At 39.0% G+C, this 288,358-nt stretch overlaps 1 protein-coding gene across 2 annotated transcripts; it reads left to right on the forward strand.

Annotated features, from left to right (window-relative positions):
* Positions 1 to 49,837: 49,837 nt before the first annotated feature.
* On the forward strand, positions 49,838 to 215,853 carry AR (androgen receptor; the record flags this gene model as incomplete). Of its 2 annotated transcripts, XM_082864784.1 has the most annotated exons (8): positions 49,838 to 51,372; positions 141,235 to 141,386; positions 183,115 to 183,231; positions 201,789 to 202,076; positions 207,928 to 208,072; positions 212,068 to 212,198; positions 213,058 to 213,215; positions 213,878 to 215,853. In XM_082864784.1, 8 exons carry the CDS (start codon positions 49,838 to 49,840, stop codon positions 214,031 to 214,033), a joined length of 2,682 nt encoding a protein of 893 aa, XP_082720910.1. The 2 variants fall into 2 exon arrangements, with proteins under 2 accessions (XP_082720910.1, XP_082720911.1); XM_082864785.1 differs by lacking the exons at positions 201,789 to 202,076; positions 207,928 to 208,072; positions 212,068 to 212,198; positions 213,058 to 213,215; positions 213,878 to 215,853 and adding an exon at positions 186,608 to 186,669.
* Between the last annotated feature and the right edge of the window lie 72,505 nt (positions 215,854 to 288,358).

A 288,358-nucleotide genomic window follows, 5' to 3' on the forward strand; every position in this document is an offset into this window, starting at 1 on the left:
ATGGGCAGAAGACTTAAATAGACATTTCTCCAAAGAAGATATACAGATTGCCAACAAACGCATGAAAGAATGCTCAACATCACTAATCATTAGAAAAATGCAAATCAAAACTATAATGAGATATCATCTCACACGGGTCAGAATGGCCATCATCAAAAAATCTAGAAACAATAAATGCTGGAGAGGGTGTGGAGAAAAGGAAACACTCTTGCACTGCTGGTGGGATTGTGAATTGATACAGCCACTATGGAGAACACTATGGAGGTTCCCAAAAATCTACAAATAGAACTACCATATGACCCAGCAGTCCCACTACTGGGCATATACCCTGAGAAGACCATAATTCAAAAAGAGTCATGTACCAAAATGTTCATTGTAACTCTATTTGCAATAGCCAGGAGATGGAAGCAACCTAAGTGTCCATCATCAGATGAATGGATAAAGATTATGTGGCACATATATTACAATGGGTTATTACTCAGCCATAAAAGGAAACAAAATTGAATTATTTGTAGTGAGGTGGATGGACCTAGAGTCTGTCATACAGAGTGAAGTAAGTCAGAAAGAGAAAGACAAACGCTGTATGCTAACACATATATATGGAATCTAAGAAAAAAAATGTCATGAAAAACCTAGGGGTAAGGCGGGAATAAAGACACAGACATACTAGAGGATGGACTTGAGGATATGGGGGGGGGGAAGGGTAAGCTGTGACAAAGTGAGAGAGAGGCATGGACATATATACACTACCAAACATAAAATAGATAGCTAGTGGAAGCAGCCGCATAGCACAGGGAGATCAGCTAGGTGCCTTGTGACCACCTAGAGGGGTGGTGTAGGGAGGGTGGGAGGGAAGGAGATGCAAGAGGGAAGAGATATGGGAACATATGTATAACTGATTCACTTTGTTATAAAGCAGAAAGTAAGACACCATTGTAAAGCAATTATACTGCAAAAAAGACATTAAAAATTAAGAAAAATAAAAAAATAAAATAAATTGCCACTAAAAAAATTTTTAAAAATAACATATCCTGGGAAGCATCATAAATGACCAGCATGAACATGATAAATTCAATATGAATATCAATCAGCATTTGGACAGCACTTGGTATACGCATACATTATTGCATTCAGTTTTCCAAGAACTTTGTCAAGAAAGCAGGACAATTATTGTTACCTACATTTTGCATGTGAGGAAAATGAGACTCCAAGTGGGCAAGCAACTTGTCCCAATGTCACACAGCTAGTTCAGTGGTAAAATCAGTGCTAGAATTCAAGACTCTGTACATCAAACTCCATGCTCTCTTTGCTATTCATCTCTGGGTCAGTGAAACCACTAAGTTATTAGTGGTCATGTCTTCTTTCAAAGTATGAAGGGAGGTCCATCAGCATAACTGGAGAGAAAGAACAGACCCATTGTTTTATAGTTTTTAAATAATCACCTTCATCTGCCCTCGAAATCTTCAATCCCAGTTAAGAATCATTTATTGACAGATACACTGGGTTAGGAGAGGCCACTAACCCTCTGAGTTACCTAAGACAAGTTTATTTTTATCAGTAAGACTCAGTTTCCTATACAATTGGGGGTTTTCTGGTTTGAACATTCATATTCTCTGGAATTCCTTTCAATCCACATATAGGAGAGTAGACTAAATTATTCTGCTGTTCCAGGTCTGACAGTCTGTTCTTCCAGTCTGTTCTTCTATGAAACCTGCTGTTTATTATTAATAACTAATAGTTATTACATGCTCACCATGTGCCGGGCATTGTACTCAACACTTTACATTTACCATTTCATTTCATTATCACAACAAATCTATGAAGTAGGTGCTATTATGATTCTCATTTGACTCATGAACAGACTGAGACACAGAGATCAAATGACTTGCTCAAGTTTACACAGGAAGTGGCAGAGACAAGTTATGAATCCAGGTATTTTGACTCAAGAGCCCATGGTTTGAACCACTGGTTCCACTAGAAGGGACCATTTCTTCTATTCCAGTCATTTGCCTGAGAAATTATAGGAGATATCTTGATCAGACAGGGCAGTCTGGTCCCATTTTTAATGTCTGAAGGGCCTTCTCTGAATCGTTTTGAAATCAAAATCAGTTGATGCATTGCACCTGGAATTAATATTTCTGTAAATCCCTATGAGACAAATCCTTCATAGAGAAACTTCTCTGGAAGCACAGACATAATGTCAAGAAATTAAGATGGAAACTGAATTCCATGCCCCAAGCCAGCCTTTAGCAACACTGATGTAGGGAAGTTTTGACAGTGGCCTTGTCCTGTCTATTGGTGTTTCTTCCTATCCTCATAGACAGAACCCACCATGTGCAGTTTGCAGGTTATTCACTACACAAGGGGGCCTGGTGGAGGGCATGAGTGAGGACTGAAAACCAGCCCCTATTCTTCTTGTCCTGTGTGCCTTGGTTTCAAGCCACAATGCCCCAAAAGAAGGACAGCTTTTTCTAATTTGCAGAAAGGCATAGTTCCCTCTCCAACTACTCACTTGCAGAGCTGGAACTGTTAGGGGTATGAGAGGTCGAGGAGAGTGTGAGAATGGCTTTTGCTAATTCACAAAATTTTGCTGCATGAAGCAGCAGCTGCCCTGCTGATAGATCATTACAGATAATTCTCAGAGCTTTTACAGACTTGTTACACTATCTCACAACTCAGAGTACTGCTCTCTTCTGGGAGACAACTGCTAATCTGAGAAATTAATTCCTACTACCAGTGTTAAATAGATCGACAAGGAGAATAGTCCTCATTCACAGTGAAATGAACATTGGTTAGAAGTACTCGAAATACAAGTGATATGAGTTTAAATAAGTTCAAGCCTCCTAAATCAGAAAAATTACATACCAAGAATTGTGAGAAAGGTTAAACCACTGGGTATTAAACAGCCCTGGAGGATTGCAGTGAAGCTTGAAAGCTGAAGATAGTTTAACAGGGTAAGCATTATCAGAAAGGGGAAGAGGGTGCTTTTGATAAACCACAAATGAACTTCTTGAAATCAGGTGAGATTCAATGACTTGTTTAAGGAATGATCCTTGATGACTTATAAAAAGTATATACTTGAAGCCAACATGCGTTCACTGAAAACAAGTGATGACAAATAAACTTTGTTTTTGTTTGTGTTGTTAACAAGGTATCCATGCAAGAGAATAGAGTGTGAGACTTCAGTAAGCTCTCTCATTCTAATCTTTTTTAGATAGAGGCCCTAGGGGAATACTGATAGGGTTCACAACTGATTCAGGGCCAACTCTGAAAGGGGATGAGTAACTAAATAACAGGCTGACATAAACCTGATTAAAAAGCCTTGGCCTTGGCCCATTCACTGATTTATCAATGGCCTAAATGAAAATTGAGAAGATATACTCGTATAATTTGCAGTTATGGATATGGGAAGAGGAAGCAAATAACCCGGATTTTTTTAGAGCAGCCCTGATTTCATATATTGTGTCCCCAGACACCACCAAAATGGTCAAAATGTCCCAGAAATTCCAAAATTTTGGCAACGAAAATATACCCACCAGACTTCCTTCTACAGCTGGACACAGCACAAAATCCCTCTGCCAGACTGTGCCAGTTCAGAATTAGGAAAATATCATTATTCATAAGGAAAATGATTATGTCACCAGTTATATGGAAGGACAAAAGCAGAGGAGCAAGAGTGCCAGCAGGAAAACTGACTTGGGTAGCAGTGATGGGGCAATGTTAGCTGGAAGGAAAGCTATTTGTATTGAATTCTCTCCTTAGAGAAGTTACTACTTTGGTTTCTCTAGTTTCCCAGCCTTTCTAGGTTGCAAACTCAGAGCTTACTTAGTAATCTTGGACATCTTACTTACACTTAAGGACTTTCTTTTAGTCATTGAGACAGATGTTGAGAAATAAAGCAAGGAAGACGTCAGGTGTTTGGTGCTGGTTGGAGTTGAAAAGCGTAATCCAAGTTATCCTCTGAGACTATGGAGAAATATGGAATGAACATGGGCTTAAGGGGTCAGAGAAAACACATTTCACATCTCAATTTTGCCATTTATTTAGCTATGTCATCTTGAGCAAGTTGTTTAACCTCTCTAAGCCTTGATTTCATAATCTGAAAAAGAGTAATTAGTGTAAAATGATAAACCTCATCTCACAGGGCTGCTGAATATTGATAATGCATATAAAGTGTATAACATGGTATCTAGCACATATTAATAACACAGCAACAGAACTCCTCATCTCTTTTCCTTATGAATTTGCTTCTCCATCACAGTTCTCTTTCCTCAGTGAATGGCCTCATCATTTACCTAGCTACTCAAAACCAAAGACTTGAATATCATCCTTAATTCCTCTATCTCTCTCATCACTCCATCTATCACTGATACACACACACACACACACACACACACACACACACAAAATTATTTAGTTCTTAAGCTCTTTATGCCATTTCTACCTCTTGAATATTTCTCAGATTTCTCCAGGCCTCTTCATTCCAATTGATATGTCCTTAGTCCCAGTCACCATCATCTTTCACCTGTATATTGCCACTGCCTCTTAATTGGTATCTTTATTTCTAGTTTTCTCCTACTATCCTTTTATTTCAAACATCAGTAGCACAAGGAACTCTACTCAATGCTCAGTGATGACCTAAATGTGAAGGAAATCTAAAAAAGGGTGGATATATGTATATGTATAACTGATTCAATTTGCTGTACAGCAGAAACTAATGCAGCATTGTAAAGCAACTATACTCCAATAAAAATTAATAAAAAAGTGATTTTCCCAATATGCAAAGTTTCACTAACCCACTTAAAACATGTCAATAGCCTCCCATTTTCTTTATGACAAAGACCAATCTCTTTAAACCAGCTCTCAAGGACCTGGCATCACAAACTCCTACTGTTCTTTCAGATGTGTCAACTTTAATGTCCCTTCTGAGAAGTCTTCCTTGGTGCAGTTCTTAGCTTAATTGTCACATCATCAGGAAACCTTTCCTGAATCCCCAAACTAGATTGCCCCTTCTCTTTGTTATATGCTATGTGTTTCCAAGGCTCCCACTATTTCTTCTTTTCTGCACTTGATGCACAAATATTTATATATCACTTGCTGTTCTCCAGGAACTAAGCACTTTAGATTATTGTCCAATGCAATTCTCATGACAATCCTATGAAGTAGGTCCTATTTTTATTCCCATTTTTCAGATGATGAAACTGAAGTACAGAGAAGTTATTTACACAAGGCCATACATCTGGTAAGTAGTAGAGCTGGGGATTTGAAGCCAGGTGATCTGCCCAGAATCCATGCTTTTAAATCACTATATTATGTTGTCCCTCACTTTTAATAAATTACTTAGTAGCATATAATTATGTAATTATACTAGGCTATAAACTCAAGGTCTGTGTAATTTACCACTATATCTCTTAATGTGGATGCCAGAAACATAATTAACATTCAATAATTGATCATTAGATAAATTGGTCAATATTTATTGAATGAGTATTGAGGGAATAAATAGTGCCTGTTATCATCATTATCAAATCTGCCCTCAATGGGCTTCCCTGGTGGCGCAGTGGTTGAGAGTCCACCTGCCGATGCAGGGGACGTGGGTTTGTGCCCTGGTCCGGGAAGATCCCACATGCCACGAAGCGGCTGGGCCTGTGAGCCATGGCCACTGAGCCTGCGCGTCTGGAGCCTGTGCTCCGTAATGGGAGAGGCCACAACACTGAGAGGCCCACATACTGCAAAAAAAAAGAAAAAATCTGCCCTCAAACATCATCCGCTTTGTGAAGATTTCTCTGATCTCACAACTCACCCTGGACATATTTAGTGATTCCTACCTCTGTGCTCTCAAATTTATTACGTATAATTAGTCTTACCCAAGAGCATGGGAAGTCTTTGAAAGCAGCAGATATTTAGTTCATTTTTGGATCTCTAATATCCATATCAAGAATGCCTGGTATAGAGTAGGTACTTTATTAATGTTAAGGAATATGAAAAAGAAAAGAATATAGACATCTAAGTAGATGATATATGACAGACAGATAAATAGATAATAGACTGATATTACATAACCAAGTGAGAATCCAAAAATAAGTTTAAATCTAATGAGATGAAATTTAATTAGAATAACTGTATAAGGTAAACTCCTTGTTAATCAAATTGTGCTATTGCCAGCAAATGTAACGTGATGTTGTTAGGCCATTTCAACAGATACAGTGTCCAGAAAGAGAGAGCTGACAGCTACATCTTATGTGCTAATCTGCCCATACAAACATTACATGCTTAGTTCTGGGCCACCCCCTCTAAGAAGGAAGTTTCATGATTGGGAGGGTGGCTATGGCTACAGTTCTTCATAAAGCTAAACTTATTTTTGGAAACAAATGACCATTCCCTCATGTGTTACTTTTACAAGTTAAGGTTTTCATATCCTTTCCTGTTCTGTATAATAGCAATAATAATAGCACTCTTCCATAGAGGTGCTGTGAGGACTAAATGAGGTAATACGTGTAGAGCACTTTTCCCCATGTCTGGCTGTCTGACTCTAAAGTTATTAGCCACTATCCTATGTAACAGAGACACATCATAGTATTCGATTGTCACATCACATTCAATTGTTGCAGCACACCTGTGAAATGCATCTTATTATGGTCATTTTACTGGTGATAAAACTGAGGATCAAAAAGCACAAGGGGGGCTTCCCTGGTGGCGCAGTGGTTGAGGGTCCGCCTGCCAATGCAAGGGACACGGGATTGTGCCCCTATCCGGGAAGATCCCACATGCCGCTGAGCGGCTGGACCCGTGAGCCATGGCCTCTGAGCCTGCGGGTCTGGAGCCTGTGCTCCATAACGGGAGAGGCCACAACAGTGAGAGGTCCGCGTACCGCAAAAAAAAAAAAAAAAAAAAAAAAAAAGCACAAGGGGTCTCTGTAAGTGACATTAAGTGACAGCTCTGGAATTCAAACCCAATTCCAGAGCCCATGGCCTTTCCACTAAACCACACTATCACCCTGGCAGATATATAAATTGTCATTTAGAAATCCATTATGAAGGAGATAGAGAACACATGCACCTATCCTTCATCCTTCAAATGAAAAAAAATAATTACAGCTCTTTAAAGAATCACTGCCTTTCATTAGTGAACAACATATCTATTAAGCAACTAGGAAGTCTCTTGCTTTTTGAGCATATGGGAAGATTACCTTTTCATCTCTGGCCACAGAGCACTTTTTCAACAGTTAAACTGCTCTAGGCCTTTGCTCCAAGAATCACATGCACACACACACAAACACACACACACACTTACACATATAAGCCCTTTCACCTTGGAAATGCTGTTTCTCTACAGGCCAAAACTTAAGATTTGGAAATGTAAATCAGTTCTGAGGAATCCTGGGGCTAAAGGAGCTTTCCCATTGATTAAATGTTATTCAAGTCACTGCTAGCCCACATCCTTTAACATATAATAGGGTTGGTCGGGACAAGGGGAAGATGGCGGAAGGGGAAGATGCGGAGATCACCTTCCTCCCCAAAGATACACCAGAAATACAACTACATGTGGAACAACTCCTACAGAACAACTGCTGACTGCTGGCAGAAGACCTCAGCCCTCCCAAAAGGCAAGAAAGTCCCCACGTACCTGGGTAGGGCAAAAGAAAAAAGAATAAAAAGAGGCAAAAGGATAGGGACGGGACCTGCACCAGTAAGAGGGAGTTGTGAAGGAGGAAAGGTTTCCACACACTAGGAGCCCCTTTGCGGGCGGAGAATGCGGGTGGTGGAGGGGGAAGCTTTGGAACTGTGAAGCAGAGCACAGCAACAGGGGTGCAGAAGGCAAAGTGGAGAGATTCCAGCACAGAGGATCGTTGCTGAACGGCACTCACCAGGCCGAGAGGCCTGTCTGCTCACCCGCCGGCGCGGGCGGGGCTGTGAGCTGAAGCTCGGGCTTCAGGGAGAGGTTGGAGCGCAGGGAGAGGACTGGGTTGGTGGCGAGAACAGAGCCTGCAGGGGGTTAGTGCACCACGGCTAGCTAGGAGGGAGTCCCAGGCAAAGTCTGGACCTGCCGAAGAGGCAAGAGACTTTTTCTTCCCTCTTTGTTTCCTGGTGCGTGAGGAAAGGGGATTAAGAGTGCTGCTTAAAGGAGCTCCAGAGATGGGCATGAGCCGCGGCTCAAAGTGTGGACCCCAGAGACGAGCATGAGACGCTAAGGCTGCTGCTGCCACCACTAAGAAGCCTGTGTGCGAGCACAGGTCACTATTCATACCCCCCTTCCGGGGAGCCTGTGCAGCCCGCCACTGCCAGAGTCCCGGGATCCAGGGACAACTTCCCCGGGAGAACGCATAGCACGCCTCACCCTGGTGCAACGTCACACTGGCCTCTGCCACCGCAGACTCACCCAGCACTCCGTACCCCTCCCTCTCCTCGGCCTGAGTGAGCCAGAGTCACCGAAGCAGCTGCTCCTTTAACCCTATCCTGTATGAGTGAAGAGAAGAAGCCCTCCAGTGACCTACATGCAGAGGCGGGGCCAGATCCAAAGCTGAGCCCCGGGAGCGGTGAGAACAAAGAAGAGAAAGGGAAATCTCTCCCAGCAGCCTCAGGAGCAGCGGATTAAAGCTCCACAATCAACTTGATGTACCCTGCATCTGTGGAATATATGAATAGACAATGAATCATCCCAAATTGAGGAGGTGGACTTTGAGAACAAGATTTATGATTTTTTCCCCTTTTCTTCTTTTTGTGAGTGTGTATGTGTATGCTTCTGTGTGAGATGTTGTTTGTATAGCTTTGCTTCCACCATTGGTCCTAGAGTTCTATCTGTCTTTTCTTTTAAAACATTTTTTTCTTAATAATTATTTTATATTTTAATAACTTTATTTTTTTAATTTACTTTATTTTATCTTCTTTTTTCCTTCTTTCTTTCTTTCCTTCCCTCCCTACCTCCTTACCTCCTTCCTCCTTCCATCCCTCCCTCCCTTCTTCTTTCCTTCTTTCTTTCTTTCTTTCTTTCCTTCCTTCCTTCCTTCCTTCCTCCCTCCCTCCCTCCCTCCCTCCTTTCTTTCTTTCTTTCTTTCTTTCTTTCTTTCTTTCTTCCTTTCTACTTTTTCTCCCTTTTATTCTGAGCCGTGTGGATGAAAGGCTCTTGGTGCTGCAGCCAGGAGTCAGTGCTGTGCCTCTGAGGTGGGAGAGCCAACTTCAGGACACTGGTCCACAAGAGACCTCCCAGCTCCACATAATATCAAATGGCCAAAACCTCCCAGAGATCTCCATCTCAAAACCAGCACCCTGCTTCACTCAACGCCCAGCAACTTACAGTGCTGGACACCCTGAGCCAAACAACTAGCAAGACAGGAACACAACCCCACCCATTAGCAGAGAGGCTACCTAAAATCATAATAAGTCCACAACACCCCAAAACAGACAATGAGACGTGGACCTGCCCACCAGAAAGACAAGATCCAGCCTCATCCATCAGAACACAGGCACTAGTCCCCTCCACCAGGAAGCCTACACAACCCACTGAACAAACTTTAGCCACTGGTGACAGACACCAAAAACAATGAGAACTAAGAACATGCAACCTGCAAAAAGCAGACCCAAAACACAGTAAGATAAGCAAAATGAGAAGACAGAAAAACACACAGCAGATGAAGGAGCAAGATAAAAACCCACCAGACCTAACAAATGAAGAGGAAATAGGCAGTCTACCTGAAAAAGAATTCAGAATAATGATAGTAAAGATGATACAAAATCTTGGAAATAGAATAGACAAAATGCAAAAAGCATTTAACAAGGACCTAGAAGAACTAAAGATGAAACAAGCAATGATGAACAACACAATAAATGAAATTAAACATGCTATAGATGGGATCAATAGCAGAATAATTGAGGCAGAAGAACGGATAAGTGACCTGGAAGATAAAATAGTGGAAATAACGACTGCAGAGAAGAATAAAGATAAAAGAATGAAAAGAACTGAGGACAGTCTCAGAGACCATTAGGAAAACATTAAACACACCAACATTCGAATTATAGGGGTTCCAGAAGAAGAAGAGAAAAAGAAAGGGACTGAGAAAATATTTGAAGAGAGTATAGTTGAAAACTTCCCTAATATGGGAAAGGAAATAGTTAATCAAGTCCAGGAAGCACAGAGAGTCTCATACAGGATAAATCCAAGGAGAAATACGCCAAGACACATATTAATCAAACTGTCAAAAATTAAATACAAAGAAAACATATTAAAAGCAGCAAGGGAAAAACAACAAATAACACACAAGGGAATCCCCATAAGGTTAATAGCTGATCTTTCAGCAGAAACTCTGCAAGCCAGAAGGGAATGGCAGGACATATTTAAAGTGATGAAGGAGAAAAACCTGCAACAAAGATTACTCTACCCAGCAACGATCTCATTGAGATATGATGGAGAAATTAAAAGCTTTACAGACAAGCAAAAGCTGAGAGAGTTCAGCACCACAAAACCAGCTTTACAACAAATGTTAAAGGAACTTCTCTAGGCAAGAAACACAAGAGAAGGGAAAGACCTACTGTAACGAACCCAAAACAATTTAGAAAATGGGAATAGGAACATACATATCGATAATTACCTTAAATATAAGTGGACTTAATGCTCCAAACAAAAGACACAGATTGGCTGAATGGATACAACAAGACCCTTATATATGCTGTCTACAAGAGACCTACTTCAGACCTACAAACACATACAGACTGAAAGTAAGGGGATGGAAAAAGATATTTCATGCAAATGAAAACCAAAAGAAAGCTGGAGTAGCAATTCTCACATCAGACAAAATAGACTTTAAAATAGAGACTACTAGAAGAGACAAAGAAGGACACTACATAATTATCAAGGGATATATCCAAGAAGAAGATATAAAAATTGCAAATATTTATGCACCCAACATAGGAGCACCTCAATACATAAGGCAAATACTAACAGCCATAAAAGGGGAAATCGACAGTAACACATTCATGGTACGGGACTTTAACACCCCACTTTCACCAATGGACAGATCATCCAAAATGAAAATAAATAAGGAATCAAAAGCTTTAAATGATACATTAAACAAGATGGATATAATTGATATTTATCGGACATTCCATCCAAAAACAACAGAATACACATTTTTCTCAAGTGCTCATGGAACATTCTCCAGGATAGATCATATCTGGGGTCACAAATGAAGCCTTGGTAAATTTAAGAAAATTGAAATTGTATCAAGTATCTTCTCCGACCACAGTGCTATGAGACTAGATATCAATTACAGGAAAAGATCTGTAAAAAATACAAACACATGGAGGCTAAACAATACACTACTTAATAATGAAGTATTCACTGAAGAAATCAAAGAGGAAATTTAAAAATATCTAGAAACAAATGACCATGGAGACACGACGACCCAAAACCTATGGGATGCAGCAAAAGCAGAGCTAAGAGGGAAGTTTATAGCAATAAAATCCTACCTTAAGAAACAGGAAACATCTCGAATAAACAACCTAACCTTGCACTTGAAGCAATTAGAGAAAGAAGAAGAAAAAATCCTCAAACTTAGCAGAAGGAAAGAAATCATAAAAATCAGATCAGAAATAAATGAAAAAGAAATGAAGGAAACGATAACAAAGATCAATAAAACTAAAAGCTGGTTCTTTGAGAAGATAAACAAAGTAGATAAACCATTAGCCAGATTCATCAAGACAAAAAGGGAGAAGCTGCAAATCAATAGAATTAGAAATGAAAAAGGAGAAGTAACAACTGACACTGCAGAAATAAAAAGATCATGAGAGATTACTACAAGCAACTCTATGCCAATAAAATGGAAGAAATGGACAAATTCTTAGAAATGCACAACCTGCCAAGACCGAATCAGGAAGAAATAGAAAATATGAACTGACCAACCATAAGCACTTAAATTGAAATTAAAAATCTTCCAACAAACAAAAGCCCAGGACCAGATGTGTTCACAGGCACATTCTATCAAACATTTAGAGAAGAGCTAACCCCTATTCTTCTCAAACTCTTCCAAAATATAGCAGAGGGAGGAACACTCCCAAACTCATTCTATGAGGCCACCATCACCTTGATACCAAAACCAGACAAGGATGTCACAAAGAAAGAAAACTACAGGCCAATATCACTGATGAACATAGATGCAAATATCCTGAACAAAATACTAGGAAACAGAATCCAACAGCACATTAAAAGGATAATACACAATGATCAAGTGGGGTTTATTCCAGGAATGCAAGGATTCTTCCATATTTGCAAATCAATCAACTTGATACACCATATTAACAAATTGAAGGAGAAAAAGCATATGATCATCTCAATAGATGCAGCAAAAGTTTTCCACAAAATTCAACACCAATTTGTGATAAGATCCCTGCAGAAAGTAGGCATAGAGGGAACTTTCCTCAACATAATAAAGGCCATATATGACAAACCCAAAGCCAACATCATCCTCAATGGTGAAAAACTGAAAGCATTTCCACTAAGATCAGGAACAAGACATGGTTGCCCACTCTCACCACTCTTATTCAACATAGTGTTGGATGTTTTAGCCACAGCAATCAGAGAAGAAAAGGAAATAAAAGGAATCCAAATCGGAAAAGAAGAAGTAAAGCTGTCACTGTTTGCAGATGACATGATACTATACATAGAGAATCCTAAAGATGCTACCAGAAAACTACTAGAGCTAATCAATGAATTTGGTAAAGTAGCAGGATACAAAATTAATGCACAGAAATCGCTGGCATTCCTATACACTAATGATGAAAAATCTGAAAGTGAAATCAAGAAAGCACTCCCATTTATCATTGCAACAAAGAGAATAAAATATCTCGGAATAAACATACCTAAGGTGACAAAAGACCTGTATGCAGAAAATTATAAGACACTGATGAAAGAAATTAAAGATCATACAAATAGATGGAGAGATATACCATGTTCTTGGATTGGAAGAATCAACATTGTGAAAATGACTCTACTACCCAAAGCAATCTACAGATTCAATGCATTCCTTATCAAACTACCACTGACATTTTTCACAGAACTAGAACCAAAAATTTCACAATTTGTATGGAAACACAAAAGACCCTGAATAACCAAAGCAACCTTGAGAAGGAAAAACAGAGCTGGAGGAATCAGGCTCCCTGACTTCAGACTATACTACAAAGCTACAGTAATCAAGACAGTATGGTAATGGCACAAAAACAGAAAGATAGATCAATGGAACAGGATAGAAAGCCCAGAATTAAACGCACGCTTATATGGTCACCTTATCTTTGATAAAGGATGCAGGAATGTACAGTGGAGAAAGGACAGCCTCTTCAATAAGTGGTGTTGGGAAAAGTGGATAGGTACATGTAAAAGTATGAGATTAGAACACTCCCTAACACCATACATGAAAATAAGCTCAAAATGGCTTAAAAAGCTAAATATAAGGCCAGAAACTATCAAACTCTTAGAGGAAAACATAGGCAGAACAGTCTATGAAATAAATCACAGCAAGATCCTTTTTGACCCACCTGCTAGAGAAATGGAAATTAAAACAAAATTAAACAAATGGGACCTAATGAAACTTCAAAGCTTTTGCACAGCAAAGGAAACCATAATCAAGAGCAAAGACAACCCTCAGAATGGGAGAACATATTTGCAAATGAAGCAACTGACAAAGGATTAATCTCCAAAATTTACAAGCAGCTCATGCAGCTCAATAACAAAAAACAAGCAACCCAATCCAAAAATGGGCAGAAGACCTAAATAGACATTTCTCCACAGAAGATATACAGACTACCAAGAAACACATGAAAGAATTCTCAACATCCTTAATCATTAGAGAAATGCAAATCAAAATTACGAGATATCATCTCACACCAGTCAGAATGGCCATCATCAAAAAATCTAGAAACAATAAATGCTGGAGAGGGTGTGGAGAAAAGGGAATACTCTTGCACTGCTGGTGGGAATGTGAATTGGTTCAGCCACTATGGAGAACAGTATGGAGGTTCCTTAAAAAACTACAAATAGAACTACCGTATGACCCAGCAATCCCACTACTGGGCATATACCCTGAGAAAACCAAAATTCAAAAATCGTCATGTACCAAAATGTTCATTGCAGCTCTATTTACAATAGCCCGGAGATGGAAACAACCTAAGTGCCTGTCATCGGATGAATGGATAAAGAAGATGTGGCACATATATACAATGGAATATTACTCAGCCATAAAAAGAAACGAAATTGAGCTATTTGTAATGAGGTGGATAGACCTAGAGTCTGTCATACAGAGTGAAGTAAGTCAGAAAGAAAAAGACAAATACCGTATGCTAACACATATATATGGAATTTAAGAAAAAAAATGTCATGAAGAACCTAGGGGTAAAGCAGGAATAAAGACGCAGACCTCCTAGAGAACGGACTTGAGGTTATGGGGAGGGGGAAGGGTGAGCTGTGACAGGGCGAGAGAGAGTCATGGGCATATACACACTAACAAACGTAGTAAGGTAGATAGCTAGTGGGAAGCAGCCACATGGCACAGGGATATTGGCTCAGTGCTTTGTGACAGCCTGGAGGGGTGGGATAGGGAGGGTGGGAGGGAGGGAGACGCAACAGGGAAGACATATGGGAACATATGTTTATGTATGACTGATTCACTTTGTTATAAAGCAGAAACTAACACACCATTGTAAAGCAATTATACCCCAATAAAGATGTTAAAAAAAAAACTACAAATAGAACTACCATATGACCCAGCAATCCCACTACTGGGCATATACCCTGAGAAAACCATAATTCAGAAAGAGTCATGTACCAAAATATTCATTGCAGCTCTATTTACAATAGCCAGGAGATGGAAACAACCTAAGTGTCCCTCATCAGATGAATGGATAAAGAAGATGTGATGCATATATACAATGGAATATTACTCAGCCATAAAAAGAAACGAAATTGAGCTATTTGTAATGAGATGGATGGACCTAGAGTCTGTCATACAGAATGAAGTAAGTCAGAAAGAGAATGACAAATACCGTATGCTAACACATTTATATGGAATCTAAGAAAAACAAATGTCATGAAGAACCTAGGCTAAAGACACAGACCTACTAGAGAATGGACTTGAGGATATGGGGAGGGGGAAGGGTAAGCTGTGACAAAGCGAGAGAGTGGCATGGACATATATACACTACCAAACGTAAAATAGATAGCTAGTGGGAAGCAGCCACATAAGCACAAGGATATTAGCTCGGTGCTTTGTGACCACCTGGAGGGGTGGGATAGGGAGGGTGGGAGGGAGGGAGACGCAAGAGGGAAGAGATATGGGAACATATGTATATGTATAACTGATTCACTTTTTTATAAAGCAGAAACTAACAAACCATTGTAAAGCAATTATACTCCAATTAAGATGTAAAAAATGAAAAAACTTATAATAGGGTTAATATTAGCTCTGTAAGTACTAGAGACTTTATTTATCCACTGTTTATTTATTCAACAAATATTAATAATAATAGCTAATACAGATGCCTACTAATACAGGTGCCTACTATGTTCCACTACTATGTTCCACACACCATTCTATGTACTTTGAGCCTATTAACTCATTTATTTCATATAACAACCCTATGACACAGGGACTATTATTAACCTCTTTTAAAGATTTAAAAAAAAACTTATGCATAAGAGAGGTTATGTAACTACTGTAAGGTCACACAGCTAAAAACTGATAGAGCTAGGATTAAAACACAGGCTGTCTGGCTTTAGTGCATGGAACTCCTGTCTCTCTAAACTTCCCTAAATATGTACCAGGCACTGGAATAATTTGAATGTTCAGTATACTCCAAAATAAATATTGAGCACCCAGTATGTGCTTCACACAGTGCTAATCACTACATTAAGGATAAAAGAAACATTAGACAATGTCTTTGCCTTCAAAGGTCTTACAGACTATCAGAGGAGAAAAGATTAACACATATGAAATAACATATAAAGACTCGGTGTCACTAGAGTACTGGGATTCAGGATAATCCTGACTGCTAATAGCCAGTCCTAACGTCTCTGTAAACCCTTGAAATGTACCAGAAATGCAAATATTTTATAATCCAAACCATACCACCCAAACCACATATCAACCCTTTCTCCCACATCCAAAGTGCCACAGAACTTTAGTGACACATATATGCTCAAATACATCAATAATCTAATTTCGACTAATTTTGAGATAAATTCACAAATCACTTCCTGGACTGACACAGGTGAGCCTTTCATCAGGAAATATAGTTTAATATGGCTATTTGGCCTGAGTGGGCACCAGGAAATACCAAGCACTTTTTGAAAATGATGTTTTTCTTCTACTTCTACTTGGCATTTTGTGTAATTCACATATGCCAGAGCCTGAAATAACAGAAGGATCATGACACACAAGGCAAGACTAGGTATGGGTGTGCAAAGTTTACCATAAATTACACCCTGTAGCTGTCAGTAAATTTTGTCAGAAGAGAACCTATTTACAATGTAGAACTGTCTATAAAACTATACATTTAGAATATTTTCTCTTTTAAATGTTTTTAAAACTCAAAGACATTGATGGTATTTATAACTATTGAACTATTTTATATTTTTAGATTTTATCATCAACTATTTCAGGGATTAACAACCTACAGGCACTGCCTGTTTTGTACATAAAGCTTCATGGAACACCGTCACACCCATTTCTTTATATATTGTCTATGGCTGTTTTTGTGCTGCATTGGCAGTGTTGAGTAGTTGAAACAGAGACTGAATAGGCCACAAAGGCTAAAATATTCATTATTGAGCCCTTTACAGAAAAAAGTTTGCCAACTCCTGGACTATTTCATTGAAAGTGTTAACACCTGGACTATTTTATTGAAAGTGTTATTATAAATCTAATAGTAACAGGGGTTCAAGGTAGAAAAAGCATTGAAAACTTATCAGGAGATGTATATATATACTGACAGCTCATTTTTTATTAAAGAAATGTATTTGAAGATTAAATCCTAGAATATTGAACTGGGCAAAACTTTCAAAATGTGTCCATAGATATTCAATTTTATTTTTAATATTATTGTACTCTTAGTAGGAAAAAAGTCTCAAATACTTTTAACACAGTTATTTAAATCAGTCTGAGTTCTCCTCTGATTCTCGGCAGTGTTCACACATACACATTTACAGAATTATTCACGTACATGTGAATTTTATGATCTGCTTTCTTCATTTAACATTATTGCACAAATTCATAGGATGTCAGTGCTTAGAGGTACTTAGAGATTCTCTAGTTCAACCCAACCCCACCCCCACTCCAATGTTACAATAGGGACAATGAGGCTCAGAGAGGGGAAGGACTTGCACAAGACCTAAGAGACTGAAGTGAGCTACATGTTTTCACTGCTGTTGCCTCAACTCTGTTTTATATACACATTCTTATATACTGACATATCATTTGCATTTAGACGTTAATGGAATTTCTTGCTTAACCATTCTCTTACTTTTGTAACACGCTTGGTTTCCAGATGAGCAACAAAGACACAGAAAGGCAAAGTATCCTGCCTAAGATCTCATGATGAATTAGAGGCAGAGTTGGGACTACTTGCATACTGCTATCGTCTGCAGAGAATGACAAAAGGTGACATTTGGTCCAAGCCTGCTGAGAAGAAGCTAGTGGTACTCTGAGACCCATCAGGTTCGCAAGGGAATGTCCACCTTTCACTCGATGTTAAGAAACTATAGATTGTACTACTCAACCTGGCTTCTTGCCTCCTTGTGGGCATAGTAGCCAGGAACAGGTGATTCTCAGGCAGCTTCTCCTGACAGGCTTGAGCAAAACAAGCAAAAGGAAGGCCTGATGAAAATAGGAATTATGAGATGGTACAAGGTTACTTCTGCTTCATGTTTTCCCTAAAGCCATGGATCCAGACAGTACAAGAGAAAAAACTGGGTACTTGCAGAGTCTCTGACGTATTGGCTTTGGGACTTCGAGTAGGTCTGACCTTTCACTTTGTGCTCTTTTCAATCTGAATTGCCCAATGTCTCTGTCTCTGTCTCTGTCTCTCTCTCTCTCTCTCTCTCTCTCTCTCACACACACACACACACACACACACACACATACACACACACACAATCTGTGCTTTCCAGAAGAGCCTGCTCTTTCCACAGTCCCTACTTGCCCCATCTCCCCCTGGATAAACTTGACCATTTTTCAATGTCATAAAGTCAGCTTGCATGCTCCTGCTCAAGAAACCTTTCAAGATCCCTGCAGCTGAAAATAAGTCCTACCTCCTGTGAAGCCTCATAGCTCTTTCTTGTATAATTCTTTACCTTTAGCCCCTGTATTATTTATTTTGCAGTACGCGGGCCTCTCACTGTTGTGGCCTCTCCCGTTGCAGAGCACAGGCTCCGGACGCACAGGCTCAGCGGCCATGGCTCACGGGCCCAGCCGCTCTGTGGCATGTGGAATCTTCCCGGACCGGGGCATGAACCCGTGTCCCCTGCATCGGCAGGCGGACTCTCAACCACTGCACCACCAGGGAAGCCCCTAGCCCCTGTATTTTTAAGATAGTATCTTGTACAACTAGGTATACCTATTGAAAAAATTAATGATAGTATTTGATCTTTATAAAAAGTGATGTCATAGGTAGAACAAGGGTCATCACTCCCATCTGATCGATAATAAAGTTGAGGATTTGAGAGGTGAAAAGCCACATTGTTACTATGGGGCAGAGACCAGACACAAGCCTAGTCTTCTGTTTTTCCTTATTGCTCTATCTGGAAGATGAACAGAAATAAGTTTTTTCTCTTCAGCGTAACATTTGTCAAGATTATCCCAGAACCCTGAACACACACTGGATCTCTTAAAATGTTGGAAATATGGCTTGGAACCCAAACAGAAAAGCCTGGGTGTGGACTCAGGGATTTTTCAAGCCAGGTTGTGTTTTCTCTGGATTATTTTCTACAGCCAGTATCAGGGTTGCATGGCCTGAAAAGACTATCAAGGTTATCAAGGACACATTTGTAAATAGAAAAACCATAAATTAAGACTGATAAAAACTGAAAGTTGTGAAAGTGCTGGCTGACTCTCCTCCCCTTTCCCTATAAGTGGACTAAAGCCTATATACTATACTTCAAGAGAAAAATACCTTCAAACTTCCACAGGAATTAATTGTGTCTCACCCCAAGACTCATGCTGCTGCTTTGTTGCCCTAGGAAATAAGCCAAGCAGCACTAGTTTAATTGTCAAATTTAGAATGAACATTCTCTGAAGAACTATCAGCCATTGAGAAGCCTTGTGGTCAGGAACTAAAAGCTATGCAATTGGCTTCCCAGGGTCCTGTTTTGCCTGAGGCCTGTTTAGAGTCTGAGCTGCATACTTGACAAAAACTAATTTTTGCAGCTGTCAGAAGCCAGGACAGCTGTGAAAAGAGTGAGTTGGATTGGGTTCTGCCTCCTGTACCACTCCAAAGCTCTGCCAACACCAGTTTCTAGAACCATTCCCACAAATGAAACTACAAAGTGTAAAGAGTCATGTGTGCTTTTCACAGGCCTGGCAGAGCACAGAAGCTTGGCACTTAGGTACTTCTTGTTTCAACATGTACCCTGAGTAGATTCAAAATAGGAATGGCTAGAGGTTAAATATGAGGCACTGGGGTAGATTTTTTTACAGATTCTCATTTCTGGCCATAACTTCCCTAAATTGTATCTAAATTGCAATTACCAACACCTGTTCTCTAGGCAGCATGCAATTTGGGAGAGATTTGCAGTGTTCTTAGACATGTCTTTTAAAGTTTCATAATACCAGTTCCTATATTTCCCATGCTAGATGGGCTCAGAACTGGCAGTGTATGTTTTCAGAAACGCAGGTATGCAAATGGGTCAGGCAGGATGTGAAGCTGCCAGGACTGGCAGAAGTCCAGTACCATATAAAAATGTGGGACCCTTTTCTAAAATTATTAAATTTTCATGACGGGGACTATAGATCATTAAGCCAATCCTGGGTCCTTCTAAATATGGGGCTCTTTGTGACTGCACAGGTCACACACTCATGAAGCCATCCTTGCTCCCTGTTTACACACAGACCAGAACATGATTCTTGAATTCAAGCTGTCCCTTGACAGAAAACCTGATAGGTATAATGGTTATTAAACTATCGTCCCCTATGTGATGATTACATCGTGGAATGCTGCAGGAAGACAAAATAAAAGTCTCCTAATGATGCTAAAGAACCATTTGAAGACTTTACTAATTGAGATGGTGACTTCCTAGACACAGAGGAATTGATTAAATGACCTTTTATCAATCTTTGAAAATGATACTATTTCTGTAACCCTCATTGACTTTCCCTGGCAAAGACCAGAATCTCTTTTGAGCATAATTAACAACCCATGTTGGCTTCTTGCCACTTCACATTTATTCACTGGACCAGTGCATGACTGCTCTTCTCATCCCACACAGTTGGGTCAGAGCCTTCACTGGTTAATATTTATAAAAAATACTTTGAAGATGAAATCCTTGGTGAGTAGAGGAAACCCTGGAGTTGGATAGAACAGAGAGTTTTGGGGTCTGGGCCTCCTCTCAGAACTGCCACTACCGCACATTGTGATCTTTGACAGATTTGTTGTAGCTGAGTGGCTGTACTTTCCTTTGGGTGAAATAGCAAAAGCCAAATAAAGAGACCACAACATCTGATGGGGTTTTTCCCAGCTCCAATACTGAATGCCTGAGTTGCTTTAGAAGAGAAGTGTTGGCTGTTTTGTCTCTCTGGTCTTTAGTACCTCCTCCCTCCCTTCCCCACGCACACACCATACTTTGAAGATGGTTCTTAGCGGGGAAGTACTTCATATTATTAAGCGAAGTATGCTCAGCAATACCTTGCCTGTGGGCTGGCATTTAATCTTTGTCTACACACAGAAACTGGTTTGACTGAAACCTGAAAAAAACAGACACAGATCAAAAATAATAATCACAGTAGTTTTACACATACCTCTGTTTTTTATGTCTAGATGACTGATTTAACTGATTTTGTTAGCATTTTCTATCCTGTTATTCTGGTGCTGTGAAGGCCCTAGCTAGAAATGGGAGTTGTGGGGAAATAAAGAAGTTGATTCTGAGCTTATTTCCCCCAAAGCTTCTGAGGGGACTTCACCCTCTCCCCTGAAAGGAAGGAGAAAGGAGTCTATGCTTTTAATTCCATGTAAGGTATAACTGGACTACTCAGAATGTCCCTCTTTGTAATAGTACCCTGACAGCAGGGAGCTGAAGCAGTGTAAGCCAGATTGGGCTCTGCTTGGGGCTCCAGCCTCAGCCCAAGCCTTGGACTGGAAATATCTCCACTCAACCCTATGGCTTGTCTCATCTCCCTGATCTGCCTCCTGGGTGAACTGTAGGCCAGGTTAAACCAGGCCACCTCAATACTTGTGTCATGGGGCAAAGCTGAGGAAGCTTTGCTTCTTCAGCTCCTGGCTTTTTAGCTATGTCTGGCTACCTACATACTGTTGAAAGTCAGCTGCTAGCCTTACCTTAACCAAAACCAGTTGATGCTCTTAAAATAATTTGATTTCAGAAGCTCCTTGGGCATGGCTTAATGTCCTGTATTGCCTTTGGCCCTTGGCTCTGGGGCATTAGAAAGCTGAATTTATTTCAGAGTAATGGGAACCTAGATAGGCTACTAAAGGCTTCTAACTGGCTAACTCTCAGTCCAGTTCAACGTGTACTTATGGAGTCAATTGCTCTGTGCCAGGCCAGTACCAAGAACTAAGGGTACAAAGTGGACTGAGGTCTAGTCCTTGCCCTTCAGGAGTTCATAGCCTGTTTACAAAGCCAGAGGAGTAAACAGATGATTTCAATATAATGTGATTAATGACAGGCAAGAGATGAGAACTTGATGTCTTGAAGGCACTGAAGAGAAGCACCCAACCCAGGCTAGAGGCAGCAGGGAAGACTTCTTCCTGTAGGAGAGTTCAACAGGTATGGTTCAAAGGAGTTAGTGAGAAAAAAGTGAGAAATAAACATCAAAAACTGAACAACAATAGCAATGGCAAAGGAGTGTCTAACAGCACTCTATGCTCAGGGAACTATGAAAAGTCAAGAAAATTAAAATTTAAAGTACAGGGTTTGGAGTGGTAAGAAACGAGAGTAGAGAGGGAGATGGATGGGGAAGTAGTCATGGGAGTCTTGGATATCACTTTAAGGAGCTTAGCTTATCTAAAGGCAATGGGGAGTCAGTAAGGAGTTTTAAGCAGGGAAGATCTGTCAATTAAAATATCACTTGGAGTGCAGTGAATGTATGAATGAATAAACATGTCTATGTCACAACTTTACCTGAAAATGTGCAATGTTTTCCAAGGAGCCTACAGAATAAAGCCAGAATTCATTTGCTTGGTTTTCCTCAGGCTTCTCTAACCTAAATTTCTATTCTCAACTCACTCTTTTCTAGCCACATAAAATTCACTCTTCTTACTCATTTAAAGCTCATGCTATTCCTTATTGCTAATTTGTCCCTGTATGCTTCCCTTCTCTGGTGAATTCATAATAATTCTTTGAAAATAAGGGCAGTTATCATTTTCTCTGAGAAGTCTTCCCTGACCTCTGTTTACTCTATTCCTCCTCTGTCTTCCCATAGGACCCTGCTCATGCTTTATAGCTTTTATCACAAAGTGTTGTAACATCTCTGTTTCCCTGAGTATTCCCCACTTGGCATGAGCTGCTTGAAAACAAAGAAGATGCCTTATTTATTTCTACTTTATCAGTACTTTACATAGTCAGCACTCAATAAATGTTGGTTGAAATAATCAAAAGATCAACAGGTTAAAACAGAAGGTCAGAAACAGACCATTCTAATCATTCTGGCACTGTAGGAGGTTAATTGTGGAGTGTAGCAGAAAAAGCACCAATCACCAAGGTGTAGGGTGTGAGACAGGACTTGACATTTCACTCCATGTCCTGATGTTGACTTACTGTAGTCATCTTTTCCTATCTCTGTACTGCAGTAGTCCCAAGCTATGTATTAGTCCAACTGATCTCCTGAAAGGTTACCAATCTCTCTCCCAATCCAGATCTAATTCTCTAGGATAATATTATTCATATTATCCACATTCCTATATCCTAGAGGCCTGCAGAGTCTATGGCAATGGGATATATAAAGCATTTGGGTTGAGAAGAAAAAATATGTTAAGTCCTATGATAGAGGAATACTGGGAAAGGTATCTAAGAGATACTTTAGAACATCTCATAATGGAAACAGCTTTCTCTCCCTTCCTTCCTCTCATATCTAAAGAATGGGGCACAGTGACATTTAGAGTTGTGTTGAGTTGACTTTGCCTAGTTGCAATAGCCCACGAAAGCCCATACAAAAGATTCCACAAAGTGAGCCTTGTAAGTTAAATTCCATAGGGTACATACTCATTCATTTGCAGCTTTTTCACATCAAGAGATCTGCTGTTTGATATTCTCCAATCTAAAAAAGATAGTGTTTTCCTGGATTTGGTTGTGAAACCAAAGCCACAGTAGCACAAGCCAGGTAAGGAGAAAAAAAGGAATTGAACACATTAATAGGACCTTTCCTAGCTGCCTGGCAGTAAAGGGGAAAAGCTTAACAACATCTACAAAATGATGGCTAATAGGATGTGTCAGTAGTTAATTTGCATATTTTTCATTTAATGTGAAAACAGAGCCCAGGCGCTTTTCTGACTCCTTTATCACTACTTCCAAACTTCTATAACCCTGACCCATTTGTCCTCCCAACGTTGAACAATGTTGGTTTGGCGAGGCCCAGAGAAGTGAGTGTCAGAGTTCCAGGACGCAGTGTGAAGATAAATAATGAAAATTTAAAATGATAGCATTTTCATAGTGCTTTACTGTTATAATCCTTTTTAGCATAAATCATCTTGATTCTTATAATAACTATGTTCTATTGAGCCTCAGGGCTTTTGCACATGTGCTTCTCTTTGGACAGTTCTTCTCACCTATCTTTGCCTATTTTACGAATGCTTCAGGTCTCAACTCAATGATTACTTTATCAAGGTAACCTTCCTTGACTTCATTGTCTATGTCAAGTCTCTCTGTTACACACTCATGACACTGGTACATTTCTTTGTTTCTTATCATAATTGCAACTTTACATGAGTGGGCATGAGAATTTAATTATGACAGCTCTATAATATAAAGCTGTTGTTGAGAAGTGGCTGCCTAGCCAGAGACTACATTTATCAGCCCTCCTAACATCTTGGGAAAGGAAAAGGTGCATACGACCACCCTCCTAACATCTTGGGGAAGGAAAAGGTATGTGCATACGTACCTTTTAGTACGACCAGTTCTTACTAATGCAATACAAACGAAGTATGTCATTTCTGGGCCACAGTATTTAAAAAGCAGGTGTGCCTTCTTTATCTTCTCTTTGTACTTCTCCAGCCTAGATACAGAGGCTTCTGAGGCCCTAGAGCAGTGGTTTTCAAACTTGACTGCGATGTTAGAATCACCCAGAAACTTTAAAAAATTCTGATACCTCTACTGCATGTCAAGCCAATTAAATCTCTGTATGGGGACACCCAGGCATTAGTAATTTTTAAGCTCCCTAAGATATTCTAATGGATAGTCAAAGTTGAGAAAAACTGCCTAGGCATGGCTTCTGGACCCCTAAAACACTGTGTGGAGAAATGTTGTCTGTTGAGCAGGAATATCTGTATTAGGCTGTCATGTGAGCAAGAAATAAGCTTATGTCAAGCCACAGAAATTTGGGGGGTTGGTTTGTCATATCAGCTATTTTACCATAACTAACATACTCCTCATTGTATCTCTAGTGCCTAGAACAGAGCCAGGTACATATTTGGTGCATAGTTACTAGTTATTGAAGAATGGTATTATCTTTCTCACCTTTACAAATGAAGCTCAAAGTGGTTAAATAACTTACCCAAGTTTGTACGGCTAGAAAGCAGAAGTTTGAATTTTAGCCCAGGTCTCCTTGATTACAAAATAGGTATTCTTCCCACTATATTATAATGTTCCATTTTGCAGATGAGGACACCATAGGTTTTCAGAAGCACAGGCACTAACTTTAATATCCCTTATAGGTGACAATTAGTGGGGTGTGATGGTCTCAGGATTCTGGCAGCTAATGGTGGGGATATTAGCACCTAATTAGTGGTAAATAAAGGAACAGAAAGACACTGATGGGAGTTGGTAGAAATTGGTAGGTGTTAAGACCCTTATCTGGATCTTAGGTTGCCTGTTTCAAGATCAAGCCTGAAACCTCAGACTTTTGACAACTAAGACCCTTTTCCATGAGACCAAAAAAACAATGATTAGAATATAGTATTTTGTGGTAGAAAAACAAAGACGTTGGCCCTGGACCAAATTAAGATCTGATTAAATGGTCTCATTGACTTCATTTTTCCTGTATCTTCCAACTTTGCCTACCATATCTTTCTAAAGACCACCTGCATCATATCACCCCACAGCTCAAAAATATGTAATGGCTTCCTGTCCTTTCCCATATCAATTCCACATCGTTCTGCCCAAATCACTAAAGACCCAAGACCCTCCATAACCTGTCCCTGTCATATCCAGCCAACTTTTTCTCTCAGCCCTCCTCTACACCTCTTTTTCTTTAGCCAGAGTGCCCTCTTCACACTTGGTACCACACCCATACCAACTTCAGCATTCCTTCAAACCTTACTTTATGTTGAAGCCTGCTCTCCACCCCACTCTGCTCATGTCCCAAAACTCCATGAAGTCATTTTGTACTACACTGAACCATCTAGTATTTACCTAGTTGCTATATTTTGTCTATTGGTTTCATCTCCCTGAAGGAGTTTGTCAGCAACTTGGTTGGCAGGACCCCATACCAAGCCTTCTTCATTTATGTGATTGTGACCACTGATTATTTTCTTTACAAAGGTAGTTGGCAAGGCACTCTTGAGTACATGATCCCATTTGACAGTCACACTCATCCTGTGAAATACATATTGATTCCCTATTTAACAAAATATTTATTGAGAATCTGCTACCTGCCAGGCACTGTGCAGGGAACTTATTTCTAGCCTCTTTTTATAGATGAGGAAACTGAAAATTTTGGTAAAGAGACTTAGATAAATTCACACAGCTGAAAAATGAAAGATCTAGAGCTCTAACTCATGTTTACCATTCTACATCCAAGGCTTTCTCTATTACATGTTAGACCTCCCTTAGAGTAAGCATTCAATATATCTTAATTGAAATAAAGTAAATTTTATTTTTATACATTTGGGAGAATTCATTGTATATTATTGTGAGCATTAGTAATTTGATCAAAAAATATTTATTGGGCACCAATTGTTTGCTGGGTAGGAACGATGTATACATAAAGATTAATAACATTGGTTATGCTCTGTTAAGTTCCAACTGAATGGCAGAAGTTTCCCAGGCCTTATGAAAAGGACAAGAGCACTGTGAGTTAGTGGACCTGGAAGGCTTCAAAGGAAATGTGAGCTTTGAGCTGAGCCTTGAAAGGTAAGTAAGACTTTGATAGAGAAAGGTGAGAGTATGAGGGAATTTCAAGGAGTGGAAATAATTTGAGCAAAAGCTTCCCAAGGTGTTGCAAAACCAGGTCGGGCATCGCTGGTTTGTACCAACAGTAAGAAACAAACTTTTGAGCAATATGTGATAAGTGAAAACCTAGATGGTTTTGAGGATTGAAAGAAGGTGATAAACAAGTATTAGAGCGGGAGGCCAAAGTTGTGAAATGAGTTACTGAAAGTGACAGAACTTTACAAACTAAATTACAATGCACATGGAAATGATTTAAAGTATTATTGTTGTTTTTGTTATTGCTATTCGACTGACTGCACAGTAAGTGGTTTGATTTAATCATCACTGACTTTCATCATTGAGCTGTGGCCATTTCTACAAAGCAATAAAAGGCATAGCCCTTTCCAGGAAAGGCAAGTAAAGAAAATATACAAATTGGAAACGTTCTTTCTTCTCACATTGTTTTGAACTTATTAGAAGTTCAGGAGGACCTGAATCAGCAGGTGGGTGACTTCAGACACTGTTAGTCCTTCACACTTAAAGTGAACTTCTTGGAGGAAGTGAGTTATGGGGAAAATGAATTTTTTTAACATCTTTATTGGAGTATAATTGCTTCACAATACTGTGTTAGTTTCTGTTGTACACCAAAGTGAATCAGCCATATGCATACATATATCCCCAGATCCCCTCCCTCTTGAGCCTCCCTCCCATCCTCCCTATCCCACCGCTCTAGGTCATCACAAAGCACCAACCTGATCTCCCTGTGCTATGCTGCTTCTTCCCACTAGTTAACTGTTTTACATTCGGTAGCATATATATGTTGATGCTACTCTCAGTTCGTCCCAGCTTCCCCCTCCCACCCCATGTCCTCAAGTCCATTCTCTATGTCTACATCTTTATTCCTGCCCTGCAACTAGGTTCATCAGTACCATTTTTTTTTTTAGATTCTATATATATGCGTTAGCATACAGTATTTGTTTTTCTCTTTCTGACTTACTTCACTCTGTATGACAGACTCTAGGTCCATCCACCTCACTACAAATAACTCAATTTCATTTATTTTTATGGCTGAGTAATATTCCATTGTATATATTGCCACATCTTCTTTATCCATTCATCTGTCAATGGACATTTAGCTTGGTTCCATGTCCTGGCTATTGTAAATAGTGCTGTAATGAACATTGTGGTACATGTCTCTTTATTAAGGAAAAATAAAGTTTAGAAAAATGAGCCAGCAACACTAATCATCTTTCACTTTGCCTAGCACTTTGGTCTTTTCAGCTATTTCTGTGGACTCATCTTCATCTCACTCTGACTCTGAGAGATGATGAGAACTAATATTACAGTTCTATAGAGGCATTCTTGAAGGCTGTGGAGCTAAGACTTGTAGGTTTAAATCCTGGTTCTGTCACTTCCTAGCCATGAGAACTTATACCTCTCTGAGGCTCAGAGAGAAAAAATAATCCCTAATTTGTAGAATTCTCATGAGAATTAAATAAAATATGTGTCTATAAAGTCTGGAATGTTCCTCAAATATCAATTCTTCTTTGGTTCTCTGGCATTATACAGCATACTTTTGAGAGTCAGAGAAGATATAGACCCAAGTGAAGGAGAATTCATTCAACATATTGCAATTGAGCTCCTCTTAAGTGTCAGGCTCAGTGCTAGGGGCTGGAGAAAGAACAGTGAACAAAGCAAACAAGACCTTTATTCTTATAGAGTGTACAGGCCAAGCCTTTTTGACATATAGTAGCTGTGTACCTGTAATATTTAATTCCACTAGCCTCAGTTTGCTCAAAGGAATGATAGTCATTGCCCAACATACTTTATTAGGAAGTTGTGAGAATCAGATTATATAATTCATATGGAAACATTCTTGTGAACTGCAAATTATTGTACTAATGAAATTATTAGTAGTTGTGTTCCTATTTGATAGCAAGAGGGGCTAAAAACATAAGTTGGTAGCTGTAGGTATCAGAGAATACATTATCACAGAATCCTGACCAGCAGTCTGGCCAGAATAGCATGAGCTGCTACTTATAGGTGCCATAGCACATATTATCATAGAATCCTGATCAAAAGCCTGACCAGATGGAGTGAATATGATAATGTCATCAATATTAAGGGCCAGCTGCTGGAGGTACCCAGGCAATTTGTATAGCCAGGGAGGTCTGGCTGTCTATAATAGTGAAGGAGAAAGCCTTTGTCTTGGGCCTCTAGCCATTCTTCTTATGCTCAAATTCCTATCTTCCCTGTCAGGAAGTCCATATTCCCATTGGCTTCCCAAATTTTCCCCTTCTCCCTCCTGTAAGTGAATATGCTCTAGGGAAATGATATGGTCAATGCATTCATATCAATGTGTCAGTGACTGAAAAGACCTCATGGATGACCACTCCCAAGGAAAAGGATATTGAATTGGGGGCTAAGCCTTAAGATAAAGAAATAGAACACTGATTGGTAGAATTCTGGGGAGTATCAATAAAGCTCAGGCTCCTCTGAAACCAGGTGGATAGGAGACTTAACAATAATGGAACCAGAAAATGTAAGCACTAAAATATTTCTCAAAGTATGTTCACTGGAACACTAGTCATTCATCTATTCTTCTAGAAAAGAAGAGAATGGAGAACTGATGGCCAATAGCCCTGGAAATAAGCATAGATATTTTAGAGCCATTGTTAGGATTGAGGGAGACCTGTTGGCACATGCAGAGAAACCCATCTCTAAATCTCACTAGTAATGTACTCAGGCTGCATTAGTTGGCAAAAATATATATTCTTTGCTTTTGTAGAAAAATCTACTCATTTGATTGTCTTCCCAGAAAACCCCTTTGAAGGAAACTGTCACTTTTTCCAGAAGGAATACCCCCATTCACATATTACTGAGAGCTACTATGCTCTTTTACACTTACTATGCTCTTACACTGAGAGATACTATGCTCTTATGCTACTATGCTCTTACACTACTATGCTCTTACAGGGAGAGGGAGTCTACTATGCTCCCTCTTGCTGGTAACAATTAACTGGCCAAAGGATGGGCATATAACCCAAGTTTTTACAATCAGTCTTTACCTTGGTTTTTGGACCTGGCGATTCAAGGCCAGTTTGGCTCCTAACTTTAATTGTACAGATGTTATCAGTAGCCATTTTCTCCAGTGTGGACTTAGAACGGAGAAAGTGATCTGTAGAGAGAGGAGGAGGAGACATGCCAAAAGAAGCAGAGACAATAAGAGGGAAAGAGACCTGACAGCACTGAGTCCCTTGTTCTAATTGTTTCTGAGGCCCAGCAGAATTCTGATCTGTAAGACACCCCTATAGGCTTAATAACAAACAGTTCTTTATGCTAAGTTATTCAATTTCTCTCTTTCCTTAGTGAGCTTAACTGGGTTTCTATTACTTGCAAACATACATCTAAACTAGTAAAGCCTTCTACTTAACAAAAGCAAAAGCTAGTCATTAGTGAGCTTTTATATTTATACAATCCTACCACTTTTTTGTTTTTGTTTTTATTATGACTTAATCACATATGATTTTTTATGGTTTTTATTCTTCAGTTTGTTAATATGGTGTATCACATTGATTGATTTGCAGATATTGAAAAATCCTTCCATCTCTGGGATAAATCTCACTTGATCCCATGATCATTTTAATGTATTGTTGGATTTGGACTACTAGTATTTTGTTGAGGATTTTGTGTCTATATTCATCAATAATATTGGCCTGTAATTTTCTTTTTTTGTGGTGTCTTTGTCTGGTTTTGGCATCAGGGTGATGGTGGCCTCATAGAATGAGTTTGGGAGTTTTCTTTCCTCTGCAACTTTTTGGAAAATTTTGAGAAGAACAGGTGTTAACCCTTCTCTAAATGTTTGACAGAATTTGCCTGTGGATTTTGGTTCAAGAGGGTAGAGTAGAAGTACGTGTGCTCACTCCCTCTTGCCAGAGCACCTGAATCACAAATAACTGCTGAACAATCATTGACAGGAAGACACTGGAACTCACCAAAAAAGATATCCCACATCCAAAGACAAAGGAGAAGCCGCAATGAGATGGTAGGAGGGGCACAATCACAATAAAGTCAAATCCCATAATGGCTGGGTAGGTGACTCACAAACTGGAGAACAATTATACCACAGAAATCTACCCACTGGAGTGAAGATTCTGAGCTTCACATCAGGCTTCCCAACCTGGGGGTCTGGTAACAGTAGGAGGAATTCCCAGAGAATCAGACTTTGAAGGCTAGCGGGATTTGATTGCAGGGCTTTGACAGGACTGGGGGAAACAGAGACTCCACTCTTTGAGGGCACACACAAAGTAGTGTGCACATCAGGATCCAGGGGGAAGGAGCAGTCACCCCATAGAAGACTGAATCAGACCTACCTGCTAGTGTGGGAGGGTCTCCTGCAGAGGCGTGGGGCAGGGCAGCTGTGGCTCACCAAGGGGACAAGGGCACTGGCAGCAGAAGTTCTGGAAAATACTCTGTGACATGAGCCTGCCTGGAGTCCACCATTAGTCCCACCAAAGAGCCTGTAGGCGGCAGTGCTGAGTTACCTCAGGCCAAACAACCAGCAGGGAGGGAACTCAGCCCCACCCATCAGAAGACAAGTGGATTACAGTTTTACTGAGCTCTACCCACCAGAGAAACACCCAGCTCTGCCCACCACCAGTCCCTCCTATCAGGAAGCTTGCACAAGCCTCTTAGATAGCCTCATGCACCAGAGGACAGACAGCAGAAGCAAGAAGAACTACAATCCTGCAGCCTGTGGAATGATAACCACGTTCACAGAAAGATAGACAAAATGAAAAGGTAGAGGACTATGTACCAGATGAAGGAACAAGATAAAACCCCAGAAAAACAACTAAATGAAGTGGAGAATGGCAACCTTCCAGAAAAAAAATTCAGAAAAATGATAGTGAAGATGTTCTAGGACCTCAGAAAAACAATGGAGACGAAGATTGAGAAGATGCAAGAAATGTTTAGAAACACCTAGAAGAACTAAAGAACAAACACCTAGAATTACAGAACAAACAAACAGAAATGAAAAATACAATTACTGAAACGAAAAATACACTAGAAGGAATCAATAGCAGAATAACAGAGGCAGAAAACTGATGAGTGACCTGGAAGACAGAAGGGTAGAATTCACTGCCACAGAACAGAATAAAGAAAATAAATGAAAAGGAATGAAGATAGCCTAAGAGACCTCTGGGACAACATTAAATGCACCAGCATTCACATTATAGGAGGCCCAGAAGGAGAAGAGAGAGAAAAAGGACTCGAGAAAATATTTGAAGAGATTATAGTCAAAAACTTCCCTAAGATGGGAAAGAAAATAGCCACCCAAGTCCAGGAAGCACAGAGAGTCCCAGGCAGGAAACCCAAGGAGAAACACGCCAAGACACATAGTAATAAAAATGACAAAAATTAAAGAAAAAGAAAAATTATTAAAAGCAACAAGGGACAAATGACAAATAACATACAAGAGAACTCCCATAAGATTAACAGCTGATTCCTCAGAAGAAAATCTACAAGCCAGAAGAGGGTGGCACAATATATTTAAAGTGATGAAAGGGAAGAACCTACAACCAAGATTACTCTACCTGGCAAGGATCTCATTCAGATTCGACAGAGAAATCAAAAGCTTTACAGACAATCAAAAGCTAAGAGAATTCAGCACCACCAAAACAGCTCTACAACAAATACTCAAGGAATTTCTCTAAGTGGGAAACACAAGAGAAGAAAAGGACCTACAAAAACAAACACAAAACAATTAAGAAAATGGTAATAGGAGCATACATATTGATAAATACCTTAAATGTGAATGGATTAAATACTCCAACCAAAAGTCACAGACTCACGGAATGGATACCAAAACAAGACCCATATATATGTGGTATACAAGAGACCCACTTCAGACCTAGGGACACATACAGACTGCAAGTGAGGGGATGGAAAAAGATATTCCATGCAAATGGAAATCAAAAGAAACCTGGAGTAACTATACTCATATCATATAAAATAGGCTTTAAAATAAGGAATGTTACAACAGACAAGGAAGGACACTACATAGTGATCAAGGGATTGATCCAAGAAGAAGATATAACAAGAGTAAATGCTTATGCACCCAACATAGGAGTGCCTCAATACATAAGGCAAATGCTAACAGCCATTAAAGGGGAAACTGACAGTAACACAATCATAGTAGGGGATTTTAACACCCCACTTACACCAATGGACAGATCATCCAGACCAAAAATTAATAAGGAAACACAAGCTTTAAATGACACAATAGATCACATAGATTTAATTGATATTTATAGGACATTCCATCTGAAAACAGTAGATTACACTTTCTTCTCAAGTGCACATGGATCTATCTCCAGGATAGATCACATCTGGAGTCACAAATCAAGCCTCAGTAAATTCAAGAAAATTGGAATCATATGAAGCATATTTTTGACCACAATGCTATGAGATTAGAAATAAATTATTTGTTACTAAATAACAAAGATATCACTGATGAAATCAAAATGGAAAAAAAATACCTAGAGACAAATGACAATGACTATACGATGATCCAAAACCTATGGCATGCAGCAAAAGCAGTTCTAAGAGGGAAGTTTATAGCAATACAATCCTACCTCAAGAAACAAGAAAAAACTCAAATAAACAATCTAACCTTACACCTAAAGGAATTAGAGAAAGAAGAACAAAAAAAAACTCAAGTTTGTAGAAGGAAAGAAACCATAAAGATCAGAGCAGAAATAAATGAAATAGAAACAAAACAATAGCAAAGATCAATAAAACTAAAAGCTGGTTCTTGGAGAAGATAAACAAAATTGACAAACCTTTAACCAGACTCATCAAGAGGCAGAGGACTCAATTCAGTAAAATTAGAAATGTAAAAGGAGAAGTTACAATGGACACTGCAGAAATACAGAGCATCATTAGAGACTACTACAAGCAATTCTATGCCAATAAAATGGATAAACTGGATGAAATGGAAAAATTGTTAAAAAGGTATAACCTTCCAAGGCTGAACCAGGAAGAAATAGAAAATATGAACAGATCAATCACAAGTAATGAAATTGAAACTGTGATTAAAAATCTTCCAACAAACAAAAGTCTAGGACCATACGGCTTCACAGGGGAATTCTACCAAACATTTAGAGAAGAGCTAGCACCCATCCTTCTCAAACTCTTCCAAAAAATTGCAGAGTAAGGAATACTCACAAACTCATTCTATGAGGTCACCATCACCCTGATACCAAAATCAGAAAAAGATACTACAAAAAAAGAAAATTACAGAACAATATCACTGATGAATATAGATGCAAAAATCCGCAATAAAATACTAGCAAACAGAATCCAACAACACATTAAAAGGATCATGCACCATGATCAAGTGGGATTGATCCCAGAGCTTCAAGGATTCTTCAGTATCCACAAATCAATCAATGTAATACATCATATTAACAAATTGAAGAATAAAAACCATATGATCATATCAATAGATGCAGAAAAAGTTTTTGACAAAATTCAACAACGATTTATGATAAAAACTCTCCAGAAAGTGGACATAGAGGGAACCTACTTCAACATAATAAAGGCCATATATGACAAACCCACAGCAAACATTATTGTCAGTGGTGAAAACCTGAAAGCATTTCCTCTACGATCAGGAAAAAGACAAGGATGTCCACTCTCACCACTATTATTCAACATAGTTTTGGAAGTCCTTGCCATGGCAATCAGAGAAGAAAAAGAAATAAAACGAATACAAATTGAAAAAGAGGAAGCAAAACTGTCACTGCTTGCAGATGACATGATACTATACATAGATAATCCTAAAAATGTCACCAGGAAACTACTAGAACTAATCAATGAATTTGGTAAAGATGCAGGATACAAAATTAATGCACAGAACTCTCTTGCATTCCTGTACACTAACAATGAAAGATCAGAAAGAAAAATTGAGGAAACAATCACATTCACCAATACAACAAAAATAATAAAATACCTAGGGATAAACCTACCTAAGGAGGTAAAAGACCTGTACCCAGAAAACCATAAGACACCGATGAAAGAAATAAAAGATAACACAAAGAGATGGAGAGATATACCATGTTCTTGGATTGGAAGAATCAATTTTGTGAAAATGACTATACTACCCAAACCAATCTACAGATTCAATGCAATCCCTATCAAATTACCAATGGCATTTTTTACAGAACTAGACCAAAATATCTTAAAATTTGTATGGAGACAAAAAAGACCCCTAAGAGCAAAAGCAATCTTGGGGGGAATAAATTGAGCTGGAAGAATCAGGTTCTCTGACTGCAGATTATACTTAAAGCTACAGTAATTAAGACAATATGGTACTGTCACAAAAGCAGAAATATAGATCAATGTAAGAGGATAGGAAGCCTAGAGATCAGCTCATGCACCTATCTATGGTCACCTAATCTATTACAAAGGAGGAAAGGATACACAATGGAGAAAAGACAGTCTCTTCAGTAAGTGGTGCTGGGAAAACTCGACAGCTCCATGGAAAAGAATGAAAGTAGACCACTTTTTAACACCATACACAAAAATAAACTCAAAATGGATTAAAGCCCTACATGCAAGACTGGACAGTATAAAACTCTTAGAGGAAATCATATGAAGAACACTCTTTGACATAAATCACAGCAAGATTCTTTTTGACCCACCTCCTAGAGTAATGAAAATAAAAACAAAAATAAACACATGGGACCTAATGAAACATAAAAGCTTTTGCACAGCAAAGGAAACCATACATAAGACGGAAGACAACCCTCATAATGTCAGAAAATATTTGCAAACACATCAACGGACAAAGGATTAATCTCCAAAATACATAAACAGCACATGCACCTCAACAGTAAAAAAAAGAAACAACCCAATTAAAAGATGAGCAGAAGACCTATGTAGACATTTCTCCAAAGAAGACCTACAGATGGCCAAGAAGTACATGAAAATCTACTCAACATCACTAATTATTAGAGAAATGCAAATCAAAACTACAGTGAGGTATCACCTGACACCAGTTAGAATGGGTATCATCAGAAAATCTACAAACAAATGCTGGAGAGGGTGTGGAGAAAAGGGAACCCTCTTGCACTGTTGGTGGGAATGTAAATTGATACAGCCACTATGGAGAACAATATGGAGGTTCCATTAAAAAAATTAAAAAAGAATTCCCATATGACCCAGCAATCCCACTACTACACATATACCCAGAGAAAACCATAATTGAAAAAGACGTATGCCCCCCAATTTTCATTGCAGCACTATTTACAATAGCCAGGTCATGGAAACAGCCTAAATGCCCATGAACAGACGAATGGATATACAAGATGTGGTACATATATACAGTGGAATATTACTCAGCCATAAAAAGGAACGAAATTGTGTCATTTGTAGAGACGTGGATGTATCTAAAGACTGTCATTCAGAGTGAAGTAATTCAGAAAGAGAAAAACAAATATCGTATATTAACGTATATATGTGGAATCTAGAAAAATGGTACAGAAGACACGTTTGCAAGGCAGAAATAGAAACACAGATGTAGAGAACAAACGTATGGACACCAAAGGGGAAAAGCGGGGTGGTGGTGGTGGTGGGATGAACTGGGAGATTGTGATTGACATATATACACTAATATGTATAAAATAGATAACTAAGAAAAACCTGTTGTAAATAAATAAATAAATAAAAGTAAATAAGAGCCAAAAACAAAGAATTCGTCTGTGAAGCCTTCTGGTCCTTGCCTTTTGTTTGTTGGGAGTTTTATAATCACAGTTTCAATTTCAGTACTTGTGATTGGTCTATTCATATTCTCTATTTCTTCCTTGTTGAGTCTGGGAGATTGTGCCTTTTTAAGAATTTGTTTGTTACTTCCAGATTGTCCATTTTATTGGCATACAGTTTCTTGTAGTAGTCTCTTATCAGCCTTTGTATTTCTGTGGTATCAGTTGTAACTTATTTTTCATTTCTAATTTTATTGATTTGAGTTCTCTCCCTTTTTTTTTTTTTGACGAGTGTGGTTAAAGGTTTATCAATTTTGTTTATTTTTTCAAAGAACCACCTTTTGGTTTCATGGATCCTTGCTATTGTTTTGTCTCTATTTCATTTATTTCTGCTCTGATCTTTATGATTTCTTTCCTTCTACTAACTTTAGGTTTTGCTTGTTCGTCTTTCTCTAGTTGATTTAGGTGTAAGGTTATGTTGTTTATTTGAGGTTTTTCTTGTTTCCTGAGGTAAGACTGTATTGCTATAAATTTCCCTCCTAGAACTGCTTTTGCTGTATCCCATAGGTTTTGGATCATTGTGCTTTTATTTTCATTTGTCTCTAGGGTTTTTTTAAATTTCCTCTTTGATTTCTTCAGTGATCCTTTGGTTGTTTAGTAGCATATTGTTTAGCCTCCACGTGTTTGTGCTTTGTACAGTTTTTTTCTTGTAGTTTATTTCTAGTGTTATAGTGTTGTGGTCAGAAACAGTGTTTGATATGATTTCAATTTTCTTAAATTTACCAAGGCTTGCTTTGTGGCCAAGCATGTGGTCAATACTGGAGAATGTTCCATGTGCACATGAGAAGAACATGTATTCTGCTGCTTTTGGATGGAATGCTCTATAAATATCAATTAAGTCCATCTGCTCTATTGTGTCTTTTAAGGCCTTTGTTTCCTTATTGATATTCTGTCTGGATGATCTGTCCATTTATGAAACTGGGGTGTTAATATCCCCCATTATTTTTGTGTTACTGTTGATTTCTCCCTTTATGACTGTTCGTATTCATCTTATATATTTAGGTGCTCCTATGTAGGGTGCATATATATTTATAATTGTTATACCTTCTTCTTTGATTGATCCCTTGATCATTATGCAGTGTCCTTCTTTGTCTCTTATAACAGTCTTTATTTTAAAGTCTATTTTGTCTGATATGAGCATTGTTACTTCAGCTTTCTTTTGATTTCTATTTGCATGGAATACCTTTTTCCATCCCCCACATATGACTTTTTCATTAACTTGTAGGCCAAGTGCTATTTGCATGGTTAAGAGACCTAGAGAAACTGGGGATCAAAGCAAGGCAAAGACTTATCTAGGGTCAATATCAGAGCTATAACACATATAAAAGCATTATGATTTTGGATTATTCATGAATTTCATTGTCTCAGCCCAAGTTGGGCTGCCTTGGCTTTATACCAGTGAGAATGCCATAAAAATGGCAGGGTAAAAAGCCAAAAGGCTTCCTCTAACCACTTGAGTGACAGAATCTATGTGCTTGAAGCTGTTATAGCATGTGAGTATAGTCATTCTGAGTCCAAGGTGTTTGACACGTTCATTTAAAGGACTATGGCATACAGTAGTTAAAAGTGCACAATTTGTAGAGTCAGAAGATGTTTGAATCTCATCTGTATAACTTTCAAACTGTGTGGTCCTAAGCAAGTAACTTAGACTCTCTGAGCTTCAGTTCTCCCATTTGTGAAATGAGAAGAGAAATACGTTCCTAGCTGAACTCACAGAGTTGTTAGGATTAGGTGGGGAAAAAGGCTTTGAAAATTCTAAAATGCTGAACATGTCCTAATTGTTCTTATTTTTTAACAAAATAAAAGTTCATTCTACTAATGTTGAAAATAATGGGCTGGGTTGCTTTTCTATTGCAAATTTCTTGATGGTATGCCTAGTATATAGTAGGTGCTGAGAAAAGGTCAGTTACTTGTTGAGACTTTCTGGCATTTTGTTAATAAGAAAAGGACCAGGCAGATGATATGCAAATATCATTTAGTAGTCAGGATAGCATAAATAATAGTGCCAGGTTTCAGGGGTTCTAAACCTGACTCTATCACTTGCTAGCTGTTTGATCTCAGATAAGTTGCTGTATTTCTCCAAGCTTTTCTTTCCTCATCTGTAAAATAAGAGTAATAATAATAGTTTTCTCACAGGATTGTTGTGAGGATTAAATGATTTAATTCACATAAAGCTGTTAGATGAATGGCTGAACACAGAGTAAGTGCTTTTAGTACTAAATGAGTTGGTTCATGTGTGGCTCTTTTAAAAGGATGGTTAGCACACAAGTGTGTAATAAATATTAACTGTTATTATAGTCCATTGCATAGACTCTGGTGATAAAGGAACTACAACCTGGTTATTACTAGATGAGGCCCTTTTGTTTCAATCTGATCACATAATCCAAATGCTCTTGCAATACTATATTACTTTTGTATCTGTATTCCTGTCCTGGTTTGCTATCTGTAACAGGGGACCACTGGAGCACCAAGGAAGTAGCATCTCTCCTAGCTTTAAACACTATATGGAGGCTTTGCTACTATAAAAGATAGAAATGATCTCAAGTGCATCTTTTAGCCTTACTCTGGTTTTCCCAGAGTATTCACATATCACCTACGGTCCTTTCTATTCTTAAAGGTCCATAGGTGATATATGTTCTCTGATTGATTGTCATTTTTTCCTTTTGGCAGCTATTGATTCCCTCCTCCTTACCTGGTAAAGCAGAAACAAATATGAGCCAAGATTCTCTGTATATTGCCATATTCAAATGGGTTTTTCACAACAAATGCTGCCAAGGACATTTCTAGAGTAGAATGAGATAGGGTCTTTTTGCTGGGGAAGGGTGAGATGTGGGTAGGAAGAAAGAAAGGTCTTGCTGAAATGATTTCCAACTGTAAGCCTCTGCTGCACATGTTTTGAAACCTTTTAAATGTGGAGTTTAAACTTTGAATCCCAAATGTTATCCCTGGCACCTGAACTTGAGGTCAAATATCCTTAGGCATTTTGAAAAGCAAATAGCAGTATACAGATGATACCAGTAATTAACTGTTGCCTAATGCATGAGAGAAAATATGACATTCTGTTTTGTGTCAAAGAGGGCAAGCTTCAAATTCTAGCTCTGCCTCAAAATTATCATCTTTAAAATGGGAATAATAACAATAATGCTTCTCTTGGAGAGCTGTCGTAAGCACTTAATGGACAGATTATTATAATAATCCTTATTGCATAGTCTCTTTGAGTTCTTCTTCTTTTTTTTTGGTTTTCACAACAAACTGTGAAGAAGAAAATTATTATCTCCATTTTAGAAAAAAGTAAAGGGAGGTCCAAACTGGGAGATTACCAGAGGTCACATAGCACATAAATTGTAGGGGAAAGAGTTTTCATTCTTCATCAAATGTCACTATAAAACCTATTATGAAATGCCTTGCTCTACCATAGATTCAATACTGTCCCTGCTCATCTAATGTTTGGCTTGCATATTATGGATGGATAGGGCACCTCACCAGAGCATTAGAGAGGCAGCTGGGGCATAGTGGTAATAGGTCAGTTGCTTTGTGATAGAACATCTAAATTCATAGTTGTGCTAGCCCTGCCTGCTATCAGCTGTCTGACCTTGGGCAAATTACCTAATATTTCTGAGCCTCAGTTTCCCCGTCTACAAAATAGAGGTAACCCCTACTCATCTGGTTTATTATACAAAAGTGATTATCAGGGCTTCCCTGGTGGTGCAGTGGTTGAGAGTCTGCCTGCCGATGCAGGGGACACGGGTTCGTGCCCCGGTCCGGGAAGATCCCACATGTTGCGGAGCGGCTAGGCCCATGAGCCATGGCTGCTGAGCCTGTGCGTCCGGAGCCTGTGCTCCGCAACAGGAGAGGCCGCAACAGTGAGAGGCCTGCGTACCGCAAAAAAAAAAAGTGATTATCAATGTCCTGTAATGTCAGTGGATTCTTACTGAATTATCATTATTAGCAGTCAAATAGCAGAAGTGTGGACAAACCTCTCTTTCTCATAATACTTTTGTAATCTGCTTGCATTTAAAATTTTATACCTATATTTTGGTTAAACGGAACATCTAGAGCTCTTAGTCATAGTGCCTGGTAGAGTGCCTGACACACAGTAGGAGTTCCACACATTTGTTGAAAAAAATGAAAAATTAATGAATGGGAATGCACAAGGTGTGGGATACCGCCTGGTGGAGGAGTAAGTTTTTATATCAGATATATTTATATAAATAGCAGGTTGTGATAAGTGTTTTAAAAGTGATAAGGATAAAGAGCTATATAAATTATGATTAATAAATCCAAAACTACTGCCCAGAAAACTAAAGATTTGAGCTGTGTTTTGAAAGTTAAGTTGAATTTGGTCATGAGGGAAGCGAAGGAATAACATTTCTGTAAAAGACAGTAGCATGACCCAAAGGTAGGCTGGCCATACAGTGTAGGATATTTTAAGAGGGAACCCAGGAAGTCTGATATGGTTGAGGAGGTGGGTGATTGGCAGGAGAATGAGATGGGAGAAGGGGCTGCAGAGAGATATTAGGACATAACTGTGATAAACTTTAAAGTCTAGGCTATGAAACTTGGACTTGAACCTGCAGGCCAGAGTTTGCAGATTTGCAGCCCACGAACTAATTTTTGTCCACAGACATGTTTTTTTTGGCCTGAAAAATGGTTGGCCTGTATGATGTTTTTAAACCAATTGAATTAGTTGCCAACTTTTTAAAAAAATTCAGGAGCTTTCACATTAAAGTCTGGAATTCTGTTCTTAAAAATAATGGAACATCTGGAATACTGAGACTTCATTCCTGCCTGGCAACAACCAGTTGGAGTTGAGTGGAGGCTGCCCACTTTAGATGGGGCATCTGTTCTCTAGTTGGCCACAGCCTCTCCCACCACAACCTTTTCTCTCTTTAATACCAGGTTCTCTTCACTCACTTTTGTTTAAGGAGGCATTCAGGTTTGAAACCCCTAGTATAGGCAATTGAAGTTTATAGAGAAGAGAAACAAAGCTATCAGAGTTATCATTTTATAAAGAACCCTCTGATTCTGATTCTGTTGAAGATAGCCTGGAAGAAGGTGGTCAGGGGAAAAATTAGGGCTGTAGCTGTGGAGAAGGATAAGATAAGATGGAGGCTCCAATATTTAGGGGGAAAGAAGAAAATATGAGATGAGAAAGTAGTCTTTTATAACCCTCTAAGTGGAGGAAATAGCAAACATCTACAAATCAGCAGAATGAAAAACTCTAAGGGTTTATTCATAAGCCCCACTCCTCATTTCCGGCCCGACTCAATTACAGGTATTTAAATGATTTTTCACTCTCTTTCTTACACTGTGAATATAAGCTCTCAAAGACACAGTCCACAGTATCCTATTCATCAGTGAATCCCAAGTGCCTAGCACAGAGCCTGGCAAGAAGTAAGCGCTTAATAGATACCCATTCAATGCATGAATTAGAGAGATTCTCTACTTTAGGCAGAGAAGGTTTACTGCATGCCTAAGCATGCTGAAACCACAAGGGTTTCTGCAAACCCCCAAAGCCAAGCTCTCAGTTTGGAAATAGAGTTTTAATTCTGTGAAAATAGAATCCATCCATTTATTCAACAGATATTTATTAAATACTGACCATGTGCCACACCAGGCTGAGTCTTAAGGATTCGATGATGAACAAAACCAACATGGTCCCTGCTATCAGGAATGAGGAAAGTCTAATGAGGAAACAGTCTAATGAGGAAAATAGATATTAAGCAACTAAATGCACAATTATTATAATTGTATTTGTGTGAAGACCTCCAATGGAGAAATACTGGGTACTGTTAAAACATGTTAAAAGGTGGGTGAGTGGGGAACTTGAGCTAGCCTAGGGGGTCAAGGAAGTCTTTATGGAAGTGCTCTATGCATAGGCATTAACTAATGAGCAGGGAGAAGGATAAGCCAGCATTTCAGGTACAAGGAACAGCATATGAAAAGGCACGAAAGATTATTGGGCATTTGAGGAGCTCTAAACAAAGGCCAGTGTGAGCAGAGCTCAGAGAGCAGGAGAAAAAGTGGTATGAGATAAAATCAGAGAGATGGTGAGACACCAGATCATATAGTGTCTTGTTAAAGATTTGGGCTTTTATACTAAGAGCAATGAGAAGCCAGAGATAGAATGTAAGTGAGTGAATGATATGATAAGATTCAACTTAAAAAAACTCTCTTCACAAACATATATTGAGAGTTCACTATTAACAAAAGTCTAAGGGCAATTAAGAGGAGAAAGAATAGTCTTTTAAACAAATGGAACTGGATATCCATATACAAAATTCAATTCAAAATGGATCATTCTAAGTATAAAACTGAAAACTATACAACTTCTAGAAAAAGAAACACAGGCTTTTAAAAACATAGTTTGTGACGTTGGGTTAGAAAAAGATGTCTTAAATCTGAAACCAAAAGCTTAATCCATAAATAAATAAATTGATAAACTGGACCTCACAGAATTAAAATCTTCTCTTCTTAAAAAGACCTATAAGGACCTCCCTGGTAGTGCAGTGGTTAAGAATCTGCCTGCCAATGCAGGGGACACGGGTTTGAGCCCTGGTCTGGGAAGATCCCACATGCCGCAGAGCAACTGAGCCTGTGCTCCACAGCTACTGAGCCTGCACTCTAGAGCCCGCGAGCCACAATTACTGAGCCCAGGGGCCACAACCACTGAAGCTCACGTGCCTAGAGCCCATGTTCTGCAACAAGAGAGGTCACCGCAATGAGCAGCCCGCGCACTGCAAGGAGGAGTAGCCCCTGCTGGCCACAACTGGAGAATGCTCACATGCAGCAACAAAGACCCAACGCAGCCAAAAAATAAAATAAATTAATTAATTAAAAATAGAATTATAGTTATAAGTTATAGTTATAGTTATATAGTTATAAGTTATAAGACAATGAAGACAAACTACAAATTGAGAGAAAATATTACTGAGTCATATTTCTGACAATGAGCTTGTATCTAGAATATATAAATAACTCTAAAAACTCCATAAAATACAAGCAGCCCAATTTTTTAAAAAAATAGGCAAAAATTTTGAGCAGTCTTTACCAAAGAAAATATACAAATGGCAAATATACACATGAAAAATGCTCTACATAATTATTCATTGGAGAAATGCAAATTAAATGAGAAATGCTTACACATCAAATTAGAATGCTAAATTTAAAAAGACTGACCATACCAAGTGTTGGTGGGGATGTGGAGGAAATGCTGGTGGGAATATAAAATGGCACAACTACTTTGGAAAACAGCTTGGCAGTTTTTTTATTAAGGCAAATATACACCTACTCTGTGACCCACCCATTCCACTACTAAATATACAATCAAGAGGAATGAAAGCATATGTCCATACAAAGATGTATGTATGTATGTTCATAAAAGCTTTATTCGTTATAGCCAAAAATTGTGAAGAACACAAATTCCATCAACAAGCTAATGGATAAACAAATTTTGGTACATCCATACAATGGGATAATACTTAGCAATAAAGAAGAACAAATTACTGATACACATAAAAGCTTGGATGGATATCAAGGGTATCATGCTGAGTGAAAGATGCCAGACAAAAAAGATGATAATTTTATTGATATAAAATTTTGGAAAATGAAAACTAATCTATAGTGACAAAAATGCAAACTTTTGATTGCCAGAAAGGGAGTGTGGGGAAGGGTGGGGAGAGGAAGTAAAAAGGTACATAAAAGAAATTTTGGGGGTGATGAATATTTTCACTATCTTGACTGGGTGATGGTTTCATGAGTGTATGCATATGGCAAAGTTATCAATTTATACAACTTCAAATATGTGCACATTATTGTATGTCAATAATGACATACCTTAATATGGTTGTTTTAGAAAAATCCTCTGGAATAGAAAGCCCAGGAATAGACCCACATAAATGTAGTCAATTGATCATTGACAAGGGAGCAAAGGCAATAAAATGGAGCAAAGGTAGTCTTGTCAATAAATGATGCTGGAAAAACTGGCAATCCACATGTAAAAAAATGAATCTAGACATAGACTTTACACTCTTCATAAAAATTAACTCAAAATGGATCACACCTAAATATAAAATGCAAAATTATAACACCCCTAGGAGATAGCATAGGAGAAAGTCTAGATGACCGTGGGTGTGGTGATGCCTTTTTAGATACAACACCAAAGGCACAATCCATGAAAGAAAGAATTGATAAAGTGGACTTCATTAAAATTAAAAGTTTTGCTCTTAAAGGACAATGTCAAGAGAATGAGAAGACAAGCCACAGACTGGGAGAAAATATTTGTAAAAGATGCATCAATAAAGGACTGTTATCCAAAATATACAAATAACTCTCAAAACTCAACAATAAGAAAACAAACAACTGGATTAAAAATGGCCAAAGATCTTGACAGACACCTCACCAAAGAAGATATTCAGATGGCAAATAAATATATGAAAAGATGTTCCATATCATATGCCATGAAGGAAATGCAAATTTAAACAGAAATGAGATACCACTACCAGAGTGGCCAACATTGGAACACTGACAACACCAAATGCTAGTGAAGATGTGGAGCAACAGGAATTCTCATTCTTTGTTGGTGGGAATGCAAAATGGTACAGCCACCTTGGAAGACAGTTTGATGGTTTCTTACGAAACCAAACACACTCTTATTATACTATTCAGCAATCATGCTCCCTGGTATTTACCTAAAAATGTTGAAAATTTATATCCACACAAAAACCTGCACATGATGTTTATAGCAGCTTTATTCATAATTGCCAAAACTTGGAAGCAACTAAGATGTCCTTCGGTAGATTAATGGATAACTAAACTGTGGTACATCCAGACAATGGAATATTATTCAGTACTAAAAAGAAATGAGCTGTCAAGTCATGAAAGGACATGAAGGAAACTTAAATGTGTATTACTGAGTGAAAGAAGCCAATCTGAAAGGCTACATATTGTATGATTAATACAATACATATTGTATAATTCCAACTATACGACATTTTGGAAAAGGTAAAACTATGGAGTCGGTAAAAACATCAGTGGTTGCCTGGGGATGGGGGAGATGAATAGTTGGAGCACAGAGGACTTTTAGAGCAGAGAAAAATCTCTGTATGATATCATAATGATAGATACATGTCATTATATGTTTGTTCAAACCCATAGATATACAACACCAAGAGTGAACCCTAATGTAAACTATGGGCTTTGGGTGATTATGATGTATCACTGCAGGCTCGTCAGTTGTTACAAATGTACCTCTCTGGTGGGAATGTTGATAATCGGGGAGGCTATGCAAGTGTGGAGACAGGGGTTATATGGGAAATATCTGTGCCTTACCCTCAGTTTTGTTGTGACATTAAACTGTTCTAATTAATTTTTTTTTAATTTTAAAAAGTCCCTTTAATTGCTCAATGCAGAACTGACTCCAGGAAAGTAAGAGTGGAAGGAGGAAGCCCATTTACAGTGGTCCAGGTGAGAAAGGACAGTGCTTTGAACTAGGTTGACAGTAGCAGAGATGAAGAGAAGTAGGCAGATTTGTGAGATATTTAGGAAATAAAGCCCACAGGACTTGGCGAATGTCCATCATTTTCCAAAGGTCAGCTCATCCTGGCTTTCCAGAGCAAGGAACTAGGGAAAATTCTATCAACAAAGTCTCCTTGAAATTGCAGAGGAAGCCCATGGCAAAAACATACCCTCAACTCAAATGTCCTGAGAAGACACTACTGATTACTTATGTGGTTGCTAAAAATTGCAAAGAAGAAAAAGAGAAAGAAAGATGGTACAAGCACATAATTTATGTAATAGTCTCCAATAGTGTCTCTTGATCTTTAAAACAATGGGAGAAAAATAAGATTTGAGATTGGGGATCAGAACTCAAAATTCAAAATAAAGTGTAAGCTCCTGTTATGTTCACAGTAGTCTTCCCTGACAATAACATAAATGTAGATAGCACCACCTTTAAAAATATAACATAACAAGGTGATCCTTCAGATTTGTACAATGCTTTCCTGTTTATAAAGTTGTTCCACACACATGATCTCCTTTAATTACCACATCAGCCTTTTAAGGGTACGTATTATTGGCCAGAATTTTATAAGAAAATTTTGAAGACAATTTTGGTGCTGTGAAAGCAACATGAATTTTAGAATTCTTCAGACCTGGGTTTGAATGTCTGTTGGGATGTCATTTATTCAACGGGCAACTCTGAGGAATTATTTCTCACCTTATGTTTTTTCAGGCTTCTTTGCTTATAACTACCCTCCTCACCTCTGTCCATTGGATTTTTCACTATCACTAGTGAAAAATAGTGATATCCCTCCATCCCCACCCTCTATGGAGTGTAGATACCCACCCTCCATATCCACCTCCATACCCACCTTCTACGGAGTGTAGATAAGAAGACAACTCACGTCAGTCACAGCACTCTAAATTGTCAGTGTTTGAAAGACTGTCAGGTCCAGCTTCTATTTCCTTCCCTTCCCATTTCACAGAGCAAGAAACCGAAGCTTATGTAGAGGAAGAGATTCATTGTTAATCTGTAGACAAACTTCTGACTTTGAGACCTATGTTATTTCCATTTCACTTTCCTGCCAGCCCAACTTACTTAATTCCCTTTGAGGAACCCTTGTTAAAAGCTTTGGTGGAACTAAAGGTTTTGATGACTATTTAAATAAGGTTTTCAAAGTATCTGCGCATTTCAATTACATATTCTTGTTTTCCATGACAATAAGGAATTGAGAATTAGCCCTGTTACAATTTGACGTCTCTACGAATAAGACTGCTTCTTTACCATAAGGAGTATTTTGTGAGATTCTTTAACAACAAAGGGTGTATATCTGCGATATGTTCAGGCAGGGGTGAAATCATTAAAATCCCAGAAGATAATTTTTCACCTCCTCAGGTGAAAAGCTCCTCATGCTTCTGGAAGTTTCATTTATAACCCTTTTCTAAGTTCTCTTGACATTGATGAGTCTAGCTAAAATAGCAATAAGATGGAAGACTAGTTTAGGTTCTACTAAAGTGGAACATAGAACAAATTATGTCCTTGCTTCAATGTCTTCATCTGGAAAATAGAGCAGATCATGCCCACTCTTCCCTGCCTTTAGTATTAAGTTACTTCCTTTGGTCATGGTAAGTAAATTCCCATTATGCTTGGCTGTGAACAAGATAAGATTCTGTAGAAACCTGTAAAAAACAGAACAGGCCCACATGGAAAAACTCCACTTGTCCTCTGGGACAGACAGACCCTGCCCAGATCCAGAAGTCTAAGGAATTTAAAAGCTAGGGAGGCCCAGGGACCCTGCTGATACCAAGGGACACCTCTTTCCCTATAGATCTCCCCTTTCACTTTCTCTACTCTTCCATTCCCAACTGCCTCTCCATCTTTATACAGGGAAGATGAGACCTCTTCCAGAAAAGAACAGTTGCAATAGCCCACATGACCTTCCACTCCTGGTTGTCTACTAAGAGGAAGAAAAGCGGACCTATATAGGTTCCATTCCTTGAATACTGCAGTTTGCAAGCTTAAACTATTCAAAGGCAACTTGGAAAAGCAAGTGCCTGTATATAAGCAAATGTCTGCAAAACCCTGGACAAAATCAAGATCTCTATGTACATGACAAGTGTTTCTAGAGTTTACGTGTTTGCCTGCTTTGCTGGGTGATTTTCCTTTGTACATCGGGATAGATGATAAGTGTGTGGTAAGAAGCAATTCCAGACAGGAAAAAGGGAAGAGAAGAGGATAGAGATTACCTTTTGTTCCCAGGCAGAGGGTTCCTAGAGCAACTGATACAGTGCCACGAGACCCAATCTACCCCTATGGAGAAATTTGAAATGTTTCAACAAGTATAGACTGGCTTGGCCATTGCTTGTTCCTCAGTTAGGAGATCCTCCCGTCTGCGCTTTTCGGTCTGCCTTCCCTGAACATAGTCCCTCGCTGAAGGAGATCTATTTCCTCTATACTTCTATTGCCCTTTCCCACTCTCTCCCCCCTCCCACAAGTGCACAGGGTCTGTTTTGAAATTGGACTTCAGAACCAAATCTGGCAAGTATGGTCCTCTGAGAGTTTGGTGGCCCTGTCGTCAAAATAAAGCTCCGGGTTAAAGCTTCAGCCCCGATGCTTAAAACCTGGTCCAGGAAAGCAGGAGGTAGTCGGGGAGCTGGGGTGCTCCTGGGCTAGAACAAGCCTCTCCTGCCCTCACCCACGCTGCGACAGCACCTGTTTCTCCAAAGCCGCCCGGCTTTAGTGGACGGGGAGGGGAGGGGAGAAAATCAAAGGGGAGGGGAGGGAGAAAGGAGGTGGGAAGGCAAGGAGGCCGGCCCGGCGGGGGCGGGACCCGACTCGCAAACTGTTGCATTTGCTCTCCACTTCCCAGCGCCCCCTCCGAGATCCCGGGGAGCCAGCGTGCAGCGAGAGCCAGAGGGTCCGGAGCAAGCCTGGAGGCAGAGGAGGCGACGGAAGGAAAGCGACCGAGCTAGCTGCTTCAGTGTGGGACAGGAGCCGAAGGGACGCACCGCGTCAACCCCAGCCGGCTCTGGCGACAGCCAACGCCTCTTGCGGAGCGGCGGCTTCGAAGCCGCCTCCCCGGAGCTGCCTTTTCCTCTTCAGTGAAGTTTTTAAAAGCTGCTGGAGACTCGGAGGAAGCGAGGAAAGTGCCGGGTAGGACTGACGCCTGCCTTTGTCCTCCTCCCCTCCACCCTGCCCCCCCCTCCAGGGTCTCCTGTCCTGCTGCTGCCTCCGCCTTCTCCTCGCAGCCCCCTCAACCCCCCTGCAGTCAGCCCAGCGCAGCCAGCCCGAGTTTGCAGAGAGGTAACTCCCTTTGGCTGCGAGCGGGAGAGCTAGCTGCACGTTGCAAAAACGGCTCTGGGGTGCCAGGAGACCGGGGAGCCGCTTCAGCACTGCAGCCAGAATCTGGCTGGTTAGGCGGTAAGCAGGGCAGACCCCCAGATTCCTCTTACTCCCTCTCCACCTCCCCCTGCACGCCGCTTCCCCCTCCCACCAGTTTGTGGGGCCAGAGATCAAAGGATGAAAAGGCAGTCAGGACTTCAGTAGCCTCCCCCCAAAAAGAAAACAACAACAACAAACAAAACCCCAACCAAACCCAAACAAACAAAACCGAATAGCAAAACCCAAAACAAAACAAAACAAAAAGAAAATAACCTGGTTCTTATTTGCACCTGCTTCAGTGGACACCAAATTCAGAAGGCAGAGGGTTTTCCTCCCAACCCCCCTTCAAGATTTGAGCATCTTTTGAATCTACCCTCCAAGTATTCAGGAGCAGATTGTGAGCCTACCAGGGAAGATCGTGTCCAGCGCATGTTTCCTCTGCACGAGACTTTGAGGCTGTCAGAATTCTTTGGAGTTGTTACTCCCGCAAGTTTCCTCCCCAGGAGCTTCCCGCAGGTGGGCAACTAGCTGCAGCAACTACGCATAGCAGCCTGTTGAACTCTTCTCAGCAAGAGAAGGGGAGCAGGATAAAAGAATTGGGTGGAAGATTCACCCAAGCTTAAGGATGGAGGTGCAATTAGGTCTGGGGAGGGTCTACCCCCGGCCGCCGTCCAAGACCTACCGAGGAGCTTTCCAGAACCTGTTCCAGAGTGTATGCGAAGTGATCCAGAACCCGGGTCCCCGGCACCCTGCGGCCGCGAGTGCAGCACCTCCCGGCGCCCGTTTGCAGCAGCAGCAGGAGACCAGTCCCCAGCAGCAGCAGCAGCAACGGCAGCAGCAGCAGAGTGAGGATGGCTCCCCCCAAGTCCAGAGCAGAGGCCCCACAGGCTACCTGTCCCTGGACGAGGGACAGCAGTCTTCACAACAGCAGTCAGCTCCCGAGGACCCCCCGGATCGTGGCTGCGTCCCAGAGCCAGGAGCTGCCTCGGCAGCCGGCAAGGGGCTGCAGCAGCCGCCGCCAGCACCTCCGGAAGAGGATGACTCAGCTGCCCCATCCACGTTGTCCCTGCTGGGCCCCACTTTCCCCGGCTTAAGCAGCTGCTCCACCGATCTTAAAGACATCCTGAGCGAGGCCGGCACCATGCAACTTCTTCAGCAGCAGCAGCAACAGCAGCAGCAGGAGGCGGTATCTGAAGGCAGCAGTAGCAGCGGGAGAGCGAGGGAGGCCACTGGGGCTCCCATCTCCTCCAAGGACAGTTACGTAGGGGGCAGTTCGACCATCTCGGACAGCGCCAAAGAGTTGTGTAAGGCAGTGTCGGTTTCCATGGGCTTGGGTGTGGAGGCATTGGAGCATCTGAGTCCTGGGGAGCAGCTTCGGGGGGATTGCATGTACGCCCCGCTCCTGGGAGGTCCACCAGCTGTGCGTCCCACTCCTTGTGCCCCGTTGGCTGAATGCAAAGGTTCTCTGCTGGATGATGGCCCGAGCAAGGGCACCGAAGAGACTGCTGAGTATTCCCCTTTCAAGGCAGGTTACACCAAAGGGCTGGACAGTGAGAGCCTGCGCTGCTCTGGCAGCGGCGAAGCAGGGGGCTCCGGAACACTTGAGCTGCCATCCGCCCTGTCTCTGTACAAGTCTGGAGCACTGGACGAGGTAGCAGCTTATCAGAGTCGCGACTACTACAACTTTCCGCTAGCCCTGGCTGGGCCGCTGCCCCCTCCGCCGCCTCCCCATCCTCATGCCCGCATCAAGCTGGAGAACCCCCTGGACTATGGCAGCGCCTGGGCGGCCGCGGCGGCACAATGCCGCTATGGGGATCTGGCGAGCCTGCACGGCGGGGGTGCAGCAGGACCGGGCTCAGGCTCACCCTCAGCTGCCGCCTCCTCTTCCTGGCACACTCTCTTCACAGCCGAAGAAGGCCAGCTCTATGGGCCCTGTGGCGGAGGCGGGGGCGGCAGCGCAGGCGAGGCAGGGGCTGTAGCCCCATACGGCTACACTCGGCCACCTCAGGGGTTGGCGGGCCAAGAAGGTGACTTTCCCCCACCCGATGTGTGGTATCCCGGCGGCGTGGTGAGCAGAGTGCCCTATCCAAGTCCAAGTTGTGTCAAAAGCGAAATGGGCCCCTGGATGGAGAGCTATTCTGGACCTTATGGGGACATGCGGTAAGTTTCTCCTCCTAAAAATGTCTTTAAGCCTAGAGTCAGTCCTCTCCTCCCCGCGCAAACGCTCTGTTCTTGGGCGAGCTGAACAAGCTTCCACAGAAAGGGCCGCCCTAAATCTGGAGCCTTTCCCTGGACTACCAAAGATTCGACCTTTGCGCTCTGAACCCCCACTGTGTGCTCCAGTCCCCACCACTGTGAGCCCTGGGTGCTGGTGCAAGCCCTTCCAGATTCCTTGACAACCCCTGCCCCCCACCAGCCTCCAAAAATCTTGCCTGCCACTTGGTACTCCATGTCCCGCTGACTCCAAATTTAAATCCAATTGCAAGGGCCATCTTCCGAAATAAAGCCCTTAAGCCCTCCACTACTTCTCCTTCTCCCCGCCCCCAAATCAGAGAACCTGGACAAGAAATATGGGCACTTTCTCCTCTTAAGGTCTGTTAGGGATTGCCCCCCTGGCCTGTGGCTGGTCTTGGCAGGTTAGAGGCAAAATAACTGACCCAAGCTTTTCTCAACCCGCCTCCTCCAAAGAGATGAAATGGAGTATGGGATTACGGGAAGAAGGTGGTCTCTGGGTTCTGAGGGCCGCTGTGTGAAGAAGGGGTGAAGTCCCTTTGTTGGCAACAAAGAGGACTTGCCCCAGGGTTGGAGGTCAGGAGAGAGACTCCAACCAGGCAAGATTAGAGCAGGCAAAGGTAGGGGAAAGCCAAATGACCCCTTTCCCCGTAAACAATGGGCAGGATTTGCCCTCACAGGTTGACAATGTTGGAACTAGATGGTAGTGTTGGTTTTCTCTTGTAAAGTGTTTATTTGCTCTATGGATTACAACAGATCCACAGTTCCTACTTTGAGTTTGCATTAGCTCTATAAAGAGGAGAATGTTCTTTTAATGAACAATTTAACCAGACTTGAGTCTGACTTACAAAAGTGTTGGGAAAAAAGTTTAAAGGATTTCCTGCTATTCCAGTGTGCATAGAAATCTGCTTTTGTGAGATTAGGGTTTACAAAAGGAATAGGGCTTTTCAATATATTCCTTCATTTTAAGGACATACTTGCATTTTAAAACATGATATGTTACCTCTAACAAATTAAGTAAGAACTGTTAGGGACCTATGAGCCTTAATCTTGCCCAATAGTTTTCATTAGGACATGAGAAAAGTGGCGGTCAATTTCATCTTGTGTGTTAAAAATTCTTACTTACCACAATTGAGCACTTTGGAGACCACATTAAAGATTTTTTTCCTAGCAAACTAAGATATTAGTTTATTCCCATGAGGGAGGGAATATTGACTGGGGAACTAACTCCTCAGATCTGCTGGGTGCTGATGTCCTCATGGATGTTGATGTCTTGTTCCGTGTTTCTGTAGCTATTTTCTTTACCTGTGACTTTTCAAAATTTGTTAGACTTAGCATCTTTGTTTGGAGACTTAAATCCAACAATTTGCTTCCTTTCACTGATGCTTCTGTTCTTGGAAGGTTGATAGCACAGTGTTAGAAAAGAAAGAGGAGGATAGGATTTCATAAAATATTATTTTCTGGGTTACTGAAGAAACAGCTTCTAACCAGGCTTTATATTTTTTAGGTTCTTAAGGTTTGGCTTACAGGATTTTCAAAGGCTTCATTTATATTGTCAGTCTTTTCTAGTTAATTTGAAGTTTGTTTTTTTAAAAAATTTTTGCAATGTGGTTATACTGTGGGACAAAAGGTCTTCATTTCATAAGAACAGATTTACTTGCTAGAGTATATATTTTTTCCTAGGGCGGTTGCTAGTCAGCGGAGCTCTCTTCTACTGTGAAATATTTTTCTTTTGGCGGGGTTGGGGGGAATGTATAAGGTGCTTCATGACCTGCCCAGTCACTGGAACCATCCTGTCCCTCTTCTGTATGCCTCCCCCAACACCCAAGTAACTCAGTTAACAGGGAGGGGGTGAATGATTCCACATATTTGTTAAGAGATGTGTGTGTGTTCGAAGACATAACCTGAAATTTTCAGAAAGTGGCTACAGAGAGCTTTTAAATAGCTCTTCCCATCAGGTGTGCAGTAAGCTAGGGGATTTTATCCCAGGTCTTAATGGAAAAACTTCTCTATTTCTAAAACCTGCATAAATTAATGACCTCAACTAGTGAGACATTAGCAGTACCCGAATAAAGTACAAGATTATTTAATCTTTCCTGGTTTGTGATTGCTGCACTAGTTATAGGAATCTAGTGAAAGGGAAAACTGGCATTCCTGTCTTGTGTGTTGACAAAGATTTTTCATTTCTAGGACAAAGAAAATCCTTGAATCAGGTTTTTGAAAATTTATCAATTTCATCAGAATTCAACAAATCCCAATCTAAAAGTTGGTATTTTCTTACTTTCTCTTTCTTTCCCTCACTTTGTAGGGCCACAGTTTGGTGAAAGGCAAGGAATTATTTTAAGCCAAAGCTAGAGCTTCCACCCTCTCTGTATTGCATGCATTATATGCCAACTTTGAGTTAAAAATCTCAACATTCTAGAGACTTTCAATAATCTATTGGATTACTCCCTTTTCTGATTGTGTGTGTGTGTTCATACACGTTATTTAATTGTAAGTTTTTTTTAACTTAATAACTTCTGGAATAGCTCTGTGTTCTTATGCATCTACAATATTTCTGCCGAGAGGAGAGAGGCCTAAGGTGGTCCATTAATTTTTATTTTTACTTATTTTAGCATGTGGTATGAGCAGAAGGAATAATAAAAAGTGATAGGGCTTGTGTGAAACCCTGATAATATTTTATGGAGCTGTCTTCCACCAAGAACAAATAAGACTACAACTTTGTTAACTGACCACTGTCTCACTTGACAGAAGTAGGGCCCTTTATATCCCAGCAAACAGCGTAATAATATGACAAATATTTATTCTTGGGAGATGAGACCAAGGAGAGCCTGTTCAGGAATTAGAGTTGGGGTTTAAATAAATTATCCAGATGCAAAAAGAACATTTTAATTTTTCTCTTGATAATTTGTTCTGGTCTTCATAATAGGTAGTATTTTAGTAGTGCTTTGAAATTGGCAAATCCTGCCTTTCTCCATTAGTTGTTTCAAAAGAAGTCATTTTATTAACTCCCCTTTCCATCTCCTCTCCTCTCCACAGTTATCAAGTCACTTTTTATGACTATATTGCAAGGAGCAGTTTGTCTTTTTTGTAAATCTGAGTTTTGCTTTGGGAATGACGCTCTCTGTCCATAGGCCTTCAGGGTCAATATGTTGGAAAGAAGCATCCTTTCTTCACGGTCAGTAAATAACTGGTGAGTTCTGTCTGGGTACCAGTAATCAGAACCCGAGGACCATATAGCCACACTGGGTGGTACCCCATTTGAAAATATGTGCAAGATGTAGTGATAGAATTCTTCTCTTGGTTGTCCACAGAGTATCTCTCTCATCTTGGCCAAAGGTTAACATCAGTGAGAGACATTTTTGAAGATGCTTGCAGCTTTCCTGTTGCAGGGTCACTTAAGGGAACTTTCTTGCCAGTGCTAATTTTGCCTCATCAGACTTCCATTCTTTTTACGCTGTAAACTTTGATATTAATATATTGAATTTGCTGGCACATTTCATTTTCTTTTTTAAACGTTTTACCTCCCTGTAGTAATTTTCTCATCTGGTATACATATATGTATTTAAACCAAACAATTCTTTGGTCTCCCGACTCTTACTTGTACTGTGGCTGCTCTTGGTGGGATTATGTGAGTTGGAGTTAGGGACATGGACAATTTTATTATTATTGTTATTTACTGTGATATCAAGACCACCAGTTTCATTCAGAACTGTGCTAAGCAGAAAGCAGAATGCCAGCTGGTTGTGGTAAGCAAGGGGCTTATTTTATAACCAAACCTGAAATCATGATTCTGAAAAATAGAAAGCAAATAAAAATCAAGTTTTGTGAGGTTGGTTTGAGAGGGAAAAGGAAACTTCTCCCCATCCCCTACCTCCACCGTTTTCTCTTTGTCCGCAGCTTCCTTAAGTGCTGCCTGTCCCCGATTTTCTTTCTTTCTATTCCTTTCATGCTTTTGATATTGGAATATAGACTTTTTTTTCTACTTTTCAGGATATTTTTTCTCATTACACCTGTGGCATGCTCCTAAAGAATTTTTTTTTAATCTGGAGAGTAACAGATCAGATCAACCTCAGCACCTTTCTTTTAAGGCTAGATAGATGACTTGAAGAAATTGCAAAATGAATAGCTGGGCTTTTTTTACCTTAAGGTTAGAGCCTGATTTAACAGTTGCTGAGGGAGCTGAACTAGATGGCTTGAGGACTTGGTGATTTAATGAAGTATTTTGCTGGCTGCTGTCTCTGTCTCTTGTTCTCTGTCTCTCTCTGTCTACTGGCTATTTTGGCAACGTTTTCTCAAAACCTGAGAATAACTGGACCCTCTCGCCTCTGAGACAGCTCTGTCTGGTTCAAACTTCTGCAGTGCTTTCACAAGTAGTACCTGATCTATATGCAACGGTGCTTGCTAGAATTGTCTGGCTGAGCTAATATGGTGATGCTATATGTGAATTAATCATTTTAAAAAAAGAAAGGTATTGAAGAAATTATTCAACCTCAGAATTTGCCTGCCAGCATTACATCACGTTCTGAGATGTTGAACTCAGAGTAAGTTATCCTCATCCTAGGCACAAAGTTGACTTTTTTTCCCTCGTTGCTTGTAAAGCTCCATACAGTTATCAGTATTGGTTGGCATTTGCCATATTGAAGAGAATTATGAAATCTCATATTTATATAGCACTCTTTTCAAAGAAAAGACCCAGCATCTTCTGGTTTATTCACTAGCACTCATGTAAGTTTGAGTAAGCCAGGAGGGTGCTTAGTGTACATCCCTTTGCTAGTTGAGGGAGTAGAAGTTGTTGCATTTTCTATAGCATTTGTTTACCATAGGGAAACCTCTCTAGAGTGGCACTTCCCAACTTTTTTTCTTGAACTTTCCCACCTGACAGATGATGTTTTAGATTTTTGCTCAGTAAGGGCTACTTTTAGTGACTGCTGCTGTGATTTATGCACAGCTCCTTGCACACTCATGAATGCTGCCATCCCTTCTCTCTTACACCAATTCCTGTTGCCAACCTACAGGGCAGAGCAGTGTTGAGAGTGGCTCATCTAGATAAGCATATAGCTCTAAAGTGCTGGTTACTTGAGAATGCTGCCAATTTAGATCATGCAGTACCTGAGTTTTATTTTTTTAATCAACAGCTTTATTGAGACGTAATTCACAATATATAATTCACCCATTTAAAGTATACATACAATTCAATGGTTTTTATTATATTCAGAGTTGGGCAACCATCACCGCAATCAATTTTAGAACATTTTAATCACTTAGCAGTCAAACCCCACCCCAACCCTGAGCAACTATCAACCACCAGTCTACTTTCAGTCTCTATGGATTTGCTTATTCTGACATTTAATATAAATGGAGCCATGCAATACGTCACCTTTTGTGACTAGCTTCTTTCATGTAGAATAATATTTTCAGTGTTCATCCATGTTGAAGCACATCTCAATACTTTCCATTTTATGGATGTACCTCACTTTATCTATCCATTCATCAGTTGATGGACATTAGAGTTGCTTCAACCTTTTGGTTATTATGAATAATACTGCTATGAACATTTATGTACAAGTTTTTTTTATGAACATGTTTTTTAATTCTTTTGGGTACATACCTAGGAGTGGAGTTTCTGGGTCATATAGTAACTCTGTGTTTAACCTTTTGAGGCACTTCCAAACTGTTTTTAAAAGTGGCTACACCATTTTACAATCTCACCAGCAATGTATGAGGGTCCTATTTCTTCACATCCTGCCAATACTTGTTATTGTCTTTTTAATTATAGACATCACAGTGGGTGTGAAGTGGTATGTCAAAGTGGTTTTGATTTGCATTTCTCTAATGACTAATAATATTAAGCATCCTTTTATGTGCTTATTGACTGTTTGTATATCTTCTTTGCAAAAAAGGTCTTTGCTCATTTGTAATTAGATTATTTTTCTTATTGAATTGTAAGAGGTTTTTTTTTTTTTTTTGCGGTACACGGTCCTCTCACTGTTGTGGCCTCTCCCGTTGTGGAGCACAGGCTCCGGACGCACAGGCTCAGCGGCAATGGCTCACGGGCCCAGCCGCTCCGCGGCATGTGGGATATTCCCGGACCGGGGCACAAACCCGTGTCTCCTGCATCGGCAGGCGGACTCTCAACCACTGCGCCACCAGGGAACCCCGAGTTGTAAGAGTTTTAAAAAAATATATTCTAGATAAAAATCCTATAAGAAATTACAATTTGTGAATATTTTATCACATACTCTGAGTTGTCTTTTCACTTTCTTGATGGTATCCATTGAAGAACATGCTTTAAAAATTTTGAAGTCCAATGTACTTTTTGTATGTAGCTTGTGATCTTTGTATCATATCTAAGAAGGTTTTGCTTAACCCAAGGTCACAAAGATTTACACTTAGCTTTCCTTCTAAGAGTTTTATAGTTTTAGCTGTTAAATTTAGGTTTTTGATCGGTTTTGAATTATTTTTTATGTAAATATCTAGTCACCACAGCACCATATGTTGATTCTTTCCCTATTTAACTGTCTTGTCACCCTTTGTGTAAAATTAGTTGACTGTAAATGTTTTTTCTGGACTCTGGGCTATATTACAATACATTGATCCTATACCAATACCACGGTGTCTTAATTACTGTAAGTTTTTAATAAGTTTTGAAATGAGGAAGTGTGAGTCGTCCAATTTTGTTCTTCTTTTTCAAGATTGTTTTTGACTATTGTGGGTCCTTTGAATTTCTATATGCATTTTAGGATCAGCTTGTCATTTTCTACAGAGAAGCCATTTGGGATTCTGATAGAGGCTACATGGAATCTGTAGATCAATTTGGGGAGTGTTGTCATCTCCACATTAAGTGTTCTGATCCATGGCCATGGAATGTCTTTCCATTTATTTATGTCATTTTCACTTTTTTCAACGTTTTGTAGTTTTAAGAGTATAAATTTTGCACTTCTTTTGTTTAATTAGTTCCTCAATGTTTTAATTTTTGATGCTACTATGAATGGAATTTTCTTAATATCCTTTAAAATTGTTCATTGCCAGTGTATAGAAATATAACTGATTTTTGTATATTGACTTTGTATCCTGCAACCTCGCTGAAAGTACCTGAGTTTTGAACCCCTCTGGGACTTAAGAGGCAAAAGGTTTCTGCTGCTGTGTTGAAAATTAAAGCATACTTTGTTTCATCCTGTATGAAGGCTGCATAAGGACACTGTTCTCAGTTTTCCTCAACTGTGAATTAGAATTGGTAATGCCAGCCCCTTCCTGGATGAATAGAAGAGTGTCTCTAAAATTTTCAGGTCTTCAGACAACAGTAGAGAAGAAACATATTAATAAGGTTTATGCAGTTAGTAGTCCTCTTTTTAGTATTTGGATTTGGGAACTACTAGCAAGGGGATGAGGAATACTAATTTCTATGCACTAAACTAACATGAAGAGGTAACAGATGCAAACTAAGCCAAAGAAATCACTAGTTAGTTGTATTTGGCTTATGTTTAGGTTTGTGTAAGCAGCTGGAGTCATAATTTTATGTTTTTATATGTTGTCCTTTAGACAAGGTAAATGCCACCACTCCTTCTGGTGTGTATTTGTAGATGAAGAAGTGGTCCATTTACTCTCATATAATTTGGGCTTCTTTTCAGGGGTGTACTCTATAACCATAAAGAAGAGATAAAATTTACCTATAAAGGGATTGAACTTTGGTCTTATTAACACTCTAGGCTAAGTGTCATATCTAATCAGCTATAGCTATTGTGTCCTGAAAATGGTAAGTGAACGGCAGGCCACTGAACAAAATGTCCTCTTGTGACGTAGTTGTCTTTAGAGATGACCCTAATAAAGTGAGTTTTAAAAAGTATTCATCAATCAACCACTTTTCATTAAACACCTGCTATATGCCCATCTGTGTACTAGAGAGAGATCAGGGTAAAGGGAACACAATTCAGGGAGAATCTTGAGATCACTGCCCTCAAGGAGCTTATAGCTATTAAAACAAAAATAAAAACAAAACAGAATGGCAACACCATGATGCCAGTATGATGAGATGCTGGATTGTATGGTATGTATTTTTTAAATGCAGATATCCAAAAAAGAAATGGATCAACATAGGTGGAAATGGTCAACAATATTATCTATGGCTGCTTTTTATCCTTATGGATGAGGTTGGGACATGATTTAACTCAAGCAATAGATTATACGTCTTGATGAATATTTCAGATACCAGAAGGTAGTATTTCTGGAAAGACAATGAAGAGTGAACTCAAGGGGTTGGAATCTATTTCTCCTTTTTCAACAGTGCCACCCCAGTCAAGTCAGTTACTAGTTACTTTCTCATTTTTGGCTATATTTTTGCACTTTCTGGGAACATGTTTTGATGTCTTTGACTATACAAGTCTGCAATATATGAGGAAGTAATTAAAATTGAGGGTGATTAATGGGTCTAAGTTTGGCGTGAGAGCCAATAAAGATGCCCAGTGTGGTGGTCAGATCAAGAATTATCATTCTGAGAGGGAAGACATATGGGAACATATGTTTATGTATGACTGATTCACTTTGTTATAAAGCAGAAACTAACACACCATTGTAAAGCAATTATACCCCAATAAAGATGTTAAAAATAAAATAAAATAAAAACTGGCAAAAAAATAAAGCATTTATCCAGCCAAAAAAAAAAAAAAGAATTATCATTCTGCTCTCAAGTTTTCCATTGATCATGGTGGCTTGCTTTGAGGTTCTGTATAAATGGGTTTTCAGGGTGTTGGTTAAGGGAGAGAAGCAAAGAGCACAAGTCAGACAATTCTGGGAGTAAGGGGAACATGAAAACTTTTTTTTATAAGGCCTTTGCTGAATTAGATGATGTAGCTTTAAAATGGCCAACCCCTTAATTATGGGTTCTGTTTTGTGCAAATTGAGTGTGTTCCTTGCTTGTGGAAGTGTAGTCTTACTATCTGGCCGCTAGGGGGACTGCAAGTGTCCTGTGACAGGGTTTCCCTGGAAATAGTTGGCCTCCTTTGGTGGATTCAACATGTCACAGGATAACTTGAGCCAGAACAACCTAGTACCAGACAATAAATAAGCTACAGTGGTACTTAGTATTTTATCTGGGATGTTCTTTTCCAAAGTTCAAAACATTTTTAGTAGCACTATTTGACTCTGACAACTTTTTCTGAATGTAGCACAGGGAACAGTGACATTGGACATATTCCAGTAACACTTTACAGTTTACAGAGTTGTTTCATATTCCATTATTGCATTTCATCCTCTTTTCTACTGTATACAAGTAGCCAGGTTTACTGTGTTTTAATATTCTCCATACTATTATAATACTGTCGTTCCCATTGTAAATATTATGTTCAGAGAAGTTAAGTGACATGTCTAAAGTCAAACAGCCTCAAGGTGGCAGAGCTGGGATCTCAGCCCCACTCTTTGTTCCTCAAATCAAGTGCTCCTTTTTTATCACACAGGTCGCTCACCTCATAGATAGGAAATAGGAGAGTCAGAGAGGCAAAATAACCTTAACTAGTATCAATAGAAATTCATGAAGCTCTTAAGGCTTCTGGGTCTTTTATCCATTTACTGGACTGATGGATTGGCTTGTGTGGGCATTCAAGTTGCCAACAGTCTTGCCATCTTACTTTATAGACTGCATTTATTCGACAAATACTTACTGAGCTTTTTACATATCAAATTCTATGCTAAGCACCTATGACACAGCAATGAACAAGGCAGACAAAAATTCCTCCCTTCATGGAGTTTACAGTTTAATGAAAGGAGACATGTAGAATATATCTGATGGTGATAAATGTCATGAAGAATAATTTAGCAGAGTGTGGGGAATAGGGATTGATAGTGGGAAGGACTATTTTATATCTGTTGGTCAGAGAAGCCCTTACTGAGAAGGTGATATTTGAGCAGAGACCTGAAGGAAATTAGGAAGTGAACAATAGGGATATCTGGAGTTAGAATATTCCAGATACAGACAACCACAAGTAGAAAAGACCTGAGGCAGGAGAATACTTTGTATGATGGACAATAGCAGAGAGACCTGTATGGCAGTTTAAGTAAATGGAGAGTGATAAGAGATGAGATCAGAGTTAATAAGGGACATCTCAGGTCTTCCTTAGGACTTTGGTTTTTACTCCGATATGGGGAGTCATTGGAAGATTTTGAATAGAGGATTAACATGATTTGACTGATATTTTAACAGATTCTCTTCTTCAGAACATCCACCACTCTTTGATATTTTATACATTTGTTTGTTTACTGATTGTCTGTGTGGAGAAAACACTGTAAGAGCAAGGCGAAAGCAAGGAGATGAGGCTACTGCAGTGATCCAGGTAAGAGATGATGGTGGTTTAGACCAGGGGTTATTGGTAGAGGAGATGAGAAGTAGCTGGATTCTTGATGTGTCTTCATGGTAGATCCTACAGCATTTACTGACAGATTAGATACTCATTGTGAGAAAAAGAGAGAAGTCAAGGCTGATTGCCAAATTTTTGATCTGAGCAATTTGAAGAATGTGATTGCCATTTACTGAAATGATGAATATTGTAGGTAAAGCCGGTATGTGTGTGTGGGTGGGTAGGAATCAAGAGTTTGATTTTTGATGTATAAAGTTTGAGTTATTTGGTGAACATCTTGTTGGCTTCTTCTCAGTTTTCATGCAGTGCCCTTAGCTTTCTGCTTTTCAAGGAGATTAAAACCTTAGAGACCACCTAGATCTTTGATGCCCTCTCACTTCTCCCCTTTTGCTTTATAGGGGCCTAGAGAGGAGTGGAGTCTTGTCTAGGGCGAAACAACAAGCTGGCAACATAACTAGAGCACAAACTCAGTTCTCCTGGATTCCAGCTTGGTGCTTCTTAGCGTTATCCTGAGACCTCATTTTGGGGGTGGTGTGAGTTTCTTCTTCTTGCCCAAACCTTAAACCAGGTAACTAAACTAAATAATGAATAAAAACCTAGAACACCACGCAAAGTGGCTGCTGCCTTCAATCGAACCAAAATATTGTTATTATGTTTTTACTGAACCACACACCAAAATAATTTATCCATGAAAAACACAGTAAGTAGACTTTTAAAGGCCACTGAGCTTTGATCTAAGCTGAAACTTACAGAGATCTGGAACATAAATGGCCTGAGATTGTAGGATATTAGAGTCTATGGAACGTGGCAAACCATCTTGTCCAGTTTGGTCATTTTATGAATGAGGTGCCTGAGGCAGAGAGATGGAAAGGAATTTGAACAAAGTCACACAAAAAGCTAGTTTCTTTTAGTCAGAGCCTATTCTGAGGGTTAGCTGTCTGTTGCTCCTTTGGAAAATTCTATGTTGGAAAAGTGATTCCCCACTCAGAACAAAGAATTATAATAGCAGTAATAATGATAGCACTTACTATGTGCCAAATTTTGGTGCCTTACATGGGTTAACTAATTTAATTCCCACAAAAACCTTGGCAAATAGTCCCAGAGAGGTTAAGTGACTTGCCCAAAGGTCACACAGCTAGGAAGTAATAGAAGTCTGGCTTGTAACTGCGAGGTTCTAATCACTGTTTAGTACCAACAGCTTCTCAGATTAGCTAGTCATTCACCTCTATTATCCCAAAAGACTGGTGACTAGGGTGACCTCATTAAGCACTGACCCTATATCGTACACTGATCCTCACAGAATACCTGAGTTCCTGGAGATTAAAGTGGAGGTGGAGGGACATAAAGGGGGTGGTGGGAAGAAGTTGATCATTTACAATAGGGATTGGAAAGCAGAACTACAGAAATTGTTGAAAAAGGCCTGGAGATTCCAAGGTGGTTGAAAATCTCAACGCCCACTACAAACATGGGCAATGCAATGCCTGCTTAAATAGGAAAGAAACCAAGGTAAGAAAAATAAAATGGCTGATTTCTTGAAGTCAGGAACTCTTTTATGTGTTTTACATGTGTTAATTCATTTAATTCTCAAAATAACTCCCTGAGGTAAGTAGGATTATCATTTCTATGTTACTGGTGAGTGAATAGGAACAGAACAATTCAGTAACGTGCCCAAGGTTATAGAACAAGTAAGTGAAAGAGACTATATTAGAATCTAGGTAGCTCTGCTCCTCAACTTATATTATTTTCCACTACATTTAGGGAAAGGAGTGCTATTCATATTATAGAATTTTTTTAATGCAAAAACATTGTGCCTGAGCTTCAAACATTGAGCACCTCTTGTCCTTAAAATACACCAGCTTCTTTTAAGGACTCTTAGAAGGAAAGGTACTTATCCAAGTGCACATGGTGAGTAATTAGTAGAACCAGAGTCTGAACTCGAGACTCCAGACTGCCAAACCTCTTTGCATTTTATCACTCTGTTTCCATTCTCACACTGACTTGTCTCCCTTTATTCCTCCTTCTGTATCGCCCTGCCTCTCATTTTTTAAAAATTAACTTTCTGCATCAGCAAGATTGGACAGAGAATGGGAGAATGATCAGAATCCATGTCCTATCAGGCATTGTCAAAAGGAACAAAAACGTAAGGAAAAAATGTCAGCATATGGGATTTGCCCTAAATAAGAAGGCGAACTTCCCAGTATGAGAAAATGCTACCTCTGTTCTTCTAGCCCAAATTGGTTGTGTAGGATTCCATAGGAAGTCATGAATATGATTGTCAGATGACTTTTTTGTTATTGTGGAAATGTAAGAAGGCCACTATGAAAGTCTGCTTCTCTCCAGATTTTTTTTAAGGAAGGTGCAATCTTCCCACTCATATAAGTGATAACTACTTAGGAATTTCTTTTGAAAATTGGCAGTACATAAGAGGAAGCATCTTTCCAAAAGTGTCATATTGGTCTACTTCTCTGAAGCATTGTCCAACCTCTGATTAGATGATGAGGTCTCATAAACTGAGAGTTGGGAGTAAGATGGAAACTCCTTTGATGTTTGGGTGCAGAAAGGATTCCAGAACATGTTTTGAGTCTGTTTACTTTACCTACCCCTCCTTCCCTTTCATCTTTGTTTAAAAATACAAAGGTTAGCAAGTGTGTAGTCTGAGTTTCCAGTTGTTCATTTGAAAAATCTGTTTGATCAGGCGTTTAAATAAAAAGGACCAAATTATACTGAGATATTTCAGTCACCAGCTACCTAATAATAAACCAAAAACCTTAACCATACTCGTATTTTTGTATGTCATTTTCTTTGGACACCTGCTAAGCCTTGTTGAGGTGCTAGATTGACTCAAAATGTGTCATCATCAGAGATGATCCCACAGTGTCTGGGAAAAGCTGCACTGGAGGCTTTGGGAATTAAGGTAGTGAAATGATGTGTTGTTGTTTACCAAAGACTTCTCTGTCATTCCCTCTCCGTGAGTTCCAGTCCTCATCACCTCTTGCCTGGATTAGTGCAGTGACCTCATGCCTGCTCTCCCTAGTCCTCTGTGCTGCTCTCTGATTCATATTGTATTCATCCTACCAGATTAACTTTCCCAAAACTCAGTTACAATATTGTTAGTATCTTCTTTTAAACATCCATTAGTCTATAAGCTCCTTGAGGGTTAGAACTCTGTTTAATTTATCTCTGTATTCTCAATGCTTAGCACAGAAGAAGCCTTCCTGAGCAGTTGTGTAATGCATGTTTGAAATTGCAGCTCCTCTCCATTTGCTTATAGGTTAAAATACAAATTCTTTAAGTCTGGTGTTCAAAGCTTTTCATTATCTGTATTACTTTTCCAACCTTAATTCCTATAATTACCCTACAGAAATCTTTAACTCCAGCCACATGGATCTGTCACCTTAAACCGTTGTCACTCCTGTTTTCCTTGAACTTGTTGTTTTTCCTATTATTCCTTTGGCCTTGAAGGCTATCCCAATTTTAATACTATCTATTTTTCTAACCTTAGCTCAAATATAGTCTCATATGAGATGAAATTTCTCATCCCCTAATCCATTGAGAAAGTTATCTCTGTGACATGATATGGTTGAAAGAATGTAGGCTTCAGTTTTCATCTGTAAACTAGTGCTCGAAATCTCTAGATTATAAGACTTTTGCAAGGAGATGATCAGATGATGTGATGCATGATGGATGTCAGGTATAAGTCAAGAGTTAGTGCTTAATATCTTTTAGATTCAGCCCTTTTTACCTTCTCCATTGATATATACTTAGTTATTAAATTATAATTATTTATATGCTTATCTTATATATCTTTTTAAATTGTACTCTCTTAGGACAAAGGTTGTTTCATGGATATATTTCTGTAAATTATACAAAACACATAGCTTAGCGTTTGGCTCATAGTAGGTATTCCATAAACATTTATTTATTCAGTGAATCTGAGCCAATCATATTAAGTGCCAAAACAAATAATGGATTATAAGTTCAATTAATAGAAATATGGGATTCAGAATAAAGGAAGTGAATTCTGGTCAGACCATATTTACAATGTGGTGTTCAACCCAATTTTTCATGAGGCATCTCCTCTTGTAAAGCACGAAGAAGCTGAGATGCTGAGTTGGGTATGGGAAGGGAGGTAGGGAGCAATGGACATAAATATTGTCTCAATATATCTGAAGGGCTATCATGGAATAAAGGAGTTAGATATTTTCTGTAGTACCCCAAAGGGCAAATCCAATGAGGATAAATTGCAGTTCAGTAAAAGGAAGACATTTTCTCATAGTGGATTCACCCTATATTGGAAGTTTCCAACAAGGACCAAATGAGTTTTGGGGTGTGTGTGTGTGTTTGTGTGTGTTTATCAAATTAGTTGCTAACATTTCACGTAAAAATTCAGATTTCCAGTTTGGGAAATGAAGATCTGGAATTATTGGGACTACATTCCTGCATGACAGTAACCAGCTGGAGGTGAGAAGCAAGTGCTCCTCTAGATGGAGCATGTACTTTCCAGTTTACCCAGACACGAGCAACCTGCTTTATTCATTTAAGTTACTTGCTTGACTGTTCTAGGCATTTGAATTTGCCATCCCTGTCAGATCAGGGACCTGGGAAAATCTTGACAGCCTTCTTTACCCCAAGGGCTTGTACTCCTCATCTAGGAGGGACTAAAGAAAAGTACAAGGGATGCTGCAATCAGATGTGACTTGGCTTTCAGTTCTGGCACAGCCATTTACCAACTGTATGACCTTGGGTGAGTTAACTTAACCTCTCTGAACGTCAACTCCTTCGTCTGTATAACGCTCTCCTCACAGCATTATTGTGAAAACTAAATAAAACAACTAGATAAAGGGCATGCCACTTAGTAAACGATGAAATACTAGTTCCCTTCTTCTTATTTATGGCACCCTTTATGTCCATTGGGAGTATCACATAAGTAGTAAATTCACCCTCATTGAAGGCATTCAAGAAGAAGCTGGGGGCTTCCCTGGTGGCGCAGTGGTTGAGAGTCCGCCTGCTGATGCAGGGGACACGGGTTCGTGCCCCGGTCTGGGAAGATCCCACATGCCACGGAGCAGCTGGACCCGTGAGCCATGGCCGCTGAGCCTGTGCGTCCGGAGCCTGTGCTCCGCAACGGGAGAGGCCACAACAGTGAGAGGCCCGCGTACCACAAAAAAAAAAAAAAAAAGAAGAAGCTGGACTTGTTGGAGACCATGTATACAGGGAAGAGGTTTCAACTCATAGTAGGTGATTTCCACAGTCACTTTCTAACAATTTAAAAGCCTATCAATAACTCCAAAATGCCCATCTGGATGAATTTAGACATACATCACAGAGTTAGGGACTTTTAATAAACAACAGATAGGATGAGGGCTCTTGGGGAAAAAGTTGGGGTCAGGGCTAAAATATAATGTGTTGACATTCAGGAATAGGCTTTGGCACCTGACAGATTTTAGTTTAAATCCTGAGTTTGACAATTACCAATTGTGTGTTCTGGGCCACTTAATCTTATTTTCAGTTTCCTCATTTATATAATGAAGATATTAATACTTCTCTCGTTGGGTTCTTGTGAGGGTAAGTGAGATAATGGATGTAAAAAGTCTTGACCAATGCCTGGCCTAGAATAAAAGCTTGATAAATGGTTCTCCTCCTCTTCCTCCTCCTCATTATTATTATTAGAACAGGCCAGCAGAGCTTGGGAAAACGCATGGCTAGACTCTGAAGTACATGAGCCTTTCCTCAGGCCACTGCTGTCCCTTCCTCCCCTCCACAAAGCTCTGTCTCCAAAATGCTTTGGCCGGAATGTAAGTGTGAGGTCATTGCAGATAACAGGAGCGTGATTTGTTTTGGTAATACAAGTTATTCAGTTACTTCCCTCAGCCCAGCTGAAATCTTTTACTAGTTGATGCTTGTTTCAAAGTGCAAGACTGAGCTGGTCTGAGAAGACAGGGAAAGTAAGAAGACCCCTCCTCTCAGCTAGAGGTCATGGTCCTCCACAGGGAACAGAATGACCCAGTGCAAAGTCTGGGCCCTTGGTGAGTTTGGGGCCCCTACATTTAAACAAGTCACTCCATTGCATACATTGGTCCCCTTCCCCCACAGAATCACTGGGCAGGAATTTCCTTCACTCCTTCCATGGCCTGGAACCATCCCCCTTCTCATTCTTGTGCTCTACACAGCTGGCAAACAGCAGACAGCAGAACAAAAACAAGCCTCTTAGCATAGAGAGAGAGCTTCATGGCAATGCTGAATTTGCTTGGGAACCTCATGTTAACAGAGGACCTTCCTGACCGCCTCTCAACACCCCAAACAGATTAAAACATTTTTTTTTTACTGTGTCTCAGAGCAGCTCCTTGCCTGGGTATATTTAAAGATCTGCTGAGTCACTGAAGAGCAGACTGGCATATCACAGGAGGCAAGGACTATACCCTAATCTATGGGGGAGTAAGTTGAGAGGTGGAATCTATCTGACTTCCTCCAATGGGGACAGGAAAGGTGACCCACTTCTAGCCCCCATGACTCTAGAGAGCATCTATTAAGACTTCTTATTCTATCACTTTTTGTTTTCTTCTTAGTTTATAAAAGAGTAAAGATGAGAGGGAGGCAGCACTTGTACCAGTGGGTCAGCTGTCTGAAATTGTAATGCTTCTTTCTGCTATAGGTAGCTGAAAGTAATATATTATCTATTATAGGTAGTATAATTCTTTATACTTTGTCCACCACTGCAGTTATGAATTTATTAGTGGAGAAAATGGCAGTTAGCAAGTAGTTCATTGTAGGTAAAGATTGGGCTTTTCTCCTATAAACCTGGTTTCATCCTGTAAAGCCCTGAGCTTCAACTTGGTCCTGGCCTCTTTGAACCCTGTTCCACAGACTCCAAGCCCCTTTCTCTTTCAAGGCAACTGCTCTCCTCTTTGTCCATTGCTGTCTCCCTTCATCTACTTTTGCCATTTCTACTTATTCAGTCTGCATCCCATGACTTACATAGCCTCCCCCCTCTTTCTATCATGCCATCTCCCTCCCATCAGAATCTTCCTCACAGCCCTTCACTTTGCTGGGCATAGGAGCCAGGGTGGATCCAAAAGGGATGCTTCTTGGATGACTTTAAAAGGTTGGTACTAAGATTTTTTATCAGTGGCAGCAGTAACTTGTTCAGACAGCCATATCCAGGACCTAGAAGAAATCAGATAAGCCAAAATTTGCTTGAAACTGGCAGGAGACCTAGGCCTCTGCCTTCCTCCCCACCACCTTCTTTTATTGAGGTATAATTTATTTATAATATATGTCAATTTCAGGTGTACAACATAATGATTCTATATTTGTATATCCTTTCCCTTTTGCATTCAGTTTTAGATGGTTTTCAGAGGATATGGTGGCTGGCTTTGTTATAGCCAATTGATATGTGAAATGGTAGAGGACTGGAAAATGGGAGTGGAGCCATTGGACATGTTTGAGACTAAATGATTCAAATTCCTGGGAAGTATAAAGTGCTTGAAAGTGCACCAGGTACTTTCAGGCACATTGTCTTCTCAAAACCAACTTGGAGGTAGGCACAATATGGATCAAAATCCTCATTTCACAGATGAAGTACCTGAGGCTGGAGGCAATTGAGGGACATTCCATGGTAATTTAGACAAAAAGTGGAAGAACCAGGACTTGGACCATGTATTTCTGGTTGTAAGCCCTATTTTTTTTTCAAGCTCACTGTACAGATTTGCTTTTGAATAAATGAATGAATGAGTATACATTTGATTTGGGAACATTATTTTCAACTTTGAGTTAAAGATTCGCTCCATCCTTTGTGGATCATCATTTTTATTATCAGCAATATCAGTCTTGTCAAATGATAAACATTTCATTCATTAATTCACTAATTCATTCTTTTATCCATTAATATATTTCCTGAGTGCCAACTTTGTAACTGACCCTGTGCTGGATTCTGAGGATGAAAAGAGAAATAAGACATCATCTCAGGTCTGAAAGATCTCAGAGACTGGGGACTGACATCTCAATAGTAAACATAAGAACAGATGCTTATGCAATAACATTACTCAAATTTCAAGTCATATCCCTCTTGCATAGTGAGTATGGCCCTCCTAAAAATGTAGATGTCTTTTATTTTGGGTATATGAATATGAAGTTTTAATGAGTAACTGCTTTTTAATCTAATCCTATCTTCCTAAGAACAAAAGTGAAAGTTTCAGTGTGTGTGTGTGTGTGTGTGTGTGTGTGTGCGCGCGCGCGCGTCCACACGTGCACGCGCGCTGTGGGTTGGATGTGTGATGATAGATGAGAGCTAGGGCATTGCCAAGTAGGAGCTATGGGGGCAGGTTAAGTTGTCCTAGTGGGTTCCAACCCAGTGTGTATGTATTATGTAGAGGATCAGGGTGACAAGAATTATTGTATAAGAGCTGATCTTAGACTTTTTCCAAGTAACCAGTCAGCAGAACTAGAGCATCACTATTTCACTTGCTTTGAAAACATGACACTTAAGGCTCTTTCCTAGTGTGGGTAAACTAATTATTATCAGATATTACACATTTTGAGCATCTCCCTCTCAGTGCTAGGTGTATATCAAGGTATTTTCTTGTTTAATCTTTAATCTGATCCTAGACGGTTAATGACTTGTTCAAGGTCATACAATGAGTAACTTAGTGGACTTGGGATTTGAATTTCGGTTTTCAGCTTTTTGTCCTCTGGCCTCACTGCTGTTTTCACTATTCCACACGACTTCAGCTTTATTTTTCATAGAGACCATTAAATCTATTCTCCATTAGCCAAAGCTTCTTGCCTCCCTTCAACATTATTCTTCTCTAGAATGTTCTTAAGAAATCTTCAGAAAAACTTTTACAACCTTCATGAGTACTGTGGCCCAGAGCTTAATCCAGGCTTTTAAGTGTCTTGGTTAACTGTAAAATGGAAAATCAAAGTCTTAGCTACTTCAGGAAATATTAGTTTGGGATGTGAATTTCATTGGCAACTTGTCATCTCTATTTTACTTCCTTAGCTTCGTAAACTTACCCACAATGTTCTCTGAGAGCTAGTAGTAATGAGAATGATGGGGAAAAGCTTCCTTCCCTTCCCTTCCAAGAGCCCTTCAGCCAAGGCCACACCCCCTCCTGCTTCCCTATTTTCTGTGCAGACATGGAGGTGGGAGCTAGAAATGAGTTCCTTTCAGCACTGAGTTGATGCCAGGGTTTTCTTTTCCTTCCGCTGAACCAAAGTGGGAGGAGAAGTTGAATGATTACTAGGAGGACCATGAGTGAAGAAAAAGGCAGGGGTACATGAAAGAGCAGTGAAGGTATGCTTCAAATACCAGGATTTGTGTCCAGACTTTGTTGGTTACTATCTGTGTAACCTTGGACAAGTTAACAGCTGTGAGTCAGAATTTCCTCATCTGTAAATTAGAACATAAATTCTAATTTTATAGATGAAAGGATAAGTCTAAAAGTGTTTTGCAAACTCAGAAAGGGCTTATAGATTTAAAGTGTTGATTTTGTATGGTCAAAAAATTATGCTACTCTTCACTGATAAAACCTTGTCCTGTTTTTCCTAAAAGCCTGAACATGTGTGGCTTAAGGGGTGGGTCTTTGCCCCTGTACCAGCCACATTACAGATGTAGTAACTATGGGCTGAGGGCAGTGGACTGCTTAAGCATTGAGAAAGTGTAAAAGGAGGGTTACACATTCAGGGGTCAGCAGACGGCAAGTAAAGAAGACCAAGTCCCTCTCTCACTCTCCAAAGCCTCTCTTATTTATTCAGACTTAACATCTGAGGCTTGTTTCAAGTAGGCATGTCTATCTGGGCTTTTTTCCTTATTTGTATGTAACAGGCATTTGTTGACTTGGTGAAAAACATTACTCTCTTTCCACTTCTAAGGATTAATTGTGCTTCTCTTCTAGACATCAATTCAAAACAGTGAGTTGAAAAGGGTCAAGCTTATACCAAAGAATCAGAGATTATCAGAATTTAGAGGGGACTCTGGAAATCAGTACCCTTTTATATGGATTGGGCAGGAAGAGGGATTAGACCAAATTCACAAAACTCATCATAGCACATTCAGATTGGAAATCAAGGGCTTCTACTCCCACATCAGTACTAGATGCTCTTTAAGGCCTTTTTCAGCTCAGAGATTCTGTGATCTCCATGATTTTTACCCTTTCTATAATACATTGGGGACAATGGGATCTGAGATTCCAGCTCTAGCTAAAGTGGGAATATTTCCCTCCCCTCCCCTTTGTTTTTTTCAAGGACCTAGAAGATGGAGGAAGTGTGATTATCATGTGTAATACCACTGTCCGCATTAGATCATGTTTGTGAATTCTGAATTAGCAAAGAAATGATTAGCATGGAGAGGGCATGTTTGCTTTTCTGCCCCCTTCCTTCTCCCACTTTGTGCATACCAATAAAATTTTTCAGCTCTGATTTGCCAAACTGCTCTCTTCTCCTGTAGGTGTTAAGAGCAGAGAGGGATTCCTCAGAGGTCATCTCTTTCATCTTACTGCCTTTGCAAAAGCCTGCCTCCAAGGTGCTGGAGGCCTGCTTTGAACAGGACTTTGTACAAGTATACCAGGGAAATGAATGCAAAGTGCTCCTGACATTCCTTGTCACTTTTTCCCATGATACTCTGGCCTCACAGGTGGGAGGTTTTGGTTGAAAACTTGGAACTCAGTGGTGAGTGTTGTAAGGTTTGGACTGTGACCTGTGGGATGCAGCCACACCATTATCTATTAGGCATATAGATTAGCTTGCTTATTAAGCTGTTTTAGTATTAAGTGGTTTGAGGAAGACTACAGTGTAGGTGGGGGATTGTGGTGGGGGGTGAGCAATTCATTATTATTAACATGAAAAAAACACTATCACCTAAACCAAGGCTGCTTTTCTCATGCACATTGGCCTGCCTGCAGGACTCTTAGGGACAGGAAGCAGCATGCTTTGTGTCCTCCAGTTTTCAGCCTTTGTGCACAGGATAGGTGTGAGTTTCTGCACATGTATTCTGGTTTAATGCTTATATGTAATTGTGTACCAGACTCTGTGTGTTTCTTTATATGAATCCATTTCTGAACAGTTGTGGCACAGAGACCTAGAAACAGCGTCTAACTCTGTGTACTCTCCGAGTGCGACCATGGCTCTTATTTTGTACCTGTGTCTCCAAGTTATGCATCTTACTGAGTCAATGTGCCCCTGTGTCTTTTCTTCCATTCTTCTGTTCTTGTGTCTCTGTGCTTTCCTATATTTTTTCCCTCTGGTTTTGGACATGTTTCTATCTTTGTGGACATCTCTGACTCCCAGACCATGTGTCACTGCGTCTATGTATATAGCTCTTTGTTCCTGTCAGTGTATGAATTTCTACATCTGGCTGGGTCTTCGAGTGCCAATGCAAGCCAATTTTGAGATGACCATTTCTGTTTATGTATTAGCCCTTCCCCGTGTGTCTCCTTCTCTGTGTGTCTTTTTCTTTGCCCTTAGTGTCCCTGTCTTCGTGTGCCTTTTATGTGTACGTTTTGATGCATCTGTGTAGTTAGTTCATGTTTCTCTGACCTTGTATACTTGTGTCTTGCTTTTCTGGGCCCTTGTAATTTTTGACTTCTTTATGTTTCTGTATGCATCAGTTGGAATTGGCCTGTTATCTTTTTTGTGCATGTGCTTTCATTTTAGCTTGTGTGCATCAGCTTTGGGAAGAACTGTCTATGTTTGTAATCCGTTGTGTATGGTTGTCTCTGTGTGTGTCCCTGTGTGTGTATTTGACTGTATATGTAATGGTCCATGTATCTTTCTGTTTTTCTGTGACCAGATATTTCCATGTAGCTGTCTCTCTGTTGTTTCTGTGTTGTTGGCTATATCTTTGTGCATGTGTACCCATTGATCTCACAAGATGCCCATCTGCTTTCTGAGGAATCCACTGGATTATTTTGTGAGATATCTCAGATATGTTGAACTTACTGTTTATTTTGGGGCTTTCTAGCCACCATGGTACTTAGGTGTGCATTGATACTTAGGTCTGCATAATTCTTCATGTACGATGTCAAAAGAGTAATTTAAGAATTGTACATGTTGTGTCTTTATTGACAGGACACGTGTGTGGGGAGAATTGTTGGTAAATGAGTGGTATTTAAATTGTAAACCTTTTCATGCTAATTTCACTGTGTCAGTGAATTAAATTTGAAAGGACTGGCTGTATAAGATATTACATGCTTTTAGAGAAACTCAGCATACTGATGGTAGAGAAGGCATCTATTTGTACTGTGAAGTCTTATATGTGATGTTCATTACTGGGTTAGAAGATGTTACTTCTCTGGTTTTGTTTGGCTTTTTGTTTTGAGGAGTTACTACAGATGGCTCTGAGGTGGACTTAGAGCACAAGGAGTATAGACACAATGGAGAATGAAAAATGACAGAGGGATGAACATGTTCTTCATCTGTATGGAGTCAGCTGGGGGCTCAAGATGGAATTCATAGGAAATGGAATGATGAGGGCCACAGAGAGAAGCTTAGCAGGATCCCATCTTTCCTTGTCCTGGGCTGCTGTGTTCATCCAAGGAAGGCAGTGAGGGAGGGGCAGGGATGAGGAGGAGGCCAGTCCTCCTTTTTTTTTCCTGGTAGAAGGTGATCTCCTGTATTTAAATTTAAGTTCTTTTGGTTTCTCTTTCTTTGCTTGATATACTCTTTTTGGTGTTTGTTCTGCCACTGCAAGAAGGAAACTTCCAAATGTGGTTCACCTGCTTATTATACTTGTTTCTTTGCAAGATATTAAAGAGATTGTTAAATGTCACTGCAGCTGTCATACAAATTGATCCATTGATGTGGTCAGGGACCCTTTATGGCAGTTTTGCACTCTTCCCAGGGTACCTGTGGTCCTTTATGGGGGCAGCCATGATTTTTCTGATGTCATCCTTTATTCATTTATCTAGTGTGTATACAGAATTCTAAAGAGTACAGTTCCTTCTCAATTATGGTAAGCATTGACAAGGAAGTGGTCACTAGTAGAGGACTAGGCTCAGTGGGAACATCTAAGTTACCTAGGTATAGGAAATTAATTTGGTACTATGCTAAAGGAATATCTATCTAGAAGTCAACTGTTTTATGATTAATAAGGAGATTCCATAAATATTTTAATCTAATCCTCCTATAAGATTATAGGAAAGATAATTAAAATATTTTAAGACAATTAAAAATTATCAAACACCTAGACATACTATTTATATACAATTGATATGATGATTAAATAATTGAATCTGTTTATACGCTCTTAACTTAGTTTGATATACTGAATGTAAAATAATGCAAATAACAAAACCAAGGGGTAAAATCTATCATATTTTATAATTCAGACAGTTGATTTTTTCTTCTGTTACATTGATTTGAATACAGAGGAGTCTGTGGTCCTGGATTCCAGTCAGAAGATGGAGGTTTGTATGTAGACTCCACATTCTAGCCAACATTGATAACATCAAACCTTGATTTCCTCATTTGCATATGGTCATAATAAAGGCTATCTCAGTAAGTACCAAATGACTGCATATGACAAACTTTTCACTTATTTAGGGAAAAATAAGAAAAGTAAGGGCAATGGGTAGATATTTCATAACACAAAATTTATTCAGTTAAAGTAATATTCTGAGATAGTCTTTTGCGGCAAACCCTGGTCATTTTGTTTTGTTTGGGAAAATACTGATTTGGTTTAATTCTGCCTTTTCTAGGGAGGGAGGGTGAGTATTGGGTTGAGGGGGAGTCATGACTTTTCTGAGATTATACATCCATGGTAAAAATAATGTTTTATATGTATGGCATAATGTATCCAATTTTGTTAACAACAAATATTTAAGGGACAGGTGTTAGGACCTCAGGTGTGTAGGGACTTCCTTGCTTTCTTTTTAACCTTTTGTAAAAAAAAAAATCCAAATCAGAATATCAAGTAAAATATCATTCACAAGAATATTATTATAAAGATACTTTTCATATCCTCTAAAAGAATGGAGGTTCTAGATGTTGGTCCAGTTATTGATAGAATATTAGATTAAAAATTCTAGTATGTAAAAGAAAAAGGACAGCTTCTTGTGATTTGCTATGAAACATCAATCTAAATTTATTTTTTCTATTTTACTAGTGTGATAGAAGCTGGATTTCAAGTTGTAAGTAGATCATTAGACTGCAAGGTAAGCCTTGAGCCTTGAGGAACAAAACCAATCAAACTAGTCTATCAAATCACTTTTCAAGGAGGAAACTCTGCCATTTATTTGGCTAGTTCACTGTACCATGGGTAGTCAAAAATAGTTCATATACTCAAATCAGCATTCTGAAATTTGTTCTGCTGTGCTTAACTGCTTTCCAGGACCATCCTACCTTATTTATTGCAAAGTTATATATGTGTAAAGCGCTCTGACATTTTAATCCTCACAATGACCCAGTGAAGTGGGTAGTAATCTTAATGTCCATTTTATAGAAGAAGAAATTAAGACTCAAAGACATAAATGAACTGGACTAGGGTTCTACTGCTAAAATGTGATGTAGTAAGGATTTGAACCTAGCACATAGTCATCTTCCTATAAATATTTGTTTTATGATTATGTAGAAGTCTGTTCACCAACCATGGTCTCTGCTCTCTGAGGTTAACCATTCTACAAAGCAGAGACTGGAAGGCCATTCAGGTAAAGTGTCTATACTTTTCAGAGGGCCATTAGTAATGCCCAAGTTAAGGAAAAGCAAACAGAGACAACTGAAATATCGACACCTTCAGAAAGTACTTGTGAAACAATTAACCTTTGATAATTTGGCTTTGTGTAAGAAAGGTAGAGTAAGATGGAGGAATCAGTTCTTCTCTGGATCAGTGTTTATTTATCATGCTCTTCTGAAGTCTGGGCCAAGAGTCCTATTTTTTCTGAATAGCCCCATAATGTTTCTCCGTTTGAGGACAGCAGATTTAGCACAAATGGATTGGTTTTCTGGGTAGCACAGAGGGCTGCACTGACTGACTTTTAAAAGTCCTTCCCAACCCTTCAAATCTGTGACATTTTCTCAGGATCATCGGATCCCAAGCCTTCATTTGTGATACCATCTCCATTGCTTTTGTGATTAACAGCACAGGGCTGCAAGCTGACCCACTGGGGGTATGGACTGAGGCTCCTGCCCCCACCCTTTGACAGATTTTTTTTTTTTTTTTTTTTTGCGGTACGCGGGCCTCTCACTGTTGTGTCCTCTCCCTTTGCGGAGCACAGGCTCCGGACTCGCAGGCTCAGCGGCCATGGCTCACGGGCCTAGACGCTCCGCGGCATGTGGGATCTTCCCGGACCGGGACACGAACCTGTGTCCCCTGCATCGGCAGGCGGACTCTCAACCACTGCGCCACCAGGGTAGCCCTGACAGATGTTTTTAATACCTTCTCATTGTATATAAGGAGCCATTGAGGCTCAGAGACATTGAGGCTCAGAGTGGTAAAGGGACTTTCCCAGGGTCACACAGCTAGTTATTGCAAGAGTAAATTTGTATTTCGAATTTGTAGAATAGGTGATTTTATCCCTGGTGTTTTAGTTTATTGTGAAAGTCTTAAAAAGGAAAATTAGAAGTAGCACTTAAAATATAATTGCTCCAATTAGTGACTGAAGATCCCGTTAAAATAAGTTATTGTCATCTAGGAGCATTTTGAGGAGAAGAACTTTTCCGTAGTACTTGTCAGTAATACTTTCCTGTTTCATAGTTCTCTTGGGACTGTTGATCTAGGGTAGTATTCCTGAACATCATTCATTCCCAGTGAACTTCAGCTTCACAGGTTTTGACCCTGCCTACCACTTCTACTACTCTGTACTTAACATTTTTTATTGACTTGCCTTTTGCACTTAATAAATTTATTTTAAAAAGAAACTTTCACATAAATATTGTACATGAGAAACCAGGATTTCCTCCCCTACTTAAAAAAAAGATTATAGAAAATTTCAAAAGTACACAAAATTAGAACAACATATAATGTTCCCCCATATACCCATCCCTAGATTCACCAATTATCAACATTTTGCAGTTTTTGTTTTGTCTATTCCCCACTCACTTTTTTTTCTTGCTGCAGTGTTTTAAAGCCAATCTCAGACTTATTTCACCTGTAAATACTTCAGTGTGTGTCTCTAACAGGTAAGAACTTTCTCTTTTTAACATAACCATAAAATTATCATCACACCTAAAAATAATAATAATCTCCAAATATCATATAATAGTTTGTGAGAACCTGTGCTCTTAACATGCTCATTAAAATGAATGCATAAGTACTAAAAGAGTTTACTGAGGTGCCACCTTAACTCATCTCATCATCTCACCACCAGTATAAGTTTCACAGTTGAGGAAACTTTGCTCTGAGTCTTACAGATATTGAAGTGGATAGAATTCCTTTCCATTCTCTGGGTACTATTTTCCTCATCTGTAAAACATGATGGAAATGTATGAAAGATAAGAATTGATAATGTCTAAGGCTCCTGCCAGCATATTAGGACATATGTTCTTCTAAGTGGTGATTTACTTCACTTCAGCTCTGGAAGGCCTATTGAACACCACCCGTAGAAGGTAGTTTGGTAAAAAAAAAACACTAGTGACTAAGTGTGTTCCTTCCTGACATGTCTTCTAGATGGTAATGAGTTCCAGCTTTTCCTCAGAGTTGAATTTGGCTTTCATTCCCCTTCTCCACCCATCTTGTCAAACAACAGAGGCAGCACCTATTTATATACTTTCCCATAAGACCGTATTCCTGAAAACACCTTTTGTCAAAATGGAAATATATTCAAGTGCCTCAGTGACCCATTGGACTAGTTTAGACGTGTGTGTGCTTGGTGCTCCCAGTTGTTGCTTAGGCCCACTCCCTAATCTGCTGAGGACTTTTGTGCCACCCAGCTGGGAAATGACTGTCATCATAGCTCAATTATTGCCTCTCAGCTTTCCTTCACTGTCTTTGCAGCAGAGGCTCACATCCCCAGAACCTTGATAGTAGTGTTGAGTTACAAAAGCTTGAGTAAAATGTAGTACTTCTAGATATCTCCCAATTACTTCTCAATCTTTAGAAGATAAACTCTCTTACAGAAGTGCTACAATTAATCCAAGTAAAAGAAAAGATGTCAATAAAGCTTTCCTTCTTCATACATGTGTGGGAACTGCTGGGACAGAAAGAGTTAGCCTAAGGACTTGTGATTACTAGCAAAACTCAGGGCAGAATATTCTACTTCTCAATATGAGGTTAAGATTACAAGCTGAAGTTTCTGACTTTCTGGTAGCGCCAAGCGATATTAAGCAAAGTAAGAATACCCTAAAGATAAACCCCAAAAATAGAGCCAATTTTCTTTCTTTCTTTCTTTGGGGATGATGTCTGACTGGTGACATTGGAAAGGGTAAGGGAAAGACTTTTTTGTAACAAAAAAAAGTGCGGACAGCAGAGATATCTACTAATTGCACTCACAGTGTCCTTATGGAATCCTTATGGGCCTACTTTCAAGTGCATTGGATGTATGTAGAGGAGAAAGATTTGCTGAGGTTATGAGAATTGGACCAAGAATTAACACATTTTTGAATCCTCAAGAGGTAATTTACTGGACAGTGGAGGGGGTATGGTGGGGTTAGTAAGAGTATTTGTGATTATGTTTTAAAAGGAGAGGGAGCGAGAAAAGGAAAAACTGGGTCATCCATCCATTAAAAAGAAACCTTGAAAGAGATCCAAAAATCCTTAGAAATCCTTGACTTCTTAAACATGATAAGTGTTTGTTTGTTTTTTTCCCCCTGATAATTGTAGAGGTCAGAGAGTTCTCTTTTCTGTTGCAGAATGTTGAGAGGATGTAGAAATAACTGTAGGTAGCTTAGCTCTGGCATAGGGCAGAACTTTTGCACTATGCCTTTAGGATCTGTTTGAATTTATACAATATGTGGCTATGCCAAATACTCCATGAGTTATCAAAATGGAATATCATTGCAAATGATAGTGCTTTTGTTTAAAAGAAGAAATGGAATACCTGTGGTCTGGTACCTAAAAGAAGGCAATAAGGACTTTTAGAAATTTCAGTGCTATACTGAGAAGGGCTTAATATGGAAGAGCCATCATCTCTCCTCTCCTTGTAAGTCTGACTGAAAAGAATATGGAAATTCCATTAGCATCTCAGAAATGTAATTGCCAACATTTTAGCTTGATAGTGACTTCAGATGTTATCTCCTTTACCCCTTAACACTTGGGTGTCTATTTGGGATGCGCTGCAGTACTAACCATTCTGTTTATGTCATTTGCTTTTGCTTGCATAGGAAACTGGTGTGTGTGTGTGTGTGTGTGTGTGTGTGTGTGTGTGTTTGTTATTTTGGTAAATATCAGCTCATTTTTCAACTAAAGCTTTATTTGTTTAAGTTTCACATGAAGAGGCAAGGAAGAGAAGAACACCTTGTCAAAGCAGAACGAAAGAACAAAAAGAGTCAAAGAACCTATTTCAAATGTCCAAGAAACTTGTGGGTTTTTATGTATATTACACAGGAAAGATTTTCTGTCATCTGGTTGCCAAACCAGAGGCCAGGAGACTTCGAATGTATACCAAAAACGTTACTATCTTCAGAAAGAAAAATAATTGCCTTTCCACATCAGCAATATGGCTGCAGACCACAGTCTTCATGGAGAACTGGAATATGGGTATTTTGGAATCTCTGGTTAGAGTAGGCTTTTAGTTCAGTCCCTCAGTGGTACTCCACTAAATTTTCTTTTTCCTTTTTGATTGTTGCTGTGAAAAGAGGTGACAACCGTACCTCTATTTAGTTGCATTGTGTAGTTGACAAATAGAGCTCACTGTTAATTTAACCCAGCCCTAACTTCCTTGGCATTATACTCATCTTCTGCTGTGCCTGCTGATGAGCTGCCATATTGAGTATATACATGGACAATAAGGCCAGGGAACTGTGTTCATAAATTAAATAATGAGCTGGTGCCTTGGGAGCTATGCTTTAAACACTTACTATTTCCCTTACTTAGCGAAACTTCTCTTTGGAAAGAAAAACACATAAAGGTAGAAAAACAGGCTGGCAAGAACCCTCTTCCCAATACTTACCCAAGTTGGGATACCCTGGTCTCAGTCTCATAGGTCATGTTTTCAGCAAAGTGGCCCCCAGCAGTGGAGGATTTTTTTTACAGAATCTGGTTTTTGGAGCTGGTGAGCTGAGAGCCAGTAGAGAGCGTTCTTCTCAGGCAAATACACTAAAGGGGAATGTTTGCTGTTGGAAATTTCAGCATCCTTCTGTAGTTCTCTCTTCATTGTAACATCTGGCTGTGTAACCTTTGTTTTCTTTTCTACTTTTCCTCTCTGAAAAAAATTGATGGTGGATTTTCATATGAGGCATATTGCCTTTTTATAGCTTTGTAGATATAAAATGTACATACCATAAAGTTCACCTATTTAAAGTGTACAAGTCAGTGTTTTGGTATATTCACAGAGTTGTGCAACCATTATCAAGTCAATTTTAGAATATTTTCATCACTCCCCAAAAACTCTGTAACCATAGCGGTAACTTCCCATTTCTCCCCTTCTCCAGCCCTGGGTGTCCTCTATTGATTTGTCTATTCTGGACATTTCATATAAATTGAATCATGCAATATGTGCCTGTTTGCATCTGGCTTCTTTCAGTTAGCATAATGTTTTCAAGGTTTATCCACATTGTAGAATGTATCATTTTTTAATGGCTGAATACTATTCTATTGTATGAATGCACCACATTTATTTATCCTTTCATCAGTTGACAGACATTGGGTTGTTCCCACTTGTTTGCTATTACAAATAATGCTGTCGTGAATACTTGTATATATTTGTGTGGATGTCTGTTTTCATTTCTCTTGGGTATATACCTAGGAATGGAATTGCTGTGTCATATGGTAATTATGTGTCCAACCTTTTGAGGAACTGCCAGACTTTTCCAAAGCAACTGCACCATTTTACATTCTCACCAGCAGTTTATGAGAATTTCAGTTTCTCCACATACTAGACAACACTTGTTATTGTCCATTTTAGTTTTTTTTGTTAATAGCTATCTTAGTGGGTGTGAAATGGTATCTCATTGTGCTTTTGATTTGCATTTCCCTTGATAGTTAATGATGTTGAGCATCTTTTCATGTCCTTACTGGCTGTTTATATATTTTCTTTGAAGAAATGTCTATTCAGATCCTTAATTGGATTATTTGTCCTTTTATTATTGAGTTGTAAGATTTTAAAATATATTTTGGTATGTTTGTCTTTTTAAGGATAGTACTTTACAGTTATATGATATTTTCTAGTGGTTATTTGTGCAGTTTTATTGGTGTTATGTATTTTAGCTGCATTAGCCGCTTTCCTGGGTATGAATGCCAGTAAAATCTGAGTGACCTTGGCTTCCCTGGTGAGAATGCAGCCCAGGGACAGAAATTTATCAGAAATGTATCAGAAATTTGCCACTTAAGCCCCCCACCCCCATCCTTATCTGGGACAAGGAGAATCTACATTTAAAGGTCTGTATTTTTTGTTGTTGATTTATTTTTTATTTTAGCTTGGCTGTGTCTGGGACCTTTTCTTTTTGTTTTGCCTTGTGCATACTTGAACAGGGAAGGAATGGCATGAGAAATTGTGATAGAAAAGTGTTTATGTTTTATTCAAATCAGCATATTTATGTTGGTTTGTGTGACGGGTCAGGTGGCTGAAGAAATCTCTCATTTTAAGCTCTGGGATACTTTGAAGTACCAATAAGACATACACAAACATGTATTTGCTTTATGTATGGTTTCTATGTACTTGTGTATGAAGCAGTGGACATGAAGAATATCCCCTCTTTGTTTTAGCAATTTATATTGGTGATTTAAAAATAAAATAATGGAAAGTGGAAAGTCATAGAACTCCACGTAAGAAGAAATAGTTTTGTAATCCCACAGACCTGAGTTTCAAATATTGGTTTTTCTATTTCTTAGCTGTGTCCTTACCCAAGTTACTTTGCTTCTCTGAATCTCCATTTCTTTATTGATGAGATAGATGAAAACCTACCTTCTCAAATTACTGTGAGGACTAAATAAGATAATGTATGTTAAAGTATCTGGCACATATGTGCCCAATAAGCTAGCAACTATTTTTGTATTTGAGGATAGGGGCAAGTGGGTTTATTAATGGGAAACTGTACATTGGTGGTATAACTCAATCTGGGATGGTAGCAGAGAGTCCATAAAACAGAATAGGCTGGAAAAATGAAAAGACTTTGAGCATTTATTTTCTCCTTTATCTAGGCATAAGTGCTCGGTAGCTACTGACAGTTTCTTCTCCTGATTATCTGACTTTTTGAGGAGACTATTAGCCAGCAGAACTTTCTTGTAATAATAATCTCTTACATTTATAGATTGTTTTGTGTTTTTAGAAGTACTTAATGCTCCTTATTTCACTGTCTTCTCATAAACAGCCTCTGAAGCAGGTGTGCAGTCAGTATCAATTACATTTTTCAGATGAAATAACTGAGACCCAGAAACATTTAGAGATGTGTTTAAATTCACCCAGCAGTTCAGTGACAGGATATGAACCAGAGTTACTAGTATTATTTCCCAACATAGCTCTTTTTCTATGCATTATGTTATACATAGTAGGAATGCATTATGTTGCCAGCTTGTTTTCTTAAAGATCCTTTCAGCGGCCTTCCTTGGGCAAGATTTTTCACGGTTCCATGTCTGTTAGTGTACCTATAGAATTGTCACTGAATATCTTAATACTTCAGGTGGTCCTGGTGAACAGCTTTGCCCTTTAGAAGGACACTGAAAACTGGCAAAGACTGCAGAAGAGTAGGTGCCCAGACATCATTTTTAGGGCTGGTAGACTTCCTACTGAAGCTATTTGCAAGGCTACTTTGTATTACCTAAAAGCACTACTTCAGAAGGGTGTTGTGAGATCAAAATAGACACTTTAAATGAAGAAAAGACTGTAAGCATGGGTGAAAATGTGGTTGATGATTGCCTCGCATTACTTTCTTTAATGTCTAGCGAGCAGTCCTTGGAATGCTATTTCAACAAACCTTGTATAATGTAGAAGATACTGTTACAGATTTCTAACACGAAGCTCATAAATCTGCAATTCTCTGCAATTCTCTGTCGTCCTGGGCACATGAAGGAGAATTTATGAGCTTCAGGTTTCTACATAGCTATTAAACAAAGCATATTTAATCTGATTAGAGCTCACACTGGCTCTTGCTTGCATGCTTGTGCTGTTGTTCTCACCCTTGCTCTCACTCTCCTTCTTTTTGGTTAAAAACAACAAATAAGTTTGTTTTCCTTCAGATGTCATCAATGCAAACATTTGTAATTTTCATCTGTTAGTTCATCCCCTTGCAAAACAAAATGGCAGCACACAGAAGATTGCAAAAGTTGGATTAGTTCCTTCTCTGAGTGTTGCCATAAGTCGTCAGTTTGCTCCTTTTTCTTAAAGTTGGCACATAACCCTGACAGTAAAGGTAGGGTGGCCATTTTTTGTCTTTTTTGGCCTTTCCTCAGCTGCCACTCAACAGTTCTCACACATATTTGTCATATAGCCTACTTCCCTAACTCCACAGGAGTTCTTAATTCATCTTAAGCAGATAGCTGTCTGTCTTTTTCCTAAAGATCCCCAAGGAAAAAAGGCATCTCCAGGGGAAATCTAGTGCCTCACAGTCCTGACAGAAATTTGTTCCCAAATGCTAACCAAAACCCTTTACTTCCATTTGCCTTTTATTGTGTTTAGGGAGATGTATAACCTAATAATAATGATTATATTGTACACAATAATGACTTTAACAAGTAGTAGTATCTTTTGTCAAAAAATATACAGAGTTTTAGATTTCTTTATTATAAACCACTCAACTATGGTTTAAGAACAACTATGAATACTAATTTTGTAATAATTTTACCCCATAATTTTGAAACTTATAAAGTCAACTTTAAAGTGTTACTATTATTCTGGCCAAAGGATGGAGGGTTTGTCCCTAATTACTAATCTATAGTCTGAATGTTCATTGTACTTTTTTGCCAAATCTAAAGATACTATCTTTGCCTGACTTTCCATGGTCTTTTGGACTCTAGGTCTTGCCTTAAAAGCCTCCTCTTCAGATCGGCCTTCCCTGTCCACTCTATTTCAAGCTAACTTTCTCAGTAATCCCTGTCATAGTATCCTGTTTGTTTCCTTTGAAGCACGTATTCCGATGTCTCATTATAAATTAGTTTGTTCACTCAGTTGCTTATTATCTATCTTCCCCACTAGACTGTCAGCTCTATGAAGGCAGAGACCATGATCCTTTTTTTCACTACTGTATACATTCCCAGCACTATCAGAGTGTTCAGCACATAGAAAATGCTTAGTAAATATTCATTGAATGAATAAGTCATAAGGAAGAGTTGATATTCTCTTAGTCGAATAAATCTAGGTCAAGAATTCTCTACCTTGGTTGCACGTGAGAATCTTTAATAGAACTTTAAAACAATGTCAAGGCCAACCCAATCTATTCCAGGTCTACTTGGGAATGTCTATTTTTTAAAAGGACCATAAATGACTCTAATGCATTTCCAGAGATAAGAACCACTTATTAACAGTGTAAAATCAGCTTACTGGCTGGATGAATTTCAACAAGTCACTTTATTTATCTCTGCCTCCAGTTTCCTCATCTGTAAAAATGGAAATAATAGCTCACAGTGTTGTTGTTGTTTGGCACATAGCAGGCACTCACTGAGTATTAGTATCAGTCAGTCAATCAAAGTCAATCCTCCTCTCCTCTTCTCTCCTTACAATCAATAAGTCAGTCAATCTTCAAGATAGTTAATATTATCCCCAGTTTATAAATGAAGAAACTGATCTCAGACAGGTTAGGGTGTGTGAGGAAAAAAAGCAGCCTTCATTAAGTTTCCCCTTTTCCTACCCTGTGCAGTAGAAGTGATAGAAGGGATTTGTTAAAGACATAGTCCAATTTTACAAGCCTCCTGGAAAGGTACAGTTTCCAGCCACTGAAGTGAGTTCCAGAGTACCAGTACCTGGCTTGCCTTGGAGTTTAGACTACTCATCTTAACACTTGTGCTTGATCTCATTTGTTTGAAAGACCATCCTCACAATTTTGTAGTTTAAGTCAAGACCAGATTCAGTTAAAATTTACTTTCCTTACAACTTTTTAATATCACATCTATTTTGCAAAGCTGTAGTAATAAATGTATCCACATTTGCTCATATGAGCTCTCTTTTCTTATTCTTTGATGTTTCTTGGCTGTGCAAATACGATGGGCTCTTTGGAGTAAAGGTACAATATACTTACCAATCCAAGAGCAAGTTTTCTCATTTTTGTTCCTGACTGTTTTGGCTGACAGTCAGAGCTTTTGTCTGTAACATTATTTCTGCATCACATTGATCAGGAGATTTGGCATCTCCAGAGCCCTGGGATGAGGACTTCTTCCTGGTTATCAGGAAGGAGCAGTTGATATTTTCTCCATAGGAAGAAAGTGCTTGATTATGTGTTGGCTTTGGGAAAGGAAAACTTGTGGACTCAACTCTAAGTAGACAGAGTGACCTTTCACCTCATCTGTTTCTGTTATTGTTCATGCCCAGGTCATCCTGAGGGAATGGACACTTTAGGCTTATACATCTATTTTGTGGCTAGTTACACAGAACTGAAGATGATGATTCCCAGTCATGACCTCTTCAAAATCTCCTAGGAAATCAAAAATAATTATACTGGTTCCTTTCCCCAGAAGTTCTGATTCATTTGGTCTGGCATGAAAGCCAGGAATCTATACTTTTAAAATTTACTCAGTGATGGGGCTTCCCTGGTGGCGCAGTGGTTGAGAGTCCACCTGCCGATGCAGGGGACATGGGTTCGTGCCCCGGTCCAGGAAGATCCCACATGCCGCAGAGCGGCTGGGCCCATCAGCCATTGCCGCTGAGCCTGCGCGTCCGGAGCCTGTGCTCTGCAACGGGAGAGGCCACAACAGTGAGAGGCCCGCGTACCACACACACAAAAAAATACTCAGTGATTTTGATACACAGCTATAATTGAAAACCTGTGGTTGAAGTTGTTCACTCTCCCATACCCTGCAATATTTCCCTAAGGTGGCATTTAAGCTTGGTCTTGAAGAATAGGTGGAGATTTAATATGCAAAGATGAGTAGAAAGTGAAGACTTTCCATGTGGAGGGAATTTGGAAGAAAAAGTCACAAAAATATGAGAGCTGCCAGAACTTGGATTTTTTTTTTCCCAATGAGAGAAGTGGAAGCTTTATCTCTGGACAAAGCAGATAGCAGTGCCCAATGTATGGGTAAAGAAAAAGAGATGGTGCGCACCAACTTGGAATTCCTTTGTATGGAAACCTTGATACACGTCTCTGCTTATAAAGGTGATTTAATTCTGAGCCATGTACTACTGTTGAATCTCTTTCCCCAGCTTGAGATCTTTTTTAAAAATAAATTTATTTATTTTTGGCTGTGCTGGGTTTTTGTTGCTACGCGTGAGCTTTCTTTAGTTTTGGCGAGCGGGGGCTACTCTCTGTGGTGTGCGGGCTTCTCATTGCAGTGGCTTCTCTTGTTGTGGAGCCTGAGCTCTAGGCATGCGGGCTTCAGTAGTTGTGGCACACGGGCTTAGTTGCTGCATGGCATGTGGGATCGTCCCAGACCAGGGTTCTAACCCATGTCCTCTGCATTGGCAGGCAGATTCTTAACCACTGTGCTACCAGGGAAGTCCCAGCTTGAGATCTTGAAGAGTAAGAGAATTACTTCTTTCTTCAGTAGAGCCATTTATTAGTTTTTTTCTATTGCAGATACCTCCAGAAGAACAGCATTCCACCTAAATGTTCCATTTTAGTTTGATTTATATAAAAATAGCCAAACTGTTCAAGTGGAGTTCCTTTACAAGGCAGTGATCTCCAGTTCTGCTGCAAAAGTCAGGAGTCATAGAATGAAAATGATACAGCGTTTTCTATAACAAAGAGCCACAACAGCTCTTTGGTATTTGCACAGCCATCAGATTGCCATGGGACTACAAGACCATGCAGGTGCTTGATCTTTTTGCCTGTTGTTGAATGAATCTGTGTTTACATTAATGGAGTCATCTGGGAGGTAGGTCTCCACTGTGAATCAAGAGGTTTGTTTTGAATATTGTTTGCCAGTGGTCACTCTGCTAACCACTCCAGTTCTCCTTTAGATAGAGACCTATTCAAATTCAGGTCTTTATATAATTTGTGGCTTAATCATGGTACACACCAGATATATTGAACAACCACAGTGAAAACAATTAAAGTTCAAGAAGTGTGTCATGAATGTAGATGCTGGTGGTATATAACTCCCCAATACCAAGGAAGAGTGGGGAAAAATCTATTGTTCAGTAGCAGCATCCTACATCTTGCAGGTAGGATTTAGGAATGTACATCTGACCTATACATGTTGAGGTATTGCCTGTTCCCTAGGCAATCCTGGTGGAGTTTTCTGGTGTTAATTTTTTCTTAATGTTTAGGACATGCCCACAGATTACTGCTGATTTCTGCCTATTTGTATAGCACCTGCAAGGCATAGGATTCTTTTGTGTCCAGGATCGAGGAGAAATGAATTAACAGACACAAAATAAATGGAAAATGGGCCAATTCTCTTGTCCAGTCACTCCATGAATATTTGCTGGGTGTTCAATAACTCTAGCAGATGCTAGTTACTGGGGATTCTGGGAGATAATACATAGTGTCTATGTCCACTGTTCACTCAGACCTCCTCCCCACTCACAAACTCCTATCTCCATCACTCTCCATATTCACAGATCCAGGGGACAGTTCATGGAAGAGGGAGAACTTGAGCTATACTTTAAAGTTGGGAGATAGATGTCAAGGCAAGAGGTATAAGAGAAGGTCAAGGTCTTCATAGGCCATGGCCACGGTTTGCACAGAGGAAAGTGAATCAGATAGGCTCAGGAGGAGATTTTGAGTAAGGAGTTCTGGAGATGACATTGCAGAAAAATAGGTTGGAATCTTGCCCCAGAGGGAACTCCTGTGGATTCTTATTGAAAGAGTACCTGACTTGGATTCAGACAGATCTGCATTTGACTACTGCAAATCTGCATTTGTCATAGTCGACACCAGTAAGTGTGGGATGGGTTGGTAGAAAATTTTGTTGGCTGGCTGGGTGGAAGAAAGTAGAGAGAATAGGGTCAGAATATATGTCTCTGTAAAGCTGAGAAAAGAAGAATATGAAATAAAAGAAAACACATAGAAAAATGAGTTTTCAGATAATAGGATCATCACAGGCTAGATTGTGAGACATACACTGGAGATTTTTTTTTTTTTTTGTAGTACGCGGGCCTCTCACTATTGTGGCCTCTCCTGTTGAGGAGCACAGGCTCCGGACGCGCAGGCTCAGTGGCCATGGCTCACGGGCCCAGCCGCCCTGCGGCATGTGGGATCTTCCTGGACCGGGGCACGAATCCGTGTCCCCTGCATCGGCAGGCGGACTCTCAACCACTGTGCCACCAGGAAAGCCCCACTGGAGATTTTGAGTTCTCCTGAATATATTTTTTGATAAAGTAGTCCTTTTTTTTACTCTAAATGAAGCAGACTTGGTTCCCTTCTATGGCAGATCAAAGTTGAATCCTTAAGGTGAGCTTGCTGGATAGGTTGTACCCCTTGGTGAGCACTGTAACCCCTCCACATCCCCAGTAAGGCTTAACAGGGCTCTCTGAGGAAGCAAGCTCCTGAGGATACATGTATATTACATGAAGGTAGTTAAGGAAAATCATCTCTTAGAATTGATTAACCAAACATAAAGTCCTCAGGGGGGCTTGCTTCGGAAAGAGCTGTGAGATGAAAACCCCAGGCTAGAAGGGCATCTTCGCAGCAGTGACAGCTCCCCAACTTCCCTTTGAGTTGTCATCGCCTCTCCTTTGTTCCTACTGCTGACACTACTTGTAAAATAATGTCTTATCTTAAATAAGCAGAAGGTATAATCCTCCATATGACCAAAGAAGAGCTCTCTAGAATAATCCTCAGTGGAAGTATTTTCTTCATGTAAGGGGTGATTCTCTTTTCAGAGGTAGATTAGAGGATTTGGGAAGAGGTGTAATCAAGCTAGGAGATACATGCTGAATTTAAAAGGCAATATTATATCTAAATATGAAACTAAGGTGATAGATTCAACAGTGATGCTTTGCTAATGTAGAGCCCTCTGGAAACCCTATTGATCTATTTGACTGACTATAGGTTTATTAATAAAGAACTCGTAGTTTGGGTGTTCATTAAAATCAGCCACTTTAAGTTTATGTGGAGATATGTGGATCTGTGTCCACCAGCTGCAGCCTCCATTGCAGGTTGGAGCTGGCAGAGACACTGGCTAAACAATAAGTAAGAGTGCAAACTACAGATACTTCTCATATTAAGCAAACGCAATAAAGGAAAACCAAGATTTACACAAAGAATTAATTAGGGAACGATTATCCTCATTTCCTTAAAAGATTTTGAATATGATTCTTTTTAAATAGGAAGCTCCCTGAGTACACTTCAAATATAGTTGGATGTATATACATTTACCTTTCTAGGAATTGTATTAAAAACACATAATTCTGCAACTTATAGAGGAAATGTGCTTCCATTTATACATTTGGCATTCCTGAGAGATTGTGAAATTAATTTATTGTCTATAACATCATGTTTCTTATTGATTTCTTGTCTTAATATTCCTAGGGAAAACTTTTTTTTAATGTACTAGGTATGATGGATAAGACTGAAGATGAATCTGTTTAAATTAAGCCATTATCAACTACTTATAAAGATTTTGTGATATTCTTATCACTGCAGAGCTTTGAGCATATACTAAAGGGAATAATTACCTCTACAAACTGTGTTTCATTGAGTCATTACTAGTAACTGATTTTGGTGCTTCTTGTTTTGATAGCTTAGAAGTGTGAATAAGTGGAAAACTAAGAAAGCCCAAGGAAATGCCACTCTAGTATTTCTATTAAAAAAATAATACTAGAGAAAAAGAATATAACCTAACTACCCCAAAATTCAACAATATAACTCATTTACTTTGATAATGCTATTCTAACTCTACTTCAGGCCATTCCCAGCTGATTTAGGAATCAAAGTTCTAATGTTTCATCACGTTAAGACAATTGTTTTAATTGCACCTTTAGTTTTTAAAAGGCACAGCATCTTAAATGTCCTTAGCCTCTTTCACATTTGATATGTTTTGAACCTTTTACTTTTTCATTGAAGTTGAAATCATCTTTTTGGAAATACCTTTATCTTTAGTTTCTTCTCTGGATTATTTTCCTTACCTGAATTTCTGAACTTCTTAGACTGGTGGCTTTGGGTCTTCTATAATTGGTCCCAGTAATAAGTTTTCTTTAAGTGATTTCTTAGTAGTCTGATTTCGTTTTAAATATCCAAACTATTTTGTTACGCAACAGAATGAAATGCTAAACCATTTCATAAAGCAAATACACGTGGATTTTTCCTCAAAAAGTCAACTAATGTCTTTATAACATTGAACATATTTTTGCAACTAATAGATAGTGAGTTTAATTTTAGAAGGTACATAATATATTTAAGGAAGTAGTTAATTTTTTTCATATTAATTTTCAGAAAGGTAACTGATTCTATTTACTTCACTTCAGGCATCAAAAGCCATTAATCAGAGAGAACTGAGGAATGATTTGGTTAATTTAGATCTTGTTAAGCTTTGGGAAGAGAAAAATTTCCAACGTAATGGGCAAATTATGGATAATTGGAGCTGTTTTTGCCATAATTTATGTAGTAAACAACAGCTCCCCCCAACAAGCTGGTCTCTGTAATATTTTTATTTAATGAAATGGAGAAAATATTTTATGTTGAACAACAAATATAAATGTTTTAACTAGGCAAGCATCTGTAGTTTAGCGTTACCAAACCAAACCAGACAAAAACCTTACAGTTGTGTTAGTTTTTTAAACCTCAACAACAACAACAAAAATCACTACATAAATTGGTAGTGAAAAACTTAAAATATCGGCTTACAGGACCATTCAGTCTTCATCTTCCTCTTCCTATCTACTGATAATTAGGAAATGAAAAACTTCCCTATTTTTTAAATTTCTAAATAATTTCCCAATGTAGCATGTGATAAATTCCAAAGGAAGACAGTTACCATTTCAAATCTGCACAAGTTGTGGCTTTGATTTTGAATATCTGTTAAATTAAAATGAGCTGCACCAGTGCTTAAACCTGTCTTTCTTAAAACATTCTGAGCAAACAGATTATTTGAAAGGTCTTAGCTTGAACACTTCAGAAATTACTGTGGAAGGATTGTTGATGGATACTACATCACAGCTAACTCTGGTAATTAAAGATTTAGAAAACCCTCATACTGATTATCGAAAAATTTAGCATGAGTTTGAGGAAAAGAATCATGGCCTGCCACAGCCAGTTTTTTTTAACCTTTTATAAAGGTTATGGACCATATTATTTATAAATACTGTACAATGGAAGGTATAAGCCTAGTTTCATAATTCTGTCTTTATACTTCAGTCTAACTCAGATTAAGATTTTTTTTAAATCTAAATGATCCTTTTTATCCTTGTTTATTATTTTATTGTAAGTTTCCCATGGAATTTTAAAATTCATGAGAAGGACTTTTGACTTCATTAGGTCATGAAATTTCTGATTTGCTGATGGATTTCAGAGAGGCAACTGTTCCATCTATTCACTTAAATTCAAACAGTGAAAGACTTTGTCTGTTTATCTTAATTACTGTATATAAAATCTTATATTTTCTTGTGCTTTACTAATCCTGTGGATTAGTAAATCCACTCTTTTTCCTGTTTTGCTCCTGGGTACTCTTTTTTTTAATGTCTCTTATTTTTCTTCAAAATGTAAAGAAAGGGAATAAAACACTATTAAGTTACTACCAGCATAAGGGAAATAAGTCAGACAGAGGAAGACAAATACTGTATGATCTCATTTATATGTGGAATCTAAAGCTGAACTCGTATAAACAGAGAGTAGCATGCTGGTTGACAGGGGCTGAAGGGTGGGAAAAATTGGGAGATGTTGGTCAGAGTGTATAAACTTCTTCCAGTGATAAGATGAATAAGTTCTAGGGATCTAATGTACAGCATGGTGACTATAGTTAACAAAACTGTATTATTTACTTGTAAATTGCTAAGACAGTAGATCTTACATGATCTCACTAAAAAAAAAAAATATGTGAGAAGGTGGAGGTGTTAACTAACCCTACTGTAGTTATCATTTCACAATATATACATGTATCAAATTATCTTATTGTACACTTTAAACATACACAATGTTATATGTCAATTATATCTCATTAGAGCTGGAGAAAAGATATTACTATGTGCATCATGTAGTTTAGTGGTTCTCATTGAAGCCAATTTTGCCCCCCTTGTTCCCAGGACATTTCACAATGACTGGAGACATTTTAGTTACAACTGAGGTGGGAACAGTGCTCCTGGCATCTAGTGTAGAGATCAAAGATGCTGCTAAACATCTTATAATGCACAAAACAGGCCCCCACAGAAAAGAACTATCTGGCGCCATATGTCAATAGTGTGGGGACTGAGAAACCTGGTATAATGGAATCCAGGAAACTTGGAGTCTAGTCTCAACTCTCCCACTAACCATCGAGTCATTTAACACTTCTCTGGGCCTCAGTCTCCTCATTGAAAAATGATGGACTAAGTTACATGATCTTTAAAGAATTTTTCAGCATCCAAAGCTTAGAAACCTATGAAACCTCATGGTCGTCTCTTTGTTATCAGAAAGAAGGGTTCCTTGATGACTCCAATTTTTTCTTTGTTTGGGTAGCCTTCCAGATGATGTACTTATTTACTTTGTTTTTCAATTAATTTTTATTTTTTAATCAAACTAATATATATAGAGATATCTATCTATCTAGATATCTTTAAAGCATTCTAAAATCTATTTTACACAAAGCAGTTGAAATATAAAGTCCTATTTTAGATTATTTTGAATATCTGATTTTTAAAATGGTTTACAAATCTACCTTGTCCTCCATATGCAATTAAACAAACAACACACTTTAAGCATATTGCTTTGAGGGTTCTGCCTGTGTCCAGGCCGTGTGTATTCAGTTCTCCCACACAACCCTGTAAGAAGTTAGTCAGATGGATAATTAGATTATCATGGCACACAATCTTCACACACTCATTTTAGGCATATGTAGATTAGTGAGCACCACACATTATATGCCATTTCTCCAGAGAAACTGGTTGTGTCATTCCTGAAGAAATCTCACTTAAAAAGCCACATGTGGGGATATTTTCTCAGGCAGTTCAAAAACTAAAGTGGTCCCTAATTTGTACTGAAAAGTATTGATTCCTTTAAGAGCAGCTGTTCTGGTTCTCCCTGTTTCTCTTGGTACCATATGCCAACCATTGTTCTATGCACTAAAACAATAGCTAGGTTTTATGCTGTGCCTTACAGCCACATCACACCTATTTTACAGGGGAAGAAACAGAGAGGTAAGTGACTTGCCCCAAATTACATAGCTAAGAAGTAGTTTGCTCAGTGTGGAAACTTCTTCACAATGTCATTTCATCAATTTGATATTTGTACACCTGAAACTAATATAATAGTGTATGTTAATTATAACTCATTTTTTTTTAAAAAAAAGCCATTTCATCAAAATATAGGAAAAGCTTCTGGTATCTCTTCTGAGCAGGGATCAGCAAACTTTTTCTGCAGGGGCCCTGATAGTAAATATTTTAGGCTTTGTGGGCCATGCGGTCTCTGTCAAAACACTCAAATTTGCTGTTGTATCACAAAAGCAGCTATAGGCAGTACACAAATGAATGAATATGGCTGTGTTCCAGTACAACTTTACAAGATAAAGTAGTAGCTTGAATTTGGCATGTAGGCCATAGTTTGCCCATCCCTGCTCTTGAACATTCCTTAAGGTTCCATGACCCTGCTTGATATATCCATTTGCCCTCCTTTTCACCCTTTGGGAGCGTAGCTAAGTTAAATATTTCATTAGGTACTTTAGTAAGAGCACACGTAAAACACTGGGCTCCTCACATCACCAGAAGTTAACCTCCTGAACTCTTTTACCACAGACTAGGCACTGTTCTGATTTGCTCTCTTCTAGCCACACCTTTGGCCCCTTCACAAAAGCTGGCACACAGGCTTTCCAGAAAGCTATTTGAGGCGGAATGCAGAACAGTTGGCTTATAGTGGCCTATGACTATCTGCTTTCTGCCCCGGTAACTATTTCCCAGGTGAGTAGGTGCCCTGCCCTTCCTACACAGAGCTTTTTGCTAGTCATGGTATAGAAATTGTGGATATCCCTTGCTTTTGGAATAGATGTGTTCCATCAGGGCTGGCTAGAAGAGGGAAAATAGAATTATCCAACTACCACTTTGTAATTGGACATGGATTCTTTTGGATAAAAATCATCTTAGCAGACCAAATACACTTTTGGTGAAAGGCAACCTGTTGCAGGCACAGAACACTTGGACAAGATTTCCAAGTCCTAGCTGCCTTCACTACCAGCTTAACCACAGTGCTCATGGCCTTGGGCAAGTCACTTCCCCTCTGTTAGCCTTAGGTTATTATCCATGAGATGGGAATAACAATTATAATTATCCCTCAGAGTTCTTCTGAGAACTAAAGGAGATAATGAATGAGAAAGCGCCCGGAACTGCCACACGTAAAGGAGGGAGGGAGATGCAAGAGGGAAGAGATATGGGAACACATGTATATGTATAACTGATTCACTTTGTTATAAAGCAGAAACTAACACACCATTGTAAAGCAATTATACTCCAATAAAGATGTAAAAAAAAAGGTGAGGGAATAATTGAGATGAGTGGGCCATTGGGTCAGTAGCCCAAAAAGTGCTGAAAATCTACTGCTTAAATAATCATCTCTTATTGCTTTTCTTTTTTGCAACACTTCATAGTAATTAGTTTCTATTCTAATTAGAAAAGTAATCTTTGGCTCTTTGCTGAGTTTACCTATAATAAGGGTACCAGTTTACCCTTAGAACATTAGTTCAAATATTTTTTTAATAATACAGAATTGTTTGGCTCCAACTGGAGCCACAACCCTCTTAGCCAACATTCTTAGACATTCTCTTCTTCAGCTCATCTCTTTCCACTTTTTTGTACCCAAGGCAAAGTTTGAGGCAAAGAAAATCCTCTTGTGATCTTAAGACAAGCATGATGGTAACTTATCCATGAGCAATTTCCTGAGTGCCTAACTGTGTGAAGAACAGAGTAGAATCCTTGGTCTCAGAAAACTCAGTCTGGATCCATGCTGTCCATTATGTAGCCACTAGCGACATGTGACTGTAGAGCTCATGAACTGTCACTAGTTCAAATAGAAATGTGAGGGAGGGAGTGGGAGTAGGAGGTGAAGGAAATTATCCAGAGGAAGGTACTCAAGTACACCAGAAATGGGTATTTATTAGAAAAGTGGGCTATAAATCGTTAGGGAGGTGACTAATATGTGTGACATTACTTGCTCTTATATACTCTGCTTTTCACCTTTTTGTGGCTTTGATAGATGTAGTCTCAGCTCTATGTTATATAGGTAAAGTTGCTATGTAGATATCGTATTTCAGCAATGTATACTGAATACCTACTCATCCATAGAGTACAGGACAGTGGGGGATAATTTGCTTGTTTTGCTACATGGAAAATACAAGATGCTCAGTGGATAGATTCATGTCATAGTGAGTTCACCACTGAAATTAGACTCTGAGATTGGGTTTGATTTAAATGGCTGGTTAGGAAACTGGATTCAGTTCCCTTAATTCAGGAAGCTCATTTTGGGCAATTTCTAACTCACCAATACTGTGTTTGAATGTTAGAGCCTTTGTCTTCCAGTTACTACAGTGTAAGAACCTTGAGGAGGGAGACAGATATTTATTCATCTCTGAACCTATACCTGTCTCTCTCCTGTGCCTAGCACCAAACAGGTGCTCAATAAATACTTATTTACAACACAAATAATAGTCCATGAAGTTTACTATTTGACAAAGGAACATAATTGTAAAGGCAATTTTTACTACTTAGAACTACATGTCGATTTTCATTTTAGAGATTTCACAGTACTGATTAATTATTTCAAAATAAGTTTGAAGCTAAATGTCAAGTCTGAATGATGAATTGATTTTATTTACTTTATTTGTCCCAAGCTTATGATTTTTTCATGTCAATGTCTAGAGAAATTGTTAAATAAATTATGGTATACTCATAATATGGAATATTATGCAGCCATTAAATCAGGCAGATATGCATATACTGACACACCATATTGTTGAGTGGAAAAAGCAAATTTCAAATCAATATGTTAAGTATCATCTGACTTTTGTAAAATAAAATCACGGCATTTGAATGAACATATATGCATATGTTTATATGTGTATAGGAAAAGCTGTGGTAGAATATATCTCAAGTTATTTAAAGTGGATCCTCCTGAGCAGTAAGATGGAAGAGACCTGGGTCTCAGTGTTTATGTTATACACCCTGTATTGTTTGATTTTTAAAACAATTATTATGAACTGCTTTTGTAATTTTTTAGAAAATTATTTTAAAATTCTGATACTAAAAGTAGAGCAAGTCAATACAAGTTTTAAACAAAACAAAACTAATTAGGAGGAAACTGATCTCCAATTAAATTGTATATTGGGGGACATATTTGTCTATTAGTTCAACAATGGTCACTTAGAAAAGAAGATTCTTCAACAAATTCTGCTTAGTTCAAGATAAATTTTCTAATGGCACATTTTCTTTGTAAAATGATGTATTATGTATTTTTAGTTAAAGTTTGAAGTATAAATTGTGTGTGCTTTTAAAGTAAATTAAATGGATATTTCAGGCAGATAATCATGAAAATACATGGGATAGTAAGGGGTTATGCAGCAGCTCACAGTCTGTACCTTTTTTTTTTTTTTTTTTTGTGGTACGCGGGCCTCTCACTGTTGTGACCTCTCCCGTTGCGGAGCACAGGCTCCGGACGCGCAGGCTCAGCGGCCATGGCTCATGGGCGCAGCCGCTCCGCGGCATGTGGGATCTTCCCGGACCGGGGCACGAACTCTCAACCACTGCGCCACCAGGGAAGCCCAGTCTGTACCTTTTTCTTGTTGTTTATTCATAACTTAGGAAATAAAAATACATTTTGGGCCTCTTTACTTCCCAAATAATTCCCTGTCTCTCCAGTACAGTTGTAAGTTTATTGTTAGTAAAAGCTATGTATCCTGTATATTAGGAAACAATTTATTTATATCTTATAATTTATAATTTAGGATTTAAGATATAGAATTTAAATCTTAGGTTATCAGGGTTGAAAGAAGTCTTAAATGCCATCTACACAGTCCAACCTGTGTGACACTTGAAATTCCCCTGCAGTAGGAAATACTAAGTACAGAGAAGGCACTCCACACTGTAGTTATTTAATTATTCAGAGAGGAGACTTTTTGAGTCTTACTGTATAGTAGGTACTTTTAGATTATTTATAATAATAATAATTTAGATTATTATTTTATTCTTTACAGACCTGCAGAAAACTGTTTAAAAAAGTCTCTTTTTCAGATTCAAATGTTTACACAATTGACTCCTTCATTGGTTTCATTTTTTCAGCTCTTATCAGCAAGTGTAGTTTCTTGAAAGGTTCACCTTTAATTCACAAGAATAATGTAGAGAGATGAATGAGAAGTAGAACCATAGACTGATTCAAATGAATGGGAGCTTGTAGATAACTCAATCCAACCCCCTCGTTTTACAGATGGGTGAACTGAGGCCCACAGAATGGCAGAGTCTTGCTCAAAGTCACACAGCAAGTCAGAGGAGGACCTAATTATGTCTCTTGCCTTCCATTTTAGTGAGCTTCCTGTGGTGATATTCATACCAGTGTCAAATCCCCTTTTGCATTATAGCTTGACCATAGCAATTTGTCCTGAAAAATATGGCAATAAGTTAAGTATGGGTAGACCGTGTGAATATGATATCATTCCCATGATTAGGTTATATTATATGGCATGATTGACTTTAAGAGGGGTCTAATCACACAAACCCTTTAAAAGCAGAGACTTTTCTTCACCTGGTAACAGAATAGAAAGAGATATGAAACTTGAAAGAGATTTGATGTGCTAATACTGACTTGAAGATGGAGGGAGCCACATGGAGAGTAGAGTGGCCTTTAGGAATGATCTCCAGCTGACAACCAGCAAGAAAATGGGGACCTTAAATCTAGAACTACAGAGAAATGAATTCTGTCAACAACCAGTGAAACTGGAAGTGGATTCTCCCAGAACCTTCATATAAGAGATCAGTCTGGTTAACACTTTGATTTTGGCCTTGTGAGACCCTGAGCAGAGAACCCAGCTGAACCTACCAAGACTTCTGACATACAGAACTTTGAGATAATAAATGGGTGTTATTTTATGCTTCTCAGTTTGTGATAATTTGTTATGCAGCAATAAAAAAACCTAAAACTTGTACCATGTGTCTAAGGTAAGCCATTTATCAAATCTTACATGCCTCAGTTTCCTTTTGCTTGTCATAATGGAAGTAACCTATACTGCTTTGAAATTGTAGTTGTGAAATGTGACTTCCACAGTAATAGGAGATGTATTATTAAATTTGGGTGGTATTATTAATAACAATTTTTATTCTCCCGGGCCTGTAAAAATCCTTTTTGCACACACACACAAAAGCAAAGGCATATAATTTGACCCTAGGTAGAATTTCCCACAATGTAATCTTAGAATAACCAGGCCATATACCTGCAGCTCTACTGTAGCAGAGAAAATATTGAGCCTGTAAAACTGTTCATTCATATCACATACTGATTGAGAACTCAGGCTGTACCTTGCACTGTAGTAAGATCTGTAGATGATATAAAAGGGAAAGGAATCAGACATGGTCTTTGCCTTCAAGTAACACATAAGGTAGTAGAAGAGAGAAGATATGGGGTCACACTAATATACGCCAAGATAAGAAGTGCTTGAGGCCTTGAGATGAACAAATAAAGTTTGGTGAGAGTTCAAAGAGGGTTTCCTGTGAACTAACTTAGCCTTGAAGAATAGTGAGGATTTGAATAGTAGGAGACAGAAAAGGAAAAGCATTCCAGCTAGAGGGAGGAACATAAGCAAAGACGTTGATAACCAAGAAGGTTACATGAGGGAGTAACAAGTAGTTCAGTATAACTGAAGTGTAAGATGCATAAGTATAATAGGAAATGAGTTTGGAAGAATAGATTGGGGCCAGATCATAGAAGATCTTGATTTCTGTGTTAAGGAGTTTGGACATTATCATGTGTTTTTTGAACAAAAAGTGAACTGATCAGATTTGTGATTTAGAAAGAAAATTATATCAGCTATGGGGATAAGGGTTGCTGGTGAGGTTTGGAAGGTGATGAGGCAGAGACTGGAGACAGTGAGACAATTTAGAAAAGAAATAAAGTAAGAGATGATAAAACTTAGGAAAGTGGTTTTAGGAAATGAGAAGAGGAATGATGTTTTAGAGGAGTCACTGAGGTAAAATGGACATAGCATGGCAAGGAGGCAAAGCTCAAGAAGTTTGTAAGGTGCTGAGATAGGTAGAAGGTACACAGCTAGGAAGTTATCAGTCGGGATTAGTACCCAGACAACCTGGCTGTGGAGCTCTTGCTTAACCACTGTAGTTGACTCCTGAGAGTGTGGAGAGCAGCAATAGTCAAGGAAAAGAACCCTTTTATATGCAATGTGACAGGAGCAGCACTCCCATCCAACCTCCAGCTGCTCTTTGATTGAAGGCTAGGAGTTGGGGTGGAATATAAGTGTGTTTATGTGTGTGTACATGCACTGCTTCTGGGAATGAAAGTGGGGAGTAGATTAGGTAAGGCCACCGCAGTGAAATCTGTGAGCTACCCGCACACGCCTACTCCGAGGAGAGTCTGTAGAAATTTGGATCATTTCACCGAGCATCACCACATAATAAACACTCATATAGGATGACTGCATTACACAATGCCTGAAGGTTACTTTTGGAATCCACATTCATTTGTTCTGAGTCTGTTCGAAAGATTTGCTAACTCTCTGCTTGACCCCTGGCATGCACAGCCTGATTCATTGGAAAATATGTAGCACTTATAGCATAAGGCCTTGGGAGGCTTCCCAAATAGTCTATGGAAGGATTTGTGACATATGATCTCAAGACTGCCTATATGGAGCCCCTGTGGTGCATGTTGCAAATGCAGATTCCAGGGCTCACCTTCAGTCTTATTGAGGCTCAGGAACCAACATTTGTAACAAGCTTGGGTCTGTTTTCAGTAAACATAAAAATTCTTTCTTTTATTTATTTTTATTTGTTGTTTGAAATCGCCAAATAAATTAGTCATTGTGCCAGAATAATCAAAGTAATTATGATACTGAATATGTTTCTCTGAATGACACCTTCTCCCAGAGATTCTGATATATATCTCCCTTCATCTATCCTGTTTGATAATTAAAGTTTAGACCTTTACCTAAAGAATGAGAGTAGGGGCTTCCCTGGTGGTGCAGTGGTTGAGAGTCCACCTGCTGATGCAGGGGACACGGGTTCGTGCCCCAGTCCGGGAAGATCCCACATGTGGCGGAGTGGCTGGGCCCGTGAGCCATGGCCGCTGAGCCTGTGTGTCCGGAGTCTGTGCTCTGCAGCAGGAGAGGCCACAACAGTGAGAGGCCCGCATACCACAAAAAAAAAAAAGAAAAAAAAGAATGAGAGTAGAGTTCCCTACTGTTGTTAAAATTTTTTTTCTTGATTCTCAACAACTTGTGTGTGACTCTAACAAGAATACATCTAGTTAACATTAATGTTAGTATATTCACCCACTACCTGAAGAAATTTGGTCCTAATCTTAAAGGAAACTAAAAAAGTTCTTCTTTACATTTCTCTTCTGTGAAATTTTTATACTGGTAGTAGAATAATTGTCACTGCAAGTCACCATTGTCTGCCTCCAGATGAGGAGGCTTGACCTGGTGATGGTAACTGTAGCATTTTTTTGAACATTCTTTGCAAGGTTGATTGTCTTGGCCTCCTTAGAACAGTCTCTTTCACTTTAGTCCCTCAGTGACCAGTGTGGGAAAGGGAATTTTATGCGTTGGAGCTGGTTAAATGAAATCCAAAAATAATTAGGACAGCGGCTCTTTCTTTCGGATTGAATTAGGTAGGAATCTCAATGCACTGGGAAGCATCAAGGTCTCAGCCTCAGGCATTCCCAAAGGATTCTTCAAGTGGCCTGTATTACAGAGGACACTGTTGGAATTGCCTGTTAATTTTGAGAGGAGATGTGTACCTGGTTGTAGGATGACTCACCCTTTTTGCTTGGATGGTTTCTCTTTCATTGTGGTCAGACAGACTCTCCAGAGGGCCAGTTCATTGTACGTGTGTGTTTATTCCACCCTGGAGCCTTCTTTATAAGAAAGCATTTGTGGAGTGGTTTGCTGTTTTGTTTTACAGCCACTCTGCAGGCTGTGGAATGGTCATCTGGCCTCTTTATTTGCCTGAGAAAAGCAGTTTTTCCCCTTCTTATCTTCATGGCTGCCAAACAGCAGAAGAGTAACTCAGGGAAGCCATATGATTTCCTTCAATCTGTCTGTTTTGAGACCATTCAGGAACGGTACAAGAACACCAAATCTGAAGTTTATCGGTTTGTATATTTGCTCAAACTGGACATGTGATTTTCTGTTTTTTCAGGTAACATAACTGACAGATCATTGGTACCCCTTCATTGAGGTGAATTAATCCATAATGCTTGCTATCTACCAGGCACCTGTGCTAGGCATTCTCTTAACTGAGATGAGACAAATTTCTGTCCTCTAGGTGTTTTCAGTCTAGCAGGGAACAAATATAAACAAATTGCTATTTTTTTAAATGTCACAGTGTATGTGAGTATGAAGTACTGAAAAGGTGATTAATTCTGAGGGAAAAGAGTGATAATGGAATGTTCTCAGAGGAGGTCAAGTTGAGGGAAGAAAGGCACTCCAGACAGAGGGACTAGCAAAGAAGCATGCTAGTACATTGAGTTTGAGGGAATGGCAAATAGTCCGGTGTTGCTTAAGCAGAGTGCAGGTAGTTGTTAATATTCTGTGTTAGGTTACAAGAGGCCTTGGATGTCATTGTGAAGGTTTTGAACTTTGTCCTGTGGACACAGTCTTAGAAGGATTTAAAAATAATTTGTTAATTAATACAAAAAATAGTATTGAGCACTTCTTATGTACCAGGCATTGTGCATGAAGTGAGTATTGTCTTCTCTAACATTAGTTTTCCCCATTGAGGCTTGGTAGTTTTTAGTTTGCCTGTCCTTAGAAGGATTTTAACTAGAAGTGTGACCCTGAGAATTTGCATTTTAGAATGAGGGCTTTGAGAGTAATATTCAGTGGTGAAACTAGAGGTAGTGAGATCATTCAGGAGACCACTGCCTAAACTGGGCTGTATATGGGCAGAAAAGGATGGGCAGTATGTTTATTGGATGGTCCTAGAGATTTCAAATACATTAAATTTGAATAAATAGTCTGGGAATATAATTAACATATATGAATACAAATAAACCACATGGTGTTTTTGAAAGAACTTGGAGCTTGGAATTATTAGAACATTAGAGTTCAGGCCCTGACACTACTGCATAGCTAGTTGTGAATCTATAAGAATCTTGCTCTTCTTCTTTAAAGTTTCCTTAACTATAAAATGGGAGTTTGAAACTTGCTAGCTACTTCCTAGAGTTATGGGGAACAATTGAGATAATACACGTGAAAGAGTGTGCTATACAAATATTGGTTCTTGAGGCAGCTGTGATTTAATGTACTTAGTATTGTGCCTATCTCACAGAGTTGTTATGACCACCAAATGGAATAATAGATTTGAAAGCATTCTGTTAACTTTTAAGTGTGATTCAAGTATGAAGAATTAGTAAAAATAATAAAAGGTTGTGACCACCTAGAGGGGTGGGATAGGGAGGGTGGGAGGGAGACGCAAGAAGGAGGAGATATGGGGATATATGTATATGTATAGCTGATTCACTTTGTTATAAAGCAGAAACTAACACTCCATTGTAAAGCAATTATACTCCAATAAAGATGTTAAAAAATAATAATAATAAAAGAGAACAATTCATTCTACATCCAGATGTTCTGTCTCCACTGTGACTCATGTACTCATTCAGAACTGTGCAGATGAATCTCCACTTAATTTTCACAGTCTGGATTCCCACACGTAACAGAATCGAATGGGACTAAAAGATTCTATGCATTGGCTTCTTTCCTGTCAAAGTTTGGTTCTGAGACTAACAGAACACCCATTTTACATGAGCTGTCACCAACACTGTGCCCACATTGAGTTACTTTATACCCATGTGCATGCTGAATTTGGGCACAGGCCCTCAGATCCAACAGAAACCCCAAGTTTCCTTCCGTTCAATTGACCAGATACCAATCTTCAAGTTTTGTGCCGAGCAGGGCTACAGGTTTTCACTGGGCAGAAAACACCATGAAACCAGGCATGATCTGGAAATCTATTGCTTGTGATCAGTGGAAATACCTTACCAAGCAGACCCCACCATGGTTTGTTGTTTCCAGTGGAGTTAACAGCCACATGGAAATTCTGCCTTTGGTGTCTATGAGATGGAGGATAGAGGTGAAAAATCAGAGCAGCTTCCACCCTCACCTTTGAAATTCGAAGATAAAGAGAACTTCAAACTCTTCTAATCTATTGTTCATTTCATCAGCAGTCAACAGAAGCTGTGTAGTAATTCTCTCTCCATTCTCTTATTTTAATTTCAGTGGAGCTTAAGATGCTCTGGCTTTTGGTTTTCATGGATCATGCCATATTTTCAAACTGTTATTTTTGAGGACAAGACATTGGGAAGAGCCTGATTCCTTGTCTCTTTACTCTTGGCAAAGAAGATGAAATCGTTTAAAGAGATGCTCTATTGGCTGAATTCATGAGTCAGTATTAGTGAATCTAATGCATATTCAAGAATTTTGTACCATAAGAGTTGAAATTCCAACCTGTAATGTAATCTTTTAAAAAGATTTAACATGGAAAAATAATGAAAGAAAATTAAAGACAAGTAAAATATATCACTAGTTACCTAATCACCCTATCAAAATTCATTTTCATGTTTATACAAACATTTAACCATTTTAATTTTCTATATTTATCCATGTAACCTGTGTTTCTTTATCTGGTGTATATAAAACATGTTTTTTTTTGTCATGGGTTATTTCTTTTATATTTTGTCTTTTTATGGACATATTATACATAGTATCTTTTATTTTAATTGCTTCTTGACATACCATAGAGCTGCACTGTCCAATACATGTGGCTATTTTTATTTACATTTAAGCTAATTAAACTTAAAGTAAATTAAATTTTCAATTCCTCAATCTCATTAGCCACAAGTCAAGGACTCAATAGCCACATGTGTCTAGTAGCTACTGTTTTAGACTGTGGAGATATAGAACATTTCCATCAACAGAGAAAGTTCTATAGGGAAGTATAGCCATAGAGTAAATGTGCCATAATGTAGTAAACCATTTTTCTATTATTGGGCATCTAATTATTTCTCATTTTTATATATTATGGATAACTTGATAATGAATATACCTGTGTATGTAGCTATTTGCTTTGGTTTAATTAATTCTTAAAATCAATTTCAAAAACTGAGTTATGGGGTCAAAGAGTATGAACATGATTTTTTTAGAACCTGTAGTGTATTGCCATAGTCTTTTCAAGAAGGTTTATATTGGAGAGTGCCTAAAGTTTGCATGATTTTTTTATTAGTTGTTTTAAATAATAAAAGTAATACATTCTCATGGAAGAATGATCAAACCTTACGAAAGGGTATATGGAATGATAAAAGTCCTACTCATGACCTTACCTACTATTCTCCATCCCCCCTCCTGGTTTCACTCCTCAGAGGTAAGCGTGGTGACCAATTTCTTGTATATGATTCCAGAGATATTCTGTGCATATAAAAACTTGTTTATATAGTTAAATACATGCATATTATTTTTCAAAAATGCTATCACACTACAATTACTGTTCTGCAAATTGATTTCTTCACTTAATAGATCTTACATACTTTTCCATATCAGTATATATATCTGTATTAATTTTCATAAAGGCTTCACAATATTCACTTGTATGGATGTGTTGTAATTTATTTTGCCATTTCCCACTACTGATGGATATTTTTTTCCTAACTTTTTAAATTAAAAGTAGTACTGTAATTAACATCCTCAAGAGGCAGTATATACAGTGCTTAAGGGGAATGGTTCTGGAGCAGACTATTTTGATTTGAATGTTGGTGCTGCTACCTCCTTACTGTATGATCTTGGACAAGTTACTTAGTTTGTCTCTGCCTCAGTGTCTTCTTGTGAAAAAATTAACATAATAATAATCTCTATCCCATAAGATGGTTAGGAGGATTTAATGAGTTAACAATACACATTAAGAACTTAAGTATTTATACATTACGTGCCAGGCACATGGAAAATATTAACAATCATTAGTTAATATGATTGTATACCTTTATTAGCATACTTTTGCAAATATAATTTCTTAGTTATTAAATAATTGGATAAAACAGTGTATGCATTTTAAATGCTGGTAGATATTACCCCTTTCCTTGCCAAAAAAAAACCCTGCAAGCATTTGCTATTATTAAATTTTTAAATCTTTTAAACCTGGTAGGTGGGAAAAAAAGCAGCTTATCATTATTTTAAGTTTCTTCTCTTTAATTATGAGCAAGCATGAGCATCTTTTCACATGTTTATTGGCTATTTATATTTCTCTCCATGTGAACTGCCTGTTCTTGGCTTTTGCCCATTCATTGTTGTTGTTTGGCTTTTCGTCTGTTTCTTATTGATTTATAGAGCTCTTTGTATATAAAGGAATTTGGCTCCTTTTCCTATGTGTTACAAATATGTTTCCCAATTTATCTTTCAACTTTGTTTATATGTTTTTCTGTCCAGCAGTCTTAAATTATATAATTAAATTAGTCATTCTTTTCCTTTATGGCTTTTAAGTTTGGAGGTTATGCTTAGAAAGTCTTTCTAGGTGGGTTTGATTTAAATCACATACTGGAAGTAGTTTTGCCAAAAAGACTCAATTATGGATGTAAAAACTAGAAGGGATCTTAGAGGTTGCATAATTCAACTTTCCTCTCCTCATATCTTTTAAATTTTTCTTTGCAGAGGAAAAGAAATTTAGCCCAATGAAGGGAAAGATTTCATAGCAAGCTAATGGTAAAAATGTAGACTGGAGTGCTGGGCTCCTGATGCCTATTCCAGTGATCAATTTAGTTTAACCAGATTGTTTCAGAAAAAGAGTTTTCTTACTTAAAAAAAACACATATTTAAACAACTTAGAGATAGAGTTCGTTTTTAAGAAAGTACACAGCACATTTTAAAACAAAGATTCATTTTATTTTTCAGTTAATTTTTACTTAGAGAAACATCAGCATATTTTCAGTTAAAAATAAATCATGTATGTGCTTTAGGTATTTAGTTGAACAAATGTGCAAGTATTCTAACCAAAAGAGCATATCTGGTTTGGTTTTTTACTTTCTCAATTATCAAGTGTGAAATGTGGATTTATTTTAACAGAAATGTATTGTGTCTGATAGAGATGAGAACTGAAAAATGTTGGCTTGGCTGCTAACTGCATTCTCACCTTCCTTTCCCTGCTTTGACAAAGCCTGGAATGAAATCTAATTCCTTTTAAATTATTTGGGACCTTAGCCATTGTGACCTATCTTGAATGCAGATCTACTCAGAGCATTCCCTATTCTAAAGCCCTCTCATGGCTCCTCATTTCCTGTAAGATAAGGTCCAAGCTCCATAGTCAAACTTACTGTAGCCATTTGACCTCTAGCAGCTATGCATAGTCTTCCAGTCTTATTTACACTTCTGTTTATACATGCTGTTTCCCTGTTTGTGGCAACTTTTTGTTCCCCACCTGCCTGCCTGTCAAAACCAATTTAAGTAAACATTATTTCTGCTACTTCTTGTGAAGGCTTTTCCAATCTTTTCACCCCAAGACTAAGTTTTCCTATAGTCAGGACTTCTGGAGTGGCAATTCAAGCATCATGGTGCATCCTTTACCCAGCGAAGCAGCCATTTAACTGGTAACAATTAATAAAAACAACCATTTAAAATCTCTGGAAATTTCCCTAAAGGCATAAAGCAAAGGGAGAAACATTTATTCAAGGAAATAATTAAATCTCAGTAAGAACAGCAGGAGTCTATGGTATTTGAGCCATGTCCTACTCTCATCCTCACCCTAGCTCCATGTGATGGAAACTGTTCTCCAGATAGGTACAGCCAAGAAGATGAGGGATCCCTCTCCCCCAACTCCTATTCTAGAGCTATTGTTAACCCAAAGGGGCAGTTCATCAGCATCTCTTAGACCCTTTAGCCCTGTATTGCAGAAGCACTATTCTAGGCAGACACAGCTGAGATGACTTGAGATCCCTCCCATCACCTAGTTTCCACTCATGAGGATTTTACCCCAGTGGTGGTAAGTCAGGACGACCCAGTTCATACAAAGGGTGAAGGTTGGGAAAGGCAAGCCAAGAGGACTAGGGACTACTTTGACTCCCCAGGGTCCACAACGATAGCAGAGGAATCACTTTGGGAGAAGCAGGTCACTGCCTCTGTTCCCCAACTCTACTGCAGTGACAGAGTTTCTGCAAAGTGGAGAAGGCAGGCCATTAGTATGGAGAGCTCCACAGGTCTGCACGAGGGAACTGACTTTATTTGGAACAAAGCTTGGACAAATTCGTGCCTAAGAGCATTGTCAAAAATAATGGAGATCTTGGAGATAAGCAATTAGAAAGGGATTGAAGGAGTTCCCTGGTGGCCTAGTGGTTAGAATTCAGGCTTTCACTGCCATGGCCCGGGTTCAATCTCTGGTCAGAAAACCGAGATCCCTCAAGCCATGTGGTGTGGCAAAAAAAAAAAAAGAAGGGGATTGATATTTCCATCAGTAGTTGCAACAATTAAAACATCACACCAGCTAGAAGGTTACCAGAGAGAAGGAAAAAAGACAACCAAGAAGAGGCCCTGTGGAATCATACTCATTTCTAGGTTTGTAGAGTGTTATGTACATGTGGTAGGCTGTACCCACTAAGCAGAAATGAGAGCAAGAGGTGGGGCACACTTTGAAACATTCCTCAAGCCACACACAGATCTGCAAAATGCATTAATAAAATGCAGAAGGCTTAAGGCTGAAGATGCTTAAGTACAACCTCTGAGCAAACATTGCCTGAACAATATGCTACTCTGACCCTGGGGCAACTCCTAGGAAGCCAGGCTTAATAATAAAATACTTGTCTTTAGTGGAATGTAAGACAATGCCCAAAGCTGTACCTTCCGAAGAGTGAACAGAGAAAAAAACTTCTGAAATACTTGTCCCTGGCTGGATGTGGGGCAAAATCCTAAACTCCCTGAACTGTGAATGTAGTCTCAAAACCATGTGTATGTTCAATGGTAAAGGGCACAAATCTAACTGGCTAAGGGGCTTAAAGAGCAGCCTTTAACCAAAATGGGGTTTATGTACATCCAGGGTTAACCTATGGGAGGCCAGTCTAAAAGATAATAAGGAAATGTATCTGAACAGACATTAGAAGCTTCACAATGTGGGGGAAATAGACTTCATAGAATTAGTTCATCCAAGTCGCTAAACAAACAAATGACCAAGCAGAAAATAAGAGCAACAAGCTTTAGAATGGGGCAGGACAGTATCCAGAGTTGTTACAATCTAGTATCTGAAATAATCCAGTTTTCAGCAAAAAAATTGAGATGTGCAAAGAAAGAGGAAAGTATGGCCCATACACAGGAAAACAAAAAAGCAGTCAACAAACACTGCCCACGAGGAAACCCAGGTGTTGGACTTACCAGACAGAGTAATATATTTAAAGCTACTTTAAATATATTCAATGAACCAAAGGAAATCATTTATAAAATACTAAAGGAAAATATGAGAACAATTTCTCAACAAATACAGAGTATCAGTAAAATGGTAGAAAATAAAGAAGAACCAAATGGAAAATCTGGAGTTGAAATATGTAATTGATATGAAAAATTCACTAGAGAGACTTAACAGTAGATTTGAGCTGGTGGAAGAAAGAATCAGCAAATTTGAATATATATTAATAAGATTATGCATTTTAAAGAACAGAAGGAGAAAAATAATGAAGAAAAATGAACAGAGAGCCTCAGAGAAATGTGGGACACCTAAACAGTGCACCAATATACATGTAATGGTAGTATCAGAAGGAAAGAAGAAAAAGAACAGAAAGAATATTTGAAGAAATAATGGGTAACACCTTCCCAAATTTGATGGAAAACAATCTGTACATCAAAGAAAGTCAACTCCAAGCAGGAAAAATGAAAAGAGATTGACACCCAGATGTATTGCAGTCAACATGTTGAGGACAAATGTAAAGAGAAGATCTTGAAATCAGCAAGAGGAAAATGACAATGAAAACAAAATAAGCTTAACGACTGACTTCTGATTGAAAATAAGAGAGCAGAAGACAGGGTTATGGCACAAAGTGCTGAAAGAAAAATCTGCCTACTAATAGTCCTGTATTCAGCAAAACATTTTTAAAAGTGAAGAAGAAGTAAAGATATTCCCAAATAAACAAAATCTGGGAGAATTTGTTTCCAGCTGACATACCTTGCAAGAAATATTGAAAGCTGTACAGCAGAAACTAACACAACATTGTAAAGCAACTATACTCCAATAAAAACTTTAAAAAAAATGAAATATTGAAAGGAAGTGACATCAGACAATAATTTGAATCCTCAGGAAAAAACAAAAAGTTAAAGTAAAGGGAATTATGTAGGTAATGATAAAAAGTATAATTATATATTTTTAAATGTTTTTTCTCTTAACTCAGTAAAGATCAATAGTATGAAACAATATCAGTAAAATTGTACTCTTGGGTCTACGACATATAGAAATGTAATATATTTGACAATAAAATGCAAAGGAGGAGAGTGGGAACCAAGCTAAATTAAAGAAATGGTATCAGTTAATGAATCCACAGAAAGAAATGAAAAAAATAATAAATAGTAAATATGAAGATTAACATAAAAACCTCTATAAATTGTTCTCCCCTTTCTTAGCTTCTTTAATAGACATAGGATTATATAAAGCAATAATTATAAACATGTATTGTTTACTTGATTACATATATAGACAAATTAGGCAAAACAGTTATTATATAAGGGGAGAGAATGGATCTGTAGAGGAGTAAAATTTCTTTAACCTCCTGGAATTTAGTATAAATCTGAGATAGATTTTGATCATTTAAAATGTATGTTAGAAGACCCAGAGCAACCAGTGAGAAAATAATACAAAAATATAGTTTACAAAAGTTAACATAGTTAAAATTGTTCACTAGAAAATATCTACTTTAGAAAAAGAGGCAGTAGTAAGAGAGGAGCAGAGGAACAAACAGTAATGAGAAATATAGAAAACAAAATGGAAAAGGTAACTCTAACTATGCCAGTAATAATATTAAATGGGAATGAATTAAACAATCAAATCAAAAAGTAGAGATTGTCAGCATGGATAAATAAAACAAGATACAAGTATATGCTGCCTACAGGAGACTCACTTTAGATTCTAGCACACAAATAGGTTAAAAGTGAAAAGATGGGAAAAGGTATTCCATACAAATAATAATCAAAAGAGAACTGGGGGCTTCCCTGGTGGCGCAGTGGTTGAGAGTCCACCAGCCAATGCAGGGCACACGGGTTCGTGCCCGTGTCTGGGAGGATCCCACATGCTGCGGAGCGGCTAGGCCTGTGAGCTATGGCTGCTGAGCCTGCGCGTCTGGAGCCTGTGCTCCACAACGGGAGAGGCCACAACAGTGAGAGGCCCGCGTACCGCAAAAAGAAAAAAAAAAAAAAAAGAGAACTGGGGTGGCTTCTAGTAATGTCAGACAAAATAGACTTTAAGTCAAAACTATTACTAGAGATAAAAGACATTTTGTAATAATGAAGGATCAATCCATCAAGAAGATATAAAAATTATAAACATATGCACCTAACAACAGTGCCCTAAAATAAATGAAGCAGAGAGAAATAGTTCAACATAATAATTGGAAAGCTCTATCCATTATATAGAACAATTAGACAGAAGATCAGCAAAGAATAGAAGACTTGAATAACTCTATAAAGCAGCTGGACTTAACAGACATTCATCAAGCACTCCACTCAACAATAGCAGAACGCAAAACCTTCTCAAGTGAATATGAAACATTTTCCAGAGTAGACTGTATAATACAGTATAAGAAAAGCCTTTTGTGCTGCAAATTATACAATCAATAAAATGAAAATCCAACCTATAGAATAGGAAAGCATGTATGAAAATCATGTATCTAATAAGGGACCTATATGTAGAATATATAAAGAACTCTTACAAGCTAATAGTAAAAAGACAACCCAATTTAAAATGGGCTAAGGATTTGAATAGGTATTTCTCCAGAGAAGATATACAAATGAAAAAATGCTCTATATCACTAGACATTATGGAAATGAAAATCAAGACCATAGTGAAATATCACTTGATACCCACTAGGATGGCAGTAATAATCATAATCATAAAATCATGTAAAATAACAAGTGTTGGCAAGAAATTTGGGAAATTGGAACCCTCATAGACTGCTGATGGGAATGTAAAATGTTGCAGCTGGTTTGGAAAACATTCTGGGAGTTTCTCAAAAAGCTAAACATGCGAATTCACTCTTAGATATATAAGTACAGGTACATAGCAATTTCATTCCTAGGTAAATATCAAGAGAATTGAAAATATATGTCCACACAAAAACTTGTACATGTTCATAGTAGCTTTATTAATATTAGACAAAATGTAGAGACAACCCAAATGTCCATCAGCTGACGAATAGATAGGTAAAATGCGGTATATCCATATAATGTAATATTACTCATCCATAAAAGGAAACAAAGTACTGATATCTGTTACAGCATGGATGAACCTTGAAAATATTAACGTTAAGTAAAGGAAGCCAGTCATGAATGGCCACATATTGTATGATTTCATTTATATGAAATGTCCAGAATATGCCAATCCATTCAGCCAGAAAGTAGTTAAGATTCACAGGGGCTTTGAGGAGAAGATAGGGAGTGACTGCTAATGGGTATATGTTTTGTTTTGGGGTGATGAAAGCATTGTGGAATTTGATAGTTGCACAACTCCGTAAATACGCTAAAAACCATTGAACTGTATACTTTAAATGGGTAAACTTAATGGTTTGTAAATTTTATCAATAAAGCTGTTAAAATGACTGTGTTCCTCCCCCACCATGTTTTTGCATCACTCTGTATTGTTCTCACTTATGAATTTTTTCAAGTTACATTTTAATAACTATTTGCTTCTAAGAGCCTCAAAAGACAAGATCTGCTGCCTGCTCCTTTCTGTTTCACTGGCTCATAGGATTCGGTTGCCACCTTTTGAATGGGTAGGAAGACTTTGATAAAGACAATGAGTTGTAGCAAATATAGAATACGGCAATTTTTGGAATATATAGAATAGATAAACAACAAGGTCCTACTGTATAGCACAGGGAACTATATTTGATATCCTGTGGTAAACCATAATGGAATAAAGACTCAGAATGGACTTGAGGACACGAGGAGGGGGAAGGGTAAGCTGGGACAAAGTGAGAGAGTGGCATGGACATATATACACTACCAAATGTAAAATAGATAGCTAGTGGGAAGCAGCTGCATAGCACAAGGAGATCAGCTTGGTGCTTTGTGACCACCTAGAGAGGTGGGATCGGGAGGGTGGGAGGGAGACGCAAGAGGAAGGAGATATGGGGATATATGTATATGTATAGCTGATTCACTTTGTTATAAAGCAGAAACTAACACACCATTGTAAAGCAATTATACTCCAATAGAGATATTAAAAAAACATAATCAAAAAGAAAATGAATGTATATGTATAACTGAGTCACCTTGCTGTATAGCAGTAATTAACACAACATTGTAATTGAACTATACTTCGATACAAAATAAATTAAAAGAAAAGAATATGGCAGTTTAGTTATCTATATGCAAATCTATAAGATATCAGTTCCATGGTAGAGGGGCTCATTGCAGAAAATGTGCTTTTTCCATTAGCATAAATGAACTTTAGCATATCTTATATTAAAAATGTCCATTTTGATTTACACTTTTATAAAAGTATGCTTTTTTTCCCTTCCAAATCCCAAGCAATATCTTTGACTTTAGTTTTTTCAGTTTTAGCCACCTCCCTTAGCTTATATCAAGGAATAAAAATGGAGTTTTAAGATATAATTACATTTGCTACCAACACTGGTGTGCAGATGGAATTATTGTAAGTCGATCAGGATTTCTGAACATCAGTGACTAGTTGATGCCAGGCTTTATTTTGGACTTGTGTGATACAATGAAGGAATAGTCAAATGAATCTAGCTGCTAGTTCTTGCTGTGTTTCTTCCTAGTTTCAGGACCTTAGGCAAGTTACTATGTCTCAGTGTGCTTAAGTTTCCTCATCTATTATCTCTACTATGCAGTGCCGTGGAGAAGATGCATTATGATAATTGATATGAAAGCACTGAAAACACACACTGCACATAGATGACAGTGACGATGATAGCAGTGGAGGCTCATTTTGTTACTCAATGTATATTATATGCCAGGCACCATGCAGAACACCTGACATGGACTAGCTTACTTAATCCATGCAACAACCAGGGGGGTAGATATTGTCACTACAGTTGTAGTGACTATAGGTATCACAATGCTGGCGTGTGGTGAGTGCTAGGTAAATATTACCTTCCTTTTTCCATAGGTATTTTTTCCACTCTCCATCTAAGTCAGTTTCAGATGCTCAGAGACCACTCTGTTTTTATGTGTGTATAGCACAGGCATCTAGGCAAACTGTGACTAGGACATTTAATGAAAATGGACCACAGGGTCCCAGGCAGCCCAGTATTACTTAGCCCCATGAAAGGTCCCCAGGCCACTCTAGTCCTTCCTGGATGCAATATTGTCCTTTTCAGCATCCAAAATGTGCAGAAAGCAAGAACCACCACATTTCAGAGCTACTACTTCCTCATCACATAAGAAGTACAGCAAACAAAGTTCCGTTTTCCAGGGCTGAGAGCTGAAGAAAATCATATCACGGGCCTCTCCTAACAACCTCTTAGAGGGTGCAGTTAATTTTCAACTGACCTGGTTATGTTTCTTGTAGTATGATGTTCCCTTCTCCTTCTTCTCAGATGCCAGTTCCTACCTATCTCTTTGCCATGCCTGTTTGTTCCTGGGAGAAAGCAGCTGAAGCTTGCTTCCAGGAGGAAGTTGAGGGTAGTTTAGCTCCTTTGCCAGGAACACACCAACCCAGCTTTCTGCAGGCTGTGTTAATTTGTGTTTTCATTGGTTTGTACATTCATTCATTCATTCATCCACAATTAATATTTGACAAACAATATAAGAGCCAAGTCATGTGCTACGCACTGGGGATAGAACAGTGAACAAAACAGAGTTTCTGCCACTCTCAAGGAACTGATAGAGATAACAAAATGAACCATCACATACCCTGGTCCTGTTTTGAAGGCTAGGTGTCTGGTGTTACCAATCTTATGATCACAAAACATTTAGCCCAAGTCTCATCCTCCTTCAGAGAAAGAACATTATTAAACCAAGTACTCAAGAGTTAGTCATTTGGAGACTGAATCATGGAAACTCAGAAAACTAGTGCCAGGAGTGAGGCAGCAGAAAGGAATGAACATGGAACATATAGTCAGAAGTTATTGTGCCTGGGCCCAACTCTCCTGTTCACTGGCTAAGACAGTTAGCTTCTCTGCCTCCTTTTGCTCATCTGGAGAATGGGGTTAATGAAAATCTCTACATAGCAGGGGTATTGGGAGATTAAATAAAATACTTCTCAGTCACTCTGTATCCACCTACCCTGCTGTACTTATCAATATCTGAAATTATTTTTTAATTCTTTATATACTTGTTTCATGCACCTCTCCTAAAATGGAAGCCTTCTAAAGGTAGTCAGTGACTTTGTCTGACTTGATCATCACTATATCCTTACTCAGATTGTGCATGGTAGGTACTGGTTTATGGCAGGTACTGAATACATTTTTATTGACAAAATGGATGATAATGAATATGAAGGTATTTTTAAATTTATTAAATGCTATACATATAATAGTTGTTAAAAATCTCTAATCCAACCCCCTTGTTTTATAGATCTCTGAAGACAATTTGGTATATTAGAAAGAGTGTTGGATTAGGAATTAAAACCAGAGTTCAAATTACAACCCTGCTACTTTCTAGCTGTTCCACTTTAGACAAGTTACTTAACCTCCCCAAACTTCCCTTAACTCATCTGTTTTCCTCACAGAGTGGCTATGCAGATGACATGAGATAAATTCATATGCCTGCTTTATGACCTTAAAATGTTTTGCAAATATAGGTTTTATAAGATGAGAAAACTGAGAATTAGGAAAAAGGGTAACTGGTCCAAGGTCATGCAGCAAGTTAGTATCAGAATTTATAATGGAATCTCAGGCTCCTAACTCCTATCCTATTATACTGAGGCAGATTCCAGAGCAGAAATAGTGGAGGAAAGTAGATAGTGGCCAGGGATAAGGGAAAGCAGGCTCTGTCTGACTGACTCTTGTCTTTTCATCATAATGACAAAGGGGAACTAGGAAGGTAGTGTGTCAGAGACCACATGATCACTCTGCAGAATGGAAAGAGCTTGCTCATCAAGTTGAAATATTTATCTACATTTATCTAACAATGACAGTTCCATCAACTCTTTACCACTTCACTTTTACCTAGTTCAAAAAGATGCCAAGAATGACACATTTTCTTCCTCAGGTTTTATCCTAGATTACATTTTGTTCAACTTGTGTTTACCTGTAATCTAGAAAGAGAATAAGGCAAACTAAGAGTGTGTAACAATTATTCTCTATTTCTATTGAGGACAAAGGGAAAAAATATCTGAGAGATTTGGATTAGATATGAGGAAGAACTTGTAGCCAGGATGTGAGCAGTATTGTGATCAAATTGATATTGTGGGAGGGCTGAGCGCGAGGTCTACCTGCAGGAAGTTGGCAGCGGAAACCGGGATAGTGGTGGAGAAGAGCATCCTGGCGGAGAAGAGGTTCTGCCGGAACAAGCTGGTAGAGATGCAACTGAAAGTTTTGAAGATGTAGGCCACTCCTCTGATGCCAGAGAAATGCTCAAGCAGTTGGTGATGTGCATCCGAATGACCTTAAACCTGGGAGTGGTAGTAAAGACCCTCTGAAGAGCAATATGTGCAAAAGCTACTGGTCATATTGGATCTTCCCCATCGTAGGTGCTATTCTCTTAGGTTTTCTGTATCATTACTACACGGTGGAGAGCAAGTCCTCCTCAGGAAACCTTGTTGAAGTCTGGAAAGCACATCCACTTAGGAGTGAGAACTAGAGACTTGTTTGGAGGCTGCAGCGGTGCCCTCTTCTCAAACCCTGCCAAAAGTATTCTTCTCCCTCGGACCCCAGACTGTTGGCCAGACATCTGCCTCAGCCCTGGGGCCAGTGTCCAAGTCATTTCTCAGAGCCTTACTCTCAAAGCACCAGCTCATCGTTCTGTGTCCTTGCCTTTGTTTCCTCTCTTTACTCTTTTCCACGAGCACCTTTATGTTTCAAAACTTTCTTTTATAATTGTAAGTCCATGTGTCCTAGTGACATTGCCCTTCGGTAAAATAGCCTGCTTTCCAATACTTTGAATGCACATTAGACATACTTAACAGGGCATCACACTCTGGTTTTGAAGCTTTTCTTTTTCCCTTTTTGCTTTTAAGTAAATATTACTTTTAAAATTATGACTTAATTCTGTTATTTATCATAAGAGGTTTAATTCATGAAGTCAGGTTGCACACCTGCGACTTAAAACACAACTGCAGAATCATCTTGTTCCTTGTTTATATTTGTTAAAACTGAGGGTAGCAAGGAGTCCTTGCCACCTCCTAAGGCCACCAAGTGGTGCTGGGCAGAATTCTGCTTCCCTTTTGTTTATGGGGAGTGGAGAGAAACAGGGAGAGGGAGAGATGAATTGGGATAATAGAGTGAATTACAGTAATCTTTCTTTTGAAAAATATTGAAAAACACTACTTTTATGACAGGAGTTTAGAAAAAGCACCGAAAACTTAATCCTTTACTTTGGTTTGGCACCAGTTCCTAGCCATCTTTTTTTTTCTTTTTTAAACCCCTTACCATCTTTTATTGGTAAAATATAAATTTATAAGTATGTCTTTAGAGCTTTACAGTTTTGTTAAAGGATTTTGCTATTTTTTTATCAACTTTTTACTCAAGGGCAATTTTTTATTCCCCTTTTTACAGAAGTAAGAGACTCCAAATTGATCAAAGATACAGTATTTGATCTTACGTTTGCCCCAGTAAAATAACTCCCGTGGTAAAGTGGCATTTGGAAAGGGGAGATCGGGACAAGAGAATGTTTTCAGTTTCATCCGTATTTTACCTCCATGGCTCCAATTTGTGATTTTGTTGTTTTTCCATTGAGAATAAAAAAAACTGATAATTGTTTTTTCCTCGGAGAAAAAATTGATATTGTGAAATCTTTGGTATTTTTTGAAGAGCTTTTCATTCATCTGATATAAGTTAACAGTGTCTTAATTAGAACTCAAAAGTTGTTCAGGGTCCATCTTGGCCTTCAAATTAACATGCTATTTGAAAGGCAGCATTGATGGTTTTCAAGTTATTTGGTTTAAGAATAAGTGGAAGAGCAAAGAAAGAGGGAGGAGAGTTGATTAGAAAGTTCTCTGGCAGTGTTTGGGCTAGACACTGGAAGTTCATCAATGAAGGCCATATGATGGATGGGAACAACATACATAAATGGATAATTTGTGGTATAAAATATTATAGGTGCTCTGAAAGAAAACTGTACAAGTTGGGGACATGATCATATTCTATGTAAGGGATGCAGAGTCATGAAGGGCTTCATGGAGTAGGTGATGGCCTCTTGAGCTGAGACTTGAGATGCAGCCAGGGAGGCAGATGGGGGTAGGATGAGGTCATTCCAGCTGGAGGGAATGGTAATGTAAGCAAAGACACAGGGGTGTTAAACAGCTGGGTTAGGCTGGAGAACTGAAATAGGGTAGTACTGCTGGAAGGTCATTTGGAAAATGTTGTGGAAGTGGTGAAAGAAAGAGCTAGAAATAAGCCTTGAAAACAAAGCTAGTGCTTTGAATTTGTATCCTGTAGGATAAGTGGTTTCCAGTGCCTGCCCAAGGAGATTGCTTAGACATTTAATAAAATTACAGATCCTCAGGTCTTACCTGTAGCTTCAGATTCAGAAGACTCTGGGCTAAGTAGAGATGGGATCAGATCTCTGCACAGTTGTCCCTCACTATCCACAGGGAAATGGTTCCAAGACTCTTGTGGATACCAAAATCCACAGACACTCAAGTCCCTTATATAAAATGGTGTAGTGTTTGCATATAACCTATGCACATCCTCCAGTATACTTTAAATCACCTCTAGATTACTTATAATACCTAATGCAATGTAAATGCTATGTAAATTGTTGTACATACAGTGTAAATTCTTTGTAAATAATTTCCAGCGTGCAGCAAATTCAAGTTTTACTTTTTGGAACTTTCTGGAATTTGCTTAATGAATATTTTTGAGCTACGCTTGGTCAAATCTGTGGATGCAGAACCCGCAGATATGGAGGGTCAATTGTATTGCTAAGTAGCTCTTTAGGGGATTATGATCCATCAGTGAATTAGGCCACTGCTGTAAACCATGGGGAGTTCTGAGAGCTCTTAAGGAGAGAAGTTACAGAAACAAATATTTTAGATAGGATTCCTCTGGGATACAGTGTAATTTGTGGATTGGAGAGGATCAGACAGGAGGCAGAAAGACGTGAATAAGAGAGTTCAGTTATTTTGAAGGTAAAGTTGTGTGTGTGTATGTATGTATTTGTGTGTGGGGGGTACGATTTAGGTAGTAAAATTAACAGATAGTAGTCACTGATGGACTGGATAGTGATGGTACATGGGATACATTGAGGAAATGTATTACATTAAGTCCAAGATGACTTATAGTTTTCTGGGTTGAATCATTGGGGACTACCATCCCCTGTGAGAAACTATGGTCTAATAATTTATCTTGGAGTTAGAGAGACCTAAGTTCAAATCTTGCAGCCATCATTTACTGTCTGTGAATCTTGGGCAGAATGCTTAAGGTTGCTGGACTTCAGTGTTCTCTTCTATAAAATGGGGATAATCTTACATTTGTTGTAAAGATTAAATGAGGTTAAGGTATATAGAGTGCAGTATGGTAGCTGGGACATATAAGTACCCAGTAAATGTTAGCTGGTATTATTGTGCCATATGTTGGGATGTATACTGGAATGAGATGGAGTAGGGGATTTTTATTCTCTGCCAATGACCTCCTCTCCCAACAATCAAAATCAGTATTTTATGCTGGGGATCAAAGCACTTTCCCAAGTGTCAAGTTCATACCTGGCCTTGTTTTGCCTTGGGGCAGGCCTTGCTGTTTGTGTGTTTAAGAGGGCAGGGTAAGCCCTTTTGCTGGTGAGTGTCTCAATGAGACTGTTTTCCTAGATCCTGTAGGTTCTTTAGGCCAACATGAAATGTCTAACCTTGGATTTCCTGGTTGTGGACTGAGCTTGGAATCTCATCAGCATTTCATTCCTACCCCTGTTGTGTCTGCTTTCATGGTGCTATCTTCCTTCTTTGGGTTTCTGAAGCCCTCAGACACTTTGCTGAATATTTTCACATTTCTTAAGCTACATTGTGTTTTCCCTGACTCAGACAAAGTCACAAAAAGACTTTAAAGTTGTTTTTTTCAGTGCTTTCACAAATTTTGCAAAAAGAATAGCAGTGGCTGCTGCTTTTCTGCCTTAACCAGTAGTGTCTGACAGAGGAGGAAGCAGTATGGTGTATTTCAGAGCTCTAGGAGTCAGATGCCTTGGACTCTAGTCCCAAGGAGAAGTTGGGATGGCATGAGGAAATTGGGGATAAATGATCATTTATTTTAAGTGTGCCAGGCCTTTTTCTGTATATTATCTGATGCATTTGTCACAAAACTCCTTTGAGGCTGGTATATTATTTTCCCCACTTTGTAGATAATGAAACTGGTGGTAGGGAGGTTAGGTTCATCTTGTGGCCAACATCACATGGCTAGTGATCAGTAATAGCAGGATTCAAACCCAAGTCTCTCTACCCCCAAAGCCTTTCTTTTTTTTTTCTTGTGACAATGCAACTTACTAGAAAACACCATTTACTCTGAGCTTCATTTGCCTCATTTGTAAAATGGGTGCTGTAACCTTTGCTCTGTATGACAGTAAATTTTCTCAGACTTAGGATAGGAGACAGCAATATTTGTATCTTTGGGTCTTTAATGTATTCTAAGTGCCTCTCACAGTGCCTACTACCTAGTAGGGCACTCAATAAATATTTGCTGATTTCTTTCTAGCAACAGGGTAGTTCCATAATGGATGAAATCCATTTTTGGGGCTGCTATACTGTTTAATGCTATTACCATCTTTTCAAAGGGTTCTGGAGTATAGCTGAGTGACTGTTGAATGTTGGTCATCATATAGATAGCGTGGTGGACAAAGCATAGGTTTTGGCGTTAACCAGATATGCATTCAAGTCATGACTCTCCTACTTTACTAGCTGTGTGATCTTGAAGAAATTGTTCAATGCCTCTGGCTCTGCATTGTAAAATAGAGATATTCTACGTACCCTGCAGTAGTAGTTGTAAGGATTATGCACTGTCAACAGTGCTTAACAGATAGTATGTTCTCAGTAAATAGTCTTTTTAGTATCAGATTTCCAAAGGAGGATGTAAGGAAAATATTGGTCCAATAATGTTTAAGAAGTAAATTAAAATCAAGTTGTTTTCTCATTTCCTGCTTTCTTGGCAATGGATTCCGGAAACAAAGAATGTGGAAACGGCTCTCAGTCCTCAGATTTGATGACACTGCAGAAAGGAATCTGGCTAGTTCTTATGTGACCAATTGGCTCTGATGGCTCAGAAGCCATTGGAAAGATTTTGGCTCACAGAATACAGCAGGTGTAGCTTGGGAGATACAAGGACATGACTGTAGTAAGGATTCACTGTTCAGACCCATTTCTGAGAGTGATTTCAGGGGAAACGGACAGCTGTCATTTTGGTGGGGCACACCGATAAAAGTCTTGCTCTTTTAGCATGTTTGTCAGTGATAAAAACTGCAGGAAAAGAAGTCAGCAGTAGGCCTATAACTGCCTGATGCATAGTGACATGTATATTTCTATTCATCATTGTGTATTGTGCAAAGCAATCTCTTAATGTCAGGTTTTAGACTTGAGTATGTATTAGAGACATGGGCATCTGATCTATTCTAAATGTTTGACAAGTATGTAAAACACCTAGTTTGGTTAGTAATAGGATTTAGTACATGGTGGGCTTTACTCCCTAAACCCCTCAGACAACACACACAATTTTCTGTTTCTAGAGTAATCAGCATCTTGGCCCCTTTTACAATATTTCTCTTTCTATACCTTGCATTAACCATTCAGGCACTTGTCATAGCCCAAAATGAGCCCATGAAAGCTCTTAGAGGATAGGGGCTATGCCTTTCTCATCTTTACATAACCGCCATGTAGCAGAGCTGTCTCTTCATAATGTATGAATAGTATGAATTTTTGAATGGATGAATGAAGAGTATGAGCAACCTCGTCTTCTCCCCTTCATGATGTATGATGTTGATTAGTGTGTGTGTATTGGGGGAGGGCTGATTCTTGTATCATACAAAATATAACCTGACTTGGAAAACAAGGCTTCTAGAATGGTAAAGTGAATACTGACATAAATCTACCCTTTCTTAAAATCAACAAACACACTAGCAAAAATTGTGAAAATGAACTTTTCCAGATCTCTAGAAAGGAAATAAAGGCTTGCAACAAATCTGAGGAAAATTTATTCAAGTAAAACTGCTGTATGTTCTCTGATCACAATGGAAGTAACTAGAAATCAATAACAGAAGGAAATTTGTAAAATTCGCAAATGTGTAGAATTAAACACACTCCTTAATAAACAGTGGGTCAAACAAAAAAAAATCACATGAGAAATAAGAAAATACTTGAGGGCTTCTCTGGTGACGCAGTGGTTGAGAGTCCTCCTGCCGATGCAGGGGACGCGGGTTCATGCCCCAGTCTGGGAAGATCCCACATGCCACGGAGCGGCTGGGCCCATGAGCCATGGCTGCTGGACCTGCACGTCTGGATCCTGTGCTCCACAACAGGAGAGGTCACAGCAGCGAGAGGCCCGCGTACTGCAAATAAAAAAAAAAAAAAAAGAAAATACTTGAGATGAATAAAAACAAAATTGTAACATAACAAAGCCTAGGGGATACAGATACTCTAAAGCAGTACTTAAAGGGAAATTTATAGCGATAAATGCCTATCTCTATGGCCTGAATATTTGTATCCCCACGTAAATTCAAATGTTGAAATCCTAATGCCCAATATGATGGTATTAGGAGTTGGGGACTTTGGGAGGTACTGAGAACATGAGCGTGGCACCCTCATGAGTGGAATTAGTGCTCTTATAAAAGAGGCCCCAGAGAGCTCGCTTGCCCTTCTGCCATGTAAGAATACAACAAGAAGTCTGCATACTGGAAGAGGGCATACATCTGACAATGCTGGCCTCCTGATCTCACATTTCCCACCTCCCGAACTGTGAGGAATAAATTTCTTTTATTTATAAACCACCCAATCTGAGGTATTTTGTTATAGTAGCTAGAACAGACTAAGATACCTACATTAACAAGGAATAAAAATCTTAATAGTTTAACCTTCTACTTTAGGAAACTAGAAAAAGAAGATCAAAATATAAACAAAGAAAGTAGGAAGGAAGATTAATAAAGATTAAAGTAGAAATAAATGAAATATAGGATAGAAAAAAATCAATAGAATCAATGAAATAAAAAGTTGGTTCTTTGAAAGATCAACAGAATTGACAAACTGTTAGGTTAACTATGAGAAAAAAAGAGAACTCACATTACAAAATTGGCAATGAAAGTGGGGACATCACTACCTACCTTAAAAAATAAAAAGGATTTAAGGGGAATGCTATGAACAACTGTATGCCAAAAAATTACATGACCTAGATGAAATGGAAAATACCCAGGAAGATACAAACTATCCAAACTGACTCAGGAGGAAATAGAAAATCTTAATAGTTCTATAACAAGTAAATAGAGTGAATTACTAATAAAGAAACTTCCCATAAAGAGAAACTCAGATCCATATGTTTTCACTGGTGAATTCTATCAAATGTTTTAAGAAGAATTAATACCAGTCTTTCACAAACTTCCAAAAAATAGAAGTGAAAGCACTTCCCCCCAAATTCTGTGGTTCTCCGAAACCAAAGATATCACACACACACACACACACACACACACACACACACACACACACAAACAAAAAACAAAAACTAGAGACCAATATCAGTTCTGAATATAGATTTTTAAAAAATCCTTAATAAAATAATAGCAAACCAGCAACAAATAAAAAGGATTATAATGACCGAGGAGGATTTATATCAAGAATGTAAAATTGGGATTTATCTCAGGAAGGTAAGGTTGGAAAATCGGCTAATAAATATAATGCACCATATTTAAGAGAATAAAGGCATCATGATCATCTCAATATATGCAGAAAAGCATTGGCAAAATCTCTAACATTCTTTCATGATTAAAACAGTCAAAAAACCAGGAAAAGGGGAGAACTTACTCAAACTGATAATGGATATCTATGAAAAACCCACAGCTAACATCATACTTAAGAGTGAAAGAATGAAAGCTTTCCCTGTAAGATCAAAAACGAGACAAGGATGTCTGCTGTCACCGTTTCTATTCACCATTGTATTGGAGGTTCTAGCCAGGGAAATTAGACAAGAAACAAAGTAAAAATCATCCAGATTGTAAAGGAAGAAAGAAAAACATCTTTATTCAAGATGACAAATTGCTAGAAAGATACAACCTGCCAATAATGAATCAAGAAGAAACAACAGCTTGAACAGACCAATGACTAGAAGTGAAATTAAATTTGTTAATAAAAGCAAAAAAACTCCCAGCATACAAAATCAGGACTGGAGGTCTTCATAGGTGAATTCTTACAAACATATAAGGAAGAATTAATGCCAGTTCTTCTCACACTACCCCCAAAAATTGAAGAGGATGAAAGACCCCCAAATTCACTCTAGGAGGACACCTTTACACTGATACCAAAACCAGACACAGAGACTACAAAAAATAATATTATTGGTCAATTCTTTGATGAATATAGATGCAAAAATACTCAACAAAATATCAGCAAACTGAATCCAACAATATATAAAAAGGATCATACGCCATGATCAAGTTGGATTTATTCCAGGAATGCAAGGATAGTTCAGCATTCACGAATCAATCATTAATATTAGCAAAACAAAAGAAGGAATAAAAATCACATGATCATCTCAATAGATGCAGGAAAAACATTTGAAAAAATTCAACATCCATTCATGATGAAAACTCTAATCAAAGTGTGTATAGCGGGAAAATATCTCAACATAATAAATGCCATTTACAACAATCCCACAACCAACATTATATTCAGTGGTGAAAAGCTGAAAGCCTTCCTGCTTATTCAGGAACAAGACAAGGATGCCCAGTCTTGTCCCTTCTATTTAACATCATATTGGAAGTCCTAGCCACAGCAATCAGAACAACAACAAAAAAAAGAAATAAAAGTTATCCAAATTGGAAGGGTAAAATTGTCACCATTTGCAGATGACATGATACTTTATATATGGAACTGTAAAGTCTCCAGCTCAAAACTGTTGGAACCAAGAAATTAATTCAGTAAGTTTCCTGTATACAAGATTAATATACAGAAATCTGTTGGATTTCTATATGCTAATAATGAAATAACAGAAAATTTTTAAATCTCATTTAAAATTGCATCAAAAGAAAAATATACCTAGGAATAAACATAACCAAGGAGGTGAAGGAACTATACTGTGAAAACTATAAAACATTGATGAAGGAAATTGAAGATTATACAAAGAAATGAAAAAAATATCCTGTGCTCTTCGATTGGAAGAATTAATATTGTTAAAATGTCCATACTATCCTGAGCAATCTACAGATTTAATGCAATCCTACCAAAGTAACCATGAAATTTTCCACAGAACTGGAATAAATCATTATAAAATTCATATGGAACCACAAAGTCCCCAAATTGCCAAAGCAACCTTGAGAAAAAAGAGCAAGGCTGGAGGTATTACCCTCTCAGACTATATTACAAAGCTACAGTAATCAGAACAGCATGGTACCAGCACAAAAACAGACATGTAGATAAATGGAACAGAATAGAGAACCCAGAAATAGACCCAAACATCTATGGTCAATTAATCTATGACAAAGAAGGCAAGAATATAGAATGGAGGAAAGATTATCTCTTCAACAAGTGGTGCTGGGAAAACCCAACAGCCACATGTAAAATAATGAAATTCGAACATTCCTTCACATTATATGCAAAAAAAAATCAAAAGACCTAAATATAAAAATGAAAATCATAAAAGTCCTAGAAGTGAACATAAGCAGAACACTCTTTGACATAAATCACAGCAATGTTTTTTTGAATTGGTCTCCTCAGGCAAAAGAAACAAAAGCAAAAATAAACAAATGGGACCTAATTAAACTTAAAAGCTTTTGCCCAGCAAGGGAAACTGTCAACAAAACAAAAAGACAACCTACGGACTGGGAGAAAATATTTACAAATGATGTGACCAGCAAGGGGTTAATATCCAAAGCAAATAAACAGCTCATACAACTCAATATCAAACAAACAGCCCAATAAAAAATGTGAAAAAGACCTGAATAGACATTCTTCCAAAGAAATACAAGTGGCTGACAGACACATGAAAAGATGCTCAAAATCGTTAATTATTAAAGGAATGCATATCAAAACAACAATGAGATAGCACCTCAGACCTGTCAGAATGACCATTCATCTAAAAGTCTACAAATAACAAATGTTGGAGAGGATGGGGAGAAAAAGGAATCCTGTACACTGTTGGTGGGAATGTAAATTGGTGCTGCCCCTATTGAAAACAGTGTGGAATTTCCTCAAAAAACTAAAAATAAAATTACCACATGATCCAGAAATTCCACTCCTGGGTATATATCCAGAAAAAATGAAAAAAGTTATTTGAAAAGGGGCATGCATCCCACTGTTCATAGCATCACTGTTTACAATAGCCAAAACATGGAAGCAACCCAAGTGCCCATCAATAGATGGTTGGATTAAGAAGATGTGATACACACACACACACACACACACACACACACACACACACAGAGGAATATTATTCAGCAATAAAAAAGAATGAAATTCTGCCATTTGCAGCAACATGAATGGACCTAGAATACATCATGCTTAGTGAAATAAGTCAGACAAAAGAAGACAAATACTGTATGATATCACTTATACATGGAATCTAAAACATAATATAAATGAATGTATATACAAAACAGAAACAAACTCACAGGTGTAGAAAACAAAAGTGTAGTTACCAAAGAGGGGAGGGAGAAATGAGTAGCATGTGATTAACTAATACAAACTACTGTGTTTAGTAGATAAGCAACAAGGATTTGTAAAGCATACCAAATTATAGCCATTACCTTGTAATAACCTATAACAGAGAATAAGTTTCAAAAATGCTGAATCACTATGCTGTGCAGCTGAAAGTAATATGATATTGTAAATCAACTATACTTCAATTACAAAAAACTATAAAACACTATGGAAATAAATTTAAGGTGTAAATCAATTTAATAATATTCTATGTTCATTGATCTGAAGATTTAATGTTTTATTTATTTTTTATTAAAATATAGTTAATATAGTTTCAAGTATATTACATAATGATTTGACATTTGTATATATTGTGAAATGATCATCATGATGTCTAGTAACCATCTGTCCCATACAAAACTGTTAAATTATTTGTACTGCATATTACATTGTTGTGACTTATTTATGATATTACTGGAGGTTTGGATCCTCTCAACCCCTTCACCTTTCCCCTCATCCCACAACACCTGTTCATCTGGGAACCACATGTTTCTTCTCTTTATAAGTCATTTTTTGTTTTGTTTTTATTGTTTGCTTTTCTTGTCTTTTATTTATTTATTTTTATAACCAAGGATTACACTCTTTTTCTAAGTTTTGTTTATTTATTTTTGAATATTTTTTATTTATTTATTTTGACTGCACTGAGTCTTAGTTGCGGCACATGGGATTTTTAGTTGTGGCATGCTGGCTTCTTAGTTGCAGCATGCAAACTTCTTACTTGTGGCATGTGGACTCTTAGCTGTGGCATGTGAACTCTAAGTTGCAGCATGCATGTGGGATCTACTTCACTGACCAGGGATTAAATCCAGGCCCTCTGCCTTGGGAGCATGGAGTCATACCCACTGGACCACCAAGGAAGTCCCTTTCTTATGTTTTATATTCCACATATAAGTGAAAACAAGCAGAATTTGTCTTTCTTTATCTGACTTATTTCACATAGCATAATACCCTCTAGATCCATTCATGCTGTCAGCAATAGCAAGATTTCATTTTTAATGGCTGAGTAATATTCCACTGTGGTGTGTGTGGTTGTATACCATATATTCTTTATCCATTCATCTATGGATGGGTACTTAGATTACTTCCATATCTTGACTATAGTAAATAATGCTGCAATGAACATAGGGTACATATATCTTTTTGAATTGGTATTTTTGTTTTCTTTGGGTAAATATCCAGAAGTGAATTGCTGAATTGGATGGCAGTTCTATTTTTAATTTTTTGATGAACCTCCGCATTGTTTTGCCTAGCAGCTGCACCAAAATACACTCCCACCAACAGTGCACGAGGAGTCTCTTTCCTCCACATCCTTGCCAACAGTTGTTTTTTGTTGTCTTTTTGATGGTAGCCATTCTGACAGTTGTGAGGTAGTGTCTCACTGTGATTTTGATTTGCATTTCCCTGATGATTAGTGATGCTGAGCATCTTTTCCTGTGACAGTTGGCAATCTGTTTGTCTTCTCTGGAAAATTGTCTACTGAGGTCTTCTGCCCATTTTTAATTGGGTTGTGTTTTTTTTTATGTTGAGTTGTGTGAGTTCTTTGTATATTTTGGATATTAACGCCTTGTCAGACATATCATTTGCAAATATTTTCTTTCACTCAATAAACTATCTTTTCTTTTTTTGATAGTTTCAGTCGATGTGCAAAAGCTCTTTAGTTTGATACCATTTGTTCCAATTTGTTTATTTTTGCTTTTGTTTCTCATACTTGAAGAGATATATAAAAAATATAATGCTAAGACTGATGTCAAAGAGCATACTGCCTGTTTTCATGTAGGATTTTGTTATTTCACATCTTACATTTAAGTCTTTAATCCATTTTGAGTTTACTTTTGTATATGGTGTGAGAATGTAGTCCAATTTGATTTTTTTGCCTATAGTTATCCAGTTTCCCCAACACTGTTTATTGAAGAGGCTATCTTTTCCCCATTGTATATTCTTGCCTCCTTTGCCTCCAATAATTGACCATAGAAGTGTGGGTTTATTTGTGGACTCTCTATTCTGTATCACTGATTCAATACCATACTGTTTTGATTACTGTAGCTTTGGAGTATAGTTTGAAATTACAGCACATGATATTTAGAGCTTTGTTCTTCTTTCCCAAGACTGTTTTGGCTATTTAGGGTCTTTTGTGTTTCCATAGAAATTTTAGAATTATATTTTCTAGTTCTGTGTAAAATGCCATTGGTATTTTAATAGGGATTGTTTTGAAATGGTATATTGCCTTGGGAGTATGGTCATTTTAACAATATTAATTCTTCCAATTCCTGAGCACGATATATCTTTCCATTTGTTTGTGTTGACTTCAACTTATTTCATCAGTATCTTTTAGTTTTCAGTATACAGGTCTTTCAGCCTTGGTTAAACTTATTCCTAGATATTTTATTCTTTTTAATGTAATTGTAGATTGGATTGTTTTTTATTATTTCTCTTTCAGATAGTTTGTTATTAGCTTATGGAAATACAACAGATTTCTGTATCTTAATTTTTTATCCTGCCACTTTACCGAATTTAGTGTTAGTTCTAAGTGTTCTGTGTGTGTGTGTAGCACCTTTAGGACTTTTTATATATAGTGTCATGTTATCTGCAAACACTGACTGCTTTATTTCTTGCTTTTCCAACTTGGAGAATTTTTTACCCATTTTTCTTACCTGATTGCAGTGGCTAGGATTCCAGTACTATGTTGAATAAAAGAGGAAAGAGTGGGCATCCTTGTTTTGTCCCTAATCTTAGAGGAAAAGATTTTAGCTTTTCACCATTGAGTATTATGTTGGCTGTAGGTTTGTCATATATGGCCTTTATTATGTTGAGGTATGTTCCCTCTAGATCCACTTTTTTAATCATAAATTGTTGTTGAATTTGGTCAAATGCTCTCTCTACATCTATTGAGAGTAGCATATGATTTTTTTTTCCTTCAGTTTCTGAAGTGGTGTATCACAATGATTGATTTGCAGATACCAAACCATCCTGTATCCTGGGATAAATCTCACTTGATTTTTTTTTTTTTTTTGGCCATGCCACACAGCTTGTGGGATTTTGGTTCCCTGACCAGGGATCAAACCCGAGCCCTCGTCAGTGAGAGCATGGAGTCCTAACCACTGGACCACCAGGGAGGGAACTCCCTCACTTAATTATTGTGTATGATCCTTTTGATGTATTGTTGAATTTTGTTTGCTAATATATTATCGAGTATTCTTCCATTTATGTTCATCAGTGATATTGGCAGGTAATTTTCTTCTTTTGTGATATCTTTGTATGGTTTTGGTATCCAGGTGATGCTGGCCTCATATGATGAGTTTGGAAGCATTCCTTGCTCCTCATTTTGTTTTTTGAATAGTTTCAGAAGGATAGATGTTAAATCTTCTTCAACTGTTTTGAAGAATTAACCTGTGAAGCCGTCTGGTCCTGGAGTTTTCTTTGTTAGGATTTTTGTATTACCGATTCAACTTTATTATTGTTAATTGGTCTCTTCATATTTTCTATTTCTTCATTATTCAGTCTTGGGAGATTATATGTTTCTAGGAACCTATCCATTTTTTCTAGGTTGTCCATTTTATTTTTGTATAACTATACATAGTAATCTTTTATTATACTTTGTATTTCTGTTGTGTCAGTTGTATCTTTCCTTTCACTTCTGATTTTATTTATGTGAGTCCTCTCTACTTCTTTTTTGATGAGTCTGCCTAAAGGTTTATCAAATTTATTTATCTTTTCAAAGAGCCATTTCTTTATTTCATTGATATTTTCTATTGTCTTTTTATCTCTATTTTATTTATTTCTGTTCTGTTCTTTATTATTTATTTCCTTCTATTAATTTTGGGTTTTGTTTGTTCTTCCTTTTCTAGGACTTTTAGGTATAAGTTTTGGTTGTTTATTTGATATTTTTCTTGTTTTTGTGAGGTAGGTTTCTATCTCTATCACTATAAAAATTCCTCTACAAAATACTTTTGCTGTATCCTGTTGATCTTGGATCATTGTGTTTTCATCTTTCTTCAGGTATTTTTTATTTCCTCTTTGATTTCTTCAGTGACCCTTTGTTTGTTTAGTAGCATATTTTTAGCCTGCATGTGTTTGTGTTTTTTCCAGTGTTTTTTTTTTTTTTCTTGTTGATTTCTAGCCTCATTCTGTTGTGGTCAGAAAAGATTCTTGATATGATTTCAGTCTTCATAATTTATTGAGCTTGTTTTCTGGCCTAGCATGTGATCTATCCTGGAGAATGTTTCATGTGCCCTTAAAAAGAAAGTGTATTCTACTGCTTTTGGATGAAATGTTCTATATAGATCTATTAAGTCTATCTTATCTAATGAGTATTTTCAGGCCTGTGTTTCCTTACTGATTTTCTGTCTGGATGATATTTTCATTGATATACATGGGGTGTCAAAGCCCTCTACTATTATTGTGTGACTGTCAGTGTTTCCCTTTATGTTTGTTAATATTTGCTTTATGTATTTAGGTGCTCTTATATTGGGTGCATATATATTTACTATTGTTATATTTTATTGTTCAATTAATCCCTTTATCATTATTTAATGTTCTTAGTCATCTCTCATTATATTTTTTTAATATCTATTTTGTTTGATAAAAGTATTGGTACTTTAGCTTTCTTTTCATTTCAGTTGCATGGAATACCTTTTTCTGTCCCTTCACTTCCAGTCTGTGTGTGTCTTTCAATCTGAAGTGAGTCTACTGTAGGCAGCATATATATGGGTCTTATTTTTTTAATGCATTCATTCTCTCTATATCGTTTGACTGGAGCATGTAATCCATTTACATTTAAAGTAATTATTTACTTATTGCCCTTTAGTTAATTGTTTTTTGGTGGGTTTTGCACTTTTTTTCTTCTTCTTCCTCTCTCTTCCCTTTTTTTTTTTTTTTTTTTTTTTTTTTTGCGGTGTGTGGGCCTCTCACTGCTATGGCCTCTCCCATTGCGGAGCACAGGCTCCAGACGCGCAGACTCAGTGGCCATGGCTCATGGGCCCATCTGCTCCACGGCATGTGGGATCTTCCCAGACCAGGGCACGAACCCGTGTCCCCTGCATCAGCAGGCAGACTCTCAACCACTGCGCCACCAGGGAAGCCCCTCTCATCCTTTTTGATTTGATGACTTTCTTTAGTGTTATGTTTGAATTTCTCTTTTTTGCATGTGTATCTTATGTTTTATATATATATATATATATATATATATATATATAATGATAACGATTTGATGTTGATCATCTCTTAAGTTTGAATGCATTCTAACAACCCTACATTTTTATCACCCCCCCAAACATTTGATGTTTTTGATATCATATTTTACATCTTTTTGTTTTGTGTATTCTTTACCTATAGTGGATAGATATAGATGATTTTAATACTTTTGTCTTTTAACCTTGATACCAGTTTTATATATGGTTAATCTATTACCTTCACTGTATCTTTGCCTTTACCAATGAAATCTTTTATCACATACTTTTCATATTTCTAGTAATGGTCTTTTCTTGCAGTGTGGATTTAGTGGTAGTAAACTCTTTTCACTTCTTTTTGTTAGTGAAACTTTTTATCTCTCCTTTAAATCTGAATGATAACCTTGTTGGGGAGAATATTCTTTGTTGTATGTTTTTTCCTTTCATCACTTTTAATATATCTTGCCATTCCCTTCTGCCCTGCAAATTTCCTGCTGAAAAGTGAGCTGATAGTCTTGTTAGTCTTTCTAATTGCTTATTTCTCTTGCTGCTTTTAAGATTCTCTTTAACTATTGCCATTTTATTTGTCTGTCTTGGTGTAGACCTTTTTGAGTTCATCTTGTTTGTGACTCTTTGTGCTTTCTGGACCTTGATGTATGTTTCTTTTCCCTGGTTAGGGAAGTTCTCAGGTATTATTTCTTCAAATAAGTTATCTGCCCCTTTCCCTCTGTCTTCTCCTTCTGGGATCCCTATAATGTGAATGGTAGTACACTTGATGTTGTTCCATATGTCTCTTAAATTGTTCTCATTTAAATTATTTTTTTCTCTTCAGCCTGGGTGATTTCCACTACTCTGTATTCCAGTTTGCTGATCCATTCCTCTGTATCACCTTATCTACGGTTGATTCCTTCTAGTGTATTATTTTTTTTAACATCTTTATTGGAGTATAATTGCTTTACAATGGTATGTTAGTTTCAGCTTCACAACAAAATGAATCAGTTACATATATACATATATTCCCATATCTCTTCCGGCTTGCGTTTCCCTCCCTCCCACCCTCCCTATCCCACCCCTCCAGGCGGTCACAAAGCACCGAGCTGATCTCTCTGTGCTATGCGGCTGCTTCCCACTAGCTATCTACCTTACGTTTGGTAGTGTATATATGTCCATGCCTCTTTATCGCTTTGTCACCGTTTACCCTTCCCCCTCCCCATAGCCTCAAGTCCATTCTCTAGTAAGTCTGTGTCTTTATTCCTGTTTCACCCCTAGGTTTTTCATGACATTTTTTTTAATTCCATATATATGTGTTAGCATACGGTATTTGTCTCTCTCTTTCTGACTTACTTCACTCTGTATGACAGACTCTAGGTCTATCCACCTCATTACAAATAGCTCAATTTCATCTCTTTTTATGGCTGAGTAATATTCCATTGTATATATGTGCCACATCTTCTTTATCCATTCATCCAATGATGGACACTTAGGTTGTTTCCATCTCTGGGCTATTGTAAATAGAGCTGCAATGAACATTTTGGTACATGACTCTTTTTGAATTATGGTTTTCTCAGGGTATATGCCCAGTAGTGGGATTGCTGGGTCATATGGTAGTTCTATTTGTAGCTTTTTAAGGAACCTCCATACTGTTCTCCACAGTGGCTGTATCAATTTACATTCCCACCAACAGTGTAAGAGGGTTCCCTTTTCTCCACACCCTCTCCAGCATTTATTGTTTCTAGATTTTTTGATGATGGCCATTCTGACTGGTGTGAGATGATATCTCATTGTAGTTTTGATTTGCATTTCTCTCATGATTAGTGATGTTGAGCATTCTTTCATGTGTTTGTTGGCACTCTGTATATCTTCTTTGGAGAAATGTCTATTTAGGTCTTCTACCCATTTTTGGATTGGGTTGTTTGTTTTTTTGTTATTAAGCTGCATGAGCTGCTTATAAATTTTGGAGATTAATCCTTTGTCAGTTGCTTCATTTGCAAATATTTTCTCCCATTCTGAGGGTTGTCTTTTGGTCTTCTTTATGGTTTCCTTTGCTGCGCAAAAACTTTTAAGTTTCATTAGGTCCCATTTGTTTACTCTTGTTTTTATTTCCATTTCTCTAGGAGGTGGGTCAAAAAGGACCTTGCTGTGATTTATGTCATAGAGTGTTCTGCCTATGTTTTCCTCTAAGAGTTTGATAGTTTCTGGCCTTACATTTAGGTCTTTAATCCATTTTGAGCTTATTTTTGTGTATGGTGTTAGGGAGTGATCTAATTTCATACTTTTACATGTAGCTGTCCAGTTTTCCCAGCACCACTTATTGAATAGGCTGTCCTTTCTCCACTGTACATTTCTGCCTCCTTTGTCAAAGATAAGGTGACCATATGTGTGTGGGTTTATCTCTGGGCTTTCTATCCTGTTCCATTGATCTATCTTTCTGTTTTTGTGCCAGTACCATACCGTCTTGATAACTGTAGCTTTGTAGTATAGTCTGAAGTCTGGGAGCCTGATTCCTCCAGTTCCTTCTTTCGTTCTCAAGATTGCTTTGGCTATTCGGGGTCTTTTGTGTATTATTTATTTCAATTATTGTATTCTTCAGCTCTGTTTGGTTCTTATACTTTCTATCTCCTTGTTAAAATTCTGTTCATCCACTCTTCTCCCAAGTTCATTGAGCACCCTTATGATCATTAACTTGAACTCTTTATTGGATATATTGCATATCTCCATTTCATTTACTTCATTTTCTGAGGTATTGTCCTGTTCCTTTGTTTGGAATATAGTCCTCTGTCTCCTCATTTTGCCTATTTTCTGTTTTTATTTCTACTTATTAGGCAGATCAGTTACATTTCACAGTCTCGGAGAAGTGACGTTATATAGAGGATGTTCTCTGAGGCCCAGCAGCACACTGCCCTCTGTTCACCAGAGATATATGCTCTGAAGGTGCCCCCTTGTGCATGCATGTGCCCTTCTTTTGTGGCAGGGCTGACTACTGTAGGAATGCTGGTAGGTGGTGTTGGTTCCCAGCCTGGCTGGCTGCCAGGCCCTCCCTTGTGCAGTGGCTTGATGGTGGGTGGGGCTGTGTCTTGACTCAGCTGGCTGTGTGGCTCAAGGGTTCCTGGGGCTGATGCCAGCCCCCTGGTGGGCAGGGCTTGGCCCTGGTATAGCTGGCTTCAGATCCTGTTGGGTCCCAGGGCTGGTGCTGGTCTGTGGATGTGGAGGGCTGGGCCCTCGTGCAGCTGCCTCTGTGACCCCAAGAGTCTGGTGCTGGTGCTGACTAGCTGGTGTGTGGAGTTGAGTCCTGATGTGAGAAGATTTAGTATTGTTAAGATGGTAATACTTTCCATGGATTCAAAGTCATCTCTCTCAAAATCCCAACTTACTTCTCAGCAATGGTGTGAGCTGCTTTACCTCCAGCATCTCACTGAATCTTCATAGCAGTCTTATGAGTTCTATATTTCTTTATGCACTTTGCATGTGAAGAAATTTAAGCAAAATGACTTGTTCAAGGTCATTCTGTTAGAAAGTGGCAGATATGACCATGAAAACCAGATGTTGTACCTGTATACCTTCCCACTTCAACAAAGGGCATCATTAAAGAGAATTGGAGAGATATGACATAAGCTCGGGTAATACTTTTAAAAGAAAACATGATTGTCTTCTTGGACAGACAGTTATCAAATTTAGAATCTCAGGCTGTCAGGGGAAACGTAGCTACAAGTCTTATATCATTACTTTGCCAATTTTTCTACTGAAATATCCTTTATACCCCCAAAGAAGTAGGCACAAGTGATCTATGAGGAGAAAATAACTTTGAACTCTTTGATTTTTATCTTAAAAATTCATTTAAAGTCTTCATTATGTTCCACAATGTGATTAATAAAAATATTTTTTAATTACTCAACATCAGGAAAAATATGATGCTCTGTAAAGATGTTTGGTGGTTTCCTAAATCCCTTCTTGTTTGAAAAGTACAGAGGTATGTACAAAAATGTTATACTTTTACACATCTAGCCTTTTTTCCTTCTCTCTCCACCTATATTTACCTTTCCCTAAGAATACTGTATAGCCAAGAAAGATGGTCTTTTTTATTTTAAGACTATAAGACATTTCCCTTTTTTATGGTAAGACAAAAGGTAATGACATTCTAGACTTATAATGCAGCTACCATGTGGCAGCATAGAGGGAAGGACTTAACATTTGTTATTCAATGTAGTTCTCACAAAAGCTCTCAAGGGTAGAAAATATCCTCACTCTCCAGATGAGGCAAGCTGATCTCAGAGAGCCTAATTACTGGGCCCAAGGTTCAGTGGTGGAGACAAGATATTAACCCAGGTCTGGCTGGCTCAAAAGCCCTGCTGAGTTTACATTCTCTCCCAAACAGGGAAAACTGGTCTGTGACTTTTACATTTCATCCTGGTTCCACAATTACTGAGGGACTTGCTTAAATTAGCCAGACCCCTTAAGGGATCTAAAGTATCCTCAAGTATGAGAGACAGAGAAACAGAGAAAGAAAGACAGAGAAAGAGAGGGAGATAGAGAGAGATCAGGGGAGAGAGAGAGAGAGAGAGAGACTGAGATTACAGCTGGGTGCCAAGGGTTTCTGAACCCAACTTACTCATGGTTGAGCTGGCGTTTGTAAGCCTATAGCTTCTAGTAAACCACTTTCATTTAATTAGTTGTGAAACCATTGGAGAATAGCAAGTCATGTTCTTGTTTGGAAAACTTCCATGCTATGTGGCAGGGCTTTTGCTTCAGACTTCATAAAACTGAATGCCCAGCACTGGGATAATAAGTGAGCACATAACACAGGGGAGGTGGTAAAAAACACAATGTTGCATTCAAATTCTGCACTTACTTATTCTCAGAGCAAACCTCTGCCGTGATTGCAGTTAGAATTTTATGTAGGGAGATGTTAGAAACTCCTGAGGTTTTTCTTTTAATTTTTTTTATTGTGTCCTGTTATAGCCATACAAAATACATGTAACATGCAAGTTACTTATACAGCATAATAATAAAACAAACACTCATGAGCCCTGATTAAGGAATGAGAACATTAACATTATTATTTGTTCACTAGTTTAACTAATCCCAGGACCTAGAATGGTGCCAGATGTGTAGCAGGTGCTTAATAAATATTTTTAAATTAATGCATAAATCAGTTTGTATCTTCCTTCCTTATATCATTACCCCACAGCCTCCCCTCAGGGATAACCACTGTCCTATATTTGGGGTTTATCACTCCCTGGCATTTTTATGTCTTTTCATATATATATTCCCAAATTACATATTGTTTACTTTTGCTTCTTTTCAAACTCTATGTAATGGAATCATATTGTATGTATGCTATTATGAATTGTCTTTTATGCAACGTTAGCTTGTGAGATTCGCCTATTTTTAGATATATTCTGTTCCTTGTCATTGCTGAATTGTACTTTATTGAATGAGTATGATATAATTTATTTATCCTTTCTCCTCTCAGTGGATGTTTATCATTTCTGCTTCTATAAACAAAGCTGGTATGTCCATTTCTGCATATGCTTCCTGGTACAAATGTGCACAAGTTTCTCTAGAATACAAACCTGGGAGAGGGACTGCAGTTGTAATTCTCATTTCCAGTGCTAGAAGATCAATCAGTCCATGAGTCACTGCAATGTGCCCTTTGTTCACACTAGGCCAGGGTCAGTGGGAATCCTGTCCAAATCATTTTGCCAGAGAGAGGAGGGAGGAGGTAGGCAGAGACTGGCCTGGTAAGGTCAGGAAATATCTCAGGCCTCTAGCCAAAGTGGGTTGTAATTAGGAAAAATTCAAATTCTAAAATTGCCTTCATTATTTCTCCTACTCTTCCACCTCCTTTATAGCTATTTTTGTGTGAGGTGTATTTTATTAAATTCATATCTAATAAATAAAATGATGACTTTCTTCAGTCTTTAAGTATTGATTATAAATTTGATTAATTAGATTCTTTTAAATAATTTGTGTTGTATTTTAAATTTTAGTATGGATGAAAATTTCTATTTTTAAAGGATCTTTCCAAAAAGACCACTTATTTACTTTATGCAGGTTCTCATTTTGTTTATCTAATATTTACTCTTCAATCATATAATAATAATTACTGTCATTACCATCATCATTTCATTCATATATACACATATATACCTTTATACCTTTCAAAATGCATTTCTGTCTTTGAGGTACTTTCTCATTTGTAGCAATATGCACTCTACTTTATTATATCATCTACTATGTTATTTTACAGTTCTTTGCTTCCTGTCTTTCTTCTCTACTAAATAGCAAGTTGCTTAGAGGCAAGGATAATATCTTGATCATCACTATATCCCCAGCACTTATCCCTGTACCTGGTCCATAGGGCCAGGTGCTAGGAGTTGAGTTGAATCAACTTATCTAATCTAGACCTTCAGTCTCATAATATGGTTAGCCATTGGTAACAAATCCACACTTTGTAGTCAGACTTACCTCAGATGGTAACCTGGCATTTCCACTTACTATAGGAGTGATCTTGAACAAGTTTACTTAATTTTCCTGAGCATCAGCTTCCTCTCCTACAATATAGGGATGATACAGAACTACCTGGCAGGGTTGTTATAAAGATTAAATGAGATGATATATATGAAATAGCTTGGCACATAAAGTGCCTTAATACATGTCCTTTAGATTTTAACTGTATTAGTTACAGAAGTCATAAAATGTAAGAAGAAGATTAAGACACTTTAAAACAAACAAAGAAACAATAGCAAAAAGCCTCTGCGTCTTCTCTTTGTTTCATGAATGAGGATGGGGGCACAATTTTTACCCAAGGGAATGACATTTTTAGCCAAAGGAATGACATTCTTAGCTTTTCTCCCATTTGTTTATGGAAAGTGAGCTCTTTTCCTGTGGAACCTGTGGCCCTCCTAGTCTTGGTCTGGTGGACAGACTCCTGCTGGCTTTCCAGTTAAGGTAGGAAAGGGAAGGATTATGGGGAGAAGAGATAGGCCGCCATAATCAGCTGCTGGGTTTGCATATGAGCAAAACTTTCTGAGTGCTTTCTGTTGTACTTGGGATGTGAATAAAAGCTAATATTTGTGTCTTAGAGATAAAGTGTTTGTCAAGTGTAGCCTGAGTGAAAGCCTTCTTTGCTCTTGCCCTGCCAGGGCTGCTCACTGAGCATTGAGAGGAGGATAACCTTTCATTCTCTTTTGGGATTCTGATGACTGTGCTGAGTATAACCAAAGAGTCATGGGTAGAAAGTGAAGGTGAGTACTGAGAAGACAATAGGATAATGGAAATTGTGTTAGATTTGGAGTTAGAGAGTCCTGGGCTTAGGTCAAATAGTTTTGAGCTTTTCTTCTCTGAGTCTGACTTTCTTCATCTGATATAATAATGAGAAAAAAATGTCTCACAGAATTGTTTTGAGGAGTTGAAATCACCCAACACAGTGAACAGGCTTATTTTCCTTCCTTTCTTTGCTTAGTAAGAAAGAAGTATTCATAAAAATGGTGGCTGCATTCCTGTGGATGAGAGAATATGCAGTTGTCACCTATCTGTGGCAGATTTACCCAAGAAGTTAATTACGTTTTGTTTAATGATTAGACATAGGACATAGAAGAGGAAAAAATTGACCTTTGGGTAGTACGAACCATGTTCCATTTGTTTAAACTTGAATTAATTACCATGGGAGACTAAGAGCTACCTTTCCATTAAGGTTTTAGGATTGGCTTTCTGGCCCTCTCCTTCAGTCCACTTGGAAGGACACAGACACAGATCCTCTTGGAGATAGGCAGTTAAACTAGGTGACCTGTGAAGCTCCATCCTAGCCCAAGGAACCTGAGTATTCTAATGGCTAAGTGTTGAGATGGTTGCCTGAAAGGTTTCCAGCATCATTGTGCATCATTTCACAATAAAATCTGGCATAGGGATTCTGCTACTTTATGTTACAGAATGTGGGTGGGGGATTTACATGTGATTTAGATAGACTCCTAAAGAAAGTGAGGGAATGGAAAAAAGACCAAAGAAGACTGGTATGATAATACTAATCATGATCCCTCACTTCTGTATTCATTTCAAGAGCTTTTTATACTTTTGTTTAATTCATACCTCCACTCACACAAGTAGCTCGGTAAGATGGGTGATAATTATTCCTACTTACAGATGAGAGTGAGGCTCAGAGAACTAGAGCAAAGCACATCAAAGTGCTTTGATGCTTAGTCTGGTTTTTCCATAGGTCTCCCTTTGGATAAGGTAAGGTCTTAGGGCTGAGTACATACCCTTTAGTTACTCTGAAATTGTTTCCTGACCACCAACTTAAGTTAAAGACCTTAACCTCAGGTTTCTGCCTTCATCCTTCCCTCATGTAGACATAGCCCATGAGATTGGCTGATTCCAGAGAACTTCTCACATCCTTTCACAGGATTCAAAAGGGCTCTGTCCACATGACAGGAAACCCTACATACATAATCCCTAGGAGAAGTCCAAGGAAAATTCAGCTTCGCCCTGACTCAGTTAAGCAATAAATAATATTTTACATGTGCACTTTACTGCTGAAGACTTCAGACTTCTACCCTCCTGTTTCTGTCAAGTACTGACATGTGTTGCATTGTTCCTCTTGGGTCTTTTCAGTTTGGAGACTACCAAGGACCATGTTCTGCCCATCGACTATTACTTTCCACCCCAGAAGACCTGCCTAATTTGTGGGGATGAAGCTTCTGGCTGTCACTATGGAGCTCTCACTTGTGGAAGCTGCAAAGTCTTCTTTAAAAGAGCCGCTGAAGGTAAAGGGTCTTGGACACTAACTTCTGTTTCCCTTTCTACTTTATCTTCTAAAAAGAGACACCAGTCTATCAGGACCCAGGATTTTATCATCTCTGAGACAAGGTAACTGGCAGGGCTGGTTCAAAGAACCTAAGAGCCTTAAAAAAAAAGTCAGTTTTCATACTTGCTGGTCCCCTGGCTTTGGCAGCCTTGGTAGTATAGGCAATGTAGGCAATGAAGGTGGTCCCAGCTGGTGCTTGGAGCTTGGTGGGTCCTAGGAATGAAAGAAAAATTAATGATTTGAAAAGATTTAATTTCCTCCTTGCTTGTGTTCCATTCTCCTGCCTAGTGAGGGAAAAAATTGTCCTTATTAGAGAGGTTAGAAGTGGAGAAACCCCAACCGAATCCCCAGCCTGTTCTCTGTGGTGAATACGAAACTGTTCCTTCGTGAAGGCTTTCTGGCCTCGGCCCCAGAAAGGAAGTGTTCTCACTGTTCAGCAGACCATCAGTCTATGCACCTGCTCCCTCCTGCTGCTGCATCCTTGGGGCCTCTTTGCATTAATAGCTCCTAGGTAGATAAGGACCCAAAGTGATGAAACATTTTTATTCTCTCCAGAGAGTTGTCCTCAGTCCCTGTCCATTGGTCCAGAACCATAAGCTAAGTTGCATCTTATATTTGGCTAAGTGGGCTCAAACCCTGGCTCCTTAATATTATTTAACTTAAAACAATTAATGTCTGCTTAGCCCCCAGAGGTGCTCAGGCTGCATCTTACAGGAGGAACTCACACTTCCATACCTCCTATATATACTAGTGCCTCCTTCCTTCCCAATATCCCTGGGCTTAAGCCTCCTACCCATCCACTTCATTCCACATCCTGTACTAAGGGCTTTCTTCTCAAAGGGACACTGATGAACAGTTTCTAGACAGAGATACTCTGCTCTGGGAGCAGACCCAGTTGCTAAACACCACTATTTACTTCTGCCTCCATTTTCCACAAAGGAAGTACATTCTGCCAAGGCCTTTTTCTTCCTTCTCACTGGCCTAGAAGTTTTGAGTTCCAATTCAGAATCAAAACAGACAGCTTTTCCTTATATAAAGGCTACAATCCCTGAGGACAGTCTTGAAAGTGGCAGGTATATAGGCCACACCTTTCAGCAGGAATATGATGACACCCACCAGAGGACAGCAGAAGCACCATAGAGTTCTTGGCATCTAGAGAAAAGGTAGAAAGTGTGTGCCCTTTAACTGGCCTCCCTATTGATAGCCAATTGGAATGATGATTACCTTTTCACCATTTTAGCCAGATGGCAGGAATACCTATAAAATGGAAAGCTATTTTGTTTTCTTCCAGTCCCCCAGGCAACAAGGAGACAGCTAGCATTTAGTATTAATGAAAATATGCTGCATGTTCCACCCATAGCCTTGAGTGGCGCATTACTACTGCTTACACTGGACAGTATGAAGTCCAGGGCACCAGTGCCTAGGCGTAGGCAGTTTGGAAAGAGACAGAGAGCAGTGTCTTCCTTTCTTAAGAGTACTCACAAAAGAATGGCTGTCAGAAAAGGAAATGAGGAGTAGCTCCAAACACTTCAGATCACCCCACCTTCTCCAGTGAGAACCTGTCTCTTCCCCATACCCTGTCATCAGGTAGGCCCTATCTATAGAGCAGAGAATGAACCATAGCACCCATCTAGAGCTAATGTGTCAGTAAGCCCAGGCACCACAGTAATAGCAGCCATATTATATGGGAAAAGAGTTCAAGAAAGCAAGCAAAAAGCAAATTCAATAGTCAGATAGATTAGATTGTATTTGATGCTGCCTTTGGGTTTTACAAACCTGGGTCGTGATATTGTTGCTTTTCGAAAACAGTGGGAATGATCAACCATATTGTGAAAGGGAAGATTTTTCTGTCATAACTATTCCACATGGGAGCTTTCTGAGGAAGTTAGGGCTGAAGGAGGGAGGCAGGCAGAAGGGCAGCTGGCAGGGCTGCCTGGGAGGAGCTCTGCTATTATGTGGATCTTGGACTATTTGAGAACAAGGAAGCTGGGGGGAGGGGTAATCACTCATATTACTGAGCACTTGGAAATCCAGCAAGGTCTCAAAATTCTTCAGTCCCTAGAATCACTTGTTAGGGAAACTTGGTGATATTTTATTTGAGAAAATGAGACTCTATGAACTCACGGAGCCAAATGCTCTTAACTGCTTGAAATATTAAAATCTCCAGTGGATTCATTGCAAAACTATGGAGCCCATTGGTTCCTTTGGAATGTGAACCACAGGTTCCAGTCCTGAGCCCTTTGAGGGACAGGAGAATGTGGTTTAAGAAAAAACATGAAACAAAGCAAAAAACAATTATTGGTGTGTTCTTTCACCTCCCATCTGTAAAGCTTGGTAGCTGGAGTTTACTGCCATTATTATCTCTATTTGAAGACAAGGGGCTGTCTTATTACCTGCAGAGAACATTTATTGATTTTTTTTTTTTTTACAATGCGTCTTTATTGCCCAAATGGCCTTTCTGAAGGTGATTGTGAATCTTCCTTGTTGAAACTTGGAATTCCACCTGTCTTGGAGGGAGTGGGAGCACAAATCTTTTCTTCCTCATTTGTCTGTCGTTGTCAGTAAGCTCAGATGGAGTATTCAGAGTGTTGATTACCACTTTATTCATGGTTTCAGAAATCTCTGGACTGGGCACAGGTACAAGACTTAAAAGCCTGGCATGTCAGACAGAAATCCATTTCTAGCTTTGGTAGTTCATAAACCATGAAGCTTTAATGCTGTCATTGGTGCAAGGCTCAGCACAGAGTCGATTGTAATCTAGCCAGGTTTTCCTGTTGAGGAGGAAGAAGAAGAGAAGAGAGCCCCACATTTTCTCGTTGTCAGTAATGCTGGGAGTTTGGGGTGATGGTGAGGCTAGTCAGGGAAGGATCTGAATATTTTGAGATTAAAAAATAATGGTAATAGGTCAAGGGGGTAAAAACCACTAAAATCTGCTTGATGGAAACTTAGTGAAATAATGTGTTTGTGTATGTGTGTGTGTGTAAGCGCATTTGAGTGGATGGTCTGTGGGTTTGAAACAGGCATGTAGAGAATCAGTTAGTGGTGGGTGGGTGAGATGAGTGGGGAGGTAAAAGGGGAAGGCATGTTAGATGCTATCAAAAAGACCAGGAAGTCAAAGGAAGGTGATATCCATGAGCAGGGTAGGGGCTCAGAGGGGGTTTAGTTGTGTGACATTGGATAAGAATTTTTCCCCCTTTGGACCTCAGTTTTCCCTGTCTGTAAAATAAGGGAGTTAAACTAGATACTTTTAAAATGCCTTTTCAGCTTAGACTTTTTGTGACAATTCTGCAAGTTCCAAACACCATCATTGTTATTTCAGCAAACACACATGCATTTATACCTGTATGCATGTTTGGTGTTGCCTTCCTAGAAGATGGTGAATCCTAGCTCCCATTCTCTTAAAAAAATCAATCTTCAGAGGGGAATAGAGCCAGCTGAGAGAGTGCACTGTGGATGGGCTGGGTTAAAAGTCAGGACTGACATTCCCTCTTCTCCCGGCATTATGACCATGGCTGGATAACTTCCTTTCTTTTCCATTTTCTCATCTGGAAAATCAGGATATGAATCCTCATCTCTACCTCATCATGTTTCAAAGAGGGTTAATTAATTCATCATGTGCATTATGTGCTCAAGAATTTACTATTTTTCAGACATTTTCTAGTAAAACATTGGAGATTGTACATCCATTTGTTTTGTACACATGAAGCACTGTTTGGTACACATCATAAAATTGAAACTGTAGTTTACATTCTGAACTCAAAGAATTACACCATCCTCACTGATGTTTACAATATGTCCCAATTTAGTATCCTTGGCAAATTTTATATAAGTATGGCTTTGATTCTTTCTCTAGCCCCAGGTTTTTGTGAGGAAAGAAATGTAAGTGAACCCTCATTGAACTCTTTCTGTCCTTTAAATCTACTCTTTCCCACCTCAACTCATGTGGAATTGAATGTTACTTCTTGTTTGGAGTCTTGCAGAGAGTTTTTGGTGCATATCAGTGTCCCCTTCACTCCCTGACTTTCCGAGGAACATTTCCCAGGGGCAAGTTAACTCTGCTAGGAGGATCTACTTGCAACTTCAACAGAGCCTTAATCAGGTATCTTTGGCCAAGAAGTTGACTGATCCTGATTGCACGAGTCCTACAGATTTTTTCACAAAGCTCCTATTATCTTTTCTCTGTCTCTGGTTTTCTTAAATATCATAGCCAGACTTTAGATTAGGGGCCAGCAAACTTTTTTCTATAAAGGGCCAGATAGTAAATATTTTAGACTTTGTGGCCTATATGGTCTCTGACTGTACTATTCAACTCTGCCTTTGTAGCATGAAAGCAAACCTAGACAAAACTAATGGGTATGACTGTACTACAGTAAAACTTTATGGGCACTGAAATTTATATTTCATTTAATTTTCACATGCTTTTAAATACTATTTTTTTATTTTTTCCAACCATTTAAAATGTAAAAATCATTCTCAGTTCTTGAGCCACACAAAGACAAGCAGCACATTGGATTTGGCTTGTGAATTGTAGTTTGTTGACTCTTGCTCCTGTGCTTACAAATCTGCATAGTAAATTTTGCTCTTTCTGGTCTCCTGGTATCTTAGCAACTCTCTAGATTATCTAATTTTAAACATTCTTCTGAGTTGGCCAGTCAAAGTTTGTTCCCCTTGCTTGCCTAGAATACCTGATCTGGTGGCATCTAGGTCTTGAGCATTTTTCACTAAACAGGAGAAAAATAAACAAATCTAGGAATGCTACAAGAGGATACTTTTTTTCTGATGATCTTGTAGATCACTCACCCTTGCAATACCCAGAGGAGAAGTTGAAAATATTCTACACATTTTCTTTTTAGACTTTTGTACCATAACCATATGGATAACTATAAAATATATATGAATGAGTTTTGATGGACACCACATATACCCCAGATGGTATAGAGGAAGGGCTTTGGGGACTCTCTGGTACTAAGCGTTATGGAAAAACTCTGTCTCATAGAAAGTAAGGCCCAGGTGGCCAGCTGAGTTATGAATCTACCATATATTTCCCCATGATTCTTTGTCTTTACACATTTGCTGGCTTAATTCTGGTCCTCCTCATCACAAGACTAGACCACAGGCTTGCAGAATAAGTAATTTAGCTCTGTAACTCATTCCAGTTGATGCCCACCCAAGTCTCTTATTAGAGCCCAATTTGGGAGCCATGTCAAGAATTTGCCATTGCTCGTCTATAGTGCCCTGTGACTGCTTATTTATAGCATGTGCATCTTATGAAACAATGATTAACATGAAATTTCTGTGTCACTTGTAAGATCTTCTGAGTCCATTGTCTCACTCCACCTTGCCTTATTATTCCCCAGTGTGTTATATTTTTAAAGCCCATCCATATACTGCAGCCAGAAGCTTTTTTAATCCCTCACAGAATCTCTTGATAATTGTGAAACTCTGGGTGGTAGATTTTAGCAGTTGGTTGCTCTTGCAAGGGTGTTAGACCCACTTTTTCTTCAGAGGTAGGAGTTATTTCTTACTTCTCTGATCTCTAGTCTAGTCCCATGGCAAGAAACACACCGTCCCTCATAATAACTGAATTCTGGGAGAAGCTGTTATTTCAAAAAACAATCTCTTCAGTTATAATAGTCATGTGTGCATACTTCTGGAACCTATTTTTCAGGTGTTCACGCTCCTTCTCTTCATGGCTAGGTAACTGCCCTCAGCATTCCAAGGAGGCAGGTAATCTTTTTACCTGTCAGAAGAGAGCACAGAAAAGGAAACTTCCTCCTATCCAAAAAAGGAAACTGGGACTTGGAGGTGAATGATTCTTTATAAAGGGAGCAAAGGGATTAGAATTCTCAGTCCATTTGCTTCCAGCCCATGTTGTGACTCCTGATACATCCCACTGAAATCACCACAGCTTCTGGCTAGACTCGTGCCAATATTTTACTGAGTACTTCATAAGAACAGGCCTGGTGGTAATCTACTCATGCATTCAGTCAGTATACATTTGCTGGGTCCTTACTACACATGAGATACTAGGCTCACATACTCAAGATACAGAGCCTACCTGAAGGAACTTAGTGATCATAGCCCTGGACACTTTTAAATTTCTTCAGTGGATGAAGAGCTATCATATCCGATTTCCATTGAACTTCCCAACCACCTAGAACAGAGGAAGATGTCATCCTCCTTATTTTCCATGTAAGCAAACTGAGGTTTTCTCAGTTAATCAACAGGTAGTAAGTGGACTATCTGGATGTAAACCCAGGCCTTCTGGGTCCAATGCTAGCAGTCACTCTCTTACAGCACAGCTACCCCTCAAATATATAAACATACTAACCTAAAGCAGAAAGAAAGTGCAATGCCTAGGCAAACAAGAAAGACAACAGTGAAGAGGAACAATAGAGTCAGAAATTAAAGAATTTACGAAAGACTTAAGTACTGTGGGGAGAAACCAAGGAGCCAATGAGTAGCACCAATATCACAGGGAGCTTTCTTCCAAAAAAGCTCCAAATACTTAAAACAGCTCCAAATACTTAAAACTCTTCATTAGGTAGGGCCAGGGACATGTGAGTAATAGTCCTTCTGCCAACTTCTATTCTTCAGAGGGAAAGTTCTGATTCTGATGAAACCAGGCTTGGTAGCTCTTAATTCACTCTCATCACACAACCACAGAACAGGAAGCATGATTTAACACCTATGCACATGAGAATTTTACTCCTCACTACCAAGCTAAGGGAAGAACTCAGAGACAGGTTGTATGGATACAAATGGTAGAATCATGGTTCCTTGACTCTTTGCTTTGAGCCTTCTCAGATAAGTGTGCCACAGAATGTTTTCCATGGGGCCAGGAACAAGAGAACTCCATTCCCCTCCTCTTTGATGTCATAAACCAGAAACTATTGTCTTTCAGGACAGAGCTAAAAATTGAGGCAAAATCTTCTTCTCTTTTATCAGGGTTTTATCTATTTATTTATTTATTTTTTGCGGTATGTGGGCCTCTCACTGTTGTGGCCTCTCCCGTTGTGGAGCACAGGCTCCGGACGCGCAGGCTCAACGGCCATGGCTCACGGGCACAGCCGCTCCGCGGCATGTGGGATCTTCCCGGACCGGGGCACAAACCCATGTCCCCTGCATCGGCAGGGGGACTCTCAACCACTGTGTCACCAGGGAAGCCCTTATCAGGGTTTTAAATTTTTAATTGTCCTTCCTCTCCTGGTTCACCTCATAGTGTAGACGGACCATGATTTCACTCTGGTACTTGGATATGGAACCTGGAGACTGTGGGCCTCTTACAGGTCCCTAAGTTAGATAACCACATTTCTATAGTCCCATGTTCACAAGTTCTTTCACTTTCTGGGCAGTTGACTCAGCCATGAGTTATTTAATGAAAAGACTTAAAAGATTTGCAGTACTTAGAATCACAGGATCTTTAAATGCTAACCTGTTAAAATTTGAAGGAAGAGAACTCAGAAATCTAAAAATTTGACCAAGCCATTTTATAGATGAGGAAACTGAGGCCCAGAGAGAGGAAGTGACTTTTCCAGGTTCATAGAACATATAAAAGGCAGAAATGAGGGTCTCTCAGCCATTTCTTGTTTCTTGTCTGAGGGGTTCTCCAGCCTCACAGCTGATCAGCAGAGCCTCAGAGATTGTTGCCTTGGAATCTCCAAGAATTATGTAAGGCAGCATAATAAACCTTCATCTTGACTGCAGGGATATCTAAAATTGCTATTTGATGACTGGCACTTTCCCCAGATAACATCCATTTATTCAACAAACAGTCAATGCTTACTTATTGTGTACACTAGACCTATACCAGGCACTGGGATAAGAGAGAACAACAAAAACTAGTCATTGAACACTCAGTATGTATTAGTTGCTTTGTAGACATTTTCTCATTCCATCCTCACGATAACCCTATGATGTAGGTATTATCATTAGCCCTATTTGCAAATGAGGGAACTGAGGCACAGAAGAGTTAAAGTGACTTGCCCAAAGTCATATAACTTGTTAGTGGCTGTGGAGTGAATATGACACAGAGTTTCCAACATAATAGAGTAAGATAAGTGCTGTACTAGAAGTAAGTACACAATCCACTGAGCAGACAGAATAAGAGAATGAGTTATTTTACCTGGAATGTTTAAGAAATTTTCACAGAGGAGTTAAGGGTTGATTTAGGTCTGAAGGGATGCGTAATAGTTTGCCAAGTACAAAAGGTAGGAAGTGAACTTCAGGAAGACAGGACTTCAGGAACAGACTGGCCAAAGACAGGGCTGCGTGAAAGTTGGATGCTTGTTTTAGGAACATTTTGGAGTCCAGAAGTGGTTGAGGGGAACCTCATCAGATGCAGCAGTTCCCTTGACCAGCCTTCAGTTAGCCTTTTATGCCTTCACCCCCCACCCCGATGCTGAGCTGTACATCACTGTCCTACTCTACTCTCTGGACTTTTTGGAAGCACACTGCTATCTAGGTAGTGGAATAAGATGCAGTGCAAGAGCACCAAATGGAGCTCTGGTTCTGCCATTGACTTACTATGTGGCCTTAGGCATGTCTCATTCCTTCTTTTCACTTCAAATCTCCATCTAAATAATAAAAGTGTTGAACTAAATGATCTTGAATATTTTAGCAATAAATCTATAAAAACCTAAATCTTTAACAATAAATCTCTAAAATGTTATAGATATTCCAGATGTTTCTATTGGCCAGGGGTTCACTTTATATGCATCAGCCTTGGAAAATAGAAAACCCAATCCTTAACTCCAAGACTTAATAGATATGCAGCTTTGAGCAAGTCACTTAACTTCTTTGTGCCTCTGTGAAGATAGCAATAGATCACACGGTTATTGTAAGAACTAAATGATATGTAACACAGCTCCAGTGCCCAATAAGTTTTGGTTCCTTCTACTGGAGTGAAGCCTTGTTTATTGGCACACATACACTTATGGTGTCCCCTGGGTAGCAGAAAGGAGAGATGGCAAATAGTATTTATCGTAGTTCTCTGGTAAAGAAGGCTTTGGGTTGGGTTTGGTGTAAGGTCCTCAAACAACCACTTATCTTCAGTGTTACTTAATTGGTGATCCGAAGGGCCAATAACATTTGTATAAGAACATAGCAAAGGTCAATCTCTTCCTCTTTCCTCTTGGCCTCTCAGGGCACTATGAGTAACATTCCCCAGAAAGCCCAGCAAGCATGTGTTCATCGCCTCTCTTGAGTTTTGGGCTTTGGACTCGAAAGTGTCAGAGCTCTCTGTGTATCTTTGCCTGCAACAAGATTTGTCTGACCTCCCTGGTAAATTCAGATCCATAGCCACAGGCCAGGAGAAAAGCTAAGAGAGGTCATAAATTATCTTCCACATTCTTCAGCGATTGGTTTCCCTCATCCAGCCAGTGGCGTGTCTTAAAAGTATGTTGGGGCCAGATTCAATAGAAACCTGAACCAGCACCTGTGTAAATAAAATTTTAAGGCTTCTTTTCCTGAAGCCAGATGGATATTTTTTAAAACCAAGCTGGACTTTATTTTATCTAGAGTACTGTCTCCTACGCTCTTAGTGCTTTGGACCCCTTGGAGGAATGTAGTCTGGTTGTAGTGTTATTGTTTTGTTTATTATTTGTGAGGGAGGGGCATTTATTTCAAAACTCGGATAATGCCTTGGTATGGCCTGTGACTTCACTGTGTATAAAATGAAACTGGTGATGTACCGTCATTCATTCTGCCTCCCACAGGTTGGCTTTATATCCCTACATCCACGCCTGCTCTTCAATTCTGATCCTTTTAAAAACCAGCCAACCAGGTTCCTTAAAAAACTAAAAATAGAACTACCATACGACCTAGCAATCCCACTACTGGGCATATACCCTGAGAAAACCATAATTCAAAAAGAGTCATGTACCACAATGTTCATTGCAGCTCTATTTACAATAGCCAGGACATGGAAGCAACCTAAGTGTCCATCGACAGATGAATAGATAAAGAAGATGTGGCACATATATACAATGGAATATTACTCAGCCATAAAAAGAAATGAAATTGAGTTATTTGTAGTGAGGTGGATAGACCTAGAGTCTGTCATACAGAGTGAAGCAAGTCTGAAGGAGAAAAACAAATACCGTATGCTAACACATATATATGGAATCTAAAAAAAAAAAAGGTTCTGAAGAACCTAGGGGCAGGACAGGAATAAAGATGCAGACGTAGAGAATGGACTTGAGGACACAGGGAGGGAGAAGGGTAAGCTGGGACAAAGTGAGAGAGTGGCATGCACTTATGTATACTACCAAATGTAAAATAGATAGCTAGTGGGAAGCAGCTGCATAGCACAGGGAGATCAGCTCGGCGCTTTGTGACCAACTAGAGGGGTGGGATAGGGAGGATGGGAGGGAGACGCAAGAGGGAGGGGATATGGGGATATATGTATATGTATAGCTGATTCACTATGTTATAAAGCAGAAACTAACACACCATTGTAAAGCAATTATACTCCAATAAAGATGTTTAAAAAATAAATAAAATTAATTAATTAATTAAAATAAAGGAAATAAAAAAAAAAACAAAACAGTCAACCCAAACCAGCATGTAACATACTACTTATCTCTAAGTCCTAACTGAATGACCTTCAGATCTTGTCCAAAACCCTAAATGGGGAAAGGAGGTTAGCATCTTGCCTAAGGCCCCCTGGTCCCAGCAGTAAGTGGATATCCAGTCCTTGAGGTCCCTTAGCTCTGCTCAGCTTCAGAATAGAGACAGGATCCTTCATATGTGTTGCTTATGATTAAAGGCCTCCTACTTCCCACTGTCCTACCGCACCTCTTCTGCCACCCCACCTCTATAGCTTCCATGGCTCCCCAGAAACTCCTCTGTAACCCATGTCACTCGGAAAGAGATTTTCTTGTCTCTTTTGCAATTTCATGAAGACTAGCTAGCAAGTTTAAGTCCAGATTATGCTTCCATGGGGGCAGAGATAGATGTAGAAAACAATAGAAAGGGGTTTGGAGATGTGGAATGATTTGTCACCTATGTAGTGAGCCCTACAAAAATATTGAAATGTTCTCTACTCAGAAGCCCTATTGATATAGGGGTAAAAGACTTGATTTGAGTCCAACATTTGTTGACTCTGTGATCTTGGGAAAATGACATGTCCTCCGTGAGCCTTAGTTTTCTCACTTTTAAAATTGGGATAATGATGACCACCAGAGAAATTCTAAGGATTACGTGAGATAAAGCAACTAGAAGTTTTCTTACATAGTGCCAGACTTTCAAAAAAACTGAACCAAACACTTTCGACAATGCCTCTTAATGTGTAAATGAGAAATCAGCTCCACGTCAAATTTCAGCATGTTTCCAGGGGTCCCATGATTTCACTGTAGAAATGCAAGTATGAATTAAATAACTCACCTGTTGCTATTTACATGGATAGTTTGGTAGTAATTATTTTTAGACATGTGACATATTTCAGACATAATTCAGACTGTAATAGTTTTGCAGCTTTGCAGATGTATTCATTCCCAATTACCAAAGACCTAAAAGGAATTAGCTAGAGCTATGAGGGGTAGTACAAAGGTAGACAACACAGGGCTCCCTGGGACCTGTCCCTTGGTTAGAGGGAACTCTGGATTATAGGCATTTGTATTCATATAGTCTAGTGTCAGGGAAGAAGAGCTGGAGGTGAGTAGCTTCCACTCATTCATTTTTTTAAACACGCATGTATTGTATGAGGCCCTATGTGGGCCCAGAGATGAGTATGAGATGGCCCTGTCCTCAGGGAGCTTCTAGTCTGGTGGACGTGCCCTCCAAGGTCAGCTACAGTTTTACACTACACAGGGTATTTAAGCGCAGCAGAAGCAGTGTGATGAGACAAGGGAGAGAAAAATCTACAGGCATAGCTTCCCATACCCAAGGACAACACTGACCAAGGCTGGCACAGTTTGAGGGAACTGTTCGCATGAGCAGGTCTGGAAGCCTTATCAACAACAGAAAATAATGATGATGATAGTTATAGCAGCTAATATTTACTGAACATTTTCTGTGTTAGACGCTACACTAAGTGCTTACTTAATCTTCACAACAACGTAATGAGATAGTAGATACCCTTACTACCCTTATTTTACAAATGGGGAAACTGAGGCTCAAGGACTAAGGGAACAGGAAGGGAACTAATTCATCTGAGTTCAACAAACATACCGCATCTTATATGCCAGGCCTGTGTTAAGTGCTAGGGAGAGAGAGATGAGTAAAACATACTCTCAGTCCAGAGGGAGCAAACCAATAAGTGCACAGTGAGGCTAATATATTCCAGGCCTTCTGCTTGGTGCTGCGAACTCAGTGATGAATGATACACAGTCCTTCTTGCAAAGCTCTCAAAGTTTATTGGGGGATATCAATGTGGAAACAAAAATTATATACTGCTGTGAGAAGTGTCATAAGAGAGATAAGTGCAAAATGGGACAGAGATTGTGCAGCAAATGATTGGTTTAAATCAAAGCCCAAAAGAAGCAATGTTACCAAGAATAATAGAGAAACTGATTGATTTAAATCAAACCCCCAAAATAAAAACCAGTGTTATCTAATTTTATTCAGGCTTGGTCAGTTATTTTTCATTTTTCATTCTATCCCTAAAATGGATGATCAGTATTATTTCCCATGGAAGGATGATGAAATACTATCAAACTATACTATTAAACTATCCCTTTATCCCATCTCATGCCCACACTTTCCCTTTCCTCACCTTTACTCAGGCTACATCCCTCTACCTCAAATGCTTTTTAAGTCCCACCTTCCTTCAAGGCCTCACTCAAGTGCCTGCTCCTCCATGAAGCTTCCACCCCATGAGGATATGGGGAGGGGGAAGGGTAAGCTGTGACAAAGTGAGAGAGTGGCATGGACATATATACACTACCAAACATAAAATAGCTAGTGGGAAGCAGCCGCATAGCACAGGGAGATCAGCTCGGTGCTTTGTGACCACCTAGAGGGGTGGGGTAGGGAGGGTGGGAGGGAGGGAGACACAAGAGGGCAAAGATATGGGAACATATGTATATGTATAACTGATTCACTTTGTTATAAAGCAGAAACTAACACACCATTGTAAAGCAATTATACTCCAATAAAGATGTTAAAATTAAAAAAAAGCAAAAAAAAAAGGCATTCTACCCTCTCCCGTACTCCCACAGCACTTCATGGGTGCCTCTCTTGTGGTTCTTACCACTCCTTGCTTTATCTTTAGGTGATGTACTTACACATCTTTTTTCCTCTACTAGACTGAGCTCCTTAGTGGAAGATTCACTTTGCTGAAACCATGATTTTATTTTAAATTCATTGGAATTCTCTTCTGGATTGTATTGTTGCCTAGTGGGCCTTACCCTTCAATCTTAAGCATGTGAAATTGCATAACCTATCTGGAGATTAACACGTTCTACTCCTAGCTTTTAATAAAGGCTACTACATTAATATAACAATGACTAAAATGTGTCTTCATTTCTTTTAGGTCTTGCCCTCAGTCATACATAATTTATAGTCTTATTATCTCCCCTCAGGCCTCTGTTGTTGGATGTTTAGATTGTTTACACGTACTTAGGTTGCATTCATGTACATTACTTTTACTCTTTTTCTTTTAAAAATTTCCTTAGGATCCATTTCCACCAGTGGAAATACTGGATCAAAAGCAGAGGTTGGGGATGAGAGCATGTGATGTGCAGATCTTTAGGAATGGTAGATGCATTCGAGGAATTGGAGGGAGACAGATGACTGAATAGACCGACAAAATAAAGTGTTATGATTTAAGAATTTATGAAAAGCACCTCTGTTTGAAAGTATCTTGCCACACATGATCTGTCACAGGGTCTGAAACTCGCCATATGTAGGACTGTTTTGGAAGACTGCTTCCTAGGACACATTCAGCCATCATCAAGAAATGCTGTTGGGACATAGGTTGTCAGTATGTTTCTTGGCAGGATTCTGGAGGATAGGAACACCAGCCTCATAAATTTTGAAAGGGATAAGGGATTCAGGACAAGTTCTGAACATAAGGTGCTTATCTAGAATAGGAAACTTTATAGATAGAGCATCAAAGTGGCAAGCTCTCAGGAGCCAGGGGTCAAATTAAGGCATTGAGCATTCGGTAGGATGAAAGGACAGAAGGGGAAGAGGGAAGCAGAGGAGGAGTTGTGGTGAGAGATGAACAGGTTTCACCTACTTAACAGGACTTGGAATTTGGGGTTTGTGTTGGGTTTGTGATATCACTTTATACTAGGGAGAGATGACTGAGTTTTGGGCAACCAATAGGTGATTTTAGATAGAATTGTACGGGTCAAGGCCTAAGGGGATGCCCAAGTCCAGGCCAGCTTCTGTGGACATCAGAAAACCATGAGGCATTTGGATATCAGAAACCTATCAGGGGCAGAAGAACTCAGGGCAGCATGGCAGACTCAGCACATACAAGTAAGTGCACACCAGTTATCTCACAGGATTAAGATTACTGATGCAGGATAGAGGCCAGCTGCCACTGCCCTCTGTGATGGGCAGATCTTTAGGGGTGGTAGGCACATTTGAGGAATTGGAAGGAAGTTTTTACCTATTGGTTGAATTCACTGACATGGTTTGGGGGTTGTAGCTTTCAGATACTCAGGTTTTCTTGTTCAGGTGGAGACTGCAAGATCTACTGCAGAACTGCATATTCTATGTGGGAAAAAAAAAAACAGGTCTCCTGAGTTAGAACAGAACATAGAACCCTGCAGGGTTAAGGATAGAGGTGCTCTGTAAGAAGTCAGACAGCATTTTCCAGTTCTGTCCGCCAGAATTTCTTGTCCCCCTTGGGACTCAATTTCTCTTACTCTGGTTCCTAGTGTTCTTCCACTCTTCACCTTGAGTGTAAATATAGAGCACATTCCTTGGGTTCCCAGAAAACAATAGGGATGACCTCTCGTTCACCAAAGTGCACATTAGTAAATACTAAGGGAGAACAAATGGGAAATCCAGTATAGAAAATAAAAGTAGGATTCTATTCCTTGGTATCCCAGATTAAACAATAAAGAACGCTAAATTCTTTATTGTTTAATCTGGGATACCAAGGAATTCTTAAACAACAAGAATTAGATGCCTTCCTGTGGCTCTTTTTTAGTCATGTCAACGTGGCCCAGTCTTCACTTGGTAACCCTTCTTCCTTGTTTGTTAACCCTTCTTCCTTTTTTGTTAACCCATCCACTATGCTCCTATGGGGTCCTAGGGAAATGACAAAAATTTACACACATATCCAGTAAGAGGAAGGTCACTCGTTAATAGCAAACCCTTTTATGATGTTGTGAGCATTTGACACCCATGTTGCTAGGAACACCTGTGAGTAACCTGACCCCTCTTTGGAGAAGAATGTGATTGGTGTATTGCTTCAAGGAGACCCTCACTGTTCTGGGAAATATAACTCCAAAGTTTGCTGAATATTACCAGGGAATATGTACAGAGAATAGAGCCTGCAGATAAGCCGTCTTCTGATTAGCTTCAGGCATGTTTAAAGCAGCTAGGATGTGGTAGATTTAGCCTTTAGGAAATTCACTTGACCTCTCTAAGCCTCAGTTTCTTCACCTATAAAATGGAGATAATATAGCGGTTGAAAAAGCTAAAGGAAATGATGCTTGTGAATACACTGTGTAAACTGCAAAGTATCCTATGAGTAGTAGTTTCTAGAGGATCTCCTTACCATCATTCAAGACAATCATGCCTATGTTATATAAATACTTGCCTCTGACCACCCTGGAAACACTTTGCAAAGAGTTGTCTATAGGAGAAACAGTTTAATATGCAAATTACTCCTTAATTTGCATGTTTTCTATATAACAGCTTATTAACATGAGGTACATCTTCTCCAATCTGCAGTCATACCAGAATGATTACCTCTTTGAAATACCTTCCAGAAATCCTCAAAAATGAATTTTATTCCTCCAAAAATAGTCTATCGCAAAGATAACCTCCAAATTGATTGACAGTATGTCCAACTACTTTTGCAAGATATAGGGCTAGGCAGATAATTTTATTTATAGAGATAATTATTGTCTTCCTGCAAGTGAGCAGTAGCCAGAAAATGGACAAGAGAGGCATGAGAATTGCCTTCCTATTACAGCTCAGCTTTGGGTCTTACCTGCATGGTTTCTAAAAGCCTGTGCAGATAAGTTGCAGTGTTTATGGCAAAAGCAAAACTTGCTCTAAAAGCAAGCCCTTGTTTCATTGCTTAGTGTTTTAATCCCCATCAGACATGACTTTGATCTGGCATTTGGCAGCAGGGCAGGTTCCTAAGCTGCTGTATACAAATTGGGGAGGAGTGGTGATATTATTGGAATGAATTTATTTGTTGTAAGTTATAAATACATGGGCTTTTTCAGTTTCATCATCACCCTCAAAACTTTATCTGTTTTCCCCAACGGAGCCGTCTCTCAGCCTTTAATATGCTTGCTTTGAGCTCACGGGCATTGCTGCCTGGCTAACACAGGAACCTTGAGAACTTGCTTCCAAGGTCCTTTTCTTTGTTTTCTCTTGATGCCCAAGCTACCAGGGTCAGTAGTGACTGTGGTGAGCTGACAGTGAGGTGGCAACAAACAGCTTTGTCCTCTGGCTTCCCTTGACCCCTTCTATTCATCATCCAAGAGGCTCCAGGCCAGCATTCCATAGAGCAGCCTCACCAAACTCACTAAGACTGAAGAGGAACCAGGATTTCAAATAACTGTTATGGAAGGAAGGAATGAGACTTAACATTTATAGAACTACAGTGATCTCTTTGTTGAGTCTTTTCACTCCAGAAAGATAACTACTCTTTTTAGGAAGCCTTCAAACCCTAATGATCTTCTAGGACCTGGACTGCTTTCTTAAGAAGCACATTACAGGGAGATGTCTTGGCCAACAAAATATTAAAAGACCAATCATTCATTCACTTATGCATTCAACTAATGTAAATTGATAATTTTTTATGTACCAGACACAGGAATGACAAAAAGGAGTAAGTTTTATCCTTGTCTCCTTCACAATCTAATAAAGACAGCTATTCTTTCATTTTGTAATGATCTGTCACATTTCATACACTGCTGGATATCTTTACATGGTAATGACACAAGGGAATGATTGAAAAGCCGAGACAGGGGCAGGAGGACTGAGTGTGTATCTAACCACTCTCAAGGCTCCATTTTGAAATACTGGGGTTGCAGTTTCAAAGGACTATTTTGAAATTTCACCCCATGGCACTGCAGGTAATAGAATCTTGCTGTCACTGGAGGCAAGAACATGGGTGATAATGACATAAATGAGATGAGAAGTTGGGAATAGTTAGTGTTCATTTTATTTTAGAGAAGAGTATACTTTATGCATGCATCATGGCAGAGTAAACCACTACTAGGAAAAAGAAAGCTAGCATGTGACCCTAGGCAAGTCACTGAAGCTCTCTGGACTTGTGCTTCTGCATCTGCAAAGCTGTTAATGGTATTTGCTCTTTCTACTTCATGGGTATGTTGTGAGATGATGTATAGGAAGGGATTTGCTAATGTTACCACAGCTTACAAATGTATGAAATTGATTTTAGGACCTTATAAAAGTATACCTGCCTTCATTAATGATTTAGAGTGTCTTTAAAGACGTCTGCATGCTTTTAAATTAGATCATTTGGACTACAACTTACAAGGCAGTCTTGATTTTCTTTTCTGACTCCTATTATTGGCACCAAAAGGCGTGCTAGGATTTTTTTTAAGATATAATTCACATGCCACAATAGTCACCCTTTTTAAGTGTGCAACTTCATGGTTTTTAATATGTTCAAGAAATCATGCAAACGTCACCACTGTCTAATTCCAGAACATTTTCATCATCTCAAAAAGATACTTACTCCCAATTTCCCCTCCTCTCAGACCCTGGCAACTACTAATTTACTTTCTGTCTCTGTGGATTTGTCAATAATAGACATTTTATCTAAATGGAACAATACAATATGTGACGTTTGTATCTGGATCCTTTCACTTAGCATAATGTTTTCAAGGTTAAACCATGTTTTATTATGTATTAGTATTTTATTTTTTCTGACTGAATAATAATTGCTAGGTTATATGGTAACTCTACATTTAACTTTTTGAGGGACCAAGGTTTTTTATTTGTTTGTTTGCTTGTTTGTTATAGAGACTCCACCATTTCACATTTCCGTCAGCAGTGTATGAGGGTTTGAATTTCTCTACATCCTTGCCAACATGTTATTATGTTACATTAGTAGTAGTAGTAGTAGTAGTAGTAGTACTCTTATACCCATCCTAGTGGGTATGAAGTGGTATTTTGTTGTGGTTTTGATTAGTGTTTAGCTAATGGCTAATGATGTTATGCATCTTTTCACGTGGTTGTTGGGCATTTGTGTATCTTCTATGGACAAATAACTATTCACATCTTTTCCCAGGTTTTGACTGGATTATTTGTTTTTTACTGCAGACTTGTGTTATTTATGAGTTCTAGATACAACTCTCTTATCAGATATGTGATTTGCAAACATTTCCTCCCATTCTGTAAAGTTGTCTTTTCATTTTTGATGGTGTCTATTACAGAACAAAATCTTTAATTTTGATGAAGTCCAGTTTATCTATTTTTTCCTCTTATTGCTTGTGTTTTAGTGTCGTATCTAAAACTTCATGCCTAATCCAAGGTCACAAACATTTACACCTATGCTTTCTTCAGAGAATTTTGTAGTTTTAACTGTTACATTCGGGTCTGTGATCCATTTGGAGTTGATTTTTATTTTATATGATGTGAGGTGAGAGTCCAGCTTCATTCTTTTGCATGTAGATATCTTGCTGTCCCAGCATTATTTGTTGAAAAGAGTATTCTTTCTTAATAGAGTCGTTTTAGTATCCTTGTTGAAAAACTATTAATCATAAATATATGAGCTTATATCTGAACTCTCAGTTCTATTCCCCTGAACTATATATATTTTCTTATGAAACCAGCACACCATCTTGATGACTGTAGCTTCATAATAAGGTTTGAAATTGGGAACTGTGAGTCCTCCAAATTTATCCTTCATTTTCAAGATGATTTTGGCTATTCTAGGACACTTGCATTTTCATATAAATTTTTGAAAAACATCATCAATTTCAGAAAAAGTGACAGTTGGGTTTTTGATAGAGATTACACTGAATCTGTAGATCAATGTGGGGAGTTTTGTCATGTTAACAATATTAAGTCTTCAAATTCATGAACACAAGATGTCTTTCCATTTATTTAGTTGTTCTTTAATTTCTTTCAGTTACGTTTTGTTGTCTTCAATGTACAAGATTCACAGTTCTTTTGTTAAATTTATTCCTGAATACTTTATTCTTTTTGACACTTTTGTAAATTGAATTGTTTTCTTAATTTTATTTTGGATTACTCATTGCTAGTCTAAAAATGTAACTAATATGTGTATATTGATCTATTATACTGCATCCTTGCTGAATTCATTTATTAACTCTAATAGTTATTTTGCATATTTTTTTAGAGTTTTCTTCATATAAGATAATGCGATCTGTGAATAGAGACAGTTTTCCATCTTCTTTTCCAATCTGTATGCCTTTTATTTCTTTTTCTTTTCTAATTGCCCTGGCTAGAACATCCAGTACAATGTTGAATAGAAGTGGTGAGAGCAGACATCCTTGTCTTGTTCCCAATCTTAGGCAGAAAGCTTTCAGTGTTTCACCATTAAGTATGGTGTTAGCTGTGGGTTTTCCATAGATACCCATTATCAGGTTGAGAAAGTTTCCTTCTAGTCCTGGATTGTTGAAGTATTTTTATCAGATGCTTTTTCTGTGTCTATTCAGATCACATGTGGTTTTTGTCTTTAATTCTGTTAAAATGTTATATTAAATTGATTGATTTTTGTTTGTTGGACCAACCTTACATTCTGGGGTGAATTTCACTTGGTTATGGGGAATAATCCTTTTTATATATTGTTTTTTGGTTTGCTAGTATTTTGTTCAGATATTACCTCGATATTCATAAGAAAATGGATCTGTAGTTTTCTTCTTGTACTATTTTTGTCTTGTTTTGTTACCAGGGTAATAATACCTTCATAAAATCAATTGGAAAGTGTCCCTCATCATTTTCTTTTTCAGAAGTATTTGTGAAGAATTGGTATTAGTTCTTGAAACATTTGATAGAATTAAGTAATAAAGCCATGAGTCCCTGGGCTTTTCTTTGTGGGGAATTATTATTTTTATTACTATAATTAGTCATATTACTAATTCAGTATCTTTATTTGTAATATGTCTATTCTGAATTTATATTTATTTTTGTGTCAGTTATGGTAGTTTGTATCTTTCTAGTAATTTTCATTTCATCTGTGTTACTCAATTTGTTGGTATATAATTGTTTGTAGTATTCCTAAATAATCTTTTTTATTTCTGTAAGATTTCATTCAGTAAAGATGATGCAATAAATAATCTTTATTTCAGTAGTATTATCTCTTCTTTCATTCCTGATTTTCATAATTTAAAAGTACTGTTTTTTTTTTCTCTTGGTCAATTTCTTAAAAGGTTGTCAGTTTGTTGATCTTTCCAAAGAACCAAGATTTGGTTTTGTTCATTTTCTCTTTTATTGTCTATTGTCTATTTCATTTATTTATGTCCTATTTTTTAAATTATTTTTCCTTCTGCTTTCTTCTTTTTTAGTTTAACTCTCCTTTTTCTAGTGTCTTAAGATAGAAGGTTATGTTACTTATTTGAGATCTTTCTCAATAGCTGTAAATAATGTATATGTAAGCAGTTAGAACTATAAATTTCCTTCTAAGCACAGCTTTTATTGAATTCCAAAAGTTTTGGAATGTTGTTTTTTCATTTCAATTTATCTGAAGGTATTTTCTTATTTCCCTTGTGATTTCTTCTTTGAACAATTATTTAGGCTGCATTGTTTAACTTTCACATATTTGTGAATTTCTCAAAGTTTCTGATTGCTAATTTCATTCTATTTTGATAAGAGAACATCCTTTGTATGATTTCAGTCCATTTAGACGTATTGAGACTTGTTTCATGGCCTTAAGTAGGTTCTCTCCTGGAGGATGTTCCATGTGCACTTAAGAATGTGCATTATGGTGTTTTGGGGGTGGAGAATTCTACAGATGTTTGTTAAGTCTAATTTTTATAGTGTTGTTCATGATTTCCCTTTTCTTATCTTCTGCTTACTTGTTTTATCCTTTATTGAAAGTAGGGTCTTTAAATTTCTATTATTATTTAATCACCTATTTTCCATTCAGTTCTACCAGTTTTTACTTTATGTTTTTTGGGTTCTGTTATTAGATGCATATATTTATAATTGTATGTCTTCCTAACGGATTCAACTTTTTACCATTATAACATGTCCATCTTTGTCTCTAGTCACAGTTTTTGTCTTGATGCCTATTTCGTCTGATAATAGTATACCCACTCCAACTCTCCTTTGGCTGCTCTTTGTGTGGAATATCTTTTTCCATTCTTTTACTTTCAAAGAGTTTGTCTCTGAATCTAAGGTGTCTCTTGTAGAGAGCATATAGTTGTATCTCGTGGTTTTTTTCCAATTCATTCCTCAAATCTCTGTCTTTTAATAGCAGTGTTTAATCCAATTACACTTAATTACGTAGGCAGGATTTACACCTGTCAAACCTCATGGATTGTTGTTGATGCAGTTTGTTCTTCTTTTAGTTGTTTGCTTGTTTAGTGACTTAAAAAAACAAAACAAAAAAACTAGGGCTTCCCTAGTGGCACAGTGGTTGGGAGTCCACCTGCCGATGCAGGCGACGTGGGTTCGTGCCCTGGTCCGGGAAGATCCCACATGCCACGGGGCGGCTGGGCCCGTGAGCCATGGTCACTGAGACTGCGCATCCGGAGCCTGTGCTCTGCGACGGGAGAGGCCACAGCAGTGAGAGGCCCGCGTACCACAAAAAAAAAAAAAAGTTTAATTATTTGGGCTTCCCTGGTGGCTCAGTGGTTGAGAGTCCACCTGCCGATTCAGGGTATGTGGGTTCGTGCCCTGGTCCAGGAAGATCCCACATGCCATGGGTCGGCTGGGCCCGTGAGCCATGGCCACTGAGACTCCGCATCTGGAGCCTGTGCTCCGCAACAGGAGAGGCCACAGCAGTGAGAGGCCCATGTACCACAAAAATAAATAAATAAATAAAATTAAAAAAAAACCTAATTCTAGATGGCTGGGAATATGTTGGAGATTTTCAAAGCCTCCATTGGACATCTCATTTCTCCACCTCTTTTTTAAGCTTTTTGGTTAGCTCATTGTTTGCCACAATTGTTACCACCAACTCAGCCAGCCTTGATGTTCAACATTTGTCTCTCGTTATCTTCTACAAACTCCCCCAGGGAAAAAGCTATTCACACTTGGTAAGCTCTGATTCAGGTTAAATAAACATAGCCCTGAAAATGGAGTCTTTCAGGGAACCCCCAAATGGTCAAATAGTGACCGTTCTCTGAAAGGGGGGCTTTAAAGGAGTCCCAGCCCCATTCCGCCTCCTCCAGTGATTACCAGGCTGCTAGTTTTCACCATCATTGCAGACTGTTGGTTTTCATGGTTACTATGGAGCTGGGAGGGGATGATGGGCAATAGGGCAAGTTTAAATGTCATAAAGTTTTTAATAAATCCTCCTCAGATTGCTACAAGCATTTGGTTAATTTCTAGAGTTCTGAAAATGTTTATTCTGACCATCTTTTGGCCAGTTTTCTAATTTATTTAATGGAGGAGAGAATTTTAGGAGTTCCTCACTTCATCATTTACTCTGACATTACTCCAGTCTAAAGTGTTTTGATCGAGCACTCCTCAACCTTTAAAAAAGGGAATATCTACAGTGTCCAGGAAAAAAAAGACCCTGAAAGTTAATTGGATTTTCAGGATCCTTCTGCTGTTCCTGAGGTCACTTAACCCAATGTTGTTTTTCATTTGACAAGCAAGAAGAAAGATGTTTTCTTGCATGTGTATAAACATATAAGCCAGACCATGTTTCCCCTCTACTCAGAATCCTCCAGTGTATCCCCATCTCACTTATTATAAGAGTATTTGACCTATAAGTTAATGACCTATAAGATCACAAATGATCTCTTCTGCTGTTGCCTCTCAGACCCCGTTTACCATATTTTCCCTGCTGTAGCTGCACTGCCTTCTTTGCCAATTCTCAAACATGATAAGTATTCTCCCACATTAGGGACCTACATCAACTGCTCCCTAGGCCATTAATGATCTTCCCTTAGATAACTGTGTGGCGCACTTTCTCACTTCCTTCAAGTTTTGGACAAGTGTCACCTCAATGAAACCTGCCTTCACCACTCAAGTTAAAATCATTGTCACTCAGCACTCCCCATTCCCCTTACCATGCTTTTTGTACATAGTACTTGTTTCTTTCTAACATACAATTTAATTTCCTAATTTATTATGTGTATTGTTTATTTTCTGCTTCCTTCCCTCTTTCACTTCCCCACACACATTAAAATGGATGTTAGTCAAGATAGGAACTTGTGATTATTTGTTCATTGATAAATCCCTAGCATCTAGAACACTGCTTGGCATAGAGTAAATATTTAATAGACATTCAATTAATTAATATTGAATTTAATAGATATTCAATTAATTAATTCTGCCTAGATTTATCTTAATATTTTATCTGTTACATGGGCATGTGTTTAGTATAGATTCTGGTATTTATTAGGTGTATATTCATTTTTCACTGAATAACACAATGAATATTATGCTCCATTTCTAACCCTTTATTTTTCCAGTATTGTCAGGTAAATGAAATGTTCCACCTAAATGAACTTTGCCATATAACTGATCTCCAAGAAGTCTAGGTTTTAACATTTTTATATATCTCTTCATGGAATGGATACAATGGTTTTCACGCCTTCCGGAACACAGCAGAGTGACTATAATTTAGCGTTTTTGTTGGATTTTGAAAAACTATGGAAAAAATAATAGGAATAAAAGAATACCCTGTGTGGCAAGAATTTAATCTCTTACTTAACTGTATGAGCTTGGGCAATTCTGTTAACCATTCTCAGCTTCAGTTTCATCGTTTGTAAAAAGATAATAATAACTTCCCTGAATAGCTCATATATTGCTGTGAGGTTCAAACAAGATAATGCATGGGAATACTATCTCTAAGTTGTAAAGCTACCAACAAATGCAAGGTAGAGTTGATACAAATGTTTATGATTTAGGAAGATGCTGAATACATATGAACTGATCCCTACTGGTGAGTTTTTAGGGAACAGAGAAGGGTTACACTCAATGTGAGAACAGCTAAACCTGAATAACATCAGCTCTACCTGTCATTAGTTGAAAATAATTTTAGATTCCTGATGTTTTAGTGTGAGCAACTTTCAACACTGGAATTTTGTAAGTCTCCTTGCCCTAGAGTATTAAGAATTATCAACGTTTTACATGTTTTGGAGCCAAAGATGACTCCCGTGTTTCCTAGGAATAACTCTGGTGCCCTTGGTACTGAAAAGGTACTCCAAAATGCAAAGACGCTCAGATACTTAGGGAACCCTGGGACAGTGAAAAAGAACAGAAAGTTAGAGTCGTTTGTCAGCTCAAGTTCCTCAAGTTGGTCAGGGTGGGGTTTTTTTGTTTGTTTTGTAATTGTTGTTTTGTTTTTTTAACATCTTTATTGGGGTATAATTGCTTTACAATGGTGTGTTAGTTTCTGCTTTATAACAAAGTGAATCAGTTATACATATACATATGTTCCCATATCTCTTCCCTCTTGCGGCTCCCTCCCTCCCACCCTCCCTATCCCACCCCTCCAGGCGGTCACAAAGCACCGAGCTGATCTCCCTGTGCTATGTGGCTGCTTCCCACTAGTTATCTACCTTACGTTTGGTAGTGTATATATGTCCATTGTTTGTTTTCCATTAAGGAAAGGCTAGCAACATGTACCTTTGAGTTCTTCTGACTTTCCAAATCACAAATGGAAAGGAATAATGTATTCATTTTTCTTGGGTCCTGCATTATAGAGGAATTTTAAGATTAAAGAGAGACATCTCATTTTGTCAGTGACCACTATTTTTGTTTGTAATTCAGTTGATTTCAACATTTTCAGTGAGAGTTTTGTTGGGGAACTGAAGTATTGGGTTGACCAAAAGGTTCGTTCAGTTTTTCCCATAAGATGGCTCTAGTAGCACTTAGTTGTCTTTAACTTCATTTGAAACAATTTTGTTAGATTGTTCGTGACAGCTGTCATATCAGTGTGCATTTTAAAAAAGACTTATCAAAATTGGTGAACTTTTGTGCAGCCATTTTAATATTGAAGATGGAAGAATAAAGCAACATTTTCAGCACATTATGCTTTATTATTTCAAGAAAGGTAAAAATGCAACTGAAACGCAAAAAAAAAAAAAAAAAGATTTGTGCAGTGTATGGAGAAGGTACTGTGACTGATCAAATGTGTCAAAAGTGGTTTGTGAAGTTTCGTGCTAGGGATTTCTTGCTGGACGATGCTGCATCGTCGGGTAGACCAGTTGAAGTTGATAGTGACTGAATCAAGACATTAATTAAGAAAAATCAATGTTATACCATGTGGGAGATAGCCAACATACTCAAAATATCCAAATCAAGTGTTGAAAATAATTTGCACCAGCTTGGTTATGTTCATCGCTTTGATGTTTGGGTTCCACATAAGTTAAGCACAAAAAAACCTTCTTGACCGTATTTCCACATGTGATTCTCTACTGAAACGTAATGAAAACATGCCATTTTTAAAACAAATTGTGACAAGTGGTGAAAAGTGGACAATGTACAACAATGTGGAACAGAAGAGACCATGGGCCAAGCAAAATGAACCACCACCAACCACACCAAAGGCTTGCCTTCATCCAAAGAAGGTGATGTTGTGTATATGGTGGGATTAGAAGGGAGTCCTCTACTTGAGTTCCTTTCAAAAACCAAACTATTAATACCAACAAGTACTACTCCCAGTTAGACCAACTGAAAGTGGCACTCGATGAAAAGCGTCCAGAATTAGTCAACAGAAAATGCATAATCTTCCATCAGGATAATGCAAGACCGCATGTTTCTTTGATGACCAGGCAAAAACTGTTACAGCTTGCCTGGGAAGTTCTGATCCATCCTCTGTATTCACCAGACATTGCACCTTCAGATTTCCATTTATTTCCGTTTTACAAAATTCTCTTAATGGAAAAAATTTCAATTCCCTGGAAGACTATAAAAGGTAACTGAACAGTTCTTTGCTCAAAAATATAAAAAGTTTTGGGAAGATAGAATTATGAAATTACCTGAAAAATGGCAGTAGGTAGTGGAACAAAAAGATGCATATGCTGTTCAATAAAATTCTTGGTAAAAATGAAAAATGTGTCTTTTATTTTTACTTAAAATCCGAAGTCACATTTTGGCCAACCCAATATATGACAGGAAAAGACGTTATCTTTATGGCAAATGGATGGTATGGGTGGACCTTTCTTGATGGATGTAGTCTCACCACCTTCTTATTCTCTGATGGCTGGAAAGTAAAGCCCAGGAGTGCTTTAAGTAAGCAGTCAGTATTCTTTCTAATACCCCGCTAGCCTCCACATGTCATTTTTCTGGCCATGACTGTTGGTCAGTTCTAGCAACTGGTCTTTCAGGTAGTAATCACCAAAATGCAGGCCATAGTAGAGGTTGGGGAAAGGAACAGTCAAACCCATTTGGCTGTCTTAAGGAAGTTGTAAAAAGAAAAACTTTGTTTTTAGTAGAAAGGAAAAGAAAAAGTGTATGGAGTCAATGTGTTTGGTCAAGACTAATTGAATATCTTAGTTTTTGATGAGCCACAAGTCATTAATTTCACAGTTTGTTTTATCCATCAATGTTGGCTCTTTCCAACCTCCATGCCTTTTCAAATACATCATTTCCTCTGCCTGGAATGCTCTACCTGTGCTTTGTTTACATAGTAAAATTCTGTGTTTCCATCAAGATTACTGCTGTGAAATGCAACTATTCTTAATTCTTTCATTTTAGGAGTTTAACTTAACATTAGCAAGCTGTTTGCATTTCTTTTACTATACAGCTTATTAGCGTCCCATTATTTTGTCTTCTGATGATGTTATATAACAACTATTACTCTCTTTTGCCCAATTAGTTGTACATATTCTCCTAGGTCCTATTTTTTTTTTAATTTACTCATTTACTCCTCTCTTTTTCTCTTTCTCTTTCAATATTTAGTGAATGCCTATGAGGGCCAGACATTGTGTTAGTTGTTTTGCCCACATTATTTCATTTACATGTCACAGCAGACTTATAAGTCATTATCTCTATTTTACAGTGCACTAAATTGAGGTCTAGAGAAGTCAAGTTACTTGCTCCAAAGTTCCAGCTAGTAAGCAGGGATTTTTGTGGAAATACAATGCCCTATTTTTTTCCCTACTCTATTACACTGGCTCCTTTCTCTATAGTTTCAATTGATTCCTCTATATGTGTCTGAAATCAATCTTTTGGTGCCTTTATGGGGCTAGAGTAAGAAAGGAATTTTGGCTTCTTAGTGCTCAGGGTCCATCACAGTGTGACTCCCTAAGAGGAAGTAACTAAAAATAATCCTTGGAGAAGAGAGACTTGGAGAAGGTGGCTATAAAATAATTGGGATACAAGCTCACATCTTCCCTACTGCAACCAGGAATGCTTCTACCCTCAGTAGGGATGGCAGTGACACCACAGATAATGTTGAGCCCAGTAAGGCAGCACTTGGTGGAGGGTGGTAATGGCTTCTTCAGCTTTTCTTGAAGCTGTCACAGAGCTCGGTAGGTCCTTAGTGAGGCCCAGGATTGAGTTTTTCGTTCTATAAAACTTTTCTTTTCTTTTCCTTTTCTTCTCATATCTTCCTTTTTCTTCTTCTAGTCCTGCCCCCTCCCTTCCCCTTCTACTCCTCTTCCTCTTCCTCTTCTCCTTCTCCTTCTTCTTCATCCCTTCTTCCTCTTGTTTCTCCTCCTCCTCTGCCCCTCCTTCTCCCCCCCCACCTGCGTCATTAATCTTGTCAAGAAGCATGTGTTTTGATAAGGTATACACTATAATCATCTTGATAAGTAGTTTTTGAATTTTTAGTAAATCAAATCAAAATAGCACTCAGAAAGGGAGCATAATGAGGGTATGTTTGAGCTGCAGATTAAATTTCAGTTTTCAAATTTGATCTTAGGTGACCTTATTTTTAGAACTATATAGGAAGAAAAATCTGCGAAATTTTATTAAAGCTCTTTATTGTGGAGTACTTGATAAATAAATAACATTAAGTACACTCCTTGAATGCTGCACAATAAAGATTTCAGCAGTAACTTCAGCCTTGGTCAGTTCTTCCCGCATTCCACGTGATTCCAGGAGAATGCACACCATTCAAACAGCTCTTGTTTACCAAATAGCTAAAATTTGCCAGATTTACATAAGTTATTTTAAATGTCCATGGCTCTGCAAAAGTGGATGATATGATACAGATTTTACAAAGGAGGAAACAGATTCAAAGAGGTTTATGCTGCTTGTCCAAGTTTATGCTATTTACCATAACTAGTAAGTGACATTGCTGGGACTCATAACCCAGTCCCTCTGACTCCTAAGTTCTTGCTTCTGCCACCACACCATACTTCTTTGCTAATTAACAAATAGCTAAGAACAAGTAATAGAAATTTCACAGTCTATGTTATAGTCTTTTAGTCTCTGGAATGAATATTAATTTATTGAGAGATTACTGAATTCTCCTCCTCATGCTCCCCCAACATTTTCTCAACAGAAAGAAATGTCCTCACAGTGAGCCACTGTAGTCAAGCCATGACCTACACCTCCTTGCCTCATTCCATAACTCTCTCATCCTCTTTTGTCTTATTGCTATTTCATCTCCCACTAGATGCAAACTCCTAAAGGGCAAGAGCTATAATTTCTCTTTCTCCTCTACAGACTTCAGCACAGGGCTGGACCATTGGGGTTTTTTTGTTTGTTTTTTGTTGTGTTTTTTTTGTGCGGTATGCGGGCCTCTCACTGTTGTGGCCTCTCCCACTGCGGAGTACAGGCTCCGGACGCGCAGGCTCAGCGGCCATGGCTCACGGGCCCAGCCGCTCCGCGGCATGTGGGATCCTCCCGAACCAGGGCAAGAACCAGTGTCCCCTGCATCGGCAGGCGGACTCTCAACCACTGCGCCACCAGGGAAACCCTGGACCATTGGGTTTTCAGTAGGTATTTGTTAACTAACTTTTTTTTGTCAGTAACAGAAGTACCTTCTCTGGCCATATTAGAAAAGCAGCTTCCTTAATTGCACAGTATGGTGAACAGGAAACACACCTGTTGTGAATGGTGACTCAATAAATTGGGGACTAGGATGTGCTTGGGGACACCCCGTTTTGGTTTCCTCTCTGAAGTATGGAGTTTAACCCCCTTGTTGTATAGATAGGGATGCTGAAGCCTAGAAAGTGTAAATGATTTGTCTCAAGGAAACAGGGAAGCCTAACAGAGCTGTGACTATTTTAAATCTATGTTTAAAGCAGACAATACATGCACATGGTACAAAATTTTTAAATCACAAAAGGTTAAAGAGTGAAAAATAATTCCAGCCCCCCATCCTTCAGGCATGTAGTTCTCTTCTTCAGAGGCAACCAATATTTATTAGTTTCTTGTGTGCCCTTGTATACATAGTATATTCATTAATAGACACATATAGAAAATACATAAAGTTTTCCCCAGACAATTGGTGTTCTGTGCTGTTTTGCATATTTTTTCCCACTTTACTATATATCTTAGAGATTGTTCCACTCAGTTTATACAGAACTGCTTCATTTTTAAATGGCTGAATTGTATGACTCCATCTATTGATGAGCATTTATGTTGTTTCCAGTCTTCTGCTATTATAAACAAAGTTGCAGAGAATGTTCTTGTATATGTGTCATGCCACACATGTGCAAACATGTGCTGGGTCAAAGCATATGTACATTTCAATTTTGAAAGCTTTTGCCAAATTGTCCTCCACAAAGGTTGTAAGACTATGCAAAATTTGTATTTGACAAAATTTATAAATGAAATAGTTACTGTTAATTTTACAAAAGAATGATTGTCTTGACCTTACAGAACTGTTCAATACAGTGTTTCTTTAAATGATCAATCCCCACTGTACACTCAAATGAGAATTCAGTTTAAAGAAATGTGACTTATACACTACTGTTCAGGAACACATCTATTGGGTAAAGCATGTGAAGATGGCAATATGTTTCTAAAATGCAACTGAGGCTACATAAACTGTGCTTCTAATCATATTACCAAACCCCAGAGGTGTGATCAGGTGAAAGTGTGTGGAGAAAAGAACAAGGGGGTCAGACTCAACTAGAAGGGAGTAAAGCTACCACAAGGGCAGGACTGGTGTCGTGCCAATAAACTGGGTTTCTGTCTGCGAGGGGGCAGGGGGCAGCAGGAAGTTTTGATATTTGTACTGTTCACTAATTTCCATGATGTAGATACTCTTATCAGGACCAATTTCAAGCTACCAGTATGACAGCACTGAATGTGAAATTATGAAGATGCTCAGAATTGGTATTTATGAATCACTACAAACCAACTCCAGCACAACACTGCACAAAACCTAAGGGTAGACAGCTGGAGAACATACAATTTGGGTCTGACCAAATGTCAGACGACCTTGGCAGAAGTGAGCTGCCTATTCTTCATAGTGTTTTCCTTGGTGAGGTTGGAGCCTGTACTTCTCCAAGATGGTCTTTCCAAATCCCATCTGAAGAACATTATCTGTTTGGTGCTCCCGACACTATTCATCTGAGTGGACTGAACCTCACTAGTCTCTCGAGAAGCAAAAAAAACAAGGAGTTTTGTAAATTCTCAAGTGCTATTTCAATGTCAAACATTCATCCTGTTATTAACCTGATGTCAGCTGCAGAACTACATAAGCAGTCAACTCACGGGCAAGGTCCAACATCAGCAGTTCTCTCCCCTAGCTGCACATTAGAAACAATAGGGGAGTGTTAAAAAAAGTCATAGTGCCCACCCTTACCCCCAGTCAATTGAATAAAAACTACTGAGAGTGAAACCAAGCATAAGTATTTTGTAAAAGCTTCCCAGATGATTCTGACTTGCAGCCAAGGTTGAGAATTACTGCACTGCACTACCTGGTTCTGCCATCGAATCAACTCTTCCTACCACCTCCCCTCCCTTATCATATGCCAGTCACACTGACCATCTTGCTGTTCCAACAACACACCAAACACATTCATGACTTTAAGGCTTTGTATTTGCTATTACTTCTCTTGAGAATTTTTCCCCCTGACTCTTTGCATGTCTGGTGCTATTATTCAAGTTTCAGCTCAAAACCTCATCCTCAGATAATCTTTCCCCACTCTACCTAAATTTACTCTCCTATTCTATCACAGCACTCTGTATTATTTCTTTCATTATATGTATCACCATCTGAAAATATCTAAATTATTATTTATCACTCATTTATTACTTGTCTGTTTCCACCAAGATCACCCAACTTGAGGGCAAGGACTTTGATTGTATTATTCACTGTTGTTTCCCTGGTTGCCTAGAATAGTGCTTGGAACATAGTAGGTATACACTCAAAGATTGTCCTTTAACCATCAGAGGATAGTTATTAAACATCTTCTATGGTTGAATTCAATGATGTATTCAAATATTTCATTGTGTTAAGGTTTAAACTGCATAGCATTGCATTCAAGGCTATTCGTGACCTAGCCACCATCACACTTGTCAGCCTCACCTTCTACTTGCTGTCCTCTTGAAGCAGGAGGTCTATATGAATTGCAGTAGCTAGGGAACGTGGTCTGGAACTGAACACTGCAGGGTTTTCTTTAACAGAGAAGTGTATTTGTGTGTGTACTGGGGGCAGGAGGCAGAGGATGGAATGTTTGTGGCCAGGGCAGGGGCCAATGAAGAGAGTAGCATAGTCATAAGAAGGTTGCTCTTGGAGGGGAATAGAAGACAAGATAAACTCAGTAACATTATACATAACTCATCTAATGTACTGATATTTTCCCTTTTACAAATCACTTGCACATGCATTCTATATTATTTGTTTTGTATAACTCTAGGATGGAGGTAATGCCATTATTTATATCCTCATTTTTTAGATGAGTAATCAAGGTTCAAGGTTCAAGGCCTTGCCTGAGGCCATTTGGAGCTGGGATTTGACACCTGCTGTTCTTTCTGACTGCCAGTCTAGTACTCTTTACATTTCTATTTTGTGGAGCTTGGGCCAGACTGTGGAAAGTACAGAAAGCCAAGAAAAGGAGTGTGGGCTTGATTCCTGTTCCCCTCAGTAGAGCTAACTATAACATCAAAAGAATCAAAAATGATCATGGGTTTATAACCACTCCCAAGAAGCATTCCTGTTGAGCATTAGCTGAGGGGCCTGGCTCAGGGCCCATCATGGTACTGGGTTAACGGCCATCTGTGTTTCTGGGTGGGTGGGACAGGTGGGGGAATGGTTGCAGCCCTAGAATCACAAGGAGTCAGCTACCTTATAAGTTCTTCTCACAAACGACTTGCCCTGTGGCAGGGCACAGACTGTGTTGTTTAGAGTTTTCTAGCCTGTTCCACAGGCCAAAGAGCAGTATTCTAGGAGAAAAAACAGTACTAGGAATCAATAATGCTTGGGATTGCTTTTCATAGAAGAGAGACCTTGGGTGATTAGGCCAGAGGTTCTAGGCTGCCTCAGCCCCAGAGAAAGTAATGTCCACAGGATACATGGCCCTAAACAGGCCTTGGTCTCCTTCCAGTATATGTAGGTCACTCAGGGAAGAGGCACTTAGCTACTTCTTTCTGTAGGGTACTGTCTTTGTTTTTCAGAGAAAGCCCTTAAAGTCAAGAGATTTGAGATTGGAAAAACAAGATAGGTATGCAGACTGGCTTCAGCCCTCCTAGAGTCACACTCAGGGACTCTGAGACTCCCATCACAAATACTAATGTGAATAGAAGACTTCTGAACCTACCTTCCTTAGTCTGCTACTATTCTCTTAATGCCTAACATATTCCCATCTAGTTATAGATCAGGGGGAAAAGATGAAGAGAGAAGTAGAGGAACTTCCCTGGTGGTCTAGTGGTAAAGAATCCGCCTTCCAATGCAGGGGACATGGGTTTGATCCCGGGACAGGGAACTAAGATCCCACATGCCACAGGACAACTAAGCCCACGTGCCACAACTACTGAGCTCACATGCCTCAATGAGAGAGCCCACCTGCCACAAAGTACAGAGCCCACACACAACTACAGAGCCCATGCACCACAACTAGAGAGAGAAAACCTGCACACCACAAGTAGAGAGAAGCCCATGCGACACAACAAAGAGCCCACACTGTGACAAAAGATCCCACGTGCCATAGCTATGACCCAACACAGCCAAAAAAAGAAAAAGAAAAAAGAAAGAAAGAAAGAAAAAGAGAAGTAGAAATATGGGTCACATAGTGATTCAGTAAGACCACAGGGCTGGTCCTCAGGTCTTCCTCCTTCCTGCTCTATGATCTTTTACTATTCTGTGCTACTTCTTTCTTTGAAATATAGTGTCAGGGTCCATATGAGAAAAGATATCACATTGATAAAGACAAGCATCTATATCACAGGTCACACAGACCTGGCTTCTGATTCTGCTTCTGCCACTTATTAGCTGGTAACTGTAGGTGAGTCATTCAGCATCTCTGAGCCTTATTTTCCTCAACCCTAAATTAAGAATAGTAGCTACCTGGAAGAATTTTGACAAGAATTAAGTGAGTCAGCATCTTTAAAGGCACCTGGAATAGTACCCAAAGCACAGTGGGTTACCTCCTCTCTCCATTGCTTTCTCTAGGAAAGTCAAGGATTACTCTTCCTTGACACTAGGAAGAGGCAATGGGTATATGTAGAAACTACAGGGCAAATAAGTCAGGAGAGAGGCAAATATTCAATAAAATATTTGCTTGGTTTTATAGTGGTTCAGTAGAAAGCATATGGTAGCCTGGATTGAAACTGGGCTATATTCTTTGGTCTCAATAGGCACTCTGTATCTCATGTTTCCTCATAAATTGAGGGTAACGTTCTGTACCCTCCCTACTTTGAAGAAAGGCTCAGCAAGATAATGAATATGAAAATGATTTTGAAGTAATAAAGCAAATGTGCAAAGAACATTGTGGGCAGGAAAGCTGAGTTTTAGTTCCATCACTGTCATTGATGCATTGTTTAACCTTGGTCAAGTCCACTCTGCTTTCTGGATCTCAATTTCCTCACCTGTAAAATAAGAGTGTTGGACTAGATGATCTCTGCAGAGGTCCTTGCCTCTTCTGATATTCAAGGAGTTTATTATTTAAATAATAATAATAGATAAGATCTGTATAATGCTTTATGCTTTATGTTATTTTTACATCTATTATCTTATATGAGAATAGCACTGAACTGCTAGACTGGGGATAGGGAGACATGGATTCTTGTTGCTACTTTGACATTGACTCATAGTATGACCTTAAGCAAGCTTTTTCTATTCTCTGAGTCTAAGTTTCTTAGTCTGTGAAATAGGAGATACTGAGGGTTGAACTAAGTCATGTAGGTCTCTAAACTTTTCCACAAAGCCCTGGGGAGTCCTATAGAGCTTTTCTAAGGTGTACCACAATGATAAAGCTGCAGAGAAGGGGAGAAAAGGAGAGGTCTAGCAGAAGTTCTAAGTTTCCTATGCCTGCTTCAGGCACATTAAGTTTAATTTTTATCTGTTACGTTATATGGGGCCTTTATGTAATGTTTCATTTATTAAAAAGGTTCACCACAAAAGAATAAAATAACTTGAATGGATGTTCTCTAAAGCCTTAAGTTTTAAAAGTGGGATTCAATAACATATGTTGTTTGATAACACCATTGTTGTTTTTTGAATAAAATAGTATATTGTGAATATCCTTCCAAGTTAAAAAATAAGACACTGACTGCAGTGCTCCTTTGCATGAATATAGAATAATTTAATCATTCTCTTAATGTTGGACATTTAAATTTTTCCAATGCAGTCGTCCCTTGGTGTCTGCTGGGGATTGGTTCCAGAAGCCCTGGTTGATGCCAAAATATGTGGATGCTCAAGTTCCTTATATAAAATGGCGTAGTCCACCTGAAACTGTAAAACTCTTAGAAGAAAACAAAGGCAGTACACTCTTTGATATCAGTCCTAGCAATCCTTTTTTGGATCTGTCTCCTCAGGCAAAAGCAACAAAAGCGAAAATAAACAAATGGGACTACATCAAACTAAAATACTTATGCATAGTGAAGGAAACCATCGACAAAACAAAAAGACAACCTACTGAATGGGAGAAGATATTTGCAAATGATATGTCAGATAAGGGGTTGATGTCCAAAATATATAAAGAACTCACACAACCCAACATCACAGAAAAAAAAAAAAAAAAACCCGAACAACCCAAACAATGAGCAGAGGACCTGAATAGACATTTTTCCAAAGAACACATACAGATGGCCAACAGGCACATGAAAAGATGCTCAACGTCACTAATTATCAGAGAAATGCAGATCACTAATTATCAGAGAAATGCAAATCAAAACCACAGTGAGATATCACCTCACACCTGTTAGAATGACTGTCATCAAAAAGACAACAATGGACTATTACTCAGCCATAAAAAGAAATGAAATTGAGTTATTTGTAGTGAGGTGGATGGACCTAGAGTGTCATACAGAGTGAAGTAAGTCAGAAAGAGAAAAACAAATACCATATGCTAACACATATATATGGAAGGTAAAAAAAAAAAAAAAAAAAGAACGGTACTGATGAACCTAATGGCAGCACAGGAATAAAGACATAGACATAGAGAATGGACTTGAGGACACCGAGGGGAGGGGAAAGCTGGCGCAAACTGAGAGTAGCATTGACATATATACACTACCAAATGTACAATAGCTAGTGGGAAGCAGCAGCATAACACAGGGAGATCAGCTCTGTGCTTTGTGACCACCTAGAGGGGCAGGATAGGGAGGGTGAGAGGGAGGATCAAGAGGGAGTGCTTATGGGGATATATGTATGCATATGCCTGAATCACTTTGTTGTACAACAGAAACTAACACAGTATTGTGAAGCAATTATACTCCAATAAAGATCTATTAAAGTAAAAACAAAAAACAAGTGTTGGAGAGGATGTGGAGAAAAGGGACCCCTCATGCACTATTGGTGGAATTGTAAATTGGTGCAGCCATTATGGAAAACAGTATGGATGGTCCTCAAAAAATTAAAAATAGAACTACTATACGATCCAGCAGTTCCACTTCTGGGCATTTATCTGAAGAAAATGAAAACATTAATTCAAAAAGATTATATGTATCCCTATGTTCATTGCAGCATCATTTACAATAGCCAAGATATGGAAGCAACCTAAGTGTCCATCAATAGAAGAATGGATAAAGAAGATGTGGTGTATATATACAGTGGGTATTATACTAAGTGAAATAAGAGACAGAGAAAGATAAATACCATATGATTTCACTTATATGTGGATTTTAAAAAACAAATGAAAAAACAAAACAGACTCATAAATTCAGAGAGCAAACTGGTAGTCACCAGAGGGGAGGAGGGTGAGGGGTTAGGAGAAATAGGTGAAGGGAATTAAGAGATAAAAGCTTCCAATTATAAAATAAGTCACAGGGCTGTGATGTACAGCATAGAGAATATAATCAATAATATTGTAATAACTTTGTATGATTTACTAGGTTACTAGGCTTATCATGCTGATAAAATCCTAAAGTATATAAACGTCAAATCGCTATGTTGTACAACTGAAACTAATATAATTCTGTATGTCACTATAGTGCAATGAAAAAGAGAAAAAAACTATGAATAACAAATAAATAAATAATAAAAATAAACTGGCATAATAGAATGAATACAGTTGAAATTTCGATCCATGGTTGGTTGAATCCACGGATGTGAAACACATGACTATGAAGGGCTGACTGCATTCCCTGTTTAAATAATGCTACACTGAACTACTTTCTTGTGCTTAACTTATTATCTTCTTATAAAACATTCCAAAAGTGGAATTACTGGTTGAAGTTTATGTGAATTTAATTTTTTTAGATATATGGCAAAATTGCTCTCTAAAAAGTTTACACACCCACTAACAATACCTTTTCACCAGTAATTAGTACTAAATTTTTACTAGTCTTCCTTGTGAAAATGATATCGTATTTAAATTGTATTTCTATAATTATTAATACAATTGAAATTGCACAAATTTCATATGCTTACTGATCTTTTGTGGTTCTTCTTTTAATTGCCTGTTCATGTCTGTTGCCCATCTTTCTGTTGTATTGTTCATTGTTATATGTCAAGGAAATTGACCACGGCTTTTACATACTTGATACTGATATGTATTTTTTAGTTCATGATTGTCTTTAAATTCTATTATTATGTTTGTTTCACATAAGAAAGTTTAAGTTTTTTCTAGTCAAGTGTCAGAATTTTTGCTTATGTATTCTTTATTGTCATGTTTTAAAAATCCCTTTTGGACCTTCAAAAATTAAAAAATGTTCACCTACAATATTTCAATATCTAACAATATTTCAATAATTCCTTTTTGTTTTTTTTATTGACATATTTAATCCATCTGGAATTTATTTTGGTTTCAACTAGTAATTTAACTTTATTATCTTTTCCAAATGAATAATGAGTTGTTCTGACACCATTTAATGAATAAATCATCCTTTCTTTACTGATTTAGAATGACATATTACATGTGCAGAGTCTGTTTTTGGCTTTTCTGGTCTCTTGCACTGATAGGTCTATGCTGAGTCAATACCAAACTGTTGTAATTATTATGGCATTATAATACTTTAAATGTCTAGTAGGAAAAGTCTCATTACTCTTCTTTTTCAAAAATATCTTGGCAATATCACACATTTTATTCCTTTAGATAAACTTTGGGATAATGTTGCCAAAATTTTGTTTGGATTGGTTTAAATTTATAGATTTGACTGGGGAAAATACTTGACATCCTTGCAGTATTGCATCTTCCCATCCAGAAACACTGTACATCTTTCCATTTAATTCCGATCTTTTTTTACATACCTCAATAAAGGTGTTTTGTTTTGTTTTGTTTTTAGTTTTGTTTATATAGGCCCTACACTAACACTCTCTTTATGAAGCATGAGAAGTCCTACTTCTTCAGTCTTCTCTATAGGTTCATAATAAAGATGATGACTTGACCCTCTTCTCATTTGCATGATGTGTTGCCACAGATGGTGGGTAACTCCCCTACTTTACCTCCTCAGCTCCAAATAGGATTTTTCACAATGAACAAATTGAAAAAAACCTAATCAGACGTTGATCTCAGCTCATACTGCATGGAAGCACCAAAGGGGCTGACAGAAAACAATAGAAATGGGGAGTCTCTGGAGAAAATATCTGAAGCCTGTCCTGTGACCTTTGTTTCTGCTGGAGCTTTGAATCAGACTTAAGGTTTATGATGGAAGAATAGGACCCATGAAGAAAAATGCAGAACACTATCAGGCAGTCAAGAATTTCAGAGCCAGCTGGCATGCAGAGGGCCTCATATCAGTTCATTATGTGACCATTCACAGGGATAAAGTGTTTGAGCTGTTCTAATAAGAGAGTTATCAAGTATTTAAATGTGCGATCTGTTTGTAGTTCTAGAGTTTGGACTTACCTCCTTCAGCATGTGAGAGGGGTTTTTATATTTTGCCAGAGTTTTCACAATGACATTTTTTGTGAGACTGATTATAGGTTGTTGATAAAATTTTGCTGTTGGAGGTCAACAGTGTCAAAGAGCCAGGTGTAATGTTTGTAGAATCTGAGGAGGAGAAGAAGATGGTTTGTAGTTTGTGTTCTCTATGTTAATTATTCAGTCACCTTGGCTACAGCATGGGAACAGAGGACCTTCTAGGACCATCTTGGAGCAGGCCCAGATCCCATTTACACAGTTCTTTTGTCAACTGAGAAGGCCATACACTTACTAGATAATAAACAAAGATACTTAACATCCTCAGAGTGCTCAGTCTTGAGACTACACCCACCCACAACATGTCTCCTTTGGATGCATTTACTAGATCTTGTGCTGGCTCTACCAATTTCCTGTGATTTGGGGCATGTCATTTCAATACCTTGAGGCCATTTTCATAACTGAAGAGTCAAGCAGTACTTTGGGACATTTTATTAGAAGGCTTTTAAAGTCCTTTACAGATCAAAGATTATCTATTTTTAATAATATATAATTATTATATATTATTACCAATGGGTCAAAGCTACAAGGAGACAGACACTGAGTTTCCTGGAAGTAAGAGCCTCATAACAGAGTCCAGAAATGAAGTGGGCTGCAATTCAAGAAAAGGTGGGGCAGGGATGCTATAGAGGGGATTCAAGCTTTTTATGGAGAAGTAGGGGTGGTGTGACCAGTGTTTAAAATTCTTTCCAATATGTAAGATTCATAGCCTTATGGACTATGATATGGAACAAATAAACTGTGTGGTGCCATGCAGGTCAATTTCATTTTAATGAGCATCATTTTCTTCAGCTGTATAATGCGGTATATAGTAATCCCTGTTATACTTAATTTGTACAAGATTCTTATTAACTTTTGTAAGCTAATCAAATGGGATGGATTTTTATTTTATTATGTTTTATATTAGGTTTTAATTTATTATTACTTTATGTTATTATATGTTATTTATAATACATAAATAAATAGGTATTATATAGTAGAGTGTAAATGTAACCTTTATATGCACTAGGAAACCAAAAATTCATGTGACTCCCTTTACTGGCATATTCACTTTATTGCAGTAGTCTGGAACCACACCCACAATATGTCTGAGGTCTGCCTGTAGTCTTGAGGTTTGCAGCAGCACTGATACTGTGGGGGTGTCCCAGGTCTAGAATACCCACAGCACTGGAAATGAACCCACTGGAATTTGGTACAGGGCCTGCCTTCTAGGAGTTGACACCTAAAGGCTATATGACAATCATCAAAGCACCATCCATTCTGTGCACATATTACAGTCCTCAGTTTGCAGCAGAAAGAAGCTGTTAGCAAATTATGTGTTCTATTTATACAAGTAAAATCCTGCAGTATGGTAGAAAGGGTATTGGCCTAGAGGCCTTAGTTTTTTCATTGTTGAGTGAAAGTGATGACAGTACCTACCTCAAAGCATTGCCAAGGCGATTTATTTAAATAGCATATGTAAACCCCCTCACACAGGCTTTGTTCATAGTAAGTGCCTATTAAATGGTAGTTTTTCTTCCTTAAGGTGCCTCCAATTCAGTGTTCTTCAGGCAAGTCACCTCCCCAGAACTCATCCTTGGAATGAAAGTGTTGTCCTGGGGTGATTTTTAATAGTTCCTTCAAGCCCAGCATTTCAGAGTCCTTTGACAAAGGGAAGAGAAAGAGGGAGGGAGGGAGGGAAGGAAAAAGAAAAGGGGAGAGGAAGGAAAAGAAAATTTTGCTAACCTGGTTACAATGAATCTCCTACAAAAAATAACCTACTACAATAGATGTGACTGTAATGTAAATTTTAGACTGAGTGAAGAGAGAGGAAAGCTGAGCTATAGCTAAATTTGTGGGCTTTTTCCCCGATATCAAATAGCAATTGTGCTTCATTTTTTATTCCTTTTCTCTACCACAAACATTCTTACTCTGCCAAAAGAAGCCTCCTTAAAATCTCAGTCTATCCCATAAAGTAAAGCACAGAAGTAAATGAGAGAAAAAATACCAAGGACTTGGAGAAAGAAAGGGGTGCGATGAAGGGATGCACAGGCTCAGTCTGGGGGGCAGGGCCACAAGTGTAAGTTCTGCATGTTTCAGAGCAGCAGGGTATGTATCGCTGTCTATTTCTGCTGGTGACCCTATGTGCCTCTGGATCTCTCTGTTCCACTTGAGTATTCATTCAGTCAGTGTTTATTGAAGGCCCACTGTGTGCCAGGCCTGTGCGAGGAGCAAGGAGACAAAGTATTGAGTGAAATATGTGTTTCTGAGTGGACCTCCATGTTTTTCTTTGAACAGCTATAATCCTAAGGATTTCTGAGTCTGAGAATGTGTGTGGTGTGTTTGTGTGTGTATATTTCTGTGTATCTCTCACAACTTCACATGTGCATGACAGTGATTGTTTTTCTTCTGCTATCTTCAGAGGACTTCCTTTCATTTGCTGTGTTCACTTTGCAAAGAGTGGACTTTATCAGTTTGATTTTTACAACCTGAAGGATTGAGGGTATGATCACTAATATTTTAAAAACAATTAAAAATCACATGGAGTTCTCTTTTATAGAAGGCTTAATTGTATTATGAAAAATAAGCATGTTATTAGCTCAAGTATGATCCTATGATGATTACAGAAGTCAGGAGAAGGGAATATTGCCTGAGCCCAAGTCTCTGCTATGCCATGCTAAAGGAGTGACAATTTCCACCTTATTTTCTCATGGACATTATTGACTTTTAGTAAAGAGCATCTTATTTAAAAAGCCAGTACGTAATCCTAATAAAGGAGTATCAGCAGGACCTGAATTGTTCATCCCTTTGAAAAACACCTATGAAAACCAAACAATATAGCATTGAATTAAGCCATCCTGGTTTAATAGTTAGAGTCTTTGTGATCAAATTGTATGGGACCATTTTCTATCCACTTCTCTCATTGGGCAGGGTATATCGTCACACCTTTTCTGCCTAGAAATACTTTCCAAAGAGACTCTGGCAACACATTAACAGGACTGTCTACTCTTATATTTGTTCTCCCAGGAAAACAGAAGTACCTGTGTGCCAGCAGAAATGATTGCACCATCGATAAATTCCGAAGGAAAAATTGTCCATCTTGTCGCCTCCGGAAATGCTATGAAGCAGGGATGACTCTGGGAGGTACAATATTTTTCTTCCTCTTTCTCCTTCTTCCTTTCCCTCCCTCATTCTCTTATTCTCTCTTTAAACCAGATTTTCCTCTTTGATGCTTCCATGGAGGCCAGCCATGCTCTAGATACAGGCTGACCCCTTCATATCCTATGTGGCCATCAGCCAGCTGGTGCTTTTCTTTATCTTTAACCATGCCACACCGCACTGTGGGGCTCAGCATAGGAGCAGGAGTTGTGAAGCAGGGATCAGGACCCATCAGAGGGTGAGTGAGTGTGGACTTGACTATGAAGGGTTCCCCAGGGGACATAATGGTACTGACCTTCTGTTGTTAAATGGTAGCTAGGATGAGAGAACTAAAGAATCCAGAACAGTCACAGGTGCAGGATGACCCAGGCACAGGCTGGCCCTGAAAACCCAGGAATATCCCTCAGTTAGCTGCTGCCTGTGTTGTGGAGTTGGCCACCTGGAATGAGAAGCTGCTTTTCTTTGGAGCCTATGACTAGGCTGCCAAGCAGAGCCAATTTCCTATCCCACATCTCCCAGGGATGAGCAGGCCTTTTAATCATTTCATTTTGTTTGCAAATCTATTGACCATTTCCAAAAGCATTTTTTTTAGTAGCAGAGTAACTTGACAGAACAAAGATACAGCTCTTTCAAGGGTAATCCCCCATCGTAATGCTCTCTGTCCTTTATTCTATGTCTACCATAATTGTTGTCACTAGTACAGAAAGGTTTGGCTGACACTTACATTTTCTCCCTTCAAATTCCTCATTTCTTCATGTTTATATCTACTCAGTGCCAGGGTCCTCTCTACTGCCTGCTGCTTCCAAAAACATGCACCTTTCATGAGAAAAACTAGCTTATTATTCTACTTTGATTTGGAAATTTGAAGAAAGGCAAACCTGTTTCTGAACACCTGAAACTGTAGCCTCATACCTGATTACTTATTATCAGCCTGGAAAACCCAAGTTCCTATAATTCTGCCCTCTCACCTCCCCTTCTCAAGGCTGATTTAGAGTACTTGTTTATCATTGGCTTCCTGCAAGGTGCTTAATACCTTGTCTGCCTATGTGCATATTTACAGAAACCAACATGGTTGTTTTCTAACCATGTGTGGGTCTTCATGTGGGTAACTGTGTCCTCCCCTCCTCACAGGCTAGTGATAGTCTTTAAACAGACCAAAGTACTAAAAATGAATTGACGCAGATTCAGCTTGAGACAGCCTCTCAAGTAGTGTCTAGTACTCCTAGACATCGCAGCCAGATGCTCTGTGAGTGGTTTTCCAGGCAACCACATCAAATGAGATTCAAATAATATAAGAAAAGTCAACTTTGTTCTTCTTTGCTTGGCTTACTACAGAAAAATCCTATAATTGTGGTCTACAGTGGGGAGGAAGAAACAGGACTGGGTGTGGAGGGAGAGGGCAGAAAGATAGCCAGGAAAGTTGACAAAGGGGTTGACAAGATGAAGTGTTCTCCATATGAATGTTGTCACAACATTCATGGTGGGGGGTCACCCCATGGTGAGGGTTCTGATACTTTCGACTCTCAATTATTTAGCCCTCTGTGAATTATGTATAAGATATGGGGGCTCCTAGATATGGAAAACTTTTGCTTAGTTTTCCATCTGCTGATATGAATTGCAAGCCGCTTTGACACAGGTAAAGTTTAATGGTAACAAAAGTCCTCATAACATTTGGGCCCAAATCATAAAATTAGTTTCATGTATCAGCTAACATCCTCTGTTATAAAGCAGACTGTGACATGATTACAGTGAATCTCTTTTGAAAAGAAGTTTGTGTATAACAATTTCACTATGCCATATAGCAGTCCGACATAAATCTGTAAATTAATTTCTTGAAGAGAGTGGTAAAGTAAGTTTTCAGATTGATTTATTAAAGTGTTCAAATTTGAATGGGCTTGGTCAATACAATGAAAAGAAGCTGAGAAGTGCTGTGGCTGGCTTTGGTTCCAGTTCCCTTTTTACATTTACTGAGTGTCTGCTATGTACAAGGTACCATGCTAGGCAATAGAGCTTCAGGCAGGCAAACTTCCAGAAATGTCCAAAAACTACAAGGATTCTTGATGTCCTGTAAATGATCTTGCCTTTGGAGTCAGGCAGACCTAGGTTAAAGGCCCAGCTCCATTATTCACTGTGCCCCTTCTAAGCTTCAATTTCTTCATCTGTAATTTAGACATACCATTCTTACAGAGCTATGATAGGGTCAGATGACATGATGAATGTGAACATGCTTGGTAAATGACAAAGTGCTAGACAAATGTGAGGACTTATTATAATAGTAAGGTCACTGGTAATTTAGCTGGTAAGGCTCTACACAGCACTTCCCAGTTGGCTTTAATCCTGAGTTACTTAGCATGCCCTATAATATGTAATAGCTCCAACAGGCAGACCATCACCAGAAATCATCTCAAAACAAAAGTACCATCAAGATCCTACTTGGAAGCTGATTCTAGTAATTAAGGGAATCATATATTATGTTCAAGTACCACATCAGTAAAAACCCAAATGTTTACCCTCTTAGACACCATTGTTTGAGAAACAAACCTTTCCATTTTGCTAAACTTATCTTCACATTCCTTGCTTCCCTGCTGCAAACCCTTCCCAGTTTATTGTTAACTTGCAAATTCAGTGTATACTATACCTTTACTCAAACAATGGAAAAAAGAAAGCAAGCATCAATACAGTGATCCTTCTGAATATATTGGTAATAGACATCCTTTTTCACAAGATGTGGGTTTAGCATCAACATTTTGATCACCTTGAAGGAGATTTTGGATAATTTTGTTTCATTTTTCCCATCACTCAATTTAAAATTGTATACTATCTTCCAAAACGGCAACTAAGAATGTAGCTTTGGTCAAATCCCTTCTCCCATCTGAGGCTCATTTTTCTCATCATAAAAACGAGGTAGTGGGCTTCACCAAGGACCTTTTAGGCACTACCATTTTGTGATTCTATGTCTAAAGTCACAGAGAAAGGATTGTAGATGTATCAGCCCTTTTTTGGATTGTCTATTCACTGTTCCAGAGGTATAGATTAGTCTAGACTTGAGTGCATTGACTTGCATAGTAATTTTAGCTACCTCAAGTCACACCTAAATAAGATCTATCATGTATCTAGACTGTATGGATAAGTTATTGATGGAGTAGAGGGCAGAAGGACTGTCTTTATATCTTAGAGAAGCTGGCACTCTGCAGCTGATGGCTGCTTGGTCTTGATGCCTCAAGGTCTCTAATTTGGCTTTCTCTTTAGTGTTCCCTCTATGTTTGGTGATGGAATCTCCTCAGCTCAGAGATACTTAAAACACATACCCTTTTCCTTTTTGCTTCTAGGCCTATCTACCTGTTGATTCTTGTTATCTTAGCAGCTCTTGGTGTTTCTGAAAGGATCCTGGAGGTGGTTGGATTCTCAGAGTGGTTTCCTTAAAGCCTACCTTCAGGCTCTCAACTGCCCATCTACAACAAGGATAGACCTTTCTTTGAACATGGTTCATTTCTGGCTGCTTTTGAAAAACCACATGTTGCTAATTGCTTCAATAATCTAACCTCCTTGCCTACATTTTGTTTAAGAAATTTTTTAAAAATATAAATGTCCAAAGAAGCACCTTCTCCCTGATGAATTAACTGCTGCTTTTTCACAGTTCATAATTAGAATAAATATACAGCCATTTCTTACTTTTCTTTGCACTTCTCAAGGATATACTCCCAGTTTCTAAGATGGAATAAGAAGGAAAGAATTACCTTTACCCGCCATGTTCTTCCCTGACCATTCCTTCCTTCTCATTTTCTCTCCTATTCCTCCCTAAACATTATTTCTTTCTGTGTTATGCAACTTTTGAGTTCTCAACCTTTAATAAATGGCTTTGGCCCCTGCCTACTCCCTCCTCTCCTGAAACATGGAAAATGGTAGGCCTTTTAGGAATTTCAGGTAACAGCCAAACCCCAGAAGAGGAGAAGAAACATGGAGCCCCAGAGCATGTGAGAATCTGAGGTGTGCAGCATTTTCTTCAGAGGTTACTCTAGCATATTTGAGAAGTCTTGTTCTTACTAGGAGGCTGAACTCCACATCTGAGACTCAAAACTGTTAACAGATCTGTAGGTTTTAACAACCTCCATGATTCTCTAGTTGAGAGGATGGCCTGGTCTGATGTTGCCATGGACACTATGAACATCCTTGTCATTTCCAGTGTTGAAGAGAGCCTTGACGTCAGCTCTTTCATCTTTCCCCATGCTCACGAGCAGCCCACCATTGTTACTTCTGGATCACATGCCCTGGATGCAAGAGAGTGATTCCAATGCTGAAATACCATTTCATGGCTTGGTTCTTCAGCAGAAAAGTTTCACAACATTTATTCATCCATCAAACTATCCATTCATCTTTCCAACCAGCCAACTAGCTATCCCTTTCATCTTTCCATCCATTCACTCATATATTTATCCCTTTAACACATATTAATTGAGTGCCAACTATGTGCCAGCTTCTGTGGTAGGCATTTTGGGGGAACATAGGTGAATGAGATACAATCCCTGCCTTCAGAAAGTTAAACAAGGGGAGACAGACCGTGATAACTAATACACCTTAACTTTAAAGGCTAAATAGGAAATGAAGAAGCTGGGAAGAAGTTTAATGAGGTAGAGGGAAAGGACATTCAAGGCAAAGGGCACAGTTTGAATAAAGGCAGAAAGACATTTAAAAAATTCATTGAGGTTTTGAGGAATAGCACAAGTAGTTTAATATGGCCAGATCTGGAGAAAGGGGGAAGGCAAGCTGAAACCACACTGAAAATGTACTTGGTTATTATGCTAAAAGGTTTGAACTTCAGGCAGTTGAAGAGCTATGACACGGAATAGACATGTTCACATACCATTTTGTTTATTTGCATGCTTGTTTTTTAAGAGAATTAGCGATGACATGAATGCTGTATAGATGAGGGCTTAAATTTTATAAAAAGAGATAGTATGCTAGGTAGAGAGAGAGAAAGAAATTTCTAGCATCCATTTCATTAAACACCTAGGATTATAGCCTTGGTTCCTGGGGTTAGTTGCCTCTGCTTGGATTGATACCTGTAAGTGCTGACCATGTGCATAAGTCCTTCCCTTATACAAGTCTGCTGCCTTGATCTGGGCCAGTGCTTCTCAGTATGGGTTCTGAGAAAAATAGTTCTGTGACATGATACATGAAAAATTATTTTTATGGTTAAATAAGTTAGGAAAACTTGCATATTATGGTCTTGATCAGGAAGATTTACAGTGCATGTTAGCATATCACAGACCTTGTCAAGTATTGCAAGAAAGTAACCTGAGGAGCTTGGTAATTCAGGATTCCCAAATTTAACTCAAGCACAGAAACCTGTTTTCACATAGTACCTGTTAATATCCTATAAAACCACTGTTTTCTGGAATGTACTTTGGAAAACTTGGTTATAGATAAATACTCTATCCTATAAGTAGGCAATACCCCAAGCCCAGGTCATCCATTTTATAGATGTGTATACCTACATGTATATTGCTCACAAGGAGAATCAATTAAGAATGACTTCATGACCAAGAGCAGACCATCTTCACCACATCTCAACTGTATGCACCAGAAGCTACTAAAACCACTAAAGTAAACCATGTTGGGTCTGTAGTATTATTGTCGTACACAAAGGATAGGATATAATTCAGGCCCAAGTTATCTAATAGCCACAGGTACATATTCCTGACCCAAGGAGCATGCTAGATACATAATTTCTGAGAAATATAATGACTTCTAGCATCATGCAAAGTGATCACTAAATATTTTGGCTATCTAGACATTCTACCCTAAAGTTTAAGAGTCCTTTTGTGTACTCTCTGACTAGCATTCCAACATCCACACAGAACCTCATCTTGGTGCTACCACATACACTCATTGCTCATGTAGGAGGCCTAGAAATCACAGATTTTAAGAATTTGTGTCCCACTGCCCACACAATGATTGAATCCCCTCTAAACCCTGTTCAGCAAGCAGCAGAGTATCATAAAGAATCAACAATGTGAAACTCAGTTAATGGAATTTCCTCCCTTCTACTTGGACTCTGTAGATTAGAGCCCAAAAAGTCTCTAGGTTGAAGATGTAAGCAGTAAGTCTCAATTCTAAGAAGTGCTACTCCCCACACAAATTTCTTAGATACTTGTGTGCTCTTACAGATCAGCATAACTGAGGCATGCACAGAGGAGCAGAATTGCCCTATAAATTTTGACACCAACCTGTACATGTGGCTCAGCACTTACAGTTTCTGGTTTTGTTTTGCTTTTTTTTTTTCTTTTGGTTTTGTGTTTTAAGAGGTCCTGTGTATAGTGGAAATAGCATGGTGGACTAGGATACATACAGGCCTTGTTTCTAGTCCTGGCTCTGGCACTTAGTATCTTGATGACCTTGGATAAATCATTAGATCGCTCTGAGCCTCAGTTTCTCTGACTCAGTTTTCCAACTACACTATGGGAATAATAAAATTTTCCTTACAGAATGGTGGTAAATTTGTAAAGAAACTGGTACATAGTAGGCACACAATAAATATCACTGTATCTCCCTTTTTGGATGAAAATTGGTCTGTGCGCTCCCAGTCACTAATGGAGCCTGTTCTTTCTGATATAAGAGTGTGGATTATGGTACTGGTTCCTTGGTTCCCTGGTCTCTGAATTTCCCCTAAATTAACCCTTGCAATCTGTCCTCCAGGGTCAATATTGCCATCCTCCAATTGGTTACATATATATTTGGTGACATTGGAGAGAAAAAGGTATACTTCTCTCTAACTGTAGTTCTCAAGTGAACTTGTATATGGAGAGATGAGAGACCGTATCTCTTATTTCCTCCAAACCAAATTATTTGGTACAGCACATATATGCTGTAGTCTGTCTCTGAATATTTGTTTTTAGAGAACTATGGTAGAGGTAAATAATTTTCTCTGATCATCAAAATTGATGATACCACATATCTGGTTCTTGAATAAGTATCTAACTTATAAAATTTCCACTTAAAATCCTTGAGTTTTTAAAGTGTAATAGCAGCAGAAAGATTTTATTGTTGTTTACTTTCGCTGTGAGTGCTCCAGATTCCCTGAGGTGCTTTTGAGAGAGTAAAATGATGTCACAGGCAATGTTTTTTGAAAGTAGTATGCAGAAAGCTAAGAGTACACAGCCCACAATAGGTCATATATACAAAGGCAAGTATTTTCCAAATATAAAAATTCAGAAAAAAAGTTTCATATGAACTGATAACATAATGGTTTGTATGAAAACATTTTACTTTTGATTTAAGAAGAGTGCCACTTGTAGTTACAAATTGGAGAATGTATTCCTTAGATCAACAAAAGTGTTTAGAATATTTTCCTATTGTCCTGAACTTATACATAGACAATTTACCTGAGAAAGATGCTTTTTTAGAGATTTTTGTACATCCTTTGGGATCATGTTTGTATGAAGTAGAACTAAGGGGGAAATACACAACCACCCAGAAACCAGTAGAGCCTTCAAATTATCTATTATTGATAATATTTCCATGGCAACAGATATCTAGGAAGTAAACTGCAAATGGCATCACTACTTTAGATCACCTCGTTTGGAATCAAGTTCCATTCTCTTCAGTCCATTTAATTCTTGCTACACTTTTTAGATCTCTTAACCCAGGCATAGAAATGTATTTCTTTCTCCTGTTTAATACCCCATTGGACCAGTGGTTCTGTGGCTGAAGTGAAAATTGATTGTTGAGGGACATTTCAGACTTCTAGCAGTCAGCACTTAAAACAATGTAAGCACCAATCCTGAAGAAATCACCTGCAGAAAACTTGGACTGACATTTGGAACTAAAAAGAAAATCTGGATCTTGACCAAGACAGAAGGTCACCAGCCTGGGCCTGCACAGTGTGGTGTATCATGTTGGCCACAGTGAAACTGGAAGAGAATGAGGACTCTCACCAGGGTGGAAAATGAGGCATGGAAGCTTTGATTAGTGAGCTGTTAGGCACACAGACATTAATTTCGAAGCATTCCCATCTCCAAGCTGAGTAATAATGTTTGTAATATTATGGGATTGTTTGGCAGCTGCAAGAAATTCAGAAAACTGAATAAGGAGTCTTTGTTGGCCTCTGAGTGGCTATAATGAGACCTTTAAATTTCACCTCCCTTCCCTTCCTCCACATCCTCTCTGCCCAACCACCACCACCACTTAATTCTTGCCCGCTACGTAGCAAGAGGCACATAACAAACACATATATAAGCTCTTTAGTATATTCGTCAATAAAGCAGAAAAGAAAGGGGAAAAAACCCGCAAAACTCCAAGTAAAGAATTTTCCATTTCCCAGTCTCACTTCTGTATTATGGGTAGGTAGGGAGACAAGGAAACCCCCAGTCCAAAATGGCAGTCACTCATTCTCCCCAACTTTGCATGCTGCCTCCTATGTCAGAGGATCTGACTCAAGTATCTGATTATGGGGCCTGCTAGGTGCTAGCCCATCGTTAAGTTGCTATGTTCACCAGTGTCGCTGTTTCATATTAGAAAAAATCCAGGTTGGATACTGTAAGCATCTCAAAATGACCAGACACTGAAGAAAGGCTGACCTGCCTCATTCAAACTGAGGGTTCTAGAGGGCTCTAGTGGATAGCAGGAAACACCTGGAATCTGAAGCTTAGGGGCTTAAGCCTTTGCTCCTCAACAGATACTCTAATGTTGGGACTGGGGGCTACTCTCTTAGTTGATGACTCCTCCCAGTGAGACTGATGGTGTTTCCCTACCTCACAGGGATATTGTGAGGACTAAATAATAGAGTTACCAATTCATGTAGTCATGAGCATCATGATTGTTGTTTTCTATAATATGACTTGGCATTAACAGAGTGCCCTTTGATTGTTTTTGATTGTATATGATAGCATCAGGCACTGACTCAAGTGGATGCAGTGAAGCTCTGGCTCAGTTACTTGCTTTCCACAGTGTGCTGCTGCTGGGAAGAAGCTTTGCTAATAGGACTCAAAGTGCTACCTTGAACAAGAAGCCACTGTGCCTATCTGAGGCTCCTGTGGCATTTTCACTTGGTTATTAGGCAATTCATGAGTTTCCTCTTACCTCCATTTTGCTGGACCACTGCCAAGGAACTAGATCTTAACCTCAGGCTCCATCATTGAGCTGAAGGTAGTAGCTGATCCACAGAAATTCAGTAAACAAAGACCAGATTTCTGTTTTTCCTGGAGAAACACCCCCAAGAAGCCAGCCAGCCTCTCTCTTCAAACAGACCAGGAGACTACAGTCAGACATTTCTTTTCTCCCTATTCCCAAAGTTAATGTGACTCTGCTTTTAGGAACACACACACACTTGAACTTTTCATAAAGCAGGAGGAAGGCAAAATCCAAGAACCAGTGTCTACTCTCTTGTTTTCTATTAAAGTTAAGATGATGGAGGAAAGTAGATAAGACTTTACCTCTTCTAGTTTTAGTGCCCCACACTTTTCACTCACACCATACACTTGCCTCTCCAGCAAGTATGAAGCCTTATTTTTCTCCCAAGGCAGCCTCAAAATTTGCATTGATGTAAGAGGAGAGGTCCTTAGAGTTTGTAATATCTTGCTATGCTCTGTCTCTGCCTCAGAGCCTCCATATCGAAACTAGTTTCCTTCTGGTGGATGTGCAGTCTTTGAGGCCAGGGGCAGACAGGTATGAGGGTCAGAAGCACTCTTCCAGCCTTGCCTGGGATCTGCATTTTCCACCCTCTTCCTTCTCCTCTCTCCATCTACATGCACACACACACACACACACACACACACACACACACACACACACACTTCTTTCTCCTTCCCCTGACTCAGCAACATTCTGGAGAAAAGCCAAGGAAGGACTTCAAGGAGGGAAGGGAGTTTCCCCCTCCTTGGGGCAGAATTTTAATCTCCAGGCCAACAAGAGTTTCCCTAATGTGGATTGAAAGGCTAATGTGGTTTATTCTTTAACTGCTTTCTATTTGTTTGAATGTTGCATATTTCTGCTAGTGAATTTTCCTTTAATAAAGCCGTTAATACACCAATGGTATTTTCTTATTTACAACAGACTGACAGGACTAATGCTGTTAACATTGGGCCTTTTTTTCTTTTTCGTTTTTCTTTCTTTTTTTTTTTTTTTCTCTCGTTTGCTTTCCAGGTCATGCTGACCTGTTCGGCTTGGACTGTTTCACATTTGTTTTTAATGTCAGTTTAAATGTAATTGTAAAAGCATGTATGCTCTAAATTCACGTAGTTACTTTTTCCAGTAGAAAAGCCTCATATGCGAAACCATTTCCAGGCTCTGCAATTTCACATGAGCAGGTTTTTGGTAATGACCTTGTGCCCCTCACCCAGGATGGCATCTGGACAGTGAACCTCTTTCTTCTGGCTCAGTAGTCAGAGAGAGGAGACTTGGAAATAGTTTCTGCCAGGTCCTGTGCTTTGGCAAGCATATGCAGCATTGCATATCATTCTATTATTAATTACGTTTACTCCTCCATGAACTAAAAACCATTAGACTAAATAGTCCAACATAAACCTTGAAAGATAAAATTCAATATTCTTTTCCCTGGCTATTCCTATGACTCAGAATTGGGACAGGGAGGAGAATGGGGGCATGGGAGGAAGGACCAAGAAATCTTATTGCCTGAGAGAATTTGGCCTACACTTATTTGTGTACACTTACACTTGGATGCACCCCTACTAATCTCTCACTCCATGGCTGCCAAGAACTGGCTCTGTTCCCTGTCTCTTATCCTTGTCCTAATTCTTCCCCACTCATTTCCAGCTGACCCTTCTCCCCACTAACATGCTACCCTACCTGATAAAATTGAAAGAGTACTACCCTAGAAGTCAGGATACCTGGTTCTAGTTCCTGCTTTGCTACTATCTAGCTGTGTGACCTTGAGCAAGACTTAGCTTTGGCCTTCAGTCTGCTCATCTTTATAATAGGGATTTGTTTCAATGGGAAAGGAAGAAATAGACAATATCTGGGGCTTTCAAACATTTTCTTGGCAATGGAATCTTTTCTTCAAACAAAATCTGATGCAGAGTCCCAAATGAAGATACGGAATAGAGCACCGCTTTGAAAGAAGGAGGGTTTATTGGAGCCACATGCTCAGGCCTACTTTGCCTCTTCTCAGGGCCCTTTAAAATCCTTGGAGCTCCACTACTGTACTAGATTGATGTCTGGGGAAACTTCTGATTTGATTCTCTCTCCTAATTGATTTAAATCCCTGTGGAAACTCTATATGTTTCTTTTTTTTTCTTTTATAACATCTTTATTGGAGTATAGTTGCTTTACAATGTTGTGTTAGTTTCTGCTGTATAACAAAGTGAATCATCTCTATGTATACATATATCCCCATATCCCCTCCCTCTTGTGTCTCCCTCCCACCCTCCTTATCCTACCCCTCTAGGTGGTCACAAAGCATCAAGCTGATCTCCCTGTTTCATCAGTTAGCTTTTTCAGAGAGAAATTCAGCTGCTTGAGATAAAGGGAATGACGTGGAGCAATGTGGGGTTTAGCAACTAGCAAGAAAGAGTAAGAGGCATCATGTATTGACATACAGAATTTACTGTGTGCTAAGCACGTTACATGTATTCTGTTAGGTAAAGTTACAACAACTCTGTGAGGTAGATCCTATAATTATCTTAGGATTCTTGAACCTGTCAGTTTGGCCCTCAATCTTTGACTTGAGACCAGTTGACCAAGATGGAAGACAATATTTCTTATAGGTTGCCACCCTAAGCAGTTTTTCAGAGTGTTTTCTAGCTAGAGATTCATTCTTGGAAAATGTCATAGCCTACCCATTGATATACAACTTTACAGAATTCAGAGTACTTTCATTGAGATCATCTCACTTTCTCCAAATAATAGTCCTATGCAGTAGTCAGGTCAGATGAGAAAACTGAGGTGTAGGAGAAATCAAGGGATATGTTCAAGGTCAGACATCCCATAAGAATGTGAATACCACCACCAATAATAAAAAGCCCTTTCTTGTGAATAACATTTTAGAACTTTGATGTCATCATTGCATTCTGCCTCCTTAAGTACAGTGAAATTTTTCACCATGCCACAGTCTTGGAGGGTTCTACTGGTGGTGGAGAATCTTCCCTCTACTCTCAGACACCACCACAGTGTCTATATTCCTCTTTAACAACCTTATTAGTTAGGTGCTAATGTTATCACCGATTTATAGATGAGGAAATTGAGGTACAGAGAGGCTAAGTCTTGCCCAGAGTCACACAGCTAGTGAGCAATACAGCCAGGCTTAACACTGAGACAGTCTGACTCCAGACTTTTTGCTGTTAACTACTACCCTTTGTACATATATCAAGAAACTAAGAGCAAAAGAAAGAAAAGGATGTTCTGGAGATCATACAGTGAGCTCCCCTGGATCTTAATCCAGTGTTCCTCTGAATATCTAAACCTAAAGTTGTACAATGAGATCCCCTGACTCTAATCCTAGTGGATGAAATGATGGTTGGCATGATTTAAGCCAGAGGCCACAAATTGGTTTTCCACAGGCCAAAATTGACTTGCAGAATTGTTTGTCCAGCACAAACAGACTTAGACTGCCTCTAGGCAGGGCATCAATCACTTTCCTGTTCCCTAGCCCACCCTATTTATGTTCACTAGGCTGTTTTAGATCATTTGCGTATCTGCCTGACTAGTGAAGATATTCAAATTCATAACCCATACATTTAAGCATTATAATATATAAGCACCTGCACACACACACATAATTTCAGACATTCACATAAGTACAGCCTAGTCTGGTTTCACAAAGAATTTGAAGCTCTGCACCAAATGTACCTTTGTGTTTAGTTAGCATTTAGAATTACACTTAAGACCTGAATTCAGTTTTATAGGCAGTTATATGCTGAAGAAACTCAGTTACTTTTTTTCATCTCATAATGTGTCACTCTTCCCTTCCCTTCTCTGCCATATCTGGTTCTCTGTTAATCCTGCTGTCCCTTCTTCCCCATGTCCGAGTTTGGTCTCCTGTAATCCAGTCACTCTCTACTCTTTAGGAATGGATGGAGAGTGAAGAAAATCATTTTGGAGGGCTCACTATGTGCCAGGCATTCTCTCTCATTTAGTTCTCATAAGTGTCCTAGGAAGCAGGAAGCGGCTTCTCCATTTTATAAAGGTGGAAACAGAATCTCAGAGAAGCTAGGCAATTGGCTCAAAGTTATTAAGCTAGTAATTGATGGAGCTGGGGTTTGAATCCAAGATCTTCTGATTCCAAAGCCTATTATCTTGTCTATACCCCAATTTTGTAAGGAGAGTGTATTAGTTTTCCACTGCTGCATAACAAATTACCTCAAATTTAGTACCCATTTATCAGCTCACAGTTCTGTAAGTCAGAAGTCTGACACAACATGACTGGATTCTCAGCTCAGTGTCTCACAAGGATGAAATAAAACTATTGGTCAGGGGCTTTGTTCTAATCTGGAGCTCACAGTCCTCTTCCAAGCTCATATGATTATCGCAGGATTCAGTTCCTTGCAGTTGTAGGATTAAGGTTTCTGTTTCCTTTCTGGCTGGCTGTCAGAGGCTGCTCTTAGCTCCCAGAGGCTGCCCTCATTCCTTGCCATGTGTACACCTCCACTTTCAAAGCCTGCAACAGAGAATATTCCTTATATTGAATCACCCTGATTCCATGAATACCCTTCCAGAAAGAGTCCAGTCCCTTTTAAGTCTTATCTGATTAGGTCAGGCCCATCAAGGATAACGACCCTCAAAATTCAACTGACTTGTGACCTTAATTACATCTACCTAATCCTTTTACAACAGCACCTATATTGGTGCTTGACTAAATAACTGGAAGAAGGTATGTGAACACCAGGGGTTGGGAATATTGGTGGCCATCAAGTATACCTAGCACAGGAAATGATTCTTTTATCCTTCAAACTCCATGGTGAGATTCAAGGAAGAGAAACATCCTTGACCTTGGGGAGAGGAACTTGAATTTTCTAAGAATTTGTAAACTTTACCACACCTTGCCTCTCCCCTGCCCAAGAATGAGAAAACCTCTGTCTTGAGGTAGCAAGGAATGAGGCTGGAATAGTGCCTAATGGTCATAGTGGCTATAGAAGCTACAGATTAATCACATCTACTTCTCCTGAGGGATGTACCATTGAACCTGATTGGAAAAATCTTTCTCTGTTGCTGTAGAGACAGCCCTCATAGGGGTCTAATGCCACTATGCTGAAAAGTCAGCTCCCTATAAGGTCCAGGCAGCAGGATCCAGGCATGTTTTCAAGGGCTCTCTTCCCCGAAAGATCAGGTACAGACAAGGATGTGCCTTGCCAATGTCCCTTTCTTGTCACTGCTTTGACCTACGATTGAAAGACAGTGATGAGATGCAAAGCAACTCACACACCATTAGAACTATCAACCTATACTGTCCCCTTTATCCTGGCTTCATCACTCAATTTGAGCAAACCAATGGGTCTCTGCGGTAACACAGGGGCCTGACAAGCCTGTACCTCACATGAAAGAGTTAGATATGACTCTGGGGCTCAGGTGCAGGAGACAGGAGGGGTGTGGGGGCGGCCTTCATGGATGAAAACAAGGCCTTGGGCATTGAGTAACAGCTGAGACTAGCAAGCCTCATTGTCCAGCATTCCAAGTCGTCTAGCAACATGCTGGCCTCTGCTGCACAGAGAGAACAGAGGATCCCCCGGCAGAATGAATGGAATCTGATTTCAATTATGTTCAGTACAGTCACCCTCTTCAGGCAGAGAGGCCAGAACACCTGGTGCAGCTTGGGCCACCGTGGCCGCAGGGACAGCAGGTTACCCAGGTCCTGGAGGCAAGTGGGAATACGGATTCTCTTTCTCAAGCAGATGCCATATAGGTCTAGAGAAGGAGGATATGAAAATACCAGCCAAGTTTTCATTAGCACTATGCAGAGAAGGGGAATTATTTTAGGTTGATGGATTCTCCCCACAGTTTCTGCACATATTGATCTTGCTTGTAATGAGTTTGCTTAGGTCCACAAGTCATCAGCCCACTGAGATCTGAGTCATTGGTGGGAGAGTCAAGGTGACAGAGCATACCTCGCTGATTGCACCAGCACCAATTCCTCTCTGTGTCGTTCCACCTTTTTGAAAAACCCATGGATTCTTCTATATAAAATTCATTTGGATTTGTTTTTTAATCAATAGCATGAGTAGGGCATGACAAATGGGACAGATGCCCCAGAGAACAGTCTAGATTCACAACAGTATTCCATAGAACTTTGTGAGATGAAGGATATGCTCTGTAACTGTACTGTCCATTGTAGCAGCCATAAGCCACATGTGCCTTTTGTGCACTTGAACTGTGGCTAGTGAGCCTAAAGAATTATATTTTTAATTTTATTTAATTTTAATTAATTTAAATTTAAGTAGCCACATGCGTCTAGTGGCTCTTGTGTTGGACAGTGCAAATCTTGAGTTCAGAGAGGCAGGTACTGAGATAGAGTAGAAATGACTTACTTACTCAGAAAAAGAGCTGGTATGGTACAGGGAACTCTGGATTAGGAATAAGAGCCCGGTTCTAGTCTCTGCTCTGCCAGTAGGTGACCACACTCACTCTGACCTCAGGCTCTCCATCCTTGACTTGAAATGTTGGATTAACAACAGAAGTCCCAAAATAATGGCTAAGGCCTGAATTCAACTTTGGGATACAGAAGAGTTTTAGGAAAAATTTAAAATATTATATGAACGCCTTCTAGGAGTATGTATATGTGTGTGTGTTATGTGCACATGCATTGCAGGGGCAAGAAGGTGGTAAAGCATTCACTTCAGTTCACCAGAGTTCCCACCATTCTCCTATAAACACACACACACACACACACACACACACACACTGTATTACTTGTGTAGACAATGAAGGTATATTAATTCTGTGAACCCCCTGGATGTGATGAGTTCTAATGACCCTTCCTATTTCATCATGCTATGAATCTCTAAGCCACTGTAGTTCCCCAAACCTATTTCTACTTTGGGCAAATGACTAGAGGAGTCTCATAGCTTCTGCCTTTTCCTTTCTGGATTTGATGCTAGTTACTGAAGTTTAGAGTCACGGGTGAGGGTGGAAGGCAGGGAGAATATAACCCTAGCCCTACTCCTCAATTCTATTAGGCTAGAAGTAGGGTTTAGGGCTTCAGACTCCTTGGGGATGCAGTATGATATAGTAGAAAGAGCATTGGCTTTATAGTCAGACTAAGTTAAGATTTTTAGGTTCTATTTCTTGATAGCTGTGTTACCTCAGTTTACTCACTTGCAAAACAGAGATAGGAAATATTCCTCACCTCCTAAGATCATTGTGGAATTAAGTGATATAATATGTTTATGAAGTGAAGTATATAGAAGGCTCAGAAAAAATATTTAACCTTATATCTCTTAGTTCCCTCAGGCATAAGGCTAATTATATCTGTCTTCTCCCAGGCTGAAAGGGGGACTACATGGCCTGGCAACTTCTGAGCCCAAGGTCAGAAAGTACCAGTGATGGGGAAGAGAATGTCTACCTCTAGAACCTGTACCAGGGGAGCAGATCCAGAAGTCACTGTCAGTCTGTGGAGCTGCCTACTTGAGCCCATGTCAGCAATGGGTTCCCCAGATGACAAAAAGTTTTAGGGGCTAGGCCAGTAGCTCTGGGACAAGATGAGCTTAGTCCTGCCCATACCTCCAGCCTGTGCCCTTGATGGGAGGTGGGAGTTGACAGTGGGTGTGCATATCTCATTACTGACTGTGCCCAAACCTTGCAGAAATGATTGTTGGACAAGGTCATCTTGAACTCTGTGTTGATTTTCCAGGCTTCCTTGTTATTTTACCCTGAGTTCTTCTCTGGGCTCTTCTTGCACCACCAAACCCTCTATTTTCTCCTCCTCTACACTGGTTGTTGATCCAAACATGTGATTCATTCTTTCATTGATTTACTGAGTTGTACTATGATTGAAGTTTGCATTGCAAGACTTATTTTTCTAATTAGAGCTGAGAGTCAGTTCCAGATAAGTATCATTTTTTGCAGGAGCCAGAAACAGATCAGCAACAGGTTTTGTTGTATTTATCCATTAAAATTGAGCAATCAGCTTCTCTCTTTGTTTTATACCTTTTAAATTTTATTATTATTTTAAAGGGATTAGAGATAAAGTGGTTTATGGTCTGTCCTGGTGCAACTGCCTATGCTAGATCTCAGAGTTATGACCTTTTCAATTATTTATATTTCTGCCAATATAAATGCTAAGGAAAATAGCACAAAGTAAACATCAGGATGCCCAAGGACCTGTAAATTGTGTGTATGAGAGCACAGGGGGAGGATGGTTCATAAGGTTTGAGTTTTAGATTATTCTTGTTTTTTTTAAATAATGTTATTTCTATCATCCTTTTTAATGGATGGTTCCTGTTTTACAGGCAGATTATAAAGGTAGGGACATTCTGTTATTTCTTTGATACAACTGGGGATTTCAGACTTCAGCTTCTCTCTCTCCCCTTTACTAAAGATGAAAATCAATATATGTGTTACAGTGTATGTTCAACTATGAGTATAAATGTCTGACAATACCTGGGACTATTATAGTTGAAGTGAGAAATGCTGCAACACCAAAAAATTCCCATTCATTTACCCCAAAGTGGGATGATAAGTCTAGTCCTTCTCCAACAGATCTGCCTTTCTAGTCTCCTTCCCTAGCAGTTTGCTAGACATGATAGACACAGACACAAGTACAACATTCCCTTGATTTAAAACATTCCATACTTGCCTATCATCTATGTGATAAAGCCCAAATTTCTTAATATGATATACATGCTCCTTTAAAGTCAAACCCCACCTTTGTTTTCAACCTCATAAACAGCCAGTCTCCCCACATATACAATATACACTCCAGCCACACTGGTCTCTTTTACCCCTAAACACTCAGTGATTTTGTTTATGCCCTTTCCATTCCTCTCTGCCTGGTGAAATCCTCACTATTCTTCGAGGTCCAGGTCATATATCACCATAAACATTTCCTGACCTCACCTATGCAGAGAGATTGTTGTTCTTCCTCTTTTGTTAATACTCCTGTTGTAACATTCACCAGTTTGACATTTTCTAATTGTTAGAATTGTTAGCGGGCATTTATTTCTCCTCTACCAAACAGGGTTAGGGCCTATGTTCTTTTCACCACCCAAAAGCAAAGGCCTAACAATGGATGTCTGTTGAATGAATGAATGAGTGAATCATGAATATATTAGTAAATGATTTAATTGAAGATCCAAGGTATGAATAGTGGAGACTGCATTTAGGCAGAGTCCAATCCAAGGATATACTAGGTCTGTCTGGCAAGAGGATCACAGAGAAAGCAAGATATGAAAGTTTGAGTTAGGAGGAATTTAGAATGATGAATCATTCATTTAACCAGTGTTTAAACGGAGCACTTGTCCTTAAGGAGTTTAGAGTCTGTGACTAGGGAGAATGAACATCCTTGTTTTCTTAGCTCAAACAGCTTTTCTAACAGGGTAGCTGTGCTGTGTGTTTTGGGCCACTGATAATAAATCCAAGTTTCCCTTCTTTCCCAATAGCCCGGAAGCTGAAGAAACTTGGGAATCTGAAACTACAGGAGGAAGGGGAGACTTCCAGTGCCACCAACCCCACTGAGGAGTCAGCCCAGAAGCTGACAGTGTCACATATTGAAGGCTATGAGTGTCAGCCCATCTTTCTGAATGTCCTGGAAGCCATTGAACCAGGTGTGGTGTGTGCTGGACATGACAACAACCAACCTGACTCCTTTGCAGCTTTACTCTCTAGCCTCAATGAACTGGGTGAAAGACAGCTTGTACACGTGGTCAAGTGGGCCAAGGCCTTGCCTGGTAAGGAAAGTGGGGGCATGGAATGTGGGAGGTCATATTTAGTGAAGACTTCTTTGGGCCAAGCACCATGCCTGTTTACTTCCCATCCATTAACTCATGCAATCCTCACCATAACCTTGTGAGGGAAGAGATTGGTAGAAATTCCTACATTAAAAATAAGGAAACTCAGAAATCAAGGAGAAAAGCAACATTATTGAGTATCCCACATGCCTCACATCAGCACACAGCAACCATGTTTCTATGTTCAACCCACAGATTTAGTCAGCAAATGTTCCCATAATCATGGATCACATAGACATACCCTTATATGCCTTAAGATGCTCTTCTATATGTACACACACAGGTTCACCCCAAAGATAATCTTGAGCCTAACTGATATTCTGTCTTTAATATTACTTGGAACCCATACCATGGGAACTCTTATAATATGGTATGATAGAAGGAACATGGGGTTGGGAGTCAAAACAGTTAGGTTCTAGTCTTAGCTCTGCTGGTAACTCATTATGTGATCCCTTCCCTTTCTTGGTCTCAGTTTTTCCATCTGTACAATGTGTGAAAAGTGGTTTGGACTAAATTGATGGTTTTCCAGTTTTACTTCAAGGAACTCTTGGTGCTCTTTAAACTACCTTAAGGAATTCCCTGGCAGTCCAGTGGTTAGGACTCCATGCTTTCACTGCTTGGGGCATGGGTTCGATCCCTGGTCAGGGAACTAAGATCCCACAAGCTGTGCCATGCGACCAAAAAAGTAAAAACAAAAAAGAAATAAAATAAGCTACCTTAGCATCATCATAGTGGAAGGAAACATTAGGTGATAGTGAAAGAAATATGAAGTGTTTTTCTAACTTCTGCATGGATACCTCCAATGATGGGGAATTCACTTCCTCTCTTGGCCATCTGTTGTTTGGAAAGGTCTGATTATTAAAATATTGGAGCTTAAAGAAGCCCCAGAGATCCTCTGTCCAACGATTCACAAATGTTCCTTTAGCAGCCAAACTCTTTATTTCTCAAAAACATGGTACACAGATCCAAGTGGAGCTGGTTGATTTAAAGCCAGTGCCTCTCCCTCACTACCCCTAGAGAAGCCTCAGATCACTCTTGCAGAATCTTAGGGCTCCAGGGAACACAGTTTGGAAACAAGAGAAACATAAACTCTTTAAGGGTTCTCTTAATCCTAAACTTCCATGACTGAAAGATTCTTTTGAAACATCAACAACCAAACCTCCCCTTGTGGAGTCAAAGATTAACCTGCCATTTAATAATAACTGTCAATCAGATGTGAATTTATGGTGAACAGAGAAGTTTCATATGTAGTACCTCATTTGATCCTCATAAGAATTCTGTAAAGTAGGGATTCTTTTCCCTGTTTTATAGATAAATACACTGAAGCTCTGAGAGGTGATGTGCTTGCCCACAGTTGCACATTCAGAAGGTATCAGGGCCAGAACTTGAGCCCACGTCCCCTCCTAACTCCAAATCCCCTCCTCATCCAACTCTACCCATAGTCTGTGTAGTACCACTGTAGTTCTCTAGCCTCGGGCTTTACAGTGAGGGACCAAGACTTTATCCAAGGCCAGTTGGGTCATAATGTGGACTTGCTGCCTTGGAAGACATTGCATGTTGACTGTCAAGCCCCCTTTTTGTCTTTCCAACTCACAAGGCCCAGTTACAGCTACCAGATTGTCCCTAACACCTTCCTAGCTTGGAAAGCTGAGGTTGACTAGCCAATTAGATCCCTGGGAAGAAGGCCCAAGGACTCTGGCTGCATATACACTGTACCGAAAACAGAGAGTTCACACAGGGAAGAAAAAAATACAAAAAAAAAGGAAGAAAAGAAAAAGTTGCTTTAATTCTTATCACTTATTCAGCTGGGTGTCTTGATGTCATGTGTCTAACAGAGATTCAGTTTAATCTTTCCAAGCAGTTGCCAGACACCTTAGTGTCTCATTTTATAGGATGGAACCTTTTCTTATATATGATTCCACTTAATCCTCATAGCAGTCCTATGAATCATAAGGACTTTCACTCCCATTTCAAATGATAAGTTTCAGAGAGGTTAATTAACTTGTTCTATTTGGTCACTTAACAAATGCAGCCAGAGCTTGGGCTCAAACCCTCTGAGTTCTAGTTTGATGGTCTTAACAATAACCTGGTGCAAAGCATTATGGCACAATTTGTATAACTGGGAGCCACTGGATTTCCTCAGCCTAACCTCCAGGGTTGGAAGCCCTTTCCTTACATTAACAAGTCTGCAAGTTAATATCAGTTCACCATCTAGCTTGTCTAAGGAAATGATCTCTGACCCTGAGTAATTTAACGAATAGCTTCAAAAGAAAGCCAAGTACCACATTCATTAGAACTGTTATTCATGTTATCAATAATCACCTACAAATTCAAGTTATTTGCTCATTGAACACATTGAGTTCCTGTCCTTTGAGAGGCACTGTGCTAAGTACCTACTCAGATCAATTTTGTTGTGAAGTTTTCTGTGATAGTGATGATATATGTAAATTGCCTACTACAGCACCTGGTACCTTAGTAAATGATAACTATTGAGGGAGGGTGAGTAGACTGTATGTACACAGTATATTTATAATCAGATGTATCTGGCTTGGAATCTTAGCTATACGCTAGTTGTGTGACTTTGAGCAAACCACATGTCTGCAGTACTCGTTTCCTCATTTGTAGAGATGGTAGAACAATTGCTACCTTGCAGATGGTTATCAGCACAGAAATTAGGTATAAAGAGCATCTAGTATAATAGCTGAAACATAGAAGATGCTCCGTAAATGGTGGGTCATTATTATCAAGCTTGAGTGCTAAACCACTAAAATCATTTTAAGCTGCCACTAGTTTTTCCTAGAAGCTCATTCATGGGTCCCAAAGATGAATTGTCTTCTTTGAAGACCTTAGCTGTCAGGTGCAATAAAGCAGCAAATATTTCCTAATTGACCTTTCTTTGGGTATGTTCTTCCAGACTAGACATGAGACTATAGGTTTCTACTGAAGATTGCTAAGAAATGATGTTGATTGGATTCTAGTGAGAAAACAGTATCTCAGGTTAGCCTCTGCTCCCTAACCTGTTTTGTGTGTTTCATAACCTGAAACCATGACTTCTCTCTGTTTCTCCAAAACAGCCTAATGCAGCACCAAATAGGTGTTGAGTGAATGAATATATGTTGAAGGAAACCTGTAGACTGGAACTACTGTTTCCTCAAGTCATCCCTTGATAGCCGTACTATCTGAGCAGGCTGCTTCAAAGGATGGGCATTAGCGGGCTAATTTTCCTATAGGTCTAATCTGATTACAATACCTAACTCTGTTCTCTAATGCCCAGCCTTTGAAGCAGCTATGTTGTTGATGCATATACAGTAATTAGGCTTGAGTTCTAAGCAGCTCTCACTAAGGACTGTTAATTAGTATTACAGCCAAACTAAGCTTTCCCTTTTTCTCCTCTTTTTTAGTTCTCTGGCATCTCAGGGAAGGAAAAATCATCAGTATTGACGGCTTCCTTGGTATTTGTACAGTTTAATCCTCATCCCCCCATGCACCCTCATATTCACACACTCACCAACCAAGGCTTTCCTTGATTCCCATTGCCTCCCACCCCAGGGGTTCAGGGTTCAAGCTCCCGGGCCCCTCCCAAAGAGATTCTTTGATGTTCCATGCTTGACCCTGGCTTTTTGTCTCCTACTGGAAAGAATCAGTCCCAGGTATTCTGTGCTACAGAAGGGCTTCAGGCAGGAAATACTCTGGGGTCTGAGGCTCCAGCTAGTCTGTTAGCAGACTAGCTCCTGTGAAGATGTGAGGCACACGCCTGGGAACTAAGATTGCAGTCAAAGGTGGTGATGTGAGGAACTCTAGCATCCTGATGTCTGGTAGGCTTGGAACCTAAAGGAAAAAAGGGTAAATAGGGGGTGTGTGTGTCAAGAACCAACCAAACAGAACAATGTGTCTAGATAGTGTAGACTTCAGACCTGAGCCTATGGCTAAGAAAAAACTCATGACCTTGGTAGTTCTTGAGCTGTGTTGTTCAGCAGTAGTATGGGAGAAGCACTGAAGAAGAGAATTAGAACACCTGGGTTCTAGTCCCATTTCAGCCACATACAGACTGTATGAGCTTGGGGAAGTCAGTTAAATTCTCTGGCCCTCAGATTCCTTGTTGACAAAATAAGTGTCACATTGCCCACACTCTAGGGTAATTGTGAGGGTTAAATGAGGTCATCATCAGGAAAGTTAGAAGCATTATACAAATTCATGTAAGCATTCCTAATAAGGTAAGTAAGACAAAATTTCAGATAATTCTGGATCTGTTAGGGAGAAGATAAATGAGGCACTGGTAGGGGATGAGCTCTGAGGTGATGCTTTAAGTATCCAACTATTTGGAAACCTCCAGGAGAGCATACATATCTGTTCTACCTATGTGGAGGCAGCATCTGGGAGCCTCTGTTATCTGAGCTTAAGGGAGGTAATTTGGAGATCATCTATAATTCTCATTTTATAAAATGAAAATAATGAGAATCCTAAGTCTAATTAATATTTCTCAAACGCCTACTCAAATATCTGAACTGTGTTATATACTAGAGAGGTAAAGATGAATAAGAAGGGAATGGTCCCTGTCTTCAAAAAGTTCTAAGTCTTACAGAGGAGACAGATATGTGCATAGATAAATTCCAGTACAGTGTAATGAGTGCTATAATTGGACAGAGCTACTTAAGATTCAGCAAGATGGTAAGAGAAGAATCACTAGGTCTTCTGTCTGGATGAGTTGGAAGAGGCATCACAGAGGAGGTAGCCTTTCAGTGAAGACTTGAAAGATGAGTAGGTGTTTATCAGATGGAAAGCCTGGGGAGGGAAGAATGCATTCTAGGGAAAGGCAGCTGCCTGTGCAGAGATAGCAGAGATTTAGAGGCATGATGTATGTGTGTGTGTGTGTGTGTGTGTGTGTTCAGCAAACTGTGGGTTTTTCAGAATAGCTAGAACCTAAATTATGAGAAGGCAAATGGTAAGAAATTAGTCTGAGAAAGCAGGTCATAAAGGGCCTGTTTGTGTATAATAATGGCAGTAGGCAGGAATGGCAGTAGAGTAGGAAACTAGCAGGGCCAGGTATTTATTGAATAGAAAACAATAGAGAGGAAGTGGGAGGCAGGAAAAGGGTCAGAGAAAAGAGATGGAACCTGAAGGTGGTGTGGAGAAGGCATGGCTGTCAAAGGCATTCCACCATATGCTGATATGTAATAGTATCCCTTTCCCAGGGTTGTTAGAAGGTACAAACAAGATTATAGCTAGAAAAGAGCTTTGTAAAGTGAAAAGTGCTGTTCACGTGAGAGAAATGATTATTACACTGTGTCTTTGGAAAGGCAGTGAGCCTTTCTGAAGATCAAGGCTTTGGAATCAGACTGACTTTGGAACTTGATCTGCCAATTACTAGCCTTATGATCTTGGACAAGTTCTTCAACCCTTCTGTGACTCACTTTTATTGATTCACAGAATGGGAACAATAATAGTATACACTTTATTGGATTCTTGTGAGAAATAAATGAATTAATATAAGTAACATGCTTAGAAAAGAGTTAATTCATTGTAAGCAGTCAGTAAGTGTTAGATTATTATTCTCTTCCAATGGACAGTGCACTTTTTGCCTCTGTTTCTTTTGAGCAGCTCAATGAAGTAGGGAGTGCACGGAGTGTTATCCCTACCATATAGTTTGTTCCCCTCCTGCTCCCCAGCATTGATGGCCCCTGGGGCTCCTCAAGGGCAGCCCAAGTGCCAGAAATTCTCAGCCCAGCAGAGTCCCAGACTTCACTCAGCCCATCAGTGCTCAGTCTGACCACTGCCTCTGCCCTATCTCCAGGCTTCCGCAACTTGCACGTGGACGACCAGATGGCAATCATTCAGTACTCCTGGATGGGGCTTATGGTGTTTGCCATGGGCTGGCGGTCCTTCACCAATGTCAACTCCAGGATGCTCTACTTTGCCCCTGACCTGGTTTTCAATGAGTAAGTGCTTATGGGTCCAGAACTCACATAAACACAGATCTCGTTGGTGGTGATGATGGTAATGTAAGTAATGGTGAGAGTTGGTTCATTTGACCTTTAGGTGAGGCAGTAGAAGCCCAGCCAGCCTGCTCAATCTGAGGTGGCTTTGCCTGGCTGAAAGGCCAATTGGTAGGAGGGAACAGGGGAAGGCTGTCGCTTTTCCCAATCAAGACTCAATCCTGGTAATTTGGCAGTGCTTCTGACCTGCTTTTACCTTATCTCAGACCCTCATGTCAGGATCCTTTTTCTTCACTCTGAGCAACATAGGGAGTGAACAGAGAGACTCTAGTTGTGAGAGCTGAAGTTCCTTTGGTCCCTTATGCTATCATCAAAAGCTACTGCCAGTCACCATTTGTTGAGAAACTCCTTTGTGCCAGGACCATACTAGATATTTTCCTAATCCTTTCTCATTGAGCACTCATGAGAACTTGATTTCCCCTTTAAAAAAAATTTTTTAATGGATGGGGAAAATTAGGTTCAACAAAATAAAGTGACTTACCCAACAACGTCAAACAGCTAGTGCATGTTGGCAACAGAATTCAAAGTATGGCTCTGTAACTCTTAGCTCTTATACTGCCTCCTGATGGTAAGTGATGAGGAAGTGCAGCTCCATCATTTTCTGGCCATGTGACCTTGGCTCAGCCACTTCCCTTCTCTTAAAAACAGTTTTAATAAATGCTTGCCCTGCCACCGGCTCTATTTACCCTTCATGAATTTGGCCAAGAGCTCAGGGTTTAAAATTGTACTTTCCTCAACTGAAACCTCTATTCTGTTATTTCCTACATCATTGTCTTTGGGTAAGACACTTACCTTCCCTGATCCGCAGTTTCCTAATCTGTTAATAAAATAAATCTTTCTTAAATGGTTTTGTTATGACAACTAAAATAGGAGCTAGTGGATGTGAAATGTCTGTCCCATAATGGGCAAGAAATAAAAAAGAAGTACCTTTCCAATACTCTCTTTTCCTAACAATGATAATCTGTTCTGTGTCTGCTATTTGAGGTCCCTTGTGGCATTGTGAATGGAGCTGGCCAGAAAAAATCTTCCCAAGAACTTTGAGCTAGTCTCACCACAGAGAATCCCTTTGGTCAGGAAGGAATTGACCTTCCCTCCCCTTTAGCCCTTTAACCCAGAAGAGCCTTAAAATAAAATCTACAGGCCAGTGGTTCCTTCCAGTACAGCAGTGCCATATGGGGGAAAATAAGCGTCCCCAGCTGCCCTCTTCCAACTCAGCCAGCCCTGGTAGCGAGAAGCTAAGAATAACCATTGAGCTTTTGGCACAACCTGCTTTGTGGTTTCCAGATCTCCAAAGAGTTACCTATGATGCCATCTTCTGGAGCAGGCCTTAAAAAGCCCTCTTCCTGTTCATCTCTCAACCCACCCTCTTGCTGCCCTCCAGCGATTAAATCAACTACTGGGCACCTGCACTACCCTCCCCATCCAGAGCCTGAAGACCTTTGAACCTTTGCAAGGTGATAATTGGCTATTTTCTAAATCTTCATTTCCTTTTCCACATCTGTGTAAATATGTGACACCCTACCTCAGCTATCTGGTCCACTTCCATGTACCTCATCAAAAGGTACCACAGGATTCCCCACAGAGTCAGGGTCCTATATCAAGCCCCAGGGCTCCTGAAACAGCAGACCCCCTTCCTCTTATAGGAACCCGCCATGTTAGAGCTCTTAAAGTCCCTAGAATCATTTAAACCAATGTTTCTTAACAGGGATGCTGTTGACATTTTTCATCTTTTAGCACATTCCTGCATATTGGAATGTGTTTAACTGCCCTGGTACCTGCCCACTAAATACCAAATAGGATCCTAGTCACTGTGACAGCCCAAACTGCCCCCACACATTTCTAGCACCCACTAAGGGAGCAGTACCTCTCCAGTTAAAAGCCACCAGTTGCTGCTAGCCTCCTCAAGGCACCAATGGGGAAACGGAGGTCCAAAGAAAAAGACAGGGACTCTGGGCCAACCCATTTGCTGACCTCTCTGACACCAAACCCTGTCATCAACCCTGCTTTCTTCTTTTCTCCTCCTCTCTTTGTGGAGAACACAGTTTGTGAGGGTAATGGACCTGAACCCTAGCTGTGTGACCTTGGGTAAATTACTGAACTTCTCTGAGGCTTATTCTCCTCATCTGTAGAATAGTGAATAGAATCATAATGGCACTTTCCATTTTTTGAGCAATTACTATGTGCCAGGCACTGTGCTCCATCATTTATTTCCAATGTTCGTCTCCCCACTTCTCCATTCTCTTTTAATCCCACCTACTTCTGCTCACCTCCTGAATTCCATTCCTGCCCCTTGCTTTCTACCTTCTGCACTCTATTCCTTTCTTTCTTCCTCAGGTCTTATTCCTTTCCCCTTTGAATTCCTTCCCTTGCCTTTTTCCCCTCCTTTCTACACCTTCTCTGTTCCTGGGGTCTGCAGCAGTATTAGAGCAATCCTTCATGTCAGGATTACAATTTCAATGGTAAAAATACTGCAGTGTTGTCATCAACAGAGGCTTGGAAGCACAGACAGACCAGAGCAAGGCCATGCCCTAAGGCTCAGCAAATCTTACTTAAAAATTCCTTAGGGCGAAAGAGCTTGGAGCAGCATTGTTTTGGTCAGTTGACTTGTGATACTATCTAAATGCTTCATTTTTCCAGTTGGGTTCCAGCCTGCATCAAATATTTCTACATTATCTGCCCCTTCCTTTCCCTCTTTCTTTACCATCCAAGATCTCTCTGAGATAGGGTGCTGAGCTTCCACCCAGCCAGTACCAGGCCTGCTCAACCTGTGAACAAGGCTAGTGGTTTGGGGACCAAAATGTCAAACCACAGGCTTCAGACCCAATCTGGGAGGGCTTTTTCCTCACCACTTAAGTGAGTGTCAAATTCCCTTTCCTTTCTCCACAAGATATAAAATCAATTTCTCTCTCTCCCTCTCCTCTTTGTCTCTCTCTCTCTCTCTCTCTCTCTCTCTCTCTCTCTCTCTCTCTTTCTCTCTCTCTCTCTCTCTCTCTCTCTCTCTCTCTCTCTCTCACACACACACACACACACACACACACACACACACACACACACACAGACACAGACACAGACACACACACAATTTCTGAAGTGCTGAAAACCAGGAAGGTTTGCTAACAGGAGGATGCTGTATCTTCTCTTATGGGCTTGTCATGGCCAGTCATGGAACAGAGAGGTTGCTCCCCTCGAGAATCTGTCCAAGCCTTGGTCACTTCCCTATATAATTTATAGGTGATAATGTGATGATGTTTTCACAAGTCACTATAATAAAAGCAGCTCACACGTGTTTATAACTCCCAAACTGTGATAAGGAACAGCCAGTATATGAGGGAGTAGGCTCCGCTTCAGCAGGGGACATTTAGATTTGACATTCAGAAATATTTTCTGGCTGATTTGATAAGCATTGGAACTCATTTAAAGGGACAATGGGGAATCTCCTTTTCTGGGAGTTTTTAAAGAAATGATTAAATTTCTAATATGGGAAGTGTGGTCACTTGGGAATCCTGATGTCCTTATTTTAAGACTTGATTTCTAAGGCCTGTCTCCTAGAAATCCTCCAAGTTTGAATGTCTGGGAGGCAGGTTCTGGCTCTGGCTGCAGCTGAGATTTTAGGACTAGTCAGGGAGACCATGTGCCAGTCCCATTGTATTCATTTGGTTAGGCTTTCCTGTCCTTGTGCCAGGAAACAGGAGGACCACGGGGACCTGGAATTTCCATGTAGTAATCTATATCCTGGCCAGGCAAGATGAGTAGTTATCAGGATATCATGATTTTGGAGAAAAAAGAACAACTTTGTTCCTGTCACTGAAGCACCAGCAAGAGAAACAGCAAGCTCTTCTTGGAGAACTTGGAAAGGGGAGGGCAACCACAGATATTCTCTCTGGGTTTATTGTAAGCCTTTCCTTACTCCTCTTTTTTTCTCTGTGCTTCCTTCCCAGGTACCGCATGCACAAGTCCCGGATGTACAGCCAGTGTGTCCGAATGAGGCACCTCTCTCAAGAATTTGGATGGCTCCAAATCACCCCCCAGGAATTTCTGTGCATGAAGGCTCTGCTGCTCTTTAGCATTAGTAAGTGCCTGGAAGGGCAGAGAATGCCCCTAGGGGCATAGGGGATCAGAGGGAAGCTGCTTTTTTCATTAAAGGATTATTGGGAAGAAGCCAGCTCCTGAACATTTCCCTTCTTCTTTCACCTTCCCTCCTCCACTCTCCCTTAGCATCCTTTTTCCTAACAAGGATGAATCTCATGGCGAGAGACCAATTTCTTTGCTATAATTCAACCTCCATTAGATCCCCACCTACCCCCAATCTCTTTCTGGTACAAGGCCTTTTTGTCTGGTTTTAGCAGGTCTCTGAATTTTTCCATAGCTTCTACCATAGAAACAGGCAAGGACCACCTTATATGTCTTGTAGGGCAGAAGGGATTGCCTCCCGGAAGGAATTTCCTCTTCTGCCAAAAAGAGAAGTTCTGTGTAAGCAACTCAGAAAGGGCTTATTTGGCATCCAAGGAATATTTCTTTAATGTCTCTTCTAAGCAGAGTGCTTAGCCTCTATGAGGGAGAAAGGAGACAAAATTTGATATTCAAGACCACGTGTTTTAATTTTCTAATTCAGAGCCAGACTGTGAACAGCGTAAAACCATAGGTCCTAAGAAATGTGTAGATGAGAAGTCTAGAGAATGGAAAAGCTCATTAAATTTTATTTACTTGATACCCTACACACTGGGTCCAGCTAGCCTTTTCCCTAAGACCTTCCTAGCAGACTTCCTAAAGGTCCCAGGCATATAGGCCTCAAGTGACAGGAAACCAAGTAGATGGTTCTCTCCCTGTGGGGGTGGGGGTCAAGTTTGTGGTCAGAAAACTTGGTGCTTTATCTAATGCTCCTTCGTGGGCATGCTTCCCCTCCCCATTCTGTCTTCATCCCACATCAGTTCCAGTGGATGGGCTGAAAAATCAAAAATTCTTTGATGAACTTCGAATGAACTACATCAAGGAACTTGATCGTATCATTGCATGCAAGAGAAAAAATCCCACATCCTGCTCAAGGCGCTTCTACCAGCTCACCAAGCTCCTGGACTCTGTGCAGCCTGTAAGCAAACGATGGAGGGTGCTTTGTCAGGGAGAGCAGCCTGATAGAGCCAAGTGATAATATGCTCTTCTAAGGTCTGGCACCACCTGTTGGGAGGTGCTTCCATTCCCCTCTGGCTTTGAGTGTGGTCCAGGAAGAAAATTCAATGAAGAAGAAAGGAACACAGGTCACAGTGTCCCAGCTGGATGTTGTGAAAGAGGTGGAGGAGTTGAGAACAGAGCAGTTGGGATTCAGAGAAGGGGCTTAGAGTAGATAAGTTCTCTACACAGACAAAACAGACCTGGATGTTTTCCCCCTCTTCCTCGAGTCATGTGCGTTTGTGTGTGTGTATGAGAGAGCGAGTGTGTGTGTGTGTGTGTGTGTGTGTGTGTGTGTCTATGCTGAGGAAAAGGAACACGCAGTCTTGAGTCAGAGAGCTTGCAGTGGTGTAAGAGATCTCTTGGGAGCCTTCGATGACTCCCTGGAGACAATTTAGTGCACATGTGTGTGTACGCACACGTGCACGTGCACACACACACACACACACACACACACACACACACACGGAGGCCCAAGGACATGGAAGGAAAGAGGAGGAAATCAAAGAATGTGGGGATAGACCCTGACAAGAAGCCAACTCCTTGTCAACCCTGTTTTCTCCCTCTCTTATTGTCCTCCTGCAGATTGCACGAGAGCTGCATCAATTCACTTTTGACCTGCTAATCAAGTCCCACATGGTGAGCGTGGACTTTCCAGAAATGATGGCAGAGATCATCTCTGTGCAAGTGCCCAAGATCCTTTCCGGGAAAGTCAAGCCCATCTATTTTCACACGCAGTGAAGCTTTGGAAGCCCCCATTTCCTTACCCCCACCCCACTCCCTTTCTCAGAAATCTTCTGCCTGTTTTAACTCTGCACTACTTCTCTGCAGTGCCTTGGGGAATTTCCTCTATTGATGTACAGTCTGTCATGAAGATGTTCTTGAGTTCTATTTGCTAGGCTTTTTTTTTCTCTTTTCCTCCTTTCTTTTCTTTGCCTCCCTATCTGACCCTCCATGGCACTTTCAAACTCTGCTCCCCGCTGTGGCCCTTATCTGTGTTTTGAATGCTGTTGTATTTCTTTAAATCTGTGATGATCCTGTGGCACAGTGTCAAGTTGTGCTTGTTTATAGCACTGCACTGTATACCAGCCATGCAAACGTTTACTCACCTAATGCCACGTGAAGTTTAGAGAGGTAAGAGTATCTGGGAAAACAAAAGACAAACAAACAAACAAAAACAAAAAAAAATTGCTAGGGTTTTGCCTCTTAAAAAATATAAAAACAAACAGCAATCCCTGAAGAGACCAACAGTAGCTAGAATAAAGTGAAAATTGCAAGCCCATGGGGAGTCACTGCTTTCTTTCCCCAAACCCTCTCTCCCTGGGAGACTGTATTTTCTGCCAATGGCTATTGCCATTAGAGGGCAGGGTGACACCAGAGCTGACATGGATGGGAGGCAGATTTAAGAGAGGACAGAGAGGACAGATGGATCACCAGTACCTGCCCAGAGCCTTGGCTCCTGAGGGCTAGACTGCTCAACTGCAGCACAGTTCATGGTACTGAAAAGTGTACTTCTTGTTTGAAAACTTGTCTGTATGGCCTCCCCCCACCAGTCCCTTTCTCTCTCATCCTCTGCCTCCACCCTCAAATTGACTTTCAATAGCTTTTCTAAGAGCTTTGAACTGAATGTTCTCTTTAGCCAAAACTTGGCCACTTCCACTGAAGAATCAGACCAGCAAGAGGGAGAGGGAGATCTGACCTTTTGTAAGTCACCATTCCGATCCAGGTCTGCTTTCCCATTTGTGGCCCAGGGAAAAGCTTGGGGCTGCAGTCAGAGGAAAAGGAAGTGGTGGCTTGACTGTTTTCCTACTTAGGACACTGAAGATTTGATCCCTCTTTGCCCTTATCTTTAAAAGATCTGAATGTTTTCTGCCTGACTCCATACAGCTACAAGCATCATCCACCCTCCCTTCAGTGTTTTGTGGGCCTGAACTTCACCAGGCTGCATTACATCCACAGTGGTGAAGCTTGTCCACTTCCTTGGGCATGTTCACAGACTCTCTGCTAAGAACTCCCACCACTAAGAAGGCTAGCAAGCCAGCAGTCTCAATGTCTATCTCTAGATGCCAGTAGGCTCAAAGACTTCTTAGAAAATGTCTCTCATCAACTATCAGATCTCTGGAGCCCTTAGACAAACTGGAAAGAAGGCATCAACGGGATTGGACAAGCTGAGCGTCTTGCTCTTGTCCCCCAGAGATGACACCTTCCCACAAAATGGAGAAATGCCAACTTCCACCTTCAGAGCAGCTAAAGGGGCTACCCAGATCAGGGTTGAAGAGAAAACTCAATTACTAAGGTGGGAAGAATGAAGGCACTAGAACCAGAAACTCTGTAAATGCTCTCCTTGCCACCCAGCATATCCACCTGCAGAAGTCATGGGAAGAAGAGAGAAGAAACCAAGAGAAGACTGACTACTAAAGTAAAAGTCTTCAGAAGCAAAGTCTAAAGCCAGATGGGCACCATCTGGTGAGTTTACTCATCATCCTCCTCTGCTGCTGATTCTGGGCTCTGACATTGGCCATACTCACTCAGACTCCCCACCTTTGTTGCTGCCTTTCAGCCAGAGGAAGCTGAAAGATTGAGACTACAGAACCATGGCCTCCGTTGGAAAGGTTGGTGTGGCTCCAATGGGCTGCCACCCATGAACTCGGTGTGTTCCTGGGATACTGGTTTCATATAGTCCTTTGGCACACCTCTGTTCTGTTGAACAGAGTCGCGAGTACAGGGGAATGTCCACCTACTTTCTCATCTTGGCCACTGCCTCCTCACTTAGCTCTTAAATTCATTTGCTAAACAAGAAATGGCCAGTCACCAAGCAGCCCATTTCAGTTGGTTCACTCTATTTGTCGTTGAGAAGATAGTTTCTGAGTGACATGATATGATCTACATGGGTTTCCTCCCCTGATTTCTGTTGATATTAATAGCCAAATGAACTTGCAAAAGAGCTTCTTTAAATAACAAGGGAGAGGGGAACCTAAGATGGGTGTTATACCAATCCAAGACTGCTGGACAGAACTAAAGCTGACAGGTTCTGTTTCTGGGGTAGGATAGAAAACTTCTGTTTTTCTTTGTTATGACACCATTTGGCTTATGTAGGGTCACAGGATCACTTTTAGCTGTTTTAAAGAGAAAAAATTCACTACTTTTTCATTTAAACTAGGTTACCTTTTAATAGTTCCTTTACATCTGTTTTGAAATGATTCTCATCTTTTGTGGTGCATGGATTCAATTATATCATTCTAATACCTCTCCTTGTAAATATTAGATGCTCTCCTTTCCATTTCTCTGGCTATCAAGTTTTTCATCTTTATGGATTTCCCAATTGTGACTCTTGTCTTTATGAATATATGTTTTTCATCTGTGAAAGCCAAAATTCAGTGAAACGGCAGTGTAATTAAAAACAGCAACAACTGGATTACTCCGAATTTCCGAATGGCAAGACTAGGGAAAAATGGCCTAAACAAGAATTTAGGCCTACTGTTTTTGCACTGGGGTTTCAGTGAGCAAAGGAGATTTTAGCTTGGCTTTATCTCCCACAGATGAAAGGGGGATTATTTTTTCTTTTGGCCATTGTTGTTCCAGCCAGTGTAATTGACAGAAGTCTCATTTTGCATGCACTCTGCTCTGCAAACAGAGTTGATGTAGTTGGTACACTGTGCTCACCCTTGAAGGATCGGCAACTCACACCCACACAACTGGTGAGCTTAAAGATGAGGATCACTCACCAGACAAGCAACGGGGACTATCTCCAAAAAGGTTTGCAGTGCTCAATGGGGATGGAGAGTGAGGAAGAGAAAAAGAAGAAGCACCAGGGAGAAGGCCCCATCTGTGTTTGGCAGCAGACAGCAGCCAGGGTCACAAACTCTGTGGTCAAAGAAGAGTCGTGTGGCAGTTTCAGCTCTTGTTCATTGGGCAGCTTGCCCAGGCCTGGCCTCTGAGTTGAAACGGGGGTTGGGTTCTTTGTTCCATAGCTTTTCTATGCCACAGACAGTATCTTTGTTCTTGGAGAATTCATTATTTTTTTAATGAGAAAGGGGTTTTTTTGAAGGATTCTGTCATATATCTTAAAGAAAATCAGTAATACATATATTTTTATATATGTTCACTGGCACTAAAATATGGGGGGAAAAAAAGCTTCACTCTGTCCTCTGGGTAGTTGCTGAGGTGACTGTCCAGGTTGAGAAATAATGTGCTGATGCTACAGTCCCTCTCTGTTCATACTCTACTTCTAAATACATATATACATATATAGCAAGAAGTATTCTATTTGTACTTTAAGAGAAAATAGGCCCACCATTCACATGATACTGACACTACACAAGTGACCTAACTTTAAGCATCAAGTAGCTTCTGTTTGTTTCATTAGGCAGAGCACAGACATGGCCTTTCTTTCTCCCTTGATATTCGGCATGGCTCAAAAGCCCAAGCCACTCCCTCTGTCCCTTCCCAGTCTTGTGCTAAGGTTGCATTTCATGAGACTCTCTTCAGACAGCCCAGTAAGTATCCCTGCATGGTCCCTACATGGCCCTGGAAAAACAAGAGGTTGACTACTAATTATCTTATGCCAGTTGCCCAGGTGAGAGGGCACTGGGCCAAGGGGGTGGCCGTCATGCTCAACCACATGTAGGGGCTCATGGGAACCAGGAATGCTAAAACACAAGATCCAATCCCAAACTTAAAGTCAAAATAAGCCATTTAGCATGTGCAATTTCTTATAAAAGGATATTTCTACCCTTGCTGCCTTTTATAGGCAGGTCTGTTCTCACCACTAATCTCTTTGAAAATCTGTGAAAGCAGTTTTAAAAAACAAAGAGATGAGAGCATCGCATTACGTAACCAAAGATTACACTGTATCTGCTAAAATACCAAAATTTTTAAGGGCAGGGAGGGAGCAAGCATTAGTGCCTCTTTGGTAACCTATCCAAAGACAGACTAAAGGATTTTGCTGGTGACTGACTTATAAGAGTTTTGTGGGGTTTCCCCCACAATATACACGTTTAGAAGAGTGGAAGATAATTTTGAAAAGAAAGGGATTATGGGTCCTTAGTAAGTGATTTTTTATAAGCAAAACTAGCTTTCCTTTTCTGTTGTAGTTGCTGAGCAAATTCTTAAAGCTCCATCATTGCATGGTTAGAAGTGGAGCTGTCTTGGCCATTGTGTTTGCTAGTGCCAATGTTAGCTTATCTGAAGATGTGAAGCCCTTGCTGATAAGAGGAGCATTTAAAGGACTAGATTTTGCACTAGAAGGACAGCAGGCAGTAATCCTCATTTCTGCCCACTTTGAATGGCACAAAAAAGTTCTCTGTGGTTTAAGGCAGAAGGTTGAAATATATTGTAAATGAGTATTTGTATCCATGTTTCAAAATTGAATTATATATATAGATATAATGTGTTCTGATAGCTTTACCTTTCTCTGCACCTTTATATTTGGTTCCAGGTCATAATTGATACCATGTATTTGTGAGAGAGGCCAAAGCTACGTTTTGGAAGCTCTCTCAGAATGGAAAAGACACCTGGGTTGATCAGATAGCCAAGAGATCTCTGCTCCTATTGAGGCCTGACCCACAGGCCTTGCAAAGGAGCAGAGGGGGGAAAAGCGTAAGGTACATGATGTGTTGCACTTTACTAGCCCAAGACAGATGAATGTGTAAAGGGTGGTGAAGTCTCATTGGAACTGACTGGGATTTACCATAGGGAAGGCCCAGACTTGGGGCCAAAGGCCCACCCAAGCAATTAGCCAGTGACCCTCTAATGGGACCTGTGCAGTTGGAAGAAGGAAGGGTATTTTTTGTTCTTCGCCATCCCTGTGAGAAAAGGGCAGTTTCCTGCACTTGGGAACCTGGAGCAAGTGCTCCATTTCAAACAATTCACTCACCTGCAACTGAGGTGCTCTTGCTACTGGGTGTCTATTCTGGTTTTGGATACGTGCTGTAAAGATTTTGACAATGAAAATGTGTTTTTCTTTGTTAAAAAATTTATCAGTGTACTAGAAGTAGTTTATCTGTAGGTACAGGTCCATCTCTGCTCACAGGTAAGGGTGTTTTTCTTCAATTAAGAGACTGACACTGGGGTCTGTTGCCCAGAGCCTCCCAACCCTTAACCATTTCTAGGTGAAGGCAGAAAAATCCACAATTAGTCACTCCTCCAAAGACAATTCAGCTGAGGTAACAAACCATTCGGAATGTTCCCACTCCAAAAATAAGTGGTAAATATTGTAATTTAGCAGGCAGAGTCTTAAAGGGAAAAGCAGCCTTTGACTCATCTTTGATTTCTCCCCATTAGATTTGGCCAGAAAATAGATAATATGTATGGGTTGGTTTCCAACCCCAATTCAGTAGAGTGGGAGTGCTGATTCCTTTCCTTATCCCACTTGTCTCAGCTTTTTATAGAATTAAATGAGAAGCTATCATCTGAGTGGTCCTTGTGGCCTAAAACAGTTTGCATCTGCACTACTTAAAAAGGCTGGCACATAGCTACAGGTTCCATTGGCCACCAAAGACTGGAGCCCACACATATGTCCCAAAGGAAAGGAAATTCTGGAATGCTGCTGCTTCTCTGGTGGTACCCTCCTGGGCTGATGCTTCACATTTTGGAACTCTCTTCCCTGAGCATTTACATAGACCAGGCCTGCAGTCTCTCCCAACCTTAGCCCTTGGTGCTAACTGTCCGGCAGTGAAGTGCATGTGGGGTTGTCCTATCCCATAAGCCACTCAGGTGCTGAGAGTAGCCACCATTGGGATGACCCAAACTAAAAAGAGAGTCCCCTCCCACCACTCAGTGACACTTTTCTGCTTTCCCCTAGACTGGAACATTGATTAGGGAGTGCCTTGGACATGACATTCTTGTGCTGTCCTTGAGATTCATTTGGCAGCAGGAGGGAGCAGACTATGTAACCAGATGTAAGAATTATTTTTTTATGTTGAGGGAAAAAATTAAAAAGAAAAAAAGCATCATATAAAAGGTTTTTTTTCAAAGAAACATTAATTTTGCTTGAAACTTCTTTCGATGGGGCTTCAGTTCTCACAGCAGCACTTGGCCTCCACTGGGCAGCAGGACCAGCCCAAAGCGCTAGTGTTCTATTCACTTTTTGTAATCTTGGAATCTTTTGTTGCTCTAAATACAATTAAAAATGGCAGAAACTTGTTTGTTGGAATACATGTGTGACTCTGGGTTTGTCTCTGTCTCTGCTTTCAGAAATGTCATCCATTGTGTAAAATATTGCCTTGCTGGTCTGCCAGCTAAAACTTGGCCACAGCCCCTGTTGTGGCTGCAAGCTCAAGTTATTGTTAACAAAGAGACCCAAGAAAAGCTGCTAATGTCCTCTTATCACCGTTGTTAATTTGTTAAAACATAAAACAATCTAAAATTTCAGATGAATGTCATCAGAGTTCTTTTAATTAGCTCTTTTTATTGGTTGTCTTTATTGAAGTCGAATTGGTATCATGCCCAGTGGCTTTTTAATGCTACTTTGATTTTAATATATTTAAAAAAATCTTTGTACAGGGGTTATAAATTTGTCCTGTGTTGGCCTTAGCATAGTTTGACCTGGGACCACCAAAATATCAAAAGGTCTGGGCTAGAAAGCACAGATGGACACTGGCCACCCATTACAACTTCTCATCAAAAAGCCTGAGTTTGTCAACCAGGAGAAAGCTATACAAAACCCAGCTGTTCACCCTCATTCTCATCCTCGTGGGAGCATAAAATGGGTGGGGGCTTCACTGCCCTGTTCTTGCCAAGCTTCCGGTAAAGAATGGGCATGTTCACACCCTCACTGGTTTTGAGGACCTATATCGTCCTTGACCATCAAGGTAAAATCCGAGCCAGCCTTCTTTAGGGTTTGCAAAAGTTCAAGCAAAGCCCACTCCTGTTTCCTCTCAGTGTGAATACTTAATGAGATCCCAAATTGAATTCTGGGCTTGAGATACAGGCCATCAATGAAGTGTGACAGATGTGTTAAGGAATAATGGGAAAGTTCTCTATGTCTCAGTGTCCTCACCTGTAATAGGGGTTGTCACAGTGCCTCTTTACTGGGCCAGATTGGGGATTCAGTAAGAATGTATATGACCCAACTGGTGGGCTTATTGCTCTGGCTTTGATCCCTGATAAAATGCCAGAACCCCTGAGAGTGATCCCACATTGAGCCATGTTTATCACTGACCACTTCAGAGTAGATGGATTTCTCAAACTTTTCCTGAGAGCAATGCTTGACGGAGAGGAGACGAAGAGATTCTTAGGATGTGTGTTTGTTTGTGTGTGTCTAAGTAAGGAGAGAGAGAATATGAATGTTTGTAGGTTGTGTGTGGAAGTCAGAGCCTGCCTGCAAAAGAGCCCCTCTGACAACCATTGCTTAGCTTCTCTTCTCTTAGACCTACAGAGAGTGACCTAACAGCCACCCTATTTGGTTTCATTGACCACTCAGCTCATGCCTAAAGTGACATGGTAGTTATCATCCACCATAGATTTTCCAAGGAGTAGAAAAGCACAGAGGTCAGGGGGAAAAGGACACCTAGAGGATTAAAAAGAGCCTGGAGGCAGGAGTCTTATATGTGACTTAATCATGATCATATAGTATATAGCTAGGATTCAGACCTGCTGATTCACTGTATGATACTGGACAACCCTCTCCCCTTTTCTTGACCTTAGTTTTCTCATCTATAAAATGAGTGTGTCTGAAGATGCGAAATAGAACTAGATGAGATGTAGAGCCGCTTCCAATGTGTACACCGTGGTTATTGCAAACTACAGCAACACTTTTAAAAATTGTAACATAAAAGGAAAAGGAAAGAGCCTTTTATTATCCCTAGAACACATAGTTTTGTAACTAGAATCCCCATGTTTGTACTCAATAAAAATTTACCAAACACCTGGGGCAGAGGGTCAAAACAAAATTTGAGTCCTGTGTAATAAATGCTGTCAACCCCTTGATGGATGGGGATACTGCTCAAAAGTAAAATAATTTACCATTTAGATGATCTCATAAATAGCAGAGATAAGTAGGAGTTAAGCCACAGTCCATGCTTTCAGTGAGTTTACAGTCTATTAAATGCCTTAGGCCAGGCCAGTCTGGGACTTCAACCTATCACATCTATTCCTCAGACCCTCCCACATCTATTCCTCAGACAAGATTGGTCTAACCCCTGATTTCTAATTGCTGCCTTTTAGAGATAGAAGGGATCTTAGCATCTAGCCCAAATTTTGCATTCTTTACATAAGGAAGTCACGACATAAAACTTGTTGAATGTTATTGTGAATTAGGACCTGTGTCAAGGGACTAGCTCTAGCACACCCAGCTCATAACCCGTTCATATGCTTGCAGGCAGCATGCCAGGGTGGCAGAGTACCTGAAAACCTCTTACATCCCCTTGCACACTGGTTCAGAGCCTTGGTGAGAGAGCCTGCACTTCTCATCTGTGGTTCCCTTGTATACAGCCCAAGGATCTCTACTCCAACTGCAGTACCTACTTCACCTACCACCCACTCACAGAGGTTTCCTTCATGCCATTGCAGGGGAGAGTGAAAGAAGAGAATTATTGGTTGAGCTGGAATTGGGACTGTAGAAGCAATGAGAAACATTTAAAAGACACACTGAAGTATGAAAACCTAGTTTTCTGAGTTAATAGGCAGATGCAGATGATTCAAATTCTCAGATTCTTCTGCCACCATTTTTTCAGGCCACAACTTCCCCCTCTTCCCTCAACTTTTTTTCCCAAAGTACTTCAAGTGAAGAGAAGAGTATCTGCAAAACTTTGACTGCCAATCAGCAAGACTGTACCAAAAAAGCTGACTTAAGCCAGACTTTATGCAAACTGTCCCCTGAATCCCCATTGAAGCAATTCAAATCTAAGACCAGAAAATAGGCCAACCGAGTAGGAAGGTGCTGTGAGAGAAACATCACTTACCACCTAGGCAGTGACACTTGTCTCCAAAGAAAACAAGTCCTTTTGATGCTTATACACAGTGCCAAGAGTAGATAATTTCAGGATTGGACTAACCTTGTGGGAGAATCCCACCACCTCAAGAGACTGCAGGGACTCTTCATGGGGGCACAGTATCCAATTATCCCCTCATTCATTTGTTCTTTCATTTATTCAACAATTACTTATTTGTGTAACCACTATGTACCCCACATAGGAACAAGACAGACATGGTCTCTGTCCTTATGGAGCTTCTAGTCTAGTAGGAAAAACAGACAGACACAGACAATTATAATGTAATGGGTGCTATGGTGAGAGAAGTGCAAGTTTCTGCTGGGGTGCAGAAGAAGGATGCCTAGCCTGGTCTAGTGGGAAGGTCAAGGAAGACTTCTTAGAGAAGTCTAGGCTGTGACCCAAGTTCAGTGAAGATGGGGTTGAAGGTAGAGAAAGGGGCATTCTTTCTCAGGCAAGAGGCAGCAACCTTGTAAGGGAAAAGACAAATTGTTTAGTTTAGCCTGAGTGAAAAGTTTGAAAAAGGGTATGAGTGTGAGAGAAAAGAGTAAAGAAAGAAGCAAAAGCCAGTGAGTGTTCATGTGTCACACTAAAGAGTTGAGCCTTTATTCCAAGGTTAAAGGGAGCTATAGAAATCGTTGCCACCATTTCAGTTCCCAGACACATGATCTCATCTGAACCTCATAACATCCTGAAATCAGGCAGAACAGGGATCAAGCCCATTTTTCAGATAGGGAAATTGAGGCTCAGCACAGCGAAGTGATTGGCCCAAAGGCTGCTCCTGAATAATTAATGACCCTAAGTCTGAACTGGAAGCCCTGAATCTCCTGAGTTCCAGTTTTAGGCTCCTCACATTAGAACAATCTATCAAAAACCTGGACATGGTATAATCCTTGGAATGTGTTCAAGGGTCTCTGTCATGACAGTATATACTGTTTACTATGCCACCTATACGTGCCATGATCTTCCTAAGTGACACTTACTGGCATGATGTTCCTGGATGAGAGACAGGGCATCCCAGAGAGTATCACCAGCAGCTTCATACCCCATAAGGGGTAGTGGAGGCTATGGGAAGCCAATCAAATTGGTGTTCTATGGATGTGGGGCCTCATTCGTTCATCAAAACAGGAAGTCAGGAAAAACGCTGGAGAAGAATATACAACATTCCACCTTCCTAGAGGTGATGATATCTGACTCAGGCCTTGAACAGTGAGATGAAATTCCACAGGAGGGAAAAGTAGCTGAGCAGCCAGGAAAGAGTATATGGCTACTGCTTTGGGACAAAGCAAACAGGAACTAGTAGAAAGTAATAGTTGGAGATGAATCTGGGCTAAGGTCTATTGAGAAAAGCCTGCGTGTGCCACAAAGAAATTTCTTCTGTAGGCCAGTCATTCTCAGTTGCGACAAGGGAAAGCTAATGGCCACATATGTGACATGCCCTCAAGGGAGCCTCCAGGGTTATATGCAATTCCTGATACACAACTGTCACTTAGCCCCTTTCTCTCCCACTTAAGAGAGAAAATACGAATACAAGTGAGACTGACAATATTTTTTTCCTTTCGTTGCGGAGCACAGGCTCCGGACACGCAGGCTCAGCGGCCATGGCTCATGGGCCCAGCCGCTCCGCGGCATGTGGGATCCTCCCGGACCGGGGCAAGAACCCGTGTCCCCTGCATCGGCAGGCGGACTCTCAACCACTGTGCCACCAGGGAAGCCCTAGACTGACAATGTTGAAAGGAAAATCTTGAACCTCCTATAGTATAATATTAAGAAAATTATTCACCAATTTCAATGTTTAAGATATTATCAACATATTATTTGCCACACCTAACAAGTAATTACAGAACACCAGTTGAGATAACTAAGGATTTTTGAACAAAGCTGTAACATAATTAGTTTGGGGAGTTGAAAGCTTTATTAAAACATGTATAAGAAAGAATATAGTAGAGGGTAACACAGAGATTGACTCAAAGTAATAATAGTAATAATAATAATAGTATTAAATGTATTGAGCGCTTACTATGTGCCAAGAAATGCTAAGGCAAAGCTCTTTATATCGTATCTTACATAATCCTTATATTAACCCTATGAGTTGAGCACAATTACTCCCATAATACAAAGAAACTGAGGCCCTGACCCAAATTATTTCTGGCTCAGACCCAAGGTTACTTCTAAGTAATAACGCCTGAACTCAAACTAAAGTACGTTTGTTGTCAAAGCCTACGATTTTGATCACTGCGGTATAGTTTCTTTTTTGAAAGGCTGGTTGATTTTCTCAGTCTTTTGCAAAGAGGCCCAAGGAACTCAAAACAGGCAGCATTACAAATAGGAATAAGGAAGGAATGATATCACAATGGAATTGCCTTTACAACTACTCATTCCAAGAGTGAAAGAGATGTCTGGTGTACATGAGCCCATGATTTCCTCAGTAGCCACCTACTCCCCAAACTTCAGATGAGTACTTTTGGGAGGAAGAATTGTCTGTTCCAGCCCTACCATCTCTCAAGTGTCTTTCCAAGCCTCTTGCTTTCCTTTCCTGTCTCTGGCTAGAGGTGCCTGGGGTACAGCAGTTCACTGGGTGTCCAAAAAACCTATGAGCATATTTGTCTATAAAGGCATGCAGGGGAAAGAGCATTGGATCAGAAATCATAGTACCAGCTTCTGCCACTAACCATCAGGTGAAGTTTAGCAGGCTCTTTCCCCTTTCTGGGTCTCAGTCTCCCTATCTGTAGAGCAAGGGAGATAAGAACTAGGCTAGTTTCTTCTAGCTCTTACATGCCTTCTTAGATTCTGTGAAACTTTTGGCTAAAACCAGAATTTTGTCAATCTGGGAATTTCCAACTTTATCTCACTCCCATGCCTGTAGTCTCATTCCTCTATTTTAGAATCTGTACCATGGAAAAGACTAATGATATTTTTGCTGTACTTGCAAATGTCCAGTCACCAGCATCCTTGACAACATAGCCAGTATTTCATTGCTTGTTGTTCCACAACAGCCTATACCATACAGCATGCCATCTTGCCTAAGACACCCATCATTCTTGGTGAGAGTATATTTCTCCTAATGCATCTTGGGTCATTCTGTACCTGGACAATTTTGATATGGACCGAAGACCCTGTTAGATATATCTCTTGTACAGAATAAACATGGGCAAGTGTGACTGCTTGAGGAATCTCTGAGGTGGACGTGGTATGGACTTTATTAATGGTCTAGGTCAGGAACCAGAGTACAGGCAGTGCCATTAGATAAGCACTAATGGACAAGAGACCAGACCAAAGACCTCCCTTTGGGAATAGAGCAACACATTCTATTAGCCTTCATTCATGCAGTGCCCTTCATTTGAAATGACCACCTCCACTTCTGCCTAGGTAAATCCTTCCTACACATTAAGGCTCAGCTCAAAAGCCAACTCCAGTATGTTTTCCCTATTTCCTCAGCTGGAAATCAGCTTTATCTCCTTTAAACTTTGAATCTCCTTCCCCTAAGCCCACACCACTGTTTTGGCTTGCACTTAGTTATAATAGCAATTTATTGTCTTTTAAATAGTGCTTTATACCATATAGCACTTTGATATCAACTATCTCATTGGAGACTCACATGAACCCTATAAGGAAAGCACAGCAGGAATTATTAATATCCCAGTTAAATATGTGACAGGAAGGAAGCACTGTTATTTTAGAAGTTGGCTAGAGACTTCTATTTTTAGCAGTGTGTTTTGCTAGATAGCCTGAATGACTCTCCCAATGAAAACAAAATGTAAAATATAAAAATAATATTTTAAAATTCATTGCTGAATTAGTATGATAGTAAAAAAAATCCACAGCCAAAAAGGAAGTTAAAGTAGGAACACTGAGGTAAATGAGTATCAAATCCAAATTTTGCCCTAGGGGTTTTACCAGACCTGGAAGACTGAATTTCTACATTGATGACTGCAAGAGGTGAAGGAATATGAGATAAAGACTAGAGTGAAGTCAATGTAAGAGTGAAGAATTAAATCTGTTTCACAGAAGGAGATGGCAAGGAAACCTGCCTGGCTTCATCTTGGCACTGGGTGGAGGAGAAAAATAAACCTCTCATGAGAATTTATAACCATAAGTGGCCTTCATATAGTTTTTAGTCCTAATTCAAGATACTAATGAGGTCTGAAAAACTAAAAGATGACATCCCAGATTGGTGGTTCTCACAGGAGACTGGCAAAAGCAAATCCTCTGTAGAAGAATGTAACTTTCATCTAGACCTCAAAAATTTCTATACATAAAGGTCCAAATAAAATAAGCATCTCACAGTCAAAATTTACAAAACACACAAAGAAACAAGACACCCTGAGTAAAAGTCTTCAGAAATAACAAACAACATAATCAGACCCACAGACTATAGAATATAAAACCATCACATTTAGAATATAAAATTAACTTTACTTAAAGTGATTAAGTATATTTATAAAATGCTTGAAATAGATACAAGGAAGAAGAGACTATAAAGAACAACCAAACATATTAGAAAAAGTATAAAATAGAATCTCTCCAACTAAAAAAGTAGAATAGTAGAATTAAATCTATATTGATTGATTAGAACACATAATATATGCAACTAAAGAGAAAATTGGGGAAATGAAAGATGGATGCAAACAAATTATCCATAATATAGAACAGAAATGAAATAAAATGGAAAATATGAAAGGTTAAGAGACAAGAAGGTAGTGCAGATAGATCTAATATATATCTAACTAGACTTCCAGAGCATAGTCATGGAGTAGGAAAAAGGCAATATTCAAAAACATAATAACTGAGAATTTTTCAACATTGTTGAAAGACATTCATCTTTAAGACCTACATTCCCGACAAATCCCAAGCTAGACAATTAAAAGAAATCCACACTAGCTCAATTTTGTTTATTTTTATGCTAGACACATCACAGTGATTTTACAGAATGCTAAAGGAAAAGAATATTACAAAAGCAGTCAGCGAGGAGGGATAACTAGGACAAAACATTATTTACAAAGAAATAGCCACTACACTTAAGATTAACTTATCAATAATAATAATGGTAGTGGAACAGAGTGGAAAATGAACTTTGATATACTGAGAGAATTCTCTACTCAGCAGAACTATCTTTCAAGTTAAAATAAAGATATTTTTAACCAGATCCTCAGTAAAGGAAATTCTAAGTGACGTACTTCAGATATTTGGGAAAAGATCTTGGATGGAAGGTCTGAGATGCAAGAGGTAATAGTGAGCAAAGATATTCATAAACATGTGAATAAATCTAAACATACATTAACTATATGCAAAAAATATAGTGATGTCTAATATTGTGGGAAAATAACAAGATAGAATTAAAGAATCTGAAAACTGCTTATATATTGAGAGGGGATTATTACAGTTATAAAACTGAAGTCCTTAATTTGCTGAGAAAGAAGATAAAGATACTCATTAACTTAATTTTTATCCAGTTCTTTTATTTTTCCAGTTTTATTGAGATATATTGATAAATGACATACAGCACTGTGTAAGCTTAAGGTGTACAGTATAATGACTTGACTTTCATATATTGTGAAGTGGTTATCACAGTAAGTTTAGTTAACATCCATCATCTCATATAGATACTAAAAAAATGTTTTATTTTCTTTGTGGTGAGAACTCTTAAGGTCTACTCTCTTAACAATTTTCAAATATACCATACAACAGTGTTACTATAGTCATCATGTTGTACATTATATTTGTCTTTCTCTGTCTGACTTATTTCACTTAGTATAATGCCCTCAAGGTCCATGCCAGTTGTCACAAAAGGCAGGATTTTTTTTTATTTTTTGTAGCTGAATTATATTCCACTGTGTATATATATACTACAACTTCTTTATCCATTCATTTGTCGATAAACACTTACATTTTTCCATTTCTTAGCTATCATAAATAACGCTTCTATAAATCTGAGGGTGCAGATATCTCTTCAACATAGTGATTTTGGATATATCCCCACAAGTGGAATTGCTGGATCTTATGGTAGTTCTACCTTTAATTTTTTGAGGAACCTATACTGTTTCTAATGCTTTGTAGATGGAATTGTTTTCTTTATTTCTTTTTCAGATAATTTGTTGTTAGTGTATAGAAATTTTGATTTTTATAAGTTAATTTTATATCCTGCAAATTTACTGAAGTTGCTTAAATATAATGGTTTTCTAGTGCAGTATTTAGGATTTTTCTATATATGAAATCATGTTATCTACAAATAGAGACAATTTTACTTCTTCATTTCCAATTCAGATGCCTTTTCTCTCTTTTGGTTGCCTGACGGCTCTGGCTAGAACTTCCATTACTATGTTGAATAGGAGTGGTGAGAGTGGGTATGTTTGTCTTGTTCCTGATCTTAGAGGAAAACTTTTCAACCTTTCACCACTGAGTATGATCTTAGCTGTGGGCTTGTCATATATGGCCTTTATTATGTTGAGGTATGTTTCTTGTACACATAATTTGTTAAGAGTTTTTATCATGAATGGATATTGAACTTTGCTCATTAACTTTAGACTTTATTAAGTTAAATGTCTACATAATATTGTTAAAAATAATCAAAAAGTTTGAATGTCAAAGAATAGAAAATGTATACTAGGCAAATACCAACCAAAGAAATCTTATTTAGTTATATTATTGGCAGACAAAATAAACTATATGACAAAAGCATTACTACAAATAGATGTTTGTCTCACACCAGTCAGAATGGCCATCATCACAAAACCTAGAAGCAATAAGTGCTGGAGAGGGTGTGGAGAAAAGGAAACACTCTTGCACTGCTGGTGGGAATGTGAATTGGTACAGCCATTATGGAGAACAGTATGGAGGTTCCTTAAAAAACTACAACTAGAACTACCATATGACCCAGCAATCCCACTACTGGGCATATACCCTGAGAAAACCATAAATCAAAAAGAGACATGTACCAAAATGTTCATTGCAGCTCTATTTACAATAGCCCGGAGATGGAAACAACCTAAGTGCCCATCATCGGATGAATGGATAAAGAAGATGTGGCACATATATACAATGTAATATTACTCAGCCATAAAAAGAAACAAAATTGAGCTATTTGTAATGAGGTGGATAGACCTAGAGTCTGTCATACAGAGTGAAGTAAGTCAGAAAGAAAAAGACAAATACCATATGCTAACACATATATATGGAATTTAAGAAAAAAAATGTCATGAAGAAGCTAGGGGTAAGACAGGAATAAAGACTCAGACCTACTATAGCATGGACTTGAGGATATAGGGAGGGGAAAGGGTAAGCTGTGACAAAGCGAAAGAGTGGCATGGACATATATACACTACCAAACGTAAAATAGATAGCTAGTGGGAAGCAGCCATATAGCACAGGGAGATCAGCTCGGTGCTTTGTGACCACCTAGAGGGGTGGGATAGGGAGGGTAGGAGGAAGGGAGATGCAAGAAGAAAGAGATATGGGAACATATGTATATGTATAACTGATTCACTTTGTTATAAAGCAGAAACTAACACACCATTATAAAGCAATTATACTCCAATAAAGATGCAAAAAAAATAGATGTTTGAATTGATAAAAAGCCCAGTTTACCAGGAAGATAACATCATTTAAAATTTATATGCCTCTCATAAAAAAGCCTGAAAATATATAAAGAAAAATGTGAAAATACATGAAAAATTAACAGTCTTGATATTACAGTGGGAGATTTTAGCATATTTCACTCAGGAACTGATATAGTAAGGAGACTAAAAAATGAAAAGGAGGACCAGTTCCCGGCAGTGTCCAGGACAGCGTGGATCAGCTGCCCGGCTTGGATGTAAGCTGTGTGGCTGACAGGGTCTTGGTGGTCCGGCCGGGTGCTCAGGCTCTCAGGCGGGAGAACCGAGTTCAGGACGTTGGACCACCAGAGACCTCTCATCCCCATATAATATCAATCGGTGAGAGCTCTCCCAGAGATCTTCATCTCGACGCTAAAACCCAGCTCCACTCAATGACCACCAAACTCCATTGCTGGCCACCCTATGCCAAACAACTAGCAAGACAGCAACACAACCCCACCCATTAGCAGAGAGCCTACCTAAAATCATAATAAGGTCACAGACACCCCAATACATGCCACTGGATGCAGTCCTGCCCACCAGAAAGACAAGATCCAGCCTCATCCACCAGAACACAGGCACCAGTTCCCTCCACCAGAAAGCCTACACAACCTACTAAACTAACATTAGCCACTGGGGGCAGACACAAAAAACAACGGGACCTATGAACCTGCAGCCTGCGAAAACGAGACTCCAAACACAGTAAGTTAAGCAAAATGAGAAGACAGAGAAACACACAGCAGGTGAAGGAGCTAGGTAAAAACCCACCAGACCATACAAATGAAGAGGAAATAGGCAGTCTACCTGAAAAAGAATTCAGAGTAATGATAGTAAAGATGATCCAAAATCTTGGAAATAGAACAGAGAAAATACAAGAAACGTTTGACAAGGACCTAGAAGAACTAAAGAGCAAATAAACAATGATGAACAACACAATGAATGATAAGAAGGTGATACACTTATAAAAAGTCACATAATTAAGAAGCAACAGAGTCAGGACTTTGGCTTTCTGACTCCAAATCCAATGCCCTTGAAACTATGAGCACCTCTGGGAAAGCCTAATCCTCTGTCTCCACTTCAGTCAGCTCTATGTAGCAAAAAGTCCCCTTTTGGTTTCATATATACATAGACCACCACTTATGGTGGGGATGAGGAGACATTTACAGGTAAGTTGTTTTTTTGTTTATCCATTCATCAGTTGATGGACAATTGGGTTGTTTATACTTTTTGGCTACTATGATTAATGCTAGCAGCATTCATGTACAAGATTTTGTGTGGACATCTGTTTTCATTTCTCTTGGGTATATACCTAGATGAGAAATTGCTAAGTATCATGGCAACTGTGTATTTAACATGTTAAGGAAGGGTTAGCCTATTTTCCATAGTTGCTGCAACAGTTTACATTCCCACCAACAGTGTATGAGGGTTCCAGTTTCTCCATATCCTCACCAGTACCTGTTAACCTTTTTTTTGGTTTGGTTTTTTTTTTGGATCATTGCCATTTTGGTGGGTGTCGAGTAGTATCTCATTGTGGTTTTGATTTGCATTTCCTCGATGGCTAATGGTATTGACCATCTTTTCATGTGCTTGCTGGCCATTTGTATATATTCTTTTGAGAAATATCCATTCAGATCATTTGCCTACTTCAAATTAGCTTATTTATCTTTTTATTATTGAGTTGTAACATCCTTTATATATTCTAGATATAAGGCCCTTATCAAATATATGATGTGCAAAATTTTCCCCTTATTCTGTAGAATGTCTTTTCACTTTCTTGGTAGTGTCCTTTGAAGTGCAAAAGTTCTTCATTTTGATAAGGCCAATTTATCTATTACTTCTTTTGTTGTTTTTGCCTTTGGCATCATACCTAAGGAATCATTACCTAATCCATCCTCACAAAGATTTATGATTATATTTTCTTCTAAGAATTTTACAGTTTGAGCAGTTACATTTAAGTCTTTGATCCATTTTGAGTTAATTTTTATATATAGTGATAGGTAGGGGTCCAACTTCATTATTTTGCATGTGGATATCTGGTTGATCCAGCACCATTTCCTGAAAAGACTATTCCTTCCTCACTGAATTTACTTAGCACCCTTGTAAAAAATCAGTTGACAGTAAATATAAGGGTTTATTTCTTGACTCTCAATTATATTCCATTGCTCTATATGTCCGTCCTTATTCAAGTACTACATTCTCTTGATTGCCATCCCATTTTGTCACCATATGGACAGAAATCCTACAACATGTCTTCTGCCAAAATCCCCTTTATGACTCGCTTTCCACCCAACTCTTCTCTAGGTCTCAGGGTAAGATATGCCCAAATGGCAATTTAATTTGGTTAGTTCCAAGCCCTCATTCATTTTCACTATCTTTCCTTCTCTCTTGTTTTTTCTCTCAATCTGTCTTTTCTTTGTCTCTTTACCCTATCTGTCCCCTTCCCTCTCAGTTGCCCAACCTTTCTCTTTCTTTTCTTTTTCTTCCTTTTCCTTTCATTCTTTCTATCTTTTCTTTCTCTCTCTATTGTTTTCCCTTCTCTTGATGTTCTTGCTCTTTTTCATTTTTACTGCCCCTTTCCACCCTTCCAGTTCAGTCTCACTCTCTCTCCAATCTCAGTCTCTCTCTATCTCTCTCTCTCTCTCTCTCTCTCTCTCTCTCTCTCTCTCTCTCTCTCTCTCTTCCCCTAGTCTTCAGCTGTGAGCTCTCCCAGGTCCTGTCTTTTAAGATCTTGCCAATTCCTGCTGGTGCCTGTGCAAAACTATCCAAAGAATGTAGTTAGTTTTGAATTGTACTAGGGTCAATCTCTATATTAAAGAGATCTCAAACGTTGCTTCAAATATTTCAATTCAACAAATATTTATAGAGAAACCACATATATCAGACATTATGCTCAGTTTCATTATGCATAATTTCATTGACTCTTCACGACAACTTTGCAAAGAAATAAGGAGCTATTATTCCCATTTTACAGGCAAGGAAACTGAACTGAGTGTTGAAGTTCAGTGAGGAAAAGAGGCATGACTACAACTGCATGTAAGCATTAAGATTTGTGTCAGGTCCATGCTATTTTCACTCTACTGGGCTGGGAATGATTAATACCTATCCTCTAGAGCTAAAACTGAGAGTAGAAGTGTAGAATAGGTGTAAGGAGAGGTTGGAAGGGAGAGGAATGGCCAGGTGGTATAAGTCCCAGCTCCCACCCTGCCCAATTTTCCAACCCAAATTTGCCACACTCTTGATTTCATTCTCAGACCTCTTCCTGCCCCAGGTCCTGAGCCAGTCTTGACCGAGATAGAAAGAATCTTAGAATTTTTATTCCCTTCCATCAATGCACCCTGGAAACAAGTTACACTCCTCAAACCCAGGACCCAACATTGGGTTGCTATATTGTATCTACCACTTCCACCAGTCTCTTTTGGTGCTAATTGAATTTGACACTTGGTGGGTGAGTAGTCAGACATAAACATCCGTGTAACCCTTAGGTTTCAGTATTCTGTCCCCTCACCTCATGCTTGTCCAGTGCATAATCTTGGCCTCCTGCCTTGTTATCCTGCTTCATGCATCTCTAGGCCTGGGGCTCTGAACACATGCTCATAGCTACCTCCCACTTTAGCCTTCCTCCTCTTAGAGCAGGTTCCACTTCTGTACCTTCCATTCCTCCCATCTGTTACCCACAGCCAGATATTGCATCACATATCATGCAAGATGTGTAGTAGCTTGCAATTCTTCCCTGCCTGCTCTTGCCTGGACCAGGCTACCTGTATCTACTGGGCTCCAACATTGCAGTCAGGATAGTCTTCTCCTGGGGTATCTTCTTCCTACCAGGCCCACATTACCAAGGTCTTGGGGACCCTGGAACTCTTGTGACTGAGTCATGAAGAAATCAGAGTTTAGCCTTAAATGAAGGCCTGAGCCTGATCTCCTCCCCCACCACATTATCTTGCTTCTATGGCCACAATCCAGACTGGAATTAATTAGGTAGTACACGTTTTTCAGGTACAGCATAACCTTTCCATGGGGAACTCTGACTGACAGATTCTAATTTATAAGCTTTATTCCAGTGCATAGGCAAACACTGCCACGCTCAGACTGTATCATTTGAAGGTTATAGCATTTAGACCCTAAAGCTCTTAATTTTATTGGAAATGGGAGAAAAAATGTCATACAAATATTTCATTTTGATGCATAATGATTCCAACACACACCCCTTACTGCAGTAATTGCCACCCACTCACTTGCATCATAATTTGATAGTCAGTTACAAAAGGGCCCAACTTCCTGCTATGTCTTTTTTTGGTGTCTTAGAGCAACAAAAGTGGGCTTCTTCTTCCCCCATGATAGTTTTCAGAATATCATCTTCCCTGTGTACACATAGATTGGGGTGGGGAATCCCTTCTGATGCAAGTTTAGTATTTCAGTATATTAAGTGTTAACTGGAGTATCTTTCCAAATATAATGGAGCCATTGAAACTTATTCCTGTGCTAGAGTCCCCTGGTAGGCTAGCTGGCAGAAGCACCTTGATCATTCCAGCCTAGATGGTGTAAATGTTGCCTAGAAGGAAAAGAATAAAGAGAAATAAACAAGCAGAGGGGCACACAGAGTTTGGTACCAGGAGAGCTGAGGAGAGAGAACTTGGAATCTCAAGAGGGCCACTGGACAAAAAGCTCCAGTGAGAAAGGCTGAAAAGTGAGCTTAGGGGCAAAGACTATGCTGGTTTAAGCAGGAATGAAATGAGAATGGAATGGGAAATAGTGAAGAAGATGCCTGGGTAAAACATGATTTGGGAGAAACACTGGGCCTGCAGACTGGAAAGGATAGAATGTAAATCAGAGTTGGAAGAGCTGCCTGAGGGGCAGTTGTAGCCAAAACTCTGGTGGTGGCATCCAAACCTACCATAAGGAACCATGCTTCTTTGAAGATGAAAGGGAAAGAGTGAGCCAAACTCAACAATGGACTAGAGGTTAGTTTTTATAGCCAGAAGCTTGGCTTGAACTTACTATCAGAGTGCATACACGTGGGTCACTACAGGTACAGAATTTGTCTTTGTAGTGCAAGAGGCCCTGGCTCTGCCCACCAAAATTCTGGCCACAGGGGAGGTTGTGAATAATGGCTTAAGGAGTCAGGTGTTGAAGAAAAAGGTTGGGGAGGTCTTTCTTACATTTTAATTCCATATGGAGCTTTCTCTTTGGCTCCCCTTCTCTTCTTCTCCCCCAGAAGTCTTCATCAGAGTCAGACATACCCAAGTTCCAGTCCTGGTTCCATCACTAGATGACATTTCTGTAAACTGAAGATAATATCACAATATTCTCATTGAGGTTTCTCAGTGTTAAGTGAATGTAATGCAGCTCTGTCTCCTGCTGACCAAGAGAGGGCAGTACGGTAAATCTCAAGATTATAGCACCACTTGCCCTTTGCTGCTAGGTGGTCTGGGCCTTGGGCCAACTGGCTCTTCTACTGGACGATTGGAGCAAGGGTCTGGTAACCCCTGCCAGGTTGTAGATAGGATGGATGTCAGGGTAATGGAAAAATTACCAGAGTTAAGGCTATTCTCAAGTGGAAGTGGAGAGGAGATGGCAGCTATAAGAATGCCCAATTGCAGCTGAGAGGTCACCTATCTCCCGCTCGGCATCTTTACTACTTCCTACAGTGAAATAGAAAGTGTCCTTGATCTCCATCAGGTGGGAGCTGTCCTGCTCTAAGTCAGTTAAGTTTTCTGACACTTGGCTCAAATCCTTCTCCCTCCCTTCCTCCTCCCTGCCTCTACTCCACTCTTTGGAATAGCTATGGGAACCATCCTTTGTGGGGCTCTGCCAGGCCTCCAGATTTACACTCTATTTACCAACATTTGTGGCTATGTTAGGCAGGGTACATGACTTCAGATCTCTCCAGTTGTCCTTTTAGCCTATACTTTAGTAAATAAGAGGATCACTAGAATTTGTTGAATGCAGAGCATATTCTAAACACAGCCAAATACATAGCATTTTGTTACCTCATTTAAAGTGTCCTATAATCACTTTACAGATGAGAAAATTAAGGCTGATAAGAAGGTGATAAACTTATGAAAGGTCACACAGTTAAGAAGCAACAGAGTCAGGACTTTGGCTTTCTGACTCCAAATCCAATGCCCTTGAAACTATGAGCAGCTCTGGGAAAGCCTAATCCTCTGTCTCCACTTCAGTCAGGCCTATGTAGCAAAAAGTCCCCTTCTGGTTTCATATATACATAGACCACCACTTATAGTGGAGATGAGGAGACAGTTACAGATAACTTTCCCTCACACTCACACTAGGCATTCTTTTAGTTATCACACCTCACCCCAGGTAATCAGGGAGCAGGTACTGGTGACTCCTATTTTCACTGTTACTCCATAGATCTCAGCCTCTCAGTATCTGCCTGAATAAGCTGTCTTCCCTGGCCTGGACCAGATGCTAGGTAGCAGACTTCCCTCTTTCTTATTTCCATCCAGATGCCACTACCCTTGGTAGGACCAGCTCTCACCCTTATTCTTCATCTAGAGTCCCCAGGTAGGCAGACTGGCAGGAGAACCCTGATTGCTCCAGCCTGGATGGAGTAAATGCTGCCTGGAAGGAAAGAAACCTTGGTCTTGTACCCATGGCTGCCAGAAATGGAGCCTAAAGGTCCACCTCCTGTGTGTATGAAGTTAGTCAGTGTTTCTAATAAGGTAGGCCACGAAAGTTGACTAATTTCTGCCATTTGGCTCTGGCCTGGCCCAAACCTGCACCTTGGAAGAATAGTGAGCCAGTCAGGCCTGAGAGCTCAGCCACAGCTGCTCTGGGAGCCCACAGCTTGTGCCTGGCCCATTCCCTAGCCCTGCAGTTTTATTAGCTTCATTTTTTTATATGCCTTTTAATTTCCTGAATGCAGCCAAAACCAACATCAAATAACTTCAAGGAACACAAGTTCATGATTCCCCCAACCCCTAGTGCTCATCCCCCCAAGTCACTTTGAAGCAGGGTGAGCAGAATGTGCCACAGTTTTCCCCCTGCCTATCTTTTCAGAGGGTGGGTGTTGCTGCTCTGCGAGCTATTCTCAGACACTGCTGCCTCAGAACTCACTGTGAGAGACGGTTTCAGGTCACCATAACCCAAAGAGCAGAAGGAGGGAAAAGGGGGTGGGGAGAAAACCCAGCCAGCAAGTAATTCTCAGATACCAGCCTCCCTGAGGCCATGAGTGCTGGGCCTAATGGTCCTGGCCAGTGCCTACTAGGAGGGACAGTTGGAGAAATCAACCCCCTGCTTCTCTGCCTCCTTCCCTACTTTTCTTCCTCTTTCCTTTCTTATTTCCTTCCAGGCTAGCTAGGAACAAGCATTCTAGCAGGCCTCCCAGATGGGCTGTAAATCCCAGCCACCCCAAGGGATTCACCAGTCTCTTTCCTTGAGTTCTTAGGTATTGAAGCCAAGAGCCACAGACAGGTCTGGGAAGTTTCCAAGCACAGCAAGCTCGGCACTGGTCCTGAAATCAGATGCAGAAGTCAAGCTGCTTGTGTTGAAGGAGTTCCCCAGCCTAGAGAAAATCAGAAAAACAGTTCACATTATAGCTTTCCTGACCCCTGGCGCTGGGATTAAAGGTAGGACTCTAGGACTGACTGGACAGAGCCTTGGCCTTTTAGTCAAGAGCCATGGGTTCTATTCCTGAGTGTGTATCTTTGAAAAGTCCTTTTCCTCTCTTGGTCGCAGAATGTCCCAGAAACATAGCAACTTCCTCTGAACATATTCCCCTGAAGTGGAATGTTTCTAATTTTTTAAAATAGATAATATGTTGACATTTTGTCTGCTAAGACTTTGATGAAGAAATTTTAGAGGTAGCAATGTAAAGCAAGACCATGTGACAAAGGGAAGGCAATTCTAGAACTTTTGTTATGTGCTTGCTCCCTTAGCAAGCAAGGGCTTTGGCCCTGTTGCTGTGCCCCCCTACCCCCATTAGATTCTGGCTAAATCTTTGGTGTCCTCATCTGTAATGTGGACAGAAGGTCTCTAAATACCTTACTACCTTAACATTCTATTATTATCTAGCCTCTGAGGTTTCTTTCCCTGTCCTTGATGAGACTATTTAATAGTTTAATATTTTCCTCTGTGGATAATTATGAATCTATATATTTATAGAACTTCTATCTCTATCTATCAATCTATCTATCTGTCTATCTATCTATCTATCTATCTACTGATCTACCTACCTATATACCTATCTGTGTTAAGTATAGCATTTACTACATGAGTTCCTTATCAATTAACTGGATGACAATTCCTCTTTTGATTGTAATCTGTTTCTCTGTGGGCCTTTTTTCTCATAAAATAAGCTCAAAATGTAAGTTAATCAGTTCATTTTGTCCATTGATAATGGGAACATATAAATAACATCTCTCTCCTTCAGATGAGAAAGTATTATTAATATAGAGTAGATAAAATTATTATGTTAGGACCCATGAACACTCCTCATTCAGAAACTATAATAGGTGCTTGTAGATCCAGTCAGAGATAATATTTCTTCTGCAGACAGGTCAGATAATATAGAAATTCTCGTTCAAGTCCTCTCTCCCTTCCCCCAGCATTGAGAAGTTAGAGACAGGAAAAGAGAAAGTGGAAGGAAGCTCCAGGCCGTGTTGTGGCCTCTAACACAGAGCAGGGAGATAGGCAAGAGAGGAAGCACATTTAGGTCACCTTCCCATCTATTTCTCTTCATTTATCAGGTTATATCAGAAGTTCCCGAACTCTTCTTGGTTATTGACGCCCTTAGCGTCTCATTGTTTTTTTTTCATAGTGTTTCTAAGCCAAAAGAAACATCCAATAGCTCCATTTATTAGACAGTTAAGTCCAAACAAGTCAAAAAGTACTCATGCCCTAATAACTTAGTAGCTGTTTAAAAATAATACATACATTGAAAGAAAAAATATTAATATGCATATTAATATACAGTAAAATATTATTTTATGTCACCTTGAATAGTCATATTTCAGGCAGTGTAAATCTTCTCAGATCTTTGAATCAGATTGGACATCACTACTCTCATTTCTTGTTCCATATGGATTTTCACACAGTACTTGATTTTTATCACAGCAGCCATCAAAAGGAATGTAGCACAATCAAGTGTTGAAACTTTGAACTACCTCAAGCTAGTAGCTTGCAGGATGTCTGACAGATGTCAAGTACTACTGTGTTTCCCTCAAAAATTAAAATGTGTCACATGCTCATTTGAGTTCACTGCGGTACCCTGAAGAACCTCAAATCATAATTTAGGAACCGCATGGTTATATATTCTTGGACATTCTTAGTTGTAACTGCCTCTTTTTTCCCTCCACTGGCTGAAATGTCTTTCCTTAGTTCTATTTCCACAACATGTCCTTTGTTGTAAATGCAATCTGAAATAAAATAAAAGTATGTCTACATCATCCATAAAATTGCTGTTGAAGATGTGTTCTACTTGCCCCTTCCACTGCATGCATCACATTGAGCTGGGGAGATCTTTTTAAAATTGCACATCTGGCATGCCCATCAGATTGGAAAATATTTAAAAACCTGACAACAAGGGCTTCCCTGGTGGCGCAGTGGTTGAGAGTCCTCCTGCCAATGCAGGGGACACGGGTTCATGCCCCGGTCTGGGAAGATCCCAAATGCCGCGGAGTGGCTAGGCTCGTGAGCCATGGCTACTGAGCCTGTGCGTCTGGAGCCTGTGCTCTGCAACGGGAGAGGCCACAACAGTGAGAGGCCCCCGTACTGCAAAAAAAAAAAAAAAAAAAAAAACCAAAAACCTGACAACAAGATGTGGTGGTGAGAATATAGAGTAATGGGAGCTCTCATATATTGCTGGTGGCAATATAAATTGGTATAAACACTTTGTGAAGATGTTTTGAACTATTTACTAGAGATGGACATATGCATATCCTATGACCCAGATATTCCACAACAACTGGTATAACCTGAAAGTTAATGTACCTGTGTACCATGATACAAATACCAGAATGGTCATGATAATATTGTTCACTATAGCACCTTTGAAGAAACCTAAGTGTTGATGTAGACTAGAATGGATAGATTGTAGTACATTTGTACAATGGAATACTATACAGCAATATCAGCAAAGGAATCATAGTTATATACAACAACATGTATGGATTTCACAAGCATAATGTTGAACAAAAGAAATCAAAGAAGAATACACACTATATGATTCTATTAATATAGTTTATCAAAAGGCAAATCTAGCTATATTTTAATGGATTTATGTGCAGATGGTAAAATTACATTTACAAAAGACATTACTCTGGTTCTGCCAAAATAGAGTAGCCCCAGTGGGGCTGGGGCTGGGGCTGAACCTCAGCCTCCACACACACCTAGCAGCAATGACTCTGTAAGAGGAAGTGTGAAACAGAGCTAGGGGGCACTCCTGCTCCCTCTCCCCACTAAGTCAGTGGATTCCAGTGGAAGCTGAGCTTCCACCTCCACCCTGAAGCAGCAGAGCAATTTGAATCAGCCCTCCACGAGGGCAGTGGAACCAGAGAAGTGTTGATTTTACACCTCACTCCAAGGCAGCAAAAGGGTGCCCTGCTTTCACATATCAAAGGGGTAGAGGGGGAAGCTAAACTTCTACACCATCCATCTGCAATGAAGCAGCATGAGTAAGTGCATTGCTTTTGCAAAGGTGGTGTCAGCAGTGCCCAGTAAGAAGCTGAACACACACACCCATCTGGTCCCTGCACTATACCACAATAAGGGGACTGCCTGCTTAAGAAAAAGAAGATAACATGAAATAAAATATTTAAATAGGTCTCAGAGGCAGGAGGGATAAATTGTGAGACTGGGATTGACATATACACACTACTATATATAAAATAGATAACTAATAAGAACCTACTGTATAGCACAGGGAACTCAACTCAATACTCTGTAATGGCCTGTATGGGAAAAGAATCTAAAAAAAGAGTGGATATATGTATATGTATAACTGATTCACTTTGCTGTACATCTGAAATTAATACAATATTGTAAATCAACTATACTCCAATAAAAATAAAATTAAATCAATACGTCTCAGAATATCATCTTATAATGTCCCAAACATCCAGAATCCAATAAAAAAATCACACACCATACCAACCAAGAAAATCACTACTTGATTGAGAAAAAATAATCAGATTACATTAACATTGATATTAGAATTATCTAACAAGGATTTTAAAGTAGCCATCAAAAAATGTTTCAACAATCAATTAGAATTTCCCTTGAATCAAGTGAAAAAATTATAAAATATCAGCAAAGAAAAAGAAGTCATAAAAAGTACTAATTAGAAATTATAGAGTTTAAAAATACAATAGCAGCAGGAAAAAAAATACCCTCACTAGTTGAACTCAACAGTAGAGTGGAGATGACAGAGGATCAAATCAGTAAACTTGAGGACAAAACAATAGAACTCACACAATATGTATAACAGAGAGGAAATAGACTAAGGAAAATGAATCTGTGGAGACCTGTGGGACAATAACAAAAGATCCAACATTTGTATCATTGGAGTCTGAGAAATGGAGAACAAGAGAAAGTGATATATTTTTCGAGTACTGAAAGGAAATAACTGTCAATCTAGTTTTCTATATCCAATTAAATTATACTTCATGATGCAGGGAAAATAAAGACATTCTAAAATGAAGAAAAATTGAGAGAATTTGTCATCAGTAGACCTATCTTAAAAGAATGGCTAAAAGAAGTTCTCTACATATAAATGATAACATAAGAAAGCTTAGAACCATGTAAAGGAAAGCAGAACATTGAAATGGGTAAAGTTAGGGATGAATACAGTAGACTATCTTACTTCTCATGAATTTCTTAAATCCAAATTAATAAGTGAACCCAAAATTCTAAAATCTGATGTAATACCCAATGTAGGCAGAAGAAATGCTTAACAAATTATATTTGTTATGTGGGGAGGGTAAAAGGACCTAAAGAAAGTGAAGTTTCTGCATTTAAATCAAAATAGTAACTCGGCAATACCAGAAAACTTTAAGTTATGTAGGTATATTTACTATCTAGAGAAACCACTAAGAAAATGATACAAAGTGATATACTAAAAAATACTACAAATAAATCAAGATGGAATACTAAAAACAATGTTCAAATAACCCAGAAAAATGTAAAAAAAGAGAATGGGAATAGGAAACAGAGCAAACAGGAAATAAAATATGACAGACTAACATATCAATAATTACTTTAAATGTAAATGGTCCAAATATAATTAAAATACAGATATTCACAGAGTGAAAAAATAACTTATCCAACAAAATATTTTCTATAAGAAACTCTCTTTAAATACAATGACATCACTAATTTGAAAGTAAAAGGATGGAAAAGATATGTCATTCAAACATTAATTTAAAATCAAGAATAGCTAATATTAATATAAGATGAAGTATATTTCAGAGCAAACAATTACTAGAGACCAAAGAGCACACTGCACAATGATAAAAGGATTATTCCACTAGGAAGACACATACTCCTAAATTTGTATGCATCAAACAACTGTGCATCAAAACACAAGATGCAGAAAAATGATAGAGCTGAAAGGAGAAATAGACAAATCCATAACTGTAGTAGAAGACTTAGTACCCTACTCTCAGAGATTTATAGAACCACTAGACAGAAAAACTGAACAATACAATCAACCCAAATGATTTTATATATACATTTTAAACATATATTATATATATATATATATATATATATATATATATCTGACAAAGAAAAGCATCTATAAAGAACTCTCAAACCTCAATAGTAAACAAACAATCCATTAGAAAATGGGCAAAAGACATGAGGTGGCATTTCAATGAAGAGGGTATACAGATGGCAAATAAGCACATGAAAAGATGTTTAACATAATTAGACATTTGGGAAATGCAAACTGAAACTACAATGAAACATCACTGCACATCTATCAGAATGGCTAAACTAAACAATGGCAACACCAGATGCTGGGGAGCATATGGACAAACTGTATAACTCATGCATTTCTGGTGAGAATGGAAATGATACAACCACCCTGGAAAAGATTTTGGCAATATCTTACAAAATTAAACACGTAATTACCAGAAAGCCCAGAAATTGCACTTATGGACATTTATCCCAAAGAAATTAAATGTATGTTCACACAAAAACTTGTACACTGATGTGTATAGCAGCTTTATTCTCAATAGCCCAACCCAAACTGGATGCAACCCACATGTCCTTCAACAGGTGAATGATTAAGCAAACTGTACTACATCCATACTATGGAATACAATAAAATGGATTGAACTATTGATACACTCAGCAATTTGGATGAATCTTCAGGGAATTGTGCTGAGTGAAAATAGCCATTCCAAAAGGGTCACATGTATGATTCTATTTATATAACATTCTTGAAATGGAAACAGTTATAGAAATGGGGAACATATAGAGCAGATTAGTGGTTTCCAGGGTTCAGAAATGGGTAGGGTGGAGGGGCAAGGAGGTGAGTGTAGCTTTAAAAGGGCAACAGGAGGGATGCTTGCAGTGATAGAACTGTTCTCTAGCTTGACTGTATCAATATCAATATCCTGGTTGTGATGTAGTACTATAGTTTTGCAAGTTGTTATTGTTGAGGAAAATTTGGTACAAGAATCTCTCCTATATCATTTCTACAACTGCATCTGAATCTACAATTGCTATCAAATGGAAAGTTTAATTTTACAAAAGAAAAAAATAAAAAAGACATGGGTATCACAAAAGTCAGTATAGCAATTACCTCTAGGGGAAAAGAGAGGATTATGATCAAGGAAGGTCACATGGAAGTGTTTCTGTGGTCTTGGCAATGTGTTATTTATTGACTTCAGTGATGGTTATATGCATTTCATTTTATAAATTGTCACTGATTATACAAATACTTTTTATATAGCTTTCTACATACATGCTATATATTATAATGGTAAAAAATTACTTAAAATATATATCGGATCATTTTCATTCACTTGCTTAAAATTCTCCAATGGTTTCTTTTGTGCATAAGATAAAATCCAAACTCCTCAACAAGGCCTATGGGACCTTCTTCACCAATCATTTCCTGCTTATGTTCTGTGCTCCTGACATATTGGAGTTTTTTCAGGTCTTCCCACCACAGGATTTTTGCACAAACTTTTCCATCCGCTTGGAGAATGTTTTAGTACTCTCCCTATCCTTTATCTACAGATTTAATGCAAACTCCCAGACTATATCAAACTCAGTGATATGCCTTTTTCCCCTTATTAACACTTTCATAATTTATAATAATGTATTCTAAATAATATTTTGAGTACTGCCTGTGTCTTCCTTAACCCCTTGGCCCCCAAGCCATAAATGCCACAAGTACAAGAACCCAATTTACCTTGTTTCTTACAGTGCCTAGAACAGTGCCTGGCACATAGGATATACTCAGTATATATTTGTGGAATAAGCAGAATAAAATTTCATTTTGTCATTTTGTGTTACTTTTGGAGGTAACATGCTATGTTGGAAAGATTCTTTAGAATCATATTTCTCAAATCTTGGTCAAATATAGAGTCTATCACTTACTAGCTATTGACCTACAGCAGGATTATTTACCTCTCTGATCCTTAATTTCATCACTTTCAAAATAAAACTAATAATTCTTATCTAATAGGACTTACAAAATTGAAAAACAGTATTTTATTTTTGAATTTTATTTTATTTATTTTTTTATACAGCAAGTTCTTATTAGTTATGCATTTTATACATATTAGTGTATATATGTCAATCCAAATCTCCCAATTCATCACACCCCCCACCCCACTGCTTTCCCCATTGGTGTCCATACGTTTGTTCTCTACATGTGTCTCAATTTCTGCCCTGCAAACTGGTTCATTTGTACCGTTTTTCTAAGTTCCACATATATGCGTTAATATACGATATTTGTTTTTCTCTTTCTGACTTACTTCACTCTGTATGACAGTCTCTAGATTCATCCATGTCTCTACAAATGACCCAATTTTGTTCCTTTTTATAGCTGAGTAATATTCCATTATATATATGTACCACATCTTCTTTATCCATTAGTCTGTTGATGGGCATTTAGGTTGCTTCCATGACCTGGCTATTGTAAATAATGCTGCAATGAACAATGGGGTGCATGTGTCTTTTTGAATTATGGTTTTCTCTGGGTATATGCCCAGTAGTGGGATTGCTGGATCATATGGTAATTCTATTTTTAGTTTTTCAAGGAACCTCCATACTGTTCTCCATAGTGGCTGTATCAATTTACATTCCCACCAACAGTGCAAGAGGGTTCCCTTTTCTCCACACCCTCTCCAGCATTTGTTGTTCGTAGATTTTCTGATGATGCCCATTCTAACTGGCGTGAGGTGGTTTTGATTTGTATTTCTCTAATAATTAGTGATGTTGACCAGCAAAAAGCAACATTTTATGTCAGGATGCCTATCATAATGTTGAAACAATACGTGCAAAAAATCTTTTCCTGCATAAATTCCCTTTCCATTTAATCCAGGAGAAAATTTGTTACTCCTAAACAACTCATTTTCTTTTATCAAATATAGAAATTACATAGCCCACTATGTATCTCTTTTTTCTCTAGCCTCTAGGAAGCTCAAGCACTCAACCTCTCAGTGCAAGTAGGATAAGTGCCTCAGTTACACTAGATTATCTCTAAGGACACTTTCAGGGCTGTCTTTTCTGGTTCTTTTCAGGATAGTGCTCAGTATAAAAGAAGAGTATTGCTGAACAAGCCCCTGTAGACTTACTGCAGCTTTCAACCACAGGCTTTTGCAAACATGGAGCAGATAGTTGCCTGCTTAGTATGATCTGATAGGCCTAAGCAGGGTTGCAAATGGATATAATTTTTCATTCCAATGTTTATCCATTTACAGAGGATGATTGTGAGACAGTATCTAAGTTCTATAGAAGAAAGTGGTATGATCAATTAGTGATTTGTACACGGGCACAGAATGGGGTAATGGTGGCATATTTACTGCATGATTAACATTTCAGATCTTGTAATATGTCTCCCCACCACCTGATCCAAAGCCTGAAATTCCATCATTGGTGTTTCATACCTCTGGGAGGGGCCAAGTGAACAACCTGAGGCTTATTAGCAGGCCTCGGAGCAACGACTCATTGACAGCCAGCTGAGACCTGATAGTAATGGCACATAGGATAAGAGTGGCTGCTAAAAGTTCATGGCATGGAATATAAATGAAGTTTCTTATCTGCAGACTATGTTCATTGCTTCTCTGGACCTCCTGGTGTACCCAAAGTCTTTAGAAGCCACTACACAGAGGTGATAGAGCTGATGCTCTCACCTTGGTCCTTTAAATCATGTCAGGTTCTAAGGCAAGTCATCTGATGCCTGTGGGCCTCAAAGACCAAAAGACTGTAGAAAAGAATGTATAGATAACCTAGTTTCTACATACTGGCTAGGAAGACTGCCCTCCCTCTTTCCCTTACCCCTTACCTCCATCCTTCCTTTCTTCCCTCTTTTATCACCTCTTCTCTGCTGTCCCAGTTGTCTCCCTGACTTCTTTTTATGCTGCTTCCTTCCAAAATCCTTATCTGTGTCTCCTCTAGTGCCATCAGGATGTGTCTTCAGCTACCTTTCCCACCCTGGGTCTTTTTAAGAGCCTTGATTCAAGAACACTTATGGTTTGCAGATGTCAAGTGATTATTCCCCTCTTGCCTGAGACTCAGAGCAAGTTAGTGTGGTCTCCCTGCCCTCACTAAAGTGGGAGTTTTGTGAGGTAGAGATGGTGTCTTACTCACATAGTCCCAGGTTGAGGATGTGATTTTTGAGTGACCATATTGGGACTGAATGAACGAATGAGCTGGAAGAAATTTTAAGGGTCATCTAGTTGAAGCCCTTGGTCCATATTTTATTACACATTGTATTAAAAATATGGAACCTGGGATCTGGAAAGGGGAAGGTTACACAATGACTTAGGAGAAGAACTAGGGCTAAATTTTAATCCTTTAGATCCTCAGACAAGGGCTCTTTGTGCTAGAGAAAACCCAGACATTATGAGTTTAAGCCTCGGCTCTGCCGCTTCCTAGCTGTGGTAACTCAGTCCTACAGAGAATTTCAGTTTCACTCTGCAGATATTCTCAGTGCACCCTCACTTCCTGTTTGTTGGGGCTGCCTGCCTGTGTAGCATGTGACAGAGAAACCTGACCTGTGCTACTCCAGAAGTCAGAGCTAGGACAAATGAGTGACATCTATGGAGAGGCCAATTTAGATTCAGTTTAAAGAAGAATTTTCTAATAATTTGGGTCATCAGTATAGCAATAGACTGGGTAGATTGCCTTGTAATGTGGGGGTGGGCTCAATTAGTGGTATGGGGACAGAGGCTGGAAGCCCCTTTGGCAGGGATGTTGGAGAGGGGATTCTTGTCTCTTTCATCTGTGAGATTCAATTATTTCATACGGTTTTAAAAAACTTAAAAAATCTTTCAGTGGATCCCACTGTCTACCTCAGTGTTTCTCAAAGTGTGGTTTATAGATCCTCTGCATCAGCATCATGTGAAGCACCTGTTCCCAGGATCCGCCCTAAGCCTACTGAATCTGAATCATTGGAGAATGGTATCAAGGAATCTGAATGTTTACCAAATTCCTTGGCTATCTCCTACCCACTTTAGGGGCTTATTTACACCCCAGAACCTGCACCATTTTGCCATTCCAACCACTGACTTTTCTCCTTCCTATCTGTGTTTCCATAGCTCACCCAAACATTTATTTTTCCCTTAAACTTTCTCCCAGATGCTTAGTTAGTCTTGTGACCTTGGGCAAGTTACTTAATTTCTCTGAGGCTAAGAAGCCTGACATATAAATGGTGTTCCTTAAATCTCAATCCCTTTCTGCTTTTTACTTCCTTCCTTAGTGGTCTTTTCCATTCTGGACCCTTGGTTTTAAACTCCTTCTCTTCATTTGTCATGATCTCCAGTACCCTGTTTCCTGTCTCCCCTACCTTTATTAGCACAGGTATGCACACACACACACGCACACACACACACACACACACACACACACCAAAAAATAAAGAATAGGAAAAAATCAACCTCAATTGAGAATTATTTGAGTGCTTACTATGTGGCAGACCCTCTGATAGGCACTGGAGCTACAAAGATGAACACAGCATGGTCTCTACCATCAAAAGGATCACTTTCCAGCACAGGAGACATTCACATATACAACCTGTTCATCCCATACCTAGAATGCTATGGGAGCTGAGAGAGAGGGATCATGGATTCTGACCTGCATGTGAGAAGGAAAGAGAATCAGGGAAGGCGGTAAGGAGGACAGGTCAGAGTTGCAGGGAACAGAGCAGTGTATGAAGAGTGGAGAGTGCATCTTCAGGTCAAATAGAAAATGTTCAGCACAGTTGGGGAATATTGGCAGTAGAAGTGGTTTGGAAAGTACCCTGAGTATGAGGTACCTGTGTGCTCTCCAGATACAGATGGTAGATAGATAGTTAGATAATATCTGTCTGAAGTTCAAGAGTGAAGTAGGGCTGAAGAGCTGGATTAAGGACAGATCAACATGCAGATAAGACTTGAAGCCTTGAAATAGAAAATGCCAGAAGGTTAAAATGAGTGGGCAGGGAAAGGCCTAGTTTTCAGAGGTCTCTCTTTTCAGAACTCTGATCAGCCCAGAGAAGCTTCTTGAACATTTCTTTTAAGAGGAGTTCTTTATGTCTCATCAGTGCTGCCCTAGCCTATATAGTATGAATTAGAAAAAAACATCCTCTTTGGGCAGACATTATACAAAGGTGTCCCTTTTGGGTGGGTGCAGCACTATAAGTGAGCAGCTACTTGACAAGCCAGGCAGTCTCTTCTTGCCCTCTCAGCTGAGCACCTTTGTTGTCTAATACATAAATTGTGCAACCCTACAATGTATCTTTGAGTATACCACCACCAGGAAGGTGGATGTAGGTGAAAAATGTCATCAGGTGCCAGTCTGGCCTTCCCTGGGAGACAGCTACCTAGACTCTCACACAAGAAGCATGGCTTCAAGTCCTTTGCTTCTGCTGGGAAAAAAATTTGAAGATTTCCTCAGAATTTCATGGTTCTTATCCAAAGGCCACAGGCTTTGGTATTTGAGGTACTTCACCAGAGAGAAGTTTTCCTGAGGCAACTGTAGAATAGTTGAATGAAAAATGCTGTCTGGACAGGTTCATAATCACTGAACCACATGCTACCTGCTCAGGCTCATAATCACTGAGTGACACCCCCTGGACTGGAGGCCCAAGGTAGGTGACCCAGGCAGGAAACTGAATGCCAGAGTTGGGCACCCAAGATAGTACTACAACAGTAGTAAAAAGAAGACAAGTAGCACTTGTTTGAGGCTACTGCTAAGCCCCAGTTCAAGGTCAGGCTGAACTTACAGGTCAGGTCAATGTGTCCTAGCTGTTCTTAGATAAGGGAGACAGAGGCTCGAGTACAAGCATTCCAACAAGAAAAGTCTAGGGTTCCTTGCTGTCTATAGCTGCTCCCATCACTCTATGAGCCATGAGCCGCTTCTTCCCTGACCAAACCAGATAGCTGGCTTAAGGAACAGCTATGCATGTGGGCCACATTCCTCTTCCCCACCTTTGTCTTAGCTAGGATGATCATGTAACTGGACACTGGCTCTGCTAACAGGAGCTGTCAACAGCAGAATATGTTGCTGATGACAAGGCATGTCAAATATGCTAGTGCTGATCCTTGTATACAGAATCCAGCCGGAGGCTGATTAAATCTTGTCCACTGGCTTATGTTCTAGGCCCCAAATGCTGATGAGTACTTTGTGCCAGCTGTGGTCTATGGGGCTTCCTATGTGGGAATAAGCCCTGTGTTGCTATAATTCCCCTTTGCAGGAAGATACCCCAGACTACAGGTCAAGAGCCTCAGGTTCTAGCTCTGGCTCTGTCACACATTTAAAATATGGCCATTTAAAATAAAAATGGCCTTTAGCAAGTCCTTTCCTTATCTGTATCTCAGTTTCTCCATGAATAGCATGGCAGATTTGGACCCTTCTAGTTCTATTATTTTGTGGCTTCCCAGAAACTCTGACTTGGCCTATCATTCTATTAATGTCAGGCCTTTCCCTTTCTTTTCTCCCTCTCTCCCTATTCCTCTCATCTGCACATTCTCTGGAGGAACCTCTGGCCTTAACTTGTGGCATTATCTATCCCAGGCAAAATTCTTGTATTTTAAGAAGAGTCTTTAGGAGGTAATAATTTAACCCAGTGTTTTTCAAACTGTGGGTCACAACAAAGTAGTAATTATGATTATGAAATCTATTTAGTGGTCAACAACTGGCACTTCTTAAAAATGAAATAGAATAAATAGAAAATATCACAGTGATTGCACATACTAAAGGTAAGTAATGTTTAGTGAAACTTTTGTTTTTATATTTGGTCAAACAAAATATAAAACTGCAAATATTCAGCAATTTTTGATATATAAAAACTGCAATCCACATGTACATGAAAATATATATGAAGATGCACCCACATAGACACACAAGTAAAAGCAATTACTGGTTCACAGTATAAAATGAATTCTTTACTGTGGGTTAAAGTTAAAAATGTTTAAAGATACAGCCTTAAACAGAGAAGATGGCTAGAGGTGAGCTATAAGTACATCACTGGGGAAACAATTTTGGGCATAGGTCTTTTGGGATTCAGCATTTCTCAAATAAAGGCAGCAACCTTCTCTGTTATCTGTAGAATTTTCCAATTCTGTTTATATAATACACTACTTCTGGAACATTTTAGGTAGTCCTAACCTCCCTGTCAAGAAAATGGAGTGTATTCAGGGGACCTTTTATGTAGAATCACATCTTGGAAAGGAAAAGAGCAACTGGGCCTTCCAGGTTTGGTGAAATGGGGCTTCCATCTTTGGTCCTCAGTAATTGCTGGGCCACAAGGCCCCATTCACCCTGGTGTGCTCCCTACAAGTGAGAATAACAAACAGGGCACTCCGGCACTGCTTGTGTCTTCCTGGTTCCCAAAGCATGGATTCTGATTTTGTGAGGTATAATTGACATATACAATTATATTACTCTCAGATATACAACGTAATGATTTGGTATTTGTGTATATTGCAAAATGATCACAATAAATCTAGTTAACATTCATCACCATACACAGTTACAAAAATTGTTTCTCTTGTGATGAGGATTTTAAGATGTATTGTCTAAACAACTTTCCAGTATGCAATACAGTGTTGTTAACTATAGTCAGCATTCTTTCCATTACATCCCCATGACTTATTTTATAAATGGAAGTTTGTACATTTTGACCACCTTCACCCATTTCGCCCAAGCTGCACCCACTTCCTCTAGCAACCACTAATTGGTTCTCTGTATCTATGAGTTTGTTAACTTTTAGATTCCACATGTAAGTGAGATCATACAGTAGTTGTATTTCTATTTCTGACTTATTTCACTTAGCATAATGCCTTCAAGGTCCATCCATGTTGTCAGAAAAGGCAATATTTCATTCTTTTTCATGGCTTGATAATATTCCATTGTGTATATATATGCTGCATATTCATTATTCATTCATCCATCAATGGACACTTATGCTGTTTCCATATCCTGGCTATTATAAATAATGCTACAATGAACATGGGGGTGCATATGCCTTTTTTAATTAATGCTTTTGTTTTCTTTGGTTAAATACCCAGAAGTGGAATTGCTTGATCATATGTTAGCACTATTTATAGTTTTCTGAGGAACTTCCAAATTGTTTTCCATAGTAGCTGCACCAAATTACATTCCCAACAACAGTGCACAAGTGTTCCCTTTTCTCCACATCCTTGACAAAATTTGTTATTTCTTAACTTTCTTTTCTTTTTTTAACATCTTTATTGGAGTATAATTGCTTTACAATGGAGTGATAGCTTCTGCTTTATAACAAAGTGAATCAGCTATACATATACATATATTCCCATATCTCTTCCCTCTTGCGTCTCCCTCCCTCCTACCCACGCTATCCCACCCCTCTAGGTAGTCACAAGCCACCGAGCTGATATCCCTGTGCTATGCAGCTGCTTCCCACTAGCTATCTATTTTACGTTTGGTAGTATATATATGTCCATGCCACTCTCTCACTTTGTCACAGCTTACCCTTCCCCCTCCCAATATCCTCAAGTCCATTCTCTAGTAGGTCTGTGCTTTATTCCCGTCTTACCCCTAAGTTCTTCATGACATATTTTTTTTCTTAGATTCCATATATATGTGTTAGCTTATGGTATTTGTTTTTCTCTTTCTGACTTACTTCACTCTGTATGACAGACGATAGGTCCATCCACCTCACTACAAATATCTCAGTTTTGTTTCTTTTTATGGCTGAGTAATATTCCTTTGTATATATGTGCCACATCTTCTTTATCCATTCATCTGATGATGGACACTTAGCTTGCTTCCATGTCCTGGCTATTGTAAATAGAGCTGCAATGAATATTTTGGTACATGACTCTTTTTGAATTATAATTTTCTCAGGGTATATGCCCACTAGTGGGATTGCTATGTCATATGGTAGTTCTATTTTAAGTTTTTTAAGGAACCTCCATACTGTTCTCCATAGTGGCTGTATCAATTTGCATTCTCACCAACAGTGCAAGAGGGTTCCCTTTTCTGCACACCCTCTCCAGCATTTATTGTTTCTAGATTTTTGGTTGATGGCCATTCTGACTGGTGTGAGATGATATCTCATTGTAGTTGTGATTTGCATTTCTCTAATGATTAATGATGTTGAGCATTCTTTCATGGGTTTGTTGGCAATCTGTATGTCTTCTTTGCAGAAATGTCTATTTAGGTCTTCTGCCCATTTTTGGATTGGGTTGTTTGTTTATTTGTTATTGAGCTGAATGAGCTGCTTGTAAATCTTGGAGAGTAATCCTTTGTCGGTTCATTTATTTGCAAATATTTTCCCCCATTCTGAGGGTTGTCTTTTGGTCTTATTTATGGTTTCCTTTGCTGTACAAAAGCTTTCAAGTTTCATTAGGTCGCATTTGTTTATTTCTGTTTTTACTTCCATTTCTCTAGGAGGTGGGTCAAAAAGGATCTTGCTGTGATTTACATCATAGAGTGTTCAGCCTATGTTTTGCTCGAAGAGTTTGATAGTGTCTGGTCTTACATTTAGGTCTTTAATCGATTTTGATCTTATTTTACTATATAGTGTTAGGGAGTGTTCTAATTTCATACTTTTACATGTACCTGTCCAGTTTTCCCAGCAAAATTTATTGAAGAGGCTATCATTCGTCCGCTGTAAATTCTTGACTCCTTTTCAAAGATATGGTGACCATATGTGCGTGGGTTTATCTCTGGGCATTCTATCCTGTTCCATTCATCTATATATGTGTTTTTGTGCCAGTACCATACTGTCTTGATTACTGTAGCTTTGCAGTATAGTCTGAAGTCAGGGAGCCTGACTCCACCAGCTCCATTTTTCGTTCTCAAGATTGCTTTGGCTATTCGGGATCTTTTGTGTTTCCATACAAATTGTGAGATTTTTTGTTCTAGTTCTGTGAAAAATGCCAGTGGTAGTTTGATAGGGATTGCATTGAATCTGTAGATTGCTTTGGGTAGTAGAGTCATTTTCACAATGTTGATTCTTCCAATGCAAGAACATGGTATATCTCTCCATCTATTTGTATCATCTTTAATTTCTTTCATCAGTGTCTTATAATTCTCTGCACATAGGTCTTTCGTCCCTTTAGGTAGGTTTATTCCAGATATTTTATTCTCTTTTTGCAATGGTAAATGGGAGTGTTTTCTTGATTTCACTTTCAGATTTTTCATCATTAGTGTATAGGAATGCCAGAGATTTCTGTGCATTAATTTTGTATCCTGCTACTTTACAAAATTCATTGATTAGCTTTAGTACTTTTCTGGTAGCATCATTAGGATTCTCTATGTAGATTATCATGTCATCTGCAAAGAGTGACAGCTTTACTACTTCTTTTTCGATTTAGATTCCTTTTATTTCTTTTTCTTCTCTGATTGTTGTGGCTAAAACTTCCAAAACTAAGTTGAATAAGAGTGGTGAGAGTGGGAAACCTTATCTTGTTCCTGATCTTAGTGGAAATGCTTTCAGTTTTTCACCATTGAGGATGAAGATGGCTGTGGGTTTGTCATATATGGCCTTTATTGTGTTGAAGTCAGTTCCCTCTATGCCTACTTTCCTGAGGGTTTTTATCATAAATGGGTGTTGAATTTTGTCAAAAGTTTTCTCTGCGTCTATTGAGATGATCATATGGTTTTTCTCCTTCAATTTGTTAATATGGTGTATCACATTGATTGGTTTGCTTATATTGAAGAATCCTTGCATACCTGGAATAAACCCCACTTGATCATGGTGTATGACCCTTTTAATGTGCTGTTGGATTCTGTTTGCTAGTATTTTGTTGAGGATTTTTGCATGTATGTTCATCAGTGATAATCGCCTGTAGTTTCCTTTCTTTGTGACATCTTTGTCTGGTTTTCATATCAGGGTGATGGTGGGCTCATAGAATGAGTTTGGGAGTGTTCCTCCCTCTGCTATGTTTTGGAAGAGTTTGAGAAGGATAGGTGTTATCTCTTCTCTAAAAGGTTGATAGACTCCGCCTGTGAGGCCATCTGTTGCTCACCTTTTCTTTGTTGGAAGATTTTTAATCACTGTTTCAATATCAGTGCTTGTGATTGGTCTGTTCATATTTTCTATTTCTTCCTGTTTCAGAATCCGCAGGTTGTTCATTTCTAAGGATTTTCCATTTCTTCCAGGTTGTACATTTTATTGGCATAGAGTTGTTTGTAGTAATTTCTCATGATCTTTTGTATTTCTGCAGTGTCAGTGGTTACTTCTCCTTTTTCATTTCTAATTGTATTGATTTGAGTCTTCTCCCTTCTTTTCTTGATGAGTCTGGCTAATGGATTATCAATTTTGTTTATCTTCTCAAAGAACCAGCTTTTAGTTTTATTGATCATTGCTATCGTTTCCTTCATTTATTTTTCATTTATTTCTGATCGGATCTTTATGATTTCTTTCCTTCTGGTAATTTTATGGATTTTTTCTTCTTTCTCTAATTGCTTTAGGTGCAAGGTTAGGTTTTTCATTTGAGATGTTTCCTGTTTCTTAAGGGAGGACTGTATTGCTATAAACTTCCCTCTTAGAACTGCTTTTGCTGCATCCCATATGTTTTGGGTCGTCGAGTCTCCATTGTGATTTGTTTCTAGGTATTTTTTGATTTGCTCTTTGATTTCTTCAGTGATCACTTCGTTATTAAGTAGAGTATTGTTTAGCCTCCATGTGTTTCTATTTTTTACAGATATTTTCCTGTAATTGATATCTAGTCTCATAGCGTTGTGGTCAGAAAAGATACTTGATACAATTTCAATTTTCTTAAATTTATGAAGGCTTATTTTGTGACCCAAGATATGATCTATCCTGGAGAATGTTCCATGAGCACTCGAGAAAAATGTGTATTCTGTGGGTTTTGGATGGAATGTCCTATAAACATCAATAAAGTCTATCTTGTTTAATGTATCATTTAAATCTTGTGTTTCCTTATTTATTTTCATTTTGGATGATCAGTCCATTGGTGAAAGTGGGGCGTTAACGTTCCCTACTATGATTGTGTTACTGTTGATTTCCCCTTTCATGGTGGTTAGTATTTGCCTTATGTATTGAGGTGCTCCTATGTTGGGTGCATACATATTTACAATTGTTATATCTTCTTCTGGATTGATCCCTTGATTATTATGTAGTGTCCTTCTTTGTCTCTTGTAATCATATTTATTTTTAAGTCTATTTTGTCTGATATTAGAATTGCTACTCCAGGTTTCTTTTGAAATCCATTTGCATGGAATATCTTTTTCTATCCCCTCACTTTCAGTTTGTATGTGTCCCTAGGTCTGAAGTGTGTCTCTTGTAGATAGCATATGTTTGGGTCTTGTTCTTGTATCTATTCAGCCAGTCTGTGTCTTTTGGTGGAAGCATTTATTCCATTTACATTTATGGTAATTATCGATATGTATGTACTTCTTATCATTTTCTTAATTGCTTTGGGTTTGTTATTGTAGGTCTTTTCCTTGTCTTTTGTTTCTTGCTTAGAGAAGGTCCTTTATCATTTGTTGTAAAGCTGGTTCGGTGGTGCTGAAATCTCTCAGCTTTTGCTTGTCTGTAAAGGTTTTAATTTCTCCATGAAATCTGACTGAGTTCCTTGCTGGGTAGAGTAATCTTGGTGTAGGTTTTTCTCCTTGATCACTTTAAATATGTCCTGCCACTCCCTTCTGGCTTGCAGAGTTTCTGCTGAAAGATCAGCTGTTAACCTTATGGGGATTCCCTTGTGTGTTATTTGTTGTTTTTCCCTTACTGTTTTTAATATTTGTTCTTTGTATTCAATTTTTGTTAGTTTGATTAATATGTGTCTTGGCATGTTTCTCCTTGGATTTGTCCTGTATGGGACTCTCTGTGCTTCCTGGACGTGATTAACTATTTCCTTTCCGATATTAGGGAAGTTTTCAACTATAATCTCTTCAAATATTTTCTCAGTCCCTTTCTTTTCCTCTTCTTCTTCTGGAACCCCTATAATTGAAATGTTGATGCGTTTAATGTTGTGCCAGACGTCTCTGAGACTTTCCTCACTTCTTTTCATTCTTTCTTCTTTATTCTGCTCTGCAGTAGTTATGTCCACTATTTTATCTTCCAGGTCACTTATCCATTTTTCTGCCTCCGTTATTCTGCTAATGATCCCTTCTAGAGTATTTTAAATTTCATTTATTTTGTTGTTCATCGTTGCTTGTTTCCTCATTAGTTCTTCTAGGTCCTTGTTAAATGTTTCTTGGATTTTGTTTATTCTATTTCCAAGATTTTGGATCATCTTTACTATCATTCTTCTGAATTCTTTTTCAGGTAGACTGTCTATTTCCCCTTCATTTGTTACGTCTGGTGTTTTTTTACCTTGCTCCTTCAACTGCTGTGTTTTTTTCTGTCTTCTCATTTTGCTTATCTTACTGTGTTTGGGGTCTCCTTTTTGCAGACTGCAGGTGCGTAGTTCCCATTGTTTTTGGTGTCTGTCCCCAGTGGCTAAGGTTGGTTCAGTGGGTTGTGTAGGCTTCCTGTTGGAGGGGATTAGTGCCTGTGGTCTGGTGGATGAGGCTGCATCTTGTTTTTCTGGTGGGCAGGTCGACATCTGGTGGTGTGTTTTTGTGTGTCTGTGGCCTTATTATGATTTTCGGCAGCTTCTCTGTTAATGGGTGGGGTTGTGTTCCTGTCTTGCTAGTTGTTTGGTTAGGTTGTCCATCACTGTAGCTTGCTAGTCGTTGAGTGAAGCTGGGTCTTGGTGTTGAGATGGAGATCTGGGAGATTTTCACCATTTGATATTGTGTGGAGCTGGGAGATGTCTTGTGGACCAGTGTTCTGAAGTTGGCTGTTCCATCTCAGAGGCACAGCACTGACTCCTGGCTGCAGCACCAAGAGCCTTTTATCCACATGGCTCAGAATAAAAGGGAGAAAATGTAGAAAGAAAGAAAGAAAAAAAGAGGATAAAATAAAATAAAGATAAAATAAAATAATTAAAATAAAAAATAATTATTAAGAACAAAATTTATTTAAAAAGTAAAAAAAAAAATGGATGGACAGAACCTTAGGAAAAATAGTGAAATCAAAGCTACACAGACAAAATTTCACACAGAATCGTACATATACACACTCACAGAAAGAGGAAAAGGGAAAAAAATTTATAGATCTTGCTCTCAAAGTCCCCCTCCTAAATTTGGGATGATTCGTTGTCTATTCAGGTATTCCACAGATGCAGGGTACATCAGGTTGATTGTGGAGATTTAATCTGCTGCTCCTGAGGCTGCTGAGAGAAATTTCCCTTTCTCTTCTTCGTTCGCACAGCTCCTAGGGTTCAGCTTTGGATTTGGCCCTGCCTTTGCATGTAGGTCGCCTGAGGGCGTCTGTTCTTCCCTCAGACAGGACGGGGTTAAAGGAGCAGCTGATTTGGGCAGCTCTGGCTCACTCAGGCCGGGGGGAGGGAGCGGTATGGATGCAGGGTGAGCCTGTGGCAGCAGAAGCCAGCATGACATTGCAACAGCCTGAGGCGCACCCTGCATTCTCCCAGGGAAGTTGTCCCTGGATCACGGGACTGTGGCAGTGGCGGGCTGCACAGCCTCCCGGGAGGAGAGGCGTGGACAGTGACCTGTGCTCGCACACAGGCTTCTTGGTGGTGGCAGCAGTAGCCTTAACGTTTCATGCCCGTCTCTGGGGTCCACGCTGATAGCCGCGGCTCGTACCCGTCTCTGGAGCTCCTTTAAGAGGCGCTCGTAATCCCTTCTCCTCGCACACCAGGATACAAAGAGGGAAGACAAAGTCTCTTGCCTCTTAGGCAGCTCCAGACTTTTTTCCAGACTCCCTCCTGGCTAGCCGTGGTGCACTAACCCCTTCAGGCTGTGTTCATGCCGCCAACCACAATCTTCTCCCGGGAATCCAACCGAAGCCCATGCTTCAGCTCCCAGCCCCCGCCCCCCCCCCGGCGGGTGAGCAGACAAGCCTCTCGGACTGGTGAGTGCCGGTCGGCACCAATCCTCTGTGTGGGAATCTCTCTGCTTTGCCCTCCGAACCCCTGTTGCTGCGGTCTCCTCCACGGCTCCGAAGCTTTCCCCCTCCGCCACCCAAAGTCTCCACCAGTGAAGGGACTTCCTAGTGTGTGGAAATCTTTCCTCCTTCACAGGTCCCTGCCACTGGTGCAGGTCCCACCCCTATTCTTTGTCACTGTTTTTCCTTTTTTTTTTTTTGCCCTACCCAGGTACGTGGGGAGTTTCTTGCCTTTTGGGTGGTCTGAGGTCTTCTGCCAGTGTTCAGTGGGTGTTCTATAGGAGCAGTTCCACGTGTAGATGTGTTTCTGATGTATCTGTGGGGAGGAACGTGATCTCCGTGTCTTACTCTTCTGCCATCTTCCTCATCTCCCTCTTGTCTTTCTGATACTAAGCATTCTAACAGGTATGAGGTGATATCTCACTGCAGTTTTGATTTGTATTTCCATGATGATTAGTGATGTTGAGTGTTCTCTCATGGACCAGTTGGCCACCTGTATGTCTACGTTGGAAAAATGTCTATTTGGATCTTCTGCCCATTTGTCTTCTTTGTTTTTATTTTTGTTATTTATTTATTTATTTTAATTGAAGTATAGTTGATGTACAATGTTATATGTTACATGTGTACAATGTAGTGATTCACAATTTTTAAAGTTTATATTCCAGGTATAGTTCTTATAAAATAGTAGCTATATTCCCCATGTTGTACCGTATAGCCTTGTAACTTATTTTATACGTAATAGTTTGTATCTCTTAATCTTATGCCCCTATATTGCCCTTACCTCCTTCCCTCTCCCCCCTGGTTACCAGTAACATGTTGCCTATATCTGTGAATCTTCTTCTTTCTGTTATATTCACTAGTTTGTTGTATTTTTTAGATTCCACATATATGTGATATCATACAGTGTTTGCCTTTCTCTGTTTGACTTATTTCACTTAGCATAATACTCTCCAAGTTCATCCATGTTGCCACGAAAGGCAAAATTTCATTCTTTTTTTTTATGGCCGAGTAGTATTCCACTGTATAGATATATCCCATCTTCTTTATCCATTCATCTGTTGATGAATACTTAGGTTGATTCCATATCTTGGCAATTATAAATAATGCTGCTATGAACATTGGGGTGCATGTATCTTTTCAAATTAGTGTTTTTGGTTTTTTCAGATATTTACCCAGGAGTTGGTATATTTCATTCTATTTTCAGTTTTTTGAAAAATCTCCATTCTGTTTTCCACAGTGGCTGTACCAATTTATATTCCCACAAACAATGTATGAGGGTTCCCTTTTCTCCACATCCTTGCCAACTTTTATTTGTGGTCTTTTTGAAAATTAATGTACAGAAATCTGTTGCATTTCATAAACTAACAATGAACTATCAGAAAGAGAAATTAAGGAAACAGTACCATTCACTGTCACATGAAACAGAATAAAATATCTAGGAATAAACCTACCTAAGGATATAAAAGACCTGTACTCAGAACACTATAAGATATTGATGAAAGAAATTGAAGACAAAACAGAAGGAAATATATACAATGTTCTTGGATTGGAAGAAACAATATTGATAAAATGACCACACTACCCATGGCAATCTACAGATTCAGTGAAATCCCTATCACAATACCAATGACGGGCTTCCCTGGTGGTGCAGTGGTTGGGAGTCCACCTGCCGATGCAGGGGACATGGGTTTGTGCCCCGGTCCAGGAGGATCCCGCATGCCATGGAGCAGCTGGGCCCGTGAGCCATGGCCGCTGAGCCTACACGTCTGTGGCCTGTGCTCCACAACGGGAGAGGCCACAACAGTGAGAGGCCCACGTACTGCAAAAAAAACACAAAAAAAACCCAAAAAAACAAAAAACCAATGGCATTTTCCACAGAAATAGAACAAATAATTTTAAAATTTATATGGAAACACAATAGACCCCAAATAGCCAAAGTCATCTTGAGAAAGAAGAACAAAACTGGAGAAGAAAGTTAGATATATAAACCTCCCAGACTTCAGACTATACTGCAAAGCTACAGTAATCAAAACAGTATGGTATTGATACAAACACAGACACATAGATCAATGGAACAGAATAGAGAGCCCAGAAATAAACCTTTGCACTTATGGTCAATTAATCTATGACAAAGGAGGCAAGAATATACTGTGGAGAAAAGACAGTCTCCCCAATCAGTAGTGCTGGGAAAACTGGACAATTACATGTAAAAGAATGAAATTAGAACATTCTCTAACACCATATACAAAAATAAACTCCAAATGGATTAAAGACCTAAGTGTAAGACCTGAAACCATAAAACTACTAAAAGAGAACATAAGTCGAACACTCTTTGACATAAATCATAGCAATATGTTTTTGATCTGTCTCCTAAAGCAAATAAAATAAAAAATAAACAAGTGGGACCTAATTAAACTAAAAAGCTTTTGCACAGTGAAGAAAACCATTGAAAAACATAAAGACAACCTACTGAATGCAAAAAAATATTTGCAAATAATGTGACTGATAAGAGCTTAATATCCAAACTGTATAAATTGCTCATACTACTCAACATAAAAAACACAAAAACTCAATTAAAAAATGGAAAGAAGAAATGTATAGACTTTTTTCCAAAGATGAAATGGAGATGGCCAACAAGCACATAGAAAGATGCTCAACATTACTAGTCACCAAGGAAATGCAAATCAAAACCATAATGAAACGTCACCTAACATCTGTCAGAATGGCTACCTTCTGCTTACTTTTTTTTTAATACAGCACCTTTTTATTAGTTACCCATTTTATACATTTTAGTGTATATATGTCAATCCCAATTTCCCAATTCATCCCACCACCACCCACCCCTGCTTTCCCCCCTTAGTGTCCACACGATTGTTCCCTACATCTGTGTCTCCATTTCTGCCTTGCAAACAGGTTCATCTGTAGCATTTTTCTAGATTCAACATATATGCGTTAATATACGATATGTGTTTTTCTTTTCCTGAATTACTTCACTCTGTATGACATTCTCTAGGCCCATGCACGTCTCTACAAATGACCCAATTGCGATCCTTTTCATGGCTAATATTCCACTGTATATATGTACCACATCTTCTTTATCCATTCATCTATCAATGGGCATTTAGGTTGCTTCCATGACCTGGCTATTGTAAATAGTGCTGCAATGAACATTGGGATACATGTGTCTTTTTGAATTATGGATTTCTCTGGGTATATGCCCAGTAGTGGGATTGCTGGGTCATATGATAATTCTATTTTTAGTTTTTTTAAAGAACCTCCATACTGTTTCCATAGTGGCTGTATCAATTTACATTCCCAACAACAGTGCAAGAGAGTTCCCTCTTCTCCACACCCTCTCCAACATTTGCTGTTTGTAGATTTTCTGATGATGGCCATTCTAACTGTTATGAGGTGATACCTCATTGTAGTTTGGGTTAGCATTTCTCTAATAATTAGTGAAGTTGAGCAGCTTTTCATGTGAATCTTGGCCATCTGTATGCTTCTTTGGAGAAATGTCTATTTAGGTCTTCTGCCCATTTTTTGATTTGGTTGTTTGCTTTTTTAATATTGAGCTGCATGGGCTGTTTATATATTTTGGAGATTAATCCTTTGTTGCTTCATTTGCAAATATTTTCTCCCATTCTGAGGATTGTCATTTTGTCTTGTTTATAGTTTCCTTTGCTGTGCAAAAGCTTTTAAATTTCATTAGTCCCATTTGTTTATTTTTGTTTTTATTTCCATTACTCTAGGAGGTGGGTCATAAAAGATCTTGCTGTGACTTATGCCAAAGAGTGTTTTTCCTGTTTTCCACTAAGAGTTTTATAGTGTCCAGTCTTACATCTAGGTCTTTAATCCATCTTGAGTTTATTTTTTTGTATGGTGTTAGGGAGTGTTCTAATTTCATCCTGTACTCAGAAAACTCTAAGACTCTGATGAAAGAAATCAAAGATGACAAAAACTGGTGGAGAGATATACCATGTTTGTGGACTGGAAGAATCAATATTTTGAAAATGACTATACTACCCAAAGCAATCTACAGATTCAATGCAATCTCTATCAATTACCAATGATAATTTTTACAGGACCAGAACAAAAAAATCTTAAAATTTGTATGAAAACAAAAAAGATCCCGAATAGCCAAAGCAATCTTGAGGGAAAAGAAATGGAGCTGGAGGAATCAGACTCCCTTACTTCAGACTATACTACAAAGCTACAGTAATCAAGACAATATGGTACTGGCATAAAAACAGAAATATTGATTAATGGAACAGGATAGAAAGCCCAGAGATAAACCCATGCACATATGGTCAACTAATCTATGACAAAGGAAGCAAGGATATACAATGAGGAAAAGACAATCTCTTCAATAAGTGGTGCTGGGAGAACTGGGCAGCTACATGTAAAAGAATGAAATCTGCTTACTTTTAAATTAAATTGCTTTTTGTTTGATATTGAGTTGTATGATTCTTTGTATATTTTGGATATTAACCTCTTATCAGGTATATGATTTGCAAAATTTTCTCCCATTCAGTAAGTTGCCTTTTCATTTTGTTGATGATTTCCTTTGCTTTGCAGAAGCTTTTTGGTTTGACGTAGTCACATTTGTTTATTTTTGCTTTTGTTGCCTTTGCTTTTGGAATCAGACTTTTAAAATCATCACCAAGACCAAAGTCAAGGAGCATACTGCCTATGTTTTCTTCTAGGAGTTTCATGGTTTCAACTCTTAAATTCAAGTCTTTAACCCAGTTTGAATTAATATTTGTGTATGGTGTAAGATAGTGATCCAGTTTCATACTTTTGCATGTGACTGTCCAGTTTTCCCAACATCACTTGTTGAAGAGACTGTCCTTTCCCCGTTGTATATTTTTGCCTCCTTTGTCATAAATTAATTGACATATATGCGTGTGTTTATTTCTGGGATCCCTACTCTGTTCCATTGACCTTTGTGTCTGTTTGTTTGCCAATACCATACTCTTTTTTTTTAACTATGGCTTTGGAATATACCTTAAAATTTGGAGTGTGTTGCTCCTGGCTTTGTTCTTCTTTCTCAAGATTGTGTTGGCTACCTGGAATCATTTGTGGTTCCATAGAAATTTGGGGATTGTTTATTTTATTTCTGTAAAAGATATCATTGAAATTTTGTTAGGGATTGTGTTGAATCTGTAGAGTGCTTCAGTCATGTGTACATTTTAACAATATGAATTCTTCCATTCCATGAGCACAAGAAGTTCTTTCCATTTATTTGTGTCTTCTTCAATTTCTTTCATCAATGCCTTATAGTTTTCAGTGTACAGGTGTTTGATTAATTCATTTTTGAACAGGAAGAGATCTTACTGTCCCAAGAGAGGATAAAGCATCAGCTCTGTTCCCAGGATTATATGCAATGAGATTGTCATTAGCTCCTTTACAGGTCAAGGGTTGCCAGGGTCATGGTTAGAAAGCAGAATGAAGAATGTTTTGACATGTATGCCTATCCTGAGGGGAGTGGGTAGAAGTGCCAACCAGTTATTGTAGTTCCTAATTCTCTCAAGACCTGATTCACTGGCAGCCATTTCTCCTTCTTGGCCTCCCCATGTGGAGAGGACATTGGTTACACTATGGAAGACAAGGCCCTTCTCACACTGAGACTACCACTCTCCCTAACAGTTTCCCAAGGTGGAGCCCATGAAGAGAATAAAACTAATCAAATCCCAGATATCTGACTTGTAATGTTAGCCCAGAGAAAAAGTGTGCCCTAATAATTGTTGACTCCTGTCAGGCTCTGAATGACCTTACTTGTTTCTCATTACAGTAGAGAAGAATTAGCAATGTCTGGGATAGGACTCATGGGATATTCATGTAAAGGAATCTTAACATCCAGATATCTTTATTCCCTGACCCCAAGTTTCCAGGCTTCTGCTCTGGTCTCCCCTGTGTTTAAATCCTTCAAGAACCACCTAGCTGCTACCTCTTCTGATTAATTTTCCTCATCCTGAAGTGACATCACCATTCACCATAGCACCATACTACTTTTTCTACTCTCTTATGATTCTCATCAATTTCTGGCGCATATATTAGTTATATGCATACATGTCCTAGCCATCAAAGTCACAAAGAACTGAGTTCAAATCCAAGATCCACTACTTACAGAATGATCTTGGGAAAATTCTTTAGCATCTCTGAACTTCAATTTCTTCATCTGGAAAATTAGCATGGCAATATATTCACCTCATAAGGCTGTTATATGGACCAAAAAAAGCATATTTAAAATTCTTCCCCCGACTTCCAGTTTTAGATCCAACATCACTCCCATCCTAAAACAAGAAAAAGGCTGAACAAACTTAGCATCAATAACTTTTCTTGGATTCATCAGAGAATTGATGTTGCAAGACACACCACTACACCAGAATCTGGAGAAACAGGTAAATCCGCAGAATCACAGTCCAAATCTACAGCAGAAGTCACAGGAACTGGGTAGGAGCTTCAAGATGGCAGAAGACTAAGATGCAGAGATCACCTTCTTCTCCACAAATACATCAGAAATACATCTACATATGGAACAGCTCCTATAGAACACCTACTAAACGCTGGCAGAAGACCTCAGACCTCACAAAAGGCAAGAAACTCCCCACGTACCTGGGTAGGGCAAAAGAAAAAACAGAGACAAAAGAATAAGGACAGGACCTGCACCACTGGGAAGGAGCTGTGAAGGAATAAAGGTTTCCACATACTAGGAAGCCCATTTGTGGGCAGAGACTGCTGGTGGCGGAGTGGGGGAGCTTCAGAGCCACAGAGGAAAATGCAGCAACAGGGGTGCGGAGGGCAGAGGGGAGAGAGGAAAGGTGCCGACCAGCACTCACCAGCCCGAGAGGCTTGTCTGCTCACCTGCTGGGGTGGGCGGGAGTTGAGAGCTGAGGCTCGGGCTTCAGTGGAATCCCAGGGAGAGAACTGGGGTTGGCTGAATGAATGCAGCCTGAAAGGACTAGTGTGCCAAAGCTAGCCGGGAGGGAGTCCGGGAAAAAATCTGGAGCTGCCGAAGAGGCAAGAGACTTTTTCTTCTCTCTTTGTATCCTGGTGCACAAGGAGAGGGGATTAAGAGCGCCGCTTAAAGGAGCTCCAGAGACGAGTGTGAGCCACGGCTATCAGTGCAAACCCTAGAGACGGGCATGGGACTCTAAGGCTGCTGCTGCCGCCACAAAGAAACCTGTGCATAACCACAGGTCACTCTCCACACCACTCCTCCTGGGAGCCTATGCAGCCCGCCACTGCCAGGGTCCTGTGATCCAGGAACAACTTCCCTAGGAGAACACACGGTGTGCCTCAGGCTGTTGTAATGTCATGCCAGGTTCTGCCGCCGCAGGCTTGCCCTGCATCCATAACCCTCGCTCCCCCCGGCCTGAATGAGCCAGAGCCCCCGAATCAGCTGCTCCTTTAACCCCGTCCTGTCTGAGGGAAGAACAGACGCCCTCAGGCGACCTACATGCAGAGGCATGTCCAAATCCAAAGCTGAATGCTGGGAGCTGTGTGAACAAAGAAGAGAAATGGAAATTTCTTGCAGAAGCCTCAGGAGCAGTGGATTAAATCTCCACAATCAACTTGTTGTACCCTGCATCTGTGGATTAACTGAAGAGACAATGAATAATCCCAAATTGAGGAGGTGGGCTTTGGGAGCAAAATATATATTTTTTTCCCTTTTTCTCTTTTTGTGAGTGTGTATGTGTATGTTTCTGTGTGTGATTTAGTCTCTATAGCTTTGCTTTCAGCATTTGTCCTAGGGTTCTGTCACTCCATTTTTTTTACATTAAATTTTTTTTCTTAATAAATATTTTTTATTTTAATAACTTTATTTTATATTCCTTATTTTTCCCTTCTATTTTTTTCCCTTTTATTCTGAGCCGTGTGGATGAAATGCTATTGATGCTCCAGCCAGGCATCTGGGGTGTGCCTCTCAGGTGGAAGAGCCAACTTCAGGACACTGGTACACAAAAGAACTCCCAGCTCCTTGTAATATCAAATGGCAAAAATCTCCCAGAGATCTCCATCTCAATGCCAAGACCCAGCTTCACTCAACAGCCAGCATGCTACAGTACTGTACACCCTTGCCAAAAAACTACCAAGACAGGAACACAACCCCATCCATTAGCACAGAGCCTGCCTAAAATCATAATAAGGCCACAGACACCTCAAAACTCACCAACAGTTGAGGACCTGCCCACCAAAAGACAAGATCCAGCCTTATTCACAAGAACACAGGCACTAATCCCCTCCAACAGGAAGCCTACACAAAACGACTGAAAAAGCCCTAGCCACTGGGAACAGACACCAAAAACAACGGGAACTACAAACATGCACCTGCAAAAGGGAGACCCCAAACACAGTAAGATAAGCAAAATGAGAAGACAGAAAAACACACAGCAGTTGAAGGAGCAAGGTAAAAACCCACCAGACCTAACAAATGAAGAGGAAATAGGGAGTCTACCTGAAAAAGAATTCAGAATAATGATAGTAAAGATGATCCAAAATCTTGGAAATAGCATAGACAAAATGCAAGAAACATTTAACAAGGACCTAGAAGAACTAAACATGAAACAAGTAACGATGAACAACACAATAAATGAAATTAAAAATTCTCTACAAGGAATCAACAGCAGAATAACGGAGGCAGAAGAATGGATAAGTGACCTGGAAGATAAAATAGTGGACATAACTACTGCAGAGCAGAATAAAGATAAAAGCAAAAAAAAGATAAAAGAATGAAAAGAAATGAGGACAGCCTCAGAGACCGCTGGGACAACATTCGAATTATAGGGGTCCCAGAAGAAGAAGAGAAAAAGAAAGGGACTGTGAAAATATTTGAAGAGATTATAGTCAAAAACTTCCCTAATATGGGAAAGGAAATAGTTAATCAAGTCCAGGAAGCACAGAGAGTCCCATACAGGATAAATCTAAGGAAAAACATGCCAAGACACATATTAATCAAACTATCAAAAATTAAATACAAAGAAAAATTATTAAAAGCAGCAAGGGAAAAACAACAAATAGCACACAAAGGAATCCCCATAAGGCTAACAGCTGATCTTTTAGCAGAAACTTTTCAAGCCAGAAGGGAGTGGCAGGACAAATTTAAAGTGATCAAGGAGAAAAACCTACACCAAGATTACTCTACCCAGCAGGATCTCATTCAGATTTGATGGAGAAATTAAAACCTTTACAGACAAGCAAACGCTAAGAGAATTCAGCACCACCAAACCAGCTTTACAACAAATGCTAAAGTAACTTCTCTAGGTAGAAAACAGAAGAGAAGGAAAAGACCTACAATAACAAACCAAAAAAAATTAAGAAAATGGGAATAAGAGCATACATATTGATAATTACTTTAAATGTAAATGGATTAAATGCTCCAACCAAAAAACATAGACTGGCTGAATGGATACAAAAACAAGATGCGCATATATGCTGTCTACAAGAGACCCAGTTCAGACATGGGACACATACAGAGTGAAAGTGAGGGGATGGAAAAAGATATTCCATGCAAATGGATTTCAAAAGAAAGCTGGAGTAGCAATTCGCATATTAGACAAAATAGACTTTAAAACAAAGACTATTACAAGAGACAAAAAAGGACACTACATAATGATCAAGGTATATTTCCTAGAAATTTAACAATTGTAAATATGTATGCACCCAACATAGGAGCACCTCAATACATAAGGCAAATACGAACAGCCATAAAAGGAGAAACTGGCAGTAACACAGTCATAGTAGGGGACTTTAACACCCCACTTTCACCAATGGACAGATGATCCAAAATGAAAATAAATAAGGAAACACAAGCTTTAAATGATACATTAAACAAAATGGACTTCATTGATGTTTATAGGACATTCCATCCAAAAACAACAGAATACACATTCTTCTCAAGTGCTTATGAAACATTATCCAGAATAGATCATATCTTGGGTCAGAAATCAAGCCTTGGTAAATTTAAGAAAATTGAAATCGTATCAAGTATCTTTTCTGACCACAATGCTATGAGACTAGATATCAATTACAGGAAAAAATTTGTCAAAAAATACAAACACATAGAGACTAAACAATACACTACTTAATGACCAAGACATCACTGAATAAATCAAAAAGGAAATCAAAAATACCTAGAAACAAATGATAATGAAAACACGACCACCCAAAGGGAACGGGTTGCAGCAAAAGCAATTCTAAAAGGGAAGTGTATAGCAAAACAATCCTACCTTAAGAAACATCTCAATTAAAGGAGTTAACTTTACACCTAAAGCAATCAGAGAAAAAATAACAAAAAAAACCCAAAGTTATCAGAAGGAAAGAAATCATAAAGATCAGATCAGAAATAAATGAAAAAGAAATGAAGGAAACGATAGCAAAGATCAATAAAACTAAAAGCTGGTTCTTTGATAAGAAACACAAATTGATAAACCATTAGCCAGACTCATCAAGAAAAAAATGGAGAAGAATCAAATCAATAGAATTAGAAATGAAAATGGAGAAGTAACCACTGACACTGCAGAAATACAAAATACCATGAGAGATTACTGCAAGCAACTCTATGCCAATAAAATGGACAACCTGGAAGAAATGGGCAAATTCTTAGAAATGCACAAACTTCCTAGAATGAATGAGGAAGAAATAGAAAATATGAACATACCCATCACAAGCACTGAAATTGAAACTGTGATGAAAAATCTTCCAACAAACAAAAGCCCAGGACCAGATAGCTTCACAGGTGAATTCTATCAAACATTTAGAGAAGAGCTAACACCTATCCTTCTCAAACCCTTCCAAAATATAGCAGACGGAGGAACACTCCCAAACTCATTCTATGAGCCCACCATCACCCTGATACCAAAACCAGAAAAAGATGTCACAAAGAAAAAATCTATAGGCCCATATCACTGATGAACATACATGCAAAAATCCTCAACAAAATATTAGCAAACAGAATCCAACAGCACCTTAAAATGATCATACACCATGATCAAATGAGGTTTATCCCAGGAATGCAAGTCTTCTTCAACATATGCAAATCAATCAATGTCATACACCATATTAACAAATTGAAGGAGAAAAAACATATGATCATCTCAATGGATGCAGAGAAAACTTTCAACAAAATTGAACACTCATTTATGATAAAATCCCTGCAGAAGGTAGGCATAGAGGGAACTTTCCTCAACATAATAAAGGCCATATATGACAAACCCACAGCCAACATCGTCCTCAATGGTTAAAAACTGAAACCATTTCCACTAAGATCAGGAACAACACAAGTTTTCCCACTCTCACCACTATTATTCAACATAATTTTGGAAGGTTTAGCCACAGCAATCAGAGAAGAAAATTAAATAAAAGGAATCCAAATCAGAAAAGGAGAAGTAAAGCTGTCACTGTTTGCAGATGACATAATACTATACATAGAGAATCCTAAAGATGCTACCAGAAAACTACTAGAGCTAATCAGTGAATTTGGTAAAGTAGCAGATTACAAAATTACTGCACAGAAATCTCTAGCATTCTTATACATTAATGATGAAAAATCTGAAAATGAAATTAAGAAAACACTCCCATTTACCATTGCAACAAAAGAATAAAATATCTAGGAATAAACCTACCTAAGGAGACAAAAGACTTTTATGCAGAAAATTATAAGACACTGTTGAAATAAATTATTAAAGATGATACAAACAGATGGAGAGATATACCATGTTCTTGGATTGGAAGAATCAACTGTGAAAATGACTCCACCACCCAAAACAATCTACAGATTCAAAGCAATCCCTATCAAACTACCACTGGCATTTTTCACAGAACTAGAACAAAAAAATTCTCCATTTGTATGGAAAAGCAAAAGGCCCCAAATAGCCAGAGCAATCTTGAGAACGAAAAGCAGATCTGTAGGAATAAGGTTCCCTGAATTCAGACTATACTACAAAGCTACAGTAATCAAGACAGTATGGTACTGGCACAAAAACAGAAAGATAGATCAATGGAACAGGTTAGAAAGCACAGAGATAAACCCATGCACATATGGTCACCTTATGTTTGATAAAGGATATAAGAATATACAGTGGAGAGAAGACAGCCTCTTCAATAAGTGGTGCTGGGAAAACAGGACAGCTCCATGTAAAAGTATAAAATTAGAACACTGCCTAACGCCATACACAAAAATAAACTCAAAATGGATTAAAGACCTAAATATAAGGCCAGAAACTATCAAACTCTTAGAGGAAAACATAGGCTGAACACTCTATGACAAAAATCCCAGCAAGATCTTTTTTGACCCACCTCCTAGAGAAACGGAAATAAAAACGAAAATAAACAAATGGGACCTAATGAAACTTAAAAAATTTTGCACAGCAAAGGAAACCATAAACAATTCCAAAAGGCAACCCTCAGAATTGGAGAAAATATTTGCAAATGATGCAACTGACAAATGATTAATCTCCAAATTTTACAAGCAGCTAATGCAGCTCAGTATCAAAAAACAAACAACCCAATCCAAAAATGGGCAGAAGACCTAAATAGACATTTCTCCAAAGAAGAGATCCTGATTGCCAACAAACACATGAAAGGATGCTTAACATCATTAATCATTAGAGAAATGCAAATCAAAACTATAATGAGATATCTCCTCACACTGGTCAGAATGGCCATCATCAAAAAATCTACAAATAATAAATCCTGGAGAGCGTGTGGAGAAAAGGGAACCTTCTTGCACTGTTGGTGGGAATGTAAACTGATACAGCCCCTATGGAGAACAGTATGAAAGTTCCTTAAAAAACTAAAAATAGAACTACCATGTGACCCAGCATTCCCACATTGGGTATATACCCTGAGCAAACCATAATTCAAAAAGAGTCATGTACCAAAATGTTCGTTGCAGCTCTGTTTACAATAGCCAGGACATGGAAACAACCTAATTATCCATCAACAGATGAATGGAGAAAGAAGATGTGGCACGTATATACAATGGAATATTACTCAGCCATAAAAAGAAACAAAATTGAGTTATTTGTAGTGAGGTGGATCGATCTAGAGTGTGTCATACAGGGTGGTTTAAGTCAGAAAGATAAAAACAAATACCGTATGCTAACACATATATATGGAATCTAAGAAAAAAAAAAGAAGTCATGAAAAACCTAGGGGCAAGCCAGGAAGAAAGGCACAGACCTTCTAGAGAATGGACTTGGGTATATGTGGAGGTGGAAGTGTAAGCTGTGACAAAGTGAGAGAGTGGCACGGACATATATACACTGCCAAACGTAAAATAGATAGCTAGTGGGAAGCAGCCGCATAGCACAGGGAGATCAGCTCAGTGCTTTGTGACCTCCTAGAGGGGTGGGATAGGAGGGTGGGAGGAAGGGAGATGCAAGAGGGAAGAGATATGGGAACATATGTATATGTATAACTGATTCACTTTGTTATAAAGCAGAAACTGACACACCATTGTAAAGCAATTATACCCCAATAAATATGTTTAAAAAATGTCACTGGAACCATAAACTGGTAATAACACTTAAATTGTAAATTTGAGAAATAGCTGAAGACTGAGTGTGGATCAATGTAAGCTGGGACCTCTGTTTTAATGGGAGGGCCCACAAATTTATGGAGTTTATCACCAAGAATCTCATCACTTTCTCATGGTGAAGAGTCAATAAAAATACCTTGTGGCTCTGGCAGGTAGAGGAAAGGTAACCATTTTTAAATGTACCTAGATTATTTTATATAACAAAGGCCTATTCTCTTCGGGAAAAGACTTTACCTGAGTCTTATCCCTCATACAGGGAAGGGCATTTACTTTTCAGTCCCCTGAACCCTTCCTGTTTCACATAAAGGATTGGGGGAAAAAGTACAAAATACATTTGAGATGGTCATAATCCAGTAATCCAAGCCAACTACAAGACTGAAATTTAATCATAAAACCAAGGAACAGTTCCCCTTATCCATACCTTAGTCCTACACCAACAGGGCCTCAGTATAATGACTATGGATTAAAACAGAAAGAGCTGCAAGGCACTAAATGTAATTAAGGAGGAGGTCTTAGGGAAATGTAAAGACAGCAGGGGAGGGATAAACAAGGAAAAGAGGAATTTGAAATCTCTAGTACAGCCTCTGAAGCCTAGTATCATAGCAAAGAATAAACACAGCCCTACTTCTAGCCAAACCAAAAAACAACTTTCCCCAAAGTCCTATTTACCTCAAGTGTTACTACCTGACACATAATTTCCAGCTTTCAACAAAATATTCCAAGGTGTACTAATAAAAGTCAGGGAAAAAAAACATGTTTTGAAGAGACAAAGCAAACAACAGAACCAGACCCTTTATACAGATTTTAGAATTATTAGGCAATGAGTTTAAAATAATTATGATTAATATGTAAAAGACTCTAATGGAAAAAGTAGACAACATTCAAAAACAGATAAGTGTTGGAGGTAGAGAGATGGAACTCTAAGAAAGAATCAAAAAGAAATGCTTGGAGCTAAAAACACTGTAACAGAAATTAAGAATCAATAGAATGGACACAGTCAAGGAAAGAATCAGTGAGCTTGAAAATATGTCTATAGAAACTTCCCAGTGTTAAAAAACCCCACAGGCCCAGAATGGCATCAGTTGTGCTAAAGCCTATGATACCAAACCAGATTTAATACTTACCTAATTGCAGTTTCAACCTTCCCTAGAAATGTAATCTTAATCAACCAGTCTGGAATTTTGTTGTCAGCACCAGTGGAGGTAACCTATCACAAGAGCCCTCTCTATCCTCCAGAGGAAGAAGAGTCAATCTGCACAAAAAAACCCCACATACTGTTCCCTTCCCCCAAAAGATTTCCTGGCCAAAAGAAACCCCTTCTTTTTTTGCTAATGACTTCCTTGACCTATCCTCCTTTTAATAATAGCCTTCCATTTGTACTACTATTCAAGGTACGCTTCTAGTTGCTAGAGGGGATGCTGCCTGATTCATGAATTGACTAATAAAGCCAATTATATCTTTAAATTTACCTGGTTGACTTCTGTTTTTTAACCAATTGGTGGCAGTGATGGAAAAAACACAGGTGTGGTGCCCTGTGAGCCCTTATGAGTTTACTGTCTTTCTCACTGTTTCCCATGGCCATGGGTGAGTTCCTATCAGTCTGAGTTCTGCTTTCTTTGTGTCGAACTCCCAATCTAATTGGCTTCTACAGTTCACTATTTACAGTGGAAAACCCCAGTACCTTGATTCTGTCCCTGGATTCCACTTTAGGAACTGCTGTTTCTTTTTTTGTTTTTCTTTTTTTTTAACATCTTTATTGGAGTAGAATTGCTTTACAATGGTGTGTTAGTTTCTGCTGTTTAACAAAGTGAATCAGCTATACATATACATATACCTCCATATCTCCTCCCTCTTGTGTCTCCCTCCCACACTCCCTATCCCACCCCTCTAGGTGGTCACAAAGCACCAAGTTGATCTCCCTGTGCTATGCGGCTGCTATGCACTAGCTATCTATTTTACATTTGGTAGTGTATATATGCCAATGCTACTCTCTCACTTCTTCCCAGGTTATACTTCTCCCTCCCTCTGTCCTCAAGTCCATTCTCTAGGTCTGAATCTTTATTCCTGTCCTGCCCCTAGCTTTATCAGCACATTTTTTTTAGATTCCATATATATGTGTTAGCATACGGTATTTGTTTTCCTCTTTCTGACTTACTTCACTCTGTATAACAGACCCTAGGTCCATCCACCTCACTACAAATAACTCAATTCCATTTCTTTTTATGGCTGAGTAATATTCCATTGTATATATGTCCCACATCGTTTTTATCCATTCATCTGTCAATGGACACTTAGGTTGCTTCCATGTCCTGGCTATTGTAAATAGTGCTTCAATGAACATTGTGGTACATGACTCTTTTTGAATTATGGTTTTCTCCGGGTATATGCCCAGTAATGCGATTGCTGGGTCATATGGTAGTTCTATTTTTAGTTTTTTTTTTTTTAACATCTCTATTGGGGTATAATTGCTTTACAATGGTGTGTTAGTTTCTGCTTTATAACAAAGTGAATCAGTTATACATATACATATGTTCCCATATGTCTTCCCTCTTGCGTCTCCCTCCCTCCTACCCTCCCTATCCCACCCCTCCAGGCTGTCACAAAGCACCGAGCCAATATCCCTGTGCCATGCGGCTGCTTCCAACTAGCTATCTACCTTACTACGTTTGTTAGTGTGTAGGTCCATGACTCTCTCTCGCCCTGTCACAGCTCACCCTTCCCCCTCCCCATAACCTCAAGTCCATTCTCTAGTAGGTCTGCGTCTTTATTCCTGCCTTACCCCTAGGTTCTTCATGACATTTTTTTTCTTAAATTCCATATATATGTGTTAGCATACGGTATTTGTCTTTTTCTTTCTGACTTACTTCACTCTGTATGACAGACTCTAGGTCTATCCACCTCATTACAAATAGCTCAATTTCGTTTATTTTTATGGCTGAGTAATATTCCATTGTATATATGTGCCACATCTTCTTTATCCATTCATCTGATGATGGGCACTTAGGTTGTTTCCATCTCTGGGCTATTGTAAATAGAGCTGCAATGAACATTTTGGTACATGACTCTTTTCGAATTTTGGTTTTCTCAGGGTATATGCCCAGTAGTGGGATTGCTGGGTCATATGGTAGTTCTATTTGTAGTTTTTTAAGGAACCTCCATACTGTTCTCCATAGTGGCTGAACCAATTCTCATTCCCACCAGCAGTGCAAGAGTGTTCCCTTTTCTCCACACCCTCTCCAGCATTTATTGTTTCTAGATTTTAATGATGGCCATTCTGACAAGTGTGAGGTGATACCTCACTGTGGTTTTGATTTGCATTTCTCTAATGATTAGTGATGTTGAACATCCTTTTATATGTCAGCAATCTGTACATCATCTTTGGAGAAATATCTATGTCTTCTGCCCATTTTTGGATTGGGTTTTTTGTTTTTTGATATTGAGCTGCATGAGCTGCTTATATATTTTCGAGGTTAATCCTTTGTCAGTTGCTTCATTTGCAAATATCTTCTCCCATTCTGAGGGATGTCTTTTAGTTTTGTTTATGGTTTCTTTCGCTGTGCAAAAGCTTTTAAGTTTCATTAGGTCCCATTTGTTTATTTTTGTTTTTATTTCCATTTCTCTAGGAGGTAGGTCATGTCATAGAGTGTTCTGCCTATGTTTTCCTCTAGGAGTTTGATAGTGTCTGGCCTTACAGTTAGGTCTTTAATCCATTTTGAGTTTATTTTTGTGTATGGTGTTAGGGAGTGTTCTAATTTCATTCTTTTACATGGAGCTGTCCTGTTTTCCCAGCACCACTTATTGAAGAGGCTGTCTTTTCTCCGCTGTATACTATTGCCTCTTTTATCAAACATAAGGTGACCATATGTGCATGGGTTTATCTCTGGGCTTTCTATCCTGTTCTATTGTTCTAAATTTCTGCTTTTGTGCCATTACTATACTGTCTTGATTACTGTAGCTTTGTAATATAGTCTGAAATCAGGGAGCCTGATTCCTCCAGCTCTGTTTTTCTTTCTCAAGATTGCTTTGGCTATTTGGGGTCTTTTGTGTTTTCATACAAATTATAAAATTTTTGTTCTACTTTTGTGAAAAAGGCCATTGGTAGCTTGATAGGGATTGCTCTGAATTTGTAGATTGCTTTGGGTAGTAGAGTCATTTTCACAATGTTGATTCTTCCAGTCCAAGAACATGGTATATCTCTCTATCTATTTGTATGGTCTTTAATATCTTTCATCAGTGTCTTATAGTTTCTGCATACTGGTCTTTTGTCTCATTAGGTAGGTTTATTCCTAGGTATTTTATTCTTTTTGTTGCAATGGTATATGGGAGTGTTTCCTTAATTACTCTTTCAGATTTTTCATTGTTAGTGTAAAGGAATACAAGAGCTTTCTGTGCATTAATTTTGTATCCTGCTACTTTAACAAATTCATTGATTAGCTCTAGTAGTTTTCTGGTAACATCTTTAGGATTCTCTATGTATAGTATCATGTCATCTGCAGTGACAGTTTTACTTCTTCTTTTCCGATTTGGATTCCTTTTATTTCTTTTTCTTCTCTGATTTCTGTGGCTAAAACTTCCAAAACTATGTTGATTAATAATGATGGGAGTGGGTACCCTTATCTTGTTCCTGATCTTAGAGGGAATGGTTTCATTTTTTCACCTTTGAGAATGATGTTGGCTGTGAGTTTGTCATTTATGGCCTTTATTATGTTGAGGTAGGTTCCCTCTATGCCCACTTTCTGGAGAGTTTTTATCATAATGGGTGTTGAATATTGTTGAAAGCTTTTTCTGCATCTACTGAGATTATCATATTGTTTTTATTCTTCAGTTTGTTAATATGGTGTATCACATTGATTGATTTGCCTCTTTTGAAGAATCCTTGCATTCCTGGGATAAACCCCACTTGATCATCGTGTATGATCCTTTTAGTATGCTGTTGGATTCTGTTTTCTGTTTGCTAATATTTTGTTGGGTATTTTTGCATGTATGTTCATCACTGATATTGGCCTGTAGTTTTCTTTTTGTGACATCTTTTTCTGGGTTTGGTATCATGTTTGCAGCTCCCCATTTGCTTGGAATCATTCCCCATATTCCATGTTGAGAACTGCTGGTGACAGCTGCTGTTCTCCATTTTCTTGGAGTCAGTCTGCAGCCCCTCTTCTTTGCAGCCTGCTGGTTTATTCCTCTTCCCTGTTCCCAGATTCCACATAGGGAACTGTTGATGGTTGCTGGCCTGATTTCGACTGGGTCAAACCTAAAACTGGAATATGCCTGGGATGGACTGGGTCCAGCTTAGGCCACAGTAATTATTTAAATCCCAGCCCTTGGTTTTGTTCCTCAATTCCATATTGGGAACTTCTGACACTTTAGTCTGCAGTTCTGCATTTGTTTGGAATTTTTCCCCAGATTCCATGTTGGGGAATTGTTTGTGGCCGCTGTACTTCTCCGTTTGTGTGGAATCAATATCCATTCTTTGAGGTCTGCTGATTAAATCTTTTCCCCAATCTCTAGATTTTTTTTGTTCCTGCTGCTTTCTGTTAATGTGCAAATAAGGTAAAAGCTATTGCTAAATGGGAATCTCAGAAGCAAAAAAGCTGCAAAAATTGGTGGCCATGAGTCAAGCCTTTAAAAGCTATTAGAATTATAGCCATCTCAAGAAGACTCCTGTGATTGGATAAGTTGGTCACAAAATGGGTTAGATTGACACCGCATCACCCACCAACCTCAAGAAAATTTCCATGCAATGAGGCACACTGTAAAACACCCCACAGTTTCCAACCCTGTGGCATATCTCTCTTACGTATTTGTTTGGCTCTGAGAAACCCAAAGCCCTAGCTCAAAGAAATGGGATCATTGATATCCAAAGTGTTGAGTGAACCACCTTTCAGCACACCTGCTTATTTTATGTTTAATAATTACCGTCCTAAAAGCAGCAGTATATAAGAAGGTGGCAAGATTTTACCAAAGAAAACCTAGAATTACAATGGCCATTATGAGTTATGTTCCAAAGATAATTTTAAAAGTACACCTAAAAGCAAGAGCTCCGAAATCTAACAAACAAAATGGAATAGCTATTTTAATTAGTATACGGAAGCCTACAAAAGTTTTTAAAGTTCTAAAATAAATTAATTGAAACAGTCATTGCCAAAAGCTACTGAAAAATTAAATATACAAATAGGATTTAAAACAACACCTAGGCCTCCCAATTTCACCCTCCTAAGGGTCCATTATCAAAACACTGGCACAAAAGTAGATTACCAAAGTAATCAACTGGGACACTGGAAAAGAGATTGTCCTCAAAGGCACTTTGGAAATTCTTCAACATCAGTTTAAATGCCCCCATATGGGCCTCTTCCAAAGTGGATGAAATTCTGAGGGATTTTTGATGTTCTTGGTAAACTGCTATGTTATTCCCTTAAACAACCAAGGGGAAACTAAAGTTAAAATTAATGGGGTTACTCAATACTGTCAGAAATATTTACTGTTTGTCCCAGCTGAACCCTGACAAGATATCTGAAAGGATTTAATAACTTTATGACCAGAAATTTGGGAAAACTAGAAGCTGATATTCAGAACGTGATAGGAATTTTTTAGGCTTTCTCCCTAGGCTAAAATAAAACTATGCACCTAGAGGGAAATAAAATTGGAGAAAATGAAGTTGGAAGGGCAGATCAGCCTTTTTGTCATTCAGACTGTAAGTTCTTTGCGGAAATTGGGAAAACTGTCTTTGTCTTGCAAATGTATTCAGGGCCACAGTGTCGCTCTAGAAATTTAAAGTTCACCTTCCCTTTTTGCCAATCCTCCAAACCTCTCCTCTTCATCTCAAAATGCTTTAAAAATTCAAGATACTGGAAACAGAATGGTCCTGCACCTAATATGTGCCTTTGTAATGTAGATTTTCTACCCCCATCTTCTCTAGGACCTAGGATCCATTCTTTGAAAATGCAAACTTTAGGCAGAAGCTTCTCCTCAGAAAGAAAAAAAAAGAGAGAAATATTTTGAAATTGAGCAAATGAAAAATCTTAAGTGTTTTCTCCACAAATATTAGTAAGATCTCTGTGTTGCATCTGTCCTTATGCTGTTTGTGTGTGTATATATATATATATATATATATATATATATATATACAGAAACTAACCCAAATGCTTTTCAAGTTCACATGTTCTGGAATAATCTTCAGTAAATAATAGTTAAAGTTTGTTGGTTTAATTAAAACAGACATGTCTTTAAAGTTATCAACATTGATTGAAATGTAGATAAACAACTTTTATTCTAGATGGGTTTATTAGTCAAATAAATTCATTTTATCTTTGTTGCAAAATTTGTCACAAAAATAATTAATTAATTAAATGCTAGTATAACATATGGTTCATAGTTATGTGGTTTTCACTAGAAATTAAGGCTTCTAAAGGTTAAAATTCTAATATATGTAATTGAAGCTACTGGAAATAATATATACAAGGAAAAGGATGTGTTTTTGGATTTACAAAAGGTACAAGAAATGAAGATGCGTTTTTGTTAAGGAAAATGAGAATAATTTTGTCTAAGCTAGAACTTCTGGTTATTTAAGAATGAGAAGCAAGAAGATGAAGGACAAACTAAATGTATGTAGAAAGAAAGAGAGAAAGAGAATTTTAACTTGTGTAATAAAGCTGGCTAAATTGAATTTTTATTGTAAGGGTTACAAAAATTAAGCTTTCTCATTTACAAAAGAGAAACAGTCTCACAGACATAGAAAACAAACCTATGGTTACCAAAGGAGAAGTGGGGTGGTTGAGGGATAAATTAGGAGTTTGGGATTAGCACATACAAACTACTATATATAAAATAGATAAACAACAAGGTCCTAGTGTATAGCACAGGGACTTATATTCAATATCTTGTAATAACCTGTAATGAAAAAGAATATATATAGGAAGTTCCCTGGTGGTCCAGTGGTTAAGAATCCATCTAGCAATGCAGGGGATGCTGGTTCAATCCCTGGTCAGGGAACTAAGATTCCACATGCCGTGGGGCAAATAAAGACTGCATGCCACAACTACTGAGTCCACGTGCGCTGGAGCCTGCATGCCACAACTAGAGAGAAGCCCATGCACTGCAACGAAGAGCCCACATGCCACAACAAAAGATCCTGCATGCCACAACTAAGATCCAGTGCAGCTGATAAATAAATAAATAATTTTAAAAAGAATATATATATGTATAATTGAATCATTTCGCCATACTTCAGAATCTAACACAACATTGTGAATTAACTACACTTCAATTAAAAAATAATAATAATATATTAAGCTTTAATATCAGTAATGTACTTATGTAAAACAAGAAGTTAATTTCCCTTCATTTGCTAAAAGGATAATGTTTTTTTAGACTATTGATCTGCTCTTGATAATAAGAGATTATGAAAGGTTTTTCTTTACCTTTGAAGTAATCTGCCTAGAAAGCAAAAATTCTGTGTTTAATCAAAATAATTTTTTGTTTTATGATGTCTTAATTGAGTCTTTGATTACTTAAGTAAACCGAGTCCTCTTAATACTAAGAGAGCTAAGTTTTGCTAGTAGATAATTATTAAGTTTCATAATGATCTGTGATCCTATTTAAGCAAGTGTTTTAAAACTTTTTAATTTATTTTTGGCAAACTTGCCAAAATCAAATTGTAATTGAAGTATTTTGACCACAAACTAACTTTGAAATTTTCTAGAGGATTCCTGGAACATTTCAAAAGAGTGTTCTCTCTGCTTATAAAAAGGGAGGTATTAAACTAATTAGGCATATTTGGTACGTTAAATTGCATGAGAAGCATTGTCAAATAAATGATGCTAAACTTTGATTATATTTGTGGATATATGTTATTAATACAAATATTCTAGGAATTGTGTGAAATTCTTAGAAATCTGATATGTTCTGGTATAATGTTTTCACTTGTAATTCTAGTTTATTATCTTAAATTGTTGTATGACGTCCTCTGGGACCCCAATCAGAAATGGGCAATAAGTAAATAATCTTTTTACTGCTATTTTTTTACCTTCTGAAATTGCCATCATCAAAATTGAGTCTCACACTAAAAGAACTGAACCTGAGTATCAGGGAAATGCCTTTGCTGGCTTTTATGTAAAGGTGGCAGCAACAGAATCTATAAAGATTGTAGCACATGGAGATGAAGTCTGTTCTGCTTCTGCAGAAAATAAACCCTCATTACCAAACTTTTGCCATTCTGATGTCCTTGTAACAAGGCAACAGTCTGCTCCTGAATCAGAAAAATTAGGTTGGGTAAACAATGGCTATAAATTAAACTAAGAGTCAGGGCTGTGTGAAACCCAAGATGACCACTTGGTTCTTCTTGGCTCCCTGACAAACCTCAATTTTTGGTTTTTATGTTACTTCACCCACCACAGTGCATTTAAGAAAAAACAATTTTTGTCCCTAGAGGCCTCCCTCTGGACGCTTTTACACCTGCAGCTGGAATTCATTCAACTGCTACTTAGTATGGGTTATCAATATGTTCTTGTTATTGTGTATATGTTTTCTGGAAGGGCTGAAGCTTTCCCCTGTTGCAAGGCCAATGTCTTCATAGTGGTAGAGAAACTATTAGAAAATGTGTTTTCCACTTGGGGTATACCTTCCACAATTTCCAGTGATTGAAGCACCTGCTTCACTGGACAAATCATATGAGCCTTAACAAAAATCTTGCAAATTTCTTGGAAAATTATTACTATCCTTATCACCCTTAATCATCAGGCAAGGTTGAGAGAACTAATGGAAAAACAGGATTCAAGCAGGACAAGAATTAATAACATGAGACTGAAAGAACTGATGAGGATAATTGTAATTTTTATGACTTTGTTTAAAATACTACTGATTCTTTAATTTTTTTTCCCGATTTAAATAAATCTTTTCTCTTAAGCTAGCAACTTGCTAAGCTATAACTTCGTGAATAAAGATGAAACATGTACTTTTTCTCCCTTCCTTGTCCCTCCAGAATTAAGAAACTCTCAGTGAGTATTCTTATCCATATTTAAATAATCAGGTCAAGTTCATTACAAAAAAATTTCTTTTACTGTGATTATATTTGGTAAAAAATGGGGGTAATTGTGGGGGGAAAAATTATGTTTGAACCTTTGTAGATATTAAATTCTAGTCCTTTTGTCTTTGAGGTTTTGTTACATATTGTAAACTGGACTGGATCCTGAATTCATGTAGTTTCCTCAAGTATCTGGCTATGACTCACCAAATTAACATTTCCAAATTTCTCCTACTCTTTTGATTTGTAATCACTAGGAGTGAAGGCTGTCCTCGAGCCCCTTTGGCAGGGACCTTACCAAGTGCTTCTAAACACTGACACTGCTACAAAAGTAGAAAGTGTTAAGCCTTGGGTACATACCTCATAACTAAGGAGGATTCCAACTGACACCTGGTCCTGTACAAACTCTGGAGACTTCTAAATCAAATTTAGGAGTAAAAGAAGTAACTGACATTGAGGGAGGTAGACTGTTTCCACCCAAGACAACAGATCAATACTTTACACTTTAGCTAAACATGAAATCTTTTCTTTCATTCCTTTACTCTGGCATTGGCCTGGAAAGATAACACCAACATTCATATAACCCAGACCATTGTTATAGGGGTAACCTCTGAAATTTAGAACAACTTTTTACTTCAGGTTAGGAAAAAATCTAACTAACGCCTGGCTTGAATAGGCAAATGAAGCAATTCTTGTGAATAAATCCATTAACAGTGCCATCTTAGTGGAAGTAGCTTTGAGTCAGGAGATAGATGGGCTCCAGGATAAACACCTGGAGTTTGTCGCCGGTGGACAGATACTCCAGGGTGAAGAGGAGGAGGAGCGGAGCCCTGCCCAGATAAGAGACAGAGACCACATATTTCTCATTCTTGAGGTCAAGGAGACCTTCCCAACTATACATGCACAGAAAATCTCCTTGGAAATCAATAGGGGATTGATGTCAACCTACCCATAGTTCTCTTCACTGGAATCCATCTTGGCTAAGAAATGTGTGCACACACATAGGAGGATCCTGAGATATGCCAAATATGGACTAAGAACCAGGCAAAGCAAGATTGGCCAAAGGAAGCTGGAAGAAATGCCCTATATAAGTGATTTAAACTACCACGAGTGTGTGACTCTGTCTCTGAGTCTGCCTGTGTGTCTATCCACATGTACTATTTTTCCTCCTAATAAACACTTTACTTGTTTCACTGCTTTCTGTCTTCGTGGGAATTCATTTCTGCAAAGCTGAAGGGTGAAGGCCTCGTCACTGGCCCCTGGTCTAGTTGCTAGAACTCAGCAATCTCACTGCTGCAGGCTGCCTTCAGTCTCTGGCTGGGAACCAAAATCCTGCTCCAAGATGCTGCAGGCTGAGGTTGCCTGAGACCATACTGTGCCCTGACAGGATTTGTCTTTGTCTGTGATGGTTATCATTCTTCTTGGGCCTATGAATGCTTAGATAGCTGGCACATAACCTAGCAACGCCTCTTAGATTATCTAATTGTGCCCCTAAATGTTCTAGAAAGAACATACGAGGAGGCATTTATAATTCAGGAATAGCTTCCTTTAGCACAGTCATATTTCCCTGGTTAGGAGTAAATGCACCCATTCTTTTGTTGGGTTATTTGTTTCTTTGATATTGAGCTACATCCAAAGAAGACATACAGATGGCAAACAAACACATGAAAAGATGCTTAACATCACTAATTATTAAAGCAAAGCAAATCAAAGGTATAATGAGGTATTACCTCACATTGGTCAGAATAGTCATCATCAAAAAATCTACAAACAATAAATTCAGGAGAGGGTGTGGAGAAAAGGGAACCTCCTACACTGTTGGTGAAAATGTAAACTGGTACAGCCACTATGGAGAACAGTATGGAGTTTCCTTAAAAAACTAAAAATAGGACTACTGTATGATCCAGCAATCCCACTCCTGGGCATATACACAGAGAAAACCATAATTTGAAAAGATACATGCACTCCAATGCTCATTGCAGCACTATTTACAATAATAGCCAGGACATGGAAGCAACCTAAATGTCTATCAACAGAGGAATGGATAAAGAAGATGTGGTACATATACACAATAGAATATTACTCAGCCATTAAAAGGGATGAAATAATATCATTTACAGCAACATGGATGGATCTAGAGATTAACATACTAAGTGAAGTAAGTCAAACAGAGAAAGACAAATATCATATGTCACTTATATGTAGAATCTAAAAAAAATATACAAATGAACTTATTTGCAAAACAGAAATAGAGTTACAGAGGTAGAAAATAAACTTATCGTTATGTAACTGGCAAGAGCCAAATCTGACTACATGTTGGATCAGTTTCTTTTACTTTAACCTTTGCCTCCCATTGCCTTAGTTCACTAAAAGGATACTGTTTATATATAATGGCCTGCCTTAGGGAACCCTGCTCCTCTGTCTGAATGTTAAACCAAAGTGCCTTTGTTCAGGGAAACATCCAGACCCTGTCCACTTGTGGATGGCTGCAAGAAAGAAGAAATTAACACATCCCCTCCCTGAGGCTGGCCATTCCAGGGAATATTTGCAAATCTTATGGCCTTTTTACTTTACTTCCTCATCTCCTGCCCCTCTCCCTGCTATAAAAGAAACTGGCATCCAAACCCGCATAAGATGGTTATTTTGATAATGTAGTCTGCCATCTTCTTGGTCTACCAGCTTTCAGAATAAAGTATTCCTTGCCTCAACACCTCATCTCGGATTTATTGGCCTGTCATGTGGCGAACAGAGAGAACTTGGACTCGGTAAAAAATTTGGCTTAGCCAATCAGGAGGCTTGCTGCTTGTGGTTAGCCAGCTCTGATCAGGGAACATTGGGGCAAGGCCCTAGCAGCTGCAGGGATCATTTATCCTAAGGATGTTCCCTTCAAAATTCCCTGATGTGGCACCAGTTACCCCAGCACTTGTCAGTTGAAACAAGGAAGTGACCACCTTCTGTGAGTTGACAGGCTCAATTTCGTAGGGTAAGTCTACCCAATTCTGTAACCAGTTCTTTAGTTTTGGTCTTGGTCTTGTTTTTTTTTTTTTTTTTTTGCGTATCCTTTTGTGTTGCAAGTTGACAGACTCGATTTTGTAGGGTAAGTCGCTCCAGGGTGCACACCAGAAACATATTCCCCTCTCAATTTGGGCTTTTCCTTTATGGGATAAGCCAATTTATTTGATTGGGGTACCCTGTTGGAAGGGGAATTGTTGTTGGATTCTACCTGATTTGGAATCGTTTCGTTGGGAACTAGTTCATTGGTTTTGTAGAGTAAGTCTACCCAATTTGGGAACTAGTTCATTGTTTTTGTAGGGTAAGTCTACCTGATTCCGGAACCGGTTTTCGTCTTGGTCTTGATTTGGTTTTGTGTGCATCAATGCTAGATTTTGGGGGCCTTTTTTGTTGGAATTTATTTGTGCCTTTTTGTATTTTGGCGTTATCAAACTTATAAAAATGGGAAATACTCCATCTATCCCGAAGGAGAGCCCTTTGGGGCATATATTAGTTAAATGGGTGAAACATAGCCACAAGCCTATGACTAAGAAAGACATGATGTACTATTGTAATACGATGTGGACCCAATATTTAAGATCAGAAGAGCGATGGCTCCTGAATGACTCACTCAATTATATGATCTTGAAGTTAGAAATGTTTTGCAAAAGAGCAGGCTGCACTGGCAGTTTTTCCAACTGCCCCCCCCCCATGCCGTCATCATTCACTGCCACCTGTTTCCCTTACCCATGAAAATCAAATAGAAGTTTCTATGTTAACCCCCAGAGCACAGAAGCCTGATTTAGTATCACCATCTAAGACCCGACAGGGCACCCAGTTTGGACTGGAAACCACTTCCCCAGCAGGGCAATTTCCCTTGATCTGACATCCTGTAAGAGGCCAGCGGACTCCCTTGGACTTGAGGTGTCTGATTCTAATTTCCCCACAGGAGCCCCAGGTAACTTTGACAGTGGGGAACAAGTTGATTGACTCTTTAATAGATACCATTCCCCAAACCTTACCTATTTATCTTAAGAGGTTTGTAAATATTAAACAAAGGGGAAACAAATCACACTAGGAAAAACTTGCCTGTATTTTAAGATGCAAATGTCCTATCTGGTCTTCTCAGGAACCGGCATCTCTGCCATCTTTTTTAAATGCAAACTTTGAAAAGAGGATAAAATAATTTAGAAATTGACTTGTCAAAGATAAGTAAAATACCAAAGTGTCTTTTCTGTAAAAATTCAGCCATCTAGACAGGTGAGATTGATTTGTTCCATCTGCCAGAAACCTAATTTTAATCCAACCTCTTTTTGTAAACTGATGGATTTTACATTGCTGTACCTGACTCAGGGCTGAAATTTTGAAATGAGAGCTATGATGTCTCTCTGTTTGCTTGTGTCGTTGTATGTGTCTTTGTCTTTGGATAACATTGCTGAGGTTGATTTTTGTATGAGCTCTATTTAATTAGCTTAAAGGAAAGTAAGCCCTTACAAACCGAACAATTCTAAATACAAGAAAAAATAAGCTAACTGAATTTCAGGTTCAAGTGAACTGAGAAATATTCAGTATTAAATTAATACCTGGTATTAATGTTTGTTTGTTGATCTAATTAATATAGACATGTCTTTAGAGTCATCAACATTAAGTATAATATTTTATTGTGCCCAGGTTTAATATAAGCTAAATAAAATCTTGTTATACCTGTTGCAAATTTGTCAGCAAGGAAAGTAACTTGATGTGAAGAAACTTTAAAGGAAAAAAATGCAAATGAGATCAGAGCTTTAGGTGAACTTTTAAAAATAATTATCTTTTTGGAATGTCTATCTAAAATTAATCTCTCCAGATATTCAACATCTTGAAAGTTAGAATTGTGCTAAAATAAGTTAAGTGATGGAAGGTTTATGGAAAGTGACCCCAAGAAGAGTTTTATACATGGTCAGGATTGACTAAGTTTAAAATAAGTTTAATTGAGTAAATGAATTTTAGAAGTAAGCTGATGCGAAACTTGAATTTGGCTTTTCTCTCTATTAAGAAAACAAGGTTTCTTAAGATTTTGAACTGCCTTTCATAACAGATTTTAAGTTTCTTTACCTTTTAAGTGATCTGTTCTGTATTTGCCTTTGAAATCTTTTATCATTACTTTGCCTAAGTAAATAACTATTGTTTCACAGTGACCTGTGATTCTATCTGACTGTTTTAAACCCTTTTGATAATTTTCTTGACAAAACTTCCCAAATCAAATTATAATGAAGTTCCTTTGAACTCTAGCTAACTTTGGGATGTTTCAAAGGGCCCCTGAAACACCCCAAAGAGAGATATTAACTAATTAGGTTCACTTGGTATGTTAAATTACATGGGAAATGTTATCAAATAAGTAATAAATCTTCTTAGGTTATATTGTATGGCAA

The sequence above is a fragment of the Leucopleurus acutus genome (genome assembly GCF_964270905.1).
Source record: "Leucopleurus acutus genome assembly, chromosome: X".
Classification (NCBI taxonomy): domain Eukaryota; kingdom Metazoa; phylum Chordata; class Mammalia; order Artiodactyla; family Delphinidae; genus Leucopleurus; species Leucopleurus acutus.